Raw genomic sequence first — 288,358 nt, forward strand, 5'->3', positions numbered from 1 at the left:
GAAAACATAAACAGCCTACTTACATAGAGAAAACATAAACAGCCTACTTACATAGCCCCCATGCTCCCCACAAAAATTTTTACAAAAATTTTTTTGGGCAGTGGCCAATAATGATTTGATAAAATTTTTCATAATTACAATAACAAAGAAATCAAATGCACACACTTATTGATACAATGTTGGTCAAAAGCTAAAATTTTCTCACAGTCCATAAAGATAGTCCTGATCATTCATTACAGTAGAATAGCAGTGTTTTTCTCAAAGTCTGAGCAGTAAAAGAAAATGCACACAGAAGTAGTGGATTTCCATGCAGTCTTGAAGAAGTAGTGTTGTCCTTCTAACGGAAAGACAGTGCTGACTCTCGACATGCAGACAAGTATTGGGACACAACAGAGCAAACCCACTGCAGAGTCAGTCGAAGTTTTGATGAATATTGGTAGGTAGGTCATCACAGAGCAGACCCACCGTAGTCCTGGTAGAGATTACGATATTGGTGGGCCACCAGAGGTGCAGACCCACTGCAGTCCTTGTAGAAATAATGGTATTGATGGATCATCAATGATGTAGACCCACTGTAGTCCTTGTAGAGATAATGGTACTGGTGGGTCATCAAAGATGCAGACCCACTGCAGTCCTTGTAGAGATGGTCAGCAGCCATCTGTTGTGACTGTGCAGGTGCACAATCACCATTGAAGAGTCTTGCGGATAATGTAGCAAGTCCATAACCACCACTTGTGCACTCACAAAGTTTTTGAAATTGTCCTTAGAACCAGCAATGCTGTTATCCAGTCCCTTGCTGAGTTATTAACACACGTGCAAACACTAACAGTCCCTACTTCTCACATATTGTCCATATACTATGACCAACGGAAATGTGTGCAGTGAAATGAATGCTTACATGTTACTTAGTGTGATAAACTGGTGTCAATTACAATTTTATAACATGAGATTACAATAACAAAGGTACAGAATACATCATTAAAGAACATAACAATACAGATAACATTTGTAGCAAAACAGGCTTTACAAAAGAATAGAAATAGACATATACATCTGTGTTACAGGAATTATGACATAAGTAGATACATAAAATATCAGAATAACTTTTGGAACATCAACTTTATACATGAGCACTTAAACAGAATGAATAATGTCTAACATCTTTACAAAGTAAATAACATATTATTAATGCCAATTATATTTGAGGATAACAGTATTCCTCATCATAGTGAATGTAGCTTAATATTAAAAGAGAAAAAAATTCTATGAAACTACACAGAGACAGGAAGAAAACAAATACACAAGGGTACACAAACACATACTGGGATAACACAAAAGGAAAGGACAGGGTTCGTTTTCAGTGTAACATTTGGTACTGCAGTCCATCCCAAAACTTCATTCCATAGATCTTTCGTCTTATTTCAACCTTTGCTTCCACCAAAAAAATCTTATCCAAGCATGCTTTCTGTATTCTGTTCATATTTCTTTCAAAATAATTATTTCTGATTGTACAATACTCATTTGGGCCCAAATCCTTTTTATATAACTTCGCAATGCATTCTTTACCTATTCTCCATAGTCAGTTTCTCATATAGTCTACCCCCTCTTAAGCTAACTTAAATCTACTGAGCTCAGATGCTAAACTAAGGGACGAGGCAATGCAGCAGCACGTAAAACAATTATTATAAACAGCAATGAAAAAAATGGAAAATTGCAAAGCAAGCTACAGTATAAATTAGCAAAAGTCAAATTCAATAACACTATGCCTGGCAAACAGCAGCAACTTATACCTAAACATGACATAGCGCAAGCAGAAAAAATATTACACTAAAATGGCCATGTCTAATACCTATGTCACATCTTAACATTAGAGTGATGCATCACAATTTATTCTACAAAAGAAATTACCAAGTACTTGAAAAGAAAATTATGAATGCAGTTCCTGTGAAGGTTAATGTCGCTTTGTGCTCCCTCATTTTTTTGAAAAAAGTTATTATATACTCGATCTGTAGACAGAAAATATTTATATTAGTACATCTATAAAATTTTATTTTAACCAATGCTGCAGTGCAGCTAGAAACTTGATATTAAACAAAATGTGTAAATAAATACATAAAGCAACCCATATGGCATTTTTCTTAACTAGAAAGGCAATAGCTGTGAAATGTTTCTCATCGTTTCATTAGGCATTTCAGTAAATATCATAAATTACGAGCTCCACAGTATGCTTTCAACAAGAAGATGTCAGTAGCGCGGACAATGGCCTTCCCTTTCTTTTTTTTTCTACCTGTGCTTCTGACGAGGCACTCACACTAATGGCTTGTTCTCCAGGCGTCTGACACACCTGGGTGCCCACGACGCATTATGTGCAGGTGGTCACTTAACTTTCGTACGGAAATATTTACGACAGCAGTTTCCGCTACAGTGACAGTCATATATACAAAATTTCACAGGTCGAGAATTTACTTTGCAAATGTGTAGAAACAAAATCCTATGAATATAACGGTGTCCAAAAAAATTTTCAGTGGCATTGTGATACATTCACACATGATTCACACATGTACACACATTTCATAATTCTAAAGTACGATTCTTGGTTTCCAACATCCTTTTCCATAAGTCAGAGTCCCTAATCACTATTCATTACTCCTTACCTTATTACACATATTTATATTCGTCGACACGTCAACCTTGCGACGACACTTCAATATTTCATCATAATAATACATAATACACATCGTCGTCATAAAAAAATAACATCATAACACCTCAGTCAAATCTCAAAATTGTCGTAGCTTCCTCCAAGAATTAAAAAATTCTCTGCTCATGTCAAAAGTGTCATCTGCCTCAAACGTACTTTAAAAATCATGATCTCATACCAAATACATCATTCAAAGCTCTCATAGTATCACAATGGTTCCGAAAAATATGAACTGTTTACAAAGTACAGACAAAATACAGTTTCATAAGTGTGAAGTTATCCAACTGTGTAATTGCGTAAACATGTGTCACTGATGTAGTAAAATAAATGTTTGTCTCTCTCAGTTAAATGATCAGATAGCTGTGTAATTTGTGTGTTAGAGAAATATGGTACCGATGTGTAAAGTTGTATAAGCAAATACCATATTAGCTAGGGCTCCTTGTGCTTGCCAAACACATGGTGCAAGCGTGTACCCCCCTGAGGATTAATGTAATTATACCCTCAGGTGTTACAGATTACAGCAATGCAATGAAATGTATCACGGAAAACTTTATGTGTAATTCAAAAATCTTTAAAAATAAATGTTTTAAGTACAAAATTAATCACTCAAATACGTGTACTGTAGCGCTAAATGTGCGTCTTGTTGCAACATAATCTGTGTGGAAGTGTCGTAGTTATCGTCCTCCAAAAGCTAAGTTCTGCATAAGTCAATGTACTTACCTCATAATACACAAAAGTGAAATGCTTTGCGTATAGATATCGTAGTTATTACGCTTATTGTTGTAATGAAGAAAGTACTGTACAGTAACGTATTGTTATGCCACGAAAAAGGCTGTCTCATTGTTGCTATACCACAAAAGTTACTACTAAAACATGTTTTTCTTCCTAGAAGAATTCAGAAAGCTGTGCAGATATAAAACAGATACACTGCAAAAGCAACATTGTGAATTGTCACTCATTAGTAGCGTCGTGATAACATCGTGTAGCTGTCACATAAACTAACCACTGTGTCCTCTGGTATCTCACAGAAAGTATTTTAAACCCAGAATGTATTTTCAAGTAAACCAAAAGTTGCATTAAAATCTCATTAGCAGTACCAGTATGTGTCCTAAGTACGTAAGCCTGATAGTCGTTACGTAATCGTGCAACTAACAAGCAAGAATGTACAATTAACAACACTGTGTCGTCTGTTCATTATAACAATGCATTCGTAATTTCTGTTTAAATAAGTTCTCTTGGTTCTTGACTGGATATTTCACTTCAAACATTGTTACATGTTAACAGATTCTAAATCTGACAAAGCATACTAGAAATGTGAAGTGAAAAGTTTGATGGCAAAGACAAAGTTAAAAAGCAGATTATCTTTCAATAAACGGTTTTACATGTGAAATGTGGTGTAAACCTTTACTCTTCCTAGTACGCAGAGTTTCAACTTCAACGCAATTATCATGTGGTATACGTCGGATTCTGTAAGGTCCATTGTAAACTAGAAAGAATTTGTGACTCAAGTGTTTCTTCTTATGTGACAATGAATGAGCTTTAATGAGAACTTTCTGACCAATATACAATTTCTTTGCATTTGCTTTACCGTGTAGTTTTCTCCTTTTGTCTGCTGCAGATTTTATATTTTTAAGAGCCAAATCAATTATGTCTTTGTGTCGAAGTTTACGTGTATTGGGGAAAGGTACAAGCTCTCTGATTCTGTTCGGTGGTTCTATTCTTTAGTACAAGAGTAGGTGGTAAAGCAGTGGAATCATGAGGCATTTCATTCAGCACATTTTGAAATAAGTGTAAATATCTGTCCCAATGCTGATGCTTTCTGTGACAATAAAGTCTGCAAAGCTTATTGATTTCTTTCATAATCCGTTCAGACGGGTTACAATGCGGTGAGTACAATGAAATAAAAACAGGTTTGATTTTATGGTTGCGAAGCATGCGTGACCAAACAGCAGATCTGAATTGTGGTCCGTTATCTGAAATGACTTTACTAACGTGTCCAACTTCACGTGAGAAATTTTTAACAAAGGCGTTGGATACAGACCGTCCAGTGGCTTTACGTAACGGTGTGAAAGAAACAAATTTTGAAGTAAGTTCAACAGCGACTAGAACGTACGAAAATCCATTAGATGTTCTGACAAGCGGTCCCAAGAGATCAACAGCAGCAAATTCTTTTAATTTAGAAGGAATGATAGGAAACAGCGGAGCACTATGGGAGATAGTAGATGGTTTCGCCTTTTGACAAAGTTTACAAATAGACAAGACTCTTCGAATTCTCTTTTCCATATTGTTAAAATAACAAGTCGTTCGAAGAATATGATAACATTTTCGTGGGCCAAAATGTGCGTAGCTGAAATGAATGTACCAAATGAGCTTATGAACAAAATCGTCGGGAATGCAAAGTACCCATAGCTTGTCATCAACAGTGCAGCGTTTGAAGAGTATGTTGTTTCTAACCAGGTAATAATGCCGAATCTGAGTGTGTGTCTTTTCATGCCATTTACTTTTGATGTCTCTCCAAATCGGATCTTTATATTGTTCATGAGCAATGTCTTTTAAAGATGTGGTGATGAAGTTTTCAAAGGCGACTTTCTGAATGTAAAGAATACTGAAATTTTTCTCGAGGTAGCCTTCTTTGTTACTTTTCTCAAGCCCAGCCGGTGCGCGTGACAGTGCGTCCGCAACAATGTTCTCCTTGCCGGGAATGTAGACTATTGTGAAGCGGAATTCTTGCAGAAACAATGCCCAACGTTTTAACCTGTCATGATTTAATTTTGAAGACATAAGAAATTGTAATGCACGATGATCACTGTATACTTTTACGTGCTTACCAGAAAGAAAGAAACGGAATTTGTTAAATGCCCAAACGATAGCTAAAGCTTCTAATTCAGTAACGGAATAATTTTTTTCAGATTTTGTTAGCACTCGGCTAGCAAAAGCAATGGTTTTCTGAACGGTAGTGTCATTTTCTATGGCTTCTTGAAAGAAATGGGCACCAAGACCGACTTTAGAAGAATCCGTGCTAAGGCAGAAATCTTGTGACAGATCTGGATGAGCTAAGATTGGCGCGTGAAGTAACGCTTCTTTCAAAGAATTGAATTCCAACTGTGCTTGTTCGTCCCAGTTCCAAATAGTATTTTTTCCAGTGAGAGAACAAAGTTTTGGTGTAACAAGAATTTGCATATTCAGAAAACGACGGTAAAAATTTACGAGACCTAGAAAACTGCGGACTTGTCTTTTTGTGGATGGAACTGGAATGGCTCTGATTGCTTCTAACTTTTCAGGATCCGGCTGAATGCCTTCAGAAGAAATAATATGTCCCAAAAACTTCACCTTTGTCCTACCGAATTCAGACTTTTCCAAGTTAACTGTAATTCCAGATTCTGCAAAAATACGTAACAAACTGTTGAGGATGCGATTATGTAGTTCCCATGAAGCTTCTGCTATTAGAATATCGTCCACATATAAGGTGATGTGACGTTTTAAGAACTCAGGTAATATCGAATTTAGCCCGCGAATGAATGCTGCTGAAGAAATGTTCAAACCAAAAGGAAGTTTCCGAAACTGATAACAAACGCCGAAACAAAGGAAAGCTGTGTATTTTCAACATTCTGGATGAAGTTCGATCTGATAAAAGCTGGATCTGAGATCAATGGAAGACAACACTTTTACACCATTAAAATTTTGAAGAAGTTCTTCCAACGTTTGCGGCCTGTCTGTTTCAGGAATAATGATCGTATTGATTTGTCTCGAATCTCAGACAAGCCTGATCGATCCATTTTTCTTCTCAACAACATGTAATGGATTGTTGTATGAGCTTACTGCAGGCTCAATAATGCCCTCGTCAAGCATAGATTGTATTTCTGTTCTAACACGGTCCCTATAACGTGCTGGAATTACATATGGTCTAACACAAAATTTAGTATGCTCACGAACACGAAATTGGTATTGAAATCCCTTGATTGTTCCTGTTTTATGAGTAAAAACTGTGGAATGTTCTTGTAAAATCTCAAAAAGGTCCTGCCTATCAGTGTCATTACAATTCTCAATTGTTTGAATTTTATTCTGAATTAACTTATTAGTGTCAAATGCGCCGTCGACATCATCCCTGTCAGTACTTGCAGAGTGATTGTTAGTGTCTAGTTCCGTAGAAAATTCCGAACTGTTGTCTAACAGAAGGTAAAGCCGATTGATTTCTTCGTCATGGTTTGAGAGCCAATCTTCAAATTTCAAAGCTATTGACTTACCTTCCTTCTCTAAACCTATTTCAGCATCGTGAAAGTTTAAGATTGCTTTGTATTCATTCAAAAAGTCTACTCCCAATATAATTTCCGTCGACAATAATGGAACAATGAGAAAGCTCATAGAGAAGCTGTGGCTTTGACAATAGAATTCTAAGTTGGTTTGTTGGCGTACATCTACACTTTTTCCAAAGATTGCACCTTGTAATTTAATCTTACGTAACGGAAGTGTGGGACAATCGTTCGATTTGTTCCATTTGCTAAAGGTTGTTTCACTAATTACTGAAATGGGACTGCCAGAGTCAAGTACTGCCGTAAATTTTACATCATTTACTGTAATGTGAATCACAGGATATGCAATATTGTTATGTTTTATGTCGTGTTCCTGGAGTAAGATGTCCCTAATGTCCTCCATTTTTACGTAATTACTAGCTACGGCAGCTGCGTCGTTAGTGTCATAAGAACGTTTTGTGGCTGCCAGCGGTGTGAGTCATTGCCTATTGTCTCTTTGTTGGCGAGCGTCGTTATTGGGATTTGGAGACCTAACTTCTACAAATTCACCGTGACGAGAGGGCCCTGCCCTGTTTAAATCCCGCCAGTTCTGATGCAATTCAGGTCTGTCGTTACGATCACATCGTCTGTCGTCATGTCGGTAGTTCCTGTAGTTCCTTTCTTGTCGGTTAAGTGGTGGAGAATTTCTCCCTGAATCGTAACTGCGCGTTGGACCGTTGCGTCTAAAGTTATTCTGTCTCCCTTGATAATAATTATTTTGGTTCCCAAATTGTCTGTTTCTCTGATTGTCTCTGTGATAGTCACTACCGCGGAGAGGTGATCTTTCCCTGTAATTATTACTACTCTGCCAACGGTTGTAATACGGGTGGTGTCTGTTTCGGTCACGATTTGTGTTGTGAGAATACCCTTGTCGCGTCCAGTTATTATTTCTTTCATCGCGGAATTGCGACTGATGTGATCTGTAATTGTTGTGCTCCTGTGTTCCGCGATTGTCAGTGTCACTTTCCAGTTCTTGTAACAGTCCCTGAAAAGCTTCAATGTCGTCTTTGCAACGTCCTGCCAAAATAATATGTCGTAAATGTTCAGGTAATTTGATTAAGCAAATGCGGATGAGTTCTGAGGGGCTGTATGGGTTTGACAGGTACTGATTCTTGTGCAACGTGTCTTCAAAATATTTCACAAGACTGGAGAATTCAGATTGTTCGAAATGTTTCATCATTATGATGCCATGTTTTACGCGGTCTTGTGTGGCTTGAGACCAATATGCTGAGAGGAAGGCATGGTAAAATTCTCCTTCACTGTGGCAATCGTGAATGACCGATCGCATTCTTACAGCTGGTTCATTCTCTAAGTAGCCACACATAAATTCTAATCTGTGCTCCAATGACCAGTTGGGAGGAAAACAATGAGAGAATTGATGGAGCCATGCTTGTGGATGAATGTCGTTGCCAGAATTCTTAAATGTTTCGAATTTACGTGTAGTAATGAACAGCTTATAGTCAAAATCATCATGTCGTCGAGTCGCATATCGGTCATTGTTAGGTCGTGTCGGCCGTTCCATCTCAAAATTCGGTGCACATTGCCAATTTCTTTCATAACTTCCGAAATGCCCTGTGTTATTATTTTGCAGCTTTTCCGTGTTTCTAAGTCCCTCTTCCCGTGTTGGAGCGCGAGTGTCCTCTGAAATACGTAATTCTTGTATTACCTGTGTCAGCTGATCTTGTACTTCCCGGATTTCTCTTTGGTGTTGTGTATTAATTTGATTCTGATTTTGTTTGAATTTTCTGATTTGTTCATACTCTTCTGTGTCAGTGAAGGCTACGGGTCTTGTGTCATTCAGATCATCATCTACCTTTGTAGATAAGTTAGTGACCTGATCCGAAAGTTCGGCTACTTTCTCCGATAGTGTACTTATTTCTTCAGTGTGTTTTTCTGAACCAAGTTTCAGAATATCTACTGTGTCCTTAAAGTTTTCCTGAATTTTTGCAAGTTGCGTAACCGAATCGGTAGATGCAACTGAGTCAATTTTAGCCCACAAGGTCTCATGATTTTCATGAACAATGGTTTGCAGTTCTTTTATGGCTGCTTCGTGATTCTGTAATGCATTTTCATGCCGCGAAAAAATAGGTTGAAAATGCTCACAAATTTGTGTTTTTACGTCATTACAGACTTTTTGACATTTCGATTCAATGTTATGTAACTCAGTAGTTAAATCTTCACGTGTTTGTTCAAGCGTGGTGTGAAGATTTTGTTCCATTGCGTCTAACTGTTGCTGTGTTTGTCTCTGGTGTTGTTCCATTGTGTCTAACTTTTTAAGATTTTGTCCCATTTGTCTCTGAATTTGTTCCATTTGTTGCATTAATTGCAATAATAATGTATTAGTGTCTGGAATCTGTTTCTCTACGCTTTTCGGCAGTGCATTTGCACCGGCAACATTCACATTTTGACAAGCAGAAAATGTGTCTTGACTTATTTGAGAAAACGGTGATGACCCAAAACCTGAATCTACAGTATTTGCGATATTGTGTTCTGTCATTCGCGATTCCTGAGGCGAGCTGTTGCCGACCAATCGATCGATAACGCTTCCCTGTTCACTACCTGTTTCACTGTCTACACCATTGTTTGCCGCCCGCTCCATTTCCCTATGCGCAATTACCAAATTACTACTTTGAACATCAGTTAATTCATTACTCGGTGGCGCTAACACACTGCTTTCATTTTCACTGTCATTTCTCAGTTTACTTTGGAGCCTAGTATTACGTTTTTCACACGCCATTATTGTCACAATATTTCACACGACAACACAGAAAAGCACAATTTGATGAGCAAAAATAAGAGAACACATTAACATAACACTGAAATTAATATCTAGTTAATTGCAGCTGCGAAATACTTGGTGCAAATCTACATGCATTCCACAACTCTTTTACTGTACAACAAGGAAAAACTACAACTACAATGGAAACTCTCTCTATAATTACGCGCTAGCAATAAACAAAAGCTACACTAATCACACAAACTACAAGAAAAAAATCAGAAGATTCCAGTGAGGTATCCTCGGCTAAGGGTCGACATATGAAACTTCCCCTTTGAACAATTTTATATATGACTGTGCTTAAACTGACACACAATATTTTTAGCGCAACGCAAACTGACTTTCAAAATTCCCTACAAAAGAATGGCCCTGACTAACATTAAACTATACCTTTCACAAGTCACTTACCTCAAAAAAATCTTCGTTGCTCAAGCTACTGCAATACAGCGAGCGCCACTACTGCCAGCTAAATAAAAGATTCAAACTATGGAAGGCACTAACTACTGATAGGGATAGTTAGCAAATGAAAGATATTAATAGAGAACAAACAATGTATTTACCTTGATATCATCATATATAAATATAGCAGTTCATGACAAATTACAAACCTCCGCCATCTCTCTCCCCACATCCACCACTGCTGGCGGCTCACCTCCAACTGTGCAACGCTACGCGCTGTTCACATCCAGCTGCCGCTGCCCAACACTACAATGGCGAGTATTACAACAATGCAAAGCAGACACAGACTGCCCACATCACAGCCAGTGATTTTCATATTGAGCGCTACGTAACATTGCCAATAAGAAAACATAAACAGCCTACTTACATAGAGAAAACATAAACAGCCTACTTACATAGAGAAAACATAAACAGCCTACTTACAGATGGTGGAGGATCTGCCTTGAAAGAGGCACCACCAACAGGGCTCCTGGCTCAGGCAGGAAGAGAGTGAGCTCACAGCAGGAAGACAGGGACCTAGTGTCTAGGAGCAGAGAAAATATCTTTCTGAACGCGAAGCTGTTGCGGCGGGAGACCAACTTCCCCGGCTCTAGTGACACGATTCGTCGAAGGCTGAGGGACGCTGGACTGCATGCACGACGATCCACCGTGAAACAAGAGCTCAGCGAGGACAACGTTTTATACCGTCATTTTCACTGATGAAACCAATAACGCCGGTCCACGAATTGTTTACAGGCCGCTAGGGACTCGCCATCGACGCGAATATGTAACGACGACGAGAAGAAGTAGCCGGCTATCTGTTATCTGCAGGGGTTGGAATTCTGCGAGAGGGGCGGGAATTCTTCACAGGATAGAAGGAACTCTGGACAGCGCGCAGTATGCCCACATATTGGAAAATGTGATGCTTCCGTCAGTGCGAATGCTGTACGCACAAGGGGACGTCACATTCCAAGAGGACCACTCTCCCATTCACAAGTCTGCATTTGTTCAGCAGCGGCTCTCCACGATTGGCGTCAACGTCATGGACGGGCCCCCAGGGGCGGCTGATATGAACTCCATGGAAAACATGTGGGCTGAGGTCGCCAGAATATTAACAGAGAAGTGGCCACGAAACCAACCAACTACTGCGGTCGTTCTTTGGGACTGCGTCCTGGAAGCCTGGGAGGAAATGGCTTCTTCAGGCTGTTACGTCCGACGGCTTATACAGGGCTATTACAAATGATTGAAGCGATTTCATAAATTCACTGTAGCTCCATTCATTGACATATGGTCACGACACACTACAGATGCGTAGAAAAACTCATAAAGTTTTGTTCGGCTGAAGCCGCACTTCAGGTTTCTGCCGCCAGAGCGCTCGAGAGCGCAGTGAGACAAAACGGCGACAGGAGCCGAGAAAGCGGATGTCGTGCTTGAAATGCACTCACATCAGTCAGTCATAACAGTGCAACGACACTTCAGGACGAAGTTAAACAAAGATCCACCAACTGCTAACTCCATTCGGCGATGGTATGCGCAGTTTAAAGCTTCTGGATGCCTCTGTAAGGGGAAATCAACGGGTCGGCCTGCAGTGAGCGAAGAAACGGTTGAACGCGTGCGGGCAAGTTTCACGCGTAGCCCGCGGAAGTCGACGAATAAAGCAAGCAGTGAGCTAAACGTACCACAGCCGACGGTTTGGAAAATCTTACGGAAAAGGCTAAAGCAGAAGCCTTACCGTTTACAATTGCTACAAGCCCTGACACCCGATGACAAAGTCAAACCCTTTGAATTTTTGGCGCGGTTGCAACAGCTCATGGAAGAGGATGCGTTCAGTGCGAAAGTTGTTTTCAGTGATGAAGCAACATTTTTTCTTAATGGTGAAGTGAACAGACACAATGTGCGAATCTGGGCGGTAGAAAATCCTCACGCATTCGTGCAGCAAATTCGCAATTCACCAAAAGTTAACGTGTTTTGTGCATTCTCACGGTTTAAAGTTCACGGCCCCTTTTTCTTCTGCGAAAAAGACGTTACAGGACACGTGTATCTGGACATGCTGGAAAATTGGCTCATGCCACAACTGGAGACCGACAGCGCCGACTTCATCTTTCAACAGGATGGTACTCCACCGCACTTCCATCATGATGTTCGCCATTTCTTAAACAGGAGATTGGAAAACCGATGGATCGGTCGTGGTGGAGATCATGATCAGCAATTCATGTCATGGCCTCCACGCTCTCCCGACTTAACCCCACGCGATTTCTTTCTGTGGGGTTATGTGAAAGATTCAGTGTTTAAACCTCCTCTACCAAGAAACGTGCCAGAACTGCGAGCTCGCATCGACGATGCTTTCGAACTCATTGATGGGGACATGCTGCGCCAAGTGTGGGAGGAACTTGATTATCGGCTTGATGTCTGCCGAATCACTAAACGGGCACATATCGAACATTTGTGAATGCCTAAAAAAATTTCAGAGTTTTTGTATGTGTGTGCAAAGCATTGTGAAAATATCTCAAATAATAAAGTTATTGTAGAGCTGTGAAATCGCTTCAATCATTTGTAATAACCCTGTACATTCTATGCCAAGACGCGTGATAGAAGTACAGAATAATGAAGGATTCTGGATAATATATTAATGTTCTTAAAATGTTTTGTTATGTCTTCTTTTTCGTCATTTTTCCTCATTAGGAGCTAGTGGAAGATCGCGTGGCAACAGAAAAGATACAATATGAGTTGCCCTTTTAATTCAAGTGGGTTTCGATTGAATATACAGTTTGCTAAGTACTCTATTTTGATTTCATTTATACCCTGTCTACATACTTTCAAACCAATCAGCGTAGATGGACTCTGTCACAGTAGTTTTTGTTATTTCTAATAGGTCTCTCTCTTCCCCTCCATCCATGAATACACCCTCCGTCCTCCACACAATACGCCATCGATTTCATATTATGTTTACTCTCCGTGCGGGATTAGCCGAGCGGTCTGAGGCGCTGCAGTCATGGACTGTGAGGCTGGTTCCGGTGGAGGTTCGAGACCTCCCTCGGACATGGGTATGTATGTTTGTCCTTAGGATAATTTAGGTTGAGTAGTGTATAAGATTAGGGACTGATGACCTTAGGAGTTAAGCTCAGAGCCATTTGAACCAATTTCTTAAGTCCCATAAGATTTCACACACATTTGAATATTTATGTTTACTCGTTGTTAAGATCTCTTATATTCTCTCTCACACACTCGCTGTGACACTATCGCCGAAAGTGCCCTTCTATTACACTCCTCCAAAACTTTGTATACAAATCTAGCGGTTTCTCTTTTAATTGCTGCTGTCTTTACTCTCTATCATTCCTCTCACCACCTATGAAACCGTATTCTTTGATCTCCCCTTCCCTATAACCCATTCTTCGTTCTGAGAACAGTCCTTCCTTACCTCTCGGTCCTAAGATAAAACGAACTGTGGCACACATCTAAGTAAGCAATACTTTGCAAGCATTTCTACATCTACATCTACATCTACATTGATACTCCGCAAGCCACCCAACGGTGTATGGCGGAGGGCACTTTACGTGCCACTGTCATTACCTCCCTTTCCTGTTCCAGTCGCGTATGGTTCGCGGGAAGAACGACTGTCTGAAACCCTCCGTGCGCGCTCTAATCTCTCTAATTTTACATTCGTGATCTCCTCGGGAGGTATAAGTAGGGGGAAGCAATATATTCGATACCTCATCCAGAAACGCACCCTCTCGAAACCTGGCGAGCAATCTACACCGCGATGCAGAGCGCCTCTCTTGCAGAGTCTGCCACTTGAGTTTATTAAACATCTCCGTCACGCTTTCACGGTTACCAAATAACCCTGTGACGAAACGCGCCGCTCTTCTTTGGATCTTCTCTATCTCCTCCGTCGGACCGATCTGGTACGGATCCCACACTGATGAGCAATACTCAAGTATAGGCCGAACGAGTGTTTTGTAAGCCACCTCCTTTGTTGATGGACTACATTTTCTAAGGACTCTCCCAATGAATCTCAACCTGGTACCCGCCTTACCAACAATTAATTTTATATGATCATTCCACTTCAAATCGTTCCGCACGCATACTCCCAGATATTTTACAGAAGTAACTGCTACCAGTGTTTGTTCCGCTATCACGCTTATATTTTGCACTTCTGCACTTCTATCCATTCCCTCCTTCCTGTTACGCGTCCCTTGACAACTGCAACTACATCAAAATGAATACTCTGCAGTTCATAGTTATGTGCTTGGCAGGGGGTTCTGTGGTCTGGTGGATTAATCTTGTATTGATGTGTAAAACGTGTAGGTTCACATCTCACGTCAGGCGTAGATTTTTAACACACACAAGTAGCTCTCCTTCACCCCTAGTAACGCCAAGTGCAGAACGCCAGTAAGCTCCGTAGTTCAATATCCGCAGTAAAGATAACATCCCTTCGCTGCCGACTGGGCATTCGTTTGAGCTGTGACAGATGGAGAAAACCCCGTGAGGCAGAGACTCTGTCACCAGCAAGCCGTCGTAAACTTGAAAACGTATTTCATTTAATGAACCAATGTCAATTTAAGTTCACAAGGCTCTTACTTTATTTGAAACTGAGACGTTGAAAGTTGTGGTGCTGGACTGGGATTAGAATTCGATTTCACTGTGTTCCCGAAAATTGCAAACTCTTCTAGGCGTCCTCGAAAGGCACCTATCTGATTTCGAATTCTGATCAGCACAAAATATTCATTATATCATTTCCAGCCCTAGCATGTGCACTCAGAAGTACTGGTGAAAAATAGTTGCATTTTCAACGCCTCTTCGTGCGTTGTCAGCTGTAACGTGTTCGTTTCAACCCACAGCCACATGATGAGCTTTTTATCGCAACATTACAAGGTCAAACGTTTCCTTACATCTTTTTAAGTTCAAACATTCCTCTCCATCCTACTGGTGAAAACGGATTTCGGTTTGACGTTGTGTTCGTTGTGATCACCAACGACGACATGTTGAGGATTCAACTTCTAGCCAGCAGAGTATTTTCCATCACATCAATGAAGGTACAAACATGCCATTCCTAGCTATTATTGGAAAATAATTTGATAGTTAAAGTTTCTTCATGACCACGTGTGCGGGGTTTGCATTCCAAACATCACAGAACTTTACGTCGCCTGATGTCTAGCTAAACATGCACCCATCTCGCTACTGGTCAACCAACAACAGCTATTTATCGTCTGTTCCTGGCTAGAAAACGACGGTGCTAGATGCTGGGTTCGAATCCCAGTCAGACAAAAACAATTCTATCGTCAATTAAGGTTCCACCATTTCGCTATTGGTGAATATTTTACTTCTAATTTTATGTACAGTCATGCTCAATAGTATCCGAACGACCTGAATTGCATTTCACCTGATTCCCATGCGACCTACATAACGCAGCTGTCTAGCAGGTCCTCTAATCGCTCCTTGGTACAGTCGTTTGACTACTGAAAATGGTTCCAACAAATCACCACTAGAAAACACTGCTCTGTATCGCAATAACTCAAGATGTAAAGTAATACCACGATACTACAAATATCAGGGAACACCGCATCACAGATAAGACTGTCCTTAAGGCTTGTAAGCTCACATTTATTGCAATAAACTACATACCTGAAATGTTAGCACTCTCATTGTTACGTCAGATAGGTAATGCACGTAGTAAGTTCGTCGTATTCATGATTTCCTCTTCAAAGTAACATACCATACTTGTTATTTAACACAAAATGTCATTAACAATTTACGTTATTCACGAGCAGCTAATTGAGAATATGTATGAACTTCAAATGACACGACGAACCGCCTCGTTCTGCATATGGATTCAAACCCCGGTCATGCAGGCTAGGCCACGGTGGCCGTGCGGTTCTAGGCACTTTAGTCAGGAACCGAGTGACTGCTACGGTTGCAGGTTCGAATACTGCCTCGGGCATGGATGTGTGTGATGTCCTTAGGTTAGTTAGTTTTAAGTAGTTCTAGGTTCTAGGGGACTGATGACCTCAGATGTTGAGTACCATAGTGCTCAGAGCCATTTGAACCAATCATGCAGGCTAAGGTTTCGTGGCTGACGGAAATAATCAGTCATTCCTGACTAGGCATAAAGAGAGTGATATACCTCATTTTTGGACAGACAAGCAAATTTTGGGTTTCTAGGAATACGTAACTTTATTTACGAAATGCCAAGTTTGCATACCTGTTAAGTATGATACATCATACCAATTAAACACAGACCCAATCGAAATGTAAGTGACAAGTATTTTACTAATTCGTGCAGATAGAGGCACGCTTGTGTACAGATACTCAGTTTTGTTAAAACAGACTTACTTTCGTCGTAAGGTTATTGTGGGTAGTTTTATTTCATTTCTTACAATACAGTGCACAGTTTTCGTAAGGTTTCTTTTAGTGTTGTTAAAACAATACTAAACATGAGAGAGAAATTAATTACTAACGATATATGCGAATTCTCTGATGTTATCTATAACAGTCTGACAATGCACATGCAGTTTATTGATTACATGCATGTAGAAAACTTGTTCTGAATTAAAGCTGTCAAACAAAGTTTGAAGAAGAATAAAATGCCACTACCAGACAACAGCTAATGTAGAAAATACTTTTCTGACTATTTTGGCACGATGCGCTCTCCCCATACATAATACAAAAGCTTGAGCGCATCTGCTGCCTGGCCGTCTATTAAACCTGAAAAGAACAAAATGACGCAGAAGTTAGCCTTTTTTCCACATGCGACTACTTTGGGTGGAGAAGTGAAGAGAATTATGTTCAAAGTTCCATTTAACTGATAACTTCAGCAGACAGCAGAATTGCGTTTAAAAAAAATGTAGTAGCGAATTTAATAGAACACGCGACGTCTTATTAACAATGCGCGACGCTACAAGCAGTGACGTAGCTACAGCACCTCTGGAAGTGAACAACAGCTAGTCCAGAACTTCGGCATTCCACAGTGCTGTGAGATAATGCACATGGCCGGATATAGACTTCTGAGAGACAGACAGTTACAGCATTTCTTTTGCACCACACGATGGTTTCAACAAACAGATAGCGCAATAGAGTAACTCAAAAGGAAAGGAACACTTCCTATTTAATTTCTGCATCCTACACTGTTGGCAGTTCTGTGTAGGTGGCAGTTACGTTATTTTATTTCGGTGATTACAAAATAGAGTCGAATTTATGCACTGGGTAGCCAAGGCAGCTAGTTCATGGCGATTCGGTCAACCAAGGAAATGAATGTACTTAACATCCTGCAAACCACTACAGGGAGCCTGTGTGTCAGAATTCTCATCTTGTGTGCCGCAACGGTGTTATGATTGAGAATTGAGTCGTAGAGAAGTGGTTCAAATGGTTCAAATGGCTCTGAGCACTATGCGACTTAACTTCTGAGGTCATCAGTCGCCTAGAACTTAGAACTAATTAAACTTAACTAACCTAAGGACATCACACACATCCATGCCCGAGGCAGGATTCGAACCTGCGACCGTAGCGGTCACGCGGTGCCAGACTGAAGCGCCTAGAACCGCACGGTCGCAGGTGCTACGGTCGCAGGTTCGAATCCTGCCTCGGGCATCGATGTGTCTGATGTCCTTAGGTTAGTTAGGTTTAAGTAGTTCTAAGTTCTAGGGGACTGATGACCACAGCTGTTAAGTCCCATAGTGCTCAGAGCCATTTGAACCGCACCGCCACACCGGCCAGCGTAGAGAAGAGGGTTTGGTGGTCTGTAGGACGTATGATAGTTTCATATGATGATGGTCTCGGGTCGAATCCGACTTCTGCCGAAGTTTTTTGATAAGGAAATTCTATTCTCTTCTGGCTACGCCAAGTGAAGAAGGTATAATGGCATTGTGGCCTGAAATTCACACTAAACATGATATTCCTTCTCTACCAAGTAGACGTTAGGTGGAACCACAATAAAGTAAGGAGTAGCGACATGTAGAAACTCTATCACCAGTAACCTTTGTTATACTAGTTATTTATTTCTAGTGTCGAAACAAACCATGTGTATGGTCACAGGACACTTATTCCGTCTTCCATTTGAGCTTCTGTATGTCGATAAAATGGTTCTGAACTGGGAATGCAACTCACACCGCCCTCAACGCGGAATTTGATCCCTTCGTGACAATACAGCTCGACTACAATTTGTTGTTTGTTCAAAACTGCAGATTCCTCAACATCTCTACATATTGCACATGAATGGGTTGGAATCATGGCCCAGCACTAAACTTTTCACTATGTATTATCAAGCTCCGGCATGAGAACACCTATCTGCTTGTGGATAATAATTTTTATTTTTAATGCATTTTCATTTGTTGTCAACGCTAACGACATCTGACATTTTGACTCCCAGTGAGACACAGAACTATTTGCGAGATCACTGTAAGTTCAAGGATGTTATTCCGAGCTGCTGGTGGAGAAAAATTCGGTAAGTGTCGTCTCTTTGTGTGTAGTCAACAACGATATGTATGGGGTTCGATTCCTTGTCAGCACTGAACTCTTTCTCATATTATTTCTAGTTCAAACATGCTCATATGTCGCTGCTGGTATAACTAACCCATACTTAACGTTCCAGCGATATGTGCCGGGTTGGAGTCCTGGGAAGGAAAACTTAATGTTTCGCCTCCTCATTTCATTTAATACATCTAGCTACTGCTGAGAAAATCCAATATGTCAAAGTTGATTGTGCTTCTATAACAATCCGATTAGGTTCTGGGTTCGAAAACATGTCCAACACAAAGCTTTACCTCACTTCAAGTAAGTTTCTTGTGAAGAAGTAGTATTCCACATCTCTCGTAGTTCGTTAACAGGGACAATAGATGCTAGGTAGGAATTCACGACTGTTAAAATTGTTTACGTTATGTAATTTAAAGTTGATATTTGTTAACTGATACTGTCTAAAATCGAGGTATATCACTCTCTTTATGCTTAGTCAGGAATGACTGATAATTTCCGTCAGTAACGAAATCTTAGTTTGCGTGACCTGGGTTTGAATCCATATGCAGAACGAGTCGGTTCGTCGTGTCATTTGAAGATCATACATATTCTCATCTAGCTGCTCGTGAATAACGTAAATTTTTTATGTTATTTTGTGTTAAATAACAAGTTTCGTACGTTACTCTGAAGAGGAAAACATGAATACGACGAACTTACTACGTGCATTACCTATCTGACGTAATAATGAGAGTGCTAACATTTCAGGTATGTCAGTTATTGCAATAAAAGCGAGCTAACAAGCCTTAAGGACAGTCTTATTTGTGATGAGGTGTTCCCTGATATTTTTAGTATCGTGGTATTACTTTACATCCCGAGTTATTGCGATACAGAGCAGTGTTTTCTAGTGGTGACTTGTTGGATCCATTTTCAATAGCCAAACGACTGTATCAAGTAGCGATTAGAGGAGCTGTTAGACAGCTGCGTTATGTGGGTGGCATGGGAATCAGGCGAAGGCGAAATGCAATCCAGGTCGTTTAGATACTTTTGAGCATGTCTGTACTTCGTTAACAATCTGATTAGGTGCTGGGTTCGCATCCCTGTCAAAAGCTTTATATGATGGCATTTCTATTTTAAACATGAGCATACCTTGTTCCTTTCGAATGACACCATATTAAACGTCGTTGGGGGTAGTTCCCAGGACGGTAACTGTTATGACACGATTCCCAATTCAGTACAAACATTTTCGTCATTTATTTTCAGGATCTGAATTGATAACTGATACTGGTGCAAACGTCTATACCTCACGTCTCTTAATGCCTAGTGATCCGGTCTCAATAAGGCGCAAAGAAAGCTTAGCTTAGTTAGCAATGGCTATAGATGCTGGGCTTTAATCCAGGTCCAGAACGACGACGTTGGTCATGTCATTTAAAGATCAAATTTGTGTAAACGTAGCTGTTGATGTGTTACAAGAACAATGATATTACTGATGATTTGCTGTTAATGTTGAGATTTCCTTAGAGTGCTTGTTGCCGTTAACTGCGTTTTTCTACTGGTTCGTCCAATATCCAGTTTCCAGAGCCACTCGCCATTGAGCGACCTTCAGCACGTGGATGGAAAAGCTTTTAGAGAGCGAAAAACTTTTTTCCAATTGCCGTACAGCTTTGTAACTCCATATATTGTCTCAAATATTTAATTTTGACTAAGAATTACTGTACGATATATGTAAAATAATCCGTTTTCTCAGAACTTTTGGAATGTCCCTTGTTGTAATTAAAGTTAGTTTATGAGTGTTATGGGGTGCCTCATCGCTAAGAACTTGTTTTCTAATATGTTTTGTATGACGATATTAGTTGACGCTTAGACTGACTACCATAAAGACCTTTGGTGTCTTGGTAGTCTCTTGCGGTATCCATTGTGTGTAGTGGTATTTAGAAGACCTGCAACACAGCTACGTTATGTTGGTTGTGACCCAATTTTTTTGCTGTCAAGTGTACCTTTGTGAACTTATCATTTCTGAGAACGCATGCTGTTACAGCGTGATTACCTGTAAATACCACATTAAAACAATAAATGCTTTAAATGATGTCCGTCAACCTCAATGCATTTGGCAGTACGTGTAACGACATTCCTACCAACAGCCTTCCATAATGTTTGCACATGCATTGACAATGCGCTGCCACATGTTATCAGGCGTTGTCGGTGGATCACGATAGCAAATATTGTTCAACTTTCCCCACAGAAAGAAATCCGGGGACTTCAGATCCGGTGAACGTGCTTCGACGACCATTCCACCCATCATGAAATATACTATTCAATACCGCATCAATCGCACGCGAGCTATGTGCCGGACATTCGCTATGTTGGAAGTACATCGCCATTCTGTCATGCAATAAAACTTCTTGTAGTAACATCGGTAGAACATTATGCAGGAAATCAGCATACATTGCACCATTTAGATTGTCATCGATAAAATAGGGGCCAATTATTCTTCCTTCCATAATGCTGCACCATACATCAACGCACCAAGGTCGCTGATGTTACACTTGTTGCAGCCATCGTTCCCAATAGTGCTGTAAGTAGACTGTTTAGGTTTTCTTATTGGTAACGCCACGTAGCGCTCCGTGTGAAAAATCACTGGGTGTGGTGTGTCCAGTCTGTCGCTAGTTTGCATTGTTGTCTCCCAATGTAGTGTTGGGCAGATGGATGTGAGCAGCGGGTAGCGATGAGAAGTTGGAGGTGAGCAGCCAGCAGTGGTGGATGTGAGGAGAGAAATGGCGGAGTTTTGAAATTTGTAAGACTGGATGGCATGAACTGCTATATATATTATGACTATTAAGGTAAATACATTGTTTGTTCTCTATTAAAATCTTTCATTTGCTAACTATGCCTATCAGTAGTTAGTGCCTTCCGTAGTTTGAATCTTTTATTTAGCTGGCAGTAGAGGCGCTCGCTGTATTGCAGTAGTTGGAGTAACGAAGATTTTTGTGAGGTAAGTGATTTGTGAAACGTATAGGTTCATTTAGTCAGGGCCATTCTCTTGTAGGGATTACTGAAAGTCAGATTGCGTTGCACTAAAAAAATTATTGTGTGTCAGTTTAAGCACAGTTATTTTTCTAAGGGGACGTTTCAGTTCATATTATGCCGGTTTACGTTACCACAGTTGGTAAATGACGCTTCGTCGTTAAATAGAACATGTGAAAAAATCTTTCATTGTCCCGTAATATCTCTTGTGCCCAGTGGCAGAACTGTAGACGACATTCAAAGTCGTCACCATGCAATTCTTGGTGCATGAAAATATGATACGGGTGCAATCGATGTTGATGTAGCATTCTCAACACCAGCGTTTTTGAGATTCTCGATTCTCGTGCAATTTGTCTGCCACTGATGTGAGGATTAGCAGCGATAGCAGCTAAAACACCTACTTGGGCATCATCATTTGTTGCAGGTCGTGGTTGACGTTTCACATGTGGCTGAACACTTCCTGTCTCCTTAAATAACCTAACTATCCGGCGAACGGTCCGGACACTTGAATGATGTCGTCTAGGGTACCGAGCAGCAAACATAGCACACGCCCTTTGGTTACTTTGCTCACAATAGCCACACACCAACACGATATGAACCATTATCGCAATTGGTGAATGGTCCATTTTACCACGGGTAATGTATCAAGAAGCAAATACCGTCCGCACTGCATGAATGTTACGTGGTTCCACGTACTTACCCATTTGTTACTATTACAGCACCATCTACCACAAAGCGGAAAAGCGGTCCAACTAAAGCCTTCATATTTCTTGGAATATGGAATAAAAATGGGGGCTCCTATTTGAAAAATGAAAAAAACGCAGTTGATATCCATTTGTCCTATGGCAACGCCATCTAGCGGGCCAACCATAGCGCCATCTGGTTCCCCCCTTCAAGCTAAATGAGTTTCGTTCTTTGTAGTTTTTTTGGTTTGTCGCTTATTTCGTGAGATGTTCTAGTTCAATTTAATGATAAATTGAAGATATTAGTTGATGGATCAAATGTTGAAAATAAGTTTGTTATCATTTTCAATTCAATTCAATTCAATTAATACTAATCCTGTTAGTCCACCAATCGTGAATGGACTGTTCTTTGGACAATGCTCAGAAATCTGTGGAGCAAACCACAGATTCATACCAATTGTAATTGAAAGAACTTCAGTAAAAAAAACTCAAAAAACAAATAGAAAATAAATTCATGGCCTAAGATGAAATATTCATATCATTGATTCCACAAAACAACATTTTTAATTAAAATACTTAAGCAACCTAAGCAAAAAAATACTCGCCCTTTAAACAAAGAATGTTTACAGGCAATCAATGTAAAAGTAAAAGACGATATTCACGAAAATAACCAAGAGAACAAGTATAAACACCAGAATAATAATTACCATGCTGAAAATAAGAATACATTCATAAAGTATAAACAGCTCTAAACAAAGACAAAAAATTAAAGCAAAAAATCTAAAAGAAGATCAGGACATAATTCTATTTAGTAATCTAAGTTCACCTACCAAATGTAAAGAAGGAGGAGCAGCTATATTAGATGATCTCAAAAGGAACCATCATAAAGCCATTCTTGGTATCAAATTAATTATACCCTTGTTAATTAATAGTCTTCGTCTACCTAAACGTTCATAAATAATATTAGATAAACAAAATAAACCAGAAGAACATAAACCATGACCAACCATTAAAGAAAGAGAACCTATACAACCTCATCAATTCATGCTCATCAATCCTCCAATAACCATTCTTATATGAGCAACTGAAGAATATGCAATTAAAGACTTTAAATCAACCTGACAAAACAAATAAATCTATCAATAGCCCCACCAGATAAACCCAAGGACAATCAAAAATAATTAAACTTTAAACCCAAATAAGAAATAACCTTCATAACACGAAAAATACCAGAACCACCTAACTTTAATAAAACACCAGCAAGAATCGTTCTACCTGAAATAGGGGCATTAACATGAGCCTTAGGAAGCCATAAATGAACCAAAATAATTGGCATCTTAACTGAAAAAGCAAGAACTATAAACACAAAATATAAAATAATAAGAACCAAAATCAACCAATAAAGGAAAATATAAAGTATTAGAAAAATCATAAACAGTAAATAACACTAATAATAAAGGTAATCTAGCAACCAGAGTATAAAAAATTAAATAAACACCAGCCTGTAAGCGTTCAGGTTGAGGACCTCAACCCAAAATCAAAAGTAAAGTAGGAACTAATCTAGCCTCAAAAAAATATAAAAAGAAAGAAGACTCAATCTAGCGAACGAACAATAAAGCATAATCATTAAAATTAAGACCATCAAGACAAAAAAATTAGAATGATAAGAACTTAAATAAACTGAACCTCTAGCAGTATTTATTAAAGAACAAATTCAAAAACTAAGCAAAATCAAACTAAAAGAAACATAATCAATACCAAAATAATATCTAATTATATTCAAATCTGTGTATGAATGAACACAAATCATAAAACAAAACTAGACAGAAATATTAAAGAATGAACCAACCATCAACAAATATTAACCAAACAAAGAAGGATCAAAAATTTAGTTATAAGTAAATACTTTAACATAAAGATAAACCAAAAGAATTAAAAAAAAATCATTTCCATGAGAACGAATTATTGAAGCTAAAATACAAACACCTAAACCACCTTCACAAACAGAAAAAACCAAAAAAATAACAGGAAAAAATTAATCATAATCAAAATAAGAAAAACAATAACTAATATAAATAAAGAAAGAACAATATTTTCTAATCTCAAAAGAACCATTAATAAATGCTTACGTTTAGAAGAAAAAACATAAACACCAGCAAAGTAAATCAATAAAGAAGTTAAGACAGAGAATATAAACATTAGTTTTAATAGTTGAAAAAAAAAACGCCGGTCTTGTAAACCGGAAATAAGAGCAGCCCCCACTTTTAAAACTTCAGAGGTGGAAAAGCCTCCATCATCGGTCCCCAAAATCGATATTTTAATAAACTAACCCCTGAAATGATCAAAATAATAATTATATCACTATCAAACGTAATAAATATTAATTTTATTAAATTAAGACACCCAATATCAATAATGCTTTTCATTATCCTACAAACTTTTCTAGTTGGACTAATAACAGGAACATTAATGGAATGATATTGATTATCACATATTTTATTTTTAACGTTTCTTGGTGGTATATTAGTTCTATTTATTTATATTACGAGAATTGCATCAAACGAAATATTTCAACCTAAATCAGTTACGATAATTATTACATTAACAATATGAGTATTTATTATTTCAACATTCATTATTTTAAATATAACAGCATTTATAGACTTTTTCAAGAATATTGAAACTATAAATATTGATAATTCAATCAATTATCAAGAAATAACAATATCTTTACAAAAACTATATAATAGACCAACATTCATTATCACAATAATACTAATAATTTATTTATTTTTAGCACTATTAGCAGTTGTTAAAGTCACTAATATTAACCAGGGGCCTATTCGTAAAATAAGATAATTTACTAATGAATAAACCCTTACGATTAAGACATCCTTTAATTAAAATCATTAATAACTCTTTAGTTGATTTGCCCGCACCAACAAATATTTCATTTTGAAGAAATTTTGGGTCCTAATAGGGTTATGTTTGGTAATTCAAATTGTAACTGGACTATTTTTAGCTACACATTATACATCAAATATTAAAATAGCATTTAGTAGTGTAGTTCGCATCTGCCGAGACGTAAATAATGGTTAAATTATTCGAACCTTACATGCAAATGGAGCTTCCATATTTTTTATTTGTATTTATTTACATGTAGGACAAGGAATTTACTACAGATCTTACATATACATACACACCTGAATAATTGGTACAGTAATTCTGTTCTTAGTTATAGCAACTGCATTTATAGGATCCGTTTTACCTTGGAATCAAATATCATTTTGAGGTGAGACAGTAATTACTAATTTATTATCAGCAATTCCATATTTAGGAACAGATTTAGTTCAATGAGTGTGGGGAGGGTTTGCTGTTGATAACGCAACATTACATCGATTCTTTACATTCCATTTTGTACTACCATTTAATCTTTTATTCTTTCTTCACCAAACAGGGTCTAATAACCCCTTACGCCTAAATGGAAATATTGAAAAAATTCCATTTCACCCATACTTTACTTTCAAGGATTCTATTACATTTGTATTAATAACATCATTATTAATTATACTGTGCTTGATTAAACCTTACCTCCTAGGGGATCCAGATAATTTTGTACCTGCTAACCCATTAGTAACCCCCGTTCATATTCAATTAGAATGATATTTCTTATTTGCATATGCAATTCTACGATCAATCCCTAATTAGCTAGGAGGTGTTATTGCATTATTCTTATCAATTAGAACCTTAATCATTTTACCATTTTATAACAAAACACCATTCCGAGGTATTCAATTCTATCCTATTAATCAGATTATATTCTGAATTATAGTAGTTGTTGTATGCTTATTAACATGAATTGGTAAATGACCTGTTGAAGAACCTTATAACAGGACAAATCTTAACAATTATCTACATTACATACTTATTATTTAATGTTTATGTTTCAAACACATGAGATAAACTAATTAAGGAATAATAAGTTAATTAGCTTAGGAAAAGCATATGTTTTGAAAACATAAAACTAGAAGTTTAACTCTTCTATTAACTTTTCTTAAAAAATTTCACTAAATAAATGAAATAAATAAAATCTTTAAACCAACAAATAAAATAAAAAATTTCAAAGATTAAGTCAAAAAACTTTTTCAAGCTAAGTACATTAACTTATCATAACGAAATCGTGGTAATGTAACCCAAACTCAAATAAAACCAGAGGACATAACAGCAAGCTTAATAAAAAATATAAAAGAATAAAAATCACCACCTAAAACAATTAAAGCTAAAAATATTCTTATAAAAACATTACTAGTACACTCAGCTAAAAAAATTAAAGTAAACCCGCCTGCACCATATTCAATATTAAAACCTGAAACTAACTCTGATTCACCTTCGGCAAAGTATTCTTATTGATGTTCCTACTATTCCTGCTCATGCTCCAAATAAGAAGTATAAAGTGCCAATATCCTTATGGTTTGTTGAGAATAATCATTTTTGCGGTAAGATGGCTGAATTTTAGGTGGTAGACTGTAAATCTACTTATGAGATGTTTCTCTCTTACCATGTTTTAGGTCTTATATTCAATTATGATTCCAGACTGCAATTCTAGAGGTGTAAAGTTTCACTAAGGCCTAAAAGATTATTCTTTTAATTATAACTTTGAAGGTTATTAGTTTATTTAACTTAAGTCCTTAGTATAATGAGATTAAGGTTGATGTTGAGATTAATCCTATTGTTGAAATTATTACTGTTATAGGAAGAATAATTCTTGAATTTTGAGACTTCATTTTTACAGATCATGAATTTTCTGTGTATGACATAATTAGGGCTGAGAATCTAATACATATATAATAATAAAGTGTAATTGTAGTTAATACAACCATAATGGTTATAATAGTTGTTGTGTTATTTTCTATTAAAGATTGTATTACAATTCATTTTGGTAGAAATCCAAGGAATGGTGGTTACCCACCTAGGGATAGGAGAGATAGAAATGTTATGAATTTAATTTCAGTTTTTATATTTCTGGCTGAATAAATTTGGTTTATAAAAAATAGATTTATTTGCTTAAATAATATGACCATAATTAATCATAATAGTGAGTAAATAATAAAATATAGTTCTCAGATGTTTTCTCTGACTGTTAGGGATCTAATTATTCACCCTAAATGTCTAATTGAGGAATATGCTAGAAGTTGGCGTAGAGATTTTTGATTTAAGCCCCAATAATAATTCTTAGAAAGGTTTTTTATTAAGATTATTGACTTAATTTTAAAATTTTTGTAATAATGATAGAATTAGTATATTTTTTGTATATAATTTTTACCTCGTGGACTAGGCAAAATTGTTTTCGCCTGTTTATCAAAAACATGTCCTCTTGAAAATACTTTGAGGTCTGGCCTGCTCACAGAGAGGATTTTTAAAGAGCCGCGATTATTTGAACGTGCAAAGGTAGCATAATCATTAGTCTCTTAATTAGTGGCTGGAATGAATGGCTTGATGAGAAATCAACCGTCTCTTAATAAATTTTTTAACTTAACTTTTGAGTCAAAAGGCTTCAATTTTTCTTTAGGACGAGAAGACCCTATAGAGCTGAACATTTTACTTTATATATAGTTTTTTGTTTGTATTTCTATATTTAATGATGATTTTTGTTTGGGTGACATGAGGAATAAATAAACTCTTCATTATTATATCATTTATTTATGTTTGTTTTTCGATCCACAAATTATGATCGGAATAAATTCTGTTTCTCACCCTATTGGATACTTTATTTGAATCAGCAAAATTGAAAATAATAGTATTGTCGATGCTATTGCTTGGACAAAAAAATATTTATTTGACGACTCATTTATTATTATATTTTTATTTCTTGTTAGGAGCGGAATAAATAAAAGTAAGTTGTTCTCAAATCCTATTCAAACTCCGAATCAGTAGTTTGATGTATTGGACAGGAACATTCCTATCATTAATGTTGATTGGAAGAGAAGTTTTGTAGAGTTGTTGGTCAGTAAAAAGGAGAGAATTGATACCTCTATAAATGGGGTATGAACCCATTAGCTTGTTTAGCTTACCTTTTTACATTAAGGTGTATGATGCACGATAGTTTTTGATACTAAAGGAGGTAGTCTAAATCTGTCTTATGTAATTTTTGAAGAAGGTAGTTTTTATTTACTTGATTTACCCTATCAAGGTAACCCTTTAATCAGGCACTTCATGAATATTTAATATACAAATAAAAAATTTTTTTGGATATGTTTATGTATTATTTTGGTTATTTCTAATTAATTTATCTCGACTCGGATAATTTGAATATATATATACAATAAATAATTTATATTAATATATTTCATTTAATTTAATTTAAATACCTATAATGTTATTTTATTATTATTAAATGATTATCTTAATACCTTTTTTTACCTACGATTGTAGCTACTTATGTTTTTAGCTTAAAATAGGTTATTATATTATAAATTATATAATAATTTGTATATTAATATTAAATATTATTATAATTGGATATAATAATTATAATTAATTATATTAAATATTAATATAAGTGATTATATTAATTATAATAATATAATTACATAATTTTCTATAATTAAATTATATAAATAATTAATATTTAAGTTAATTCAATATAAAGTCAATTTTATATTAATAACATATTACATTAAATTACATAATTGTATAAAATATATTTATATTACTATTTAATCTTTCTTTATTATTAGTGAAATGGAAGATTAAATAAGAAAGAATATAATACATTTATTGGTATACATGTTCCACATTAATCTTTATTTAAATATAATAGAGAAGTTGTTGTGGTCATACGGGGGTGCGTTTCTTTTTTTTTGTCATTTTTTCTTTAAATATTTCAATCTTTTATTTTTTCTTAATTTTATAAATTTTCAAATTTCTTATTTTTGTTTCCAAAATTTTTATTCTTGCTTGTTTATTCACTTTTTCTATGTATTATTTGTAATTTTCGTTAAACTAAATGTTCTATTTGCAGTAATTTGATTTAATTATCAAGTGATTTTGGATTTAACAATTGATTTAGTATCGGCATAATTCGTGCCAGCAGCCGTGGTTATACGATTGATACAAGTGAATATTATTGGTTAAAACAGTTGTTTATATTTTTAGGGTTAAAATATAGATTTGTAAGGTGAAATGTTAAAATTTATTTATAACTCTTTTTATGAATCTGTGAAATTTAAATAATAAACTAGGATTAGATACCCTATTAGTTTAAATGTTAATTATATTTACCAGGGTACTATTAGTTAAAGTCTTTAAACCCAAAGAATTTGGTGGTATCTCGTACCATTCAGAGGAACCTACCCCATTATTGATAATAAACGATTTACTCTACTTAATTTATTTGTTTGTATATCTCCATTATCAAAGAATCTTATTAGAGTTATAATTCTCAAGATTTATAAATTATAAAATATTTCAGGTCAAGGGGCAGCTTATAGTTAAGAGGAGGTGCGGTACAATAGATTTTTGTTTATAACGGATTTGATGGTGAAATACTGTTAATGAAGGTGATTTGATAGCAATTTAATTTGTTTAATTTAACTGATATTGGCTCTGAGGTGTGTACACATTGCCTGTCACTCTCATTATTGATTATTCTATTTTATTATTTTAAGGTAGCTTCAATCTGCTTCAAATCCAAAGTGGTGTCTTGGTGAGAATTGATTTATTGAATGTCGAAGTAGACATGTTGATAAGAAAATTGTTCCAATAATTACATGTAGACCATGGAATCCTGTTGCAACAAAGAATGTTGATCTATAAACTGCATCTGCATTGGTGAAGGGTGCTTCTCAATATTAGTATGCTTGAAGTATACTAAAGTACAGTCCTAGTAATACTGTAAAGCATAGTCCTTGTAATGCTTGAGTATGATTAGATTCTATTAAACTATAATGTGCTCATGTTACTGTTACTCCTGATGCCAAAAGAATAGCTTATTAAGTAATGGAATTTGTATAGGATTAAAAGGTTGAATTCCTATTGGAGGTCATAGTATCCCTAGTTCAATTGCAGGTGCTAGTCTTCTTCTAAAAATGCTCAGAAAAATGTAACAAAGAATAGTACTTCTGATGCAATAAAAAAAGATATTCCTCATCGTAATCCAATTGATACAAATCCCGTATGTAGCCCTTGGTATGTCCCTTCTCGTACTACATCTCGTCATCATTGGATTATAGTTAGTAGGGTTATTCCGAATCCGATTATAAATAAGTTTATATTAAATAGGTGAAATCATTTTGCTAATCCTGATACTAGAACTATTGCTCCAATTGCTCCTGTTAATGGTCAAGGTCTATAATCTACCAAGTGGAATGGGTGGTTTGAGTGAGTTGTTAACATTGGTTTAGTATACTTCTCTAGAATATAAAGTTCTTAAACGTGAGAAAACATAAGCTTGAATTATTGCTACTGCTGATTCTAGGCTTAATAGAAGTATTTGCCCAATAATTAATAGTGAAATTAAGTTTATTGCTATAGATGGTCCTGTATTTCCTAGTAATGTTAATAGTAAGTGTCCTGCAATTATATTTGCTGCTAGTCGTACTGCTAACATACCTGGTCGAATGACATTTCTAATTGTTTCAATTAATGCTATAAATGATATTAATGCAGGCGGTGTTCCTTGAGGAACAAGGTGTGTAAATATGTGATTGGTATGATTAATTCATCCAAATGACATAAATCTTAATCATATGGGTAGAGCGATTGCAAATGTTAATGCTAAATGTCTTGTTCTAGTAAAGATGCAAGGGAATAATCCTATAAAATTATTAAATAGTATTATAATAAAAATTGAGATAAAGATGAATGTTGTTCCATTAAATGATTTTGGTCCTATAAAGTTTTAAATTCATTGTGTAAGGTTACTTTTAGTTTATTTCAAATAATATTAATCCGTGATGGTGTAAGTCAAAACATTGATGGGATTAATAATAATCCTAAGAATTTTCTAGTTCAATTTAATGATAAATTGAAGATATTAGTTGATGGATCAAATGTTCAAATTAAGTTTGTTATCATTTTCAATTCAAGTTTTTTTTATCAATTGTTCTTTTTTCCGCTCTTTTATTACGATTTGGTTTAAATGAGAAAAAGTTTATTTGATTAATTAAAAGTAATGTAGCCGAAAATATAATGAATAGGGAGAATCATATGAGAAGGGATATATTAGGGATTTGGATTATATTTCCCCATCAGAAGTAGTCGTAAATTTACTATTTTTTGGTTTATGAGACCATTACTTACTTTCAGTCATCTGATGTATTTCAAGGTGTACTAACTATTTAGTTATATTAGATTGACACTCTAATATTATACATTTCAACTAACTCCTTAGATTATCTTAGATAATCACTTGATAAATAAGTTTACTGAAGTTCTTTCAATTACAATTGGTATGAATCTGTGGTTTGCTCCACAGATTTCTGAACATTGTCCAAAGAACTGTCCAGGTCGGTTTATTGTAAATGTTCCTTGGTTTAGTCGACCTGGCGTTGCATCAGTTTTAACCCCTAACGCAGGTACTGCTCATGAGTGTAGAACGTCTGATGCTCTTGTTATTACTCATACTTCCGTATTTATTGGTAGAATTGTTTGGTTATCTACATCTAGAAGTCGAAATCCGTCGTTTTCTAGGTCTTGTTCTGGTGTTATATAAGTGTCAAATTCTACATCTATAAAGTCTGAATATTCTTATCTTCAGTATCATTGTCGTCCAATGGTTTTAATTGTGATTATTGCATCTACTGAATCATCAAGTAAATATACTAGTCGTAATGATGGAAGTGCAATAAAAATTAGCGTAATTGCTGGTAATGCTGTTCAGAGTGTTTCAAGTAAATGTCCGTGAAGTATGTTTCGGTTTGTATAGGCAATAAATAGTATATAACTTCGGGCATAACCTACAATTACTGTGATTAATAATTTGTAATGCTTGAGTATGATTAGATTCTCTTAAACTATGATGTGCTCATGTTACTGTTACTCCTGATGCCAAAAGAATAGCTTATTAAGTAATGGAATTTGTATAGGATTAAAAGGTTGAATTCCTATTGGAGGTCATAGTATCCCTAGTTCAATTGCAGGTGCTAGTCTTCTTCTAAAAAATGCTCAGAAAAATGTAACAAAGAATAGTACTTCTGATGCAATAAAAAAAGATATTCCTCATCGTAATCCAATTGATACAAATCCCGTATGTAGCCCTTGGTATGTCCCTTCTCGTACTACATCTCGTCATCATTGGATTATAGTTAGTAGGGTTATTCCGAATCCGATTATAAATAAGTTTATATTAAATAGGTGAAATCATTTTGCTATTCCTGATACTAGAACTATTGCTCCAATTGCTCCTGATAATGGTCAAGGTCTATAATCTACCAAGTGGAATGGGTGGTTTGAGTGAGTTGTTAACATAGGTTTAGTATACTTCTCTAGAATATAAAGTTCTTAAACATGAGAAAACATAAGCTTGAATTATTGCTACTGCTGATTCTAGGCTTAATAGAAGTATTTGCCCAATAATTAATAGTGAAATTAAGTTTATTGCTACAGATGGTTCTGTATTTCCTAGTAATATTGATAGTAAGTGTCCTGCAATTATATTTGCTGCTAGTCGTACTGCTAGCGTACCTGGTCGAATGACATTTCTAATTGTTTCAATTAATACTATAAATGATATTAATGCAGGCAGTGTTCCTTGAGGAACAAGATGTGTAAATATGTGATTGGTATGATTAATGCATCCAAATAACACAAATCTTAATCATATAGGTAGAGCGATTGCAAATGTTAATGCTAAATGTCTTGTTCTAATAAAGATGTAAGGGAATAATCCTATAAAATTATTAAATAGTATTATAATAGAAATTGGGATAAAGATGAATGTTGTTCCATTAAATGATTTTGGTCCTAGTAATTTTTTAAATTCATTGTGTAAGGTTAAGTTTAGTTCATTTCAAATAATATTAATCCATGATTGTGTAAGTCAAAACATTGATGGGATTAATAATAATCCTACGAATGTTCCAGTTCAATTTAATGATGAATTGAAGATATTAGTTGATGGATCAAATATTGCATTTCACTGCACACATTTCTGTTGGTCATAGTATATGGACAATATGTGAGAAGTAGGGACTGATAGTGTTTGCACGTGTGTTAATGATTCAGCAAAGGACTGGATAGCAGCATTGCTGGTTCTAAGGACAGTTCCAGAAACTTTGTGAGTGCACAAGTGGTGGTTTATGGACTTGCTATATTGTCTGCAAGACTTCTAAGGACAATTCCAAAAACTTTGTGCGTGCACAAGTGGTGGTTTATGGACTTGCTATCTTCTCTGCAAGATTGGGCACCTGTACAGTCGCAGCAGATGGCTTCTGGTCATGTCTACAAGGACTACATTGGGGCTGCATCTTAGATGGCCCACCAATACCATTATTTCTACAAGGACTACAGTGGGTCTGCATCTTTGATGAATCACCAATACCATTATTTCTACAAAGACTGCAGTGGGTCTGCGCCTCTGGTGGCCCACCAATATCGTAATCTCTACCAGGACTACAGTGGTTCTGCTCTTTGATGACCTACCAATACTCTTCAAAACTTCGATTGACTCTGCTGTGGGTTTGCTCTGTTGTGGCCAATTACCTGTCTGCATGTCAAGAGTCAGCACTGTCTTTCCGTTGGGAGGACAACACCACTTCTTCAAGACTGCATGGAAATCCACTACTTCCGTGTGCATTATCTTTTACTGCTCAGACTTTGAGAAAAACACTGCTACTTTACTGTGATGAACGATTAGGACTGTCTTTATGGACTGTGAGAAAGTTTAGCTTTTGACCAACATTGTATCAATAAGTGTGTGCATTTGATATCTTCGTAATTGTAATTATGAAAAATTTTATCAAATCATTATTGACCACTGCCCAAAACAATTTGTAAAATTTTTTGTGGGGAGCATGGGGGCTATGTAAGTAGGCTGTTTAGGTTTATTTTATTGGTAACGCCACCTCTGTATAAAAATCACTGGCTGTGCTGTCTGCAGTCTGTGTCTAGTTTGCATTGTTGTCTGCCATTGTAGTATTGGGCAGCAGCAGCTGGATGTGAACAGCGCGTAGCGTTGGGCAGTTGGAGGTGAGCCGCCAGCAGTGGTGGATGTGGGGAGACAGATGGCAGAGTTTTGTAATTTGTCGTGAACTGCTATATATATTATGACAATAAGGTAACTACATTGGTTGTTCTCTATCAAAATCTTTCATTTGCTAACTATGCCTATCAGTAGTTAGTGCCTTCAGTACTTTGAATCTTTTATTTAGCTGGCAGTAGTGACGCTCGCTGATTTGCAGTAGCTTGAGTAGCGAAGACTTTTGTGAGGTAAGTGATTTGTGAAAGGTATAGTTTAATGTTAGTCAGGGCCCATTCTTTTGTAGGGATTATTGAAAGTCAGATTGCGTTGCGCTAACAAAATATTGTGTGTCAGGTTAAGCACAGTATTATGTATAATTATTCTAAGGGGACGTTTCATAACCTTTTTTTAGCAGGGTTTTATTCAATGGATTTAATTCTTGAGATGGTGTGTTTAAGATGAATTAATTGTTTGATTTTTTTTCTTTATTTCTTTTCTACTGGTTTAACTGCTTCTTATTCTTTTCGTCTTTTTTATTATTCAATATCTGGTGATAATAATTTTTATTCTAGATTTTCTTTTGATGATAAGGGTTACTATATTTCATTTGGTATAATTGGTTTATTGTTTGTTGCTGTTTTTAGTGGTAGCCTTTTGTCTTGATTAATTTTCCCTGTTCCTCATGTGATTGCCTTGCCTTATTATTTAAAGTTTTTAACTATTACTGTAGTTGTTTTAGGTGCTTATTTGGGTTATCTCATTTCTAATTTTAATTTTTCTCAAAATTTATTTTCTTTAAGTATACTTTCTTTTGTCAGAGTTGCTGGTTCTATATGGTTTATACCCTTTCTTTCAACAAAGTTTATTAGATATATTCCTTTAAAATTAGGTTATTATTCATCTAAATCATTTGATTATGGTTGAGGTGAATTATTTGGTGGTCAAGGATTATATGGACTATTCATTTATTTAATTGGTTATATATGGGGTTGATATGATTCTAATTTTAAGATTTATCTTCTAACTTTTATTTTTTGAATATTTATTTTGGGGGTATTATTTTTCGTTTACTTAAATAGCTTACAATTAGAGCGTGACACTGAAGATGTTAAGGAAGTATTTTTACTTTTACGTATTTATAAATATACATATATTATTTTTACAGTGAAAATGTAACGTTTTATTTAAACTATATAAATTTTAGAAATGTTAACCGAGTTTAACCGCTAATATAAAAAGTTAGCAGCTTTCATATTGGCTTTACATTTCCTTAATTGGCACTTTATAGTTCGATTATATTATTAACACTAATACGCCTCTTTTTTGGCTTCAATTAATAAGAATAAGGGTATTTTATTTACGAACCTTCCAGGTCGAAAGAGACTGCAATATTTCGCTTCTTATTCTATTTAAGGTTGACTGATTACATCAATACTTTTTGAATGCAACCCAAATGTTATACTTAACTACAACCCTTTCTTCTGCTCATTGTAAGGCTCCTTGATTTCATTCATGTTATAGTCCACCTAGTAACACTATAATAAAAGATATTGTTGATACTGTTCAGATTATAATGTCTGAAGTTTTAAAAATAATTACAATCGGAAGGATTAGTGCGATTTCTACGTCAAAAATTAAGAAAATTACTGCAATTAAGAAGAATCGAAGTGAGAATGATATTCGTGCTGAACTTTTTTGGGTCAAATCCACACTCAAATGGTGATCTTTTTTCTTGGTCATTAATTAATTTTTTTGATGATGTTGTTCCAAGGATTATAACAATTATTGGAATAATAAATCTAATAAAAATTCTTGTAGATAAAATCAGGATTGTTTTTCTTGGTTTATACCAAGCTTTCTGATTGGAAGTCAAATGTACTATTTATACTAGAAAAACAATTATCTACCTCATCAATAAATAGAGATGTATAGGAGTAATCATACTACATCCACAAAGTGTCAGTATCATGCTGCTGCTTCAAATCCAAAGTGGTGTCTTGGCCAGATTTGGTTTCTTGAATGTCGGAGTAGACATGTTGATAAGAAAATTGTTCCAATAGTTACATGTAGACCATGGAATCCTGTTGCAACAAAGAATGTTGATCCATAAACTGCATCAGCGATGGTGAAGGGTGAAAGTACCAATATCCTTATGGTTTGTTGAGAATAATCATTTTTGCGGTAAGATGGCTGAATTTTAGGTGGTAGACTGTAAATCTACTTATGAGATGTTTCTCTCTTACCATGTTTTAGGTCTCATATTCAATTCTAATTCTAGACTGCAATTGTAGAGGTGTAAAATTTTACTAAGGCCTAAAAGATTATTCTTTTAATTATAACTTTGAAGGTTATTAGTTTAATTAACTTAAGTCCTTAGTGTAATGAGATTAAGATTGATGTTGAGATTAATCCTATTGTTGAAATTATTACTGTTATAGGAAGAATAAAGTATGTTTCGGTTTGTATAGGCAATAAATAGTATATAACTTTGGGCATAACCTACAATTACTGTGATTAATAATAATACGACCATAGTATGATCATGGAAGAATGATAGTTGCTCCATTAATGGTGAAGCTCCATCTTGAAGGGATAAATTTGATCATGTTGCCATAATGAATTTTTCTAATAAAAGGTCAAACCTTTATTTGTAGAGCTTAAATCTACTGCACTAATCAGCCATATTAGAATCTAGAAATTAGTGGTAGTTCTGAGTAACTATGTTCTGCAGGCGGGTTATTTTGTAGTCTGTTGATCTTCTTATGTTAGCTCCTAATATGATTGCTCGGTTTGTAACCATTCTTTCTCATATAATTACAATGAATATAATGATTCCTACAATAGAAATTGTAGATCCAATTCTTGACACTACATTTCATGATGTATATGCATCTGGATAGTCTGAATATCATCGTGGTATTCCTGCTTGCCCTAAGAAGTGTTGAGGGAAGAATGTTAAGTTTACTCCAATAAATATAATTGTAAATTGGATTTTTTATCATGTATTAATTATAGTAAATCCTTTAAATAGTGGGTATCATTGAATAACATCTCCTATAATTGCAAATACTGCTCCTATACATAATACATAATACATAATGGAAGTGGCAACTACATAGTATGTACCATGTAATACAATATCAAGTGATGAATTTGCTAATACTCATCCTGTTAGTCCACCAATTGTGAATAGAAAAATAAATCCTAAAGCTCATAATAATGGTGGATTGAATTTGAATTTAGTTCCACATAGTGTAGCTAATCATCTGAATACCTTAATTCTTGTAGGTACAGGAATAATTATTGTTGCTGATGTAAAGTATGCTCGTGTGTCAACATCTATTCCTACTGTGAATATGTGATGTGCTCATACAATAAATCCTATTAGCCCAATTGATAATATAGCATAAATTATACCCAATGTTCCAAATGATTCAATTTTTCCTCTTTCTTGACATACAATGCGAGAGATAATCCCAAATCCTGGTAGAATTTCTTCTGGGTGTCCAAAGAACCAAAATAGGTGTTGATATAGAATTGGGTCACCTCCTCCTGCAGGGTCAAAGAATGATGTATTTAAATTTCGGTCTTTTAATAGTATAGTAATAGCTCCCGCTAATACTGGAAGTGAAAGAAGGAGGAGAAGGGCTATAATAGCTACAGATCATACAAATAAAGGTGTTTGATCTAGAGTTATACTATCTGATCGTATATTAATTGCTGTTGTAATGAAGTTTACTGCACCAAGAATAGATGATACACCTGCTAAGTGGAGTGAAAAAATAGCTAGGTCTACTGATGCACCCCCGTGTGCGATAGCTCCTGCAAGAGGGGGGTAAACTGTTCATCCTGTACCAGCACCGTTATCTACCATAGAAGATGTAAGAGGAAGGGTTAATGAAGGCAGAAGTAATCAAAAACTTATATTATTTATTCATGGAAATGCTATATCTGGTGCACCAATTATTAATGGTACGAGTCAATTACCAAATCCACCAATTAAAATAGTTATTACTATAAAAAATTTTTTACAAATGCGTGGGCTGTAATAATAACATTATAAATTTGGTCATCTCCAATTAGAGATCCTGGTTGACCAAGTTCAGCACGAACAAGTATTCTTATTGATGTTCCTACTATTCCTGCTCACGCTCCAAATAAGAAGTATAAAGTACCAATATCCTTATGGTTTGTTGAGAATAATCATTTTTGCGGTAAGATGGCTGAATTTTAGGTGGTAGACTGTAAATCTACTTATGAGATGTTTCTCTCTTACCATGTTTTAGGTCTTATATTCAATTATGTTTCTAGACTGCAATTCTAGAGGTGTAAAATTTTACTAAGGCCTAAAAGATTATTCCTTTAATTATAACTTTGAAGGTTCTTAGTTTAATTATCATAAGTCCTTAGTATAATGAGATTAAGGTTGATGTTGAGATTAATCATATTGTTGAAATTATAACTGTTATAGGAAGAATAATTCTTGATTTTTGAGACTTTATTTATATAGATCATGAATTTTCTGTGTATGACATAATTAGGGCTGAGAATCTAATACGTATATAATAATAAAGTGTAATTGTAGTTAATACAATCATAATGGTTATAATAGTTGTTACGTTATTTTCTATTAATGATTGTATTACAATTCATTTTTGTAGAAATCCAAGGAATGGTGGTTAACCACCTAGGGATAGGAGAGATAGAAATGTTTTGAATTTAATTTCAGTTTTTATATTTCTGGCTGAATAAATTTGGTTTATAAAGAATAGATTTATTTGCTTAAATAATAAGACCATAATTAATCTTAATAGTGAGTAAATAAAAAAATATAGTTCTCAGATGTTTTCTCTGACTGTTAGGGATCTAATTATTCACCCTAAATGTCTAATTGAGGAATATGCTAGAAGTTGTCGTAGAGATGTTTGATTTAAGGCGCCTATTCCCCCAATAATAATTCTTAGAATGATAATTGTTCAAATGAAGGTTCTTAGTTGAATACAATAAGATAATACCATTATAGGGGCAGTTTTTTGTCATGTTATTAATGCTAACAGTTATTTTATCTCGAAACTCCTATTACTTCTGGAAATCAGAAATGAAAGGGTGCAGCGCCAATCTTTAATTATAATCTAGATCTAATTATTATTGAGGGAATAAATTCTGTTTCTCACCCTATTGGATACTTTATTTCAATCAGCAAAATTGAAAATAGTAGTATTGTCGATGCTATTGCTTGGACAATAAAGTATTTAATTGACGACTCATTTATTATTATATTTTTATTTCTTGTTAGGAGTGGAATAAATGAAAGTAAGTTGATCTCAAGTCCTATTCAAACTCCAAATCAGAAGTTTGATGAAATGGACAGGATCGTCCCTATCATTAATGTTGATAGGAAGAGAAGTTTTGTAGAGTTGTTGGGCATTAAAAAGGAGAGGATTGATACCTCTATAAATGGGGTATGAACCCATTAGCTTGTTTAGCTTACCTATTTACATTAAGGTGTATGACGCATGTTAGTTTTAGATACTAAAGAAGGTAGTTTAATTCTGTCTAATGTAATTTTTAATGAAGGTAATTTTTATTTACTTGATTTACCCTATCAAGGTAACCCTTTAATCAGACTCTTCATTTATATTTAATATATAAATTAAAAATTTTGTTTTAAATGTTTATGTATTATTTTGGTTACTTCTAATTAATTTATCTCGATTCGGTAATTTGAATATACATACATACATAATAAATAATTTATATTAATATATTACATTTAATTAAATTTAAATACTTTTAATGTTATTTTATTATTATTAAATGATTATTTTAATCCATTTATTTACCTAGGATTATAGCTACTTATGTATTTAGCTTGAAATTGGTTATTGTATTATAAATTATATAATAATATGTAATTTAATATTAAATATTATTATAATTGGATATAATAAATATAATTAATGATATTAAATATAAAACATTATATTAATATAAATGATTATATTAATTATAATAATATACTTACCGAATTATCTATAATTAAATTATTTAACTTATTAATATTTGAATAAATTCAATATAAAGTTAATTTTAAATTAATAACATATTATATTAAATTACATAATTGAAAAAAGTATATTTATTTATTATTTAATCTTTCTTTATTATTAGTGAAAAGAAAGATTAAATAAGAGAGAATATAATATATTTATTGGTATACATGTTCCATATTAATCTTTATTTATATGTAATAGAGAAGTTGTTGCGGTCATACAGGGGTGCGTATCTTTTTTTTTGTCTTTTTTGTGTTTATTTCTTTCTTTTTCTTTAAATATTTGAGTCTTTTAATTTTTCTTAATTTTATAAATTTTCAAATTTCTTATTTTTTTTCCAAATGTTTTATTCTTGCTTGTTTATCCCCTTTTTCTTTGTGTTATATGTAAGTTTCGATAAACAAAGTGTTCTTTTTGCAGTAATTTGATTTAATTATGAAGTGATTTTGGATTTAGCGATTGATTTAGTATTGGCATAATTCGTGCCAGCAGCCATGGTTATACAATTGATACAAGTGAATATTATTGGTTAAAACAGTTGTTTATATTTTTAGGGTTAAAATACTGATTTGTAAGGTGAAATGTAAAAATTTATTTATAACTCTTTTTATGAATCTGTGAAATTTAAATAATAAACTAGGATTAGGTACCCGATTATTTTAAATGTTAATTATATTTACCAGAGTACTATTTGTTAAGGTCTTTAAACCCACAGAATTTGGCAGTATCTCATTCCATTCAGAGGAACCTACCCAGTTATTGATATTACACGATATACTCTACTTAATTTATTTGTTTGTATATCTCCGTTATCAGAGAATCTTTTTAGAGTTATAATTCTCGAGATTTATAATTATAAAATATTTCAGGTCAAGGTGCTGCTTATAGTTAAGAGGAGGTGGGTTACAATAGATTTTTGTTTATAACGGATTTGATGGTGAAATACTGTTAATGAAGGTGGGTTTTATAGTAATTTAATTTAGTTAATTTAACTGATATTAGCTCTGAGGTGTGTACACATCGCCTGTCGCACTCATTATTGATTATTCTATTTTATTATTTTAAGGTAGCTTCAATTTAGATGAGATAAGTTGTAACATAGTAGATGTACTGGAAAGTGTATCTAGGAAGAGTTTCAAGATATAACTTATTAGTAAAGTGTTTCATTTACACTGAAAATTTTTCTGTGCGAATCAGGATATCTTGATTATTTATTTTATTATATTTATTTTTTGTTTGTTTAGTTATTGAATAAAAATAATTTTGTCTCATTTTGTCTTAGCATATTTTGTAGAAATTATTTTTTAGATCATATTTTATTGGTAATGTAATTGTTTTATGAAATATTATTTCCAATTTTAGAAAGTAGATTTTATTTACTGTACCTTTTGTTTCTGGGATTATCAAAATTTTAGTATTTACTTTACTTGTCTCGATTTGGGTTGATTTATAAATAATTTATAGTTAATGTATCATAATTAATATTAAATTATTAATAGAAATGAGATGTTAATCGTTTCCTAAGATATCTAGTTTTGTAAGAAAAAATTTAATTTTTTGAAGTTAATTGTTTCTATTTAATGTTTTAAGTATAAATATTAACTTATTTATTCTTTAAGGGATAAGCTTTGGAGTTAATAACCTATAATTTGTTTTATGAAGTATAATAGTAAGCTTTAAAACAGCCATCTTTAAGATTATGTCTTAGTTCATTAAATTTTATTTTGATTTTATAAGTATTTTAGGTTTTTTATTAAGATTATCGATTTAATTTTAAAATTTTTGTAATAATGATAGAATTACTATATTTATTTGTATATAATTTTTACCTTGTGAATTTATTATGAGGAACTAGGCAAAATTGAATTCCGCCTGTTTATCTAATACATGTCCTCTTGAAAATACTATGAGGTCTGGCCTGCTCACTTAGCGGATTTTTAAAGGGCCATGGTACTTTGACCGTGCATAGGTAGCATAATCATTAGTCTCTTAATTAGTGGCTGGAATGAATGGCTTGACCAGAAATTTAACTTTTGAGTCAAAAGGCTTAAATTTTTCTTTAGGACGAGAAGACCCTATAGAGCTTAACATTTTACTTTATATATAGTTTTTTGTTTGTCTTTCTATATTTAATGATGATGTTTTTTTGGGGTGACATGAAGAATAAATAAACTCTTCATTGTTATATCATTTATATATGTTTGTTGTTTTGATCTGTAATTTATGATCATAAGATTAAGTTACCTTAGGGATAATACTGTTGATACTGTTCAGATTATAATGTCTGAAGTTTTAAAAATAATTTCAATTGGAAGGATTAGTGCGATTTCTACATCAAAAATTTAGAATATTACTGCATTTAAGAAGAATCGAAGTGAGAGTGGTATTTGTGCTGAACTTTTTGGGTCAAATCCACACTCAAATGGTGATCTTTTTTCTCGATTATTAATTAATTTTTTTGATAATGTTGTTGCAAGTATTATAACAATTATTGGGATAAAAATGTAACAAAAGTTCTTGTAGATAAAATCAGGATTGTTTTTCTTGATTTATACCAAGCTTTCTGATTGGAAGTCAAATCTACTATTTATACTAGGAAAACAATTATCTACCTCATCAATAAATAGAGATGTATAAGAATAATCATATTACATCTGCAAAGTGTCAGTATCATGCTGCTGCTTCAAATCCAAAGTGCTGTCTTTGTGAGAATTGGTTTATTGAATGTCGAAGTAGACATGTTGATAAGAAAATTGTTCTAATAATTACATGTAGACAATGGAATCCTGTTGCAACAAAGAATGTTGATCCATAAACTGCATCTGCAATGGTGACGGGTGCTTCTCAATATTCGAATGCTTGAAGTATAGTAAAGTATAGTCCTAGTAATACTGTAAAGAATAGTCCTTGTAATGCTTGAGTATGATTAGATTCTATTAAACTATGATGTGCTCATGTTACTGTTACTCCTGATGCCAAAAGAATAGCTGTATTAAGTAATGGAATTTGTATAGGATTAAAAGGTTGAATTCCTATTGGGGGTCATAGTCTCCCTAGTTCAAAAATAGGTGCTAGTCTTCTTCTAAAAAATGCTCAGAAAAATGAAACAAAGAATAGAACTTCTGATGCAATAAATAAAATTATTCCTCATTGTAATCCAATTGATAGAAATCCCGTATGTAGCCCTTGGTATGTCCCATCTCGTACTACATCTTGTCACCATTGGATTATAGTTAGTAGGGTAATTCCGAATCGTATTATAAATAAGTTAATATTAAATAGGTGAAATCATTTTGCTAATCCTGATTCTAGAACTATTGCTCCAATTGCTCCTGCTAATGGTCAAGGTCTATAATCTACTAAGTGGAATGGGTGGTTTGAGTGAGTTGTTAACGTTGTATGAAATTGTTTGAGCAACAGACCAAAGAGAACCTAATAAAGGATAATTTCAATTAAAAAACCAACCAGCAATTATAACGGTATAAACACCAAATCTAGTACACCATAATAAAAACAAAATTCCATAAGAAAAAGAACATATATAAGTTAAGTAAGGGAAAATCACTCAAACAGCCAAGGAAATTTTTAAATTAAAAAAAGGAGAAAAATGATAATGTAAATAATTAGATATAATAGGAATTGGCTGCTCCTTACAAATTAAATTAACAGCTTCACTAAAGGGTTGAGGAATTCCTACAAATCCTACTTTATTTGGACCCTTTCGAATTTGGATATAACCTAAAACCTTACGCTCTAATAAAGTTAAAAAAGCAACACTAATTAAAATACAAATAACTAAACACAAAATTCAAAATAATCATAAATAAATCATAAAGTATCAATACTATTTGTAGAAAAAACCTACATAAATGAATTCTAAATTGAACACATTAATCTGTCAAAATAGTTAATATTAATCAATAACATAAAAAATATTTCAACCATATGGTCGTTTCGTACTAATATGAATTAATAATGTTAGGATAGAAACCGACCTGGCTCACGACGGTCTGAACTCATATCATGTAAGAATTTAAAGGTCGAGCAGACCTAATTGCTGGGCTACTGCACCCAAAATTTCTCTTAATCCAACATCGAGGTCGCAATCTGCTTTGTCGATATGAGCTCTCAAAAACAATTACGCTGTTATCCCTATGGTAACTTCACCTTATGATCATAAATTACGGATCAAAACAACAAACATAAACAAATGATATAATAATGAAGAGTTTATTTATTCTTCATGTCACCCCAACAAAACATCATCATTAAATATAGAAAGACAGACAAAAAACTATATATAAAGTAAAATGTTAAGCGCTATGGGGTCTTCTCGTCCTAAAGATAAATTTAAGCCTTTGACTCAAAAGTTAAATTCAAAATTTTATTAAGAGACAGTTGATTTCTCGTCAAGCCTTTCATTCCAGCCACTAATTAAGAGACTAATGATTATGCTACCTTTTCATGGTCAAAATACCGCAGCTCTTTAAAAATCCGCTCAGTGAGCAATCCAGACCTTGAAGTATTTTCAAGAGGACATGTTTTTGATAAACAGGTGGAAATCAATTTTGCCTAGTTCCTTATAATTAATTCACAAGGTAAAAATTATATACAAATAAATTTACTAATACTATCATTATTACAAAAATTTTTAAATTAAATCAATAATCCTAATAAAAAACCTAAGATACTTAAAAAATTAAAGTAAAAAGTAATGTACAAAGACGTAATCTTAAAGATAGCTGGTTTAAAGCTTACTATTATGTTTCATAAAACAAATTATAGTTTATCAACTTCAAAGCTTATCCCTTAAAGAATAAATAAGTTAATATATATACTTAAAAAATTAAATAAAAACAATCAACTACAAAAAATTAAATTTTTTCTTAAGAAACAAGACATCTTGGGAAATGATTAACATCTCATTTCTATAAATAATTTAATAATAATTATGAGACATTAACTATAAATTATTTATGAATCAACCCAAATCGAGACAAGTGAAGTTAATACTAAAATTTTGATAAAACCCGATACAAAAGGTTTAATAAATAAAATCTACTTTTCAAATTTTAAAATAATATTTCATAAAACAATAACATTAGCAATAATCTATAATCTAAATAATCAATTCTACAAAATATACGACAAAATTACACAAAATTATTTTTATTAAATAATTAAACAAACAAAACATAAATATAATAAAATAAATAATCAAGATATACTGATTTGCACAGAAAAATTATCAGTGTAAATGAAACACTTTACTAATAAGTTATATCTTGAAACTCTTTCTAGATACACTTTCCAGTACATCTACTATGTTATGACTTATGTCATCTAAATTGAAGCTACCTTAAAATAAAAAATAGAATAATCAATAATGAGAGCGACGGGCGATGTGTACACATCTCAGAGCCAATATCAGTTAAATAAAATAAAATAAAATACTATCAAATCCACCTTCATTAACAGTATTTCACCATCAAATCCGTTATAAACAAAAATCTATTGTAACCCACCTCATCTTAACTATAAGCTGCAACTTGACCTGAAATATTTTATAATTATAAAGCTTGAGAATTATAACTCTAAAAAGATTCTCTGATAACGGAGATATACAAACAAATAAATTAAGTAGAGTAAATCGTGTGTTATCAATAACGGGGTAGGTTCCTCTGAATGGAATGAGATACCGCCAAATTCTTTGGGTTTAAAGACCTTAACTAATAGTACCCTGGTAAATATAATTAACATTTAAAATAATAGGGTATCTAATGCTAGTTTATTATTTAAACTTCACAGATTCATAAAACGAGTTATAAATAAATTTTAACATTTCACCCTACAAATTTATATTTTAACTCTAAATATATAAACAACTGTTTTAACCAATAATATTCACTTGTATCAATTGTATAACCGTGGCTGCTGGCACGAATTATGCCGATACTAAATCAATTGATAAATCGAAAATCACTTGTTAATTAAATGAAATTACTGCAAAAAGAACATTTAGTTTAACGAAACTTACATATAATACAAAGAAAAAGCGAAGAAACAAGCAAGAATAAAACTTTTGGAAGCAAAAATAAGAAAATTGAAAATATATAAAATTAAGAAAAAATAAAAGATTCAAATATTTAAAGAAAAAAAAGAAAAAAAACACAAAAAATGAAAAAAAAGAAACGTACCCCCATATGACAACAACAACTTCTCTATTATATATAAATTATGATTAATATAGAACATGTATACCAATAAATGTATTATTTTCTATCTTATTTAAACTTTCTTTTCAATAATAATAAAGAAAGATTAAATAATATAAAAAATATATTTAATACAATTATGTAATTTAATGTAATATGTTATTGATAAACTAATTTTTATATTGAATCCACTTAAATATTAATTAATTACATAATTTACTCATAGAAAATTATGTAATTAAATTATTATAATTAATATAATCATTTATATTAATACAATATTTTATATTTTATATCATTGATTATATTTATTATATCCTATTATAATAATATTTAATATTAAATTACATATTATTATATAATTTATTATATAATAACCTATTTTAAGCTAAAAACTTAAGAAGGTAAAATCCTAGGTAAATAAATGTACTAAAATAATCATTTAATAATAATAAAATAACATTATAGGTATTTAAATTTAATTAAATGTAAAATATTAATCTAAAATTTATTTTATATATATATTCAAATTAACCGAATCGAGATAAATTACTTCGAAATAACCAAAATAATACATAAACCAAAAAAAATTCCTTTAAATTTATATATTAAATATAAATGAAGTGCCTGATTAAAGCGTTACCTTGATAGGGTAAATCAAGTAAATAAAAATTACCTTCATTAACAATTACATAAGACAGAATTAAACTACCTCCTTTAGTATCAAAAACTAACGTGTATCATACACCTTAAAGTAAAGAGGTTAGCTAAACAAGCTAATGGGTTCATACCCCATTTATAGAGGTATCAATCCTCTCCTTTTTATTGACCAACAACTCTACAAAACTTCTCTTCCTATCAACATTAATGATAGGAACGATCCTGTCCATTTCATCAAACTCCTGATTCGGAGTTTGAATTGGACTTGAGATCAACTTACTTTCATTTATTCTGCTCCTAACAAGAAATAAAAATATAATAATAAATGAGTCATCAATTAAATATTTTATTGTCCAAGCAATAGCATCGACAATACTATTATTTTCAATTTTGCTGATTCAAATAAAGTATCCAATAGGGTGAGAAACAGAATTTATTCCCTCAATAATATTTAGTTCTAGATTATTATTAAAGATTGGGGCTGCACCCTTTCATTTCTGATTTCAAGAAGTAATTGGAGCTTCGAGATGAAATAACTGTTTAACACTAATAACATGACAAAAAATTGCCCCAATAATGGTATTATCTTATTGTATTCAACTAAGAACTTTCATTTGAACAATTATCATTCTAAGTATTATTATTGGGGCGATAGGTGCCTTAAATCAAACATCTCTACGCCAACTTCTAGCATATTCCTCATTTAGACATTTAGGGTGAATAATTAGTTCCCTAACAGTCAGAGGAAACATCTGAGATCTATATTTTATTATTTACTCACTATTAGGAATAATTATGTTCTTATTATTTAAGCAAATAAATCTAATTTTTATAAACCAAATTAATTCAGCCAGATATATAAAAACTGAAATTAAATTCATAAAATTTCTATCTCTCCTATCTCTAGGTGGTTTACTACCATTCCTTGGATTTCTACCAAAATGAATTGTAATACAATCATTAATAGAAAATAACATAACAACTATTATAACCATTATGGTTGTATTAACTTCATTTACACTTTATTATTATATATGTATTAGATTCTCAGCCCTAATTATGTCATACACAGAAAATTCATGATCTATAAATATAAAGTCTCAAAATTCAAGAACTATTCTTCCTATAACAGTAATAATTTCAACAATAGGATTAATCTCAACATCACCATTAATCTAATTATACTAAGGACTTATGTTAATAACTAATTACCTTCAAAGTTATAATTAAAAGAATAATCCTTTCAGCATTAATAAAATTTTACACCTCTAGAATTGCAGTCTAGAAACATAATTGAATATAAGACCTAAAACATGGTAAGAGAGAAACATCTCATAAGTAGATTTACAGTCTACCACCTAAAATTCAGCCATGTTACCGCAAAAATGATTATTCTCAACAAACCATAAGGATATTGGTACGTTATACTTCTTATTTGGAGCGTGAGCAGGAATAGTAGGAACATCAATAAGAATACTTCTCCGTGCTGAACTTGGTCAACCAGGATCTCTAATTGTAGTTGACCAAATTTATAATGTTATTATTACAGCCCACGCATTTGTAATAATTTTTTTATAGTAATAACTATTTTAATAGGTGGATTTAGTAATTGACTCGTACCATTAATAATTGGTGCACCAGATACAGCATTTCCATGAATAAATAATATAAGTTTTTGATTACTACTGCCTTCATTAACCCTTCCTCTTACATCTTCCATGGTAGATAACGGTGCTGGTACAGGATGAGCAGTTTACCCCCCTCTTGCAGGAGCTATCGCACACGGGGGTGCATCTGTAGACCTAGCTATTTTTTCACTCCACTTAGCAGGTGTATCATCTATTCTTGGTGCAGTAAACTTCATTACAACAGCAATTAATATACGATCAGATAGTATAACTCTAGATCAAACACCTTTATTTGTATGATCTGTAGCTATTACAGCCCTTCTCCTCCTTCTTTCACTTCCAGTATTAGCGGGAGCTATTACTATACTTTAACAGACCGAAATTTAAATACATCATTCTTTGACCCTGCAGGAGGAGGTGACCCAATTCTATATCAACACCTATTTTGATTCTTTGGACACCCAGAAGTTTACATTTTAATTCTACCAGGATTTGGGATTATCTCTCACACTGTATGTCAAGCACATCACATATTCACAGTAGGAATAGATGTTGACACACGAGCATACATTACATCAGCAACAATAATTATTGCTGTACCTACAGGAATTAAGGTATTCAGATGATTAGCTACACTATATGGAACTAAATTCAAATTCAATCCACCATTATTATGAGCTTTAGGATTTATTTTTCTATTCACAATTGGTGGACTAACAGGATTACAATAAGCAAATTCATCACTTCATATTGTATTACATGATACATACTATGTAGTAGCCCACTTCCATATGTATTATCTATAGGAGCAGTTTTTGTAATTATAGGAGGTGTTATTCAACGATACCCACTATTTACAGGATTAACTACAAATAATACATGATAAAAAATCTAATTTACAAATATATTTATTGGAGTAAACTTAACATTCTTCCCTCAACACTTCTTAGGTCTAGCAGGAATACCACGACGATATTCAGACTATCCAGATGCATATACATCATGAAACGTAGTGTCAAGAATTGGATCTACAATTTCTATTGTAAGAATCATTACATTCATTGTAATTATATGAGAAAGAATGGTTACAAACCGAGAAATCATATTTAGAGCTAAGATAAGAGGATCAACAGAATGACTTCAAAATAACCTGCCTGCAGAACATAGTTACTCAGCACTACCACTAATTTCTAGATTCTAATATGGCGGATTAGTGCAGTAGATTTAAGCTCCACAAATAAAGGTTTGACCTTTTATTAGAAAATTTCATTATGGTAACATGATCAAATTTATCCCTTCAAGATGGAGCTTCACCATTAATGGAGCAACTATCATTCTTCCTTGATCATACTATGATCGTATAATTGTTAATCACAGTAATTGTAGGTTATGCCCTAAGTTATATACTATTTATTGCCTATACAAACCGAAGCATACTTCACGGACATTTAATTGCAACAATCTGAGCAGCATTACCAACAATTACGCTAATTTTTATTGCACTTCCATCATTACGACTACTATTATTTACTTGATGATTCAGTAGACGCAATAATGACAATTAAGACCATAGGACGACAATGATACTTAAGACACGAATATTCAGACTTTATAGATGTAAAATTTGACACTTATATTACACCAGAACAAGACCTAGAAAACGACGGATTTCGACTTCTAGATGTAGATAACCGAACAATTCTACCAATAAATACGGAAGTTCGAGTATTAACTAGAGCATCAGACGTTCGACACTCATGAGCAGTACCTGCGTTAGTGGTTAAAATTGACACAACGCCTGGCCGACTAAACAAAGGAACATTTACAATAAACCGACCTGGACAGTTTTTTGGACAGTGCTCAAAAATCTGTGGAGCAAACCCTAGATTCATACCAATTGTAATTGAAAGAACTTCAGTAAACTTATATATCATGTGATTATCTAAGATAATCTAAGGAGTTAGTTAAAATGTACAACATAAGTGTGTCAATCTAAATTAACTAAATAATTAATACACCTTGAAATACATCAGGTGACTGAAAGTAAGTAATGGTCTCTTAAACCATAATTATATAGATCTAATTATAATTGAGGGAATAAATTCTGTTTCTCACCCTATTGGATACTTGATTTCAATCAACAAAATTGAAAATAATAGTATTGTCGCTGCTATTGCTTGGACAATAATATATTTAATAGACGACTCATTTATTATTATATTTTTATTTCTTGTTAGGAGCAGAATAAATGAAAGTAAGTTGATCTCAAGTCCTATTCAAACTCCGTATCAGGAGTTTGATGAAATGGACAGGATTGTTCCTATCATTAATCTTGATAGGAAGAGAAGTTTTGTAGAGTTGTTGGTCATTAAAAAGGAGAGGATTGATACCTCTATGAAAGCTGTATGAACCCATTAGCTTGTTTAGCTTACCTTTTTACAAATTCAAGGCCTATGATGAAAAATTCATATCATTGATTCCACTAAACAACATTTTTAATTAAAATACTGAAGCAACCTAAACAAAAAAATACTCGCCCTTTAAACAAAGAATGTTTAAAGGCAATCAATGTAAAAGTAAAAGATGATATTCACGAAAATAAAATCAGAGAACAAATATAAACACCAGAATAATAATTACCATGCTGAGAATAAGAATACATATATAAAGTATAAACAGCTCTAAAAAAAGACAAAAAAATTTAAGCAAAAAACTAAAAGAAGATCAAGACATAATTCTATTTTATAATCTAAGTTCACCTACCAAATGTAAAGAAGGAGGAGCAGCTATATTAGATGATCTCAAAAGGAACCATCATAAAGCCATTCTTGGTAGCAAATTAATTATACCCTTGTTAATTAATAGTCTTCGTCTACCTAAACGTTCATCAATACTATTAGATAAACAAAATAAACCAGAAGAACATAAACCATGACCCACCAATAAAGAAAGAGAACCTATACAACCTCATGAATTCATAATCATCAATCCTCCAATAACCATTCTTACATGAGCAACAGAAGAACACGCAATTAAAGACTTTAAATCAACCTGACGAAAACAAATAAATCTAACAATAACCCCACCAGATAAACCCAAAGACAATCAAAAATAATTAAACTTTAAACCCAAATAAGAAATAACCTTCATAACACTAAAAATACCATAACCACCTAACTTTAATAAAACACCAGCAAGAAACATTCTACCTGAAATAGGGGCCTCAAAATGAGCCTTAGGAAGCCATAAATGAACCAAAAATATTGGCATCTTAACAAAAAAAGCAAGAATTATAAACACATAAAATATAAAGTAATAAGAACCAAAATCAACCAAAAAAGGAAAATATAAAGTATTAGAAAAATCATAAACCCTAAATAATACTAATAATAAAAGTAATCTAGCAACCAGAGTATAAAAAATTAAATAAACACCAGCCTGTAAGCGTTCAGGTTGATAACCTCAACCCAAACTAAATCTGTTCCTAAATATGGAATAGCTGTTAATAAATTAGTAATTACTGTCGCATCTCAAAATGATATTTGACCTCAAGGTGAAAAGTATCCTATAAATGCAGTTGCTATAACTAAGAATAGAATTACTGTACCAATTATTCAGGTGTGTATGTATATGTAAGATCTGTAGTAAATTCCTCGTCCTACATGTAAATAAATACAAATAAAAAATATAGAAGCTCCATTTGCATGTAAGGTTCGAAAAATTCAACCATTATTTACGTCTTTGGAGATGTGAACTACACTACTAAAAGCTATTTCAATATTTGATGTATAATGTGTAGCTAAAAATAGTCCAGTTACAATTTGAATTACCAAACATAACCCTATTAGGACCCAAAATTTCATCAAAATGAAATAATTGTTTGTGCGGGTAAATCAACTAGTTATTAATGATTTTAATTAAAGGATGTCTTAATCGTAAGGGTTTATTCATTAGTAAATTATCTCATTTTACGAATAGGCCCCTGGTTAATATTAGTGATTTTAACAACTGCTAATAGTGCTAAAAATAAATATATTATTATTATTATTGTGATAATGAATGTTGGTCTATTATATAGTTTTTCTAAAGATATTGTTATTTCTTGATCATTGATTGTATTATCAATTTTTATAGTTTCAGTATTCTTGAAAAAGTCTATAAATATTGTTATATCTAAAATAATTAATGTTGATATAATAAATACTCATATTGTTAAGGTAATAATTATCGTAATTGATTTAGGTTGAAATATTTCGTTTGATGCAATTCTCGTAATATAAATAAATAGAACTAATATACCACCAAAAAACGTTAAAAATGAAATATATGATAATCAATATCTTTCCATTATTGTTCCTGTTATTAGTCCAACTAGAAAAGTTTGTAGGATAATGAAGAGCATTATTGATATTGGGTGTCTTAATTTAATAAAATTAATATTTATTACGTTTGATAGTGATATAATTATTATTTTGATCATTTCAGGGGTTAGTTTATTAAAATATCGATTTTGGGGACCGATGATGGAAGCTTTTCCACCTCTGAAGTTTTAAAAGTGGCGGCTGGACTTATTTCCGGTTTACAAGACCGGCGTTTTTTTTAAACAATTAAAACTAATGTTTATATTCTCTGTCTTTACTTCTTTATTGGTTTATTTTGCTGGTGTTTATGTTTTTTCTTCTAAACGTAAGCATTTACTAATGGTTCTTTTGAGATTAGAGTATATTGTTATTTCTTTATTTATATTAGTTATTGTTTTTCTTATTGAGTTTGATTATGATAATTTTTTTCCTGTTATTTTTTGGGTTTTTTCTGTTTATGAAGGTGCTTTAGGTCTTTCTGTTTTAGTTTCAATAATTCGTTCTCATGGTAATGATTTTTTAATTCTTTTGGTTTATCTTTATGTTAGAATATTTATTTATAACTATTTTTTGATCCCTCTTTGTTTGGTTAATAATTGTTGATGGTTGGTTCATTCTTTAATATTTCTGTCTAGTTTTGTTTTTATAATTTGTGTTTGTTCATACGCAGAATTCAATATAATTAGCTATTATTTTGGTATTGATTATATTTCATTTAGTTTGATTTTGCTTAGTTTTCGAATTTGTTCTTTAATAAATACTGCAGGTACGCTAGCAGTACGACTAGCAACAAATATAATAGTAGGACACTTACTATTAACATTACTAGGAAATACAGGACCATCTATAGCAATAAACTTAATTTCACTAGTAATTATTGGGCAAATACTTCTATTAATCCTAGAATTAGCAGTTGCAATAATTCAAGCTTATGTTTTCTCAATTTTAGGAATTTTATTTTCTAGAGAAGTATACTAAACCTATGTTAACAACTCACTCAAACCACCCATTCCACTTAGTAGATTATAGACCTTGACCATTAACAGGAGCAATTGGAGCAATAGGTCTTGTATCAGGATTAGCAAAATGATTTCACCTATTTAATAATAACTTATTTATAATCGGATTCGGAATAACCCGAGTAACTATAATCCAATGATGACGAGATGTAGTACGAGAAGGGACATACCAAGGGCTACATACGGGATTTGTATCAATTGGATTACGATGAGGAATAATTTTATTTATTGCATTAGAAGTACTAATCCTTGTTTCATTTTTCTGAGCATTTTTTAGAAGATGACTAGCACCTACTATTGATCGAGGGATACTATGACCCCCACATATATAAGTTAAGTAAGGGAAAATCACTCAAACAGCCAAGGAAATTATTAAATTAATAACAGGAGAACAATAATAAAGTAAATAATTAATATAATAGGAATTGGCTGCTCCTTACAAATTAACTTAATGGCATCACTAAAGGGTTGAGGAATTCCTACAAATCCTACTTTATTTGGACCCTTTCGAATTTGGATATAACCTAAAGCCTTACACTCTAATAAAGTTAAAAAAGCAACACTAATTAAAACACAAATAACTAATAAAAGAAAATTCAAAATAAACATAAATAAATCATAAAGTATCAATACTATTTGTAGAAAAACCTACATGAATGAATTCTAAATTCAACACATCTGTCAAAATAGTAATCTAATTAATATTAATCAATAAAATAAAAAATATTTCTATCATATGGTCCTTTCGTACTAATACGAATTAATAATCTTAGGTTTGAAACCGACCTGGCTCACGCCGGTCTGAACTCAGATACTTAAATAGCTTCCAATTTGAGCATGACACTGAAGATGTTAAGGAAGTATTTTTACTTTTAGGTATTTATAAATATACATATATTATTTTTACAGTGAAAATGTAATGTTTTATTTGAACTATATAAATTTTAAAAATGTTAACGGAGTTTAACCGCTAATACAAAAAGTTAGCAGCTTTCATATTGGCTTTACATTTCCTAAATTGGAACTTTATTGTTCAATTATATTAGTAACAGTAATATGCCTCTTTTTTGGCTTCAATTAATAAGAATAAGGGTATTTTATTTACCAACCTTCCTGGTCGAAACTGACTGCAATATTTTGCTTCTTATTCTATTTAAGGTTGATTGATTTTATCAATACTTTTTGAATGCACCCAAATGCTATAGTTAACTACAACCCTTTTTTCTGCTCATTGTATGGCTCCTTGATTTCATTCATAGTATTGTGCGCCTAGTAATACTATAATAAAAAATATTGTTGATACTGTTCAGATTATAATGACTGAACTTTTAAAAATAATTACAATTGGAAGGATTAGTGCCATTTCTACATAAAAAATTAAGAAAATTTCTGCAATTAAGAGGAATCGAAGTGAGAATGGTATTCATGCTGAACTTTTTGGGTCATATCCACACTCAAATGGGGATCTTTTTTCTCGGTCATTAATTAATTCTTTTGATAATGTTGTTGCAAGGATTATAACAATTATTGGGATAATAAATCTATTAAAAATTCTTGTAGATAAAATCAGGATTGTTTTTCTTGATTTATACCAAGCTTTCTGATTGGAAGTCAAATCTACTATTTATACTAGAAAAACAATTATCTACCTCATCAATAAATAGAGATGTATAAGAATAATAATATTACATCTACAAAGTGTCAGTATCATGCTGCTGCTTCACATCAAAAGTGCTGTCTTTGTGAGAATTGGTTTATTGAATGTCGAAGATGACATGTTGATAAGAAAATTGTTCTGATAATTACATGTAGACCATGGAATCCTGTTTCAACAAAGAATATTGATCCATAAACTGCATCTGCAATGGTGAAGGGTGCTTCTCAATATTCGTATGTTGAAGTATAGTAAAGTATAGTCCTAGTAATACTGTAAAGAATAGTCCTTGTAATGCTTGAGTATGATTAGATTCTATTAAACTATGATATGCTCATGTTACTATTACTCCTGATGCCAAAAGAATAGCTGTATTAAGTAATGGAATTTGTATAGGATTAAAAGGTTGAATTCCTATTGGGGGTCATAGTATCCCTAGTTCAATAGTAGGTGCTAGTCTTCTTCTAAAAAATGCTCAGAAAAATGAAACAAAGAATAGTACTTGTGATGCAATAAATAAAATTATTCCTCATTGTAATCCAATTGATACAAATCCCGTATGTAGCCCTTCGAATGTCCCTTCTCGTATAACATCTCGTCATCATTGGATTATAGTTAGTAGGGTAATTCCGAATCCGATTATAAATAAGTTAAAATGAAGTAAGTGAAATAATTTGCTAATCCTGTTACTAGATTTATTGCTCCAATTGCTCCTATTAATGGTCAAGGTCTATAATTAACTAAGTGGAAAGGGGGGTTTGAGTGAGTTGTTAACGTAGGTTTAGTATACTTCTCTAGAATATAAAGTTCTTAAAATTAAGAAAACATAAGCTTGAATTATTGCTACTGTTGATTCTAGGATTAATAGAAGTATTTGCCCAATAACCAATAGTGAAATTAAGTTTACTGCTATAGATGGTCGTGTATTTCCTTGTAAAGTTAATAGTAAGTGTCCTGCATATTATATTTGCTGCTAGTTGTACTGCTAGCATACCTGGTCGAATGACATTTCTAATTGTTTCAAGTAATACTATAAATGATATTAATGCTGGCGGTGTATCTTGAGGAACAAGGTATGTAAATTTGTGATTGGTATGATTAATTCATCCAAATTACATAAATCTTAATCATATAGGTAGAGCGATTGCAAATGTTAATGCTAAATGTCTTGTTCTAGTAAAGATGTAAGGGAATAATCCTATAAAATTATTAAATAGTATCATAAAAAAAATTGAGGTAAAGATGAATGTTGTTCCATTAAATGATTTTGGTCCTAGTAGTGTTTTAAATTCATTGTGTAAGGTTAAGTTTAGTTTATTTCAAATTATATTAATCCGTGATGGTGTAAGTCAAAAAAGTGATGGGAATAATAATAATCCTAAGAATGATAAATTGAAGTGATTAGTTGATGGATCAAATGTTGAAAATAAGTTTGTTATCATTTTCAATTCAAGTTTTTTATATCAATTGTTCTTTTTTCTGCTCTTTTAATAAGATTTGGTTTAAATGAGAAAAAGTTTATTTGATTAAATAAAAGTAATGTAGCCGAAAATATAATGAATAGGGAGTATCATATGAGAGGGAATGTTTGAGGGATTTGGATTAAAATTCCCCATCAGAAGTAATCGTTAATTTAGTATTTTACTTACTTTCAGTCATCTGATTTCAAGGTGTACTAATTATTTAGTTATTTTAGATTGACACTCTAATTTTATACATGTTATCTAACTCCTTAGATTATGTTAGATAATCACTTGATAAATAAGTTTACTGAAGTTCTTACAATTACAATTGGTATGAATCTGTGGTTTGCTCCACAGATTTCTGAGCATTGTCCAAAGAACAGTCCAGGTCGGTTTATTGTAAATGTTCCTTGGTGTAGTCGACATGGCATTGCCTCAATTTTAACCCCTAGTGCAGGTACTGCTCATGAGTGTACAATTTCTGATGCTCTTGTTAATACTCGTACATCCGTATATTATCAGTAACTCCATATTTAGGAACAGATTTAGTTCAATGAGTTTGGTGAGGGTTTGCTGTTGATAACGCAACATTAAATCGATTCTTTACATTCCGTTTTGTGCTACCATTTATTATTACTGCAATGGCAGCAATTCATTTATTCTTTCTTCACCAAATAGGGTTTAATAACCCCTTAGGCCTAAATGGAGAAATTGAAAAAGTTCCATTTCACCCATACTTTACTTTCAAGGATTCTATTACATTTGTATTAATAACATCATTATTAATTATACTGTGCTTGATTAATCCTTACCTCCTAGGGGATCTAGATAATTTTGTACCTGCTAACCCATTAGTAACTCCCGTTCATATTCAACCAGAATGATATTTCTTATTTGCATATGCAATTCTACGATCAATCCCTAATAAGCTAGGAGGTGTTATTGCATTATTCTTATCAATTAGAATCTTAATAATTTTACCATTTAAAATAAAACACCATTCTGAGGTATTCAATTCTATCCTATTAATCAGATTTTATTCTGAATTATAGTTGCTGTTGTATGCTTATTAACATGAATTGGTAAACGACCTGTTGAAGAACCTTATAATATATCAGGACAAATCTTAACAATTATCTACTTTACATACTTCTTAATTGATGTTCATGTTGCAAACACATGAGATAAACTAATTAAGGAATAATAAGTTAATTAGCTTAGGAAGAGCATATGTTTTGAAAACATAAAACTAGAAGTTTAACTCTTCTATTAACTTTTCTTAAAAAATTTCACTAAATAAATGAAATAAATATAATCTTTAAACCAACAAAGAAAAAAAATTCAAAGATAAAGGCAAAAAACTTTTTCAAGCTAAGTACATTAACTTATCATAACGAAAACGTGGTAATGTATCACGAACTCAAATAAAACCAAAGGACATAACAGCAAGCTTAATAAAAATATAAAAGAATAAAAATCACCACCTACAAAAATTAAAGCTAATAATATTCTTATAAATACTATTCTATTATACTCAGCTAAAAAAATTAATGTAAACCCGCCTGCACGATATTCAATATTAAAACCTGAAACTAACTCAGATTCACCTTCAGCAAAATCAAAAGGTGTACCGTTAGTTTCAGCTTAACAAGAAGCAAAACAAGCTAAAGCTAAAGGAAAAGAAATTATAATAAATCAACAATGAAGCTGATTATTTATAAAATCAAACATGTTAAAACTACCAATTAAAATAATCAAAGATAATAAAATTAAAGCCAAACTAACTTCGTATGAAATTGTTTGAGCAACAGACCGAAGTGAACCTAATAAAGAATAATTTGAATTAGAAGACCAACCTGCAATTATAACGGTATAAACACCTAATCTAGTACAACATAAAAAAAACAAAAATCCATAAGAAAAAGAGCATATTTAAGTTAAGTACGGGAAAATCACTCAAACAGCCACGGAAAATATTAAATTAAAAACAGGACAAAAATAATAAAGTAAATTATTAGATATAATAGGAATTGGCTGCTCCTTGAAAATTAACTTAACAGCATCACTAAAGGGTTGAGGAATTCCTACAAATCCTACTTTATTTGGACCCTTTCGAATTTGGATATAACCTAAAGCCTTACACTCTAATAAAGTTAAAAAGGCAACACTAATTAAAACACAAATAACTAATAAAAGAAAATTCAAAATAAACATAAATAAATCATAAAGTATCAATACTATTTGTAGATAAAACCTACATAAATGAATTCTAAATTCAACACATTAATCTGTCAAAATAGTAATCTAATTAATATTAATCAATAAAATAAAAAATATTTCAACCATATGGTCCTTTCGTACTAATATGAATTAATAATCTTAGGATAGAAACCGACTGGGCTCACGCTGGTCTGAACTCAGATCATGTAAGAATTTACAGGTCGAACAGACCTAATTACTGGGCTACTTCACCCAAAGTTTTTCTTAATCCAATGTCAAGGTCGCAATCTGCTTTGTCGATATGAGCTCTCAAAAACAATTACACCGTTATCCCTAAGGTGAGCTCTATAGGGTCTTCTCATCCTAAGGAAAAATTTAAGCCTTTTGACTCAAAAGTTAAATTCAAAAATTTATTAAGAGACAGTTGGTTTCTCGTCAAGCCATTCATACCAGCCACTAATGAAGAGACTAATGAATATGCTACCTTTGCACGGTCAAAATACCGCGGCTCTTTAAAAATCCGCTCAGTGAGCAGGCCAGACCTCAAAGTATTTTCAAGAGGACATGTCTTTGATAAACAGGCACAAATCAATTTTGCCTAGAAGCTTATAAAAAATTCACAAGGTAAAAATTATATACAAATAAATATACTAATTCTATCATTATAACAATAATTTTAAAATTAAATCAATAATCTTATTTAAAAACCTAAAATACTTATAAAATCAAAATAAAAGATTATGAACTAAAACGTAATCTTAAAGATAGCTGGTTTCATGCTTACTATTATATTTCATAAAACTAATTATAGGTTATTAACTTCAAGGCTTATCCCTTAAAGAACAAATAAGTTAATATTTATACTAAAAAACTAAAATAAAAACAATTAGCTTAAAAAAATTAAATTTTTTCTAAAGAAACTAGATACCTTGGGAAACGATTAACATCTCATTTCTATAAATAATTCAATAATAATTACGATACATTAACTATAAATTATTTATAAATCAACCCAAATCGAGACAACTAAAGTAAATACTAAAATTTTGATAAACCCTGATACAAAAGGTAGAATAAATAAAATCTACGTTATAAAATTTAAAATAATATTTCATACAACAATTACATCACCAATAAAAAATCAGTTCTACAAAATATACTAGGACAAAATTAGACAAAATTATTTTTATTAAATAATTAAACAAGCAAATAATAAATATAATAAAATAAATAATCAAGATATCCTGATTCGCACAGAAAAATTTTCAGTGTAAATGAAACAATTTACTAATAAGTTATATCTTGAAAATCTTCCTAGATACACATTCAAGTTCATCTACTATGTTACAACTTATCTCATCTAAATTGAAGCTACCTAAAAAGAATAAAATAGAATAATCAATAATGAGAGCGATAGGCGATGTGTACACACCTCAAGCAATATCAGTTAAATTTAATAAATTAAATTACTATCAAATCCACCTTCATTAACAGTATTTCACCATCAAATCCGTTATATACAAAAATCAATTGTAACCCACCTCCTCTTAACTATAAGCTGCACCTTGACCTGAAATATTTTATAATTATAAATCTTGAGAATTATAGCTCTAAAAAGATTCTCTGGTAACGGAGATATACAAACAAATAAATTAAGTAGAGTAAATAGTGTTTTATTAATAACGGGGTAGGTTCCTCTGAATGGAATGAGGTACCGCCAAATTCTTTGGGTTTAAAGACCTTAACTAATAGTACTCAGGTAAATATAATTAACATTTAAAACAAAAGGGTAACTAATCCTTGTTTATTATTTAAATTTCACGGATTCATAAAAAGATTTGTCAAATATTTAAAGAAAAAAAACACAAAAAATGACAAAAAAAAGAAATGCACCCCCGTATGACCACAACAACGTCTCTACTATATATAAATAAAGATTAATATGGAACATGTCTACCCATAAATGTATTATATTCTTTCTCATTAAATCTTTCTTTTCACTAATAATACAGAAAGATTAAACAATATAATAAATATATTTTTTACAAAGCATGTAATTTAATGTAATATGTTATTAATATGAAATTAACTTTATATTGAAATTAACTTAAATATTAATTAGTTATATAATATAATTATAGAAAATTATGTAATTTTAATTAATATAATCACTTATATTAATATATTATTTTATATTTAATATCATTAACTAAATTTATTAAATCCAATTAAAATAATATTTAATATTAAATTACATATTATTATATAAGTTATAACATAATAACCTATTTTAAGCTAAAAACATAAGTAACTATAATCCTAGGCAAATAAAAGTATTGAAATAATCATTTAATAGTAATAAAATAACATTATAGGTATTTAAATTTAATTAAATGTAAGATATTAATATAAATTATTTATTATATATATATGTATTCAAATTATCCGAATCGAGATAAATTAATTAGAAATAATCAAAATAATACAAAAACAAATTCAAAAAAAATTTTAATTTATATATTAAATATAAATGAAGTGCCTGATTAAAGGGTTACCTTGATAGGGTAAATCAAGTAAATAAAAATTACCTTAATTAAAAATTACATAAGACTGAATTAAACTACCTCCTTTATTAACAAAAACTAACGTGCATCATACACCTTAATGTAAAAAGGTAAGCCAAACAAGCTGATGGGTTCATACCCAATTTATAGAGGTATCAAGCCTCTCCTTTTTAATGACCAACAACTCTACAAAATTTCTCTTCCTATCGTTATTAATGATAGGAACGATCCTGTCCATATCATCAAACTCCTGATTCAGAGTTTGAATAGGACCTGAGATCAACTTACTTTCATTTATTCTGCTGCTAACAAGAAATAAAAATATAATAATAAATGAGTTGTCAATTAAATATTTTATTGTCCAAGCAATAGCATCGACAATACTATTATTTTCAATTTTGCTGATTCAAATAAAGTATCCAATAGGGTGAGAAATAGAATTTATTCCCTCAATAATAATTAGATCTTGATTATTATTAAAGACTGGGGCTGCACCCTTTCATTTCTGATTTCCAGAAGTAATAGGAGCCTCGAAATGAAATATTTGTTTAACACTAATAGCATGACAAAATATTGCCCCAATAATGGTATTATCTTATTGTATTTAACTAAGAACTTTCATTTGAACAATTATCATTCTAAGAATTATTATTGGGGCAATAGGTGGCTTAAATCGAACATCTCTACGCCAACTTCTAGCATATTCCTCAATTAGACATTTAGGGTGAATACTTGGAACCCTAACAGTCAGAGAAAACATCTGAGAACTATATTTTATTATTTACTCACTATTAACATTAATTATGGTCATATTATTTAAGCAAATAAATCTATTTTTTATAAACCAAATTTATTCAGCCAGAAATATAAAAACTGAATTAAAATTCATAATATTTCTATCTCTCCTATCCCTAGGTGGTTTACCACCATTCCTTGGATTTCTACCAAAATGAATTGTAATACAATCATTAATAGAAAATAACATAACAACTAATATAACCTTTATGGTTGTATTAACTACAATTACACTTTATTAATATATATGAATTAGATCCTCAGCCCTAATTATGTCATACACTGAAAATTCATGATCTATAAAATTAAAGTCTCACAAATCAAGAATTATTCTTCCTATAACAGTAATAATTTCAACAATAGGATTAATCTCAACATCAACCTTAATCTCATATACTAAGGACTTAAGTTAATTATACTAATAACCTTCAAAGTTATAATTAAAAGATTAATCATTTAGGCCTTAGTAAAATTTTACTCCTCTAGAATTGCTGTCTAGAATCATAATTGAGTATAAGACCTAAAACAACGTAAGAGAGATACATCTCATAAGTAGATTTACAGTCTACCACCTAAAATTCAGCCATCTTACCGCAAAAATGATTACTCTCAACAAACCATAAGGATATTGGTACTTTCTTATTTGGAGCGTGAGCAGGAATAGTAGGAACATCAATAAGAATACTTATTCGTGCTGAACTTGGTCAACCTGGATCTCTAATTGGAGATGACCGATTTTATAATGTTATTATTACAGCCCACGCATTTGTAATAGATTTTTATAGTAATATCTATTATGATTGGTGGATTTGGTAATTGACCCGTACCATTAATGATTGGTGCATCAGATACAGCATTTCCACAAATAAATAACTTAAGTTTTTGATTACTACTGCCTTCATTAACCCTTCCTCTTACAACTTCTATGGTAGATAATGGTGCTGGTACAGGATGAACAGTTAACCCCCCTCTTGCAGGAGCTATCGCACATGGGGGTGCATCTGTAGACCTAGCTATTTTTTCACTCCACTTAGCAGGTGTATCATCTATTCTTGGTGCAGTAAACTTCATTACAACACCAATTAATATACGATCAGAAAGTATAACTCTAGATCAAACACCTTTATTTGTATGATCTGTAGCTATTACAGCCCTTCTCCTCCTCCTTTCACTTCCAGTATTAGCGGGAGCCTTTACTATACTATTAACAGACCGAAATTTAAATGCATCATTCTTTGACCCTGCAGAAGGAGGTGACCCAATTCTATATCAACACCTATTTTGATTCTTTGGACGCCCAGAAGTTTACATTTTTATTCTACCAGGATTTGGGATTATCTATCACATTGTATGTCAACGAAGAGGAAACATTGAATCATATGGAACATTGGGTATAATTTATGCTATATTATCAATTGGGCTAAAAGGATTTATTGTATGAGCACATCACAGATTCACAGTAGGAATAGATGTTGACACACGAGCATTCTTTACATCAGCAACAATAATTATTCCTGTACCTACAAGAATTAAGGTATTCAGATGATTAGCAACACTATGTGGAACTCAATTCAAATTCAATCCACCATTATTATGAGCTTTAGGACTTATTTTTCTATTCACAATTGGTGGACTAACAGGATTAGTATTAGCAAATTCATCACTTGGTATTGTATTACATGATACATACTATGTAGTAGCCCACTTCCATATGTATTATCTATAGGAGCAGTTTTTGCAATTATAGGAAGTGTTATTCAACGATACCCACTATATACAGGATTAACTATAAATAATACATGATTAAAAATCTAATTACAAATATATTTATTGGAGTAAACTTAACATTCTTCCCTCAACACTTCTTAGGGCTAGCAGGAATACCACGACGGTATTCAGACTATCCAGATGCATATACATCATGAAATGTAGTGTCAAGAATTGGATCTACAATTTCTATTGTAGGAATCATTATATTCATTGTAATTATATGAGAAAGAATGGTTACAAACCGAGCAATCACATTTGGAGCTAACATAAGAAGGTCAACGGAATGACTACAAAATAACCTGCCTGTAGAACATAGTTACTCAGAACTATCACTAATTTCTAGATTCTAATATGGCAGATTAGTGCAGTAGATTTAAGCTCTGCAAATAAAGGTTTGACCTTTTATTAGAAAAATTCATTATGGCAACATGATCAAATTTATCCCTTCAAGTTGGAGCTTCACCATTAATGGAGCAACTATCATTCTTCCATGATCATACTATGGTCGTATTATTATTAATCACAGTAATTGTATGTTATGCCCTAGGTTATATACTATTTATTGCCTATACAAACCGAAACATACTTCACGGACATTTAATTGAAACAATCTGAACAGCATTACCAGCAATTACGCAAATTTTTATTGCACTTCCATCATTACGACTACTATATTTACTTGATTATTCAGTAGATGCAATAATCACAATTAAAACCATTGGACGACAATGATACTGAAGATACGAATATTCAGACTTTATAGACGTAGAATTTGACACTTATATAACACCAGAACAAGACCTAGAAAACGACGGATTTCGACTTCTTGATGTAGATAACCGAACAATTCTACGAATAAATACGGAAGTACGAGTATTAACAAGAGCATCAGACGTTCTACACTCATGAGCAGTACCTGCATTAGGGGTTAAAATTGACGCAACGCCAGGTCGACTAAACCAAGGAACATTTATAATAAACTGACCTGGACTGTTCTTTGGACAATGCTCAGAAATCTGTGGAGCAAACAACAGATTCATACCAATTGTAATAGAAAGAACTTCAGTAAACTTATTTATCAAGTGATTATCTAAGATAATCTAAGGAGTTAGTTAAAATGTATAACATTAGAGTGTCAATCTAAAATAACTAAATAATTAGTACACCTTGAAATACATCAGATGACTGAAAGTAAGTAATGGTCTCTTAAATCAAAAAATAGTAAATTAACAACTACTTCTAATGGGGAAATTTAATACAAATCCCTCAAATAGCCCCTCTCATATGATTCTCTCTATTCATTATATTTTCGGCAACATTAATTTTATTTAATCAAATAAACTTTTTCTCATTTAAACCAAATCTTATTAAAAGAGCAGAACAAAGAACAATTGATATAAAAAACTTGAATTGAAAATGATAACAAACTTATTTTCAACATTTGATCCGTCAACCAATATCTTAAATTTATCATTAAATTGAATCAGAACGTTCTTAGGATTATTATTAGTCCCATCAATGTTTTGACTTACACCATCACGGATTAATATCATTTGTAATAAACTAAACTTAACTTTACACAATGAATTTAAAACATTACTAGGACCAAAATCATTTAATGGAACAACATTCATCTTTATTTCAATTTCTATTATAATACTACTTAATAATTTTATAGGATTATTCCCTTACATCTTTACTAGAACAAGACATTTAGCATTAACATTTGCAATCGCTCTACCTATATGATTAAGACTTATGTTATATGGATGAATTATTCATACCAATCACATATTTACACTCCTTGTTCCTCAAGGAATGCTGCCTGCATTAACATCATTTATAGTATTAATTGAAACAATCAGAAATGTCATTCGACCAGGTACGCTAGCAGTACGACTAGCAGCAAAAATAATTGCAGGACACTTACCATTAACATTACTAGGATATACAGGACCGTCTATAGCAATAAACTTAATTTCACTATTAATTATTGGGCAAATACTTCTATTAATCCTAGAATCACCAGTAGCACTAATTCAAGCTTATGTTTTCTCAATTTTAAGAACTTTATATTCTAGCGAAGTATACTAAACCTATGTTAACAACTCACTCAAACCACCCATTCCACTTAGTAGATTATAGACCTTGACCATTAACAGGAGCAATTGGAGCAATAGTTCTAGTATCAGGATTAGCAATATGATTTCACCTATTTCATATTAACTTATATATAATCGGATTTGGAATTACCCTATTAACTATAATCCAATGATGATGAGATGTAGTACGAGAAGGGCTACATACAGGATTTGTATCAATTGTATTACGATGAGGAATAATTTTATTTATTGCTTCAGAATACTATTCTTTGTTTCGTTTTTCTGAGCATTTTTTAGAAGAAGACTAGCACCTACTATTGAAATAGGGATACTATGACCCCCAATTTGAATTCAACCTTTTAATCCAATACAAATTCCATTACTTAATACAGCTATTCTTTTGGCATCAGGAGTAACAGTAACATGAGCACATCATAGTTTAATAGAATCTAATCATATTCAAGCATTGCAAGGACTATTCTTTACAGTATTACTAATACTATACTTTACTATACTTCAAGCATACGAATATTGAGAAGCACCCTTCACCATTGCAGATGCTGTTTATGGATCAACATTCTTTGTTGCAACAGGATTCCATGGTCTACATGTAAGTAATGGAACTATTTTCTTATCAACATGACTACTTCGACATTCAATAAACCAATTCTCACCAAGACACCACTTTGGATTTGAAGCAGCAGCATGATACTGACACTTTGTAGACGTAGTATGATTATTCTTATACATCTCTATTTATTGATGAGGTAGATAATTGTTATTTTAGTATGAGAAGTACATTTGACTTCCAATTAGAAAGCTTGGTATAAATCAAGAAAAACAATCCTGGTTTTTTCTACAAGAATTTTTATTAGATTTATTATCCCAATAATTGTTATAATCCTTGGAACAACATTATCTAAAAAATTAATTAATGACCGAGAAAAAAGATCACCATTTGAGTGTGGATTTGACCCGAAAAGTTCAGCACGAATACCATTCTCACTTCGATTCTTCTTAATTGCAGGAATTTTCTTAATTGTTGATGTAGAAATCGCACTAATCCTTCCAAATGTAATTATTTTTAAAACTTTAGACATTATAATCTGAACAGTATCAACAATATTTTTTATTATAGTATTACTAGGCGGACTATGCCATGAATGAAATCAAAGAGCCTTACAATGAGCAGAAGAAAGGGTTGTAGTTAACTATAACATTTGGGTTGCATTCAAAAAATAATGATATAGTCAATCAACCTTAAATAGAATAAGAAGCGAAATATTGCAGTCAGTTTCGACCTGGAAGGTTGGTAAATAAAATACCCTTATTCTTATTAACTGAAGTCAAAAACGAGGCATATTACTGTTAATAATATAATTGAACTATAAAGTTCCAATTAAGGAAATGTAAAGCCAATATGAAAGCTGCTAACTTTTTATATTAGCGGTTAAACTCCGTTAACATTTCTAAAATTTATATAATTTAAATAAAACATTACATTTTCACTGTAAAAATAATATATGTATATTTATAAATACCTAAAAGTAAAAATACTTCCTACACATCTTCAGTGTCACGCTTTAATTGTAAGCTATTTAAGTAAACGAAAAATATTACCACCAAAATAAATATTCAAAATATAAAAGGTAAAAGATAAATCTTAAAATTAGAATCATATCAACCCTGTATATAACCTATTAAATAAATAAATAGTCTATATAAACCTTGACCACCAAATGATTTACCTCAACCATAATCAATTGATTTAGATGAATAACAACCTAATTTTAAAGGAGTATATCTAATAAACTTAGTTGAAAGAAAGGGTATAAGCTATATAGAACCAGCAAATCTGACAAAAGAAAGTATACTTAAAGATAATAAATTTTGAGAAAAATCAAAATTAGAAATAAGATAACCTAAATAAGCACCTAAAACAACTACAGTAATAGTTAAAAACTTTAAATAATAAGGCAAGGCAATCACATGAGGAACAGGGAAAATTAATCAAGACAAAAGGCTACCACCAGAAACAGCAACAAACAATAAACCAATTACACCAAACGAAATATAATAACCCTTATCATCAAAAGAAAATCTAGAATAAAAATTATTATCACCAGATATTGAATAATAAAAAAGACGAAAAGAATAAGAAGCAGTTAAACCAGTAGAAAAGAAATAAAGAAAAAGAATCAAACAATTAATTCATCTTAAACAAACCATCTCAAGAATTAAATCCTTTGAATAAAACCCTGCTAAAAAAAGTATACCACACAAAGACAAACTAGAAACAGTGTAACAAACTGAAGTTAAAGGTATAAAATTAACAATTGAACCTATAAAATGAATATCCTGAGAATCCTGTAAATTATGAATTATTGAACCTGCACACATAAACAATAACGCCTTAAACAAAGCATGAGCTAATAAATGAAAAAATGCATGTTTTGGATAACCCATAGCCAAAATTCTTATTATTAAACCAAGTTGTCTTAAAGTAGAAAGCGCAATCAATTTTTTCAAATCAAATTCAAAATTAGCCCCCAAACCAGCCATAAATATAGTTATACAACCAATTAAAAGGAAATGGTGTTTTATTATAAAATGGTAAAATTATTAAGAGTCTAATTGATAAGAATAATGCAATAACACCTCCTAGCTTATTAAGGATTGATCGTAGAATTGCATATGCAAATAAGAAATATCATTCTGGTTGAATATGAATGGGGGTTACTAATGAGTTAGCAGGTACAAAATTATCTGGATCCCCTCGGAGGTAAGGATTAATCAAGCACAGTATAATTAATAATGATGTTATTAATACAAATGTAATAGAATCCTTGAAAGTATGGGTGAAATGAAATTTTTTCAATATCTCCATTTAGGCCTAAGGGGTTATTAGACCCTGTTTGGTGAATAAAGAATAAATGAATTGCTGCCATTGCAGCAATAATAAAAGGTAGTACAAAATGGAATGTAGGGAATCGATTTAGTGTTGTGTTATCAACAGCAAACCTTCCCCACACTCATTGAACTAAATCTGTTCCTAAATATGGAATTGCTGATAATAAATTAGTAATTACTGTCGCACCTCAAAATGATATTTGACCTCAAGGTAAAACGTATCCTATAAATGCAGTTGTTATAACTAAGAATAGAATTACTGTACCAATTATTCAGGTGTGTATGTATATGTAAGATCCGTAGTAAATTCCTCATCCTACATGTAAATAAATACAAATAAAAAATATAGAAGCTCCATTTGCATCTAAGGTTCGAATAATTCGACCATTATTTACGTCTCGGCAGATGTGAACAACAATACTAAATGCTATTTCAATATTTGATGTATAATGTATATCTAAAAATAGTCGAGTTACAATTTGAAGTACCAAACATAGCCCTAGTAGGGACCCAAAATTTCATCAAACTGAAATATTTGTTGGTGCGGGTAAATCAACTTAAGAGTTATTAATGATTTTAATTAAAGGATGTCTTAATCGTAACGGTTTATTCATTAGTAGATTATCTCCTGGTTAATATTAGTGATTTTAACAACTGCTAATAGTGCTCATAATAAATAAATTATTATTATTATTGTGATAATGAATGTTTGTCTATTATATAGTTTTTCTAAAGATATTGTTATTTCTTGATAATTGATTGAATTATAAATATTTATAGTTTCAGTATTCTTGAAAAAGTCTATAAATATTGTTATATCTAAAGTAATTAATGTTGATATAATAAATACTCATATTGTTAAGGTAATAATTATCATAATTGATTTAGGTTGAAATATTTCGTTTGATGCAATTCTCGTAATATAAATAAATAGAACTAATATAACACCAAGAGACGTTAAAAATAAAATATATGATAATCAATATATTTCCATTATAGTTCCTGTTATTAGTCCAACTTGAAAAGTTTGTAGGATAATGAAAAGCATTATTGATATTGGTTGTCTCAATTTAATAAAATTTATATTTATTACGTTTGATAGTGATATAATTATTATTTCGATCATTTCAGGGGTTAGTTTATTAAAATATCGGTTTTGGGGACCGATGATCTAAGCTTTTCCACCTCTGAAGTTTTAAAAGTGGCGGCTGGACTTATTTCCGGTTGACAAGACCGGCGTTTTTTTTAAACTATTAAAACTAATGTTTATATTCTCAGTCTTTACTTCTTTATTGGTTTATTTTGCTGGTGTTTACGTTTTTTCTTCTAAACGTGAGCATTTATTAATGATTCTTTTGAGATTACAATATATTGTTCATTCTTTATTTATATTAGTTACTGTTTTTCTTATTGAGTTTGATTATGATTGTTTTTTTCCTTTTATTTTTTTTGTTTTTTCGGTTTGTGAAGGTGCTTTAGGTCTTTCTATTTTAGTTTCAATAATTCGTTCTCATGGAAATGATTTTTTTAATTCTTTTGGTTTATCTTTATGTTAAAGTATTTATTTATAACTATTTCTTTGACCCCTCTTTGTTTGGTTAATAATTGTTGATGGTTGGTTCATTCTTTAATACTTCTGTCTAGTTTTGTTTTTATGATTTGAGTATAATTAGATATTATTTTGGTGTTGATTATTTTTCTTTTAGTTTTTGAATTTGTTCTTTAATAATCACTGCTAGAGGTTCAGTTTCTTTAAGTTCTTATCATTCTAATTCATTGTCTTTATGGTCTTAATTTTAATGATTATGCTTTATTGTTTGTTTGCTAGATTGAGTCTTCTTTCTTTTTACATTTTTTTGAGGCTAGATTAGTTCCTACTTTACTTTTGATTTTGGGTTGCGGTTATCAACCTGAACGCTTACAGGCTGGTGTTTATTTAATTTTTTATACTATGGTTGCTAGATTACCTTTATTATTAGTATTATTTAGGGTTTATGATTTTTCTAATACTTTATATTTTCCTTTATTGGTTGATTTTGGTTCTTATTATTTTTTATTTTATGTGTTTATTAATCTTGCTTTTTTAGTTAAGATGCCAATATTTTTGGTTCATTTATGGCTTGCTAAGGCTCATGTTGAGGCCCCTATTTCAGGTAGAGTGATTCTTGCTGGTGTTTTATTAAAGTTAGGTGGTTATGGTTTTTTTCGTGTTATGAAGGTTATTTCTTATTTGGGTTTAAAGTTCAATAATTTTTTATTGTCTTTAGGTTTAACTGGTGGGGTTATTGTTAGATTTATTTGTTTTCGTCAGGTTGATTTAAAGTCTTTAATTGCATATTCTTCTGTTGCTCATATAAGAATGGTTATTGGAGGACTGATGACCATGAATTGATGAGGTTGTATAGATTCTCTTTCTTTAATGGTTGGTCATGGTTTATGTTCTTCTGGTTTATTTTGTTTATCTAATATTATTTATGAACGTTTAGGTAGACGAAGACTATTAATTAACAAGGGTTTAATTAATTTGATACCAAGTATAGCTTTATGATGGTTCCTTTTGAGATCATCTAATATTGCTGCTCCTCCTTCTTCAAATTTGGTAGGTGAACTTAGATTATTAAATAGAATTTTGTCTTGATCTTCTTTTAGATTTTTTGCTTTAATTTTTTTGTCTTTTTTTAGAGCTGTTTATACTTTATATATGTATTCTTATTCTCAGCATGGTAATTATTATTCTGGTGTTTATATTTGTTCTCTTGGTTAATTTCGTGAATATCATCTTTTACTCTTACATTGATTGCCTTTAAACATTCTTTGTTTAAAGGGTAAGTATTTTTTTTTTAGGTTGCTGAAGTATTTTAATTAAAAATGTTGTTTTGTGGAATCAATGATATCAGTTTTTCATCTTAGGCTGTGAATTTATTTTCTATTTGTTCTTTGAGTTTTTTTCTTTATTTTTTTCTAGAACTATAATTTTTATTTTGGGTATTTATTATTTAATAATTGATTATAGAGTTTTTGTTGACTGAGAACATTTTAATTTAAATGATTCTATGGTTGTTATGACTTTAATTTTGGATTGAATGTCTCTTATTTTTATGTCTTTTGTTATATATATTTCTTCTTTGGTTATTTATTTTAGAGAGGATTATATATCGGGAGAAAAGAATATAAATCGTTTTATTGTTATTGTTTTAATATTTATTTTTTCTATAGGTTTTTTAATTATTAGTCCTAATTTGATTAGAATTTTATTAGGATGGGATGGTTTGGGTTTAGTTTCTTATTGTTTAGTTATTTACTACCAAAATGTGAAATCTTATAGTGAAGGTATGTTAACTGCACTTTCTAATCGTATTGGTGATGTTGCTAATATAATTTCTATTGCTTGAATATTGAATTTTGGTGGTGAAATTATATTTATTATTATGATTTTATCTCTAATTCTTTTGAAATAAAGCTTATTACTATTTTAATTCTTTTAGCAGCTATAACTAAAAGAGCTCAAATTCCCTTTTCTTCTTGACTTCCTGCTGCTATGGCTGCTCCTACTCCTATTTCTGCTTTGGTTGATTCTTCGACTCTTGTTACTGCTGGGGTTTATTTAGTAATTCGTTTCAGACCAATATTAGATACTTATAATTCTGGTTGATTCTTACTTTTAATTGGTTGTATAACTATATTTATGGCTGGTTTGGGGGTTAATTTTGAAATTGATTTGAAGAAAATTATTGCTCTTTCTACTTTAAGACAACTTGGTTTAATAATAAGAATTTTTGCTATGGGTTATTCAAAATTTTTTCATTTATTAGCTCATGCTTTGTTTAAGGCTTTATTGTTTATGTGTGCATGTTCAATAATTCATAATTTAAAGGATTCTCTGGATATTCGTTTTATAGGTTCAATTGTTAATTTTATACCTTTAGCTTCAGTTTGTTTTCATGTTACTAGTTTGTCTTTGTGTGGTATACCTTTTTTAGAAGGGTTTTATTCAAAGGATTTAGTTCTTAAGAAGGTTTGTTTAAGACGAATTAATCCCTTGATTTTTTTTATTTGTTTTCTACTGGTTTAACTGCTTCTTATTCTTTTCGTCTTTTTTATTATTATATATCTGGTGATAATAATTTTTATTCTAGATTTTCTTTTGATGATAAGGGTTATTATATTTCGTTTGGTATAATTGGTTTATTGTTTGTTGCTGTTTTTGGTGGTAGCCTTTTGTCTAGATTAATTTTCCCTGTTCCTCATGTGATTGCACTGCCTTATTATTTAAAGTTTTAAACTATTACTGTAGTTGTTTTAGGTGCTTATTTGGGTTATCTCATTTCTAATTTTGATTTTTCTCAAAATTTATTTTCTTTAAGATTACTTTCTTTTGTCAGATTTGCTGGTTCTATATGGTTTATACCCTTTCTTTCAACTAAGTATATTAGATATATTCCTTTAAAATTAGGTTATTATTCATCTAAATCATTTGATTATGGCTGAGGTGAATTATTTGGTGGTCAAGGTTTATATAGACTATTTATTTATTTAATTGGTTATTTACAGGGTTGATATGATTCTAATTTTCAGATTTATCTTTTAACTTTTATTTTTTGAATATTTATTTTGATGGTATTATTTTTCGTTTACTTAAATAGCTTACAATTAGAGCGTGACACTGAAGATGTTAAGGAAGTATTTTTACTTTTACGTATTTATAAATATACATATAATATTTTTACAGTGAAAATGTAATGTTTTATTTAAACTATGTCAATTTTAGAAATGTTAACGGAGTTTAACCGCTAATATAAAAAATGGTTCAAATGGCTCTGAGCACTATGGGACTCAACTGCTGAGGTCATCAGTCCCCTAGAACTTAGAACTAGTTAAACCTAACTCACCTAAGGACATCACAAACATCCATGCCCGAGGCTGGATTCGAACCTGCGATCGTAGCGGTCTTGCGGTTCCAGACTGCAGCGCCTTTAACCGCACATCCACTTCGGCCGGCAATATAAAAAGTTAGCAGGTTTCATATTGGCTTTACATTTCCTTAATTGGAACTTTATAGTTCAATTATATTATTAACAGTAATACACCTCTTTTTGGCTTCAATTAATAAGAATAAGGGTATTTTATATACCAACCTTCCAGGTCGAAACTGACTGCAACATTTCGCTTCTTATTCTATTTATGGTTGATTGATTAAACCAATACTGTCTGAATGCAACCCAAATGTTATACTTAACTACAACCCTTTATTCTAATGATTGTAAGGCTCCTTGATTTAATTCATGGTATAATCCGCCTAGTAATAGTATAATAAAATAATATTGTTGATACTGTTGAGATTATAATGTCTGAAGTTTTAAAAATAATTACATTTGGAAGGATTAGTGCGATTTCGACACAACAATTAAGAAAATTTCCTGCAATTAAGGAGAATCGAAGTGAGAATGGTATTCGTACTGAACTTTTTGGGTCAAATCCACACTCAAATGGTGATCTTTTTTCTCGGTCATTAATTAATTTTTTTGATAATGTTATTCCAAGGATTATAACAATTATTGGGATAATAAATCTAATAAAAATTCTTGTAGATAAAATCAGGATTGTCTTTCTTGATTTATACCAAGCTTTCTGATTGGAAGTCAAATGTACTATTTATACTAGAAAAACAATTATCTACCTCATCAATAAATAGAGATGTATCAGAATAATCATACTACATCTACAAAGTGTCAGTATCATGCTGCTGCTTCAAATCCAAAGTGGTGTCTTGTTGAGAATTGGTTTATTGATTGTCTAAGTAGACATGTTGATAAGAAAATTGTTGCGATAATTACTTGTAGACCATGGAATACTGTTGCAACAAAGAATGTTGATCCATAAACTGCATCTGCAATGCTGAAGGGCGCTTCTCAATATTCGTATGCCTGAAGTATAGTAAAGTATAGTCCTAGTAATACTGTAAAGAATAGTCCTTGCAATGCTTGAATATGATTAAATTCTATTAACCTATGATGTGCTCATGTTACTGTTACTCCTGATGCCAAAAGAATAGCTGTATTAAGTAATGGAATTTGTGTAGGATTATGAGGTTGAATTTCTATTGGGGGTCATAGTATCCTTGGTTCAATAGTAGGTGCTAGTCTACTTCCAAAAAATGCTCAGAAAAATGAAACAAAGATTAGCACTTCTGATGCAATAAATAAAATTATTCCTCATCGTAATCCAATTGATACAAATCCCTTATGTAGCCCTTGGTATGGCCCTTCTCGTACTACATCTCATCATCATTGGATTATAGTTAGTAGGGTAATTCCGAATCCGATTATAAATAAGTTAATATAAAATAGGTGAAATCATTTTGCTAATCCTGATACTAGAACTATTGCTCCAATTGCTCCTGTTAATGGTCAAGGTCAATAATCTACTAAGTGGAATGGGTGGTTTGAGTGAGTTGTTAACATAAGTTTAGTATACCTCTCTAGAACAAAAAGTTTTTGAAATTGAGAAAACATAAGCTTGAATTATTGCTACTGCTGATTCTAGGATTAATAGAAGTATTTGCCTAATAGTTAATAGTGAAATTAAGTTTATTGCTATACATGGTCCTGTATTTCCTAGTAATGTTAATGGTAAGTGTCCTGCAATTATATTTGCTGCTAGTCGTACTGCTAGCGTACCTGGTCGAATGACATTTCTAATTGTTTCAATTAATACTATAAATGATATTAATGCAGGCGGTGTTCCCAGAGGAACAAGGTGTGTAAATATGTGATTGGTATGATTAATTCATCCAAATAACATAAATCTTAATCATATAGGTAAAGCAATTGCAAATATTAATGCTAAATGTCTTGTTCTAGTAAATATGTAAAGGAATAATCCTATAAAATTATTAAATAGTATTATAATAAAAATTGAGATAAAGATGAATGTTGTTCCATTAAATGATTTTGGTCCTAGTAATATTTTAAATTCATTGTGTAAGGTTAAGTTTAGTCTATTTCAAATAATATTAATCTGTGATGGTGTAAGTCAAAACATTGATGGGATTAATAATAATCCTAAGAATGTTCTAGTTCAATTTAGTAGTAAATTGAAGATATTAGTTGATGGATCAAATGTTGAAAATAAATTTGTTATCATTTTCAATTCAAGTTTTTTAAATCTATTGTTCTTTTTTCAGCTCTTTTAGTAAGATTTGTTTTAAATGAGAAAAAGTTTATTTGATTAAATAAAATTAATCTAACCAAAAATATAACGAATAGGGAGAATAATATGAGAGGGGATATTTGAGGGATTTGGATTAAATTTCCCCATTAGAAGTAGTCGTTAATTTACTATTTTTAGGTTTAAGAGACCATTACTTACTATCAGTCATCTGATGTATTTCAAGGTGTACTAATTATTTAGTTATTTTAGATTGACACTCTAATGTTATACATTTTAACTAACTCCTTGAATTATCTTAGATAATCACTTGATATATAAGTTTACTGAAGTTCCTTCAATTACATTTGGCATGAATCTGTGGTTTGCTCTACAGATTTCTGAGCATTGTCCAAAGAACAGTCCAGGTCTGTTTATTGTAAATATTCCTTGGTTTAGTCGACCTGGCGTTGCATCAATTTTAACCCGTAACGCAAGTACTGCTCGTGAGTGTAGAACGCCTGATGCTCTTGTTAAAACTCGTACCTCCGTATTTATTGATAGAATTGTTCGGTTATCTACATCTAGAAGTCGAAATCCGTCGTTTTCTAGGTCTTATTCTGGTGTTATATAAGTGTCAAATTCTACATCTATAAAGTCTGAATAATCGTATCTTCAGTATCATTGTCGTCCAATGGTTTTAATTGTGATTATTGCATCTACTGAATCATCAAGTAAATAATAGTAGTCGTAATGATGGAAGTGCAATAAAAATTAGCATAATTTCTGGTAATGCTGTTCAGATTGTTTCAATTAAACGTCCGTGAAGTATGTTTCGGTTCGTATAGGCAATAAATAGTGTATAACTTAGGGCATAACCTATAATTACTGTGATTAATAATAATACGACCATAGTATGATCAGGGAAGAATGATAGTAGCTCCATTAATGGTGAAGCTCCATCTTGAAGGGATAAATTTGATCATGTTGCCATAATGAATTTTTCTAATAAAAGGTCAAACCTTTATTTGTAGAGCTTAAATCTACTGCACTAATCTGCCATATTAGAATCTAGAAATTAGTGGTAGTTCTGAGTAACTATGTTCTGCAGGTGGGTTATTTTGTAGTCATTCTGTTGATCTTCTTATGTTAGCTCTAAATATGATTGCTCGGTTTGTAACCATTCTTTCTCATATAATTACAATGAATATAATGATTCCTACAATAGAAATTGAAGATCAATTTCTTGACACTACATTTCATGATGTATATGCATCTGGATAGTCTGAATATCGTCGTGGTATTCCTGCTAGCCCTAAGAAGTGTTGAGGGAAGAATATTGGGTGTACTCCATTTAATATAATTGTAAATTGGATTTTTAATCATGTATTATTTACAGTTAATTCTGTAAATAGTGGGTATCATAGAATAACACCTCTTATAATTGCAAATACTGCTCCTATAGATAATACATAATGGAAGTGGGCTACTAAATAGTATGTATCATGTAATACAAAATCAAGTGATGAATTTGCTAATACTAATCCTGTTAGTCCACCAATTGTAAATAGGAAAATAAATCCAAAAGCTCGTAATAATGGTGGATTGAATTTGAATTTAGTTCCATATAGTGTAGCTAATCATCTAAATACCTTAATTCCTGTAGGTACAGCAATAATTACTGTTGCTGATGTAAAGTATGCTCATGTGTCAACTTCTATTCCTACTGTGAATATGTGATGCGCTCATACAATAAATCCTATTAGCCCAATTGATAATATAGCATAAATTATACCCAATGTTCCAAATGATTCAATTTTTCCTCTTTCTTGACATACAATGTGAGAGATAATCCTTGTGTGTCAACATCTATTCCTACTGTGAATATTGTAAGTAGGCTGTTTATGTTTTCTCTATGTAAGTAGGCTGTTTATGTTTTCTTATTGGCAACATTACGTAGCGCTCAATATGAAAATCACTGGCTGTGCTGTGTGCAGTCTGTGGCTAGTTTGCATTGTTGTCTGCCATTGTAGTCTTGGGCAGAGGCAGCTGGCTGTGAACAGCGCGTAGCGTTGCGCAGTTGGAGGTGAGCTGCCAGCAGTGGTGGATGTGGGGAGAGAGATAGCGGAGTTTTGAAATTTGTCATGAACTGCTATATTTATATATGATATGATATCAAGGTAAATACATTGTTTGTTCTCTATTAATATCTTTCATTTGCTAACTATCCCTATCAGTAGTTAGTGCCTTCAGTAGTTTGAAACTTTTATTTAGCTGGCAGTAGTGGCGCTCGCTCTATTGCAGTAGCTTGAGCAGCGAAGATTTTTGTGAGGTAAGTGATTTGTGAAAGGTATAGTTTAATGTTAGTCAGGGCCATTCTTTAGTAGGGATTTTTTTGAAAGTCAGATTGCGTTGCGCTAAAAAATATTGTGTGTCAGGTAAAGCACAGTCTTGTATTATTGTTCAAAGGGGACGTTTCATATGGCGACCCTGCCAGGATACCTCACTGGAATCTTCTGATCTTTTGTTGTAGTTTGTTTAATTAGTGTAGATTTTGTTTATTGCTAGTGCGTAATTGTAGAGAAAATCTCCTTTGTATTTGCAGACTTTCATTGTTGTACAATAAAACAGTTGTGGTATGCATGTAGATTTGCACCAAGTATTTCGCAGCTGCAATTAACTAGATATTATTTTCAGTGTTATGTTAATGTGTTCTCTTATTTTTGCTCTTCAAATTGTGCTTTTCTGTGTTATCGTGTGAAATACTGTGACAATAATGGCGTGTGAAAAACGTAATACTAGGCTCCAAAGTAAATTGAGAAATGACAGTGAAAATGAAAGCAGTGTGTTAGCGCCACCGAGTGATGAATTAACTGATGTTCAAAGTAGTAATTTGGTAATTGTGCATAGCGAAATGGAGCGGGCGGCAAACAATGGCGTGGACAGTGAAACAATTAGTGAAGAGGGAAGCATTATCGATCGATCGGTCGGCAACAGCTCGCCTCAGGAATCCGAAATGACAGGACACAATTTTGCAAATACTGTAGATTCAGGTTTTGCGTCCTCACCGTTTTCCCAAATGAGTGAAGACGCGTTTTCCGCTTGTCAAAATGTGAATGTTGCCAGTGCAAATTCACTGCCGAAAAGCACTGAGGAACATGTTTCAGACACCAGTGCATTGTTATTACAGTTAATGCAACAAATGGGACAAAAGCTACAAAAGTTAGACTCAACACTTGAACAAAATCAGAAACAAATGGGACAAAAGCTTCAAAAGTTAGACACAATGGAAGAAAATCTTCAAAAGTTAGACACCACACTTGAACTAACACGTGAAGATTTAACTACTGAGTTACATAAAATCGAATCGAAATGTCAAAAAGTCTGTAACGACGTAAAAACACAAATTTTTGAGCATTTTCAACCTATTTTTTTGCGGAATGAAAATGCATTACAGAATCACGAAGCAGCCATAAAAGAACTGCAAATTATTGTTCATGAAAATCATGAGACCTTGCAAGCTAAAATTGACTCAGTTGCATCTACCGATTCGGTTACGCAACTTACAAAAACTCAGGAAAACTTAAAGGACACAGTAGAAAGACACATGGAGGAATTTAGTTCATTATCAGAGAAAGTAGTTGAACTTTCGGATCAGCTAAATAATTTATCTACGAAGGTAGATGATAATCTGAATGACACAAAACCGGTAGTCTTTAATAACACAGAAGAGAGCGAACAAATTAGGAAACTGAAACAAAATCTGAATCAAATTGATACGCAACACCAAAGAGAAATCCGGGAAGTACAAGATCAGCTAACACAGGTAATACAAGAATTACGTATTTCAGAGGACACTCGCGCCCCAATAAGGGAAGAGGGACATAGAAATACGGAACAGCCACAAAATAATAACATAGGGCATTTCTGAAGTTATGAAAGAAATTGGCAATGTGCACCGAATTTTGAGTCGGAACCGCCGAAGCGACGTAACAATGACCGACATGCGACTCGCCGACATGATGATTTTGACTATAAGCTGTTCATTACTACACGTAAATTCAAAACGTTTAAGAATTCTGCCAACGACATTCATCCACAAGCGTGGCTCCATCAATTCTCTCATTGTTTTCCTCCCAACTGGTCATTGGAGCACAGGTTAGAATTTATGTGTGGCTACTTAGAGAATGAACCAGCTGTAAGAATGCGGTCGGTCATTCACGATTGCCACAATGAAGGAGAGTTTTACCATGCCTTCCTCTCAGCATATTGGTCTCAGGCCACACAAGATCGAGTAAAACAAAGCATCATAATGATGAAACGTTTCGAACAATCTGAATTTTCCAGTCTTATGAAATATTTTGAAGACATGTTGCACAAGAATCAGTATCTTTCAAACCCATACAGCCCCTCAGAACTTATCCGCATTTGCTTAATCAAATTGCCTGAACATTTACGACACATTATTTTGGCAGGACGTTGCAAAGACGACATTGAAGCTTTTCACGGACTGTTACAAGAATTAGAAATTGACACTGACAATCGCGGGATGCGAAAACAGGAAAACAATCACTACAGGTCACATCCGTCACAATTCCGTGACGACAGAAGTAATAACTGGACACGACAAGGCTACTCTCACAACACAAATCCTGACCAAAACAGACACCACCCTTATGACAACCGCTGGCAGAATAATAGTTACAGAGAAAGATCGCATTTCCGTAGAAATGAATATGACAGAGATAACCATAGAAATAGACAATATGGTAACCAGAACTATTATTGTCAAGGGAGGCAGAATAATTTCAGACGCAACAGTTCAGCACACAGTTACGATTCAGGGAGAAATTCTCCACCACGTGGCCGACAAGAAAGAAACTGTGTAAACTACCGACAAAACGACAGACCTGAATTCCACCAGAACTGGCGAGCTTCAAACAGGGCAGGGCCTTCCCGTCAAAGTGAATTTGTAGAAGTTAGGTCTCCTAATCCCAATAACGACGGGCGCCAACAAAGGAACAGACAATGACTCGCACCACAGGCAGCCGCGTGCCCCGGCTGGCTCAGAGAAAAATAACATAGACGCTAACCTTGAGAAAAATTTTAGCATTCCTTACCGATGTATAAAACATGACAATTGCTTTTCAGTTGAAAGTCTGCGTACTAGGAAGAGTAAAGGTTTACACCACATTTCACATGTAAAACCGTTTATTGAAAGATAATCTGGTTTTTAACTTTGTCATTGCCATAAAACTTTTCACTTTGCATTACTAGTATGCTTGTCAGACTTAGAATCTGTTAACATGCAACAATGTTTGAAGTTAAGTATCCAGTCAAGAACCAAGAGAACTTATTTAAACAGAAATTACGAATGCATTGTTATTGTGAACAGACGACACAGTGTTATTGTGTGTGTACATTCTTGCTTGTTAGTTGCACGATTACGTAACGACCATAAGGCTCACATACTTAGAACATTTACCAGTACTGCTAACAAGATTTTAATGCAACATTTTGGTTTACTTGAAAATACATTCTGGGTTTAAAGTACTTTCTGTGAGATACGAGAGGACACAGTGGTTAGTTTATGTGACAGCTACACGATTTTTATCACGACGCTACTAATGAGTGACAATTTACAATGTTTCTTTTGCGCTATATCTGTTTTATATCTGCACAGTTTTTCTTTTTTATTCTGGAAAGTAAAACAGGTTTTAGTAGTAACTTTTGTGGTATAGCTACAATGAGACTGCCTTTTCCGTAGCACAACAATACGTTACAGCACAGTACTTTCCTCATCACGGCAGTAAGCGTAATAACTAAGACATTTATACGCAAAGCATTTCACTTTTGTGTATTATGAGGTAAGTACATTGACTTCTGCAGAACTTAGCTTTCGGAGGACGATAACTACGACACTTCCACACAGATTATGTTGCAACAAGACGCACATTTAGCGCTACAGTACACGTATTTGAGTGATTAATTTTGTACTTAAAACATTTATTTTTAAAGATTTTTGAATTACAAAAAAAGTTTTCCGTGATACATTTCATTCCATTGCTGTAATCTGTAACACCTGAGGGTATAATTACATTAATCCTCAGGGGGGTACACACTTACTTTGTGTACCATGTGTGTGGCAACCACAAGGAACCCTAGCTAATATGGTATTTGCTTATACAACTTTACACATTGGTACCATATTTCTCTAACACACAAATTACACAGCTATCTGATCATTTAACTGAGAGAGACAAACATTTATTTTACTATATCAGTGACAGATGTTTATGTAATTACACAGTTGGATAACTTCACACTTATGAAACTGTATTTTGTCTGTACTTTGTAAACTGTTCAAATTTTTTCGGAATCATTGTGATACTATGAGAGCTTTGAATGATGTATTTGGTATGAGATCATGATTTTTAAAGTACGTTTGAGGCAGCTGACACTTTTGACATGAGCAGAGAATTTTTTTAGGCTTAGAAATTATTGGAGGAAGTTACGACGATTTTGAGATTTGACTGAAGTGTTATGATGTTATTATTACGACGATGATGTGTATTATGTTGTTGAGGAATGTTTATTATGTTACGTATTTCTCATGATGAAATATTGAAGAAGTGTCGACGAATATGTATATGTATAATGAGGTAAGGAATAATGAGTAGTGTTTAGGGACTCTGTTTTGTGGAAAAGGTTGTTGGAAACCAAGAATCGTACTTTAAGAGTTATGAAATGTGTGTGTATGCGTGAATGTATCACAATGCTGGCGAAAATTTTTTGAACACTGTTATATTTACAGGATTTTTTTTCTACACATTTGTTACGCAAATTTTCGACCTGTGAAATGTTTATATGAGACTGTCACTGTAGCGGAAACTGCTGTCGTAAATATGTCGGTAAGAAAGGTAAGTGACCATGACGTAATGCGTTGCGAGTGGCCAGGTGTGCCAGTTGCCTGGAGGAAAAGCCATTACTTCGAGCCCTTTTCAGCGGCACAGGGAGAAAAAAAAAATAAAAAAAGACGCCATTAACCTCGCTTCTGACATTCCTTTGTAGAAAGCATCGCAAAAACCACACGGTCGAACTTGAAAACATATGATTACACTAGATGCCTAATGAAATGACGAGAAATATTTTTATGTCTATACACCTGATTATGACTACTGTCTCCCTAGGTGAGAGATTTTTCTACTAACTTATGAAATGCCACATGGCTATTGAACGATGTTCTTATGCTTTGCTGTGTACATAGTTGCTTATTTCATTTGATATCTAGTTTCTAGCTGCACTGCAGCATTGGTTAAAATAAAATTTTATAGATGTACTAATATAAATATTTTCTGTCTACAGATCGAGTATATAATAATTTTTTTCAAACAAATGAGGGAGCACAAAGCGACATTTACCTTCACAGGAACTGCATTCATAATTTTCTTTTCAAGTACTTGGTAATTTCTTTTGTAGAATAAATTGTGATGCATCACGCTAGTGTTAAGATGTGACATAGGTATTAGACATGGCCATTTTTAGTGTAATATTTGTTTCTGCTTGAGCTATGTCATGTTTTGATATAAGTTATTACATTTGCTGCTGCTAGCTTTGCCAATCTGTATTTTTTGTCATTGCTGCTTGTGTTAATTGTTTTGTGCTGCTGCATTGCCTCGTCCCTTAGTTTAGCATCTGAGCTCAGTAGATTCAAGTTAGCTTAACATGGGGTAGGCTATATGAGAGAACGAGATGTGATAAATTTATAAGAAATGCATTGAGAAGCTATCAGAAAATGGTCTGGCAAAATAAAAAGGATACTGTACAGTGGAGAAAAACTATTATTGACAGAGGATGTGAACAGAATACAGAAAGCAGAGAGAAAAACTGTTTTTGACAGAGGATGTGAACAAAATACAGAAGGCAGGCTTAGATAGGACTTTTGGGAATAATGATGAATGAAGGGAGATCTCCAAGAAGCAAAGAAAGTTTTGTTTGCAAAATACTGAAATGAAACAAACCCTGTCCTTTCCTTTTGTGTTATCCCACTATGTGTTTGGGTACCCTTGTGTATATATGTTCTTCCTGTCTTTATATGTTTACCTCATCAGACTTTTGTTGTAGAATTTTTCTCATACTCAGCTACATGAACTATGATGAGGAATACTGTTATCCTCAAATATAATTTGCGTTAATAATATGTTATTTACTTTGTAAAGATGTTTAGACATTATTTATTCTGTTTTGTTTTAATGCTCATGTGTAAAGTTGATGTTTCAAAAGTTATTCTGATCTTTTATGTATTTACTTATGTCATAATTCCTGTAACACTGATGTATATATTTATTTCTATTCTTTTGTAAAGCCCCTATTACTACAAACGTTATCTGTATTGTTATGTTCTTTCATGATGTGTTTTGTACCTTTGTAATTGTATTTTCATGTTGTAATTTTATAAAATTGTAACTGACACCAGTTCATCTTATTATTAACTTGTAAGTTACATTTCACTGCACACGTTTCTGTTGGTCATAGTATATGGACAATATGTGAGAAGTAGGGACTGTTAGTGTTTGCACATGTGTTAATAATTCAGCAAGGGACTGGATAACAGCATTGCTGGTTCTAAGGACAATTCCAAAAACTTTGTGAGTGCACAAGTGGTGGTTTATGGACTTGCTATATTCTCCGCAAGACTCTTCGATGGTGAATGTGCACCTGCACAATTGCAACAGATGGCTGCTGGCCATCTCTACAAGGACTACAGTGGGTCTGCACCTCTGGTGGCCCACCAATACCATTATCTCTACAAGGACTACAGTGGGTCTGCACCTCTGGTGGCCCACCAATACCATTTTCTCTACAAGTACTACAGTGGGTCTACATCTTTGATGATCCATCAATACCATTATTTCTACAAGGACTGCAGTGGGTCTGCACCTCTGGTGGCCCACCAATATCGTAATCTCTACCAGGACTACGGTGGGTCTGCTCTGTGATGACCTACCTACCAATATTCATCAAAACTGCAGTGGGTTTGCTCTGTTGTGACCCAATACTTGTCTGCATGCCGAGAGTCAGCACTGTCTTTCCGCTGGAAGGACAACACTATTTCTTCAAGACTGCATGGAAATCCACTACTTCCGTGTGCATTTTCTTCTACTGCTCAGACTTTGAGAAAAACACTATATTTTACCGTAATGAATGATCAGGACTGTCTTTATGGACTGTGACACAATTTTAGCTTTTGACCAACGTTGTATCAATAAGTGTGTGCATTTGATTTCTTTGTTATTGTAATTATGAAAAATTTTATCAAATCATTATTGGCCACTGCCCAAAAAAAATTTGTTAATTTTTTGTGGGGAGCATGGGGGCTATGTAAGTAGGCTGTTTATGTTTTCTCTATGTAAGTAGGCTGTTTATGTTTTCTTATTGGCAACATTACGTAGCGCTCAATATGAAAATCACTGGCTGTGCTGTGTGCAGTCTGTGGCTAGTTTGCATTGTTGTCTGCCATTGTAGTGTTGGGCAGAGGCAGCTGGCTGTGAACAGCGCATAGCGTTGCGCAGTTGGAGGTGAGCCGCCAGCAGTGGTGGATGTGGGGAGAGAGATAGCGGAGTTTTGAAATTTGTCATGAACTGCTATATTTATATATGATGATATCAAGTTAAATACATTGTTTGTTCTCTATTGATATCTTTCATTTGCTAACTATCCCTATCAGTAGTTAGTGCCTTCAGTAGTTTGAAACTTTTATTTAGCTGGCAGTAGTGGCGCTCGCTGTATTGCAGTAGCTTGAGCAGCGAAGATTTTTGTGAGGTAAGTGATTTGTGAAAGGTATAGTTTAATGTTAGTCAGGGCCATTCTTTAGTAGGGATTTTTTTGAAAGTCAGATTGCGTTGCGCTAAAAAATATTGTGTGTCAGGTAAAGCACAGTCTTGTATTATTGTTCAAAGGGGACGTTTCAATATGTGGTGTGCTCATACAATAAATCCTATTAGCCCAATTGGTAATAGAGCATAAATTGTACCCAATGTTCCAAATGATTCAATTTTTCCTCTTTCTTCACATACAATGTGAGAGATAATCCCAAATCATGGTAGAATTAAAATATAAACTTCTGAGCGTCAAAAGAATAAAAATATTTGTTGATATAGAATTGGGTCACCTCCTCCTGCAGGGTCAAAGAATGATGTATTTAAATTTCAGTCTGTTAATAGTATTGTAGTAGCTCCCGCTAATACTGGAAGTCAAAGAAGGAGGAGAAGGTCTGTAATACCTACAGATCATACAAATAAAGGTGTTTGATCTAGAGTCATACTTTCTGATCGTATATTAATTGCTGTTGTAATGAAGTTTACTGCACCAAGAATAGATGATACACCGGCTAAGTGGAGTGAAAAAATAGCTGGGTCTACAGATGCACTCCCGTGTGGGATAGCTCCTGCAAGAGGGGGGTAAACTGTTCATCCTGTATCGGCACCATTATCTACCATAGAAGAAGTAAGAAGTAGCGTTAATAAAGGCAGTAGTAATCAAGAACATATATTATTTATTCGTGGAAATGCTATATCAGGTGCACCAATTATTAATGGTACGAGTCAATTACCAAATCCAACAATTATAATATGTTTTACTATAAAAAAAATTATTACAAATGTGTGGGCTGTAATAATAACATTATAAATTTGGTCTTCTCCAATTAGAGATCCAGGTTGACCAAGTTCAGCACGAATAAGTATTCTTATTGATGTTCCTACTATTCCTGCTCACGCTCCAAATAAGAAAGTACCAATATCCTTATGGTTTGTTGAGAGTAATCATTTTTGCGGTAAGATGGCTGAATTTTAGGTGGTAGACTGTAAATCTACTTATGAGATGTTTCTCTCTTACCATGTTTTAGGTCTTATATTCAATTATGATTGTAGACTGCAATTCTAGAGATGTAAAATTTTACTAAGGCCTAAAAGATTATTCCTTTAATTATAACTTTGAAGGTTATTAGTTTAATTAACATAAGTCCTTAGTATAATGAGATTAAGGTTGATGTTGAGATTAATCCTATTGTTGAAATTATTACCACCTAGGGATAGGAGAGATAGAAATATTATGAATTAAATTTCAGTTTTTATATTTCTGGCTGAATAAATTTGGTCTATAAGAAATTGATTTATTTGCTTAAATAATAAGACCATAATTAAACTTAATAGTTAGTAAATAATAGAATATAGTTATCAGATGTTTTCTCTGACTGTTATATGTCTAATTGAGGAATATGCTAGAAGTTGGCGTAGAGATGTTTGATTTAAGCCACCTATTGCCCCAATAATAATTCTTAGAATGATAATTGTTCAATTGAAAGTTCTTAGTTGAATACAATAAGATAATACCATTATTGGGGCAATTTTTTGTCATGTTATTAGTGTTAAACAGATATTTCATCTCGAAGCTCCAATTACTTCTGGAAATCAGAAATGAAAGGGTGCAGCCGCAATCTTTAATAATAATCAAGATCTAATTATTATTGAGAGAATAAATTCTGTTTCTCACCCTATTGGATATTTTATTTGAATCAGCAAAATTGAAAATAATAATATTGTCGATGCTATTGCTAGGACAAAAAAATATTTAATTGATGACTCATTTATTATTATATTTTTATTTCTTGTTAGGAGCAGAATAAATGAAAGTAAGTTGATCTCAAGTCCTATTCAAACTCCGAATCAGGAGTTTGATGAAATGGACAGGATCGTTCCTATCATTTATGTTGATAGGAAGAGAGGTTTTGTAGAGTTGTTGGTCATTAAAAAGGAGAGGATTTATACCACTATAAATGGGGTATGAACCCATTAGCTTGTTTAGCTTACCTTTTTACTTTAAGGTGTATGATGCACGTTAGTTTTTGATACTAAAGGAGGAAGTTCAATTCTGACTTAAGTAATTTTTAATGAAGGTAATTTTTGTTTACTTGATTTACCCTATCAATGTAACGCCTTAATCAGGCACTTCATTTATATTTAATATCAAATTAAAAATTTTATTTTGAATCTGTCTATGTTTTATTTTGGTTATTTCTAATTAATTTATATCGATTCGGATAATTTGAATATATACGTCACGGTCGATGAAGCTTTCCAGTGCGGATACATTGGGTACGCCTGTACCACCTCGTACAATTGCGATGGTTAGCCAACCATTACCATGGGAGAATGTATCATTCAGATCAATACTGAAGTTAAGTCTACATCCACAAAAGACTGCAGGTCCATCTAGTAGAGAGTGTGTATCGACAGATTTTATGGTATTTTTCTTCTTGTCAGCGGCAGATGTTGTCATTTCGACGTCTTCAATTGTTTTATATATTGTCTGTCTTGCACGGCGACGATATCTTCTGTATGGCATCTTGGCAGCGTTCAATGCAGTTGCCTGTGCAGCAGCAGCAGCGCGAATGATCCGCTCCGCGGGCAGCGCTCGCTTTTATAGCCGCGCACTGGCGCGGCGCCAGATAAGGGACTTAGAAAATTACACAGTGCCAGCCGAGTGTTATCCCGGACGCGAGCACTAGCCTCACTAGGTGCTCGCGTCTCTGGTGCGTCAATCTTCGGAGGCTGGCGCGCTGCCAAGATGGCAGTTTCATTAACAGATATCTTACGTCTATTGTGGGTATACAAGGAGAAGGGTGAGGGTGACATATAAGATGATTTTCCAAAGTCTTTATTTGCATTTTCACAAACATGGTATGTGCGATAGGCTATGACGTCACGGTCGATGAAGCTTTCCAGTCCGGATACATTGGGTACGCCTGTACCACCTCGTACAATTGCGATGGTTAGCCAACCATTACCATGGGAGAATGTATCGTTCAGATCAATACTGAAGTTAAGTCTACATCCACAAAAGACTGCAGGTCCATCTAGTAGAGAGTGTGCAGCGACAGATTTTATGGTATTTTTCTTCTTGTCAGCGGCAGATGTTGTTATTTCGACGTCTTCAATTGTTTTATATATTGTCTGTCTTGCACGGCGACGATATCTTCAGTATGGCTCTCCGAGCGCTTGACCTTTGACCCCGCCGATAAGGCGGCTCAAGGCCATCTTGGCAGCGCGCCAGCCTCCGAAGATTGACGCACCAGAGACGCGAGCACCTAGTGAGGCTAGTGCTCGCGTCCGGGATAACACTCGGCTGGCACTGTGAAATTTTCTAAGTCCCTTATCTGGCGCCGCGCCAGTGCGCGGCTATAAATGCGAGCGCTGCCCGCGGAGCGGATCATTCGCGCTGCTGCTGCTGCACAGGCAACTGCATTGAACGCTGCCAAGATGCCATACAGAAGATATCGTCGCCGTGCAAGACAGACAATATATAAAACAATTTGGATATATATATTGGTTATTTCTATTTAATTTGAATATATATATATATATATATATTAATCAGAAATAACCTATATATATATATATATATATATATACATAATTTATATTAATATATTACATTTAATTAAATTTAAATACCTATAACGTTATTTTATTATTATTAAATGATTATTTTAATACATTTATTTATCTAGAATTCTAGCTACTTTTGTTTTTGTCTTAAAATAAGATATTATATTATAAATTAAATAATAATATTTAATTTAGTATTAAATATCAATATAATTGGATTTAATAAATATAATTAATGATATTAAATATAAAATATTATATTAATATAAATGATTATATTAATATAATTACATAATTTTCTATAGTAAAATTATTTGAATAATTAACATTTAAGTTAATTCATTTGAAAGTTAATTTTATATTAATAACATTTACATTAAATTACATAATTGTATAAAATATATTTATTATATTACTTAATCTTTCTTTATTATTAGTGAAAAGAAAGATTAAATAAGAAAGAATATAATTCATTTGTTGGTATACATGTTCCATATTAATCTTTATTTATATATAATAGAGAAGTTGTTGTGGTCATACGGGGGTGCGTTACTTTTTTTTGTGATTTTTTGTGTTTTTTTTTTAATTTTTTTTCTTTAAATATTTCAATCTTTTATTTTTTCGTAATTTTATAAATTTTCAAAATTCTTATTTTTGTTTCCAAAAGTTTTATTCTTGCTTGTTTATTCACTTTTTCTTTGTATTATATGTAAGTTTCGTTTAACTTAATGCTCTTTTTGCAGTAATTTGATTTAATTATCAAGTGATTTTGGATTTAGCAATTGATTTAGTATCGGCATAATTCGTGCCAGCAGCCACGGTTATAGGATTGATACAAGTGAATATTATTGGTTAAAACAGTTGTTTATATTTTTAGAGTAAAAATATGGATTTGTAAGGTGAAATGTTAAAATTTATTTATAACCCTTTTTATGAATCTGTGAAATTTAAATAATAAACAAGGATTAGATACCCTATTATTTTAAATGTTAATTATATTTACCAGGGTACTTTTAGTTAAGGTCTTTAAACCCAAAGAATTTGGTGGTATCTCATTCCATTCAGAGGAACCTACCCCATTATTGATAATACACGATTTACTTTACTTAATTTATTTGTTTGTATATCTCCGTTATCAGAGAATCTTTTTAAAGTTATAATTCTCAAGATTTATAATTATAAAATATTTCAGGTCAAGGTGCAGCTTATAGTTATGAGGAGGTGGGTTAGAATAGATTTTTGTTTATAACGGATTTGATGGTGAAATACTGTTAACGATGGTGGATTTGATAGTAATTTAATTTATTTAATTTAATTGAAATTGGCTCTGAGGTATGTACACATCGCCCGTCGCTCTCATTACTGATTATTCTATTTTATTATTTTAAGGTAGCTTCAATTTAGATGAGATAAGTCGTAACATCGTAGATATACTGGAAAGTGTATCTAGGAAGAGTTTCAAGATATAACTTATTAGTAAAGTGTTTCATTTACACTGAAAATTTTTCTGTGCAAATCAGGATATTTAGATTATTTATTTTATGATATTAATTTTTTGTTTTTTTAATTATTTAAAAAAATAATTTTGTCTAATTTCGCCTTAGTATATTTTGTAGAATTGATTTTTTAAATTATAGTTTATTGGTAATGTAATTGTTTTATTAAATATTATTCTAAATTTTAAAAAGTAGATTTCATTTATTGTACCTTTTGTATCAGGGTTTATCAAAATTTTAGTATTTACTTTACTTGTCTCGTTTTGGGTTGATTTATTAATAATTAATAGTTAATGTATCATGACTATTATTAAATTATTTATAGATATGAGATGTTAATTGTTTCCCGAGATATCTAGTTTCTTAAGAAAAAATTTAATTTTTTGAAGTTAATTGCTTTTATTTAATTTTTTTGGTATAAATATTAACTTATTTATTCTTGAAGGGATAAGCTTTGAAGTAAATAACCTATAATTTGTTTTATGAAATATAATAGTAAGCTTTAAACCAGCTATCGTTAAGATTACGTTTTAGTTCATTATTTTTAATTTTGATTTTGTAAGTATTTTAGGTTTTTATTAAGATTATTGATTTAATTTAAAAATTTTTGTAATAATGATAGAATTAGTATTTTTATTTGTATATAATTTATACCTTGTGTATTTATTGTAAGGAACTAGGCAAAATTGATTTCCGCCGGTTTATCAAAAACATGTCCTCTTGAAAATACTTTGAGGTCTGGCCTGCTCACTGAGCGGATTCTTAAAGAGCCACGATATTTTGACCGTGCAAGGGAAGCATAATCATTAGTCTCTTAATTAGTGGCTAGAATGAATGGCTTGACGAGAAATCAACTGTCTCTTAATAAATTTTTGAATTTAACTTTTGAGTCAAAAGGCTTACATTTTTCTTTAGGACGAGAAGACCCTATAGAGCTCAACATTTACTTTATATATAGTTTTTTGTTTGTCTTTCTATATTTAATGATGATGTTTTGTTGGAGTGATATGAAGAATAACTAAACTCTTCATTATTATATCATTTATTTATGTTTGTTGTTTTGATCCGTAATTTATTATCATAAGATTAAGTTACTTCAGGAATAACAGCGTAATTGTTTTTGAGAGCTCATATCGACAAAGCAGATTGCGACCTCGATGTTGGATTAAGAATAATTTTGGGTGCAGTAGCCCAGTAATTAGGTCTGTGCGACCTTTAAATTCTTACATGATCTGAGTTCAGTCTTGCGAGAGCCAGGTCGGTTTCTATCCTAAGATTATTAATTCATATTAGTACGAAAGGACCATTTGGTTGAAATATTTTTTATTTAATTGATTAATATTAATTAGATTACTATTTTGACAGATTAATGTGTGGAATTTAGAATTCATTTACGTAGGCTTTTTCTACAAATAATAATGATACTTTACGATTTATTTATGTTTATTTTGAATTTTCTTTTATTAGTTATTTATGTTTTAATTAGTGTTGCTTTTTTAACTTTATTAGAGCATAAGGTTTTAGGTTATATCCAAATTCGAAAGGGTTTAAAAAAAGTAGGATTTGTAGGAATTCCTCAACCCTTTAGTGATGCTGTTAAGTTAATTTGTAAGGAGCAGCCAATTCCTATTATATCTAATTATTTACATTATTATTATTCTCCTGTTTTTAATTTCATAATTTCCTTTCCTGTTTGAGTGATTTTCCCATACTTAACTTATATATGTTCTTTTTCTTAGGGATTTTTGGTTTTTTATGTTGTAATAGATTAGGTGTTAATACTGTTATAATTGCTGGTTGGTGTTCTAATTCAAATCATTCTTTATTACATTCTCTTCGGTCTGTTGCTCAAACAATTTCATACGAAGTTAGTTTGGCTTTAATTTTATTATCTTTGATTATTTTAATTGGTGGTTTTAACAAGTTTGATATTATAAATTATCAGCTTCATTGTTGGTTTATTATTATTTCTTTTTCTTTAGCTTTAGCTTGTTTTGCTTCTTGTTTAGCTGAAACTAACGGTACTCCTTTTGACTTTGCCAAAGGTGAATCTGAATTAGTTTCAGGTTTTAGTATTGAATATGGTGCAGGCGGGTTTACTTTAATTCTTTTAGCTGAGTATACTAGAATTGTTTTTATGAGAATATTATTAGCTTTAATTTTTTTAGGTGGTTATTTTTATTCTTTTATATTTTTTATTAAGCTTGCTGTTATGTCCTTTGGTTTTATTTGAGTTCGGGGTACATTACCACGTTTTCGTTATGATAAGTTAATGTACTTAGCTTGAAAAAGTTTTTTGCCTTTATCTTTGAATTTTTTTATTTTCTTTGTTGGTTTAAAGATTTTATTTATTTCATTTACTTAGTGAAATTTTTTAAGAAAAGTTAGTAGAAGAGTTAAACTTCTAGTTTTATGTTTTCAAAACATATGCTTTTCCTAAACTAATTAACTTATTATTCCTTAATTAGTTTATCTCATGTGTTTGCAACATGAACATTAATTAAGAAGTATGTAAAGTAGATAATTGTTAAGATTTGTCCTGTTATAATATAAGGTTCTTCAACAGGTCGTTTACCAATTCATGTTAATAAGCGTACAACAACTACTACAACTCAGAATAAAATCTGATTAATAGGATAGAATTGAATACCTCGGAATGGTGTTTTATTATAAAATGGTAAAATTATTAAGATTCTAATTGATAAGAATAATGCAATAACACCTCCTAGCTTATTAGGGATTGATCGCAGAATTGCATATGCAAATAAGAAATATCACTCTGGTTGAATATGAACGGGGGTTACTAATGGGTTAGCAGGTACAAAATTATCTGGATCCCCTGGGAGGTAAGGATTAATCAAGCACAGTATAATTAATAATGATGTTATTAATACACATGTAATAGAATCCTTGAAAGTAAAGTATGGGTGAAATGGAATTTTTTCAATATCTCCATTTAGGCCTAAGGGTTTATTAGACCCTGTTTGGTGAAGATAGAATATGGAATTGCTGATAATAAATTGGTAATTACTGTCGCACCTCAAAATGATATTTGACCTCAAGGTAAAACGTATCCTATGAATGCAGTTGCAATAACTAAGAATAGAATTACTGTACCAATTATTCAGGCGAGTATGTATATGTAAGATCCGTAGTAAAATTCCTCGTCCTACATGTAAATAAATACAAATAAAAAATATAAAAGCTCCATTTGCATGTAAGGTTCGAATAATTCAACCATTATTTACGTCTTGGCAGATGTGAACTACACTACTAAATGCGATTTCAATATTTGATGTATAATGTATAGCTAAAAATAGTCCAGTTACAGTTTGAATTGCCATTATTGTACCTGTTATTAGTCCAACCAGAAAAGTTTGTAGGATAATGAAAAGCATTATTGATATTGGGTGTCTTAATTTAATAAAACTAATATTTATTACGTTTCATGGTGATATAATTAATAATTTGATCACTTCAGGGGTTAGTTTATTAAAATATTGGTTTTGGGGACCGATGATGGAAGCTTTTCCACCTCTGAAGTTTTAAAAGTGGGCGCTGGACTTATTTCCGGTTTACAAGACTGGCGTTTTTTTTAAACTTTTAAAACTAATGTTAATATTCTCTGTCTTTACTTCTTTATTGGTTTATTTTGCTGGTGTTTATGATTTTTCTTCTAAACATAAGCATTTACTAATGGTTCTTTTGAGATTAGAATATATATTATTCTTTCTTTATTTATATTAGTTATTGTTTTTCTTATTGAGTTTGATTCTGATTATTTTTTTCCTGTTATTTTTTTGGTTTTTTCTGTTTGTGAAGGTGCTTTAGGTCTTTCTATTTTAGTTTCAATAATTCGTTCTCATGGAAACGATTTTTTAAATTCTTTTGGTTTACCTTTATGTTAAAGTATTTATTTATAACTATTTTTTGTATCCCTCTTTGTTTGGTTAATAATTGTTAATGGTTGGTTAATTCTGTAATATTTCTGTTTAGTTTTGTATTTATGATTTGTGTTTAATCATACGCAGAATTGAATATGATTGGATATTATTTTGGTATTGATTATTTTTATTTTAGTTTGATTTTGCTTAGTTTTTGAAATTGTTCTTTAATAATTACTGCTAGAGGTTCAGTTTATTTAAGTTCTTATCATTCTAATTTTTTTCTTTATGGTCTTAATTTTAATGATTATGCTTTATTGTTCGTTTGCTAGATTGAGTCTTCTTTCTTCTCATATTTTTTTAGGCTAGATTAGTTCCTAGTTTACTTTTGATTTTTCGTTGAGGTTATCAACCTGAACGCTTACAGGCTGGTGTTTATTTAATCTTTTATACTCTGGTTGCTAGATTACCTTTATTATTAATATTATTTAGGGTTTATGATTTTTCTAATACTTTATATTTTCCTTTATTGGTTGATTTTCTTTCTTATTATTTTATATTTTATGTGTTTATAATTCTTGCTTCTTTAGTTAAGATGCCAATATTTTTGGTTCATTTATGGCTTCCTAAGGCTCATGTTGAGGCCCCTATTTCAGGTAGAATGATTCTTGCTTGTTTTATTAAGGTTAGGTGGTTATGGCATATTTCATGTTATGAAGGTTATTTCTTATTTGGGTTTAAAGTTTAATTATTTTTGATTGTCTTTGGGATTATCTGGTGGGGATATTGTTAGATTAATTTGTTTTCGTCAGGTTGATTTAAAGTCTTTAATGGCATATTCTTCTATTGCTCATATAAGAATGGTTATTGGAGGATTGATGACCATGAATTGATGAGGTTGTATAGGTTCTCTTTCTTTAATGGTTGGTCATGGTTTATGTTCTTTTGTTTATTTTGTTTATCTAATGTTATTTATGAACGTTTCGGTAGACAAAGATTATTAATTAACAAGTGTATAATTAATTTGATACCAAGAATGGCTTAATGATGGTTACTTTTGATATCATCTAATATAGCTGCTCTTCCTTCTTTAAAATTGGTAGGTGAACTTAGATTACTAAATAGAATTATGTCTTGATCTTCTTTTAGATTTTTTGCTTTAATTTTTTTGTCTTTTTTTAGAGCTGTTTATACTTTATATATGTATTCTTATTCTCAGCATGGTAATTATTATTCTGGTGTTTATACTTGTTCTCTTGGTTATTTTCGTGAATATCATCTTTTACTTTCACATTAATTGCCTTTAAACATTCTTTGTTTAAAGGGCGAGTATTTTTTTGTTTAGGTTGCTAATGTATTTTAATTAAAAATGTTGTTTTGTGGAATGAATTATATGAATTTCTCATCTTAGGCCATGAATTTATTTGCTATTTGTTCTTTGAGTTTTTTTTCTTTATTTTTTCTAGAACTATAAATTTTATTTTGGGTATTTATTATTTAATGATTGTTTAAAGAGTTTTTGTTGAAAGAGAACTTTTTAATTTAAATGGTTCTATGGTTGTTATGACTTTAATTTTTGTTACATATATTTCTTGTTTGGTTATTTATTATAGAGAGGATTATATATCGACAGAAAAGAATATAAATCGTTTTATTGTTATTGTTTTAATATTTATTGTGTCTATAGGTTTCTTCATTATTAGTCCAAATTTGATTAGAATTTTACTAGGATGGGATGGTTTGGGTTTAGTTTCTTATTGTTTAGTTATTTACTACCAAAATGTGAAATCTTATAGTGCAGGTATGTTAACTGCACTTTCTAATCCTATTGGTGATGTTGCTATTTTAATTGCTATTGCTTGAATATTGAATTTAGGTGGTTGAAATTATATTTATTATTATGATTTTATTTCTAATTTTCTTGAAATAAAGCTTATTACTATATTAATTGTTTTAGCAGCTATAACTAAAAGAGCTCAAATTCCCTTTTCTTCTTGACTTCCTGCTGCTATGGCTGCTCCTACTCCTGTTTCTGCTTTGGTTCATTCTTCTACTCTTGTTACTGCTGGGGTTTATTTATTAATTCGTTTCAGACCAATATTAGATACTTATAATTGTGGTTGATTCTTACTTTTAATTGGTTGTATAACTATATTTATGGCTGATTTGGGGGCTAATTTTAGAATTTGATTTGAAGAAAATTATTGCTCTTTCTACTTTAAGAATTTTGGCTATGGGTTATCCAAAACTTGAATTTTTCACTTGTTAGCTCATGCTTTGTTTAAGGCGTTATTGTTTATATTGTGCCGGTTCAATATCTCATAATTTAAAGGATTCTCAGGATATTCGTTTTATAGGTTCAATTGTTAATTTTATACCTTTAACTTCAGTTTGTTTTAATGTTTCTAGTTTGTCTTTGTGTGGAATACCATTTTTAGCAGGGTTTTATTCAAAGGATTTATATCTTCAGATGGTTTGTTTAAGATGAATTAATTGTTTGATTTTTTTCTTTATTTCTTTTCTACTGGATTAACTGCTTCTTATTCTTTTTGTCTTTTTTATTATTCAATATCTGGTGACAATAATTTTTATTCTAGATTTTCTTTTGATGATACGGGTTATTATATTTTGTTTAGTATAATTGGTTTGATGTTTGTTGCTGTGTTTGGTGGTAGCCTTTTATCTTTATTAATTTTTCCCTGTTCCTCATGTGATTGACTTGCCTTATTATTTAAAGTTTTTAACTATAACAGAAGTTGTTTTTGGTGCTTATTTGGGTTATCTCATTTCTAATTTTGATTTTTCTCAAAATTTATTTCCTTTAAGTATACTTTCTTTTGTCAGATGTGCTGGTTCTATACGGTTTATACCCTTTCTTTCAACAAAGTTTATTAGATATATTCCTTTAAAATTAGGTTATTATTCATCTAATCATTTGATTATCGTTGAGGTGAATTACTTGGTGGTCAAGGTTTATATAGACTATTTATTGTTTTAATTGGTTATATACAGGGTTGATATGATTCTAATTTAAAGATTTATCTTTTAACTTTTATTATTTGAATATTTATTGACGTGGTATTATTTTTGTTTACTTAAATAGCTTACAATTAGAGCGTGACACTGAAGATGTTAAGGAAGTATTTTTAATTTTAGGTCTTTATAAATATACACATATTATTTTTACAGTGAAAATGTAATGTTTTATTTAAACTATATAAATATTAGAAATGTTAACGGAGTTTAACCGCTAATATAAAAAGTTAGCATCTTTCATATCGGCTTTACATTTCCTTAATTGGAACTTTATAGTTCAATTATATTATTAACAGTAATATGCCTCTTTTTTGGCTTCAATTAATAAGAATAAGGGTATTTTATTTACCAACCTTCCAGGTCGAAACTGACTGCAATATTTCGCTTCTTTTTCTATTTAAGGATGAGTGATTATATCAATACTTTTTGAATGCAACCTAAAAGTTATAGTTACCTACAACCCTTTATTCTGCTCATTGTAAGGCTCCATAATATCATTCATGGTATAGTCCACCTAGTAACACTATAATAAAAGATATTGTTGATACTGTTCAGATTATAATGTCTGAAGTTTTAAAAATAATTACAATTGGAAGGATTATTGCCATTTCTAAATCAAAAATTAAGAAAATTACTGCAATTAAGAAGAATCGACGTGAGAATGGTATTCGTGCTGAACTTTTTTGGTCAAATCAACACTCAAATGGTGATCTTTTTCTTTGGTCATTAATGGATTTCTTTGATAATGTTGTTGCAAGGATTATAACAATTATTGGGATAGTAAATCTAATAAAAATTCTTGTAGATAAATTCAGGATTGTTTTTCTTGAATTATACCAAGCTTTCTGATTGGAAGTCAAATGTACTATTTATACTGGAAAAACAATTATCTACCTCATCAATAAATAGAGATGTATAAGAATAATCATACTACGTCTACAAAGTGTCAGTATCATGCTGCTGCTTCAAATCCAAAGTGGTGTCTTGGTGGGAATTGGTTTATTGAATGTCGAAGTAGACATGTTGATAAGAAAATTGTTCCAAAATTACATGTAGACCATGGAATCCTGTAGCAACAAAGAATGTTGATCCATAAACTGCATCTGCAATGGCGAAGGACGCTTCTCAATATTCGTATGCTTGAAGTATAGTAAAGTATAGTCCTAGTAATACTGTAAAGAATAGTCCTTGTAATGCTTGAATACGATTAGATTCTATTAAACTATGATGTGCTCATGTTACAGTTACTCCTGATGCCAAAAGAATGGCTGTATTAAGTAATGGAATTTGTATTGGATTAAAAGGTTGAATTCAAATTGGGGGTCATAGTATCCCTATTTCAATAGTAGGTGCTAGTCTTCTTCTAAAACATGCTCAGAAAAATGAAACAAAGAATAGTACTTGTGATGTAATAAATAAAATTATTCCTCATCGTAATCCAATTGATACAAATCCCATATGTAGCCGTTGGTATGTCCCTTCTCGTACTACATCTCGTCATCATTGGATTATAGTTATTAGGGTAATTCCGAATCTGATTATAAATAAGTTAATATTAAATAAGTGAAATCATTTTGCTCCTGTTAATGGTCAAGTTCTATAATCTACTAAGTGGAATGGGTGGTTTGAGTGAGTTGTTAACATAGGTTTAGTATACTTCTATAGAATATAAAGTTCTTAAAATTGAGAAAACAAAAGCTTGAATTATTGCTACTGCTGATTCTAGGATTAATAGAAGTATTTGCGCAATAATTAATAGTGAAATTAAGTTTATTGCTATAGACGGTCCTGTATTTCCTAGTAATGTTAATAGTAAGTGTCCTGCAATTATATTTGCTGCTAGTCGTACTGCTAGCGTACCTGGTCGAATGACATTTCTAATTGTTTCAATTAATACTATAAATGATATTAATGCAGGCAGTGTTCCTTGAGGAATAAGGTGTGTAATAAGTGATTGGTATGATTAATTCATCCAAATAACATAAATCTTAAACATATAGGTAGAGCAATTGCAAATGTTAATGCTAAATGTCTTGTTCTAGTAAAGATGTAAGGGAATAATCCTGTAAAATTATTAAGTAGTATTATAATAAAAATTGAGATAAAGATGAATGTTGTTCCATTAAATGATTCTGGTCCTAGTTATGTTTAAAACTCATTGTGTAAGGTTAAGTTTTGTTTATTTCAAATAATATTAATCCGTGATGGTGTAAGTCAAAATATTGGTGGGATTAATAAAAATCCTAAGAATGTTCTAATTCAATTTAATGATAAATTGAAGATATTAGTTGATGGATCAAATGATGAAAATAAGTTTGTTATCATTTTCAATTCAATTTCTTATATCAATTGTTCTTTTTTCTGCTCTTTTAATAAAATTTGGTTTAAATGAGAAAAAGTTTATTTGATTAAATAAAATTAATATAACCGAAAATATAATGAATAGGGAGAATCATATGAGAGGGGATATTTTAGGGATTTGGATTATATTTCCCCATTAGAAGTAGTCGTTAATTTACTATTTTTTGATTTAAGAGACCATTACTTACTTTCAGTCATCTGATGTATTTCAAGCTGTACTAATTGTTTAGTTATTTTAGATTGACACTCTAATGTTATACATTTTAACTAACTCCTTAGATTAATCACTTGATAAATAAGTTTACTGAAGTTCTTTCAATTACAATTGGTATGAATCTGTGGTTTGCTCCTCAGATTTCTGAGCATTTACCAAAGAACACTCCAGGTCGGTTTATTGTAAATGTTCCTTGGTTTAGTCGACCTGGCGTTGCATCTTTTTTAACCCCTAATGCAGATACTGCTCGTGAGTGTAGAACGTCAGATGCTCTTGTTAATACTCGTACTTCCGTATTTATTGGTAGAATTGTTCGGTTATCTACATCTAGAAGTCGAAACCCGTCGTTTTCTAGGTCTTATTCTGGTGTTATATAAGTGTCAAACTCTACGTCTATAAAGTCTGACTATTCGTATCTTCAGTATCATTGTCGTCCAATGGTTTTAATTGTGATTATTGCATCCCTAAGAAGTGTTGAGGGAAGAATGTTAAGTTTACGCCAATAAAAATTATTGTAAATTGGAATTTTAATCATGTATTATTTATAGTTAATCCTGTAAATAGTGGGTATCACTGAATAACACCTCCTATAATTGCAAATACTGCTCCTATAGATAATACATAATGGAAGTGGGCTACTACATAGTATGTATCATGTAATACAGTATCAAGTGATGAATTTGCTAATACTAATCCTGTTAGTCCACCAAATGTGAATAGAAAAATAAATCCTAAAGCTCATAATAATGGTGGATTGAATTTGAATTTAGTTCCATATAGTGTAGCTAATCATCTGAATACCCTGTTTCCTGTAGGTACAGCAATAATTATTGTTGCTGGTGTAAAGTATGCTTGTGTGTCAACATCTATTCCTACTGTGAATATGTGATGTGCTCATACAATAAATCCTATTAGCTCAATTGATAATATAGCATAAATTATACCCAATGTTCCAAATGATTCAGTTTTCGTCTTTCTTGACATACAATGTGAGAGATAATCCCAAATCCTGGTAGAATTAAAAGGTAAACTTCTGGGTGACCAAAGAATCAATATAGGTGTTAATATAGAATTGGGTCACCTCCTCCTGCAGGGTCAAAGAATGATGAATTTAAATTTCGGTCTGTTAATAATATAGTAATAGCTCCTGGTAATACTGGAAGTGAATGAAGGAGAAGAAGGGCTGTAATACCTACAGATCATACAAATAAAGGTGTTTGATCTAGAGTTGTACTTTCTGATTGTATATTAATTGCTGTTGTAACGAAGTTTGCTGCAACAAGAATAGATGATACACCTGCTAAGTGGAGTGAAAAAATAGCTAGGTCTACAGATGTACCACCATGTGCGATAGGTCCTGCAGGAGGGGGGTAAACTGTTCAACCTGTACCAGCACCGTTATCTACCATAGAAGATGTAAGAAGAAGGGTTCATGAAGGTGTTAGTAATCAAAAACTTATATAATTTATTCATGGAAATGCTATATCTGGTGCACCAATTATTAATGGTACGAGTCAATTACCAAATCCACCAATTATAATAGGTATTACTATAAAAAAATTATTACAAGTGTGTGGGCTGGAATAACAACTTTATAAATTTGGTCATCTCCAATTAGAGATCGTGGTTGACCAAGTTCAGCACGAACAAGTATTCTTATTGATGTTCCTACTATTCCTGCTCACGCTCCAAATAAGAAGTATAAAGTACCAATATCAAAATGGTTCAAATGGCTCTGAGCACTATGGGACTTAACATCTATGGTCATCAGTCCCCTAGAACTTAGAACATTTTAAACCTAACTAACCTAAGGACAGCACACAACACCCAGCCATCACGAGGCAGAGAAAATCCCTGACCCCGCCGGGAATCGAACCCGGGAACCCGGGTGTGGGAAGCGAGAACGCTACCGCACGACCACGAGATGCGGGCAAATGAAAGGGAGCCAACAGCACGTGGTGTTCCCAGGTGGTCACCGATCCAAGTACTAACCACGCCCGATGTTGCTTATCTTTGGTGATCGGACGAGAACCGGTGTACTCAACATGGCATGGCCGTTGGCGACCAATATCCTTATGGTTTGTTGAGAATAATCATTATTGCGGTAAGATATCTGAATTTTAGGTGGTAGACTGTAAATCTACTTATGAGATGTTTCTCTCTTACCGTGTTTTAGGTCTTATATTCAATTATGATTCTAGACTGCAGTTCTAGAGGTGTAAAATTTTTCTAAGGCCTAAATGATCATTCTTTTAATTATAACTTTGAAGGTTAATAGTTTAATTAACTTAAGTCCTTAGTATAATGAGATTAAGGTTGATGTTGAGGTTAATCCTATTGTTGAAATTATAACTGTTATAGGAAGAATAATTCTTGATTTTTGAGACTTTATTTTTATAGATCATGAATATTCTGTGTATGACGTAATCTAATACGTATATAATAATAAAGTGTAATTGTAGTTAATACAACCATATTGGTTACAATTGTTGTTATGTTATTTTCTATTAATGGTTGTATTACAATTCATATTTCTGGCTGATTAAATTTGGTTTCTAAAAAATAGATTTATTTGTTTAAATAATAAAACCCTAATTAAACTTAATAGTGAGTAAATAATAAAATATAGTTCTCAGATGTTTTCTCTGACTGTTAGGGATCTAATTATTCACCCTAAATGTCTAATTGAGGAATATGGCGTAGAGATGTTTGATTTAAGCCAGCTATTGCCCCAATAATAATTCTTAGAATGATAATTGTTCAAATGAAAGTTCTTAGTTGAATACAATAAGATAATACCATAATTGGGGCAATTTCTTCTCATGTTATTTGTGTTAAACAGTTATTTCATATCGAAGCTCCTATTACTTCTGGAAATCAGAAATGAAAGGGTGCAGCCGCAATCTTTAATAATAATCTAGATCTAATTATTATTGAGGGAATAAATTCTGTTTCTCACCCTATTGGATACTTTATTTGAATCAGCAAAATTGAAAATAATAGTACTGTCGATGCTATTGCTTGGACAATAATATATTTAATTGACGACTCATTTGTTATTATATTTTTATTTCTTGTTAGGAGTGAAATAAATGAAAGTAAGTTGATTTCAAGTCTTATTCAAACTCCGAATCAGTAGTTTGATGAAATGAAAAAGATCGTTCCTATCATTAATGTTGATAAGAAGAGAAGTTTTGTAGAGTTGTTATTCATTATAAAAGGAGAGGATTTATACCTCTATAAATGGGGTATGAACACATTGGCTTGTTTGGCTTGCCTTTTTACATTTAGGCGTATGATGCACGTTTTTGATACTAAAGGAGGTAGTTTAATTCAGTCTTATGTAATTTTTAATGAAGGTAATTTTTATGTACTTGATTTTCCCTATCAAGCTAACCCTTTAATCAGGCACTTCATTTATATTTAATATATAAATTAAAAAAATTTTTTTGAATTTGTTTATGTATTATTTTGGTTATTTCTGATTAATTTATCTCGATTCGGACAATTTGAATATACATATATACAATAAATAATTTATTTTAATATATTACATTAAATTAAATTATATACCTATAATGTTAGTTTATTATTATTAAATGATTATTTTAATACATTTATTTACCTAGGATTATAGCTACTTACGTTTTTAACTTAAAATTGTTATTATATTATAAATTATATAATAATATGTTATTTAATATTAAATATTATTATAATTGGATATAATAAATATAATTAATGATATTAAATATAAAATATAATATTAATATAAGAGATTATAAGAATTATAATAATATAATTACATAATTTTCTATAACTTAATTATTTAACTAATTAAAATTTATGTTAATTCAATATAAAGTAAATTTTATATTAATGACATTTTATATTAAATTACATTATTGTATAAAATATATTTATTATATTATATAATCTTTCTTTATTATTAGTGAAAGGAAAGATTAAATAAGGAAGAATATAATACATTTATTGGTATACATGTTCCATATTAATCTTTATTTATATGTAATAGAGAAGTTGTTGTGGTCTTGTGGGGGTTCGTTTCTTTTTTTTTTGTCATTTTTTGTTTTTTTTCTTTTTTTCTTTAAATATTTTAATCTTTTATTTTTTCTTAATTTTATGAATTTTCAAATTTCTTATTTTTGTTTCCAAAAGTTTTATTCTTGCTTGTTTATTGACTTTCTCCTTGTATTATATGTATGTTTCGTTAAACTAAATGTTCTTTTTGCAGTAATTTGATTTAATTATCAAGCGATTTTGGATTTAGCAATTGATTTAGTATCGGCATAATTCGTGCCAGCAGCCGCGGTTGTACGATTGATACAAGTGAATATTATTGGTTAAAACAGTTGTTTATATTTTTGGGGTTAAAATATAGATTTGTAAGGTGAAATGTTAAAATTTATTTATAACTCTTTTTTATGAATCTGTGATATTTAAATAATAAACTAGGATTAGATACCCTATTATTTTAAATGTTAATTATATTTACCAGCGTACTATTAGTTAAGGTCTTTAAACCCAAAGAAATTGGCAGTATCTCATTCCATTCAGAGGAACCTACCCCGTAATTAATAATACACAATTTACTCTACTTAATTTATTTGTTTGTATATCTCCGTTATCAGAGAATCTTTTTAGAGTTATAATTCTCAAGATTTATAATTATAAAATAATACAGGTGAAGGTGCAGCTTATAGTTAAGAGGCTTAAAATAGATTTTTGTTTATAACGGATTTGATGGTGAAATACTGTTAATGAAGGTGGATTTCATCGTAATTTAATTTATTTAATTTAACTGATATTGGCTCTGAGGTGTGTACACATCACCCGTCACTCTCTTTATTGGTTATTCTATTTTATTATTTTAAGGTAACTTCAATTTAGATGAGATAAGTCATAACATAGTAGATGTACTGGAAATTGTATCTAGGAAGAGTTTCAAGATCAAATTTATTAGTAATGTGTTTCATTTACACTGAAAATTTTTCTGTGCGAATCAGAATATTTTGATTATTAATTTTATTATATTTATTTTTGATTGTTTAATTATTTAATAAAAATAATTTTGTCTAATTTTGTCTTAGTATATTTTGTAGAATTGATTTTTTAGATTATAGTTTATTGGTAAATTAATTGTTTTAAGAAATATTATTTTAAATTTTAAAAAGTAGAGATTATTTATTGAAAATTTGGTATCAGGGTTTATCAAAAATTTAGTATTTACTTTACTTGTCTCGATTTGGTATGATTTATAAAAATTTATAGTTAATGTATCATAATTATTATTAAATTATTTATAGAAATGAGATGTTATCCGTTTCCCAAGTTATCTAGTTTCTTAAGAAAAAATTTAATTTTTTGAAGTTAATTGCTGTTATTTAATTTTTAAGTAAAAATATTAACTTATTTATTCTTTAAGGGGTAAGCTTTGAAGTAAATAACCTATAATTTGTTTTATGAAATATAATAGTAAGCTTTAAACCAGCTATCTTTAAGATTTCGTTTTAGTTCAGTATTTTTTATTTTGATTTTATAAGTATTTTATGTTTTTTATTAAGATTATTGATTTAATTTTAAAATTTTTGTAATAATGATAGAATTAGTATATTTATTTGTATATAATTTTTACCTTGTGAATTTATTATGAGGAACTAGGCAAAATTGATTTCCGCCGGTTTATCAAAAACAGTCGTCTTGAAAATACTTTGAGGTCTACCCTGCCCACTGAGCGGATTTTTAAAGAGCTGCGGTATTCTGACCGTGCAAAGGTAGCATAATGATTAGTCTCTTAATTAGTGGCAGGAATGAATGGCTTGACGAGAGATCAACTGTCTCTTAATAAATTTTTGAATTTAACTTTTGAATCAAAAGGCTTAAATTTTTCTATAGGACGAGAAGACCCTATGGAGCTTAACATTTTACTTTGTATATAGTGTTTTGTTTGTCTTTCTATATTTAATGATGATGTTTTGTTGGGGTGACATGAAGAATAAATAAACTCTTAATTATTATATCATTTGTTTATGTTTGTTGTTTTGATCCGTAATTAATGATCATAAGGTGAAGTTACCTTAGGTATAACAGCGTAATTGTTTTTGAGAGCTCATATCGGCAGAGCAGATAGCGACCTCGATGTTGGATTATGGAAAATTTTGGGTGCAGTACCCCAGTAATTAGGTCTGTTCGATCTTTAAATTCTTACATGATCTGAGTTCAGACCGGCATGGGCCAGGTCGGTTTCTATCCTAAGATTCTTAATTCATATTAGTACAAAAGGACCATATGGTTGAAATATTTTTTATTTTATTGATTATCATTAATTAGATTACTATTTTGACAGATTAATGTGTTGAATTTAAAATTCATTTATGTAGGTTTATTCTACAAATAGTATTGATACTTTACGATTTATTTATGTTCATTTTGAATTTTCTTTTATTGGTTATTTGTGTTTTAATTAGTGTTGCTTTTTTTACTTTGTTAGAGCGTAAGGTTTTAGGTTATATCCAAATTCGAAAGGGTCCAAATAAAGTAGGATTTGTAGGATTTCCTCAACCCTTTAGTGATGCTGTTAAGTTAATTTGTAAGGAGCAGCCAATTCCTATTATATCTAATTATTTACTTTATTATTATTCTCCTGTTTTCAACTTAATAATTTCCTTGCCTGTTTGAGTGATTTTACCTTACTTAACTTATATATGTTCTTTTTCTTATGGATTTTGGTTTTTTTTATGTTGTACTAGATTAGGTGTTTATACCGTTATAATTGCTGGTTGGTCTTCTAATTCAAATTATTCTTTATTAGGTTCTCTTCAGTCTGTTGCACAAACAATTTCATACGAAAATGTTTGGCTTTAATTTTATTATGTTTGATTATTTTAATTGGTAGTTTTAACATGTTTGATTTTATAAATTATCAGCTTTATTGTTGATTTATTTATTATTATTTCTTTTCCTTTAGCTTTAGCTTGTTTTGCTTCTTGTTTGGCTTAAACTATCCGTACTCCTTTTGACTTTGCCGAAGGTAAATCTGAGTTAGTTTCAGGTTTTAATATTGAATATGGTGCAGGCGGGTTTACTTTAATTTCTTTAGTTGAGTATACTAGAATTATTTTTATAAGAATATTATTAGCTTTTATTCTTTTAGGTGGTGAATTTTATTCTTTTAAATTTTTTATTAAGCTTGCTGTTATGTCCTTTCGCTTTATTTGAGTTTGGGGTACATTACCACGTTTTCGTTATGATAAAGATTTTATTTATTACATTTATTTAGTGAAATTTTTTAAGAAAAGTTAAACTCTTAGTTTTATGTTTTCAAAACATATGCTTTTCTTAAGCTAATTAACTTATTATTCCTTAATTAGTTTATCTCATGTGTTTGCAACATGAACATTGATTAAGAAGTATGTAAAGTAGATCATTGTTAGATTTGTCCTGTTATAATATAAGGTTCTTCTTGAGGTCATTTACCAATTCATGTTAATATGCATACAACAACTACTATAATACAGAATAAATTCTGATTAATAGGATAGAATTGAATACCTCGTAATGGTGTTTTATTATAAAATGGTTAAATTATTAAGATTCTAATTGATAAGAATAATGCAAAAACACCTCCTAGCTTATTAGGGATTGATCGTAGAATTGCATATGCAAATAAGAAAAATCTTTCTGGTTGAATATGAACAGGGGTTACTAATGGGTTAGCAGGTACAAAATTATCTGGATCCCCTAGGAGGTAAGGATTAATCAAGCACAGTATCGTTAATAATGATGTTATTAATACAAATGTAATAGAATCCTTGAAAGTAAAGTATGGGTGAAATGGAATTTTTTCATTATCTCCATTTAGGCCTAAGGGGTTATTAGACCCTGTTTGGTGAAGAAAGAATAAATGAATTGCTGCCATTGCAGTATTAATAAATGGTAGTACAAAATGGAATGTAAAGAATCGATTTAATGTTGCGTTATCAACACCAAACCCTCCCCACACTCATTGAACTAAATCTGTTCCTAAATATGGAATTGCTGATAATAAATTAGTAGTTACTATCGCACCTCAAAATGATATTTGACCTCAAGGTAAAACGTATCCTATAAATGCAGTTGCTATAACTAAGAATAGAATTACTGTACCAATTATTCAGGTGTGTATGTATATGTAAGATCCGTAGTAAATTCCTCGTCCTACATGTAAATAAATACATAAAAAATATAGAAGCTCCATTTTCACGTAAGGTTCGAATAATTCAACCACTATTTACATCTTGGCAGATGTGAACAACACTACTAAATGCTATTTCAATATTTGATGTTAGCTAAAAATAGTCCAGTTACAATTTGAATTACCAAACATAACCCTAGTAGGGACCCAAAATTTCATCAAAATGAAATATTTGTTGGTGCGGGTAAATCAAATAAAGTTATTAATGATTTTAATTAAAAGATGTCTTAATTGTAAGGGTTTATTCATTAGTAATTTATCTTATTTTACGAATAGGCCCTGGTTAATATTAGTGATTTTAACAACTGCTAATAGTGCTAAATATAAATAAATTATTGTTGTTATTGTGATAATGAATGTTGGTCTCTTATATAGTTTTTCTAAAGATATTGTTATTTCTTGATAATTGATTGAATTATCAATATTTATAGTTTCAGTATTCTTAAAAAGTCTATAAATATTGTTATATCTAAAATAATTAATATTGATATAATAAACACTCATATTGTTAAGGTAATAGTTATCGTAATTGATTTAGGTTGAAATATTTCGTTTGATGCTATTCTGGTAATATAAATAAATAGAACTAATATACCACCAAGAAACGTTAAAAATAAAATAAATGATAATCAATATCGTTCCATTATTGTTCCTGTTATTAGTCCAACTAGAAAAGTTTGTAGGATATTGAAAAGCATTATTGATATTGGGTGTCTTAATTTAATAAAATTAATATTTATTACGTTTGATAGTGATATAAATAGTATTTCACTGGTTAGTTTATTAAAATATCGATTTTGGGGACCGATGATGGAAGCTTTTCCACCTATGAAGTTTTAAAAGTGGCGGCTGGACCTATTTCCGGTTTACAAGACCGGTGTTTTTTTTAAACTATGAAAACTAAGGTTTATATTCTCTGTCTTTACTTCTTTATTGGTTTATTTTGCTGGTGTTTATGTTTTTTCTCCTAAACGTAAGCATTTATTAATGGTTCTTTTGAGATGAGAATAAATTCATCTTTCTTTATTTATATTAGTTATTGTTTTTCTTATTGAGTTTGATTATGATTATTTTTTTCCTGTTATTTTTTTGGTTTTTTCTGTTTGTGAAGGTGCTTTAGGTCTTTCTATTTTAGTTTCAATAGTTCATTCTCATGGAAATGATTTTTTTAATTGTTTTGGATTGTCTTTATGTTAAAGTATTTATTTATAACTATTTTTTTGATCCCTCGTTGTATGGTTAATAATTGTTGATGGTTCGTTAATTCTGTAATATTTCTGTCTAGTTTTGTTTTTAAGATTATTGTTTATTCATATGCAGATTTGAATATAATTAGATATTATTTTGGTTTGATTATTTTTCTTTTAGATTGATTTTGCTTAGTTTTTGAATTTGTTCTTTAATAATTACTGCTATAGCTTCAGTTTATTTACGTTCTTATCATTCTAATTTTTTGTCTTTATGGTCTTAATTTTAATGATTATGCTTTATTGTTCGTTTGCTAGATTGAGTCTTCTTTCTTTTTATATTTTTTTTTTGAGGCTAGATTAGTTCCCACTTTACTTTTGATTTTGGGTTGAGGTTATCAACCTGAACGCTCACAGGCTGGTGTTTGTTGATCAACAGAATGACTACAAAATAAACCACCTGCAGAACATAGTTACTCAGAACTACCACTAATTTCTAGATTCTAATATGGCAGATTAGTGCAATAGATTGAAGCTCTACAAATAAAGGTTTGACCTTTTATTAGAAAAATTTATCATGGCAACACGTTCAAATTTATCCCTTCAAGATGGAGCTTCACCATTAATGGAGCAACTATCATTCTTCGATGATCATACTATGGTTGTATTATTATTAATCACAGTAATTGTAGGTTATGCCCTAAGTTATATACTATTTATTGCCAATACAAACCGAAACATACTTCATGGACATTTAATACAAACAATCTGAACAGCATTACCAGCAATTACGCTAATTTTTATTGTACTTCCATCATTACGACTACTATATTTACTTGATGAGTCTGTAGATGCAATAAACACAATTAAAACCATTGGACAACAATGATACTGAAGATACGAATATTCAGACTTTATAGACGTAGAATTTGACACTTATATAACACCAGAACAAGACCTAGAAAACGTCGGATTTCGACTTCCAGATGTAGATAACCGAACAATTCTACCAATAAATACGGAAGTACGAGTATTAACAAGAGCATCAGATGTTCTACACTCATGAGCAGTATCTGCGTTAGGGGTTAAAATTGACGCAACGCCAGGTCGACTAAACCAAGGAACATTTACAATAAACCGACCTGGACTGTTCTTTGGACAATGCTCAGAAATCTGTGGAGCAAACCACAGATTCATACCAATTGTAATTGAAAGAACTTCAGTAAACTTATTTATCAAGTGATTATCTAAGATAATCTAAGGAGTCAGTTAAAATGTATAACATTAGAGTGTCAATCTAAAATAACTAAATAGTTAGTACACCTTGTAATACATCAGATGACTGAAAGTGAGTGATGGTCTCTTAAACCAAAAAATAGTAAATGAATGACTACTTCTGATGGGGAAATTTAATCCAAATCCCTCAAATATCCCCTCTCATATGATTCTCCCTATTCATTATATTTTCGGTTACATTAATTTAATTTAATCAAATAAACTTTTTCTCATTTAAACCAAATCTTATTAAAAGAGCAGAAAAAAGAACAATTGATATAAAAAACTTGAATTGAAAATGATAACAAACTTACTTTCAACATTTGATCCGTCAACTAATATCTTCAATTTATCATTAAATTGAACTAGAACATTCTTAAGATTATTATTAATCCCATCAATGTTTTGACGTACACCATCACAGATTAATATTATTTGAAATAAACTAAACTCAACCTTACGCAATGAATTTAAAACATTACTAGGACCTAAATCATTTAATGGAACAACATTCATCTTTATCTCAATTTTTATTATAATACTATTTAATAATTTTATTGGATTATTCCCTTACATCTTTACTAGAACAAGACATTTAGCATTAACATTTGCAATCGCTCTACCTATATGATTAAGATTTATGTTATTTGTATGAATTAATCATACCAATCACATATTTACACACCTTGTTCCTCAAGGCACACCGCCTGCATTAATATCTTTTATAGTATTAATTGAAACAATTAGAAATGTCACTCGACCAGGTATGCTAGCAGTACACCTAGCAGCAAATATAATTGCAGGACACTTACTATTAACAATACTAGGAAATACAGGACCATCTATAGCAGTAAACTTAATATCACTATTGGTTATTGGGCAAATACTTCTATTAATCCTAGAATCAGCAGTAGCAATAATTCAAGCTTATGTTTTCTCAATTTTAAGAACTTTATATTCTAGAGAAGTATACTGAACCTATGTTAACAACTCACTCAAACCACCATTCCACTTAGTAGATTGTAGACCTTGACCATTAACAGGAGCAATTGGAGCAATAGTTCTAGTATCAGGATTAGCAAAATGATTTCACCTATTTAATATAAACTTATTTATAATCGGATTCGGAATTACGCTACTAACTATAATCCAATGATGACGAGATGTAGTACGAGAAGGGACATTCCAAGGGCTACATATGGGATTTGTATCAATTGGAATACGATGACGAATAATTTATTTATTACATCAGAAGTACTACTCTTTGTTTCATTTTTCTGAGCATTTTTTAGAAGAAGACTAGCACCTACTATTGAAATAGGGATACTATGACCCCCAATTTGAATTCAACCTTTTAATCCAATACAAATTCCATTACTTAATACAGCCATTCTTTTGGCATCAGGAGTAACTGTAACATGAGCACATCATAGTTTAATAGAATCTAATCGTATTCAAGCATTACAAGGACTATTCTTTACAGTATTACTAGGACTATACTTTACTATACTTCAAGCATACGAATATTGAGAAGCACCCTTCACCATTGCAAATGCAGTTTGTGGATCAACATTCTTTGTTGCAATGGGATTCCATGGTCTACATGTAATTATTGGAACAATTTTCTTATCAACATGTCTACTTCGACATTCAATAAACCAATTCTCACCAAGACACCACTTAGGATTTGAAGCAGCAGCATGATACTGACACTTTGTAGACATAGTATGATTATTCTTATACATCTCTATTTATTGATGAGGTAGATAATTGTTTTTCTAGTATAAATAGTACATTTGACTTCCAATCAGAAAGCTTGGTATAAATCAAGAGCAACAATCCTGATTTTATCTACAAGAATTTTTATTAGATTTATAATCCCAATAATTGTTATAATCCTGGCAACAACATTATCAAAAAAATTAATTAATGACCGAGAAAAAAGATCACCATTTGAGTGTGGATTTGACCCAAAACGTTCAGCACGAATACCATTCTCACTTCGATTCTTCTTAATTGCAGTAATTTTCTTAATTTTTGATGTAGAAATCGCACTAATCCTTCCCATTATAATTATTTTTAAAACTTCAGACATTATAATCTGAACAGTATCAACAATATTTTTTATTATAGCATTACTAGGCGGACTATACCATGAATGAAATCAAGGAGTCTTACAATGAGCAGAATAAAAGGTTGTAGTTAACTATAACATTTGGGTTGCATTCAAAAAGTATTGATATAATCAATCAACCTTAAATAGAATAAGAAGCGAAATATTGCCGTCAGTTTCGACCTGGAAGGTTGGTAAATAAAATACCTTTATTCTTATTAATAGAAGCCAAGAAAGAGGCGTATTACTGTTAATAATATAATTGAACTATAAAGTTCCAATTAAGGAAATGTAAAGCTAATATGAAAGCTGCTAACTTTTTATACTAGCGGTTAAACTCTGTTAACATTTCTAAAATTTATATAGTTTAAACAAAACATAACATTTTCACTGTAAAAATAATATATGTATATTTATAAATGCCTAAAAGTAAAAATTTTTCCTTAACATCTTCAGTGTCAGCTCTAACTGTAAGCTATTTAAGTAAACGAAAAATAATACCACCAAAATAAATATTCAAAAAATAAAAGTTAAAAAATAAATCTTAAAATTAGAATCATATCAACCCTGTATATAACCAATTAAATAAATAAATAGACCTTATAAACCTAGACCACCAAAAAATTCACCTCAACCATAATCAAATGATTTAGATGAATAATAACCTAGTGTTAAAGGAATATATCTAATAAACTTGGTTGAAAGAAAGGGTATAAACCATATAGAACCAGCAAATCTGACAAAAGAAAGTATACTTAAAGAAAATAAATTTTGAGAAAAATCAAAATTAGAAATGAGATAACGCAAATTAGCACCCAAAACAACTACAGTAATAGTTAAAAACTTTAAATAATATGGCAAGGCAATCACATGTGGAACAGGGAAAATTAATCAAGACAAGAAGCTACCACCAAAAACAGCAACAAACAATAAACCAATTACACCAAACGAAATATAATAACCATTATCATGAAAAGAAAATCTAGAATAAAAATTATTATCACCAGATATTGAATAATAAAAAGTCGAAAAGAATAAGAAGCAGTTAAACCAGTAGAAAAGAAATAAAGATAAAAAATCAAACAACTAATTCATCTTAAACAAACCATCTCAAGAATTAAATCCTTTGAATAAAATCCTGCTGAAGATGGTATACCACACAAAGACAAACTAGAAACATTAAGACAAACTGAAGTTAAAGGTATAAAATTAACAATTGAACCTATAAAACGAATATCCATAGAATCCTTTAAATTATGAATTATTGAACCTGCACACATAAACAATACGCCTTAAGTAAAGCATGAGCTAATAAATGAAAAAATTTTGAATAACCCATAGCCAAAATTCTTATTATTAAACCAAGTTGTCTTAAAGTAGAAAGAGCAAGAAAAGAGAATTTGAGGTCTTTTAGTTATAGCTGCTAAAACAATTAATATAGTAATAAGCTTTATTTCAAAAGAATTAGAAATAAAATCATAATAATAAATATAATTTCAACCACCGAAATTCAATATTCAAGCAATAGAAATTAAAATAGCAACATCACCAATACGATTAGAAATTGCAGTTAACATACCTGCACTATAAGATTTCACATTTTGGTAGTAAATAACAAAACAATAAGAAACTAAGCCCAAACCATCCCATCGTAATAAAATTCTAATCAAATTAAGGCTAATAATTAAAAAACCTATAGAAAGAATAATTATTAAAAAATAACAATCAAACGATTTATATTCATATCTCCCGATATATAATCCTCTCTATAATAAATAACCAAAGAATGAATTTATATAACACAAGACATAAAAATATGAGACATTCAATCCAATATTAAAGTCATAACAACCATAGAACCACTTAAATTAAAAAGTTCTCATTCAACAAAAACTCTATAATCAATTATTCAATAAAAAATACCCAACACAAAAATTATAGTTCTAGAAAAAAAATAAAGAAAAGAAACTCAAAGAACAAATAGAAAATAAATTTACAGCTTAAGATGAAAAATTCATATCATTGATTCCACAAAACCACATTTTCAATTAAAATACTTAAGCAACATAAACAAAAAAATACTCGCCCTTTAAACAACGAATGTTGAAAGGCAATCAATGTAAAAGTAAAAGATGATAGTCACGAGTATTACCAAGGTAACAAGTATAAACACCAGAATAATAATTACCATGCTGAGAATAAGAATACATATATAAAGTGTAAACAGCTCTAAAAAAAGACAAAAAAATTAAAGAAAAAATTCTAAAAGAAGATCAAGACATAATTCCATTTAATGATCTAAGTTCACCTACCAAATGTAAAGAAGGAGGAGCCGCTACAGTAGATGATCTCAAAAGGAACCATCATAAAGCCGTTCTTGGTATCAAATTAATTTTACCCTTAGTAATTAATAGTCTTCATCTACCTAAACGTTCATAAATAATATTAGATAAACAAAATAAACAAGAAGAACACAAACCATGACCAACCATTAATGAAAGAGTACCTATACACCTCATCAATTTATTTTTATTAAATAATTAAACAAACAAAAAATAAATATAATAAAATAAATAATCAAGATATCCTGATTTGCACAGAAAAATTTTCGGTGTAAATGAAACACTTTACTAATAAGTTATATCTTGAAACTCTTCCTAGATACACTTTCCAGTACATCTACTATGTTACGACTTATCTCATCTAAACTGAAGCTACCTTAAAATAATAAAATAGAATAATCAATAATGAGAGCGACGGGCGATGTGTACACACCTCAGAGCCAATTTCAGTCAAATTAAATAAATTAAATTACTATCAAATCCACTTTCGTTAACAGTATTTCACCATCAAATCCGTTATAAACAAAAATCTATTGTAAGCCACCTCCTCTTAACTATAATCTGCACCTTCACCTGAAATATTTTATAATTATAAATCTTGAGAATTATAACTCTAACAAGATTCTCTGATAATGGAGATATACAAACAAATAAAATAACTAGAGTAAATCGTGTATTATCAATAATGGGGTAGGTTCCTCTGAATGGAATGAGATACCGCCAAATTCTTTGGGTTTAAAGACCTTAACTCATAGTACCCTGGTAAATATAATTAATATTTAAAATAATCGGGTATCTAATCCTAGTTTATTATTTAAATTTCACAGATTCATAAAAAGAGTTATAAATAAATTTTTACATTTCACCTTACAAATCTATATTTTAACCCTAAAAACATAAACAACTGTTTTAACCAATAATATTCACGTGTATCAATCGTATAACCGCAGCTGCTGGCACGAATTATGTTGTTACTAAATCAATTGCTAAATCCAAAATCACTTCATAATTAAATCAAATTACTGCAAAAAGAACATTTAGTTTAACGAAAGTTACATATAATACAAAGAAAAAGTGAATAAACAAGCAAGAATAAAACTTTTGGAAACAAAAATAAGATATTTGAATATTTATAAAATTAAGAAAAAATAAAAGATTCAAATATTTTAAGAAAAAATAGAAAAAAACACAAAAAATGACAAAAAAAGAAACGCACCCCTGTATGACCACAACAGCTTCCCTATTATATATAAATAAAGATTAATATGGAACATGTATACCCATAAATGTATTATATTCTTTCTCATTTAATCTTTCTTTTCACTAATAATAAAGAAAGAATAATAATATAATAAATATATTTTATACAATTATGTAATTTAATGTAATATGTTATTAATATAAAATCGACTTTATATTGAATTACCTTATATATTAATTAGTTAAATAATTTAATAATAGAAAATTATGTAATTATATTATTATAATTAATATAAACGTTTATATTAATATAATTTTTTATATTTAACATCATTAATTATATTTATTATATCCATTTATAATAATATTTTATATTACATTACATATTATTATATAATTTATAATATAATAAACTATTTTAAGCTAAAAATATAAGTAGCTATAATCTTAGGTAAATAAATGTATTAAAATAATCATCTAATAATAATAAACTAACATAATAGGTATTTAAATTTAATTAAATGTAATATATTAAAATAAATTATTTTTTATAATTTACATTCAAATTATCCGGATCGAGATAAATTAATTACAAAAAACCAAAATAATACATAAAAATATTCAAAAAAAATTTTTTTATTTATATATTAAATATAAATGAAGTGCCTGATTAAAGGGTTACCTTCATAGGGTAAATCAAGTAAATTAAAAGTACCTTCATTAGAATTTACATAAGACAGAATTTAACTACCTCCTTTAGTATCAAAAACGTGCATCATACACCTAAATGTATAAAGGTAAGCCAAACAAGCTAATGGGTTCATACCCCATTTATAGAGGTATCAATCCTCTCCTTTTTAATGACCAACAACTCTACAAAACTTCTCTTCCTATTAACATTAATGATAGGAACGATCCTGTCCATTTCATCAAACTCCTGATTCGGAGTTTGAATAGGACTTGAGATCAACTTACTTTCATTAATTCCGCTCCTAACATGAAATAAAAATATAATAATAAATGAGTCGTCAATTAAATACTTTATTGTCCAAGCAATAGCATCGACAATACTATTATTTTCAATTTTGCTGATTCAAATAAAGTATCCTATAGGGTGAGAAACAGAATTTATTCCCTCAATAATATTTAGTTCTAGATTATTATTAAAGATTGCGGCTGCACCCTTTCATTTCTGATTTCCAGAAGTAATAGGAGCTTCGAGATGACATATCTGTTTAACACAAATAACATGACAAAAAATTGCCCCAATAATGGTACTATCCAATTGTATTCAACTAAGATCTTTCATTTGAACAATTATCATTCTAAGAATTATTATTGGGGCAATAGCTGGCTTAAATCAAACATCTCTACGCCAACTTGTAGCATATTCCTCAATTAGACATTTAGGGTGAATAATTAGATCCCTAACAGTCAGAGAAAACATCTGAGAACTATATTTTATTATTTACTCACTATTAAGATTAATTATGGTCTTATTATTTAAGCAAATAAATCAATTTTTATTAACCAAATTTATTCAGCCAGATATATAAAAACTGAAATTAAATTCATAATACTACTATCTCTCCCATCCGTAGAATTCCTTGGATTTCTACCAAAATGAATTGTAATACAATCATAAATAGAAAATAACGTAACAACTATTATAACCATTATGGTTGTATTAACTACAATTACACTTTATTATTATATACATATTAGATTCTCAGCCCTAATTATGTCATACACAGAAAATTCATGATCTATATAAATAAAGTCTCAAAAATCAAGAATTATTCTTCCTATAACAGTTATAATTTCAACAATACAATTAATCTCAACATCAACCTTAATCTCATTATCCTAAGGACTTAAGTTAATTAAACTAATGACCTTCAAAGTTATAATTAGAATAATAATCTTTTAGGCATTAGTAAAATTTTACACCTCTATAATTGCAGTCTAGAATCATTATTGAATATAAGACCTAAAACATGGTAAGAGAGAAACATCTCATAAGTAGATTTACAGTCTACCACCTAAAATTCAGCAATCTTACCGAAAAAATGATTATTCTCAACAAACCATAAGGATATTGGTACTTTATACTTCTTACTTGGAGCAAGAGCAGGAATTGTAGGAACATCAATAAGAATACTTATTCGTGCTGAACTTGGTAAACCGGGATCTCTAATTGGAGAAGACCAAAGTTATAATGTTATTATTACAGCCCACGCATTTGTAATAATTTTTTTTATAGTAATACCTATTATAATTGGCGGATTTGGTAATTGACTCGTACCATTAATAATCGGTGCACAAGATATAGCATTTCCACGAATAATTAATATAATTTTTTGATTACTACCGGCTTCATCAACCCTTCTTCTTACATCTTCTATGGTAGATAATGGCGCTGGTAGAGGAAGAAGAGTTTACCCCCCTCTTGCAGGAGCTATCGCACATGGGTGTGCATCTGTAGACCTGGCTATTTTTTCACTCCACTTAGCAGGTTTATCATCTATTCTTGGTGCAGTAAACTACATTACAATAGCAATTAATATCAGAAAGTATAACTCCAGATCAAACACCTTTATTTGTATGATCTGTAGCTATTACAGCCCTTCTCCTCCTTCTTTCACTTCCAGTATTAGCAGGAGCTATTACTATACTATTAACAGACCGTAATTTAAATACATCATTCTTTGACCCTGCAGGAGGAGGTGACCCAATTCTATATCAACACCTATTTCGATTCTTTGGACACCCAGAAGTTTACAGTTTAATTCTACCATGATTTGGGATTATCTCTCACATTGTATGTCAAGAAAGAGGAAAAATTGAATCATTTGGAACATTGGGTATAATTTATGCTATATTATCAATTGGGCTAATAGGATTTATTGTATGAGCACATCACATATTCACAGTAGAAATAGATGTTGATACATGAGCATACTTTACATCCGCAACAATAATTATTGCTGTACCTACAGGAATTAAGGTATTCAGATGATTAGCTACACTATATGGAACTAAATTCAAATTCAATCCACCATTATTATGAGCTTTAGAATTTATTTTTCTATTCACAATTGGTGGACTAACAGGATTAGTATTAGCAAATTCGTCACTTGATTTTGTATTACATGATACATACTATGTAGTAGCCCACTTCCATTATGTATTATCTATAGGAGCAGTATTTGCAATTATAGGAGGTGTTATTCAATGATACCCACTGTTTACAGGAATTACTATAAATGATACATGATTAAAAATCCAAGTTACAATTATATTTATTGGAGCAAACTTAACATTCTTCCCTCAACACTTCTTAGGGCTAGCAGGAATACCACGACGATATTCAGGCTATCCAGATGCATATACATCATGAAATGTAGTGTCAAGAATTGGATCTACAATTTCTATTGTAGTAATCATTATATTCATTGTAATTATATGAGAAAGAATGGTTACAAACTGAGCAATCATATTTAGAGCTAACATAAGAAGATCAACAGAATGACTGCGAAATAACCCGCCTGCAGATCATAGTTACTCAGAACTACCACTAAATTCTAAATTCTAAGGTGGCAGATTAGTGCAGTAGATTTAAGCTCTACAAATAAAGGTTTGACCTTTTATTAGAAAAATTCATTATGGCAACATGATCAAATTTATCCCTTCAAGATGGAGCATCACCATTAATGGAGCAACTATCATTCTTCCATGATCATACTATGGTCTTATTATTATTAATCGGAGAAATTGTAGGCTATGCATTAAGTTATATACTGTTTATTGCCTATACAAACCGAAACATACTTCACGGACATTTAATTGAAACAATCTGAACAGCATTACCAGCAATTAAGCTAATTGCTATTGTACTTCCATCGTTATGACTACTATAAATAAAACACCAGCAAGAATCATTCTACATTAAATAGGGGCGTCAACATGAGCCTTAGGAAGCCATAAATGAATCAAAAATATTGACATCTTAACTAAAAAGCTAGAATTATAAACACATAAAATATAATATCATAAGATCCAAATTCAACCAATAAAGAAAAATATAAAGTATTAGAAAAATCATAAACCCTAAATAATACTAATAATAAAGGTAAACTAGCAAGCAGAGTACAAAAAATTAAATAAACACCAACCTGTAAGCGTTCAGGTAGATAACCTCAACCCAAAATCAAAAGTAAAGTAGTAACTAATCTAGCCTCAAAAAAAAATATAAAAAGAAAGAAGACTCAATCTAGCAAACGAACAATAAAGCATAATCATTAAAATTAAGACTATAAAGACAAAAAAATTAGAATGATAAGAACTTAAATAAACTGAACCTCTAGCAGTAATTATTAAAGAACAAATTCAAAAACTAAGCAAAATCAATCTAAAAGAAAAATAATCTATACCAAAATAATATCTAATTATATTCAAATCTGCATATGAATAAACAATAATCATAAAAACAAAACTAGACAGAAATATTACAGAATTAACCAACCATCAACAATTATTAACCATACAACGAGGGATCAAAAAAATAGTTATAAATAAATACTTTAACATAAAGACAATCCAAAACAATTAAAAACATCATTTCCATGAGAATGAACTATTGAAACTAAAATAGAAAGACCTAAAGCACCTTCACGAACAGAAAAAACCAAAAAAATAACAGGAAAAAAATAATCGTAATCAAACTCAAAAAGAAAAACAATAGCTAATATAAATAAAGAAAGAACAATATATTCTAATCTCAAAAGAACCATTAATAAATGCTTACGTTTACAAGAAAAGACATTGTAATTATTTTTAAAACTTCAGACATTATAATCTGAACAGTATCAACAGTGTTATCCCCAAGGTAACTTAATCTTATGATCATAAATTACAGATCAAAACAACAAACATATATAAATGATATAATAATCAAGAGTTTATTTATTCTTCATGCCACCCCAAAAAACATCATCATTAAATATATAAAGACAAACAAAAAACTAAATATATAGTAAAATATTATGCTCTATAGGGTCTTCTCATCCTAAAGAAAAATTTAAGGCTTTTGAGTCGAAAGTTAAATTCAAAATTTGTTAAGAGACAGTTGATTTCTCATCAAGCCATTCATTCCAGCCACTAATTAAGAGACTAATGATTATGCTACCTTTGCACAGTCAAAATACCACAGCTCTTTAAAAATCCGCTCAGTGAGCAGGCCAGACTTCAAAGTATTTTCAAGAGGACAGGTTTTTGATAAACTGGCTGAAATCAATTTTGCCTACTTCCTTATAATAAATTCACAAGGTAAAAATTATATACATATAAATATACTAATTCTATCATTATTACAAAAATTTTAAAATAAAATCAATACTCTTAATAAAAAAACTAAAATACTTATAAAATTAAAATAAAAAATAATGAACTAAAACGTAATCTTAAAGATAGCTGGTAAAGCTTACTATTATTTCTCATAAAACAAATTATAGGTTGATAACTTCAAAGCTTATCCCTTACAGAATAAATAAGTTACTATATATATTTAAAAAATTAAATAAAAACAATTAACTTCAAAAAATTAAATTTTTTCTTAAGAAACTAGATATCTTGGGAAACGATTAACATCTCAGTTCTATAAATAATATAATAATAATTATGATACATTAACTATAAATTATTTATAAATCAACCCAAATCAAGACAAGTAAAGTAAATACTAAAACTTTGATAAACCCTGATACAAAAGGTACAATAAATCAAAACTACTTTTTAAAATTAAAAATAATATTTCTTAAAACAATTACTTAACCAAAAAAATATAATCTAAAAAATCAATTCTACAAAATATACTAAGACAAAATTAGACAAAATTATTTGTATTAAATAAAGAGACAAAATAAATAAATATAATAAAATAAATAATCAAGATATCCTGATTTGCACAGAAAAATTTTCAATGTAAATGAAACATTACTAATAAGTTATATCTTGAAACTCTTCCTAGATACACTTTCCAGTACATCTACTATGTTACGACTTATCTCATCTAAATTGAAGCTGCCTTTAAATAATAAAATAGAATAATCAATAATGAGAGCGACAGGCAATGTGTACACACCTCAGAGCCAATATCAGTTAAATTAAATAAATTAAATTAATATCAATTCCACCTTCAATAACAGTATTTCACCATCAAATCCGTTATAAACAAAAATCTATTGTAACCCACCTCCTCTTAACAATAAGCTGCACCTTGACCTGAAATATTTTATAATTATAAAACTTGAGAATTATAACTCTAAAAAGAACCTCTGATAATGCAGATGTACAAACAAATAAATTAAGTAGAGTAAATCGTATATTATCAATAACGGGGAAGGTTCCTCTGAATGGAGTGAGATACCGCCAAATTCTTTGGGTTTAAAGACCTTAACTAATAGTAACCTGGTAAATATAATTAACATTTAAAATAATAGGGTATCTTATCCTAGTTCATTATTCAAATTTCACAGATTCATAAAAAGAGTTATAAATAAATTTTAACATTTCACCTTACAAATCTATATTTTAACCCTAAAAATATAAACAACTGAATTAACCAATAATATTCACTTGTATCAATCGCATAACCACGGCTGCTGGCACGAATTATGCCGATACGAAATCAATTGCTAAATCCAAAATCACTTGATAATTAAATCAAATTACTGCAAAAAGAAAATGTAGTTTAACGAAACTTACATATATTAGAAAGAAAAAGTGAATAAACAAGCAAGAATAAAACTTTCGGAAACAAAAATAAGAAATTTGAAAATTTGTAAGATTAAGAAAAAATAAAAGATTCAAATGTTCAACGAAAAAAGAGAAAAAAAAATTACAAAAGAAAGAAACGCACCCCCGTATGACCACAACAATTTCTCTATTATATATAAATAAAGATTAATATGGAACATGTATACCAATTAATGTATTATATTCTTTCTTATTTAATCTTTCTTTTCACTAATAATAAAGAAAGATTAAATAATATAATAATTATATTTTATACAATTATGTAATTTAATGTAATATGTTATTAATATAAAATTAACTTGATATTGAATTAACTTAGTTATTAATTAGTTAAATAATTTAATTATAGAAAAATATGTAATTATATTGTTATAATTAATACAATCATTTATATTAATTTATTATTTCATATTTAATATTATTTATTATATTTATTGTATCCAATAATAAAAATATTTTATATTAAATTACAAATTATTATATAATTTATAATATAATAACCTATTTTAAGCTAAAAACATAAGTAGCTATAATCATAGGTAAATAAATGTATTAATATAATCATTTAATAAAATAACTTTGTAGGTATTTAAATTTAATTAAATGTAAAATATTAACATTCATTATTTATTATATATATATATTCAGATTATCCGAATCAAGACAAATTACTTAGATATAATCAAAATAATACATAAACATTTAAAAAAAATTTAATTTATATATTAATTATAAATGAAGTGCCTGATTAAAGGGTTACCTAGATAGGGTAAATCAAGTAAATAAAAATTACCTTCAATAAAAATTACATAACACAGAATTAAACTACCTCTTTATAGAGGTATCAATCCTCTCCTTTTTAATGACCAACAACTCTACAAAACTTCTCTTCCTATCAACATTAATGATAGGAATGAGCCTGTCCATTTCATCAAACTCCTGATTCGGAGTTTGAATAGGACTTGAGATCAACTTACTTTCATTTATTCCGCTCCTAACAAGAAATAAAAATATAATAATAAATGAGTTGTCAATTAAATATTTATTGTCCAAGCAATAGCATTGACAATACCATTATTTTCAATTTGCTGATTCAAATAAAGTATCCAATAGGGTGAGACATAGAATTTATTCCCTCAATAATAATTAGTTCTAGACTATTATTAAAGATTGGAGCTGCACCCTTTCATTTCTGATATCCAGAAGTAATAGGAGCTTCGAGATGAAAAAACTGTTTAACACTAATAACATGACAAAAAATTGCCCCAATAATGGTATTATCTTATTGTATTCAGCTAGGAACTTTCATTTGAACAATTATCATTGTAAGAATTATTATTGGGGCAATAGGTGGCTTAAATCAAACATCTCTACGCCAACTTCTAGCATATTCCTCAATTAGACATTTAGGGTGAATAATTAGATCCCTAACAGTCAGAGAAAATATCTGAGAACTATATTTTATTATTTACTCACTATAAAGATTAATAATGGTCTTAATATTTAAGCAAATAAATCTATTTTTTATAAACCAAATTTATTCAGCCAGAAATATAAAAACTGAAATTAAATTCATAATATTTCTATCTCTCCTATCCCTAGGTGGTTTACCACCATTCCCTGGATTTCTACCAAAATGAATAGTAATACAATCATTAATAGAAAATAACATAACAACTATTATAACCATTATGGTTGTATTAACTACAATTACACTTTATTATTATATACATATCATAATTGAATATAAGACCAAAAACATGGTAAGAGAGGAAAATCTCATAAGTAGATTTAAAGTCTACCACCTAAAATTCAGCCATCTTCCCGCAAATATGATTATTCTCAACAAACCATAAGGATATTGGTACTTCAACCATTCACCATTGCTGATGCAGTCTATGGATCAACATTCTTTGTTGCAACAGGATTCCATGGTCTACATGTAATTATCAGAACAATTTTCTTATCAACATGACTACTTCGACATTCAATAAACCAATTCTCACCAAGACACCACTTTGGATTTGAAGCAGCAGCTGGATACTAACACTTTGCAGACATAGTTTGATTATTCTTATACATCTCTATTTATTGATGAGGTAGATAATTGTTTTTCTAGTATAAATAGTACATTTGACTTCCAATCAGATAGCTTGGTGTAAATCAAGAAAAACAATCCTGATTTTATCTACAAGAATTTTTAATAGATTTATTATCCCAATAATTGTTAAAATACTTGCAACAACATTATCAAAAAAATTAATTAATGACCAAGAAAAAAGATCACCATTTGAGTGTGGATTTGACCCAAAAAGCTCAGCACGAATACCATTCTTACTTCGATTCTTCTTAATTGCAGTAATTTTCTTAATTTTTGATGTAGAAATCACACTAATCCTTCCAATTGTAATTATTTTTAAAACTTCAGACATTATAATCTGAACAGTATCAACAATATTTTTTATTATAGTATTACTAGGCGGACTATACCTTGAATGAAATCAAGGAGCCTTACTATGAGCAGAATAAAGGGTTGTAGTTAACTATAACACTTGGGTTGCATTCAAAAAGGATTGATATAATCAATCAACCTTAAATAGAATAAGAAGCGAGATATTGCAGTCAGTTTCGAACTGGAAGGTTGGTAAATAAAATACCCTTATTCTTATTAATTGAAGCCAAAAAAGAGGCATATTACAGTTAATAATATTATTTGAACTATAAAGTTCCAATTAAGGAAATGTAAAGCCAATACGAAAGCTGCTAACTTTTTATATTAGCGATTTAACTCCGTTAACATTTCTTAAATTTATATAGTTTAAATAAAACATTACATTTTCACTGTAAAAATAATATATGTATATTTATAAATACCTAAAAGTAAAAATACTTCCTTAACATCTTCAGTGTCACACTCTGATTGTAAGCTATTTAAGTAAACGAAAAATAATACCATCAAATTAAAATTAAAAAAATAAAAGTTAAAAGATAAATCTAAAAATTAGAATCATATCAACCCTGTATATAACCAATTAAATAAATAAATAGTCTATATACACCTTGACCACCAAATAATTCACCTCAACCATAATCAAATGATTTAGATGAATAATAACCTAATTTTAAAGGAATATATCTAATAAACTTAGTTGACAGAAAGGGTATAAGCTATATAGAACCAGCAAATCTGACAAAAGAAAGTATACTTAAAGAATATAAATATTGAGAAAAATTAATATTAGAAATGAGATAACCCAAATAAGCACCTAAAACAATTACAGTCATAGTTAAAAACTTTAAATAATAAGGCAAGGCAATCACATGAGGAACAGGGAAAATTAATCAAGACAAAAGGCTACCACCAAAAACAGCAACAAACAATAAACCAATTATACCAAACCTAATATAATAACCCTTATAATAAAAAGAAAATTTAGAATAAAAATTATTATCACCAGATATTGAATAATAAAAAAGACGAAAAGAATAAGAAGCAGTTAAACCAGTAGAAAAGAAATAAAGAAAAAATCAAACAATTAATTCATCTTAAACAAACCGTCTCAAGAATTAAATCCTTTGAACAAAACCCTGCTAAAAAAGGTATACCACACAAAGACAGACTAGAAACTTTAAAACAAACTGAAGTTAAAGGTATAAAATTAACAACTGAACCTATAAAACGAATATGCTGAGAATCCTTCAAATTATGAATTATTGAACCTGCACACATAAACAATATCGCCTTAAACAAAGCATAAGCTAATAAATGCAAAAATGCAAGTTTTGGATAACCCATATCCAAAATTCTTATTATTAAACGAAGTTGGCTTAAAGTAGAATGAGCAATAATTATCTTCAAATCAAATTCAAAATTAGCCCCCAAACCAGCCATAAATATAGTTATACAACCAATTAAAAGTAAGAATCAAACACAATTATAAGTATGTAATATTGGTCTGAAACGAATTAATAAATAAACCCCTGCAATAACAAGAGTAGAAAAATGAACCAAAGCAGAAACAGGAGTAGGAGCAGCCATGGCAGCAGGAAGTCAAGTTGAGAAGGGAATTTGAGCTCATTTAGTTATAGCTGCTAAAACAATTAATATAGTAATAAGATTTACTTCAAAAGAATTAGAAATAAAATCATAATAATAAATATAATTTCAACCACCAAAATTCAATATTCAAGCAATAGAAATTAAAATAGCAACATCACCAATACGATTAGAAAGTGCTGTTAACATACCTGCACTATAAGATTTCACAATTTGGTAGTAAACAACTGAACGATAAGAAACAAAACCCAAACCATCCCATCCTATTAAAATTCTAATCAAATTTGGACTAATAATTAAAAAACCTATAGAAAGAATAAATATTAAAACAATAACAATAAAACGATTTATATTCATTATGGCAACATGATCAAATTTATCCCTTCAAGATGGAGCTTTACCATTAATGGAGCAACTATCATTCTTCCATGATCATACTATGGTCGTATTATTATTAATCACAGTAATTGTAGGTTATGCCCTAAGTTATATACTATTTATTGCCTATACAAACCGAAACATACATCACAGACATTTAATTGAAACAATCTGAACAGCATTACCAGCAATTACGCTAATTTTTATTGCACTTCCATCATTATGACTACTATATTTGCTTGATGATTCAGAAGATGCAATAAACACAATTAAAACCATAGACGACAATGATACTGAAGATACGAATATTCAGACTTTATAGTCGTAGGATTTGACACTTATATAACCCCAGAACAAGACCTAGAAAACGACGGATTTCGACTTCTAGATGTAGATAACCGAACAATTCTACCAATAAATACGGAAGTACGAGTATTAACAAGAGCATCACACGTTCTACACTCATGAGCAGTACCTGCGTTAGGGGTTAAAATTGACGCAATGCCAGGTCGACTAAACCAAGGAACATTTACAAATAACCGACCTGGACTGTTCTTTGGACAATGCTCAGAAATCTGTGGAGCAAACCACAGATTCATACCAATTGTGATTGAAAGAACTTCGGTAAACTTATTTATCAAGTGATTATCTACGATAATGCAAGGAGTTAGTTAAAATGTATAATATTTGAGTGTCAATCTAAAATAACTAAATAATTAGTACACCTTGTAATACATCAGATGACTGAAAGTGAGTGATGGTCTCTTAAACCAAAAAATAGTAAATTAATGACTACTTCTGATGGGGAAATTTAATCCAAATCCCTCAAATTTCCCCTCTCATATGATTCTCCCTATTCATTATATTTTCGGCTACATTAATTTTATTTAATCAAATAAACTTTTTCTCATTTAAACCAAATCTTATTAAAAGAGCAGAAAAAAGAACAATTGATATAAAAAACTTGAATTGAAAATGATTACAAACTTATTTTCAACATTTGATCCATCAACTAATATCTTCAATTTATCATTAAATTGAACTAGAACATTCTTAGGATTATTATTAATCCCATCAATGCTTTGACTTACACCATCACGGATTAATATTATTTGAAATAAACTAAACTTAACCTTACACAATGAATTTAAAACATTACTAGTACCAAAATCATTTAATGGAACAACATTCATCTTTATCTCAATTGTTATTATAATACTATTTAATAATTTTATAGGATTATTCCCTTACATCTTTGCTAGAACAAGACATTTAGCATTAACATTTGCAATCGCTCTACCTATATGATTAAGATTTATGTTATTTGGATGAATTAATCATACGAATCACATATTTACACACATTGTTCCTCAAGGAACACCGCCTGCATTAATGTCATTTATAGTATTAATCGAAACAATTAGAAATGTCATTCGACCAGCTACAGTAGCAGAATGACTAGCAGCAAATATAATTGCAGGACACTTACTATTAACAATACTAGGAAATACAGGACCATCTATAGCAATAAACTTAATTTCACTATTAATTATTGGGCAAGTACTTCTATTAATCCTAGAATCAGCAGTAGCAATAATTTAAGCTTATGTTTTCTCAATTTTAAGAACTTTATATTCTAGAGAAGTATACTAAACCTATGTTAACAACTCACTCAGACCACCCATTCCACTTAGTAGATTATAGACCTTGACCATTAACAGGAGCAATTGGAGCAATAGGTCTTGTATCAGGATTAGCAAAATGATTTCACCTATTTAATAATAACTTATTTATAATCGGATTCGGAATAACCCGAGTAACTATAACCCAATGATGACGAGATGTAGTACGAGAAGGGACATACCAAGGGCTACATACGGTATACGACGAGGAATAATTTTATTTATTGCATCAGAAGTACTATTCTTTGATTCATTTTTCTGAGCATTTTTTAGAAGAAGACAAGCACCTACTATTGAACTAGGGATACTATGTCCCCCAATAGGAATTCAACCTTTTAATCCTATACAAATTCCATTACTTAATACAGCTAATCTTTTGGCATCAGGAGTAACAGTAACATGAGCACATAATAGTTTAATAGAAAATAATCATACTCAAGCTTTACAAGGACTATTCTTTACAGTATTACTAGGACTATACTTTACTATACTTCAAGCATACGAATATTGAAAAGCACCCTTCACCATTGCAGATGCAGTTTATGGATCAACATTCTTTGTTGCAACAGGATTCCATGGTCTACATGTAATTATCAGAACAATTTTCTTATCAACATGTCTACTTCGACAATCAATAAACCAATTCTCACCAAGACACCACTTCTATAAAGTCTGAGTATTCGTATCTTCAGTATCATTGTTGTCCAATGGTTTTAATTGTGATTATTGCATCTACTGAATCATCAAGAAAATATAGTAGTCGTAATGATGGAAGTGCAATAAATATTAGCGTATTTGCTGGTAATGCTGTTCAGATTGTTTCAATTAAATGTCCGTGAAGTTTGTTTCGGTTTGTATACGCAATAAATAGTATATAACTTAGGGCATAACCTACAATTACTGTGATTAATAGTAATACGACCATAGTATGATCATGGAAGAATGATAGTTGCTCCATTAATGGGTAGCTCCATCTTGAAGGGATAAATTTGATCATGTTGCCATAATGAATTTTTCTAATAAAAGGTCAAACCTTTATTTGTAGAGCTTAAATCTACTGCAATAATCTGCCATATTAGAATCTAGAAATTAGTGGTAGTTCTGAGTAACTATGTTATGCAGGTGGGTTATTTTGTAGTCATTCTGTTGATATTCTTATGTTAGCTCTAAATATGATTGCTCTGTTTGTAACCATTCTTTCTCATATAATTACAATGAATATAATGATTCCTACAATTGAAATTGTAGATCCAATTATTGACACTACAATTCATGATGTATATGCATCTGGATAGTTTGAATATCGTCGTGGTATTCCTGCTAGCCCTAAGAAGTGTTGAGGGAGAATGTTAAGTTTACTCCAATATATATAATTGTAAATTGGATTTTTAATCATGTGTTATTAATAGTTAATCCTGTAAATAGTGGGTATCATTGAATACACATGCTATAATTAATGGTACGAGTCAATTACCAAATCCACCAATTATAATAGGTATTACTATAAAAAAATTATTACAAATGCGCGGGCTGTAATAATAACTTTATAAATTTGGTCATCTCCAATTAGAGATCCTGGCTGATCAAGTTCAGCACGAATAAGTATTCTTATTGATGTTCCTACTATTCCTGCACACGCTCCAAATAAGTAAGTACCAATATCTGTATGGTTTGTTGAGAATAACCATTTTTGCGGTATGATGGCTGAATTTTTGGTGGTAGTCTGTAAATCTACTTATGAGATGTTTCTCTATTACCATGTTTTAGGTCTTATATTCAATTATGATTCTAGACTGAGAGACTTTATTTTTATAGATCATGAATTTTCTGTGTGTGACATTATTAGGGCTGAGAATCTAATACGTAAATAATAATGAAGTGTAATTGTAGTTAATACAACCATAATGGTTATAATAGTTGTTATGTTATTTTCTATTAACGATTGTATTACTATTCATTTTGGTAGAAATCCAAGGAATGGTGGTAAACCACCTAGGGATAGGAGAGATAGAAATATTAATTTCAGTTTTTATATTTCTGGGTGAATACATTTGGTTTATTAAAAACAGATTTATTTGCTTAAATAATAAGACCATAACTAATCTTAATAGTGAGTAAATAATAAAATACAGTTCTCAGATGATTTCTCTGACTGTTAGGGATCTAATTATTCACCCTAAATGTCAAATTGAGGAATATGCTAGAAGTTGGCGTAGAGATGTTTGATTTAAGCCAGCTATTGCCCCAATAATAATTCTTAGAATGATAATTGTTCAAATGAAAGTTCTAAGCTGAATACAATCAGATAATACCATTATTGGGGCAATTTTTTGTCATGTCATTAGTGTTAAACAGTTATTTCATCTCGAAGCTCCTATTACTTCTGGTAATCAGAAATGAAAGGGTGCAGCCCCAATCTTTAATAATATTCTAGATCTAATTATTATTGAGGGAATAAATTCTGTTGCTCACCCTATTGGATTCTTTATTTGAATCAGCAAAATTGAAAATAATAGTATTGTCGATGCTATTGCTTGGACAATAAAATATTTAATTGATGACTCATTTGTTATTATATTTTTATTTCTTGTTAGGAGCGGAATAAATGAAAGTAAGTTGATCTCAAGTCCTATTCAAACTCCGAATCAGAAGTTTGATGAAATGGACAGGATCGTTCCTATCATTAATGTTGATAGGAAGAGAAGTTTGGTAGAGTTGTTGGTCATTAAAAAGGAGAGGATTGATACCTCTATAAATGGGGTATGAACCCATTAGCTTGTTTAGCTTACCCTTTTACATTAACGTGTATGATGCAAGTTAGTTTTTTATACTAAAGGAGGCAGTTTAATTCTGTCTCATGTAATTTTTAATGAAGGTATTTTTATTTACTTGATTTACCCTATCAAGGTAACCCTTTAATCAGGCACTTCATTTACAATTAATATATAAATTAAAAAAATTTTTTTTTGATTTTTTATGTATAAATTTTGGTTATTTCTAAGTAATTTATCTCGATTCGGTTAATTTGGATATGTATATATATATATATATATATATATAATACATGTTCAATATTAATCTTTATTTATATATAATAGACAAGTAGTTGTGGTCATACGGGGGTGCACTTTTTTTTGTCGTTTTTTGTGTTTTTTCCTGTTTTTTCTTTAAATATTTGAATCTTTTATATTTTCTTAATTTAATAATTTTTCAAATATCTTATTTTTGTTTCCAAAAGTTTTATTCTTGCTTGTTTAATCACTTTTTCTTTGTATTATATGTAAGTTTCGTTAAACTAAATGTTCCTTTTGCAGTAATTAGATTTAATTATCAATCGATTTTGGATTTATCAATTGATTTAGTATCGGCATAATTCATGCCAGCAGCAGAGGTCATACGGTTGATACAAGTGAATGTTGTTGGTTATTACAGTTGTTTAAATTTTTAGGGTTAAAATAGAAATTTGTAAGGTGTAATGTTAAAATTTATTTACAAATCTTTTTATGAATCTGTGATTTTTAAATAATAAATTAGGATTAGATACCCTATTATTTTAAATGTTAATTATATTTACCAGGGTACTATTAGTTAAGGTCTTTAAACCCAAAGAATTTGGCAGTATCTCATTCCATTCAGAGGAACCTACCCCGTTATTGATAATACACGATTTACTCTACTTAATTTATTTGTTTATATATCTCCGTTATCAGAGAATCTCTTTAGAGTCATAATTCTCAAGATTTATAATTATAAAATATTTCTGGTGAAGTTGCAGCTTATAGTTAAGAGAAGGTGGGTTACAATAGATTTTCGTGTATAACGGATTTGAAGGTGAAATACTGGTAATCAAGGTGGATTTGATAGTAATTTAATTTATTTAATTTAACTGATATTGGCTCTGAGGTTTGTACACATCGCCCGTCGCTCTCATTATTGATTATTCTATTTTATTATTTTAAGGTAGCTTCAATTTAGATGAGATAAGTCATAACATAGTAGATGTACTGGAAAGTGTATCTAGGAAGAGTTTCAAGATATACCTTATTAGCAAAGTGTTTCATTTCCTCTGAAAATTTTTCTGTGCAAATCAGGATATCTTGATTATTTATTTTATTATATTTATTTTTTGTTTGTTTAATTATTTAATTAAAATAATTTTGTCTAATTTTGTCTCAGTATATTTTGTAGATTTGATTTTTTAGATAATAGTTTATTGGTAATGTAATTGTTATATGAAATATTTTTAAATTTTAAAAAATAGATTTTATTTATTGTACCTTTTGTTTCAGGGTTTACCAAAATTTTAGTATTTACTTTACTTCTCTCGATTTTGGTTGATTTATAATTAATTTATAGTTAATATATCAAAATTGTTATTAAATTATTTATAGAAATGAGATGTTAATCATTTCCAAAGATATCTAGTTTCTTAAGAAAAATTTTAAATTTTTGAAGTTAATTGCTTTTATTTAATTTTTTAAGTATAAATGTTAACTTATTTATTCTGTAAGGGATAAGCTTTGAATTTAATAACCTATAATTTGTTTTATGAAATATAATAGTAACCTTTAAACCATCTATCTTTAAGATTACGTTTTAGTTCATTATTTTTTATTTTGATTTTATAAGTATTCTTGGTTTTTTATTCAGATTATGGATTTTATTTTAAAATTTTTGTAATAATGATAGAATTAGTATATTTATTTTTTTAATTCTTTTGGTTTTTCTTTATGTTAAAGTATTTATTTATAGCTATTTTTCTGATCCCTCTTTGTTTGGTTAATATTTTTTGATGGTTGGTTCATTCTTTAATATTTCTGTCTAATTTTGTTTTTATGATTTGTGTTTATTCATACACGGATTTGAATATAATTAGATATTATTTTGGTATTGATTATTTTTCTTTTGGTTCGATTTTGCTTAGTTTTTGAATTTGTTCTTTAATAATTACTGCTAGAGGTTCAGTTTATTTAAGTTCTTATCATTCAAATTTTTTTGTCTTTATGGTCTTAATGTTAATGATTATGCTTTATTGTTCGTTTTCTAGTTTGAGTCTTCTTTCTTTTTACAATTTTTTTAAGCTAGATTAGTTCCTACTTTATTTTTGATTTTGGGTTGAGGTATCAACCTGAACGCTTACAGGCTGGTGTTTATTCAATTTCTTATACTCTGGTTGCTAGATTACCTTTATTATTAGTATTATTTAAGGTTACGGTTTTTCTAATACTTTATATTTTCCTTTATTGGTTGATTTTGGTTCTTATGATATTATATTTTATGTGTTTATAATTCTTGCTTTTTAGTTAAGATGCCAATATTTTTGGTTCATTAATGGCTTCCTAAGGCTCATGTTGAGTCCCTTATTTCAGGTAGAATGATTCTTGCTGGTGTTTTATTAAAGTTAGGTGGTTATTGTATTTTTCGTTTTATGAAGGTTATTTCTTATTTGGGTTTAAAGTTTAATTATTTTCGATTGTCTTTGGGTTTATCTGGTGGGGTTATTGTTAGATTTATTTGTTTTCGTCAGGTTGATTTAAAGTCTTCAATTGCTAATTCTTCTGTTGCTCATATAAGAATGGTTATTGGAGGATTGATGACCATGAATTGATGAGATTGTATAGGTACTCTTTCTTTAATGGTTGGTCATGGTTTATGTTCTTCTGGTTTATTTTGTTTATCTAATATTATTTATGAACGTTTAGGTAGACGAAGACTATTAATTAACAAGGGTATAATTAATTTGATACCAAGAATGGCTTTATGATGTTTGCTTTTGAGATCATCTAATATAGCTGCTCCTCGTTCTTTAAATTTGGTAGGTGAACTTAGATTATTACATAGAATTATGCCTTGGTCTTCTTTTAGATTTTTTGTTTTAATTGTTTTGTCTTTCTTTAGTGCTGTTTATACTTTATATATGTATTCTTATTCTCAGCAAGGTAATTATTATTCTGGTGTTTATACTTGTTCTCTTGGTTATTTTCGTGAATATCATCTTTTACTTTTACATTGATTGCCTTTAAACATTCTTTGTTTAAAGGGTAAGTATTTTTTTTTAGGGTGCTGAAGTATTTTAATTAAAAATATTGTTTTGTGGAATCAATGGTATGAATTTTTCATCTTAGACTGTGAATTTATTTTCTATTTGTTCTTTGAGTTCTTTTTCTTTATTTTTTTCTAGAACTATAATTTTTATTTTGGGTATTTATTATTTAATAAATGATTATAGAGTTTTTGTTGATTGAGAACATTTTAATTTAAATGATTCAATGGTTGTTATGACTTTAATTTTGGATTGAATGTCTCTTATTTTTGAGACTTTATTTTTATAGATCTTGAATTTTCTGTGTATGACATAATTAGGGCCTAGAATCTAATAGGTATATAATAATAAAGTGTAATTGTAGTTAATACAACAATAATGGTTATAATAGTTGTTATGTCATTTTCTATTAATGATCATATTACAATTCATTTTGGTAGATATCCAAGGACTGGTGGTAAACCACCTAGGGATAGGAGAGATAGAAATATTATGAATTTTAATTTCAGTTTTTATATTTCTGGCTGAATTAATTTGATTTATAAAAAATAGATTTATTTGCTTAAATAATAAGACCATAATTAATCTTAATAGTGAGTAAATAATATATTATAGTTCTCAGATGTTTATTCTGACTGTTAGGGATCTAATTATTCACCCTAAATGACTAATTGAGGAATATGCTAGAAGTTGGCGTGGAGATCTTTGATTTAAGCCACCTATTGCCCCAATAATATTTCTTAGAATGATAATTGTTCAAATGAAAGTTCTTAGTTGAATACAATAAGATAGTACCATTATTGGGGCAATTTTTTGTCATGTTATTAGTGTTAAATATTTATTTCCTCTCGAAGCTCCTATTAGTTCTGGAAATCAGAATTGAAAGGGTGCAGCCCCAATCGTTAATAATAAACTAGATCTAATTATTATTGAGGGAATTAATTCTTTTTCTCACCCTATTGGATTCTTTATTTGAATCAGCAAAATTGAAATTAATAGTATTGTCGATGCTATTGCTTGGACAATAAAATATTTAATTGACGACTCATTTATTATTATATATTTATTTCTTGTTAGGAGTGGAATAAATGAAAGTAAGTTGATCTCAAGTCCTATTCAAACTCCGAATCTGGACTTTGATGAAATGGACAGGATCGTTCCTATCATTAATGTTGATAGGAAGAGAAGTTTTGTTGAGTTGTTGGTCATTAAAAAGGAGAGGATTGATACCTCTATAAATGGGGTGTGAACCCATTATCTTGTTTAGCTTACCTTTTTACATTAAGGTGTATGATGCACGTTAGCTTTTGATACTAAAGGAGGTAGTTTAATTCAGTCTTATGTAATTTTTAATGACGGAAATTTTTATTTACTTGATTTACCCGATCAAGCTAATCCTTTAATCAGGCACTTCATTTATATTTAATGTATAAATTATGTATTTTTTTAAAATTAATTATAATTTATATTAAATATAAAATATTATATTAATATAAATGATTATATTAATTCTAATAATATAATTACATGATTTTCTATATTTATATTATTTAAATAATTAATATTTAAGTTAATTCAATATAAAGTTAATTTTATAATAATAACATATTACTTTAAATTACATAATTGTATAAAGTATATTTATTATATTATTTAATATTTCTTTATCATTAGTGAATAGAAATATTAAATCTTTTATTCTTTCTTAATTTTATAAATTTTCAAATTTTTTATTTTTGTTTCCGAAAGTTTTATTCTTGCTTGTTTATCACTTTTTCTTTGTATTATATGTAAGTTTCGTTAAACTAAATGTTCTTTTAGCAGTAATTTGATTTAATTATCAAGTGATTTTGGATTTAGCAATTGATTTAGTATCGGCATAATTTGTGGCAGCAGCCGCAATTATACGATAGATACAAGTGAATATTATTGGTTAAAACAGTTGTTTATATTTTTAGGGTTAAAATATAGATTTGTAAGGTGAAATGTTAAAATTTATTTATAAATCTTTTTACAAATCTGTGAAATTTAAATAGTAAACTAGGATAAATACCCTATTATTTTAAATGTTAATTATATTTACCAGGGTACTATTAGTCAAGGTCTTTAAACCCAAAGAATTTGGCGGTATCTCATTCCATTCAGAGGAACCTATCCCGTTATTGATAATACACGATTTACTCTACTTAATTTATTTGATTGTATATCTCCGTTATCAGAGAATCTTTTTAGAGTTATAATTCTCAAGATTTATAATTATAAAATAATACAGGTCAAGGTGCAGCTTATGGTTTAGAGGAGGTGGCTTCAAATAGATTTTTGTTTATAACGGATTTGATGGTGAAATACTGTTAATGAAGGTGGATTTGATCGTAATTTAATTTATTTAATTTAACTGATATTGGCTCTGAGGTGTGTACACATCACCCATCGTTCTCATTATTGATTATTCTATTTTATTATTTTAAGGTAGCTTCAATGTAGAGGAGATATGTCATAACATAGTAGATGTACTGGAAAGTGTATCTAGGAAGAGTTTCAAGATATAACTTATTAGTAAAGTGTTTCATTTACACTGAAAATTTTTCTGTGCAAATCAGAATATCTTGATTATTTATTTTATTATATTTATTTTTTGTTCGTTTAATTATTCTTTAAAAATAATTTTGTCTTAGTATATTTTGTAGAATTGATTATTTAGGTTAAAGTTTATGGGTAATGTAATTGTTTTATGAAATATTATTTTAAATTTCAAAAAGTAGAGTCCATTTATTGTACATTTTGTATCTGGGTTTATCAAAATTTTAGTATTTACTTTACTTGTCTCGATTTGGGTTGATTTATAAATAATTATAGTTAATGTATCATAATTACTATTAAATTATTTATAGAAATGTGATGTTAATCGTTTCCCAAGATATCTGGTTTCTTAAGAAAAAATTTAATTTTTTGAACTTTATTGTTTTTATTTAATATTTTAAGTATAAATATTAACTTATATATTCTTTAAGGGATAAGCTTTCAAGTTAATAACCTATAAGTTGTTTTATGAAATATAATAGTAAGCTTTAAACCAGCTATCTCTAAGATTACGTTTTAGTTCATTATTTTTTATTTTGATTTTGCAAGTATTTTAGGTTTTTTATTAAGATTATTGATTTATTTTTAAAATTTTTGTAATAATGATAGAATTAGTATATTTATTTGTATATAATGTTTACCTTGTGAATTTATTACAAGGAACTAGGCAAAATTGATTTCCACCTGTTTATCAAAAACATGTCCTCTTGAAAATATTTTGAGGTCTGGCCTGCTCACTGAGCGGATTTTTAAAGAGCCGCGGTATTTTGACCATGCAAAGATAGCATAATCATTGGTCTCTTAATTAGTGGCAACTGTCTCTTAACAAATTTTTGAATTTAACTTTTGAGTCAAAAGGCTTAAATTTTTCTTTAGGGTTAGAAGACCCCATGGAGCTTAACATTTTACTTTATATATAGTATTTTATTTGTCTTTCTATATTTAATGATGATGTTTTGTTGGCATGACATGAAGAATTAATTAACTCTTCATTATTATATCATTTGTTTATGTTTGATGTTTTGATCTGTAATTTATGATCATAAGATTAAGTTCCCTTAGTGATAACAGCGTAATTGTTTTTGAGAGCTCATATCGACAAAGCAGATTGCGACCTTGATGTTGGATTAAGAAAAATTTTGGGTGCAGTAGCCCAGTAATTAGGTCAGTTCGACCATTAAATTCTTACATGATCTGAGTTCAGACCGGCGTGAGCGAGGTCGGTTTCTATCCTGAGATAATTAATTCATATTAGTACAAAAAGGCCATATGGTTGAAATATTTTTTATTTTATTGATTAATATTAATTAGATTACTATTTTGACAGATTAATGTGTTGAATTTAGAATTCACTTATGTAGGTTTTTTCTACGAATAGTATTGATACTTTATGATTTATTTATGTTTATTTTGAATTTTCTTTTACTAGTTATTTGTGTTTTCATTAGTGTTGCTTTTTTAACTTTATTAGAGCGTAAGGTTTTAGGTTATATCCAAATTCGAAAGGGTCCAAATAAAGTAGGATTTGTAGGAATTCCTCAACCCTTTAGTGATGCTGTTAAGTTAATTTGTAAGGAGCAGCCAATTCCTATTATATCTAATTATTTATTTTATTATTTTCCTCCTGATTTCAATTTAATAATTTCGTTGGCTGTTTAAGTGATTTTCCCTTACTTATATATGTTCTTTTTCTTATGGATTTTTGTTTTTTTTTGTTGTACTAGATTAGGTGTTTATACTGTTATAATTGGTGGTTGGTCTTCTAATTCAAATTATTCTTTATGAAGTTCTCTTCGGTCTGTTGCTCAAAAAATTTCATACGAAGTTAGTTTGGCTTTAATTTTACTATCTTTGATTATTTTAATTGGTAGTTTTAACATGTTTAATTTTATAAATTATTAGCTTTAATGTTGATTTATTATTATTTCTTCTCCCTTAGCTTTAGCTTGTTTTGTTTCTTGTTTAGTTGAATCTAACTGTACTCCTTTTGACTTTGCCAAAGGTGAATCTGAGTTAGTTTCAGGTTTTAATATTGAATATGGTGCAGGTGGGTTTACTTTAATTTTTTTAGCTGAGTATACTAGAATTGTTTTTATAAGAATGTTATTAGCTTTAATTTTTTTAGGTGGTGAATTTTATTCTTTTATGTTTTTTATTAAGCTTGCTGTTATGTCCTTTGGATTTATTTGAGTTCGGGGTACATTACCACGTTTCCGTTATGATAAGTTAATGCACTTAGCTTGGAAAAGGTTTTTTGCCTTTATCTTTGAATTATTTTATTTTCTTTGTTGGTTTAAAGATTTTATTTATTTCATTTATTTAGTGAAATTTTTTAAGAAAAGTTAGTAGAAGAGTTAAACTTCTAGTTTTATGTTTTCAAAACATATGCTTTTCCTAAGCTAATTAACTTATTATTCCTTAATTAGTTTATCTCATGTGTTTGCAACATGAACATTAATTAAGAAGTATGTAAAGTAGATAATTGTTAAGATTTGTCCTGTTATAATATCAGGTTCTTCAACAGGTCGTTTACCAACTCATGTTAATAAGCATACAACAACTACTGTAATTCAGAATAAAATCTGATTAATAGGATAGGATTGAATACCTCGGAATGGTGTTTTATAATAAAATGGTAAAATTATTAAGATTCTAAAAGATAAGAATAATGCAATAACACCTTCTAGCTAATTAGGGATTGATCGTAGAATTGCATATGCAAATAAGAAATATCATTCTGGTTGAATATGAACAGGGGTTACTAATGGGTTAGCTGGTACAAAATTATCTGGATCCCCTAGGAGGTAAGGATTAATGAAGCACAGTATCATTAATAATATTGTTATTAATACAAATGTAATAGAATCCTTGAAAGTAAAGTATGGGTGAAATGGAATTTTTTCAATATCTCCATTTAGGCCTAAGGGGTTATTAGACCCTGTTTGGTGAAGAAGGAATAAATTAATTGCTGACACTGCAGTCATAATAAATGGTAGTACAAAATGGAATGTAAAGAATCGAATTAATGTTGCGTTACCAAGAGCAAACCCTCCCCACACTCATTGAACTAAATCTGTTCCTAAATATGGAAGTGCTGATAATAAATTAGTAGTTACTATTGCACCTCAAAATGATATTTGACCTCAAGGTAAAACGTATCCTATAAATGCAGTTGCTATAACTAAGAATAGAATTACTGTACCAATTATACAGGTGCGTATGTATACGTAAGATCCGTAGTAAATTCCTCGTCCTACATGTAAATAAATACAAATAAAAAATATAGAAGCTCCATTTTCACGCAAGGCTCGAATAATTCAACCATTATTTACGTCTTGCCAGATGTGAACTACCCTACCAAATGCTATTTCAATATTTGATGTATAATGTATAGCTAAAAATAGTCCAGTTACAATTTGAATTGCCAAACATAACCCTAGTAGGGACCCAAAATTTCATCAAAATGAAATATTTGTTGGTGCGCGTAAATCAACTAAAGAGTTATTAATGATTATAACTAAAAATGTCTTAATCGTAAGGGTTTATTCATTAGTAATTTATCTTATATTACGAATAGGCCCCTGGTAAATATTAGTGATTTTAACAACTGCTAATGGTGCTAAAAATAAATAAATTATTAATATCATCGTGATAATGAATGTTGGTCTATTATATAGTTTTTCTAAAGATATTGTTATTTCTTGATAATCGAGTGAATTATCAATATTTATAGTTTCAGTATTCTTAAAAAGTCTATAAATATTGTTATATCTACAATAATTAATGTTGATATAATAAACACTCATATTGTTAAGGTAATAATTATCGTAATTGATTTAGGTTGAAATATTTCGTTTGATGCAATTCTCGTAATATAAATAAATAGAACTAATATACCACCAAGAAACGTTAAAAATAAAATATATGATAATCAATATCTTTCCATTATTGTTCCTGTTATTAGTCTAACTAGAAAAGTTTGTAGGATAATGAAAAGCATTATTGATATTGGGTGTCTCAATTTAATAAATTTAATATTTATTACGTTTGATAGTAATATAAATATTATTTCAGGGGTTAGTTTATTAAAATATCGGTTTTGGGGACCGATGATGGAAGCTTTTCCACCTCTGAAGTTTTAAAAGTGGCGGCTGGACTTATTTCCGGTTTACAAGACCGGTGTTTTTTTAAACTATTTAAACTAATGTTTATATTCTCTCACTTTACTTCTTTATTGGTTTATTTTGCTGGTGTTTATGTTTTTTCTTCTATACGTAAGCATTTATTAATGGTTTGTTTGAGATGAGAATATATTCTTCTTTCTTCATTTATATTAGTTATTGTTTTTCTTAATGAGTATGATTATGATTATTTTTTTCCTGTTACTTTTTTGGTTTTTTCTGTTTGTGAAGGTGCTTTAGGTCTTTCTATTTTGGTTTCAATAATTCGTTCTCATGGAAATGATTTTTTTAATTCTTTTGGTTTATCATTATGTTAAAGTATTTATTTATAACTATTTTTTTGATCCCTCTTTGTTTGGTTAATAATTGTTGATGGTTGGTTAATTTTGTATTATTTCTGTCTAGTTTTGTTTTTATGATTTGTGTTTATTCATATGCAGATTTTAATGTAATTAGATAAAATTTTGGTATTGATTATTTTTCTTTTAGTTTGATTTTGCTTAGTTATTGAATTTGTTCTTTAATAATTACTGCTATAGCTTCAGTTTATTTAAGTTCTTATCATTCTAATTTTTTTGTCTTTATGGTCTTAATTTTAATGATTATGCTTTATTGTTCGTTTGCTAGATTGAGTCTTCTTTCTTTTTATATTTTTTTTTGAGGCTAGATTAGTTCCCACTTTTCTTTTGATTTTGGGTTGAGGTTATCAACCTGATCGCTTACAGGCAGGTGTTTGTTGATCAACAGAATGACTACAAAATAAACCGCCTGCAGAACATAGTTACTCAGAACTACCACTAATTTCTAGATTCGAATATGGCAGATTTGTGCAGTAGATTTAAGATCTACAAATAAAGGTTTGACCTTTTATTAGAAAAATTTATTATGGCAACACGTTCAAATTTATCCCTTCAAGATGGAGCTTCACCATTAATGGAGCAACTATCATTCTTCCATGATCATACTATGGTCGTATTATTATTAATCACAGTAATTGTAGGTTATGCCCTAAGTTACATACTATTTATTGCCTATACAAACCGAAACATACTTCATGGACATTTAATAGATACAATCTGAACAGTATTACCAGCAATTACGCTAATTTTTATTGTACTTCCATCATTACGACTACTATATTTACTTGATGATTCAGTAGATGCAATAATCACAATTAAAACCATTGGACGACAATGATACTGAAGATACGAATATTCAGACTTTATACACGTAGAATTTGACACTTATATAACACCAGAACAAGACCTAGAAAACGATGGATATCGACTTCCAGATGAAGATAACCGAACAATTCTACCAATAAATACAGAAGTACGAGTATTAACAAGAGCATGAGACGTTCTACACTCATGAGCAGTAACTGCATTAGGGGTTAAAATTGACGCAACGCCAGGTCGACTAAACCAAGGAACATTTACAACAAACCGACCTGGACTGTTCTTTGGACAATGCTCAGAAATCTGTGGAGCAAACCACAGATTCATACCAATTGTAATTGAAAGAACTTCAGTAAACTTATTTATCAAGTGATTATCTAAGATAATCTAAGGAATTAGTTAGAATGTATAACATTTGAGTGTCAATCTAAAATAACTAAATAATTAGTACACCTTGAAATACATCAGATGACTGAAAGTAAGTAATGGTCTCTTAAACCAAAAGTTAGTAAATTAACGACTACTGATGAGGAAAATTAATCCAAATCCCTCAAATATCCCCTCTCGTATGATTCTCCCTATTCATTATATTTTCGGTTACATTAATTTTATTTAATCAAATAAACTTTTTCCCATTTAAACCAAATCTTATTAAAAGAGCAGAAAAAAGAACAATTGATATAAAAAACTTGAATTGAAAATGATAAACTTATTTTCAACATATGATTATTCAACTAATATCTTCAATTTATCATTAGATTGAACTACAACATTCTTAGGATTATTATTAATCCCATCAATGTTTTGAGTTACACCATCACGGATTAATATTATTTGAAATAAACCAAACTTAGCCTTACACAATGAATTTAAAACATTACTAGGACCAAAATCATTTAATGGAACAACATTCATCTTTATCTCAATTTTTATTATAATACTATTTAAAAATTTTATAGGATTATTCCCATACATCTTTACTAGAACAAGACATTTAGCATTAGCATTTGCAATCGCTCTACCTATATGATTAAGATTTATGTTATTTGGATGAATTAATCATACCAATCACATATTTACACACCTTGTTCCTCAAGGAACACCACCTGCATTAATATCATTTATAGTATTAATAGAAACAATTAGAAATGTCATTCGACCAGGTATGCTAGCAGTACGATGAGCAGCAAATATTATTGCAGGACACTTACTATTAACATTACTAGGAAATACAGGACCATCTATAGCAATAAACTTAATTTTACTATTAATTATTGGGCAAATACTTCTATTAATCCTAGAATCAGCAGTAGCAATAATTCAAGTTTATGTTTTCTCATGTTTAAAAGCTGTATATTCTAGAGAAGTATACTAAACCTATGTTAACTCACTCAAACCACCCATTCCACTTAGTAGATTATAGACCTTGACCATTAACAGGAGCAATTGGAGCAATAGTTCCAGTATCAGGATTAGCAAAATGATTTCACCTATTTAATATAAACTTAATTATAATCGGATTCGGAATTACGCTACTAACTATATTCCAGTGATGACGAGATGTAGTACGAGAAGGGACATACCAAGGGCTACATACGGGATTTGTATCAATTGGAATATGATGACGAATAACTTATTTATTACATCAGAAGTACTAATCTTTGTTTCATTTTTCTGAGCATTTTTTAGATGAAGACTAGCACCTACTATTGAACTAGGGATACTATGACACCCAATAAAAATTCATCCTTTTAATCCTATACAAATTCCATTACTTAATACAGCTATTCTTTTGGCATCAGGAGTAACAGTAACATGAGCACATCGTAGTTTAATAGAATCTAATCATACTAAAGCATTACAAGGAATATTCTTTACAGTATTACTAGGACTATACTTTACTATACTTCAAGCATTCGAATATTGAGAAGCACCCTTCACCATTGCAGATGCAGTTTGTGGATCAACATTCTTTGTGGCTACAGGATTCCATGGTCTACATGTAATTATCGGAACAATTTTCTTATCAACATGTCTACTTCGACATTCGATAAACCAATTCTCACCAAACACTACTTTGGATTTGCAGCAGCAGCATGATACTGACACTTTGTAGACATAGTATGATTATTCTTATACATCTCTATTTATTGATGAGGTAGATAATTGTTTTTCTAGTATAAATAGTACATTTGACTTCCAATCAGAAAGCTTGGTATAAATCAAGAACAACAATCCTGATTTTATCTACAAGAATTTTCATTAGATTTATTATCCCAATAATTGTTATAATCCTGGCAACAACATTATCAAAAAAATTAATTGATTACCGAGAAAAAAGATCACCATTTGAGTGTGGATTTGACCCAAAAAGTTCAGCACAAATACCATTCTCACTTCGATTCTTCTTAATTGCAGTAATTTTCTTAATGTTTGATGTAGAAATCGCACTAATCCTTCCAATTGTAATTATTTTTAAGACCTCAGACATTTTAATCTGAACAGTATCAACAAAATTTCTTATTATAGTATTACTAGGCGGACTATACCATGAATGAAATCAAGGAGTCTTACAATGAGCCGAATAAAGGGTTAGAGTTAACTATAACATTTGGGTTGCATTCAAAAAGTATTGATATAATCAATCAACCTTAAATAGAATAAGAAGCAAAATATTGCAGTCAGTTTCGACCTGGAAGGTTGGTAAATAAAATACCCTTATTCTTATTAATTGAAGCCAAAAAAGAGGCGTATTACTGTTAATAATATAATTGAACTATAAAGTTCCAATTAAGGAAATGTAAAGCCAATATGAATGCTGCTACTTTTTATATTAGCGGTTAAACTCTGTTAACATTTCTCAAATTTATATAGTTTAAATAAAACATTACATTTTCACTGTAAAAATAATATATGTATATTTATTAACGCCTAAATGTAAAAATACTTCCTTAACATCTTCAGTGTCACGCTCTAGTTGTAAGCTATTTAAGTAAACGATAAATAATACCACCAAAATAAATATTCAAAACATAAAAGTTAAAAAATAAATTTAAAATTAGAATCATATCAACCCTGTATATAACCTATTAAATAAATAAATAGACCTTATAAACCTTGACCACAAAATAATTCACCTCAACCATAATCCAATGATTCAGATGAATAAAAACCTAATTTTAAACGAATATATCTAATAAACTTAGTTGAAAGAAAGGGTATAAACAATATAGAACCAGCAAATCTGACAAAAGAAAATATACTTAAAGAAAAAAAATTTTGAGAAAAATCAAAATTAGAAATGAGATAACCCAAATAAGCACCTAAAACAACAACAGTAGGGGTAAAAAACTTTAAATAATATGGCAAGGCAATCACATGAGGAGCAGGGATGATTAATCAAGACAAAAGGCTACCACCAAAAACAGCAACAAACAATACACCAATTATACCAAACGAAATATTATAACCCTTATCATCAAAAGAAAATCTAGAATAAAAATTATTATCACCAGATATTGAATAATAAAAAGACGAAAAGAATAAGAAGCAGTTAAACCAGTAGAAGAGAAATAAAGAAAAAAAATCAAACAACAAATTCATCTTAAACAAACAATCTCAAGACTTAAATCCTTTGAATAAAATCCTGCTAAGAAAGGTATACCACACAAAGACAAACTAGAAACATTACAACAAACTGAAGTTAAAGGTATAAAATTAACAATTGGACCTATAAAACGAATATCCTGAGAATCCTTTAAATTATGAATTATTGAACCTGCACACATAAACCATAACGCATTAAACAAAGCATGAGCTAATAAATGAAAAAATTTTGAATAACCCATAGCAAAAATCCTTATTATTAAACCAAGTTGTCTTAAAGTAGAAAGAGCAAGAAAAGGGAATTTGAGCTCTTTTAGTTATAGCTGCTAAAACAATTAATATAGTAATAAGCTTTATTTCAAAAGAATTAGAAATAAAATCATAATAATAAAAATAATTTCAACCACCAAAATTCAATATTCAAGCAATAGAAATTAAAATAGCAACATCACCAATACGATTAGAAAGTGCAGTTAACATACCTGCACTATAAGATTTCACATTTTGGTAGTAAATAACTAAACAATAAGAAACTAAACCCAAACCATCCCATCCTAATAAAATTCAAATCAAATTAAGGCTAATAATTAAAAAACCTATAGAAAGAATAATTAATAAAACAATAACAATTAAACGATTTATATTCATTTCTCCCAAAATGTAATCCTCCCTATAACAAATAACCAAAGAAGAAGTATATATAACAAAAGACATAAAATTAAGAGACATTCAATCCAAAATTAAAATCATAACAACCATTGAACCATTTAAATTAGAAAGTTGTCGTTCAACAAAAACTCTATAATCAATTATTAAATAATGAATACCCAAAATAAAAAGTATAGTTCTAGAAAAAAATAAAGAAAAGAAACTCAAAGAACATATAGAAAATAAATTTATGGCCTAAGATGAAAAATTCATATCACTGATTCCACAAAACAACATATTTAATTAAAGTACTTAAGCAACCTAAACAAAAAAATACTCGCCCTTTAAACAAAGAATGTTTAAAGGCAATCAATGTAAAAGTAAAAGATGATAGTCACGAAAATAACCAAGAGAACAAGTATAAACACCAGAGAAATAATTACCATGCTGAGAATAAGAATACATATAAAAAGTATAAACAGCTCTAAAAAAAGACAAAAAAATTAAAGCAAAAATCCTAAAAGAAGATCAAGACATAATTCCATTTAATAATCTAAGATCACCTACCAAATTTAAAGAAGGAGGAACAGCTCTATTAGATGATCTCAAAAGGAACCGTCATAAAGCCATTCTTGGTATCAAATTAATTATACCCTGGTTAATTAATAGTCTTCATCTACCTAAACGTTCCTAAATAATATTAGATAAACAAAATAAACCGGAAGAACATAAACCATGACCAACCATTAAAGAAAGAGGACCTTTTACACCTCCTCAATTTACTTTTATTAAATAATTAAACAAACAAATAATTAATATAATAAAATAAATAATCAAGATATCCTGATTTGCACAGAAAAATTTTCGGTGTAAATGAGACACTTTACTAATAAGTTATATCTTGAAACTCATCGTAGATTCACTTTCCAGTACATCTACTATGTTACGACTTATCTCATCTAAATTGAAGCTACCTTAAAATAATAAAATAGAATAATCAACAACGAGAGCGACGGTCGATGTGTACACACCTCAGAGCCAATTTCAGTTAAATTAAATAAATTAAATTACAATCAAATCCACCTTCATTAACAGTATTTCACCATCAAATCCGTTATAAACAAAAATCTATTATAACCCACCTCCTCTTAACTATAATCTGCACCTTCTTCTGAAATATTTTTTAATTATAAATCTTGAGAATTATAACTCTAAAAATATTCTCTGATAACGGAGATATACGAACAAATAAATTAAGTAGAGTAGATCGTGTATTATCAATAACGGGATAGGTTCCTCTGAATGGAATGAGATACCGCCAAAATCTTTGGTTTTAAAGACCTTGACTAATAGTACCCTGGTAAATATAATTAACATTTAAAATAATAGGGTATTTATCCTAGTTTACTATTTAAATTTCACAGATTTGTAAAAAGATTTATAAATAAATTTTAACATTTCACCTTACAAATCTATATTTTAACCCTAAAAATATAAACAACTGTTTTAACCAAAAATATTCACTTGTATCAATCGTATAACCGCAGCTGCTGGCACAAATTATGCCGATACTAAATCAATTGCTAAATCCAAAATCACTTGATACTTAAATTGAATTACTACAAAAAGAACATTTAGTTTAACGAAAGTTACATATAATACAAAGAAAAAGTGAATAAACAAGCAAGAATAAAACTTATGGAAACAAAAATAAGAAATTTGAAAATTTATAAATTTTAGAAGAAATAAAAGAATCAAATATTTAAAGAAAAAAAAGAAAAAAAACACAAAAAATGACAATAAAAGAAAGGCACCCCCGTATGACCACAACAGCTTCTCTATTATATAAAAATAAAAATTAATATGGAACATGTATACCAATAAATGTATTATATACTTTCTTATTTAATATTTCATTTCTCTAATAATAAAGAAAGAATAAATAATATAATAAATATATTTTATACAATAATGTAATTTAATGAAATATGTTATTAATATAAAATTAACTTTATATTGAATTACCTTAATTATTAATTAGTTAAATAATTTAATTATAGTAAATTATGTAGTTATATTATTATAATTATTACAATCATATATATTATTATAATATTTTAGATTTAATAGCATTAATTATATTTATTATATCCAATTATAATAATAATTTATATAAAATTACATATTATTATATAATTTATAATATAATAACCTATTTTAAGCTAAAAACATAAGTAGCTATAATCCTAGGTAAATAAATGTATTAAAACTGTGATTTAATAATAATAAACTAACATTGTATTAAAACTGTGATTTAATAATAATAAACTAACATTGTAGGTAATTACATGTAATATATTAAAATAAATTATTTATTATATCTATCTATATATATTCAAATTATCCGAATCGAGATAAATTAATTAGAAATAACCAAAATAATACATAAACAAATTAAAAAAAAATTTTAATTTATATATTAAATATAAATGAAGTGCCTGATTAAAGGGTTACCTTGGTAGGGTTAATCAAGTAAATAAAAATTACCTTCATTAAAAACTACATAAGTCAGAATTAAACTACCTCCTTTAGTATCAAAAACGATCTTGCATCATACACCTTAATGTAAAAGGGTAAGCTAAACAAGCTAATGGGTTCATACTCCATTTATATAGGTATCAATCCTCTCCTTTTTAATGACCAACAACTCTACAAAACTTCTCTTCCTATCAACATTAATGATAGGAACGATCCTGTCCATTTCATCAAACTTCTGATTCGGAGTTTGAATAGGACTTGAGATCAACTTACTTTCATTAATTCCGCTCCTAACAAGAAATAAAAATATAATAATAAATGAGTCGTCAATTAAATATTTTATTGTCCAAGCAATAGCATCGACAATACTATTATTTTCAATTTTGCTGATTCAAATAAAGTATCCAATAGGGTGAGAAACAGAATTTATTCCCTCAATAATAATTAGATCTAGATTATTATTAAAGATTGCGGCTGCACCCTTTCATTTCTGATTTCCAGAAGTAATAGGAGCTTTGACATGAAATAACTGTTTAACAGTAATAACATGACAAAAAATTGCCCCAATAATGGTGTTATCTAATTGTATTGAACTAAGATCTTTCATTTGAACAATTATCATTCTAAGAATTATTATTGGGGCAATAGGTGGCTTAAATCAAACATCTCTACGCCAACTTGTAGCATATTCCTCAATTAGACATTTAGGGTGAATAATTAGATCCATAACAGTCAGAGAAAACATTTGAGAACTATATTTTATTATTTACTCACTATTAGGATTAATTATGGTGTTATAATTTAAGCAAATAAATCTATTTTTTATAAACCAAATTTATTCAGCCAAAAATATAAAAACTGAAATTAAATTCATAATATTTCTGTCCCTCCTATCCCTAGGTGGTTTACCACCATTCCTTGGATTTCTACCAAAATGAATTGTAATACAATCATTAATAGAAAATAACATAACAACTATTATAACCATTATGGTTGTATTAACTACAATTACACTTTATTATTATATACCTATTAGATTCTCAGCCCTAATTATGTCATACACAGAAAATTCAAGATCTATAAAAATAAAGTCTCAAAATTCAAGAACTATTCTTCCTATAACAGTAATAATTTCAACAATAGGATTAATCTCAACATCAAACTTAATCTCATTATACTAAGGACTTAAGTTAAATAAACTAATAACCTTCAAAGTTATAATTAAAGGAATAATCTTTTGGTCCTTACTAAAATTTTACATCTCTAGAATTGCAGTCAAGAATCGTAATTGAATATAGGACCTAAAACATGGTAAGAGAGAAACATCTCATAAGTAGGTTTGCAGTCTACCACCTAAAATTCAGCCGTCTTACTGCAAAAATGATTACTCTCAACAAACCTTAAGGATATTGGTACTTTGTTATTTGGAGCGTGAGCAGGAATAGTAGGAACAACCCTTTAATCAGGCACTTCATTTATATTTAATATATATTTAAAAAATTATTTTATTAAATTTGTTTATGTATTATTTTGGTTATTTCTAATTAATTTATCTCGATTCGGATATTTTGAAAATATATGGATATAATAAATAATTCATAATAATATATTACATTTCATTAAATTTAAATACCTATAATGTTACTTTATTATTATTTAATGATTATTTTGATACATTTATTTATTTAGGATTATAGCGACTTATGTTTTTAGCTTATAATAAGTTATTATATTATAAATTATATAATAATATGTATGTTAATATAAAATATTAATATAATCGGATATAATAAATATAATTAGTGATATTAAATATAAAATATTATATTAATATAAATGATTATATTAATTATAATAATTTAAGTACATAATTGTCTATAATTAAATTATTTAACTAATTAATATTTAAGTTAATTCCTGCCCCCACTTTTAAAGCTTCAGAGGTGGAAAAGCTTCCATCATCGGTCCCCAAAACCAATATTTTAATTTGTACCTGTTAACCCATTAGTAACCCCCATTCATATTCAACCAGAATGATATTTCTTATTGGCATATGCGATTCCACGATCAATCCCTAATAAGCTAGGAGGCGTTATTGCATTATTCTTATCATTTAGAATCTTAATAATTTTACCATTTTATAATTATACACCATTCCGAGGTATTCAATTCTATCATATTAATCAGATTTTATTCTGATTTATTGTAGTAGTTGTATGCTTATTAATATGAATTGGTAAACGTCCTGTTGAAGAACCTTAAATTATAACAGGACAAATCTTAACAATCATCTACTTTACATACTTCTTAATTAATATTCATGTTGCAAACACATGAGATAAACTAATTAAGGAATAATAAGTTAATTAGCTTAGGAAAAGCATATATTTTGAAAACATAAAACTAGAAGTTTAACTCTTCTATTGGCTTTTCTCAAAAATTTCACAAAATAAATGAAATAAATAAAATCTTTAAACCAACAAAGAAAATAAAAAAATTCAAAGATAAAGGCAAAAAACTTTTTTAAGCTAAGTTCATTAACTTATCATAACGAAAACGTGGTAATGTACCCCGAACTCAAATGAAACAAAAGGACATAACAGCAAGCTTAATAAAAAATGTAAAAGAATAAAATTCACCACCTAAAAAAATTAAAGCTAATATTATTCTTATAAAAACAATTCTAGCTTACTCAGCTAAATAAATTAGAGTAAACCCGCCTGCACTATATTCAATATTAAAACCTGAAACTAACTCAGATTCAGCTTCAGCAAAGTCAAAAGGAGTACAGTTAGTTTCTGCTAAACAAGAAGCAAAACAAGCTAAAGCTAAAGGAAAAGAAATTATAATAAATCAACAATAAAGTTGATAATTTATAAAATCAAACATGTTAAAACTGCCAATTAAAATAATCAAAGATAATAAAATTAAAGCCAAACTAACTTCGTATGAAATTGTTTGAGCAACAGACCGAAGAGAACCAATAAAGAATAATTTGAATTAGATGACCAACCAGCAATTATAACAGTATAAACACCTAATCCAGTACAACATAAAAAAATCAAAAATCCATAAGAAAAAGAACATATATAAGTTAAGTAAGGGAAAATAACTCAAACAGCCAAGGAAATTATTAAAATAAAAACAGGAGAAAATTAATAAAGTAAATAATAAGATATAATAGGAATTGGCTGCTCCTTACAAATTAACTTAACAGCATCACTAAAGGGTTGAGGGATTCCTGCTAATCCTACTTTATTTGGACCCTTTCGAATTTGGAAATAACATAAAACCTTACGCTCTAATAAAGTTAAAAAAGCAACACTAATTAAAACACAAATAACTAATAAAAGAAAATTCAAAATAAACATAAATAAATCATAAAGAATCAATACCATTTGTAGAAAAAACCTACATAAATGAATTCTAAATTCAACACATTAATGTGTCAATATAGTAACCTAATTAATATTAATCAATAAAATAAAAAACATTACAACCATATGGTCCTTTCATACTAATATGAATTAATAATCTTAGGATAGATACCGACCTGGCTCACGCCGGTATGAACTCAGATCATGTAAGAATTTAAAGGTCGAATGGACCTCATTACTGGGCTACTGCACCCAAAATTATTCATAATCCAACATCAAGGTCGCAATCTGCTTTGTCGATATGAGCTCTCAAAAACAATTACGCTGTTATCCCTAACGTAACTTAATCTTATGATCATAAATTACGGATCAAAACTACAAAAAAAATAAATGATATAATAATGAAGAGTTTATTTATTCCTCATGTCACCCCAACAAAACATCACCATTAAATATAGAAAGACAAACAAAAAACTATATATAAAGAAAAATGTTAAGCTCTGTAGGGTCTTCTCGTCCTAAAGAAAAATTTAAGTGTTTTGACTCAAAAGTTAAATTCAAAAATTTATTAAGAGACAGTTGATTTCTCGTCAAGCCATTCATTCCAGCCACTAATTAAGAGACTATTGATTATGATACCTTTGTACGGTCAAAATACCACGGCTCTTTAAAAATCCGCTCAGTGAGCAGGCCAGACCTCAAAGTATTTTCAAGAGGACATGTTTTTGATAAACAGGCGGAATTCAATTTTGCCTAGTTCCTCATAATAAATTCACAAGGTAAAAATTATATACAAATAAATATATTAATTCTATCATTATTACAAAACTTTTATAATTAAGTCAATAATCTTAATAAAAAACCTAAAATTCTTATAAAATCAAAATAAAAAATAATGAACTATAACGTAATCTTAATGATAGCTGGTTTAAAGTTTACTGTTATATTTCATAAAACAAATTATAAGTTATTAACTTCAAAGCTTATCCCTTAAAGAATAAATAAGTTAATATTTATACTTAAAAAATTGAATAAAAACAATTAACTTCAAAAAATTAAATTTTTTCTTAAGAAACTAGATATCTTGGAAAACGATTAACATCTCATTTCTAAAAATAATTTAATAATAATTATGATACATTAACTATAAATTATTTATAAATCAACCCAAATCGAGACAAGTAAAGTAAATACTAAAATTTTGATACAAAAGGTACAAAAATAAAATCTACTTTTTAAAATTTAAAATAATACTTCATAAAACAATTACATTACCAATAAACTGTAATTAAAAAAATCAGTTGTACAAAATATACTAAGACAAAATTAGACAAAATAATTTTTATTAAATAATTAAACAAACAAAAAGAAATATAATAAAAAAAATAATCAAGTTATCCTGATTTGCACAGAAAAATTTTCAGTGTAAATGAAACACTTTACTAATAAGTTATATCTTGAAACTCTTCCTAGATATACTTTCCAGTACATCTACTATGTAACGACTTATCTCATCTAAATTGAAGCTAGCTTAAAATAATAAAATAGAATAATACATAACGAGAGCGACGGTCGATGGGTACACACCTCAGAGCCAATTTCAGTTAAATTAAATAACTTAAATTACTATCAAATCCACCTTCATTAACAGTATTTCACCATCAAATCCGTTATAAACAAAAATCTATTGTAAGCCACCTCCTCTTCTCTATAAGCTGCACCTTGACCTTATAACTCTAAAAAGATTCTCTGATAACGGAGATATACAAACAAATAAATTAATTAGAGAAAATCGTGTACAATCAACAACGGGGTGGGTTTCTCTGAATGGAATGAGATATTGCCAAAGTCTTTGGGTTTAAAGACCTTAACTAATAGTACCCTGGTAAATATAATTAACATTTAAAATAATAGGGTATCTAATCCTAGTTTATTATTTAAATTTCACAGATTCATAAAAAGAGTTATAAATAAATTTTAACATTTCACCTTACTAATCTATATTTTAACCCTAAAAACATAAACAACTGTTTTAACCAATAATTTTCACGTGTATCGTATAACCGCGGCTGCTGGCACGAATTATGCCGATACTAAATCAATAGCTAAATCCAAAATCACTTGATAATTAAATCAAATTACTGCAAAAAGAACATTTAGTTTAACGAAACTTACATATAATACAAAGAATAAGTGAATAAACAAGCAAGAATAAAACTTTTGGAAACAAAAATAAGAAATTTGAAAATTTATAAAATTTAGAAAAAATAAGATTCAAGTATTTAAAGAAAAAAAGAAAAAAAACACAAAAATGACAAAAAAAGGAAACGCAGCCCCGTATGACCACAACAACTTCTCTATTATATATAAATAAAGATTTATATGGAACATGTATACCAATAAATATATCATATTCTTTCTTATTTAATCTTTCTTTTCACTAATAATAAAGAAAGATTAAATAATATAATAAGTATATTTTATACAATTATGTAATTTAATGTAATATGTTATTAATATAAAATTAACTTTAAATTGAATTAACTTAAATATTAAATAGTTAAATAATTTAATTATAGAAAATTATGTAATTACATTATTATAATTAATATAATCATTTATATTAACATAATATTTTATATTTTATATCATTACTTATATCTATTATATCCAATTATAACTATATTTAATAGTAAATTACATATTATTGTTGTTGTTGTTGTGGTCTTCAGTCCTGAGACTGGTTTGATGCAGCTCTCCATGCTAGTCTATCCTGTGCAAGCTCTATCATCTCCCAGTGCCTACTGCAACCTACATCCTTCTGAATCTGCATAGTGTATTCATCTCTTGGACTCCATCTACGATTTTTACCCTCCACGCTGCCCTCCAATACTAAATTGGTGATCCCTTGATGCTTCAGAACATGTCCTACCAACCGATCCCTTCTTTTGGTGAAGTTGCGCCACAAACTTCTCCCCAATCCTATTCAATACTTCCTCATTAGTTATGTGATCTACCCATCTAATCTTCAGCATTCTTCTGTAGCACCACATTTCGAAAGCTTCTATTCTCTTCCTGTCCAAACTATTTACCGTCCATGTTTCACTTCCATACATGGCTACAGTCCATACAAATACTTTCAGAAATGACTTGACACTTAAATCTATACCCGATGTTGACAAATTTCTCTTCTTCAGAAACGCTTTCCTTGCAATTGCCAGTCTACATTTTATATCCTCTCTACTTCGATCATCATCAGTTATTTTTCTCCCCAAATAGCAAAACTCCTTTACTACTTTAAGTGTCTCATTTCCTAATCTAATTCCCTCAGCATCACCCGACTTAATTAGACTACATTCCATTATCCTTGTTTTGCTTTTGTTGATGTTCATCTTATATCCTCCTTTCAAGACACTGTCCATTCCATTCAACTGCTCTTCCAAGTTCTTTGCTGTTTCTGACAGAATTACAATGTCATCGGCGAACCTCAAAGTTTTTATTTTGAAACGTCTCCTTTGAACAATTATACATGACTGTGCTTAAACTGACACACAATATTTTGTTAGCGCAACGCAATCTGACTTTCAAAATTCCCTACAAAAAAATGGCCCTGTGTAACATTAAACTATACCTTTCACAAATCACTTACCTCACAAAAGTCTTCGCTGCTCAAGCTACTGCAATACAGCAAGCGCCACTACTGCCAGCTAAATAAAAGATTCAAACTATGGAAGGCACTAACTACTGATAGGGATAGTTGGCAAATGAAAGATATTAATAGAGAACAAACAATGTATTTACCTTGATATCATCATATATAAATATAGCAGTTCATGACAAATTTCAAAACTCTGCCATCGCTCTCCCCACATCCACCACTGCTGGCGGCTCACCTCCAACTGCGCAACGCTACGCGCTGTTCACATCCAGCTGCCTAACACTACAATGGCGAGTATTACAACAATGGAAAGCAGCCACAGACTGCACACAGCACAGCCAGTGATTTTCATACAGAGGTGGCGTTACCAATAAAAAAACCTAAACAGCCTACTTACATAGCCTCCATGCTCCCCACAAAAAAATTTTACAAATTGGTTTGGGCAGTGGCCAATACAGATTTGAAAAAATTTTTCATAATTACAATAACAAAGAAATCAAATGCACACACTTATTGATACAATGTTGGTCAAAAGCTCAAATTTTCCCACAGTCCATAAAGACAGTCCTCATCATTCGTCACAGTAAAATTGCAGTGTTTTTCTCAAAATCTGAGCAGTAAAAGAAAATGCACACAGAAGTAGTGGATTTACATGCAGTCTTGAAGAAGTAGTGTTGACCTCCCAACGGAAAGACAGTGCTGACTCTCGACATGCAGACAGGTAATGCGCCACAACAGAGCAAACCCACAGCAGAGTCAGTCGAAGTTTTGAAGAATATTGGTAGGTAGGTCATCACAGAGCAGACCCAGTGTAGTCCTGGTAGAGATTACGGTATTGGTGGGCCACCAGAGGTGCAGACCCACTGCAGTCCTTGTAGAAATAATGGTATTGATGGATCATCAAAGATGTAGACCCACTGTAGTCCTTGTAGAGATAATGGTACTGGTGGGTCAGCAAAGATGCAGACCCACTGTAGTCCTTGTAGAGACGCCAGCAGCCATCTGTTGCGACTGTGCAGGTGCACAATCACGATTGAAGAGTCTTGCGGATAATATAGCAAGTCCATAAACCACCACTTGTGCACTCACAAAGTTTTCGAAACTGTCCTTAGAACCAACAATGCTGTTATCCAGTCCGTTGCTGAATTATTAACACATGTGCAAACACTAACAGTCCCTACTTCTCACATATTGTCCATATACTATGACCAACAGAAACGTGTGCAGTGAAATGTAACTTACAAGTTAATAATAAGATGAACTGGTGTCAATTACAATTTTATAACATGAGAATACAATTACAAAGGTACAAAATACATCATTAAAGAACATAACAATACAGATAACATTTGTAGTAAAAAAGGCATTACAAAAGAATAGAAATAGACATATACATCAGTGTTACAGGAATTATGACATGAGTACATACATAAAAGATCAGAATAACTTTCGAAACATCAACTTCACAAATGAGCATTAACACAAAACAGAATAAATAATGTCTAAACATCTTTACAAAGTAAATAACACATTATTAATGCCAATTGTATTTGAGGATAACAGTATTCCTCATCATAGTGAATGTAACTTAGTATTACAAGAGAAAAAAGTTCTATGAAACAGTACACAGAGACAGGAAGAAAACAAATACACAAGGGTACACAAACATATAGTGGGATAACACAAAAGGGAAAGGACAGGGTTTGTTTTACTGCAGTATTTTGCATGGAGATCTCCCTTTGTTCATCATTATTCCCAAGAAGTCCTATCTAAGCCTGCTTTCTGTATTCTGTTCATATTTCTTTCAAAATAATTATTTCTGATTGTACAATACTCATTTGGGCCCAAATCTTTTTCATATAACTTCGCAATGCATTCTTTGCCCATTCTCCATAGTCAGTTTCTTATATAGTCTACCCCCTCTTAAGCTAACTTAAATCTACTGAGCTCAGATGCTAAACTAAGGGACGAGGCAATGCAGCAGCACATAAAACAATTAATATAAACAGCAATAAAAAAAAGGGAAAATCGCAAAGCAAGCTACAGTAAATCTAAATTACCAAGCAATTCAACATTACAACTAATATGAGGCAATGCGCAGCAAACAAAAAAATAAATCTGGCTTAGCAGAGTACCACAAATTAAAGTTCAGTAGCACTATGCCTGGCAAACAGCAGCTTATATCTAAACATGACATAGCTCAAGCAGAAAAAATAGTACACTAAAGATAACTATGCAGATAAGGGAAATGTATAATCACATCTTAATGTCTAAGTAATTAAAGTGGTGCACCACAACAACTTATTGTAAAAGAAATATTACCATGTACTTGAAAAGAATATTATGTATGCAGTTACTGTTACTAGTCCCATCTTATTGTTCTTTCCTTTCCAAGTGCTCCTTTTTTGAAGAATGTGGATCACAAAATTATTATTTAATAGATCTGTTGACAGAATGTGTTCACATTAGCAAATGCATTTAATTTAATTTTATGAAACCAATGCTGCAAAACAGCTGGAAAACAGATGTCAAATGAAATAAGCAATTACGCAAACCAAAGCATAAAAACATCATTCAATAGTTATGTGGCATTTCGTAAGTCAGTAGCTCTCAACTCTCGTAGAAAGACACTTGTCATTATCAGGTTTGCAGATGTAAGAATATTTCAGACCAATTCATAAGCATTTCAGTAAATAACATAAATTAAGAGCTCCACAGTGTAATCATATGTTTTCAAGTTCGACCATGTCGTTTTTGCGATGCTTTCTACAAAGGAACGTCAATAGCGAGGATAATGGCCTCCCTTTTTTTTTCTACCTGTGCCACTGAAAGGCTAATGGCTTTTTTTCGGGCGGCTGTCGCCCAGGTGGGTGCCCGCGACACATTACGTGCAGGTGGTCACTTAACTTTCTTACGGAAATATTTACGACAGCAGTTTCTGCTACAGTGACAGTCTCACATAAATATATTTCACAGGTCAAGAATTAGCGTTGCAAATCTGTAGAAAGAAAATCCTATAAATATAAGTGTCCAAATAAAATATTCGTCAGCATTGTGATATAGTCACGCATTAACGCACATTTCATAACTCTTAAAGTACGATTCTTGGTTTCCAACATACTTCTTATTCCTCATATACGGTAGCACCATCTTATTGATCATAAACATATCTCAACAGCAATGTACACATCGTCTTCATAATAATAACAACATAACACCTCAGTCAAATCTCAAAAACGTCGTAGCTTTCTGCAATAATTTCAAAACCTAAAAAAAATTCTCTGCTCATTTCAAAGCTCTCATAGTATCACAATGATTCCGAAAAAATATGAACAGTTTACAAAGTACAGACAAAATACAGTTTCATAAGTGTGAAGTTACCCAACTGTGTATTGCGTAAACATGTGTCACTGATGTAGTAAAAAAATGTTTATCTCTCAGTTAAATGATCAGATAGCTGTGTAATTTGTGTGTTAGAGAAATATGGTACCGATGTGTAAAGTTGTATAAGCAAATACCATATTAGCTAGGGTTCCTTGTGGTTGCCACACACATGGTACACAAAGTAAGCATGTACCCCCCCTGAAGATTAATGTAATTAATCCCTCAGGTGTTACAGATTACAGCAATGGAATGAAATGTATCACGGAAAACTTTCTTTGTAATTCAAAAATCTTTAAAAATAAATATTTTAAGTACAAAATTAATCACTCAAATACGTGTACTGTAGCGCTAAATGTGCGTCTTATTGCAACATAATCTGTGTGGAAGTGTCGTAGTTATCGTCCTCCGAAAGCTAAGTTCTGCAGAAGTCAATGTACCTACCTCATAATACACAAAAGTGAAATGCTTTGCATATAAATGTCTTAGTTATTACGCTTATTGCCGTGATGAGGAAAATACTATGCTGTAACGTATTGTTGTGCTACGGAAAAGGCAGTCTCATTGTAGCTATACCACAAAAGTTACTACTAAAATCTGTTTTACTTTCCAGAATAAAACAGAAAACTGTGCAGATATAAAATAGAAACACTGCAAAAGCAACATTGTAAATTGTCTCTCATTAGTTGCGTCGTGATAAAATCGTGTAGCTGTCACATAAACTAACCACTGTGCCATCTGGTATCTCACTGAAAGTACTTTAAATCCAGAATATATTTTCAAGTAAACCAAAATGTTGCATTAAAATCTCATTAGCAGTACTGGTAAATGTTCTAAGTATGTAAGCCTTATAGTCGTTCCATAATCGTGCAACTAACTAGCAAGAGTGTACACACGCAATAACACTGTGACGTCTGTTCACTATAACAATGCATTCGTCATTTCTGTTTCAATAAGTTCTCTTGGTTCTTGACTGGATATTTAACTTCAAACATTGTTGCATGTTAACAGATTCTAAGTCTGACAAGCATACTAGTAATGTAAAGTGAAAAGTTTTATGGCAATGACAAAGTTAAAAAGCAGATTATCTTTCAATAAACGGTTTTACATGTGAAATGTGGTGTAAACCTTTACTCTTCCTAGTACGCAGAGTTTCAACTTCAACGCAATTATCATGTGGTATACGTCGGATTCTGTAAGGTCTATTGTAAACTAGAAAGAATTTGTGACTCAAGTGTTTCTTCTTATGTGACAATGAATGAGCTTTAATGAGAACTTTCTGACCAATATATAATTTCTTTGCATTTGCTTTACCGTGTAGTTCTCTCCTTTTGTCTGCTGCAGATTTTATATTTTTAAGAGCCAAATCAATTATGTCTTTGTGTCGAAGTTTACGTGTATTTGGGAAAGGTACAAGCTCTCTGATTCTGTTCGGTGGTTCTTCACTCTTCAGTACAAGAGTAGGTGGTAAAGCAGTGGAATCATGAGGCATTTCATTCAGCACATTTTGAAATAATTGTAGATATCTGTCCCAATGTTGATGCTTTCTGTGACAATAAAGTCTGCAAAGCTTATTGATTTCTTTCATAATCCGTTCAGACGGGTTGCAATGTGGTGAGTACAATGAAATAAAAACAGGTTTGATTTTATGATTCCGAAGCGTGCGTGACCAAACAGCAGATCTAAATTGCGGTCCGTTATCTGAAATGACTTTAGCAACGTGGCCAACTTCACGTAAGTAATTTTTAACAAAGGCGTTGGATAAAGATCGTCCAGTGGCTTTACGTAATGGAGTGAAAGAAACAAATTTTGAAGTAAGTTCAACAGCGACTAGAACGTACGAAAATCCATTGGATGTTCTGACAAACGGTCCCAAGAGATCAACAGCAGCAAATTCTTTTAATTTAGAAGGAATAATAGGAAACAACGGAGCACGATGTGAGACAGTAGATGGTTTCGCCTTTTGACAAAGTTTACAAATAGACAAGACTCTTCGAATTCTTTTTTCCATATTGTTAAAATAACAAGTCGTTCGAAGAATATGATAACATTTTCGTGGACCAAAATGTGCGTAGCTGAAATGAATGTACCAAATGAGCTTATTAACAAAATCGTCAGGAATGCAAAGTACCCATAGCTTGTCATCAACAGTGCAGCGTTTGAACAGTATGTTGTTTCTAACCAGATAATAATGCCGAATCTGTGTGTGTGTCTTTTCATGCCATTTGCTCTTGATGTCTTTCCAAATCGGATCTTTATCTTGTTCATGAGCAATGTCCTTTAAAGATGTGGTGATGAAGTTTTCAAAGGCGACTTTCTGAATGTAAAGAATACTGAAATTTTTCTCGAGGTTGCCTTCTGTGGTACTTTTCTCAAGCCCAGCCGGTGCGCGTGACAGTGCGTCCGCAACAATGTTCTCCTTGCCGGGAATGTAGACTATTGTGAAGCGGAATTCTTGCAGAAACAATGCCCAACGTTTTAACCTGTCATGATTTAATTTTGAAGACATAAGAAATTGTAATGCACGATGATCACTGTATACTTTTACGTGCTTACCAGAAAGAAAGAAACGGAATTTGTTAAATGCCCAAACGATAGCTAAAGCTTCTAATTCAGTAACGGAATAATTTTTTTCAGATTTTGTTAGCACTCGGCTAGAAAAAGCAATGGTTTTCTGAATGGTAGTGTCATTTTCTATGGCTTCTTGAAATAAATGGACACCAAGACCGACTTTAGAAGAATCCGTGCTAAGGCAGAAATCTTGTGACAGATCTGGATGAGCTAAGATTGGCGCGTGAAGTAACGCTTCTTTCAAAGAATTGAATTCCAATTGTGCTTGTTCGTCCCAGTTCCAAATAGTATTTTTTCCAGTGAGAGAACAAAGTTTTGGTGTAACAAGAATTTGCATATTCAGAAAACGACGGAAAAAATTTACGAGACCTAGAAAACTGTGGACTTGTCTTTTTGTGGATGGAACTGGAATGGCTCTGATTGCTTCTAACTTTTCAGGATCCGGCTGAATGCCTTCAGAAGAAATAATATGTCCCAAAAACTTCACCTTTGTCCTACCGAATTCAGACTTTTCCAAGTTAACTGTAATTCCAGATTCTGCAAAAATACGTAACAAACTGTTGAGGATGCGATTATGTAGTTCCCATGAAGCTTCTGCTATTAGAAAATTGTCCACATATAAGGTGATGTGACGTTTTAAGAACTCAGGTAATATGGAATTTAGCCCACGAATGAATGCTGCTGAAGAAATGTTCAAACCAAAGGGAAGTTTCCGAAACTGATAACAAACGCCGAAACAAAGGAAAGCTGTGTATTTTCAACATTCTGGATGAAGTTCGATCTGATAAAAGCTGGATCTGAGATCAATGGAAGACAACACTTTTACACCATTAAAATTTTGAAGAAGTTCTTCCAACGTTTGCGGCCTGTCTGTTTCAGGAATAATGATCGTATTGATTTGTCTCGAATCTCAGACAAGCCTGATCGATCCATTTTTCTTCTCAACAACATGTAATGGATTGTTGTATGAGCTTACTGCAGGCTCAATAATGCCCTCGTCAAGCATAGATTGTATTTCTGTTCTAACACGGTCCCTATAACGTGCTGGAATTACATATGGTCTAACACAAAATTTAGTATGCTCACGAACACGAAATTGGTATTGAAATCCCTTGATTGTTCCTGTTTTATGAGTAAAAACTGTGGAATGTTCTTGTAAAATCTCAAAAAGTCCTGCCTATCAGTGTCATTACAATTCTCAATTGTTTGAATTTTATTCTGAATTAACTCTTTAATTTCAAATATGCTGTCGATATCATCCCTGTCAGTTCTTGCAGAGTGATTGTTAGTGTCTAGTTCCGTAGAAAATTCCGAACTGTTGTCCAACAGAAGGTAAAGCCGATTGATTTCTTCGTCATGGTTTGAGAGCCAATCTTCAAATTTCAAAGCTATTGACTTACCTTCCTTCTCTAAACTTATTTCAGCATCATGAAAGTTTAAGATTGCTTTGAATTCATTCAAAAAGTCTACTACCAATATAATTTCCGTCGACAATAATGGAACAATAAGAAAGTTCGTAGAGAAGCTGTGGCTTTGACAAAAGAATTCCAAGTTGGTTTGTTGGCATACATCTACACTTTTTCCAAAGATTGCACCTTGTGATTTAATCTTACGTAACGGAAGTGTGGGGCAATCGTTCGATTTGTTGCATTTGCTAAAGGCTGCTTCACTAATTACTGAGATGGGACTGCCAGAGTCAAGTACTGCCGTAAATTTTACGTCATTTACAGTAATGTGAATCACAGGATATGCAATGTTGTTAAGTTTTACGTCGTGTTCCTGGAGTAAGATGTCCCTAATGTCTTCCATTTTTACGTAATTACTAGCTACGGCAGCTGCGTCATCAGTTTCATAAGTACGTTTTGTGGCTGCCAGCGGTGTGAGTCATTGCCTATTGTCTCTTTGTTGGCGCGCGTCATTATTGGGATTTGGAGACCTAACTTCTACAAATTCACCGTGACGAGAGGGCCCTGCTCTGTTTGAATCCCGCCAGTTCTGATGCAATTCAGGTCTGTCGTTACGATCATATCGTCTGTCGTCATGTCGGTAGATTCCATAGTTTCTTTCTTGTCGGTCACATGGTGGAGAATTTCTCCCTGAATCGTACCTGCGCGCTGGTCCGCTGTGTCTAAAGTTATTCTGTCTCCCTTGATAGTATTTATTTTGGTTCCCATATTGTCTGTTTCTCTTATTGTCTCTGTGATAGTCATTACCACGGAGAGGTGATCTTTCCCTGTAGTTATTACTACTCTGCCAACAGTTGTCATAAGGGTGGTGTCTGTTTTGGTCACGATTTGTGTTGTGAGAATAGCCTTGTCGTGTCAAGTTATTACTTCTTTCATCGCAGAATTGCGACGGATGTGACCTGTAATTGTTGTGTTCCTGGTTTCGCGTTCCGCGATTGTCAGTGTCAATTTCTAATTCTTGTAAGAGTCCCTGAAATGCTTCAATGTCGTCTTTGCAACTTCCTGCCATAATAATATGTCGTAAATGTTCAGGCAGTTTGATTAAGCAAATGCGGATGAGTTCTGAGGGGCTGTATGGGTTTGAAAGATACTGATTCTTATGCAATATGTCTTCAAAATATTTCATAAGACTGGAAAATTCAGATTGTTCGAAACGTTTCATCATTATGATGCTATGTTTTACTCGGTCTTGTGTGGCTTGAGACCAATATGCTGAGAGGAAGGCATGGTAAAACTCTCCTTCACTGTGGCAATCGTGAATGACCGATCGCATTCTTACAGCTGGTTCATTCTCCAAGTAGCCACACATAAATTCTAATCTGTGTTCTAACGACCAGTTGGGAGGAAAACAATGAGAGCATTGATGGAGCCATGCTTGTGGATGAATGTCGTTGCCAGAATTCTTAAATGTTTTGAATTTACGTGTAGTAATGAACAGCTTATAGTCAAAATCATCATGTCGTCGAGCCGCATATCGGTCATTGTTAGGTCGTGTCGGCCGTTCCATCTCAAAATTCGGTGCACATTGCCAATTTCATTCATAACTTCCGAAATGTCCTGTGTTATTATTTTGTGGCTGTTCCGTATTTCTGTGTCCCTCTTCCCGTATTGGGGCGCGAGTATCCTCTGAAATACGTAATTCTTGTATTACCTGTGTCAGCTGATCTTGTACTTCCCGGATTTCTCTTTTGTACTGTGTATTGATTTGATTTTGATTCTGTTTGAATTTTCTAATTTGTTCATACTCTTCAGTGTCAGTGAAGGCTACAGGTCTTGTGTCATTCAGATCATCATCTACCTTTGTAGATAAGTTGGTGACCTGATCCGAAAGTTCGGCTACTTTCTCCGATAGTGAACACATTTCCTCAGTGTGTTTTTCTGAACCAAGTTTCAGTGTGTCCATTTGTGTTGAAATCGAATCTACTGTTTCCTTTAAGTTTTCCTGAGTTTTGCAAGTTGCGTAACCAAATCGGTAGATGCAACTGAGTCAATTTTAGCCCACAAGGTCTCATGATTTTCATGAACAATGGTTTGCAGTTCTTTTATGGCTGCTTCGTGATTCTGTAATGCATTTTCATGCCGCGAAAAAATAGGTTGAAAATGCTCACAAATTTGTGTTTTTACGTCATTACAGACTTTTTGACATTTCGATTCAATGTTATGTAACTCAGTAGTTAAATCTTCACGTGTTTGTTCAAGTGTGTGGTGTCTAACTTTTGAAGATTTTGTTCCATTGTGTCTAACTGTTGCTGTGTTTGTCTCTGGTGTTGTTCCATTGTGTCTAACTTTTGAAGATTTTGTTCCATTGTGTCTAACTGTTGCTGTGTTTGTCTCTGGTGTTGTTCCATTGTGTCTAACTTTTTAAGATTTTGTTCCACTGTGTCTAACTTTTTAAGATTTTGTCCCATTTGTCTCTGATTATGTTCCATTTGTTGCATTAATTGCAATAATAATGTATTAGTGTCTGGAATCTGTTTCTCTACGCTTTTCGGCGGTGCATTTGCACCGGCAACATTCACATTTTGACAAGCAGAAAATGTGTCTTGACTTATTTGAGAAAACGGTGATGACCCAAAACCTGAATCTACAGTATTTGCGAAATTGTGTCCTGTCATTTCGGATTCCTGAGGCGAGCTGTTGCCGACCGATCGATCGATAATGCTTCCCTGTTCACTACCTGTTTCACTGTCTACACCATTGTTTGCAGACCGCTCCATTTCCCTATTCACAATTACCAAATTACTACTTTGAACATCAGTTAATTCACTACCCGGTGGCGCTAACACACTGCTTTCGTCTTCACTGTCATTTCTCAGTTTACTTTGGAGCCTAGTATTACGTTTTTCACACGCCATAATTGTCACAATATTTCACACGATAACACAGAAAAACACAATTTGAAGAGCAAAAATAAGAGAACACAGTAACATAACACTGAAAATAATATCTAGTTAATTGCAGCTGCGAAATACTTGGTGCAAATCTACATGCATGCCACAACTGTTTTACTGTACAACAATGAAATACTGCAACTACAAAGGAGATTTTCTCTACAATTACGCGCTAGCAATAAACAATAGCTACACTAATTACACAAACTACAAGAAAAAATCAGAAGATTCCAGTGAGGTATCCTCGGCTAAGAGTCGACATATGAAACGTCCCCTTTGAACAATTATACATGACTGTGCTTAAACTGACACACAATATTTTGTTAGCGCAACGCAATCTGACTTTCAAAATTCCCTACGAAAGTATGACCCTGACTAACATTAAACTATACCTTTCACAAATCACTTACCTCACAAAAGTCTTCGCTGCTCAAGCTACTGCAATACAGCAAGCGCCACTACTGCCAGCTAAATAAAAGATTCAAACTATGGAAGGCACTAACTACTGATAGGGATAGTTAGCAAATGAAAGATATTAATAGAGAACAAACAATGTATTTACCTTGATATCATCATATATAAATATAGCAGTTCATGACAAATTTCAAAACTCCGCCATCTCTCTCCCCACATCCACCACTGCTGGCGGCTCACCTCCAACTGTGCAACGCTATGCGCTGTTCACATCCAGCTGCCTAACACTACAATGGCGAGTATTACAACAATGCAAAGCAGCCACAGACTGCACACAGCACATCCAGTGGTTTTCATACAGAGGTGGCGTTACCAATAAAAACACCTAAACAGCCTACTTACAGTTTCTTCTCCATGAATTTTAATACCTACTCCGAATTTTTCTTTTGTTTCCTTTACTGCTTGCTCAATATACAGATTGAACAACATCGGGGAGAGGCTACAACCCTCTTTTACTCCCTTCCCAACCACTGCTTCCCTTTCACGTCCCCCGACTCTTATAACTGCCATCTGGTTTCTGTACAAATTGTAAATAGCCTTTCGCTCACTGTATTTTACCCCTGCCACCTTTAGAATTTGAAAGAGAGTATTCCAGTCAACATTGTCAAAAGCTTTCTCTAAGTCTACAAATGCTAGAAATGTAGGTTTGCCTTTCCTTAATCTTTCTTCTAAGATAAGTCGTAAGGTCAGTATTGCCTCACATGTTCCAACATTTCTGCAGAATCCAAACTGATCATCCCCGAGGTCCGCTTCTACCAGTTTTTCCATTCGTCTGTAAAGAATTCGTGTTAGTATTTTGCAGCTGTGACTTATTAAACCGATAGTTCGGTAATTTTCACATCTGTCAACACCTGCTTTCTTTGGGATTGGAATTATTATATTCTTCTTGAAGTGTGAGGGTATTTCGCCTGTTTCATACATCTTGCTCACCAGATGGTAGAGTTTTGTCAGGACTGGCTCTCCCAAGGCCGTCAGTAGTTCCAATGGAATGTTGTCTACTCCGGGGGCCTTGTTTCGACTCAGGTCTTTCAGTGCACTGTCAAACTCTTCACGCAGTATGATATCTCCCATTTCATCTTCATCTACATCCTCATCCATTTCCATAATATTGTCCTCAAGTACATCGCCCTTGTATAGATCCACTATATACTCCTTCCACCTTTCTGCTTTCCCTTCTTTGCTTAGAACTGGGTTTCCATCTTAGCTCTTGATATTCATACTAGTCGTTCTCTTATCTCCAAAGGTCTCTTTAATTTTCCTGTAGGCAGTATCTATCTTACCCCTAGTGAGACAGGCCTCTACATCCTTACATTTGTCCTGTAGCCATCCCTGCTTAGCCATTTTGCACTTCCTGTCTATCTCATTTTTGAGACGTTTGTATTCCTTTTTGCCTGCTTCATTTAGTGCATTTTTATATTTTCTCCTTTCATCAATTAAATTCAATATTTCTTCTGTTACCCAAGGATTTCTACTAGCCCTCGTCTTTTTACCTACTTGATCCTCTGCTGCCTTCGCTACTTCATCCCTCAAAGCTACCCATTCTTCTTCTACTGTATATCTTTCCCCAATTCCTGTCAATTGTTCCCTTATGCTCTCCCTGAAACTCTGTACAATCTCTGGTTCTTTCAGTTTATCCAGGTCCCAGCTCCTTAAATTCCCACCTTTTTGCAGTTTTTTCAGTTTTAATCTACAGGTCATAACCAATAGATTGTGGTCAGAGTCCACATCTGCCCCTGGAAATGTCTTACAATTTAAAACCTGGTTCCTAAATCTCTGTCTTACCATTATATAATCTATCTGATACCTTTTAGTATCTCCAGGGTTCTTCCATGTATACAACCTTCTTTCATGATTCTTAAACCAAGTATTAGCTATGATTATGTCGTGCTCTGTGCAAAATTCTACCAAGTGGCTCCCTCTTCCATTTCTTAGCCCCAATCCATATTCACCTACCATGTGTCCTTCTCTCCCTGTTCCTACACTCGAATTCCAGTCACACATGACTATTAAATTTTCGTCTCCCTTCACAATCTGAATAATTTCTTTTATTTCATCATTCATTTCTTCAATTTCTTCGTCATCTGCAGAGCTAGTTGGCATACAAACTTGCACTACTGTAGTAGGTGTGAGCTTCGTTCCTATCTTGGCCACAATAATGCGTTCACTATGCTGTTTGTAGTATATTATGATACAATTTATAATATAATAACCTATTTTATGCTAAAAGCATAAGTAGCTATAATCCTAGGTAAATAAATGTATTAAAATAATCATCTAATAATAATAAAATTACATTATAGGAATTTAAATTTAATTAAATGTAATATATTAATATAAATTTTATATATATATATATATATATATATTCAAATTATCCGAATTGAGATAATTTAATTAGAAATAACCAAAATAATACATAAACAAATTCAAAATTTTTTTTTAATTTATATACTAAATATAAATGGAGTGCCTGATTAAAGGGCTACCTTGATAGGGTAAATCAAGTAAATAAAAATTACCTTCATTAAAAATTACATAAGACAGAATTAAACTACCTCCTTTAATATCAAAAACTAATGGGCATCATACACCTTAATGTAAAAAGGTGAGCTAAACAAGCTAATGGGTTCATACCCAATTTATAGAGGTATCAATCCTTTCCTTTTTAATGACCAACAACTCAACAAAACTTCTCTTCCTATCAACATTAATGATAGGAACGATCCTGTCCATTTCATCAAACTCCTGATTCGGAGTTTGAATAGGACTTGAGATCAACTTACTTTCATTTATTCCACTCCTAACAAGAAATAAAAATATAACAATAAATGAGTCCTCAATTAAATATTTTATTGTCCAAGCAATAGCATTGACAATACTATTATTTTCAATTTTGCTGATTCAAATAGAGTATCCAATAGGGTGAGAAACAGAATTAATTCCCTCAATAATAATTAGATCTAGATTATTATTAACGATTGGGGCTGCACCCTTTCATTTCTGATTTCCAAAAGTAATAGGAGCTTCGAGATGAAATAACTGTTTAACATTAATAACATGACAAAAAATTGCCCCAATAATGGTATTATCCTATTGTATTCAACTAAGAACTTTCATTTGAACAATTATCACTCTAAGAATTATTATTGGGGCAATAGGTGGCTTAAATCAAATATCTCTACGCCAACTTCTAGCATTTCCTCAATTAACATTTAGGGTGAATAATTAGATCCCTAACAGTCAGAGAAAACATCTGAGAACTATATTTTATTATTTACTCACTATTAGGATTAATTATGGTCTTATTATTTAAGCAAATAAATCTATTTTTTATAAACCAAATATATTCAGCCAGAAATATAAAAACTGAAATTAAATTCATAATATTTCTATCTCTCCGATCCCTAGGTGGTTTACCACCATTCCTTGGATTTCTACCAAAATGAATTGTAATACAATCATTAATAGAAAATAACATAACAACTATTATAACCATTATGGTTGTATTAACTACAATTACACTTTATTATTATATACGTATTAGATTCTCAGCCCTAATTATGTCATACACAGAAAATTCATGATCTATAAAAATATAGTCTCAAAAATCAAGAATTATTCTTCCTATAACAGTAAAAATTTCAACAATACGATTAATCTCAACATCAACCTTAATCTCATTATACTAAGGACTTAAGTTAATTAAACTAATAACCTTCAAAGTTATAATTAAAAGAATAACCTTTTAGGCCTTAGTAAAATTTTACACCTCTAGAATTGCAGTCTAGAATCATAATTGAATATAAGACCTAAAACATGGAAAGAGACAAACATCTCATAAGTAGATTTACAGTCTACCACCTAAAATTCAGCCATCTTACCACAAAAATGATTATTCTCAACAAACCGTAAGGATATTGGTACTTTATACTTCTTATCTGGAACGTGAGCAGGAATAGTAGGAACATGAATAAGAATACTTATTCGTGCTGAACTTGGTCAACCAGGATCTCTAATTGGAGATGACCAAATTTATAATGTTATTACTACAGCCCACGCATTTGTAATAATTTTTTTTTATAGTAATACCTATTATAATTGGTGGATTTGGTAAGTGACTTGTACCATTAGTAATTGGTGCCCCAGATATAGCATTTCCACGAATAAATAATTTCAGTTTTTGATTGCTACCACCTTCATTGACCCTACTTCTTACATCTTCTATGGTAGATAACGGTGCTGGTACAGGAAGAACAGTTCACCCCCTCTTGCTGGAGCTATCGCACATGGGCGTGCATCTGTAGACCTAGCTATTTTTTCACTCCACTTAGCAGGTGTATCATCTATTCTTGGTGCAGTAAACTTCATTACAACAGCTATTAATATATGATCAGAAAGTATAAATCTAGATCAAACACCTTTATTTGTATGATCTGTAGCTATTACAGCCCTTCTCCTCCTTCTTTCACTTCCAATATTAGCGGTAGCTATTACTATACTATTAACAGACCGAAATTTAAATACATCATTCTTTGACCCTGCAGGAGGAAGTGACCCAATTCTATATTAACACCTATTTTGATTCTTTGGACACCCAGAAGTTTACATTTTAATTCTACCAGGATTTGGGATTATCTCTCACATTGTATGTCAAGAAAGAGGTAAATTGAATCATTTGGAACATTGGGAATAATTTATGCTATATTATCAATTGGGCTAATAGGATTTATTGTATGAGCACATCACATATTCACAGTAGGAATAGATGTTGTCACACGAGCATACTTTACATCAGCAGCAATAATTATTGCTGTACCTACAGGAAATAAGGTATTCAGCTACACTTGAAACGTCCCCTTAGAACAATTATGCACGACTTCCTTAAACTAACACAATATTTTTAGCGCAACGCAAGCTGACTTTCAAAAATCCCTACAAAAGGATGGCCCTGACTAACGTTAACCAATACCTTTCACAAATCACATACCTCACAAAAATCTTCGTTACTCTAGCTACAGCAACACAGCGAGTGCCACTACTGCCAGCTAATTAAAAGATTCAAACTACTGAGGGCACTAACTACTGATAGGCATAGTTAGCAAATGAAAGATTTTGATAGAGAACAAACAATGTATTTACCATAATAGTCATAATATATATAGCAGTTCATGACAAATTTCAAAACTCCGCTCTCTCTCTCTCCCCACATCCACCACTGCTGGTGGCTCACCTCCAACTGCGCAATGCTATGCGCTGTTCACATCCAGCTGCCGCTGCCCAACACTACAATGGCAGACAACAATGCAAACTACCCACAGACAGCACACAGCACAGCCAGCGAATTTTCATATAGAGCGCTATGTGGCGTAACCAATAAGAAAACATAAACAGCCTACTTACATAGCCCCCATGCTCCCCATAAAAAATTTTACAAATTGTTTTGGTCAGTATCCAATAATGATTTGATAAAATTATTCATAATTATAATAACAAAGATATCAAATGCACACACTTATTGATACAATGTTGGTCAAAACCAAAAATTTTCTCACAGTCCATAAAGACAGTCCTCATCATGCATCACAGTAAAATTGCAGTGTTTTCCTCAAAGTCTAAGCAGTAAAAGAAAATGCACACAGAAGTAGTGGATTTCCATGCTGTCTTGAAGAAGTAGTGTTGTCCTTCCAATGGAGAGACAGTGCTGACTCTTGACATGCAGACAAGTAATGGGTCACAACAGAGCAAACCCACAGCAGAGTCAATCGAAGTTTTGAAGAGTATTGGTAGGTCTTCACAGAGCAGACCCACTGTAGTCCAGGTAGAGATTACGGTATTGGTGGGCCTCCAGAGGCGCAGACCCACTGCAGTCCTTGTAGAAATAATGGTACTGGTGAGTCAGCAAAGACGCAGACCCACTGTAGTCCATGTAGAGACGGCCAGCAGCCATCTGTTGCAAATGTGCAGGTGCGCAATCACCATCGAAGAGTCTTGCAGACAATATAGCAAGTCCATAAACCACCACTTGTGCACTCACAAAGTTTCTGGAATTGTCCTTAGAACCAGCAATGCTGTTAACCAGTCCCTTGCTGAATTATTAACACACGTGCAAACACTATCAGTCCCTACTATGACCAACAGAAATGTGTGCAGTGAAATGTAACTTAATTTGATGATCCGGTGTCAATTACAATTGTATAACAAAAGAATACAATAACAAAGGTACAAAGTACATCATTAAAGAATGTAACAATACAGATAACATTTGTAGTAAAACAGGCTTTACAAAAGAATCGAAATAACATATACATCAGTGTTACAGGAATTATGACATAAGTAAATATATAAAATAATGAGAATAGTTTTCGAAACATTAATTTCACACATGAACATTGAAACAGAACAGAATTGTAAACAACTTTACAAAAAAAATAACATATTATTAATGCAACTTATATTTGAGGATAACAGTATTCCTCGTCATAGTGAATATAGCTTAGTACTAGAAAAATTCTACAACATAAATCGTATTAGCTAAACACATAAAGACAGGAAAAACACAAATACACAAGAGTACACACACACACACATATAGCGGAATAATACAAAAGGAAAGGACAGGGATTGTTTTACTACAGTATTTTGCAAACAAAACTTCCTTTACTTCTTGGAGATCTCCCTTCATTCATCATTATTCCCAAATAGTCTCATCTATACCTGCTTTCCGTATTCTATTCGTATTTCTTTCAATATAATTATTTCTCAGTGTACAATACTCATTTTGGCCCAAATCTTTTTCATATAACTTCGCAACGCATTCTTTACCTATTCTCCATAGTCAGTTTCTTACATAGTCTACCCCTCTTAAGCTAACTTAAATCTACTGAGCTCAGATGCTAAACTAAGGGACGAGGCAATGCAGCAGTACAAAACAATTAACGCAAACAGCAATGAAAAAAAAATGGAAATTTGTAAAGCAAGCTACAGTAAATCTAAATTACCAAGCAATTCAACACTACAACTAATATGAGGCAATGCGCAGCAAACAAGAAAAATAAATCTGGCTTAGCAGAGTAACACAAATTGAAATTCAGTAGCACTATGCCTGGCAACCAACAACAGAAAATGAAATAACTTATACCTAAGCATGACAAAGCTCAAGCAGAAAAAATTGTACGCTAAAAATGGTCATGTCTAATACTATGTCACCTCTTAATACTAGGTTGATGCATCATGAGAAGTTACACTAGCAGATAAGTTACCAAATCATAAACAAATTATTTATGCAATTCCTGTGAAGGGAAATGTCTATTTATGTGCCCTCGTTTTCTTGGAAGTAGATCATAAATTTCTTATTGACTGGATCTGTAGGCATAAAATAACTATATTAGTACATATATTAAATTGTATTTTAACCAATGCTGCAGCGCAGCTAGAAACTAGATATTAAAGAAAATGAGCAAATATGTACAAAGAACGGCATGAAACACCATTCATTAGGCATATGGCATTTAATAAGGCAGTAAAAATTCTCTCAATTCTCGTAGGTAGACACTTGTCCTAATTAGGTGTGCAGATGTAAGAATGTTTCCAAGTTATGAGCGTGTCGTATTTGCGATGCTTTCTACAAAGGAATGTCAATAGCGAGGATAATAGCCTCCCTTTTTTTTTCTCCACCTGTTCCTCTGAAAGGCACATGCTAATGGCTTTTTTTTTCAGGTGACTGTCGCCCAGCTGGGTGCCCACGACGCATTACGTGCAGGTGGTCACTGAACTTTCTTACCGAAATATTTACGACACCAGTTTCCGCTACAGTGACAGTCTCATATAAAAATTTCAGAGGCCGAGAATTTGCGTTGCAAATGTGTAGATACAAAATCTTATGAATATAACAGTGTCCAAAAAATTTTCGCCGGCATTGTGATACATTCACGCATTTACACACATTTCATAACACTTAAAGAACGATTCTTGGTTTCCAACATCCTTTTTCACAAGTCAGAGTCCCTAACCACTATTCATTACTCCTTACCTTATTACACATATACATATTCGTCGATACTTTTTCAATATTTTATCTTAATAAATACATAGCATAATCAAATTCCTCATATAGCATCGGCTTATTGATCATAAACATACTGCAACAGCATAATACACATCGTCGTCGTAAAAATAACATCATAACACCTCAGTCAAATCTCAAAAACATCGTAGCTTTCTGCAACAATGTCAAAACCTGAAAAATTCTCTGCTCATGTCAAAAGTGTCATCAGCCTCAAACGTACTTTAAAAATCGTGATCCCATACCAAATAGATCATTCAAAGCTCTCATAATATCACAATGGATCCGAAAAAAATGTGAACAGTTCAAAAAGTACAGACAAAATACAATTTCATCAGTGTGAGGTTATCCAACTGTGTAATTACGTAAACATCTGTCACTGATGTAGTAAAAAAATGTTTATCTCTCAGTTAAATGATCAGATAGCTGTGTAATTTGTGTGTTAGAGAAATCTGGTACCGATGTGAGAAGTTGTATCAGCAAATACCATATTAGCTAGGGCTCCTTGTGCTTGCCAAACATATGGTACACAAAGTAGGCGTGTACCCCCCTGAGGATTAATGTAATTATACCCTCAGGTCTTACAGATTACAGCAATGGAATGAAATGTATCACGGAAAACTGTCTTTGTAATTCAAAAATGTTTAAAAATAAATGTTTTAAGTATAAAATTAATCACTCAAATACATGTACTGTAGCGCTAAACTGTGCGTCTTGTTGCAACATAATCTCTGTGGAAGTGTCGTAGTTATCGTCCTCTGAAGGCTAAGTTCTGCAGAAGTCAATGTACTTACCTCATGATAAACCAAAGTGAAATGCTTTGCGTATAGATATCACAGATATTATGTTTATTGGCGTGATGAAGAAAGTACTTACAGTAACGTATTGTTGTGCCACGAGAAAGGCTGTCTCATTATATGAAACGTCTCCTTAGAACAATTATGCACGACTGTCCTTAAACTGACACGCAATATTTTTAGCACAACGCAAGCTGACTTTAAAAAAATCCCTACAAATGAATGGTCCTGACTAACGTTAACCAATACCTTTTACAAATCACTTACCTCACAAAAATCTTCATTACTCTAGCTACAGGAACACAGCGAGTGCCACTACTGCCAGCTAAATAAAAGATTCAAACTACTGAGGGCACTAACTACTGATAGGCATAGTTAGCAAATGAAAGATTTTGATAGAGAACAAACAATGTATGTACCATAACAGTCATAATATATATAGCAGTTCATGACAAATTTCAAAACTCCGCTATCTCTCTCCCCACATCCACCACTGCTGGTGGCTCACCTCCAGCTGCGCAATGCTATGCACTGTTCACATCCAGCTGCCGCTGCCCAACACTACAATGGCAGACAACAATGCAAACTACCCACAGACAGCACACAGCACAGCCAGCGAATTTTCATATAGAGCGCTATGTGGCGTAACCAATAAGAAAACATAAACAGCCTACTTACATAGCCCCCATGCTCCCCATAAAAAATTTTACAAATTGTTTTGGTCAGTATCCAATAATGATTTGATAAAATTATTCATAATTATAATAACAAAGATATCAAATGCACACACTTATTGATACAATGTTGGTCAAAACCAAAAATTTTCTCACAGTCCATAAAGACAGTCCTCATCATGCGTCACAGTAAAATTGCAGTGTTTTTCTCAAAGTCTGAGCAGTAAAAGAAAATGCACACAGAAGTAGTGGATTTCCATGCTGTCTTGAAGAAGTAGTGTTTTCCTTCCAATGGAAAGACAGTGCTGACTCTTGACATGCAGACAAGTAATGGGTCACAACAGACCAAACCCACAGCAGAGTCAATCGAAGTTTTGAAGAGTATTGGTAGGTCTTCACAGAGCAGACCCACTGTAGTCCAGGTAGAGATTACGGTATTGGTGGGCCTCCAGAGGCGCAGACCCACTGCAGTCCTTGTAGAAATAATGGTACTGGTGAGTCAGCAAAGACGCAGACCCACTGTAGTCCATGTAGAGACGGCCAGCAGCCATCTGTTGCAAATGTGCAGGTGCGCAATCACCATCGAAGAGTCTTGCGGACAATATAGCAAGTCCATAAACCACCACTTGTGCACTCACAAAGTTTCTGGAATTGTCCTTAGAACCAGCAATGCTGTTAACCAGTCCCTTGCTGAATTATTAACACACGTGCAAACACTATCAGTCCCTACTATGACCAACAGAAATGTGTGCAGTGAAATGTAACTTAATTTGATGATCCGGTGTCAATTACAATTGTATAACAAAAGAATACAATAACAAAGGTACAAAGTACATCATTAAAGAATGTAACAATACAGATAACATTTGTAGTAAAACAGGCTTTACAAAAGAATCGAAATAACATATACATCAGTGTTACAGGAATTATGACATAAGTAAATATATAAAATAATGAGAATAGTTTTCGAAACATTAGTTTCACACATGAACATTGAAACAGAACAGAATTGTAAACAACTTTACAAAAAAAATAACATATTATTAATGCAACTTATATTTGAGGATAACAGTATTCCTCGTCATAGTGAATATAGCTTAGTACTAGAAAAATTCTACAACATAAATCGTATTAGCTAAACACATAAAGACAGGAAAAACACAAATACACAAGAGTACACACACACACACATATAGCGGAATAATACAAAAGGAAAGGACAGGGATTGTTTTACTACAGTATTTTGCAAACAAAACTTCCTTTACTTCTTGGAGATCTCCCTTCATTCATCATTATTCCCAAATAGTCTCATCTATACCTGCTTTCCGTATTCTATTCGTATTTCTTTCAATATAATTATTTCTCAGTGTACAATACTCATTTTGGCCCAAATCTTTTTCATATAACTTCGCAACGCATTCTTTACCTATTCTCCATAGTCAGTTTCTTACATAGTCTACCCCTCTTAAGCTAACTTAAATCTACTGAGCTCAGATGCTAAACTAAGGGACGAGGCAATGCAGCAGTACAAAACAATTAACGCAAACAGCAATGAAAAAAAAATGGAAATTTGTAAAGCAAGCTACAGTAAATCTAAATTACCAAGCAATTCAACACTACAACTAATATGAGGCAATGCGCAGCAAACAAGAAAAATAAATCTGGCTTAGCAGAGTAACACAAATTGAAATTCAGTAGCACTATGCCTGGCAACCAACAACAGAAAATGAAATAACTTATACCTAAGCATGACAAAGCTCAAGCAGAAAAAATTGTACGCTAAAAATGGTCATGTCTAATACTATGTCACCTCTTAATACTAGGTTGATGCATCATGAGAAGTTACACTAGCAGATAAGTTACCAAATCATAAACAAATTATTTATGCAATTCCTGTGAAGGGAAATGTCTATTTATGTGCCCTCGTTTTCTTGGAAGTAGATCATAAATTTCTTATTGACTGGATCTGTAGGCATAAAATAACTATATTAGTACATATATTAAATTGTATTTTAACCAATGCTGCAGCGCAGCTAGAAACTAGATATTAAAGAAAATGAGCAAATATGTACAAAGAACGGCATGAAACACCATTCATTAGGCATATGGCATTTAATAAGGCAGTAAAAATTCTCTCAATTCTCGTAGGTAGACACTTGTCCTAATTAGGTGTGCAGATGTAAGAATGTTTCCAAGTTATGAGCGTGTCGTATTTGCGATGCTTTCTACAAAGGAATGTCAATAGCGAGGATAATAGCCTCCCTTTTTTTTTCTCCACCTGTTCCTCTGAAAGGCACATGCTAATGGCTTTTTTTTTCAGGTGACTGTCGCCCAGCTGGGTGCCCACGACGCATTACGTGCAGGTGGTCACTGAACTTTCTTACCGAAATATTTACGACACCAGTTTCCGCTACAGTGACAGTCTCATATAAAAATTTCAGAGGCCGAGAATTTGCGTTGCAAATGTGTAGATACAAAATCTTATGAATATAACAGTGTCCAAAAAATTTTCGCCGGCATTGTGATACATTCACGCATTTACACACATTTCATAACACTTAAAGAACGATTCTTGGTTTCCAACATCCTTTTTCACAAGTCAGAGTCCCTAACCACTATTCATTACTCCTTACCTTATTACACATATACATATTCGTCGATACTTTTTCAATATTTTATCTTAATAAATACATAGCATAATCAAATTCCTCATATAGCATCGGCTTATTGATCATAAACATACTGCAACAGCATAATACACATCGTCGTCGTAAAAATAACATCATAACACCTCAGTCAAATCTCAAAAACATCGTAGCTTTCTGCAACAATGTCAAAACCTGAAAAATTCTCTGCTCATGTCAAAAGTGTCATCAGCCTCAAACGTACTTTAAAAATCGTGATCCCATACCAAATAGATCATTCAAAGCTCTCATAATATCACAATGGATCCGAAAAAAATGTGAACAGTTCAAAAAGTACAGACAAAATACAATTTCATCAGTGTGAGGTTATCCAACTGTGTAATTACGTAAACATCTGTCACTGATGTAGTAAAAAAATGTTTATCTCTCAGTTAAATGATCAGATAGCTGTGTAATTTGTGTGTTAGAGAAATCTGGTACCGATGTGAGAAGTTGTATCAGCAAATACCATATTAGCTAGGGCTCCTTGTGCTTGCCAAACATATGGTACACAAAGTAGGCGTGTACCCCCCTGAGGATTAATGTAATTATACCCTCAGGTCTTACAGATTACAGCAATGGAATGAAATGTATCACGGAAAACTGTCTTTGTAATTCAAAAATGTTTAAAAATAAATGTTTTAAGTATAAAATTAATCACTCAAATACATGTACTGTAGCGCTAAACTGTGCGTCTTGTTGCAACATAATCTCTGTGGAAGTGTCGTAGTTATCGTCCTCTGAAGGCTAAGTTCTGCAGAAGTCAATGTACTTACCTCATGATAAACCAAAGTGAAATGCTTTGCGTATAGATATCACAGATATTATGTTTATTGGCGTGATGAAGAAAGTACTTACAGTAACGTATTGTTGTGCCACGAGAAAGGCTGTCTCATTATATGAAACGTCTCCTTAGAACAATTATGCACGACTGTCCTTAAACTGACACGCAATATTTTTAGCACAACGCAAGCTGACTTTAAAAAAATCCCTACAAATGAATGGTCCTGACTAACGTTAACCAATACCTTTTACAAATCACTTACCTCACAAAAATCTTCATTACTCTAGCTACAGGAACACAGCGAGTGCCACTACTGCCAGCTAAATAAAAGATTCAAACTACTGAGGGCACTAACTACTGATAGGCATAGTTAGCAAATGAAAGATTTTGATAGAGAACAAACAATGTATGTACCATAACAGTCATAATATATATAGCAGTTCATGACAAATTTCAAAACTCCGCTATCTCTCTCCCCACATCCACCACTGCTGGTGGCTCACCTCCAACTGCGCAATGCTATGCACTGTTCACATCCAGCTGCCGCTGCCCAACACTACAATGGCAGACAACAATGCAAACTACCCACAGACAGCACACAGCACAGCCAGCGAATTTTCATATAGAGCGCTATGTGGCGTAACCAATAAGAAAACATAAACAGCCTACTTACATAGCCCCCATGCTCCCCATAAAAAATTTTACAAATTGTTTTGGTCAGTATCCAATAATGATTTGATAAAATTATTCATAATTATAATAACAAAGATATCAAATGCACACACTTATTGATACAATGTTGGTCAAAACCAAAAATTTTCTCACAGTCCATAAAGACAGTCCTCATCATGCGTCACAGTAAAATTGCAGTGTTTTTCTCAAAGTCTGAGCAGTAAAAGAAAATGCACACAGAAGTAGTGGATTTCCATGCTGTCTTGAAGAAGTAGTGTTTTCCTTCCAATGGAGAGACAGTGCTGACTCTTGACATGCAGACAAGTAATGGGTCACAACAGACCAAACCCACAGCAGAGTCAATCGAAGTTTTGAAGAGTATTGGTAGGTCTTCACAGAGCAGACCCACTGTAGTCCAGGTAGAGATTACGGTATTGGTGGGCCTCCAGAGGCGCAGACCCACTGCAGTCCTTGTAGAAATAATGGTACTGGTGAGTCAGCAAAGACGCAGACCCACTGTAGTCCATGTAGAGACGGCCAGCAGCCATCTGTTGCAAATGTGCAGGTGCGCAATCACCATCGAAGAGTCTTGCGGACAATATAGCAAGTCCATAAACCACCACTTGTGCACTCACAAAGTTTCTGGAATTGTCCTTAGAACCAGCAATGCTGTTAACCAGTCCCTTGCTGAATTATTAACACACGTGCAAACACTATCAGTCCCTACTATGACCAACAGAAATGTGTGCAGTGAAATGTAACTTAATTTGATGATCCGGTGTCAATTACAATTGTATAACAAAAGAATACAATAACAAAGGTACAAAGTACATCATTAAAGAACGTAACAATACAGATAACATTTGTAGTAAAACAGGCTTTACAAAAGAATCGAAATAACATACACATCAGTGTTACAGGAATTATGACATAAGTAAATATATAAAATAATGAGAATAGTTTTCGAAACATTAATTTCACACATGAACATTGAAACAGAACAGAATTGTAAACAACTTTACAAAAAAAATAACATATTATTAATGCAACTTATATTTGAGGATAACAGTATTCCTCGTCATAGTGAATATAGCTTAGTACTAGAAAAATTCTACAACATAAATCGTATTAGCTAAACACATAAAGACAGGAAAAACACAAATACACAAGAGTACACACACACACACATATAGCGGAATAATACAAAAGGAAAGGACAGGGATTGTTTTACTACAGTATTTTGCAAACAAAACTTCCTTTACTTCTTGGAGATCTCCCTTCATTCATCATTATTCCCAAATAGTCTCATCTATAACTGCTTTCCGTATTCTATTCATATTTCTTTCAATATAATTATTTCTCAGTGTACAATACTCATTTTGGCCCAAATCTTTTTCATATAACTTCGCAACGCATTCTTTACCTATTCTCCATAGTCAGTTTCTTACATAGTCTACCCCTCTTAAGCTAACTTAAATCTACTGAGCTCAGATGCTAAACTAAGGGACGAGGCAATGCAGCAGCACAAAACAATTAACGCAAACAGCAATGAAAAAAAAATGGAAATTTGTAAAGCAAGCTACAGTAAATCTAAATTACCAAGCAATTCAACATTACAACTAATATGAGGCAATGCGCAGCAAACAAGAAAAATAAATCTGGCTTAGCAGAGTAACACAAATTGAAATTCAGTAGCACTATGCCTGGCAACCAACAACAGAAAATGAAATAACTTATACCTAAGCATGACAAAGCTCAAGCAGAAAAAATTGTACGCTAAAAATGGTCATGTCTAATACTATGTCACCTCTTAATACTAGGTTGATGCATCATGAGAAGTTACACTAGCAGATAAGTTACCAAATCATAAACAAATTATTTATGCAATTCCTGTGAAGGGAAATGTCTATTTATGAGCCCTCGTTTTCTTGGAAGTAGATCATAAATTTCTTATTGACTGGATCTGTAGGCATAAAATAACTATATTAGTACATATATTAAATTGTATTTTAACCAATGCTGCAGCGCAGCTAGAAACTAGATATTAAAGAAAATGAGCAAATATGTACAAAGGACGGCATGAAACACCATTCATTAGGCATATGGCATTTAATAAGGCAGTAAAAATTCTCTCAATTCTCGTAGATAGACACTTGTCCTAATCAGGTGTGCAGATGTAAGAATGTTTCCAAGTTATGAGCGTGTCGTATTTGCGATGCTTTCTACAAAGGAATGTCAATAGCGAGGATAATAGCCTCCCTTTTTTTTTCTCCACCTGTTCCTCTGAAAGGCACATGCTAATGGCTTTTTTTTTCAGGTGACTGTCGCCCAGCTGGGTGCCTACGACGCATTACGTGCAGGTGGTCACTTAACTTTCTTACCGAAATATTTACGACACCAGTTTCCGCTACAGTGACAGTCTCATATAAAAATTTCAGAGGCCGAGAATTTGCGTTGCAAATGTGTAGATACAAAATCTTATGAATATAACGGTGTCCAAAAAATTTTCGCCGGCATTGTGATACATTCACGCATTTACACACATTTCATAACTCTTAAAGTACGATTCTTGGTTTCCAACATCCTTTTTCACAAGTCAGAGTCCCTAACCACTATTCATTACTCCTTACCTTATTACACATATACATATTCGTCGATACTTTTTCAATATTTCATCTTAATAAATACATAGCATAATCAAATTCCTCATATAGCATCGGCTTATTGATCATAAACATACTGCAACAGCATAATACACATCGTCGTCGTAAAAATAACATCATAACACCTCAGTCAAATCTCAAAAACATCGTAGCTTTCTGCAATAATGTCAAAACCTGAAAAATTCTCTGCTCATGTCAAAAGTGTCATCTGCCTCAAACGTACTTTAAAAATCGTGATCCCACACCAAATAGATCATTCAAAGCTCTCATAATATCACAATGGATCCGAAAAAATGTGAACAGTTCAAAAAGTACAGACAAAATACAATTTCATCAGTGTGAGGTTATCCAACTGTGTAATTACGTAAACATCTGTCACTGATGTAGTAAAAAAATGTTTATCTCTCAGTTAAATGATCAGATAGCTGTGTAATTTGTGTGTTAGAGAAATCTGGTACCGATGTGAGAAGTTGTATAAGCAAATACCATATTAGCTAGGGCTCCTTGTGCTTGCCAAACATATGGTACACAAAGTAGGCGTGTACCCCCCTGAGGATTAATGTAATTATACCCTCAGGTCTTACAGATTACAGCAATGGAATGAAATGTATCATGGAAAACTGTCTTTGTAATTCAAAAATGTTTAAAAATAAATGTTTTAAGTATAAAATTAATCACTCAAATACATGTACTGTAGCGCTAAACTGTGCGTCTTGTTGCAACATAATCTCTGTGGAAGTGTCGTAGTTATCGTCCTCTGAAGGCTAAGTTCTGCAGAAGTCAATGTACTTACCTCATGATAAACCAAAGTGAAATGCTTTGCGTATAGATATCGTAGATATTATGTTTATTGGCGTGATGAAGAAAGTACTTACAGTACCGTATTGTTGTGACACGAGAAAGGCTGTCTCATTATATGAAACGTCCCCTTAGAACAATTATGCACGACTGTCCTTAAACTGACACGCAATATTTTTAGCGCAACGCAAGCTGACTTTAAAAAATCCCTACAAAAGAATGGCCCTGACTAACGTTAACCAATACCTTTTACAAATCACTTACCTCACAAAAATCTTCATTACTCTAGCTACAGCAACACAGCGAGTGCCACTACTGCCAGCTAAATAAAAGATTCAAACTACTGAGGGCACTGACTACTGATAGGCATAGTTAGCAAATGAAAGATTTTGATAGAGAACAAACAATGTATTTACCATAATAGTTATAATATATATAGCAGTTCATGACAATCTTCAAAACTCCGCCATCTCTGTCCCCACATCCACCACTCTGTCGGCTCACCTCAAACTGCGCAACGCTACGCGCTGTTCACATCCAGCTGGTGCTGCCCAACACTACAATGGCAGACAACAATGCAAACTACCCACAGACTGCACACAGCACAGCCAGCGATTTTTCGTATAGAGCCCTACGTGGCGTTACCAATAAGAAAACATAAACAGCCTACTTACATACTATATGGAGTTTAATTCAAATTCAATCCACCATTATTATGAGCTTTAGGATTTATTTTTCTATTCACAATTGGTGGACTAACGGGATTAGTATTAGCAAATTCATCACTTGTTATTGTATTACATGATACATACTATGTAGTAGCCCACTTCCATTATGTATTATCTATAGGAGCACTATTTGCAATTATAGGAGGTGTTATTCAATGATACCCACTATTTACATGATTAACTATAAATAATACATGATTAAAAACCCAATTTACAATTATATTTATTGGAGTAAACTTAACATTCTCCCTCAACACTTCTTAGGGCTAGCAGGAATACCACGACGATATTCAGACTATCCAGATGCATATACATCATGAAATGTAGTGTCAAGAATTGGATCTACAATTTCTATTGTAGGAATCATTATATTCATTGTAATTATATGAGAAAGAGTGGTTACACAGCGATCAATCATATTTAGAGCTAACATAAGAAGATCAACAGAATGACTACAAAATAGCCTGCCTGTAGAACATAGTTTCTCAGAACTACCACTAATTTCTAGATTCTAATGTGGCAGATTAGTGCAGTAGATTTAAGCTCTACAAATAAAGGTTTGACCTTTTATTAGAAAAATTCATTATGGCAACATGATCAAATTTATCCCTTCAAGATGGTGCTTCACCATTAATGGAGCAACTATCAATCTTCCATGATCATACTATGGTCGTATTATTATTAATCACAGTAATTGTAGGTTATGCCCTAAGTTATATACTATTTATTGCCTATACAAACCGAAACATACTTCACGGACATTTAATTGAAACAATCTGAACAGCATTACCAGCAAATACGCTAATATTTATTGCACTTCCATCATTACGACTACTATATTTACTTGATGATTCAGTAGATGCAATAATCACAATTAAAACCATTGGACGACAATGATACTGAAGATACGAATATTCAGACTTTATAGACGTAGAATTTGACACTCATATAACACCAGAACAAGACCTAGAAAAAGACGGATTTCGACTTCTAGATGCAGATAACCGAACAATTCTACGAATATATACGGAAGTACGAGTATTAGCAAGAGCATCAGACGTTCTACACTCATGAGCAGTACCTGCATTAGGGGTTAAAATTGACGCAACGCCAGGTCGACTAAACCAAGGAACATTTACAATAAACTGACCTGGACTGTTCTTTGGACAATGCTCAGAAATCTGTGGAGCAAACAACAGATTCATACCAATTGTAATAGAAAGAACTTCAGTAAACTTATTTATCAAGTGATTATCTAAGATAATCTAAGGAGTTAGTTAAAATGTATAACATTAGAGTGTCAATCTAAAATAACTAAATAATTAGTACACCTTGAAATACATCAGATGACTGAAAGTAAGTAATGGTCTCTTAAACCAAAAAATAGTAAATTAACGACTACTTCTGATGGGGAAATTTAATCCAAATCCCTCAAATATCCCCTCTCATATGGTTCTCCTTATTCATTATATTTTCGGCTAATTGATTTTATTTAATCAAATAAACTTTTTCTCATTTAAACCAAATCTTATTAAAAGAGCAGAAAAAAGAACAATTGATATAAAAAACTTGAATTGAAAATGATAACAAACTTATTTTCAACATTAGATCCATCAACTAATATCTTCAATTTATCATTAAATTGCAGTAGAACATTCTTAGGATTATTATTAATCCCATCAATGTTTTGACTTACACCATCATGGATTAATATTATTTGAAATAGACTTAACTTAAACTTACACAATGAATTTAAAACATTAGTAGGACCAAAATCATTTAATGGAACAACATTCATCTTTATCTCAATTTTTATTATAATACTATTTAATAATTTTATAGGATTATTCCCTTACATCTTTACTAGAACAAGACATTTAGCATTAACATTTGCAATCGCTCTACCTATATGATTAAGATTTATGTTATTTGGATGAATTAATCATACCAATCACATATTTACACACCTTGTTCCTCAAGGAACACCGCCTGCATTAATATCATTTATAGTATTAATTGAAACAATTAGAAATGTCATTCGACCAGGTACGCTAGCAGTACGACTAGCAGCAAATATAATTGCAGGACACTTACTATTAACATTACTAGGAAATACAGGACCATCTATAGCAATAAACTTAATTTCACTTTTAATTATTGGGCAAATACTTCTATTAATCCTAGAATCAGCAGTAGCAATAATTCAAGCTTATGTTTTCTCAATTTTAAGAAGTTTATATTCTAGAGAAGTATACTAAACCTAGGTTAACAACTCACTCAAACCACCCACTCCATTTAGTAGATTATAGACCTTGACCATTAACAGGAGATATTGAAGCAATAGTTCTAGTATCAGGATTAGCAAAATGATTTCACCTACTTAATATTAACTTATTTATAATCGGATTCGGAATTAGCCTACTAACTATAATCCAATGATGACGAGATGTAGTACGAGAAGGGACATACCAAGGGCTACATACGGGATTTGTATCAATTGGATTATGATGAGGAATAATTTTATTTATTGCATCAGAAGTACTATTCTCTGTTTCATTTTTCTGAGCATGTTTTAGAAGAAGACTAGCACCTAATATTGAAATAGGGATACTACGACCCCCGTAAGGAATTCAACCTATTAATCCTATACAAATTCCATTACTTAATACAGCTATTCTTTTGGCATCAGGAGTAACAGAAACATGAGCACATCATAGTTTAACAGAATCCAAAATATCATTCTGGTTGAATATGAACGGGGTTACTAATGGGTTAGCAGGTACAAAATTATCTGGATCTCCTAGGCGGTAAGGATTAATCAAGCACAATATAATTAATAATGATGTTATTAATACAAATGTAATAGAATCCTTGAAAGTAAAGTATGGGTGAAATGGAATTTTTTCAATATCTCCATTTTGGCCTAAGGGGTTATTAGACCCTGTTTGGTGAAGAAAGAATAAATGAATTGCTGCCATTGCAGCAATAATGAATGGTAGTACAAAATAGAATGTAATGAATCGATTTAATGTTGTGTTATCAACAGCAAACCCTCCCCACACTCACTGAACTAAATCTGTTCCCAAATATGGAAGTGCTGATAATAAACTAGTAATTACTGTGTCACCTCAAAATGATATTTGACCTCAAGGTAAAACGAATTCTGTAAATGCAGTTGCTGTAACTAAGAATAAAATTACTGTACCAATTATTCAGGTGTGAATGTATATGTAAGATCCGTAGTAAATTCCTCGTCCTACATGTAAATAAATACAAATAAAAAATATAGAAGCTCGATTTGCATGTAAAGTTCGAATAATTCAACCATTATTTACGACTTGGCAGATGTGAACTACACTACTAAATGCTATTTCAATATTTGATGTATAATGTATAGCTAAAAATTGTCCAGTTACAATTTGAATTACCAAACATAACCCTAGTAGGGACCAAAAATTTCATCAAAATGAAATATTTGTTGGTGCGGGTAAATCAACTAAAGTGTTTTTAATGATTTTAATTAAAGGATGTCTTAATCCAAAGTGTTTATTCATTAGTAAATTACCTTATTTTACGAATAGGCCCCTGGTTAATAATAGTGATTTCAACAACTGCTAATAGTGCTAAAAATAAATAAATTATTATTGTTATTGTGATAATGAATGTTGGTCTATTTTACTATTTTTCTGAAGATATTGTTATTTCTTGATAATTGATTCAATTATCAATATTTATAGTTTCAGTATTCTTGAAAAAGTCTATAAATATTGTTATATCTAAAATAATTAATGTTGATATAGTAAATACTCATAATGTTAAGGTAAAAATTATCGTAATTGATTTAGGTTGAAATATTTCGTTTGATGCAATTCTCGTAATATAAATAAATAGAACTAATATACCACCAAGAAACGTAAAAAATAAAATAAGTGATAATCCATATCTTTCCATTATTGTTCCTGTTATTAGTCCAATTAGAAAAGTTTGTAGGATTTAGAAAAGCATTATTGATATTGGGTGTCTTAAATTAATAAATATAATATTTATTACGTTTGATTCTGATATAATTATTATTTTGATCATTTCAGGGGTTAGTTTATTAAAATATCGGTTTTGGGGACCGATGTTGGAAGCTTTTCCACCTCTGAAGTTTTAAAAGTGGGGGCTGCACTTATTTCCGGTTTACTAGACCGGCATTTTTTTTAAAGTATTAAAACTAATGTTTATATTCTCTGTCTTTACTTCTTTATTGGTTTATTTTGCTGGTGTTTATGTTTTTTCTTCTAAACATAAGCATTTATTAATGGTTCTTTTGAGATTAGAATGTATTGTTCTTTCTTTATTTATATTAGTTATTGTTTTTCTTATTGAGTTTGATTATGATTATTCTTTTCCTGTTATTTTTTTGGTAATTTCTGTTTGTGAAGGTGCTTTAGGTGTTTCTATTTTAGTTTCAATAATTCGTTCTCATGGAAATGATTTTTTTAATTCTTTTGATTTATCTTCATGTTAAAGTATTTATTTATAACTATTTTTTTGATCCCTCTTTGTTTGGTTAATAATTGTTGATGGTTGGTTAATTCTGTAATATTTCTGTCTAGTTTTGTTTTTATGATTTGTGTTTATTCATATGCAGATTTGAATATAATTAGATATTATTTTGGTTCTGATTATTCTTCTATAAGTTTGATTTTGCTTAGTTTTTGAATTTGTTCTTTAATAATTACTGCTAGAGGTTCAGTTTATTTAAGTTCTTATCATTATAATTTTTTTGTCTTTATGGTCTTAATTTTAATGATTATGCTTTGCTATTCGTTTGCTAGATTGAGTCTTCTTTCTTTTCATATTTTTTTTTAGGCTAGTCTAGTTCCTACTTCACTTTTGATTTTGGGTTGAGGTTATCAACCTGAACGCTTACAGGCTGGTGTTTATTTAATGTTTAATACTCTGGTTGCTAGACTACCTTTATTATTAGTATTATTTAGGGTTTATGATTTTTCTAATACTTTATATTTTCCTTTATTGGTTGATTTTGGTTCTTATTATTTTATATTTTATGTGTTTATAGTTCTTGCTTTTTTAGTTAAGATGCCAATATTTTTGGTTCATTTATGGGTTCCTAAGGCTCATGTTGAGGCCCCTATTTCAGGTAGAATGACTCTTGCAGGTGTTTTATTAAAGTTAGGTGGTTATGGTATTTTTCGTGTTATTAAGGTTATTTCTTATTTGGGTTTAAAGTTTAATTATTTTCGATTGTCTTTGGGCTTATCTGGTGGGGTTATTGTTAGATTTATTTGTTTTCGTCAGGTTGTTTTAAAGTCTTTGATTGCATATTCTTCTGTTGCTCATATAAGAACGGTTATTGGAGGATTGATGACCATGAATTGATGAGGTTGTATAGGTTCTCTATCTATAATGGTTGGTCATGGTTTGTGTTCTTCTGGTTTATTTTGTTTATCTAATATTATTTATGAATGTTTAGGTAGACGAAGACTATTAATTAACAAGGGTATAATTAATTTTATACCAAGAATGGCTTTATGATGGTTCCTTTTGAGATCATCTAATATAGCTGCTCGTCCTTCTTTAAATTTGGTAGGTGATCTTAGATTACTAAATAGAATTATGTCTTGATCTTCTTTTAGATTTTTTGCTTTAATTTTTTGTCCTTTTTTAGAGCGGTTTATACTTTATGTATGTATTCTTATTCTCAGGATGGTAATTATTATTCTGGTGTTTATACTTGTTCTCTTGGTTATTTTCGTGAATATCATCTTTTACTGATTGCCTTTAAACATTCTTTGTTTAAGGGCGAGAATTTTTTGATTGGGTTGCTTAAGTATTTTATTTAAAAATGTTGTTTTGTGGAATCAATGATATGAATTTTTCATCTTAGGCCATGAATTTATTTTCTATTTGTTCTTTGAGTTTTTTTCTTTATTTTTTTCTAGAACTATAATTTTTATTTTGGGTATTTATTATTTAATAATTGATTATAGAGTTTTTGTTGAATTAGAACTTTTTAATTTAAATGGTTCTATGGTTGTTATGACTTTAATTTTGGATTGACTGTCTCTTATTTTTATGTCTTTTGTTATATATATTTCTTCTTTGGTTATTTATTATAGAGAGGTTTATATATTGGGAGAAAAGAATATAAATCGTTTTATTGTTATTGTTTTTATATTTTATCTTTCTATAGGTTTTTTAATTATTAGTTCTAATTTGATTAGAATTATATTAGGATGGGATGGTTTGGGTTTAGTTTCTTATTGTTTAGTTATTTACTTCCAAAATGGAAATCTTATGTGCAGGTATGTTAACTGCACTTTCTAATCATATTGGTGATGTTGCTATTTTAATTTCTATTGCTTGAATATTGAATTTTGGTGGTTGAAATTATATTTATTATTATGATTTTATTTCTAATTCTTTTGAAATAAAGCTTATTACTATATTAATTGTTTTAGCAGCTATAACTAAAAGAGCTCAAATTCCCTTTTCTTCTTTACTTCCTGCTGCTATGGCTACTCCTACTCCTGTTTCTGCTTTGGTCATTCTTCTACTCTCGTTACTGCTGGGGTTATTTATTAATTCGTTTCAGACCAATATTTGATACTTATAATTGTGGTTGATTCTTACTTTTAATTGGTTGTATAACTATGTTAAGTTTACTCCAACAAATATAATTGTAAATTGGATTTTTAATCATGTATTATTTATAGTTAATCCTGTAAATAGTGGGTATCATTGAATAACACCTCCTATAATTGCTAATACTGCTCCTATAGATAATAAATAATGGAAGCGGGCTACTACATTGTATGTATCATGTAATACAATATCAAGTGATGAATTTGCTAATACTAATCCTGTTAGTCCACCAATTGTTAATAGAAAAATAAATCCTAAAGCTCATAATAATGGTGGATTGAATTTGAATTTAGTTCCAAATAGTGTAGCTAATCATCTGAATACCTTAACTCCTGTAGGTACAGCAATAATTATTGTTGCTGATGTAACGTATGCTCGTGTGTCAACATCTATTCCTACTGTGAATATGTTATGTGCTCATACAATAAATCCTTTTAGCCCAATTGACAATATAGCATAAATTATACCCAATGTTCCAAATGATTCAATTTTTCCTCTTTCTTGACATACAATGTGAGAGATAATCCCAAATCCTGGTAGAATTAAAATGTAAACTTCTGGATGTCCAAAGAATCAAAATAGGTGTTGATATAGAATTGGGTCACCTCCTCCTGCAGGGTCAAAGATTGATGTATTTAAATTTCGGTCTGTTAATAATATAGTAATAGCTACCGCTAATACTGGAAGTGAAAGAAGGAGGAGAAGGGCTGTAATAGCTACAGATCATACAAATAAAGGTGTTTGATCCAGAGTTATTCATTCTGATCGTATATTAATTGCTGTTGTAATGAAGTTTACTGCACCAAGAATAGATGATAAACCTGCTAAGTGGAGTGAAAAAATAGCTCGGTCCACAGATGCACCCCCATGTGTGATAGCTCCTGCAAGAGGGGGTAAACTGTTCATCCTGTACTAGCACCGTTGTCTACCATAGAAGACGTAAGAAGAAATGTTAATGAAGGTGGCAGTAATCAAAAACTTATATTATTTATTCGTAGAAATGCTATATCTGATGCACCGATTATTAATGGTACGAGTCAATTACCAAATCGACCATTAATAATAGGTATTACTATAAAATAAATTATTACAAATGCGTGGGCTGTTATAATAACATAATACATTTGGTCATCTCCTATTAGAGATCCTGGTTGACCAAGTTCAGCACGAATAAGTACTCTAATTAATGTTACTACTATTCCTGCTCATGCTCCAAATAAGAAGTATAAAGTACCATTATCCTTATGGTTTGTTGAGAATAATCATTTTTGTGGTAAGATGGCTGAATTTTAGGTGGTTGACTGTAAATCTACTTATGAGATGTTTCTCTCTTACCTTGTTTTAGGTCTTATATTCATTTATAAATCTAGACTGCAATTCTAGAGGTGTAAAATTTTACTAAGGCCTAAAAGATTATTCTTTTAATTATAACTTTGAAGGTTATTAGTTTAATAAACTTAAGTCCTTAGTATAATGAGATCAAGGTTGATGTTGAGATTAATCGTATTGTTGAAATTATAACTTTTATAGGAAGAATAATTCTTGATTTTTGAGACTTTACTTTTATAGATCATGAATTTTCTGTGTATGACATAATTAGGGCTGAGAATCTAAGACGTATATAATAATAGAGTGTAATTGTAGTTAAAACAACCACAATGGTTATAATAGTTGTTATGTTATTTTCTATTAATGATTGTATTACAGTTCATTTTGGTAGAAATCCAAGGAATGGTGGTAAACCACCCAGGGATAGGAGAGATAGAAATATTATGAATTTAATTTCAGTTTTTATATTTCTGGCTGAATAAATTTGGTTCATAAACAACAGATTTATTTGCTTAAATAATAAGTCCATAATTAGTCTTACTAGTGAGTAAACAATAAAATATAGTTCTCAGATGTTTTCTCTGACCGTTAGGGATCTAATTATTCGCCCTAAAAGTGTAATTGAGGAATATGCTACAAGTTGGCGTAGAGATGTTTGATTTAAGCCACCTATTGCCCCAATAATAATTCTTAGAATGATAATTGTTCAAATGAAAGTTCTTAGTTGAATACAATAAGATAATACCTTTATTGGGGCAATTTTTGGTCATGTTATTAGTGTTAAACAGTTATTTCATCTCGAAGCTACTATTACTTCTGGAAATCCGAAATGAAAGGGTGCAGCTCCAATCTTTAATAACAATCGAGATCTAATTATTATTGAGGGAATAAATTCTTTTTCTCACCCTATTGGATACTTTATTTGAATCAGCAAAATTGAAAATTATAGTAATGTCGATGCTATTGCTTGGACAATAAAATATTTAATTGACGACTCATTTAGTATTATATATTTATTTCTTGTTAGGTGCGGAATAAATGAAAGTAAGTTGATCTCAAGTCCTATTCAAACTCCGAATCAGGAGTTTGATGAAATAGACAGGATCGTTCCTATCATTAATGTTGATAGGAAGAGAAGTTTTGTAGAGTTGTTGGTCATTAAAATGGAGAGGACTGATACCTCTATAAAAGGGGTATGAACCCATTAGCTTGTTTAGCTTACCTTTTTACATTAAGGTGTATGATGCACATTAGTTTTTGGTCCTAAAGGAGGTAGTTTAATTCTGTCTTATGCAATTTTTAATGTAGGTAATTTTTATTTACTTGATTTACCCTATCAAGGTAACCCTTTACTCAGGCACTTCATTTATTTTTAATATATAAATAAAAATTTTTTTTTGAATTTTTTTACGTATTATTTTGGTTATTTCTAATCGATTTATCTCGATTCGGATAATTTGAATATATATATACATATATAATAAATAATTTATATTAATATATTACATTTAATTAAATTTAAATACCTATAATGTTGTTTTATAATTATTATATGATTATTTTAATACGTTTATTTACCTAGGATTAAAGCTACTTATGTTTTAAGCTTAAAATAGGTTATTATATTATAAATTATATAATAATACGTAATTTAATATTATATATTATTATAATTGGATATATTAAATATAATTAATTATAATAAATATAAAATATTATATTAATATGAACGATTATATTAATTATAAAAATGTAATTACATAATTTTCTATAATTAAATTATTTAACTAATTAATATGTAAGTTAATTCAATATAAAGTTAATTTCATATTAATAACACATTACATTAAATTACATAATTGTAAAAATATACTTATTATATTATTTAATCTTTCTTTATTATTAGTGAGATGAAAGATTAAATAAGAAGGAATATAATACATTTATAGGTATACATGTTCCATATTAATTTTTAATTATATATAATAGAGAAGTTGTGGTCATATGGGGTGCGTTTCTTTTTTTTGTAATTTTTTGTGTTTTTTTTTTTTTTTTCTTTAAATATTTTAATCTTTTATTTTTTCTTTATTTCATAAATTTTCAAATTTCTTATTTTTGTTTCCAAAAGTTTTAATCTTGCTTGTTTAATCACTTTTTCTTTGTATTATATGTAAGTTTCGTTAAACTAAATGTTCTTTTAGCAGTAATTTGATTTAATTATCAAGTGATTTTGGATTTAGCAATTGATTTAGTATCGGCATAATTTGTGGCAGCAGCCGCAATTATACGATTGATACAAGTGAATATTATTGGTTAAAACAGTTGTTTATATTTTTAGGGTTAAAATATAGATTTGTAAGGTGAAATGTTAAAATTTATTTATAACTCTTTTTATGAATCTGTGAAATTTAAATAATAAACTAGGATTAGATACCCAATAATCTTAAATGTTAATTATATTTACCAGGGTACTATTAGCTAAGGTCCTTAAACCCAAAGAATTTGACGGTATCTCATTCCATTCAGAGGAACCTACCCCGTTATTGATAATACACGATTTACTCTACTTAATTTATTTGTTTATATATCTCTGTTATCATAGAATCTTTTTAAAGTTATAATTGTCAAGATTTATAATTATAAAATATTTCAGGTCAAGGTGCAGCTTATAGTTATGAGGCGGTGGGTTACAATAGATTTTTGTTTATAATGGATTTGATGGTGAGATACTGTTAATGAAGGTGGATTTGATAGTAATTTAATTTATTTAATTTAACTGATATTGGCCCTGAGGTGTGTACACATCGCCCGTCGCTCTCATTATTGACTATTCAATTTTATTATATTAAGGTAGCTTCGATTTAGATGAGATAAGTCGTAACATAGGAGATGTACTGGAAAGTGTATCTAGGAAGAGTTTCAAGATGTAACTTATTAGTAAAGTGTTTCATTTACACTGAAAATTTTTCTGTGCAAATCAGGATATCTTGATTATTTATTTTATTATATTTATTTTTTGTTTAATTATTTAATAAAAATAATTTTGTCCAATTTTGTCTTAGTATATTTTGTGGAAATGATTTTTTAGATTATAGTTTATTGGTAATGTAATTGTTTTATGAAATATTATTTTAAATTCTTAAAGAAGGTTTTATTTATTGTACCTTTTGTATCAGGGTTTATCAAAATTTTAGTATTTACTTTACTTGTCTGGATTTGGGTTGATTTATAAATAATTTATAGTTAATGTATCATAATTATCATTAAATTATTTATAAAAATGAGATGTTAATCGTTTCCCAAGATATCTAGTTTCTTAAGAAAAAATTTAATTTTTTGAAGTTAATTTTTTTTATTTAATTTTTTAAGTATAAATATTAACTTATTTATTCTTCAAGGGATAGCCTTTGAAGTTAATAAACCATAATTTGCTTTATGAAATATAATAGTAAGCTTTAATCCAGCTATATTTAAGATTACGTTTTAGTTCATTATGTTTTACTTTGATTTTAAAAGTATTTTAGGTTCTTTATTAAAATTATTGATTTAATTTTAAAATCTTTGTAATAATGATAGAATTAGTATATTTATCTGTATATAATTTTTACCTTGTGAATTTATTATAAGGAACTAGGCAAAATTGAGTTCCGCCTGTTTATGAAAAACATGTCCTCTGGAAAGTACTTTGAGGTCTGGCCTGCTCACTGAGCGGATTTTTAAAGAGCCGCGGTATTTTGACCGTGCAAAGGTAGCATAATCATTAGTCTCTTAATTAGTGGCTGGAATGAATGGCTTGACTAGAAATCATCTGTCTCTTAATAAATTTTTGAATTTAACTTTTGAGTCAAAACGCTTAAATTTTTCTTTAGGACGAGAAGACACTATAGAGCTTAACATTTTACTTTATATATAGTTTTTTGTTTGTCTTTCTATATTCAATGATGATGTTTTGTTGGGGTGACATGAAGAATAAATAAACTCTTCATTATTATATCATTTATTTATGTTTGTTGTTTTGATCTGTAATTTATGATCATAAGATTAAGTTACCTTAGGGATAACAGCGTAATTGTTTTTGAGAGCTCATATCGACAAAGCAGATTGTGCCCTCGATGTTGGATTAAGAAAAATTTTGGGTGCAGTAGCCCAGTAATTAGGTCTGTTCGACCTTTAAATTCTTACATGACCTGAGTTCAGACCGGCGTGAGCCAGGTCGGTTTCTATCCTAAGATTATTAATTCATATTAGTACGAATGGAACATATGGTTGAAATATTTTTCATTTTATTGATTAATATTAATTAGATTACTATTTTGACAGATTAATGTGTTGAATTTAGATTTCATTTATGTAGGTTTCTTCTACAAATAGTATTGATACTTTATGATTTATTTATGTTTATTTTGAATTTTCTTTTATTAGTTATTTGTGTTTTAATTAGTGTTGCTTTTTTAACTTTATTAGAGCTTAAGGTTTTAGGTTATATCCAAATTCGAAAGGGTCCAAATAAAGTAGGATTTGTAGAAATTTCTCAACCCTTTAGTGATGCTGTTAAGTTAATTTGTAAGGAGCAGCCAATTCCTATTAAATCTAACTATTTATTTTATTATTTTTCTCCTGTTTTTAATTTAATAATTTCTTTGACTGTTTAAATGATTTTCCTTTACTTAACTTATATATGTTCTTTTTCTTATGGATTTTTGTTTTTCTTATGTTGTACTAGATTAGGTGTTTATACCGTTATAATTGCTGGTTGGTCTTCTAATTCAAATTATTCTTTATTAGGTTCTCTTCGGTCTGTTGCTCAAACAATTTCATACAAAGTTAGTTTTGCTTTAATTTTATTATCTTTGATTATTTTAATTGGTAGTTTTAACATGTTTGATATTATATATTATCAGCTTTATTGTTGATCTATTATTATTTCTTTTCCTTTAGCTTTAGCTTGTTTTGCTTCTTGTTTAGCTGAAACTAACCGTACTCCTTTTGACTTAGCTGAAGGTGAATCTGACTTAGTTTCAGGTTTTAATATTGAATATGGTGCAGGCGGGTTTACTTTAATTTTTTTAGCTGAGTATACTAGAATTGTTTTTATAAGAATAGTATTAGCTTTAATATTTGTAGGTGGTGATTTTTATTCTTTTATAATTTTTATTAAGCTTGCTGTTATGTCCTTTGGTTTTATTTGAGTTCGGGGTACATTACCACGTTTTCGTAATGATAAGTTAATGAACTTAGCTTGAAAAAGTTTTCTGCCTTTATCTTTGAATTTTTTTATTTTCTTTGTTGGTTTAAAGATTTTATTTATTTCATTTATTTTGTGAAAATTTTTAAGAAAAGTTAATAGAAGAGTTAAACTTCTAGTTTTATGTTTTCAAAACATATACTTTTCCTAAGCTAATTAACTTATTATTCCTTAATTAGTTTATCTCATGTGTTTGCAACATGAACATTAATTAAGAAGCATGTAAAGTAGATAACTGTTAAGATTGGTCCGGTTATAATATCAGGTTCTTCAACTGGTTGTTTACCAATTCATGTTAATAAGCATACAACTACTACTGTAACTCAGAACAAAATCTGATTAATAAGATAGAATTGAATACCTTAGAATAGTGTTTTATTATTAAATGGTAAAATTATTAAGATTCTAATTGATAAGAATAATGCAATAACACCTCCTAGCTTATTAGGGATTGATCGTAGAATTGCATATGCAAATAAGAAATATCATTCTGGTTGAATATGAACGGGGGTTACTAGTGGGTTAGTAGGTACAAAATTATCTGGATCCCCTGGGAGGTAAGGATTAATCAAGCACAGTTTAATTAGTAATGATGTTATTAATACAATTGTAATAGAATCCTTGAAAGTAAAGTATGGGTGAAATGGAATTTTTTCAATATCTCCATTTAGGCCTAAGGGGTTATTAGACCCTGTTTGGTGAAGAAAGAATAAATGAATTGCTGCCATTACAGCAATAATAAATGGTAGTACAAAATGGAATGTAAAGAATCGATTTAATGTTGCATTATCAACAGCAAACCCTCCCCACACTCATTGAACTAAATCTGTTCCTAAATATGGAATTGCTGATAATAAATTAGTAATTACTGTCGCATCTCAAAATGATATTTGACCTCAAGGTAGAACGTATCCTATAAATTCAGTTGCTATAACTAAGAATAGAATTACTGTACCAATTATTCAGGTGTGTATGTATATGTAAGATCCGCAGTAAATTCCTCGTCCTACATGTAAATAAATCCAAATAAAAATTATATAAGCTCCATTTGCATGTACGTTTCGAATAATTCAACGATTATTTACGTCTTGGCAGATGTGAACTACACTACTAAATGCTATTTCAGTATTTGATGTATAATGTATAGCTAAAAATTGTCCAGTTACAATTTGAATTGCCAAACATAACCCTAGTAGGTACCCAAAATTTCATCAAAATGAAATATTTGGTGTTGCAGGTAAATCAACTAAAGTGTTATTAATGATTTTATTTAAAGGATGTCTTAATCATAAGGGTTTATTCATTAGTAAATTATCTTACTTTACGAATAGGCCCCTGTTTAATAATAGTGATTTCAACAACTGCTAATAGTGCTAAAAATAAATAAATTATTGTTATTATTGTGATAATGAATGTTGATCTATTATATAGTTTTTCTAAAGATATTGTTATTTCATGATAATTGATTGAATTATCAATATTTATAGTTTCAGTATTCTTGAAAAAGTCTATAAATATTGTTATATCTAAAATAATTAATGTTAATCTAATATATACACATATTGTTCAGGTAATAATTATCGTAATTGATTTAGGTTGAAATATTTCGTTTGATGCAATTCTCGTAATATAAGAAAATAGAACTAATATACCACCAAGAAACATTAAAAATAAAATGTATGATAATCAAGATCTTTCCATTATTGTTCCTGTTATTAGTCCAACTAGAAAAGTTTGTAGGATAATCAAAAGCAATATTGATATTGGGTGTCTTAATTTAATAAAATTAATATTTATTACGTTTGATAGTGATCTAATTTTTATTTTGATCTTTCAGGGGTTAGTTTATTAAAATATCGGTTTTGGGGACGAATGTTGGAAGCTTTTCCACCTCTGAAGTTTTAAAAGTGGGGGCTGGACTTATTTCCGGTTTACTAGACTGGCGTTTTTTTTAAACTATTAAAACTAATGTTAATATTCTCTGTCTTTACTTCTTTATTGGTTATTTTGCTGGTGTTTATGTATTTTCTTCTAAATGTAAGCATTTATTAATGGTTCTTTTGAGATTAGAATATATTGTTCTTTCTTTATTATATTAGCTATTGTTTTTCTTATTGAGTTTGATTATGATTATTTTTTTCCTGTTATTTTTTTGGTTTTTTTCTGTTTGTGAAGGTGCTCTAGGTCTTTCTATTTTAGTTTCTATAATTCGTTCTCATGGAAATTTTTGTTGGAGTGACATGCAGAATAAATAAACTCTTCATTATTATATGATTTATTTATGTTTGTTGTTTTGATCTGTAATTTATGATCAGAAGATTAAGTTACCTTAGGGATACCAGCGTAATTGTTTTTGAGTGCTCATATTGACAAAGCAGATTGCGACCTCGATGTTGTATTAAGAAAAATTTTGGGTGCAGTAGCCCAGTAATTAGGTCTGTTCGACCTTTAAATTCTTACATGATCTGAGTTCAGATCGGCGTGAGCCAGGTCGGTTTCTATCCTAAGATTATTAATTCATATTAGTATGAAAGGACCATATGGTTGAAATATTTTTTATTTTATTGATTAATATTAATTAGATTACTATTTTGACAGATTAATGTGTTGAATTTAAAATTCTTTTATGTAGGTTTTTTCTACAAATAGTATTGATAATTTATGATTTAAATATGTTTATTTTGAATTTTCTTTTATTAGTTAATTGTGTTTTAATTAGTGTTGCTTATTTAACTTTATTAGAGCGTAAGGTTTCATTGTGTAAGGTTAAGTTTAGTTTATTTCAAATAATATTAATCCGTGATGGTGTAAGTCAAACATTGATGGGATTAATAATAATCCTAAGAATGTTCTAGATCAATTTAATGATAAATTGAAGATATTAGTTGATAGATCAAATGTTGGACATAAGTTTGTGATCATTTACAATTCAAGTTTTTTCTATCAATTGTTCTTTTTTCTGCTGTTTTAATAAGATTTGGTTTAAATGAGAAAAAGTTTATTTGATTAAATAAAATTAATGTAGCCGAAAATATAATGAATAGAGAGAATCATATGACAGGTGATATATTAGGGATTTGGATTAAATTTCCCCATCAGAAGTAGTCGTTAATTTACTATTTTTTGGTTTAAGAGACCATTACTTACTTTCAGTCATCTGATGTACTAATTATTTAGTTATATTAGATTGACACTCTAATATTATACATTTCAACTAACTCCTTAGATTATCTTAGATAATCACTTGATAAATAAGTTTACTGAAGTTCTTTCAATTGCAATTGGTATGAATCTGTGGTTTGCTCAACAGATTTCTGAGCATTGTCCAAAGAACAGTCCAGGTCGGTTTATTGTAAATATTCCTTGGTTTAGTCGACCTGGCGTTGCGTCAATTTTAACACCTAACACAGGTACTGCTCATGAGTGTAGAACGTGTGATGCTCTTGTTAATACTCGTACTTCCGTATTTATTGGTAGAATTGTTCGGTTATCTACATCTAGAAGTCGAAATCCGTCGTCTTCTAGGTCTTGTTCTGGTGTTATATAAGTGTCAAATTCTACGTGTATAAAGTCTGAATATTCGTATCTTCAGTATCATTGTCGTCCAATGGTTTTAATTGTGATTATTGCATCTACTGAATCATCATGTAAATATAGTAGTCGTAATGATGGAAGTGCAATAAAAATTAGCGTAATTGCTGGTAATGCTGTTCAGATTGTATCAATTAAATGTCCGTCAAGTATGTTTCGGTTTGTATAGGCAATAGATAGTATATAACTTAGGGGATAACCTACAATTACTGTGATTAATAATAATATGACCATAGTATGTTCATAGAAGAATGATAGTTGCTCCATTAATGGTGAAGCTCCAAACTGAGGGGATAAATTTGATCATGTTGCCATAATGAATTTTTCTAGTAAAAGGTCAGACCTTTATTTGCAGAGCTTAAATCTACTGCACTAATCTGCCACATTAGAATCTAGAAATTAGTTGTAGTTCTGAGTAACTATGTTCTGCAGGCGGGTTATTTTGTAGTCATTCTGTTGATCTTCTTATGTTAGCTCTAAATATGATTGCTCGGTTTGTAACCATTCTTTCTCATATAATTACAATGAGTATAATGATTCCTACAATATAAATTGTAGATCCAATTCTTGACACTACATTTCATGATGGTTATGCATCTGGATAGTCTGAATATCGTCGTGGTATACCTGCTATCCCTAAGAAGTGTTGAAGGAAGAATGTTAAGTTCACTCCAATAAATATAGTTGTAAATTGGATTTTTAATCATGTACTATTATAGTTAATCCTGTAAATAGTGGGTATCATTGAGTAACACCTCCTATATTTGCAAATACTGCTCCTATAGATAATACATAATGGAAGTGGGCTACAACATAGTATGTATCATGTAATACATTATCAAGTGATGAATTTGCTAATACTAATCCTGTTAGTCCACCAATTGTGAATGGAAAAGTAAATCCTGAAGCCCATAATAATGGTGGATTGAATTTGAATTTAGTTCCATATAGTGTAGCTAATCATCTAAATACCTTAATTCCTGTAGGTACAGCAATAATTACTGTTGCTGATGTAAAGTATGCTCATGTGTCAACTTCTATTCCTACTGTGAATATGTGATGTGCTCATACAATAAATCCTATTAGCCCAATTGATAATATAGCATAAATTATACCCAATGTTCAAAATGATTCAATTTTTCCTCTTTCTTGACATACAATGTGAGAGACAATCCCAAATCCTGGTAGAATTAAAATGTAAACTTCTGGGTGTCCAAAGAATCAAAATAGGTGTTGATATAGAATTGGGTCACCTCCTCCTGCAGGGTCAAAGAATGATGTATTTAAATTTCGGTCTGTTAATAGTATAGTAGTACCTCCCGCTAATACTGGAAGTGAAAGAAGGAGGAGAAGGGCTGTAATAGCTACAGATCATACAAATAAAGGTGCTTGATCTAGAGTTATACTTTCTGATCGTATATTAATTGCTGTTGTAATGAAGTTTACTGCACCAAGAATAGATGACACACCTGCTAAGTGGAGTGAAAAAATAGCTAGGTCTACAGATGCACCCCCACGTGCGATAGCTCCCGCAAGAGGGGGGTAAACTGTTCATCCTGTACCTACACTGTTATCTACCATAGAAGATGTAAGAAGAAGGGTTAATGAAGGTGGTAGAAATCAAAATATTATATTATTTATTCGTGGAAATACTATATTTGGTGCACCAATTATTAACGGTATGAGTCAATTACTAAATCCACCAATTATAATAGGTATTACTACAAAAAAAATTATTACAATTGCGTGGGCTGTAATAATATTATAAATTTGGTGATCTCCAATTAGTGATCCTGGTTGACCAAGTTCAGCACAAGTAAGTATTCTTATTGATGTTCCTACTATTCCTGCTCACGTTCCAAATAAGAAGTATAAAGTACCAATATCCTTATGGTTTGTTGAGAATAATCATTTTTGCGGTAAGATGGCTGAATTTTAGGTGGTAGACTGTAAATCTACTTATGAGATGTTTCTCTCTTTTCATGTTTTAGGTCTTATATTCAATTATAAATCTAGACTGCAATTCTAGAGGTGTAAAATTTTACTAAGGCCTAAAAGATAATTCTTTTAATTATAACTTTGAAGATAATTAGTTTAATTAACTTAAGTCCTTAGTATAATGAGATTAAAGTTGATGTTAAGATTAATACTATTGTTGAAATTATTACTGTTATAGGATGAGTAATTCTAGATTTTTGAGACTTTATTTGTATAGACCATGAATTTTCTGTGTATGACATAATTAGGGCTGAGAATCTAATACGTATATAATAATAAAAATACAACCATAATGGTTATGATAGTTGTTATGTTATTTTCTATTAATGATTGTATTACAATTCATTTTGGTAGAAATCCAAGGAATGGTGGTAAACCACCTAGGAATAGGAGAGATAGAAATATTATGAATTTAATTTCAGTTTTTATATTTCTGGCTGAATAAATTTGGTTCATAAACAACAGATTTATTTGCTTAAATAATAAGTCCATAATTAGTCTTACTAGTGAGTAAACAATAAAATATAGTTCTCAGATGTTTTCTCTGAATGTTAGGGATCTAATTATTCGCCCTAAAAGTGTAATTGAGGAATATGCTAGAAGTTGGCGTAGAGATGTTTGATTTAAGCCACCTATTGCCCCAATAATAAGTCTTAGAATGATAATTGTTCAAATGAAAGTTCTTAGTTGAATACAATAAGAAAATACCATTACTGGGGCAATTTTTGGTCATGTTATTTGTGTTAAACAGTTGTTTCATCTCGAAGCTCCTATTACTTCTGGAAATCAGAAATGAAAGGGTGCAGCCCCCATCGTTAATAATAATCTAGATCTAATTATTATTGAGGGAATAAATTCTATTTCCCACCCTATTGGATACTTTATTTGAATCAGCAAAATTGAAAATAATAGTATTGTCGATGCTATTGCTTGGACAATAAAATATTTAATTGATGACTCATTTATTATTATATTTTTATTTCTTGTTAGGAGCAGAATAAATGAAAGTAAGTTGATCTCAAGTCCAATTCAAACTCCGAATCAGGAGTTTGATGAAATGGACAGGATCGTTCCTATCATTAATGTTGATAGGAAGAGAAGTTTTGTAGAGTTGTTGGTCATTAAAAAGGAGAGGATTGATACCTCTATAAATGGGGTATGAACCCATTAGCTTGTTTAGCTTACCTTTTTACGTTAAGGTGTATGATGCACATTAGCTTTTGATACTAAAGGAGGTAGTTTAATTCTGTCTTATGTAATTTTTAATGAAGGTAATTTTTATTTACTTGATTTACCCTATCAAGGTAACCCTTTAATCAGGCACTTCATTTGTATTTAATATATAAATTAAAAACATTTTTTTTAATTTATAGATCCAATTCTTGACACTACATTGCATGATGTATATGCATCTGGATAGTCTGAATATCGTCGTGGTATTCCTGCTAGCCCTAAGTAGTGTTGAGGGAAGAATGTTAAGTTTACTCCGATAAATATAATTGTAAATTGGATTTTTAATCATGTATTATTATAGTTAGTCCTGTAAATAGTGGGTATCATTGAATAACACCTCCTATAATTGCAAATACTGCTCCTATAGATAATACATAATGGAAGCGGGCTACTACATAGTATGTATCATGTAATACAATATCAAGTCATGAATTTTCTAATACTAATCCTGTTAGTCCACCAATTGTGAATAGAAAAATAAATCCTAAAGCTCATAATAATGGTGGAATGAATTTGAATTTAGTTCCATATAGTGTAGCTAATCATCTGAATACCTTAATTCCTGTAGGTACAGCAATAATAATTGTTACTGATGTAAAGTATGCTCGTGTGTCAACATCTATTCCTACTGTGAATATGTGATGTGCTCATACAATAAATCCTATTAGCCCAATTGATAATATAGCATAAATTATACCCAATGTTCCAAATGATTCAATTTTTCCTCTTTCTTGACATACAATGTGAGAGATAATCCCAAATCGTGGTAGAATTAAACTGTAAAGTTCTGGGTGTCCAAAGAATCAAAATAGGTGTTGATATAGAATTGGGTCACCTCCTCCTGCAGGGTCAAAGAATGATGTATTTAAATTTCGGTCTGTTAATAGTATAGTAATAGCTACCGCTAATACTGGAAGTGAAAGAAGGAGGAGAAGGGCTGTAATAGCTACAGATCATACAAATAAAGGTGTTTGATCTAGAGTTATACTTTCTGATCGTATTTTAATTGCTGTTGTAATGAAGTTTACTGCACCAAGAATAGATGATACACCTGCTAAGTGGAGTGAAAAAATAGCTAGGTCTACAGATGCACCCCCGTGTGCGATAGCTCCTGCAAGAGGGCGTAAACTGTTCATCCTGTACCAGCACCGTTATCTACCATAGAAGATGTAAGAAGGAGGGTTAATAAAGGCAGTAGTAATCAAAAACTTAAATTATTTATTCGTGGAAATGCTATATTTGGTGCACCAATTATGAATGGTGCGAGTCATTTACCAAATCCACCAATTATAATAGGTATTAGTATAAAAAAAATATTACAAATGCCTGGGCTGTAATAATAACATTATAAATTTGGTCATCTCCAATTAGAGATCCTGGTTGACCAAGTTCAGCACGAATAAGTATTCTTATTGATGTTCCTACTATTCCTGCTCTTGCTCCAAATAAGAAGTATAAAGTACCAATATCCTTATGGTTTGTTGAGAATAATCATTTTTGCGGTAAGATGGCTGAATTATAGGTGGTAGACTGTAAATCTACTTATGAGATGTTTCTCTCTTTTCATGTTTTAGGTCTTATATTCAATTATGATTCTAGACTGCAATTCTAGAGGTGTAAAATATTACTAAGGCCTAAAAGATTATTCTTTTAATTATAACTTTGAAGGTAATTAGTTTAATTAACATAAGTCCTTAGTATAATGGGATTAAGGTTAATGTTGAGATTAATCCTATTGTTGAAATTATTACTGTCATAGGAAGAATAATTCTTGATATTTGAGACTTTATTTTTGTAGATCATGAATTTTCTGTGTATGACATAATTAGGGCTGAGAATCTAATACGTATATAATAATAAAGTGTAATTGTAGTTAATACAACCATAATGGTTATAATAGTTGTTATGATATTTTCTATTAATTATTGTATTACAATTCATTTTGGTAGAAATCCAAGGAATGATGGTAAACCACCTAGGGATAGGAGAGATAGAAATATTATGTATTTAATTTCAGTTTTTATATTTCTGGGTGAATAAATTTGGTTTATAAAAAATAGATTTATTTGCTTAAATAATAAGACCATAAAAATCTTAATAGTGAGTAAATAATAAAATATAGTTAGAAATGAGATAATCCAAAAATCAATAATTATTCTTCCTATAACAGTAATGATTTCAACAATAGGATTAATCTCAACAACAACCTTAATCTCATTATACTAAGGACTTAAGTTAATTAAACTAATTACCTTCAAAGTTATAATTAAAAGAATAATCTTTTAGGCCTTAGTAAAATTTTACACCTCTAGAATTGCAGTCTAGAATCATAATTGAATATAAGACCTAAAACATGGTAAGATAGAAACATCTCATAAGTAGATTTACAGTCTACCACCTAAAATTCAGCCATCTTACCGCAAAAATGATTATGCTCAACAAACCATAAGGATATTGGTACTTTATACTTCTTATTTGGAACGTGAGCAGGAGTAGTAGGAACATCAATAAGAATACTTATTCGTGCTGAACTTGGTCAACCAGGATCACTAATTGGAGATGACCAAATTTATAATGTTATTATTACAGCCCAAGCATTTGTAATAATTTTTTATAGTAATACCTGTTATAATAGGTTGATTTGATAATTGACTCATACCATTAATAATTGGTGCACCAGATATAGCATTTCCACGAATAAATAATATAACTTTTTGATTACTACCACCTTCACTAACCCTTCTTCTTACAACTTCTATGGTAGATAACGGTGCTATATAAATCGTTTTATTGTTATTGTTTTAATATTTATTCTTTCTATTGTTTGTTGCTGTTTTTGGTGGTAGCCTTTTGTCTTGATTAATTTTCCCTGTTCCTCATGTGATTGCCTTGCCTTATTATTTAAAGTTTTTAACTATTACTGTAGTTGTTTTAGGTGCTTATTTGGGTTATCTCATTTCTAATTTTGATTTTTCTCCCAAATTTATTTTCTTTAAGTATACTTTCTATTATCAGATTTGCTCATTCTATATGGTTTATACCCTTTCTTTCAACTAAGTTTATTAATGATATCAAATATAAAATATTATATTAATATAAATGATTATATTAATTATAAAAATATAATTACATAATTTTCTATAATTAAATTATTTAACTAAATAATATTTAAGTGAATTTAATATAAAGTTAATTTTATATTAATAACATATACATTAAATTACATAATTGTATAAAATCTATTTATTAAATTATTTAATCTATCTTTTCACTAATTATTTAATCTTTCTTTATTATTAGTGAAAAGAAAGATTAAAAAAGAAAGAATATCATACATTTATTGGTATACATGTTCCATATTAATCTTTATTTATATATAATAGAGAAGTTGTTGTGGTCATGTGGGGGTGCATTTCTTTTTTTTTCATTTTTTTTCTTTTTTTTTTTCTTTCAATATTTGAATCTTTTATTTTTTCACAAATTTATTAATTTTCAAATATCTTATTTTTGTTTACAAAAGTTTTATTCTTGCTTGTTTATTCACTTTTTCTTTGTATTATATGTAAGTTTCGTTAAACTAAATGTTCTTTTTGCAGTAATTTGATTTAATTATCAAGTGATTTTGGATTTAGCAATTGATTTAGTATCGGCATAATTCGTGCCAACAGTCGCGGTTATTTGATTGATTCAAGTGAATATTATTGGTTAAGACAGTTTATATTTTTAGGTTTAAAATATAGATTTGTAAGGTGAAATGTTAAAATTTATTTATAACTCTTTTTATGAATCTGTGAAGTTTAAATAATAAAATAGGATTAGATACCCTATTATTTTAAATGTTAATTATATTTACCAGGGTACTATTAGTTAAGGTCTTTAAACCCACAGAATTTAGCGGTATCTCATTCCACTCAGAGGAACCTATCCCGTTATTGATAATACACGATTTACTCTACTTAATTTATTTGTTTGTATATCTCCGTTATCAGAGAATCTTTTTAGAGTTATAATTCTCAAGATTTATAATTATAAAACATTTCAGGTCAAGGTGCAGCTTATAGTTAAGAGGAGGTGGGTTACAATAGATTTTTGTTTATAACGGATTTGATGGTGAAATACTGTTAATGAAGGTGGATTTGATAGTAATTTAAATTATTTAATTTAACTGATATTTGCTCTGAGGTGTGTACACATCGCCCGTCGCTCTCATTATTGATTATTCTAGTTTATTATTTTAAGGTAGCTTCAATGTAGATGAGATTAGTCGTAACATAGTTGATGTACTGGAAAGTGTATCTAGGAAGAGTTTCAAGATATAACTTATTAGTAAAGTGTTTCATTTACACTGAAAATTTTTCTGTGCAAATCAGGATATCTTGATTATTTATTATATTATATTTAATTTTTGTTTGTTTAATTATTTAATAAAATAATTTTGTCTAATTTTGTCTTAGTATATTTTGCAGAATTGATATTTTAGATTATACTTTATTGGTAATGTAATTGTTTTATGAAATATTATTCTAAATTTTAAAATGTAGATTTTATTTATTGTACCTTTTGTATCAGGGTTTATCAAAATTTTAGTATTTACTTTACTTGTCTCGATTTGGGTTGATTTATAAATAATTTATAGTTCATGTATCATAATTATTATTAAATTATTTATAGAAATGAGATGTTAATCGTTTCTCAAGATATCTAGTTTCTTAAGAAAAAATTTAATTTTTTGAAGTTAATTTTTTTTATTTAATTTTTTTAGTATAAATACTAACTTATTTATTCTTTAAGGGATAAGCTATGAAGTTAATAACCTATAATTTGTTTTATGAAATATAATAGTAAGCTTTAAACCAGCTATCTTTAAGATTACGGTATAGATCATTATTTTTTATTTTGATTTTATATGTATTTTAGGTTTTTTTATTAAGATTATTGATTTAATTTTAAATTTTTGTAATAATGATAGAACTAGTATATTTATTTGCATATAATTTTTACCTGGTGAATTTATTGTAAGGAACTAGGCAAAATTGATTTCCACCTGTTTAACAAAAACATGTCCTCTAGATAATACTTTGTGGTCTGGCCTGCTCACTGAGCGGATTTTTAAAGAGCCGTGGTATTTTGATCGTGCAAAGGTAGCATAATCATTAGTCTCTTAATTAGTGGCTGGAATGAATGGCTTGACGAGAAGTCAACTGTCTCTTAACAAATTTTTGAATTTAACTTTTGAGTCAAAAGGCTTAAATTTTTCTTTAGGACGAGAAGACCCTATAGAGCTGAACATTTTACTTTATATATAGTTTTTTGTTTGTCTTTCTATATTTAATGATGATGTTTTGTTGGGGTGACATGAAGAATATATAAACTCTTCATTATTATATCATTTATTTATGTTTGTTGTTTTGATCTGGAATTTATGATCATAAGATTAAGTTACCTTAGGGATAACAGTGTAATTGTTTTTGAGAGCTCATATCGACAAAGCAGATTGAAACCTCGATGTTGGATTAAGAAAAATTTTGGGTGCAGTAGCCCTGTAATTAGGACTGTTCGACCTTTAAATTCTTACATGATCTGAGTTCAGACCAGCGTGAGCCAGGTCGGTTTCTATCCCAAGATTATTAACTCAAAACATTACTAGGACCAAAATCATTTAATGGAACAACATTCACCTTAACTCAATTTTTATTATAATACTATTTAATAATTTTATAGGATTATTCCCTTACATCTTTACTAGAACAAGACATTTAGCATTAACATTTGCAATTGCTCTACCTAGATGAATAAGATTTATGTTATTTGGATGAATTAATCATACCAATCACATATTTACACACCTTTTTCCTCAAGGAACACAGCCTGCATTAATATCATTTATAGTATTAATTGAAACAATTAGAAATGTCATTTGACCAGGTACGCTAGCAGTACGACTAGCAGCAAATACAATTGCAGGACACTTACTATTAACATTACTAGGAAATACAGGACCATCTACAGCAATAAACTTAATTTCACTATTAATTATTGGGCAAATACTTCTATTAATCCTAGAATCAGCAGTAGCAATAATTCAAGCTTATGATTTCTCAATTTTAAGAAGTTTATATTCTAGAGAAGTATACTAAACCTATGCTAACAACTCACTCAAACCACCCATTCCACTTAGTAGATTATAGACCTTGACCATTAACAGGAGCAATTGGAGCAATAGTTCTAGAATCAGGATTAGCAAAATGATTTCACCTATTTAATATTAACTTATTTATAATCGGTTTCGGAATTACCCGAGTAACTATAATCCAATGATGACGAGATGTAGTACGAGAAGGGACATACCAAGGGCTACATACGGTATACGACGAGGAATAATTTTATTTATTGCATCAGAAGTACTATTCTTTGATTCATTTTTCTGAGCATTTTTTAGAAGAAGACTAGCACCTACTATTGAACTAGGGATACTATGACCCCCAATAGGAATTCAACCTTTTAATCCTATACAAATTCCATTACTTAATACAGCTATTCTTTTGGCATCAGGAGTAACAGTAACATGAGCACATCATAGTTTAATAGAATATAATCATACTCAGGCATTACAAGGACTATTCTTTACAGTATTACTAGGACTACACCTTACTATACTTCTCTTTTTTGGCTTCAACTAATAAGAATAAGGGTATTTTATTTACCAACCTTCCAGGTCGAACCTGACTGCAATATTTCGCTTCTTATTCTATTTAAGGTTGATTGATTATATCAATACTTTTTGAATGCAACCCAAACGTTATAGTTAACTACAACCCTTTATTCTGCTCATTGTAAGGCTAAAATTCGTATGCTTGAAGTATAGTAAAGTATAGTCCTAGTAATACTGTAAAGAATAGTCCTTGTAATGCTTGAGTATGATTAGATTCTATTAAACTATGATGTGTTCATGTTACAGTTACTCCTGTTGCCAAAAGAATAGCTGTATTAAGTAATGGAATTTGTATAGAATTAAATGGTAGAATTCCTATTGTGGGTCATAGTATCCCTAGTTCAATAGTAGGTGCTAGTCTCCTTCTAAAAAATGCTCAGAAAAGTGAAACAAAGAATATTACTTCTGATGCAATAAATAAAATTATTCCTCATCGTAATACAATTGATACAAATCCCATATGTAGCCCTTGGTATGTCCCTTCTCGTACAACATCTCGTCATCATTGGATTATAGTTAGTAGAGTAATTCCGAATCCGATTATAAATAAGTTAATATTAAATGGGTGTAATCATTTTGCTAATCCTGATTCTAGAACTATTGCTCCAAATGCTCCTGTTAATGGTCAAGATCTACAATCTACTAAGTGGAATGGGTGGTTTGAGTGAGTTGTTAACATAGGTTTAGTATACTTCTCTAGAATATAAAGTTCTTAAAATTGAGAAAACATAAGCTTGAATTATTGCTACTGCTGATTCTAGGATTAATAGAAGTATTTGCCCAATAATTAATAGTGAAATTAAGTTTATTGCTATAGATGGTCCTGAATTTCCTAGTAATGTTAATGGTAAGTGTCCTGCAATTATATTTGCTGCTAGTCATACTGCTAGCATACCTGGTCGAATGACATTTCTAAATGTTTCAAGTTATGTAAGTGTCAAATTCTACGTCTATAAAGTCAGAATATTTGTATCTTGAGTATCATTGTCGTCCAATGGTTTTAATTGTGATTGTTGCATCTACTGAATCATCAAGTAAATATAGTAGTCGTACTGATGGAAGTGCAATAAAAATTAGCATAATTGCTGGTAATGCTGTTCAGATTGTTTCAATTAAATGTCTGTGAAGTATGTTTCGGTTTGTATAGGCAATAAATAGTATATAACTTAGGGCATAACCTACAATTACCATGATTAATAATAATACAACCATAGTATGATCATGGAAGAATGATAGTTGCTCCATTAATGGTGAAGCTCCAAACTGAAGGGATAAATTTGATCATGTTGCCATAATGAATTTTTCTAATAAAAGGTCAAACCTTTATTTGTAGAGCTTAAATCTACTGCACTAATCTGCGATATTAGAATCTAGAAATTAGTGATAGTTCTGAGTAACTATGTTCTGCAGGCGTGTTATTTTGTAGTCATTCTGTTGATCTTCTTATGTTAGCTCTAAATATGATTGTTCAGATTGTAACCATTCTTTCTCATATAATTACAATGAATATAATGATTCCTACAATAGAAATTGTAGATCCAATTCTTGACACTACATGTCATGATGTATGGGCTACTGCACCCAAAATTTTTCTTAATCCAACATCGAGGTCGCAATCTGCTTTGTCGATATGAGCTCTCAAAAACAATTACGCTGTTATCCCTAAGGTAACTTAATCTTATGATCATAAATTACGGATGAAAACAACAAACATAAATAAATGATATAATAATGAAGAGTTTATTTATTCTTCATGTCACCCCAACAAAACATCATCATTGAATATAGAAAGACAAACAAAAAACTATATATAAAGTAAAATGTTAAGCTCTATACGGTCTTCTCATCCTAAAGAAAAATTGAAGCCGTTTGACTCAAAAGTTAAATTCAAAAATTTATTAAGAGACAGCGATTTCTAGTCAAGCCATTCATTCCAGCCGCTAATTAAGAGACTAACGATTATGCTAACTTTGCACAGTCAAAATACTGCAGCTCTTTAAAAATCTGCTCAGTGAGCAGGCCAGACCTCAAAGTATTTTTAAGAGGACATGTTTTTGATAAACAGGTGGAAATCAATTTTGCCTAGTTCCTTATAATAAATTCACAAGGTAAAAATTGTATAGAAATAAATATGCTAATTCTATCATTATTGCAAAAATTTTAAAATTAAATCAATAATCTTAATAAAAAACCTAAAATACTTATAAAATCAAAATAAAAAATATTGAACTAAAACGTAATCTTAAAGATAGCTGGTTTAAAGCTTACTATTATATTTCATAAAACAAATTGTAGGTTATTAACTTCAAAGCTTATCCCTTAAAGATATTTAAATAATAAGGCAAGGCAATCACATGAAGAACTGGGAAAATTAATCAAGACAACAGGCTACCAATAAAAAACAGCAACAAACAATAAACCAATTATACCAAACAAAATATAATAACCCTTACCATCAAAAGAAAATCTAGAATAAAAATTATTATCACCAGATATTGAATAATAAAAAAGACGAAAAGAATAAGATTCAGTTAAACCAGTAGAAAAGAAATAAAGAAAAAATCGAACAAATTAATTCATCTTAAACAAACCATCTCAAGAATTAAATCCTTTGAATAAAACCGTGCTAAAAAAGGTATACCACACAAAGACAATCTAGAAACATTAACACAAACTGAAGTTAAAGGTATAAAATTAACAATTGAACTTACAAAACGAATATCCTGAGAATCCTTTAAATTGTGAATTATTGAACCTGCACACATAAACAATAACGCCTTAAACAAAGCATGAGCTAATAAATGAAAAAATGCAAGTTTTGGATAACCCATAGCCAAAATTCTTATTATTAAAAAAAGTTGTCTTAAAGTAGAAAGAGCAATAATTTTCTTCAAATCAAATTCTAAATTAGCCCCCAAACAAGCCATAAATATAGTTATACAACCAATTAAAAGTAAGAATCAACCACAATTATAAGTATCTAATATTGGTCTGAAACGAATTAATAAATAAACCCCAGCAGTAACAAGAGTAGATGAATGAACCAAAGCAGAATTCTAGGGTTATGTTTGGTAATTCAAATTGTAACTGGACTATTTTTAGCTATACATTATACATCAAATATTGAAATAGCATTTAGTAGTGTAGTTCACATCTGCCAAGTCGTAAATAATGGTTGAATTATTCGAACCTTACATGCAAATGGAGCTTCTATATTTTTTATTTGTATTTATTTACGTGTAGGACAAGGAATTTACTACGGATCTTACATATACATACACACCTGAATAATTGGTACAGTAATTCTATTCTTAGTTATAGCAACTGCATTTATAGGATACGTTTTACCTTGAGGTCAAATATCATTTTGAGGTGCGACTGTAATTACTAATTTACTATCAGCAATTCCATATTTAGGAACAGATTTAGTTCAATGAGTGTGGGGAGGGTTTGCTGTTGATAACGCAACATTAAATCGATTCTTTACATTCCATTTTGTACTACCATTTATTATTGCTGCAATGGCAGCAATTCATTTATTCTTTCTTCACCAAACAGGGTCTAATAACCCCTTAGGCCTAAATGGAGATATTGAAAAAATTCCATTTCACCCATACTTTACTTTCAAGGATTCTGTTACATAATCATGCAGTCATTGTCACCTCTTTCGTTCTACAAGATGACTGCTTACTAGCCACCGACTTTCTCATGCCACACACGAGCCTTGCTGTTCGACCACCTGATCCACCTTTTCTATTCCCGCCCACCCAGTTCCGTTGCGGAGGGACTTCTCTCCAAGGTTTGCATGATTACAGACCTATTTTCTCTATGCATGAACCAATATTACAAGAGCAGTGTATTAACTTTTACATTTATTACAGCACACAACTTTTGAATATACACTCATAAATTAATTACAATAACATAAATTAACATAAATAATTAATAAAATATTTACGCGGATATTACGTCAAAGAGCATTGTTATGCGGAAGTTGCGTTAAGTAAAGACAGACAACGAAGTTAGATAAGTCCCTTACACGTAATATCGATAATTGTGTTCCAAGCACAGCTGCTAATGAAAGAGATGCTCTACTTATTGAAAACACGATAAACCAAATTAAAGTGGCCCCTATGTATGGGATGGGCTAAATAAAGTGACCCAGACAAGTGGATACAATTCGAAGTGAAAGGTGCTCGCAATGGAGCAGCGGGATGCCATTGTGGAAAAGGTTTGGCCAGTTGTTTGCTGAGAAGTTTAATGGTGTCAAAGTGCCAGCAAAGAATGCCGTGCAACGCTTAGTCCCAAAATGGCATAAGGCAATATCTGTTTTGAACATGTCAAAAACATTCCCAAACGTGCGCATACACCAGATATTGTGCCTGCATTCACCAGAAAATGCTTCAGACTCCTACCAAATCAACTATTTTCCTTTCCTCTGCCTTGTTTCTTGTTATCCTGGAAATTTGGTTCCCGGCCACTTTTATTTGTCCCGCCCTGCACATATTGAAAGGGAAACTGTGCTATTAAGATTACATCCCATGCCTGCTGGGAAATTAGTGTACTTGGCTCGTACTGAAACTAAAGGTGATATTATTAACTAGGTAAAATTTAGGATTTCAGTAGTGTATAAAACATGCCATTTTGTACTTAATTTGGTATGTAACATACCATTGGAGATCTAATAATTGTAAATAACTAATGAATAACCCAAAATTTGTCTTCCTTTGAAAAATATTTCAAGAAGTAACATTACGACTTTTCAGTATGAATGTAATTTTTTCCTCACTTCAGGGTTCTAACGTTCATATTAGTTCTGCCAGTAACAGCAGGATCGAAGTGGAAGGAATGAGGGCACTTTCAGCAAAACATTTACTACAATCAGATTTATTTGGAATTTATTTGGAATTTTGAGGAATTCGCATCTACTTACGTGTGGCGTCTGCAAAGTGTTATTCGAGGAGCAATTTTGTAATTTGGCGAACAGGAAAGAAATGGAATCATGTGCTAAAGTGGTTTGCGAGAAAACATTCTCCAAGAAAAGAATTAGTGAAGGGGATTTAGCTACTGCTAGTAGTCAAACACATTGTTTGACTTTTAATTCATAGATTCTTCTTGAATATGTTTATCTCCCAGAAACTAGGTGTGAGTTGCATTCATATCTTACGCCTGCCCACCAATTTTACAAATGCCTCAGTTTCGGGCGTATCAGCAGGCAATGCCGTAGTCGCTAACGATGTAAATGTGGCAGAGGACACCCGTCAACTGACTGTACAGCTACTAATTTAATTGTTTAGGAGGCCAACTGGCTACAGTTAAAAACTGTCCTGTTTTATACTGGTAGCACAAGTAAGTCGAGTTTTTCATACTCTGTAACATTTCGTTCAAAGATGCTGAAGTCAGATTCTGTGAAAATCATATGCTGCTGTCACAGGAGACTCTCTGATTGACAGTAACTATTGACATATATTCTGTCCACAAATCTGAGTTGACATGTTTCGTATACAGAATTATATCTCATTGCATCCTTTTCATTGGAATGTTCTTGAGCAAGCTGGTTTCTCTTCACCATCGATACTCAGCACCTTCCCCTGACATTCAGGCACACAAAGTGTTTACCGGTAAATCGACAGTTTAGTAGACATGGTGGATTCCAGAGGATTATAGACTGTGGAAGCTTGAATGCTGTCTTTCGAATCGAGAGGATGTGTCTGAAATCCTATGAAGATTAACCCCTTTGTCATCGCTCAGACACTGGAACAACTAGAGGCTGTACATGATTCACAGACTACACCTGGAGTTTCATAGTTAATACTGTCTGACACTCTCTACCAGGGCTGAGTTAGACATCAATGATTTCCTGATAGGAATTATAAGCATTATTTAGAATCGTTGTTTTCAGGATCGCTCAATGGAATGTTCTGTCAGCTAGTCAACCATTGTCAATTCACAGAGCCTGCTATGAGAAACTCAAACAAAGCTAGCATTTCCGAAACGTGGGTCAGACTGGATGGACATATCAACTTAGAAGATTCTCCTCTCATTAGGTAATACAGGCCAGACGGGAAAAGAAGAGTTGCTATCCTGCTACGGAAAGAAGTTACGTTTGCTGAAATAAGGATCAATTCCCCTATCACAGTGCTGACTACAATAGTATGAACTATATGAAGTTGTGTATCGTTCACTATGTTATCTAGCTATTGCTCCCCGAGTAGCTAGATAAGCGAAGCAGTCCCAGATCTCTGTGGGGATTTCAACGCCCACAGCACGAGTTGAAGGAATTCGTACACAAACCTTTGAGTATCTAATATAAGATAATCAGCATATACTCCTCAATTACGGTACTCCTACCCTTGTGTATCTTTCCCGCAAAAATTGTTGTGTTGTAGATCTCACATCACGCTCGCCAATAATCGTCAGTATTTCCACTTGATCCATACAGTATGACACATTAGAATCAGGTATTTCCATGTTATTCTGACGATAGAAGTGTTAACAAGAGACATGGCATTCTTTCCTAACACACACTGGAACTTTTTTAGAAAACGTACTGGCAGTCATACACAAAAGCAATAGAGAATGCCGAAGTACCAGAAACGGGCACTGCTCACGTAATCTACTACGCATTCTTCTAAGTATTAAATGGTGTGGAATATCTCTCTATCCCCAAACGACATTTGTTACAGATTAGAAACTTCGTGATATGATGCAATGCGAGGGTTATTCGGAAAGTAAAGAACGATCGGTCATGAAATGGAAACCACAATGAAAATCCGATTAAGTTTTGCGCAAGGGCGTTGGCAGTCTCTCTAGTATACCCATCGATCGCGTTACGTCGTTCTTTGTTAGTTCTGAGCACATAGGGAGCACATAAAGGTACCTAGAACAATAGTGTGTCCCGCCAAATATGACGGCCTGGTGAAAATTTCGCCTAAAGCTATGCAGCCAACATTACATACCGGCCATGCGTTGTCTTCTTCAAGGCAATTTTCAGCAGCAGTCTGCAGGGCCAATGAGGGAATGAGTAGCGCAGTAGTAAATTAATCAGACTCCCACGATAAATGAAAGACGATCTTCCACTCATAGGGCCTGAACCGAATAGCGGAAATCTTTGTCCTGTACTGTGGACAGCAGGAGGCTCAGTCTGTGTCATTGACCGTTGGACTGAGACAGAAAGCAAAGTAAACCCATCTGGAATTCCTATCAAATAATAGTTTGAAAACTCGATATTCACTATTAAAATTTCATTAAAAATTGGTTTGGCACAATCATTTCAAGTTGAAGTGCTTAAATTAATTGATATGGGACCCATTTTGTTCATGTGTATACTCATAGCTCAACATATGGAGAGACTTCAGCAGTAAGATAACCATTGTTTTTCCTAACTGAAATATTCCAAGCAATTTCGTGTACCCCATTATGGTTAAATTTTTACGACAAAAACTATTCGAGAGCTTCTCAAATCTGTGTGTCAAACAGCGTTACATAATTTAGTGATTTGTTTCAGACTCAAAGAGCGTAATGCAACTCACTAAAACCCTTCTTGGAACAGTAAAATTAATATTCAAATACTGGTTATCCTACGAGAATCATTGCTAAATAAACGAAGGGGTATGATAATTCACTTTCTACAGTCCCCAGCTGGGGTAGCTTTTGTTTACAATGATAAGGGCAACTAGGTGGCAAAGGAAGCCTGTGTTTTTGGTCCTGTCATGAACGTTAGTCTGCCAACTTCATATTTCATGTTATAGATGCGGAAACTGACCGAGGAAGCATGAGCAGACGACAGGCGCCTATAAGTATGCTTTGGACATGGATAGTACACTGTCGTCCTACTAATAATATGAAACTCCTTCCGTGTTTCAATAGGCGAATACTAAGTTGAAAACTACCTATAGTTCAAATTGTTACCACTTACTTCCGATAGGCTCAGTGGTAACACATTCTGCGGCTATCAGAAGGCAGGAGATATAAACGACCTCCTGTTTCCCTGAAGTTTCTTGGAAGCACAACAAATCTGTTTATTCAAAAAAATTATCAAATTTAAGAGTGCTTAAGTGTGTGGATCATCTTTGTCATAGGAGATAGAAATGTGTGTATCTGAAATTTGGTGTTCCTTCCTGTAACTGCATAAACCCTCTAACTTCCAGGTGTACCCTTAGCAGTCTCTATTAAGTTCTCGTGCTTATATTCTATTTTGTCTGTAGTGAAAGTGACAATGTTACTTAGCTATAGATATAGAACGTATATCTATAGTTGGTGTATCGATATTTCATAGCTAAAAGTACCTCTATGGAGATTGTAAAATGATTTTTATACCTTTTTGAACAAACTGTTTATGTCGTTATTTCTCTGTATGTATGATTTTGTGTTAGCTGTATGGTTCAACAAAGCCAATCGCAAAGATTGTCGTTTCTTTCCCGAGTGGCTGCTCATCACATATTTTAACAAACTGTTCCTCCCTCCTTACAATAGTTTGTCATATTCGGTGAACTTGCTTCAGTAATGCTCCGCACATGTCTTGTACAATACCTGGATCCGTGCAGATCCGTAAGAAAACCTATGAGTGATTGACTCAATGCTAATCGACACAGCTTTAAGAAAATAATCATTCACAGTTGTTTCATTCTCACTTATGACTCATGAGTTCTCCTCTAAGTTCTGGTTGGTTGGTTGATTTGGGGGAAGGAACCAAACAGGAAGATCATCGGTCAAATCCGATTAAGGAAGGATGTGAATGGAATTAGGCCGTATCCTTTAAAAGGGAGCATCCCGGCAATTGCCTGAAGCGATTTAGGGAAATCACGTCAAATCTAATTCAGGATGGCCGGATGCGTGATTGAACAGTCGTCCTCTCGAATGCGACTCTAGTGTGCTAACCTCTACGCCACCTCGCTCGATTGTATGTAGCGTAATATTGTATAGTTAATGGTGTGATATTTTGCGTTACCTGTTATCCCACACCAATTAGTATTGTTTGCATATTCTACGTTACAATTATAGCATTGTTGTGTGCCGGGATTTGATAATGATTGTAAATCATACATGATTTCGTCTAAATTATCTGTTCTTCATTTAATGTTGTGGCTTTCTCTCTCTGAGGGCAGATCGTGAACAGTTCCAGTCACTTTTGTTTCATTCCCAAAACAAAGATATCAGTTAATATTACAATGAGAACTGCTTCAGTGTTCATATTTATATCTCGATTAGATGAGGTATAGTGTCGAATGATGAACCTTTGCATCATAAATGTAAAAAATAATGTGGTTATCTATATAAGCAATTCATACGTTCTATATTAACTATGTGCATCATAGCGAAGGTACTGAGACTGATGTTCAAAAGTCCTTTACACATAATTAAGTTAGTATATGTACTTACTTCAGTCTTGTGTATCAGGTGGATGGAACTTAGTTTCATAGCACTGTCTGTGGTTATATATGAATATATATCACAGGAAAGTACGTTGTATTAACAAAACTATGTTTTCATGTAATTGTACTATATCTTAAGATCAAATTTTATAATAACTTGTACTGAATTTCTTATAACATTGCTTGGTTTTAAATTCGGTATTTTCAAGCATACAAATCTTTTTACCTGGGGAATGACTGATGCCTTGGAACATTTATGTCAGACGAGTCCTCTTAGTATTATACTCATCTTGTGCGCGTGATCGACTGTACATTTGATTGTAAATGAACTCAACTCACATCCTGTGTTCCTCATGTGTTTTGACAATAGTTCACGTAAATCATTGAGCATTGTTAGGCTCCAGTTACTCAGTATGTATCTTTGCTTGTGTAAATATTTTATCATATTTTGGCATATATTTTTCTGATACACTTCCATAATGATGAATAAGAAATTGAATAACAACATCATAAAAAATACTTTGATAGCTAGTCACTTAATATAAACCAAAATAAGTCCAAGATATGCTATGCTGACTCTAAACAATATTACACACTCAAAACCGCCCCACTTCTTGATTTTACCAAAAACTACTTCGAGTAAATGTGTTCTAGCTTTGTCACTTTCGCAGTTCAAGTCCCACAGTGTGAAAGCAACTTCCATGAAATATTTGCAACTTTCGAGTCTCGAATACTGTTTACAGAATTCCATTAAAACTACAGGATAATTGAATATGAAAATTTAACTGATTTTCGCTCTGCAGATACTGCTGACCAATGAAAAAATGCTGTCATGGGAATATCTTTTTAAACCCTGATATTCAGTAAATGAGTTTGCCGTATGTGCTGTATTGTTCGTTTCCATCGGAATTCATTATGACACAGAATATTTCACTGGGCAAGTAAGTAACATTATCTATAGCTCCAGTGTCATAGTATGTTGCTTAATAACATAAGTGTCTCCTGTTACTACTGTACTGCTTCATTCAGAAAAGAAGTGCATTAATGACTATATATTTGGGGTTGTTTTCCTAGCTATTTATCAGTATTTGGGTTGCCTGCACTCCCTTGCCTGGTGCAGACATTAAAAGCTTGCAACTTCGTCACATAATTCAACACAGTAAGCAAGTTAATTCCCACAATTATTTTTCGAGGCCTATTGCTGAATTAGTGACCAGGTGCACAGGGCAACAGCTAGGCGCAGGAGGTGGCAAGCCTACCGGCGGGGCTCCTCACTGTTCTGCTCTTCTGGGTGCAATGGGATAACTGCCGTCACATCGATCTCGTTTCCTTGCTTTATGTGTCTGACTGAATAGTAATTAGTAAAAATAATGCAGCCCCAAAACATCTTTATAAGAAAATATTTCGTGTAACTGCTATGAACGGAGTTTTTCGAGTAATTCAGTAGTTCACTTACAAACAGTACATGAATAACTACACCTGAGGTACAATAGTACAACGAATAAACAAGAATAAGAAACGATAGCTGCAGGTGGAATTAAATCCCTCAAAACAAATTTATTATTTTTATCTGTCATAAGCAATAAGGCATTCAAGAAGACTACAGGTTTCAGTATCACTGAAGAAAGAATAATTAATTTGCACTTTCCTCCTGACACAGTTGTGTTTTAGTAACAGTTTCAAATAGAAGCAATGAGCCACTACACATCCCTTGAAAACGATACTTTCAGATTAACAGTAAGTATCTATAGTTCATGCGCGATGTGCTTGAACTAAGAGAATGTCAATGAACAGCTGCCGTATCGTGCCCAGCTTTTAAAGGGTAGTAGTCTAGTTATTTAAAGTTGTCCTGCCTCTCTTAGTTCATCTACAGGATATAAGATGACGTAGAACCGCTGTTTTAACATTAGTGTGCGTCTACTCAATCAGTTCTTCCTAATAACATTGTGGATGCGTCTCCACAGGTCACTTTCATTATTTGAGTCTTTCCCATTTTTCATTTAGCTTAAAATAATTATTTTCTGGAAGTATAAGGCATTCACAACTTGGAAAAGAAGGTCGAGATATTTCTGTTAAAATATTTATGTTTTTAGAAAACAACGATTGTTTCAATTTAGTGCTTGCACATATTTTAATTTATACCAGATGTCTCCCATGAAAGCTGTCATGTGCATTTTCTCAGGTGTTTCGGCAGATATTTGTAATTTCGTATCCGCAACGTGTAGCTGGTGGAAGAACAAACAAACACTGATCATCACATGTTTCATGGAGCGCCCATAGTCGTCAGAATGTGTTTATTTGTTTCCCGTTTTACTGTCCTTGTTAACACATATCGGTGAGATGAACATCAGACTAGACCAAACTGGGACTGCTCTGTCCAATGCCCACATTAAATTCCAATTCAAAAATGATTTTGTTTCTAACTATATACCAATACCACATGATTTTTCTACATTCAGATTTAAGTGTCAGGTACAGAGTTCATAAAACCACTTTCAGACTGTTTCTCTACCGATCCAGATTCAAATACCACATGCAAAAATTGAATAACTATATCTCTTGGTGCGAGGTCTGATTTCTCTTATTTTATAACGATGGTCATTTCTCCTCCGGTAAGTGAGTTAAAATATTTCGGAATTCTGAGGAGAAAGTTGGTGACTAAAAGTTTGTGGAAAACTTTTGGCTACAATGAAAATCGGCTTGTTTTAATGCTTGTCACCTCAACTCGCTGATCATATTCGTGACCCTCTCACTCCCCCTATTTAGCGATATTACAACAAGATATACCCTTCTTCGAATTGTTTCGATATTTTAAGTCAGTCCTACGTGGTAAGGATCCGGTACCGCACAGCAATACTCCATAGGTGGACAGAATGCGTGGTGTAAGCAGACTCTTTTAGATTACTTCGTCGTCCAAGTATACTGCCAGTAAATCGCATCTTCGGTTTGCCTTCCCACAATGTTTACTACGTGATCTTACAATTTAGGTTGTTTAGAGCTGTAATCCGTAGGTATTTAGTTGCATTTACAACCTTTAAACATGTGTTATTTATCGAGTAACCGAAATTGAGCAGACTTATTTTGCTACTAAAGTGAAAGACATCACTTTTTTATTGTTTATGGGCAATTTACAGTTTTCACGCTATGCATACAGCTTGTCTGAATCATATTGCAACTAGTTATGATCTTATGATGACTTTACAAGACGTTAACCGACGGCAACAACTGCAAATGTCTGCAGTTGTGTAAGAGATCTGCTCAGATTGTCTCTTAAATTCCTACATAGTTTGTGAACAGCAGAGGGCCTAAATCCAAAAAATAGGTTTCGCTAGATGACGTCCTGTCAGTTATTACTAACTGTGACTGAAGTGGGTATGTATTTGCTCTTGGCCGATAGTCGACACACAATGTCTTTTTTTAAAGTTAATAATAACTGTAGTAATGGTTTTCAGAACGTCTTTCATTTGCCAACAAACAAATGTAGCCTCAACTCTATTTAGCGCTTAGCGTACTTCGCTAAACGACACAGCGCATTCTTCACACTCATGCAGTGCAGGCCATGAGGCTGCTGGAATCTCTTAATGGCAGGTTTCTCTGTTGTTCATCTCTGTCTTGATGCAGCTTTCGACACTCTGTTATCTGTAAATACTCATCGTTCGTACTATTGCTGATAACAAAAATTGCGCTCAAGTGTAGTTAATTAAACAGGCTTTGTTAAACTTCGCAATAAAACTGCCTATACTATACCCGGCTGTTAAACCACATTAGGCCCTTCCCCTTCTTCTCACCTTTGGTAAGCAACTACATGTGTACAAGATGTTGCACAGTCCTCCCTAAGTCTTGCCGTTAATCCTCTCCATATTCTGCCTCAGAGCTGAATGCCTGATTTTGGGTGCTAGCTATTTGCTAAGCAGAAATATTGTATTTTGTTTCTTAACATTCATTTTCTGACCGTTGCCATTCACGTTATAAAAGTACTGTCAGTACCGTGACCGTGATTCTCTCCTTTATCATTTTGCATCTGTTTGTCACTAGTTACAACACAACGCCTACATGACTCATTTCTCTATATACTCTATTTTTCTGTTTATGATAAAACGTTTAATCAGTCCTGCCGCCTTCCAGAAGCACACTCGCCTCCTAGTCTATAAATCATTTATTAAAAATTTCCCCTACTAACATAGCGTGATTGGGGTGGCCTTCTCCACTTTCTTTTGCTTGAAGCATTTTGAAGATATGGCGCGGAAGAGGCAGATCAAACGTAAAGTTATTTAGCTCACACCCCTTATTGTGGATTCTGAATCAAAACTACAGAAGACATGAATGACTGTTCACTTTACATTCCACTTGATGCTTTAGAATTTTCCGTTGTTCACTTCTTTCATGCGCCAGCTTTCGACACTCTGTTATCTAACACAATACTGACATTTTCCCTTTCTTACTTACAAAGACGTCCTTACTCCTCTGTAAATACTCTCCTCTCACAGTACTACACTAACAGCTCACGTAAGAGCCCAGAGTGGTTTTATTTATCATTCTGGACTACAATCCTACAAGTAATGTGATATCTGAGTAGCCGCTTCCTATATGAAACTGGTGTTGTTTCTATGCACAGTGCGACGTTCGTTCATGTGTAAGATTCATCATTTGCAGAGGGTATCTGCAGCCAGAGTCGTCATTCGCGTCTCTGATGTCCTCAAGGGTGAAGACAACGTCTCAATCGGCGGTGGTGGTACCAGGGTGGTAGCGACGCGCAGGAGGTAGCAACACCGCTGCCTGATGCCAGCTGTTGCTGTAAAGCGGACCTCCCCAGTCGTCCTGCAATCCTGGTAATGCGGCGCCCGGCTGTGTCATTTATCCCCATCTTTCTCTATTCATAATTAATTCATTAAATAATTTGGCTAATTAATTATTTGTAACAGACGTAATGTTTCGTTCTTGGGCAGAAGATGGTCAATAGCCAGTTTAAGAAAAATGGAAGAAGGAAAATGTATTTTAAGTCTACTCGAGGTTCAGTATTCTATCAATCTGTCTATGACCTATTCCATAAGCATTTGTCGGTGGGAGAAGAAAGTAATATACACTATCTTTGATCATAAATAATTCTGTCTACATAAATAAATAACTTGCTATTGCTTCAGATGTAACCTGTACAGTGTTGCTCTCACCGACAGGCTCACAAGCTCTTCGCATGTAGAGCAATATACAGCACCGTCGGGTTTTCACTCGAAGGGCGGAAAATCTGTTTCATTGCCAGATTTCTAGCAGTTTTTTACAGCGTGTAAATCCACTTCTCATGAAAAGAAAACTGTAGCTGAATTCTGCTTCGTCATGTTTCCTTTCACTACTAAGCTCCGTCACCAATATCACCAGCTTCTCTAAATCAGAGGAGCATAGACGTCGGGTAGCATGAGAGCCACCATTTAATCTATTCTTCCATTCCCTCCCGGAAACTGTTTTGAGTCTTTTGAGCTGTGTCAGTTTCATGGAGCGTTATGTTGCAGCTTGCGCAACAGTGTACGTTGCAACGAGTTGCACATGGGCCTGCAGGGAATGATATCGTTTCGTTTCGAGTGGTTCGTGTGCTCTTTTTTCTCTCTCTTTCTTTCTCTTTCTTCAATCCTCATCTAGTCAGTGAAGGGTTGGCGGCCAGTAGTAATAGCAAGTCTGTGGACTTCTACCTTAGGTGAATAACACAAGAGGGACTGATGACCTTAGCAGTTAAGTCCCATAAGAGTTCACACCCATATTTTGAATAACACAGGCCGACGAAAAATTTTTTTTGAATATCACTCATAGTTTTCGAGCAATATGCTTTTTAATATATAGCAAAAAAACCCTATGTCATAAAGTAAAGGGGGAAATTAATGAAACGCTTTGTTACAACATGAGCATGGTTTGTATTTACAGTAAGCTATTTGAAACAGTGATATTTGTTAATAGAGTTTTCACTCGTCAGCTGGAATTGGTTTTTTATTTTCCTTCTCTTTTTTCTTTCAAGTCTCTTGTGTAGCTTTTTCTACTATGAGTCGCTCGCTGAAATTCTCGGTGAAGTGACAAACGGTAGCCCCCATTATGTTGGTGTTCCAGTGGCCAGTTTCATGTCCTGGTGAAAACGCTCTCCTTGCTCCTCATTAACATTTCCCATATTTCCCGGGAAGTAATCAAGTTGACTGTTCAAAAAGTGAAGTTTGAGGCTCATTAAACATCCTAAAGTTTTAAACATCTTTAACATTGTAGCTATTATAGAAACATATTGTGGATCTTTTTCATGTCCAAAGAAATTTGTAACAATTTGCTTGAATGATACCCATGCTTCTTTCTCATTTGAGATCATTGTGGATTCAGCGTTAACATCTAACATCAATTTTCTAATTTCAGGTCCGACAAAGACGCCTTTTCCTAGTTTAGCTTCTGAAAGGGGTGAAAACTTTTGGGAGAGATACTTAAAACATGATCCCTTTCTAGACAAAGCCTCTACAAACTCTTTCATTAAGCCTACACTTATATGTAGAAGTTTTTTGGATCTACAAGGTTTTTGCGAAGAATGTTTCTCTCAGCAGGTTTTAGATACTCTCTCACAAGTCAGTTCTTTCTGCCGCAGTGTGGATCCCTTGCCCTACTGCCCCATTCGCAGAAGAAACACGGAAATTTGGTAAAGCCACCTTCCTGACCAAGGAGCATAGATGTTACTTTTAGATCGCCGCATATTATCCAGCCACGAACAGAATAGCCTATTTTATTTAGCAGTATTTCTAGGTTTTTATAGCTTTCTTTTATGTGTACAGAATGTCCAGCAGGTATAGATGAATACATGCTACCATTGTGTAATAAACGAACCTTTAAACTAGTTTTTGATTAATCGATGAACAGCATAAATTTCCTTTATTTTACGTCTATGGCCACAAACTTTTTGTTCACAGATTACCGGTTTCGGTCTATAATGACCATCTTCAGATCTGTTAAAAGCAAAATCAGCACCAGCATCGACAAATATGTATAAACGTATTTGCATTTTACATTTGAGGATACAACTATGGCTGTAGTACCTTAGGACACAGTTTTTATAAAACAGTTATGAGTCTTCATACTTAAAGCTCACACATGCATAAATATGTCAGTAGTACTTGTCTATTTATTGTTTTTAAGCTGTAGACAATCTGCGAGTGTACTTATGTTTTTCCCATATTTTTTGCTGCGGATCTGGAGATGGTCATTATAGACTGAAACCGGTAATCTGTGGACAAAAAGTTTGTGACCATAGACGTAAATTAAAAGAAATTTATTCTGTATAAGTGTCATTGTTTTATTCGCGACAATGTCGCAGCCGGTCAGTAAACAGCCTCCAGTCTTCTTTTTTTTATTCAATACCAAACTCATTCATTAGACTGGAAATGTCTCAGCAGTACGCTAATTCACCTTCGTGTTGAAAAAACTTGGAAAATTGCTGCTCTATCTTTCAATACATGTATATACTGGTTCCAACTACCAATAAGTTCTTTTCTTTTAATCTAGAGCCTAGCAATTCACCTTTTTATTATGTTAATGCCAGATCCCGAAGCAAATCGTTAACCTCTGTCTGAGTTAACACTCTGGGCTCTAGACGTTCTGTATTATAATGTAATTCATCATTATCTGGTTCATGTAAATAAATGGTGGGTGATACAGTTTTTTAAGTATCGTATTTGAATTTCCCACCATAAAAAACGTAAGAATAAGGTATTTTCAGCCAAAACGTTTTTCCATCGTTGGCCTGCGTAATCTTTATGAGGGTATCTTTACCAACGTTGAGGTCCAGTTGCACCCTACAAGTGAAGTATTCGTGGACGTATTCTCCATGGAATTCCAGAAACTACTCAATGTTACCCCATTTACCTCTATCTATATCTGCACATACATACATACCCCAAAGTCAGAATCTGATGCGAGCCGGAGGGTATCTTGTACCACTACCAGTCATTTCTTCTCCAGTTCCACTCGCAAACAAAGCGAGAGAAAAACGATTGTCTAAGTGCTTCCGTGCGAACACTGCTTTATATTATACATCGTAACATTAGTGATGGGCAGAATCAATCAGTGCCGTATATAATGGGCAAAATCAGTAGTTTATAGTAAGCTATTTGAAACAGTGATATTTGTTAATAGAGTTTTCACTCGTCAGCTGGAATTGGTTTTTTATTTTCCTTCTCTTTTTTCTTTCAAGTCTCTTGTGTAGCTTTTTCTACTATGAGTCGCTCGCTGAACTTCTCGGTGAAGTGACAAACGGTAGCCCCCATTATGTTGGTGTTCCAGCGGCCAGTTTCATGTCCTGGTCAGAAAAAGTGTGAAAAATTTGTAACGGTGCTGCAGGGTAAGTTGTGCTCGGAAATAATTTTAAAGAAAAAAATTCTGAATTTAGCCTGTCAGACCGTTGCGTTTACTGTAAAACGTTCTAAATTGGTTTGAAATGTTGTGTGATTTGGTTGGTGTCTGTGAGGATACTGTTTTTGGTATAGCCGTGCTGCATCTCGACCATTCCCTTTTGCTTGGCCGTACACCATGTTTCCTTGTTCCTGACATGAATACCTACCTGTTATTCATATCGGGAACAAGCCAGGATGGTGTTTATGTACGGTCATGCAGATGGAAATGTCGAGAGGCAGCACGGCTATACCAAAACATGTACGCTCACGGACACCAACCACATCACACAACATTTCAAACCCTTTTAGAACGTTTTACGGTAAACGCAACGGCCTGACGGACTAACTTAAGATTTTTTTTTTTTTTACAATTATTTCTCGTCACAACCTACCCTGCAGCACCGTTACAAGTTTTTCAAACTGTTTGTGACCATATATATATATATATATATATATATATATATATATATATATATATATATATGAAAAATTCTTAAGTTAGTCCGTCAGGCCGTTGCGTTTACCGTAAAACGTTCTAAAAGGGTTTGAAATGTTGTGTGATGTGGTTGGTGTCCGTGAGCATACATGTTTTGGTATAGCCGTGCTGCCTCTCGACCATTATATATATATATATATATGGTAACAAATAGATGACGCTGATGAACGTTAGTTCCTCTGACCTCGTGCCGTGTGTTCCCTGGGTGTTGTAGGATGTGTGATTAACGCGAACCCTAGTACAACGACTAGGCAAGTGGCCTGCCAAGATGCGATTGTGTGTATCCTGCATAAGAACCGCTAGTATCTCGATCATCTGCAACCCCATGAAGGCCACTATGAGCACCTTTGCGACGTCCATGGGATGAAGCTCTGTGATGTGTTTCAGGAAGACTTGCTGTCGTTGCACGTCCATTTCTGGACACATGTTTACAGGAACATTTTCCCTCCATTTTCAGTTAGGAAGCCGTCCCTGCAGTTTGTCTGCTTTATTAAAGTTTGCTCTGTATAACAAGGTGAGTCACGTAAGACGTAAAACCCAGTGAATTTTGTGATTATCCAGATATCGAAACTAGGCTTTCGGCAATTCATATTACGCTAAGGGGCACGTACTTAATTGTGGGGGGAAGAATTGTAAATCTTGTATCGATCGAGACACTGAAGTAGTTAAGTTTCTTTATGGAACGGTGTACTTTCCATAACTCCACTCCGTGCATGTGAAAAAGACAATTACAGTGATATTGCATAGTCAAGGTGTAATTTCTCTCTATGATATGCCGTTGCATGCTATGCCAGTTGACTGCGAATGTAGTCTGACGTAGTTGGACCCTCATGATATACTGCGTCTTTCAGTTTCCCCCATACAAAGAAATAAAGAAATCAAATCAGATGACCTTGCCAGCCGTTGTTGAGCAGTATTCCATCCTGTCCAAAGGTTAGGAAAATTTTCATTTAGTACTTGAGCTCCATCACACGACGAGCAAATTGGGCAGCCGTCGTGTTAGAACCACATGCACTCTCACTTATCTAGTGGTACCTCTTCTAGAAGAGCGGGTAGAAAGTTCGTAAGAAAGTGTGCATACATATTTTCATTTAGCACCACTGAGATGAAGTAAGGTCACACAATGGAATTTACTATGATGACACAACACACATTTGAGCCCCACGGTCATTGGTGTCGTATCTCATGAATCCAGCTGCTGCCTATCGAATATTTTACCGAAATTGACATTACCAATGTTTGTAAACGTTGCTTCGTCGATATGGAGCACCATGTTGGAAAATACGTAGAGCCGTGTCCCCGACGAAGAGAGCAAACCGATAAAATTCTTTATCACGTTCCAAGTCACGTCTTCAGAGTTACTGACAGTGACAGATACTAAAGGAGAATTTAGTTGATGATGCAAGATACGAATGAGACTCGTCTGGCTAACCCCACTTTACTTACTGTACGTCTCGTGTTACCATGAGAAATTATAAGCGTTTAAAATAGAACAGCTTCTTCATGTGCTCCGTCAATTGCACTCATTGTTGTCTATTTGATGTTGAAGCTACCTGTTCGCGCTAGAGAACCAATAATTAATGCACGTGCCTGGCCCGACGGACAGCAACTATCAGGATAGTCATGCCTATACCGTGGGATTATTCCGACAGCATTTCTTTGACATTCGCCTTACAAAAGTAGCATGTCTAACTTCATCTCATTGGTGTACATGTCTGTATACAAGGAATGCTGAAGCAGAATAGACCTGCAGATGGAAGAACCAGTTCCTGCAATTTCTCAAATGCAAACAAGTAAACGGTCGAAAGGCCTGAAACAACGATGTAGCCAGGCTTGAACGTGTGTACAACGCAACACCAATTCCGGCCGACGTGCCTTTATATTTTAGAGTATTTCCCGGATTCTCTTGCGTTTCAGCCTCAAAATTAATAAGCATTTTTGCTAACCGAAGTGGCCAGGGTTCAATTTCCGGCTGGGTCTGGGATTCTCTCCGCCCGGGCACAGGGTCTTTTGTTATTCTTACGTTTATATCGTCGTAACTAACGAATTAGTCTCCAATATACTACCGTATTGCTTTCCATTACTGACAAGGCTGAATACGCACGCCCCAAAATCCAATGAATTGAAATAAACAAAGAAATACATTACAGCTCTGTACTCGTCTTTTCAAGCGCTTCCGAATGCCATTAACAGTAGTATATCACTCTTATTTAAATAACTGTACTTTCCTCGATATCTGGATCGATACAAGAGATAAGGCTCTTTATCACATACCAAAGTTCGTGCCCCATTGCGTACTATCTTTCGAAAACCTCTTTTCGATATCTGGAACCGTTAACGAAACAAATGCAGCTTTACGTCTTACGTGACTCACAATACATACAGGGTGTCCCACCTAACTGTGTCAAATCATATATGTCCTAAATGAAATGAAACGTGCAAAATGCAACAGGTCACGGATGCGCGTATGTCATGTGCTCACACTGTTGCCAGTAATGCACAACCGGTAAATGTAAATAAATACCATATTCAAAACAAAGTTACGTTTTTTTTTGTTTTGTTTAAATCGCACATTATTACCGAAATGAAAACCAGAGGTACAATTAGTGATGGAAGACTTGGTTTCACTGCTCTAAATCTTATTTATACGTTCTGGAATACTTATTTCAAATAACGCAAACGGTGCCACAGTTTCTACCGTAACGCGGGTTGCCTGCAATCTTGTGAAGCCTGCTGTGGGCAAGCGTTGATCTGCGCATTACGGAAGAAACTGTGGGTTCGTTGCCATTCTTTAAAGTATATGAATTTCAGGAGGTATGACGTTTAGAACAGTGAAAACAAGTCACTAACTCTACCTCTAGTTTTCATTTCCGTTGATAAAACATTGAAGCGTCACTAAAAAGACGTTACTTTTTTATAATGTGATGCTTGTTTATACTTAGGGATTGTACATTCTTTTCCATTGTGTGAGCCCCTGACATAGGTGCATCCTTGGCCAATTGCATTTTTCACATTTTTTTTTCGTTTAGAAAATATATGAGCTGTCAGACACCTGTAAAATATCATCATACACTGTCCAATTTTGCGACCATGGAATTGTAGATATTATAACACGCTAGATCTCAAGTCTTAAAATGCTTATCAACATTCCATAATTCACTGGTTGTTCCTTGTAGAGGGGTCTGCTTTTCTCGTAATTTTGTCTGGGTGAACCTATCTTCTTAAACAACTTGAGAACTTCAACAACTCTTTGTTTTGTTTTTAAAGTTCGCATGGTATTTCTCCGCCGAATTCTGTTACACTGGTGGATAAGTATCGAACGCTTACACGACTGCTAAGTCGAAGCTATAGTTCCTTCTCAATGGGCATCATTTGATGTGTTGCTTACTACATTACAAACACAATGTTTCACAAGACTGACCTTAATAACAAAACAGGTCGGCGACGATGCAGTGGCTGCTTACGTGCTGAAACTTATTTTATACAAACGTTCGCGGGTGGTAGCGAAGACGCGCTACTTGCAGATTTTTTTTCTACTTCGACAGGAAACGAGAATACTGAGACAAAAGGGAGAGTTCTTGTTTGTACAGCACTGACTTGTGGAAGATACCTTTCATACGTAGATCCAGAGACAGTAAGCGTTGATTCATGCATATGATATTGACGATCGCTTCGGTAATATTCGTTTCCTCCGCTTGGCTGTTGCGTGAGCACTTTGCTATATATATTAAGTAGCTTTGTGACTAGATGTTGCTTGCAGCTTCGCGGCTAAATTTATTTCTTCGTAAACACTGTACGTATATTCCATGTTATTCAGAATTTACTAAGGACTAAGTTTTCAACATTCCCGTCTGATATCCGCGTATCCAGAATGGTTTCATATCTGTTAAATGGGCAGATTCACCAAGAATCTATGTTTATCCAACTGTAGTAGATGTCAAAACATGACCTCCAACGTGAAACCGGAATCTCGAAAATTGCACTCACACACAGGAAAACAGAAAGCTGAAGGGGGTGGCGTACGGGCCGCTTCTGCTGGGTCGATAGGGTAGGTTAGTAGCAGTGGGTGGAAACAGATAGCGCGCAGAGAGCAGTGGCCGGCGTGCCACCTGTTGCCTCCCGCTGCTAGCCTGAGTACAAGAGCGACTCTCTGGCTTCGTCTCCAGGGCTTGAGGGAAACTGTGACGTTACCCCAACTCCTAATAACCAATTACATTGGTGCTACTGCCCATTAGCGCTTCCACGCCCGGAACACAGAAACCAGAAATAGTCATAGCAACTTTTCTCTTGCCGTCGGCAGTAAAGCTGCGTTCACACCTCTCGCCAGGCCAGCAGGGCGAAAAAGGGAGAAATCCCTGTTTTTAAGGTGTACAAACTCTTGGCTGTGTATAAGTCTAGGCCACATCGTTTTATGAATTGTATTCTCCTTAAAAGCTTTACTTTACTCGTAAAAAAAAGGCTCCCAATTTTGGTCCTGCGTGATTTTTTAGTTCTTAGCGTTTCTCAGTCGATTTTGAGAAAGAAATATGCACATTAAAAGATCTGATTTTTCTGCACGCTGTAGTGTAGCATCGTAGTTTCGCCTCAGCGGCTGACTTAGTTATACGTTTTAACACTCTCTTTGAGGGAGTGTCACTTAACCTTATCGACCCACTGAGGGTTGGCAGAAGACTCTGTTGCCTCCTCTGCCCAGTCCTGGCTGCAGCTGTCAGGGCTTATTGGTCCAGCCCGATCCACATCCAACCTGCTCGTTTACTCTTCATCGCCCATCTCACGTGGTCTGTTACAGAAGTTCTTACGTGATCTCTCTGTGCGTGTCTTGCCCTGTCGGTGTTGCTAGTCTTTCCTTTGCAATTTCAGAGTGGGGTACCTCTGCTAAGTGGCGGAGGCTCTGGGATGTAAACTATGTGATCAAAAGTATCTAGAAACTTGGCTGAAAATGACTTATAGGTTCGTGGCGCCCTCCATCAGTAGCGCTGGAATTCAGTAAGGTGTTGGCCCACTCTTACCTCTATCACAGCCTCCACTCTCGCACTCATACGTTCAGTCAGGTGCTGGAAGGGCTCTTGGGGAATGGCAGCCCATTCTTCACGAACTGCTACACTGAGGAGAGGAATCGATGTCTCTTGGTAAGGACTGGCACTAAGTCGGTGTTTCAAAACATCCCAAAGGTGTTCTATAGGATTCAGGTCAGCCCTCCGTGCAGGTCAGTCAATTACAGGGATGTTATTGTCGTGTAACCACTCCGCCACAGGCCGTGCTTTGTGAACAGGGGCTTGATCGTATTGAAAGATGCAGTCGCAATCCACCACTTGCTCTTCAACACTGGGACGCAAGTATTTTCTTAAAATATCATAGTTGGCCTGTACTATGATTGTGGCACGCAAAACAACAAAATGGTTCAAATGGCTCTGAGCACTATGGGACTCAACTGCTGAGGTCATTAGTCCCCTAGAACTTAGAACTAGTTAAACCTAACTAACCTAAGGACATCACAAACATCCATGCCCGAGGCATGATTCGAACCTGCGACCGTAGCGGTCTTGCGGTTCCAGACTGCAGCGCCTTTAACCGCACGGCCACATCGGCCGGCGCAAAACAACAGATGGATGCAATCCCACTCCATGGAAAACACGACCACACCACAACACCACCACCTCCGAATTTTATTGTTGGCACTACACACACTGGCAGATGACTTTTGCAGGCCGTTTGCCGGCCGCGGTGGCCGTGTGGGTCTAGGCGCTCCAGTCCGGAGCCGCGCTGCTGCTACGGTCGCAGGTACGAATCCTGTCTCGGGCATGGGTGTGTGTGATGTCCTTAGGTTAGTTAGGTTTAAGTAGTTGTAAATTCTAGGGGACTGATGACCACAGCAGTTGAGTCCCAGCGTGCTCAGAGCCATTTGAACCATTTTTTTTTGCAGGCCGCTGTGGTCGAGCGGTTCTAGGCGCTTCAGTCTGGAATCGCGCGACCCCAACGGTCGCTAGTTCTTCGGGTATGGATGTGTGTGTTGTCCTTAGGTTAATTACATTTAAGAAGTTCTAAGTTCTAGGGGACTGATTATCTCAGATGTTAAGTCCCATAGCGCTCAGTGCCATTTTAACCATTTTAGATTACGGTCACCGGGCATTCGCCATACCCACACCCTGCCATCGTATCGCCATATTGTGTACCGTGATTCGTCATTCCACACAACGTTTTTCTACTGTTCAATCGTCAAATGTTTACTTTCCTTACTCCAAGGAAAGCGTCGTTTGGCATATACCGGCGTGATTTGTGGTTAATGAGTAGCCGCTCGACCAAGAAATCCAAGATTTCTCACCTCCAGCATAACTGTCATAGTACTTGCAGTGGATCCTGATGCAGTTTTGAATACCTGTGTGATGGTCTGGACAGATATCTGCCTATTACACATTACGACCCTCTTCAATTGTCGATGGTCTCTCTCAGTCAGCAAACGAGGTCGGTCTGTGCGCTTTTATGTTGTACTTTCCCCTTCACGTTTCCACTTCATTATCACATCGGAATCAGTGGACCTAGAGAGGTTTAGGAATGTTGAAATATCGCGTACCCATTCAGCTTCCTCACGATGTCTAATGGCTACTGAGGTCGCTGATATAGAGTAACTGGCAGTATGTGGCATCACAACGCACGTAATATGAAAATCGTATGTTTTTTGAGGTGTCCAGACACCTTTGAAAACATTTCGTATGTCCCCCCATTACGCTCTGCTTTCTGGCCATCCGGCTGCTACCTCGATTTGACATCTTGCCCATCTTCCTTCCTCCCTCTTTCTTCATTTCTTCTTTTTGGCCCTTATGTAGCCCTCATTGAACTTTCGTAGACCTTGGGTTTTCCTTCCTCTGGGTTTGGCGCGGTTTAGTACCTCTGACCTGCAGTCATTATGACCTCTGTCGTCCATAAAAAGGGGCTGATGACCTAGTAGTTATATCCCTTTAATCATCCAATCAGGGTAGCACCTTACCTTCTTAATAAACCATTTACTTTTCCACAATTCGTAACAGTCATTGTGAAATGACGCTGTTTGTCAACCACGTGCACTTGATTTACAACTCTTGTAGTAAAAAGGCTTGGCTGCAGGTAAGTTGTTGTTTGATACTTTTCACACGATATACTATTGCGAGTGAAAAATAGGTAAAAGAAAGAAGAAAACAAAAAAAAGTTTTTGAAATTGCGGCGGCACCAATACCCGTCTCTGTTCAGATGTAAATGAGATTTATTTAGTGACTTCATTGACATAATCGCAACTTCACGGGTTTAATTAGGTTTAGCACAGTGTCAAACACAGCAGAATATCATAAAACAGATTACTAGCTATTGTTTTAGCCCTAGTGTTGATCTGTAGTCTGGTTTTAATCATCAATGTCTTGAAATATCGAAAAAAACACGAATTTTTCCCCTTGCGGTACAATGGGCCGCACCTTATATTACAAAGGGCAATAAATTATTTTTTGTCCGCATCCTACCATAAGCAGAATGTACACTTCATATTTAGAAGTAGAATCTCAAATGAGATTTTGGTGTCGATGGACTATAATAAAAGCTTGCAACATTCCATTTAATTCCTTTCTGGTTGGAGATGAAAAACTGCAGGTACTCCTAAACATAATTATATATATATATATATATATATATATATATATATATATATATATATATATATATATATATATATATATATTTCTCTACCGAAGTTTGGCTAATACGTGAGGTGTTCATTCTCAACGTTTTCACTTTTGTAGTTCAGTGCAAGTACTCTACAATACCACATGCTCTAAGTAATTACATGCTTTAGATCGACCCTAGCTCTACTTTCAAATAACTCTTATAGCTCTTGCGAATAGTATTTATTTCAGGAAATTCCTGTAATGAAACCAAAGCTAAATGGAACTACGTTTAAATGGATGCTTTTCTGGGTCATTCGACGACCAAACTATGAAGTTCTCGGTGTCTCTAAGGTGCTTACCTTTCGATTTTTCTGTTACTTTAACTGAAAGAAAAATGCACCGATTCAGCGTAGCCCTAAACACAGCAAAACTGCTAAATTTATTACTGTCAACTGCTGTGTTACATCGTGATGCAGTTCAAACTAGTTTAATGGATAAGATCTATGCGTCACTGTCTGTTGCTGCTTAGTTCCTTTCCCCGCTTAGTAGGCTTGTTTGCAGCGCCAAGGTACAAATGGATTCAAATGGCTCTGAGCACTATGCGACTAAACTTCTGAGGTCATCAGTCGCCTAGAACTTAGAACTGATTAAACCCAACTAACCTAAGGACATCACACACATCAATGCCTGAGGCAGGATTCGAACCTGCGACCGTAGCGGTCTCTCGGTTCCAGACTGTAGCGCCTAGAACCGAACGGCCACTCCGGCCGGCGCAGCGCCCAGGGATCCACACTCTTTCACAGCCGAACGGCCGAAATAACACAGGTGCTGCAAGAGGTGTTGCGCCACTGTTCAATTAGTGCCATATTACACAACAATGATTTCAATATTCTCTTGGTATTGTTTTCACACGTTTGTGTCTCATCGAATTTTGAAGCACATAAGGAATGGGTGGTTATGGCCTCATCCCATGAATATCGAAAGACAGTTAGGAGAGTTTTCTCCTTATGTCCTCCAAAAACTAGTAGTAATACATTTCAGTATCAGCTGAAGAACATGTAAGACGAAAATTTCTAAACAGAATATATTTTTACCGAAGTACAACACGAGAAGCGAATTTTGTCTATAGTTATGTAATAAGTTGAACTTGTGGACAGTCATTGTTTTAAGGGAGAGCTTTTCACTGAACTCACTCCCTTCTATTCACTACATACAAACACCTGGTTTTTAAGTCTTACCGCCCGCATCTCGTGGTCGTGCGGTAGCGTTCTCGCTTCCCACACCCGGGTTCCCGGGTTCGATTCCCGGCGGGTTCAGGGATTTTCTCTGCCTCGTGATGGCTGGGTGTTGTGTGATGTCCTTAGGTTAGTTAGGTTTAAGTAGTTCTAAGTTCTAGGGGACTGATGACCATAGCTGTTAAGTCCCATAGTGCTCTGAGCCATTTTTTTAAGTCTTACAAATATTTGCCTCTGAAGAGGATGGGAATTTATTGAACTTCTGAGAACCGTCACGAACTGGTAAGTGTCGACGTTTGGTGTGCGTTCACCACAGCTAATTTGTCCTTTACGAGCTTCAAAACTTCTTCTTCAGTGTCTTGCCCACTACTTTCTTTCTAAGTGATGCCGTACTTTACAACACATTGTCATCTGGTAAAGGCGCTTTTCCCTCCAAGATGTATGCTATCATACACTGCATGAGTGAACATGTAATTAATTAAATATATGTGTGTGGCGATTATGCGGTCACTGAGGAGGGTCCATACAAGTGCTGAAGGAAATGATCACTGCCACAGCACTACACACAGTGGTTCGTGCAGCATGGGCTATAGCACTACATTATAATCAGTGCAGGTTATCAGATATAGCTTTCCAATAGTTGATAAAATACAGGGGAGAGAGTATTTTGGTGTAGAGGTGATACTGTATCTGTTCTACAACTTAAATGTTAAGGAATTTGTCCATGAAATAAAATAAATGATGAACTGTTTTTCGTGCCGAGTGAGAGCTATTGACAAGAACAGCGTAGTGAGTGACAAAGGCTGATTAACTTTTGGTGTGATATTTCGGATAGAACAGACGTAAGACATGTGATACGTTTACTGCAGAACCTGATGTGTAGCTCCATCGGCATGCACTGGCCAGCCGGCTCAAGAGGGGAATATACAGCATTCTGGCTGTGGTCTGCACCACGCGGGTCGGTTATTGCTGTGCCGGCGCAGCCCGGCCGCCGCGCCAATGTGAACTCTGCACTGCAAAACAACGGGTTTACCATCGAGGCGCGTTCTAGCCAGCCCTAGTCCGAACGGTCTTAATAGCACAGGTGCTGCCAGAGGTGTTTCGCCGCTATCCAATTACTGCCATATTACAAAACACTCATTTCATTATTCTTTTGGTTTTGTTTTCTCATTTCTGTTCTCATCGAATTTTGTAGCTCACAAATTTTGAAGCCCATCAAGTCTCGGCCTGGCGCGCAGGGTGAACACATTCTGAAGAAGTGACGTAGCGCCGACCAACTGCAGATGGCACTGTGGGAGCTGCTCTCAAGATGCCACTCTTTGCTGTATGCTGTTACCCTGTGTTCGCAAGCCCTATTCTCCGGTTCTGACTTCAAAGCAAGGGGAAAGCAGAAAATTTGCCAGGTTCACCTACAATGATAATGAACACATTATAATCACCGCGAGTGATAATCAGAGGTAGCCGAAATGTACTCGTCTCATAGGAAGAACTCCTTGTCTTATTGGCGTGTAGAGGGGAAAGTGGCGATAAGACGCTAGTGACTTGTAGTAAGTACTTGTATATGACGAGCGATGGATCACAACAGCGAACACGCCCCTACCTGTACTCTATTGGAAATACCATCAATTCCACGTGAGCTTTTACTTTTGAGTGAATTTATTATATTCCGAATTTCAGTAGGAGAGGTGGGCTGAATTTAAAAAAAAAAAAAATGTTGAAATGCGTGTGAAATCTTATGGGACTTAACTGCTAAGGTCTTCAGTACCTTAGCTCACACACCACTTAACCTACATTATCCTAAGGACAAACACACTCACCCATGCCCGAGGGAGGACTCGAACCTCCGCTGGGACCAGCCGCACAGTCCATGACAGCCGCGCCCTTGACCGGTCGGCTAATCCTGCGCGGCGGCTGAATTTCAATTGTATCAAATTGCATAGGTACTGCCTCTTTCTCACACTGCCTTGCATTTTATAAAGAAAAGCTGGATCGCATTTTCTCTACAACACTTAAAAAATGATTATTAAAAATGTTTTCGACTTCTGACTTGTTGTTAAAAAAAATTTCATAGTGTTTGATGGAAATACAGTCTTTCTGTGCTCTCGGTTGCCCTGTTTCCCTTTAAAAAATATTCCAAAAGTGTCATAATATTATTATCAGATCTGCTAATCTCAGACATAGTGCAGACACTTCCTTGCATTTCAATAACTTTTCTTAAAACAGTGCAGTAGTTTCACTGTTTCAGGATCATTACTCCTCCTATAAGATACATTTCCCTTCTCTGCTTACAAAATATTTTTATCCCTGTACTAAGCCATGGAAATTTACATGGTTTCTTACAACAATATTTCACTGTTTTTTTAGGGAAACTGTTTTCAAGTATACTCAGAAAGGTATCATGAAATACGTTAAATTTTTAATTAGGATCATGTTCCCTGTACCCCTCTTGTCAGTCTAACTGTTGCAAGCTTTCCTAAAATTTTGAATTGTTTAATTGGTGTTTGAACACACTATTTTGGAGGACTGTTTTGCATTACTGTATGGAGATACATCGTATACTGTAACCAACTGTGGATCATGATGAGACACACCATTCTTAATAGGAAAAGTTTTTATTTGATGATATTTATCTTGGACTATGAATACATTATCTATCAATGGGTTGCTTTCCTGAACTGGCCGAGTAACAGAATCAATAATAACTGGTGTCAAATTGAAATAACCATCTAATACATCAAGGTCAAGCCCTCTATCAGACTCTTTCAGAAAATCTACATCGAAAGCCCCAAAAACAATAATTTCCTTTCCTCTGTCTGACAGATAGCATAACAAAGAGGAGAAGGTTTTCAAAGTGACATTATTTAGTTTAAGCTCACATGCGTATGTTTCTGTATGTTGCTCTGTACAACATATTTCGGTTTCCAAATATTTCACACTATGACAGAGTTTAACATATATGACAACTCCCAAATCCTCCTCTCTCCATAGTGTCTCTACTTAGATATGCTGAAAGTTTGTATCCACCTTCACTTACCTTTTCCATACCTGTGACTATATGATGTTCAGACAGGCATAGTACATCCGTTCTACCCTCAGACTCTTCTAAACAAACATGAAGCTCAACTACTTTGTATTTTAATACTCTGATACTTTGGTGCAACTTGTTACCATTATTTTTCACTGTGCTTTTATGTGACTCTTGTAAAATACTAACATTATTTTTTACTATACTGTAATGAGAATCTAGTGATTTTTCACATCTCTAGTGCCTGTTTGTCAGAACTACTCACTGAGCATAATTTCAATCAATGTAAGATGATTAGACACTGATTTTAGCCTAAAAAGTACTCCAATGAGTTTCAGTGCCACCTTAAATATTTTGCTATTATTCCAGCCACATTACCCTTCCCTTTCCTATCGAGATGCAGGCCATGTCTTGTGAAGTTGCCCCTAGCCAGTACCATCAACAGGAATCAAACCTATGCCTGACAAAGTAGCTGCCCGAAGCAACTGATCTAGCTCCATATTGACCCTCTTGACAGAGCTGTTCAATTGGGGCCAATCATACTGCACGAAAGCAGGAACCAATCCAACATTTGTATTGTTCGATGCAGATGCTATTTTTACCAGGTCACACTCAGTATTGTAGCCCTGATCCCTTTCAGTACGGTTTCCCGCTCCACCCACTACCACAACATGACCCTGCTTTGTAATACCCTTGCACAATGGTATTACATCTTCTCTCACTTGGCTAAGACATGCACTGGGCTTGAAAATACATGTGACCTGGTACCTGTCACCTAACTCTTCCTGCACATTCTGGTTCACAGCTCTACAGAAATTTCCTCCTACTCTCTTTCTTGCAACAGTTGGGCTCCTAATGAAAGTCTGTTGAGTGCTGACCACGCTTACATCTACTTGAGCCTCTTCCTTAGTTCACTGAGGCAGCATGGCAAATCTATTGTTTGTGTGAATGATTAAACTGTCAGATACTGTTCTCCTTCTGAGGCCCCTGTTCCTTGCTACCACTTCTCATCTGTCTTAACCCTTCTCCCCCATTAACATCATCAATTCATCCCTAGCACTAGGCAGTTCAGCTTGAAGGTCTCTAATCTTACTTTCCTGTTCCGCTATTTTCCTATTCGTAGAACATAATCTGCAATACCACGGAAGGGACCCATTTACTTCCCTGATGCCACTACCTACACCCCAATGTAACCATCTGCCACAACAGTCATTATAGAAACCAGAACTTCTCTAAGTTGACAATTTCGAATGGACGTTTCATATTACAGTCCCATGTATGTCAAAATTTGGCTCACTTTAAGCGTTTCTCCTCACTTCATCAATGGTAGTATGATATCAATGTCCTCCCTAGCACTTGTAAGTGACTATGCTCCGTAACAATTGTTTCTGTAACACCTGATGTCATGATTATAACACTAAAGTAAATTTTAAAACTTTGTGGCACAGACAAATAGCAGACTATAATCCAAGAACTGTATGTGTGCTCAATGGTATTTACTTTACACTTCAGAATGGCTACAGCACCGAAACTATGCAGTAGTGTATATTATAAGACACAGTATGATTTAATCCTAACAATAACACCTAGTGGAGCAAACTGTTATCGTTGGAGAAATGTTTGTTTTTGATCTAGTCTACTAGGAGTTTCTCTATTCTGAGATTCTGAAATGGCTGCCACTAACCAGCTGGGATATTACGTTGTGACTTAGCACAGTATACGAATTCAAGTGTAGTGATCATACATAGAGCGTTTCTGATAAGAATCGGGTTATAGTAGGCCTTTACACAGTGTGTGACATACTTGCCCACTTACTGTTCTCTGGCAAGCTTTGTGCACCTTGAAAACTGGTGCTGTATCACTGAAAAGCGGATGTGATATAAAATTACCGCTGCTTTGTCTTCTTGACTTCTCAGGCACGAACAAAAGACCTTAACGCTGTTCACGTCACCGGATACCGATGTTTAGGTAAAGTAGATAGTACAAACAGTGGAGAAACTTGTTAGATGTGGGAGTTCAATCTAAATACCAATTTGTTTGACGTGAGTAAATATATGTGTTGTAAAATGAGGTTATTATATTCCCGTTATTCTGCCTTTTACGATGAGGCAGCACATTACTTTTCACACGATATTGAACTGCTGCGAACTATTTAATGGCGAAATCAGGTATGAATGCTAAGTAATTTTCAATAACTCACAGAATCTTGAGCGATGTGCGTATCATAACATGCACTGCGCCAACATTTGAAAAAGGCTCCTACCAGGAGACTGACCAGTACTGGGTTTGTAGTACTTTTCTTTCGTGTATTGGTTCAAAACAATCGTAATATCATTTCATTCATAGGTTTAACTTTGTGCTATTACTGTTTAAACAGCAGGCTTCTCCTTTTGAGTGCAATTCCGTCAGCGAGCTTCTCCATTCTCGATTACAAGCATTCATGAAGTTAGTAAAATTTAAAGTAAATTTACTTTAATGTGCTTAAAAAATTTAAGACCATATTAAATAGTATAGACAAGCAGGTCAGTGTAAGCTTTTCTGGATATCTTTTACAGTGACCTCAAAATTAGTTTTCAAAGTTATGAATCTATTTATTGAGATCGTCAAACTTTCACATATCAATATTAACTTTTCTAATTTTTTTTCTAAATTATAATTAATGCCGTTAGCACTGACTGTATGAGTTTTCTCTACAAAAAACCGTTTAGGGACTATTTACTATGAAAATGTTATGTTCGAATATTCAGTTCCAAAAATGAGACATAATTGCAGTAAAAGTGAGACAACACAATCACTTCCTGGTCCTTGCTCTAAAACCCACCCTGGTTGTAAGTTGTTCTTTCTGCTGTCTTCTGAGGTTCCTCAGCTTATAAGACCATCAATCTTAATGGATATCGTCTTTTTTCAGATTTCAGGCACCGTTTGAGCTTTTGCTTTCTTCTTCAGTCGTCTCTAACTTTACTCCTTCATGTCCTTATTGCTGACAGTGGAGTGGTCTCTGTTCTCGGAGAGCACACTTGATCAAATAGTGAAACAGCTTGTATCACAACTGTTTCCACTTTTCTTTTGAATACAGGTACATCCTTTCGGTACTTTGATCAAATTATCCTATGTACACACTCATTTTCATTCCAGCAGTGCAGGTAGCTGGAGAAATGTATCAGAGGAAAGCCTCTGATAAACACATGTCTTTCTAATAACAGCAGATGGTGTCAGAGCAGGTAGGATAGTAGTTTCATGTGATTCTGTTTGTTCTTCTTTGGCGAGGGTACGATTAAGGAAACACCAAGAATTCGCTTTTGTTGGACACTTCATGTGTATCGGTTCCGCGGCAGTGCTCATGCAGTGGTACAATGTTGCATATATTACGCTTTTCATGGCTGTAGTATCAGCAGCGTTATCAACAATGGCTCTTCCGTAATAGTGAGTCAGCTACACAATTGTTTCCTCTTTCAAATATCCATGTGCTTTACCACTGTGAGTGATGTTTGGTCCCAGAATGTCCTTCACCACATTTCTCAATATCGTCTCAAGTTGATTCCCAATATAATTCACAAATTCTTCCTTCAAAATTTCTGTCTGCCTATACACATTCCGTTACATTAATTATATTTTTTCTACATTTCTCTTTAGAATTTCACAAAATCGTTTCTTATGGTACCAAAGTATATACATATGAACATATGTAAGAAAAAAATATTTTTTACAAAATATATTATTTTGTTAACACACTTTAGACACTGAGGAAGTTGGCCAAAGAATTTTTGAGTTGTTTAAATCTTTCTTAGGATTTAATATTGCACTAACTTTAGCTCTTCTCTATGGAATTTTAAATTTGTTTCAGGACTATACATAGCTATAGAGTAGCTTCAGAAGTCCAAATGTTTATTTTACAGAGTTGGTAAATACCCATCATATAATTCCCGAACGCCAGTTCCAATTCATCTCACATTAAATGTTTGGAAAAATCGTGGTTTCCATAACTGTGTTGTCTCGTGAACCTTTTCCTGTCTCCTTTGGTGGAAACAATTTCTGTCCCAATGGATGAATGTTGGTGATTAATCTAATTTGCGTTAACATTGGGATGTGTTACTAATTGATACAACTGATGATTTAGGTATCATAACAGGCTCGAAAGATACTGACTAAAGATCAGCTTGTGTCATCAACTTGATCCATTACTTCTTCAAAGTCTGACATGTGGAACAAGAGTACCGCCTCTACTCTTTGAAGAGTTTGTCCCGCAAATGGTCTCTAGTGAAGAGTTTATGGTACATTTTTATACTGACAGCTGTTTCAGATTTTTTCCTCAATAATTATTCCTGCCTCTAGGAACAGCTACTCTTCAGAAGCATTTGACAGTGCTCACAAGTCTTTTGTATTCACCTCCTCCACGTAGACTAGATATTATAGCATTTGGGTATACTATGGAATATAGCGAATCACCAACCATTCCTGCCTCTCCAGGAACGATGTATTATCTTGGCAACAGGTGTTTTCACGTGGAAGTAACTTAGGCACAAAGAAAGAGTGAATTCGTTTTGCATAGCCATGTCCTTCGAATCTGTTGGCGAACTGCAAAATATGACCAGTCTTCCAGTGAACATAGCTATAGATTTCTTATTCATGGTCAACCGGTGACATGAGTACTGGACTACTATCCCCGCCAATGAATATTCAATTTAATCTATAAAAATTTGGTAACGAGAAAATTTATTCTGGACAATTAGCAGTAGCTGATATCAACATTTCTTTCAAAGATATTCTTCTTATTTGGATCACGATATACTTGCCATGGACATTACACTGAATCCATAATGTTACAAATAATAACATAGAACTAATTACCATAATAAGCCAAGCATAATGATAGAGTGGTTTATATAATGGACCAGCATTCAAGAGAGCATGCTTTCAAATTTTTGGCCAGCTTCTGCATTTATATTTCGGATGGTTTTCCTGAACAGTTTAATACAGTTACACCACAATTTCCTTTCTCTATCCCTTACTTATCTGAGCCTGTAAGTTTTTGTAAATGTTTTCATTTGTTGAAGGAGTTATCAGCTCATTCAAGTGTCCTATGGACTCCATTGTATCCAGAAAATTTTTAACAGTTTCCTTTGGAAATGGAATGAATTTATCGCCTATAAAAGTTGTTTGCATGTTGAACAGGTATTTTACGTTTGTATTAATAGTGTAGCATCTGAGAAGCATTTTATTCTCTTTCATTGTCCTTGATGGATGCTATAAACCTACATAAACAGACTTGCCAACCATATTTTCGTTTTTTGGATCCAAAAGACACTTCTCATATGTTTCATTGTGAAGGCAGTTTATAAAATACACTCATTTAAGAAAGAGACAGAACACCTTGAACGATTATAGAAAGGCCGTTCATATTCACAGGACATGTACATTAGTATGCTTCACTATGTTCTGCAGAAATGATTGGCATTTGATCCGAGGTGAATGAAATTCTAATCATCTCTGCATAACTTATCAATTTACATTTTCTGTTAATATGGAAGCCCTACCTCTATTCGTTAAAGTTGTACCGTTTTATTCTGATAATGCACGTACTGTAGCAACAATGTGGAAAATAGAAATTTAATAGTGTTAATGGGTGATTCACAACATTTACCGCTAATTAAATTACATAACTGTGCCTGTTCTGACTGATTTGCGATTGAAATCATCATTAAACATCAGTTTTCTTCTGAGGTTTGTGACGTAACGGGCGAGTTGTTGCGCCCTGGAAATATTAAATGTACGGAATTGGGGCGGCCGCACAAAACACTCGTCAAAGCCGGGGTCCGGCAGCAAAGACGTGGTGGCAAACGTTAGCCGGACGAGAGGTGTAGTCCCAGCGCATGGTCCAGCGGCGTGGCTGGGAATTCCGCTGTGACGAGGACGCTGCTTTATGCCGATGAGGGAGGTTTTGTGCTGGATGTGATTAAGATGGCGGACTTTGTGAAACCTTAATGGCAGACATTTCACAGTTAGTATAGAAATTAACAGTACCTAGATGAATCATGATACCTCAAAAAGAAACATGAACATTACAATTATTTGCACGACGATTCTGATGGTGTAATCAGATTTTCAATGTCTTTATTAGTTTGAAGTTTAGTATCTGACGCTATATAATACAAGTAACACCCAGCAAAGATTTTCGAAAGTCCATACGGTTCTTCCGATTTCGTCGATCTACGTGTGTCTTTATAAAGCTGTTAGTGTAAACCTAAATTGATATGAATTACTGGCGTGTAACTTAAATAGTACACTAGTTATTGGAAGTCAAACTGGCCAATTACTATAGATCGCGTCAGGCCATAAGTACGCCACAGTCACACGATAAAACGGTAGCAGCGTGCTTACAAATATATTTATTCACCTACGCCTTTGTTTATATTCGATATATACCATTCATGCAGAAATTGGTTTAATACACTTCTGGAAATTGAAATAAGAACACCGTGAATTCATTGTCCCAGGAAGGGGAAACTTTATTGACACATTCCTGGGGTCAGATACATCACATGATCACACTGACAGAACCACAGGCACATAGACACAGGCAACAGAGCATGCACAATGTCGGCACTAGTACAGTGTATATCCACCTTTCGCAGCAATGCAGGCTGCTATTCTCCCATGGAGACGATCGTAGATATGCTGGATGTAGTCCTGTGGAACGGCTTGCCATGCCATTTCCACCTGGCGCCTCAGTTGGACCAGCGTTCGTGCTGGACGTGCAGACCGCGTGAGACGACGCTTCATCCAGTCCCAAACATGCTCAATGGGGGACAGATCCGGAGATCTTGCTGGCCAGGGTAGTTGACTTACACCTTCTAGAGCACGTTGGGTGGCACAGGATACATGCGGACGTGCATTGTCCTGTTGGAACAGCAAGTTCCCTTGCCGGTCTAGGAATGGTAGAACGATGGGTTCGATGACGGTTTGGATGTACCGTGCACTATTCAGTGTCCCCTCGACGATCACCAGTGGTGTACGGCCAGTGTAGGAGATCGCTCCCCACACCATGATGCCAGGTGTTGGCCCTGTGTGCCTCGGTCGTATGCAGTCCTGATTGTGGCGCTCTCCTGCACGGCGCCAAACACGCATACGTCCATCATTGGCACCAAGGCAGAAGCGACTCTCATCGCTGAAGACGACACGTCTCCATTCGTCCCTCCATTCACGCCTGTCGCGACACCACTGGAGGCGGGCTGCACGATGTTGGGGCGTGAGCAGAAGACAGCCTAATGGTGTGCGGGACCGTAGCCCAGCTTCATGGAGACGGTTGCGAATGGTCCTCGCCGATACCCCAGGAGCAACAATGTCCCTAATTTGCTGGGAAGTGGCGGTGCGGTCCCCTACGGCACTGCGTAGGATCCTACGGTCTTGGCGTGCATCCGTGCGTCGCTGCGGTCCGGTCCCAGGTCGACGGGCACGTGCACCTTCCGCCGACCACTGGCGACAACATCGATGTACTGTGGAGACCTCACGCCCCACGTGTTGAGCAATTCGGCGGTACGTCCACCCGGCCTCCCGCATGCCCACTATACGCCCTCGCTCAAAGTCCGTCAACTGCACATACGGTTCACGTCCACGCTGTCGCGGCATGCTACCAGTGTTAAAGGCTGCGATGGAGCTCCGTATGCCACGGCAAACTGGCTGACACTGACGGCGGCGGTGCACAAATGCTGCGCAGCTAGCGCCATTCGACGGCCAACACCGCGGTTCCTGGTGTGTCCGCTGTGCCGTGCGTGTGATCATTGCTTGTACAGCCCTCTCGCAGTGTCCGGAGCAAGTATGGTGGGTCTGACACACCGGTGTCAATGTGTTCTTTTTTCCATTTCCAGGAGTGTATTTACTGTGTTTTAGAAAGCACAGAGACATTAGGCTCCTGCCCTACCTTTTGCTTCTTTTCTTTTCTTATATATTTGTTTAATTGTTTATGTATCTAAAATGTGTGTTAAGCGTATTTATGTTCGAGCCGTAGGAATATTTAGTTAATTTCAAGAATTTTAATGTAAATCCAGTATTTCGAATATGTTTCATTATGTTTGTGTGACTGTGCGTTGGCATGAAGACATGGCACGAGCGCTCTAGCCAATCACAGCACTCGTGATAGAAGAGACAGGATGGAAGCGAGTTTCCGGAGAGAACACAGCGGTAGTTCTGGGAGTACGGCACTGGACACGGGGAGTGCTGGTTCAAATGGTTCAAATGGCTCTGAGCACTATGGGACTTAACATCTGGGACTGATGACCTTTGCTGTTTAGTCCCCCTTAAACATCCCAACAACCACCAACTTAACATCTGAGGTGATCAGTCCCCTAGAAATTAGAACTACTTAAACCTAACTAACCTAAGGAAATCACACACATCCATGCCCGAGGCAGGATTCGAACCTGCGACCGTAGCAGTCTCGCGGTTCCGGACTGAGGGGAGTGATGGACAGGACGGGACAGGACAGGGAAAGAAACTGCTGAACGGCACGGCGGACGCACAGTCGCGGGAAAGACTTGGAGTGGAGCAGTTTTGTTTAATTGCTGGACCATCGACTCCAATAAGTGTTTTAAAGAATTATACCACATTCTCAAAAGTACCTCTACTATCGTACTCATCGTTTAAAGTCGTTATGATAGTACCTGCAGATTTTATTCAGTTTCAAACTTTCATTTGTAAATTTATATGTTACATTCATATTTCGCAATTACCGAATGATAGAAACCTTCAACCATTCGATTCATGTGTGTATTCTTATCGTATACTGTAGACTCAGCAGTATTTGACCTGTAATGCGGCAACTACGTATCCCAGCCCATGGACAACGAAACCAGCCAGAACATTTAATATTGCAACACTGAGTCGGAGGGTGCGTAGTAGTTATTCGAAAGCCCGCAGTTGGGAGTTTCTCGTCTGGGATTTGGATCATGCAAAGTGGTAATTCCTTCGCTCTCTGTTATTCAGTATACTATGCGAAGTGTAAAACCTTTGCAAAGGCAGTAGAGATTTCTGTAGAGTGAACCTCTCACAATACACAGTGTGAGATCAGTTTTATCATCGCAAGTACGTTTCTGGAAATAGTGAAATGACGCAGCTATTTTCTCAACCAACATATGCTATCGATAAAGGTCCTTATCTATCACGTTAAAGGCAATTTGCTTGGGGGCTCAGAGTCTCAATAAGTGGAGTGCAGGGAACAATAACGGTTAGCACGTTTAAGGGACAGCGGTATCGCAGACGGTGGGAACACGCGGTCATCGGCAGCAGCTACAGTTGCATCAGGCGGATTTCCTCCAGTGGCAAACGCAGTCCAACAGCAGTACGATGGCAGCGTCTTCGAGTGCTGCAGGGCGGTCTTCTATGTCGTCTTCTACTACAACCGACGGCATCACCATGGCAGAGGGAACCATCTCAGATCAGATAAGTGCCTGCGAAAATAGTCGGACAGTGTTTGTTTCTGAATTCCAAGGTCCACTTATAGGTCTCGCGAATATAAAACAGTCACCTACTATGTGCAATTCGTAAAACAGAAGTGAGCCGGTTAGTCCGAAATCAGGTCGCGAAAGTGTAATTAGTAGGAATTCAGGCAAGGGGAATGAATGTGGGGAAAATATGATGTCTCAGCTAATACAAATGATCCAGGGAATGGCAAATAATATCAGTGCAGTTCGATCAGATATGGGTATATTGCGAGCTGCTGTGGGCACATTGCAAACAGTTAAAGATACATTTCGGACTGATATGGGTACAATGCGAACGCAAATAGGTTCCGCAGTGAAAGAGAAAGTTGAAAAAATTATGGGTAACATTGAATAAGCAGTTGATGATAAATTAAAATGTGTCCGAGAGGATATGGGGAAAATTACGCACGAAGTTGCAATAGTAAAATCTAAAATCTGAGCAGTGGAAAAAGATCGTGGGGAGAAAATGGATAAGATACAAACGGAACTTGGGGATAACGTAAGCGACTGTAAAAAGCGCAAGATGCTCATAAAAGGGATGTTAATTTAGCTATTAGTGACGTAGCCAATCGTGTAGGTGAGGGAGAGAAAGAAGTGGGCAAAAGTAAAGATAAAATGGAGTCCAGTACCACAAGGGAAAATTAATTTAGAATACAAATACAACAGATGAAAAGTGATTTAAATTCGTTAGCCTCCCAACAGTCCATGGTGGTTATAAATATCCCTTGGGCTAATACCGGATGTGTGAAATGTTACACAGGTGAAGGAAGATATCATCCAGTAAATTTCTTGGCCGCGTGTAAGGACGCTTTTGTTCACGGCATGTCGCACGAAGCTTAAATAAAATAGTTTAAACGGCATTTGGAGGGAGACCCACAGTCTTTGGCAAATGTTAAATGTAGTTCGTGCGAATCGTACGAAGAGTTCGAAAAGTGTTTTTAGAACAAATTTTGGAGAGAGGTAAAACAGGCACGGATCCAAAATGAATTCTTAGACGGGTCGAGTTATAGGTACGGTAATGGGACGAAGAGAGATATTGGCAATCGTGAACTTGGCAAACTGTTAACAATCCGTTGGGGGGTTTTAACGAAAATCACCACGTTAAAATGGCGATTACCTGAAGATTTGCTGTGGGATCTGGTCCATAGTCCATGTGACCCCACGGACGAATTTCTAGAATTTGTAAAAAAAGTAGAGAGATCTATGAAGTTCAAACCTCAGAGGAAACCGTGTGGTAGTTATGACAATGGGTATCCAAATAATCACCACCTAAATAATAATCGTGAGAGAAATCAAAGGAATTCTCAGAGAGATAGTAGCTGGAATGAGCAGAATGGTCTGAGAACGAACAGGAGTGATAGTAGCTGCAATGAGCAGAATGGTCTGAGAACGAACAGGAGTGATAACTTTCGTGAACCGGACCCAAGTAAAAAACGCAGATTTGACGGGGGAAATTCGCGCGAAGTGCAATCGCATAACAACCGGTCGGGAAACTGTTGTTCGCCACATCTCAGGTCCGGGGATAGCGATCTGAACAGTCGATGAAAAGGACTGGAGATAATGGTAATGGTAGAAATGCTGATAGGTTTTTAGAAGGGCAATGCTAAAGAGGAAGGGTATATAGATGGCTCTTTCAATAAAAGCAGGCGCGAACGGCGGAAGCATAGATTTGTGAAAGATTCAAGTAAAAGTAATGGGAAAAAATTTGCGGGGAATGATGTAAGTTATGAATATGTAATGAATGAGTGTGTGAATGGTGATGAACGGAAAGATTTAGTGGTCCAAAATGAAGTTAATGAGGAGATGGATTATGTGAAAGCAAATTGTGTGAAGAGTTCTGAAAAGGTAATAGCAAATGGTGGCAATTGCAGTAAGGAAGGTGTGGTAGTAACAAATATTCTTGAGTCAGTGAAAAGTGACGATGTTAGTGAAGGTGGCGTAGCTTTGGTCTCGCCAGCTGCAATTGAGGGTGACTGTGTTTCCGAGGAAAGCGTCGATGTTACTAAGGGAGGCTTAGCGTTGGTCTCGCCATCAGTTGAAGTTAAAAATGTATTGGAGGAGGTAGATGATTTCCGTTTAAAGGAACAGAGTAATGGTAATTTGTGTAATGATGTAAAAGCTGCTGGTATTGATACTTCGGAGGAAGGAATTTACGCGTCTCTAGTCACAAATGAAGGCGAAACGAAACGTATTGATGAACGTGTGGATCTAAAACGTTTGTCAGAGTGTGAGTGTGGGCATGTATGTAAAGTAGGATTGTGGGTTAATCTGGATGAAAAGAGTGTAGAAATGGCAGAGTGTACTGATTTTTGTCCGATCACAGAGGAATGTAGCACATCTGGAAGTTCCAAAATTGTACGACAAGGTAGCAGCAATTTGTGTGTTGTAGCGGCGGAGGATAAGGTTGAGTACTGTTCAGGTAAAGTCTATTGAGCAAAGTAAGATTTCTGATGTGAATCTTTCTACTGATTTAAATGGTGTACCAACAGATAAGATATCTGAGATAAATATTTATGGCGATGATGGTTTAGGCATCGATGTATTATTTCAGGAAGATAAAGTGTTTAACAGTGAATTGGTGTGTAATGTTGTTGAAGCTGCAAGTGTCAATATTTTGGAGGGGAAAAACAGTAAACTTGTGCATGGTGTGGGAAGTGAATCGGTGAATATATGTGGAAGAACGGACAGGAAATTTAGAGAGGGCTTAAGTAAATAGCGTAGATGGCGATAGTTTGAGTAATGAAGTTCGTATGGATTGGTATATGAAGCAGGAGTATGATTTTATTAAGTCTGTTTGGCGTTGGTACGGTAGAACGTTACGGTCGATACTGCCACATATGTTTAAACGAGAGAAGTTTAAAATTGCTAGAGGTTTAGAAAGGGGAAGGAATGAACTAGGGGCGAAGGAAATATTTAACGAATTATTCTGGGACGAACCTGAGATTGAGGAATGGATAGTATAGGATGTGTGTACGCTAGAACTGGAAGAGAAACGGACTAGACGGAGAAAATGATTTATTAAGGGAGACATATGAAGAACGAAAGGAAATGGTAAATGTACGGAAAATTATTGAAATCAAAATTGGCAAAGAAATGGTAGAGACACTTCTAGATTCAGGTAGTAATGTGTCAGCGGAGTCCGAAACTTTTATGAACATGATCAAAAAAGGAAACTAGTAATCTTCCCAGTCACTGGCGTTCAGGTTAAAACGGCAGTTGTTGGTATGAGTAAGCCAATAAGACAACAAATACTGTTAGAATTTAAATGTGGGGAAAATAAATTCGGGATAGAATGTTTTGTAGTGAGGTGTCTAGTAAAGGATGTAATTTTAGGTACTGACTTCCTGTGCAAATACAGTACTTTGCTTAATTGTGTAGGGAAATGCCTAGAATTTGAATTTCAGATGAAAAAGGCAAGTAAAATTTAAAAGAATTTAACAGGTGAAAATCAGATTGCTCATGCCATAGTTACTGAGGGTGGGAGTGAGGAAGTCGATATGCGTAACAGAATTAAGGAAGTAATTGATGCAGTGAAGGGTATATCAGAATGGGAAAAGAAAGAGTGATGTGGGTTGTTGTACCGCTACGAGGACGTATTCTCAGATCGACCTGGTAAAGTAACCTATTTCGGGTACTCTATGAAAGTGATACCTCACGAACCAATAAAATGCAAACCGTATGTAATACCTGTAGCTGATCGGGATGCCGTCAGAGTTCGATTAAAACAAATGTTGGATTGGGGTATAGTCGAACAATGTAGGAGCGATTACTGCAATCCTATCGTTATTGTTAAAAAACGGGATAACGCGGTCAGAATTGTATTAGATGCGAGAAGAATAAATAAAGGAATTGTAAGGGAATTAGATTAGCCCGGTAATATGAAGGAACTGCTGCAGAATTTTAGTAATATCAAGTTATTGACCAGTGTTAATCTGACCTCGGGATTTTGTCAGATGTAATACTAATCAAGAGTGTCTCTTTTCTATCTTCTCTTATCCCTACCATGCTGTATGAGAGCTCTTCTCATTGATGTCTTAGTAAACTCGAGCCACCATTGAAACACTGAGGCATATGTTGGTAGACGGCGTTGACATGTGGCTCATACCTCCTCGACTCTCTGATGACATTCAGGGTCCACCAAAAGTGATGAATTGTGCTGCCATGTCCCGTGGTTCTCCACATACTTTTCAGAGGGAGTGATATGGTACAAATGTAAGCCAGATGATCAGTAAACGCTGGAGGCCATCGTTCCGCACCGACCACCTTATCCCATAGCCCAAATGACACATATATTCCATCAAGTCTGCTCGCCGAGTGACAGGTATAAAAAGTTATATCCCTCACGGTTCCTATGAATATTGTCCCAAGTGTCGCATAACTCCAGGTCCCGTCATAGCACTTGCAGTTCACGAAAGGTACTGTAATGTGGAATCTGGTCTTTCTGGGCTAAAACACAATTGAAGTCAGCACCTGTAATGAAATGATCGAATCTACTGGTAAATAAGGGCACAATCTCTTCCGAATAATATCTCGCACGCGTCCGTCTGTTGTCTGTCCGGAAGGGGCATAAACATAGAGAATAGGAGTCCCATTAACAGTTATCGCCAATCCTCGTGCCGAAGGCCGATAAACCAGGTGGCGAACCGGAATCCCGTTCCGAACCGATACCGCCGTTCCACTGTCGTTGTCCACGTAAGACGAGGTGTAGGAGATGTATCAATGTACTTCCTGGAACTCAGGAATGTAAATTTCCTACACCATAAGTATATCCGCATCTGTCGCGTATATCATGTCCTCAAACAATTCCTGTTTCACGGGCGCTCTAATGGTATTTAAGTTCACTATCAATATTTTGTATCCGTGGATTCGAGTAGCTGCCATCTCTGCATAAAGTTAAAACGACGAAAATTCACCGTATCTATAGTCCGTTCGCACATCCACTGAGGGTCGCTCGACGGACGTCTCCCTGCGGCAATACGTTTCTTGAGATGCAGACGGATGTTAGTCCCCACCAATGGAAGGGCCCCCATCGGTGATTTCTTCATCCTGCGCGTGCCAGCTGATATTATTGGGGTGCTCCAAACTTCCCTGTGTTGCACTGATGTGTGGAATCTGTGGATCTTTAGCAGCTTTAGAATCCGCCGCAGAATGGGTGTCAGGTCCATGAGGGGATGTGTCGTCTGAACGACATAACATATTCTCACTGTCTAAATTCATATGTTCAGTGACATCCGAAGCTTGTGGTTCCAAGTCAGTGAAGTCCATAGTGTTAGACTCATTAGGGCTCCCAAGAAGAGAAGAGAGACTCTCCGTAGAGTTTAGTCGGCGCTACTTGCGGCGCTTCGGTGACCGTTGTTTGCGGGTCCTAACCTCGGCCTCAGGTGGTGGCGAGTCTTGAATCCTTTGCTGTCTCGCCATCCCCACAACACCCTGGGGCCGCTCCACTTCAGCTTCCATGCCTTGCATCGTGCTATCATCCTCATTCCCCACCATCTGCAGTGTCTGGGACTGGAGGTTGGTCACAGCTATTACTCTACACGAACGAAGATTTATGCAGTGTACTCCATTCCCCTGTCGCATCTTGGGTGGAAAATAGATACTTTAGTTTCATAACTAATATGATTCTAAGTTAGCAATAGGTCTTTGTGAGATGCTGCAATCCCTGTGTATACATCTGCTTGACAGATGTGCTGTTTACAAAGTTAGTGGCGGCATGACTTCTAATTTGACACGTCGGACGCTGCTGCTATGCGTTTATCTGTTTTCCTGTAAGAGGAATTTTTCGTTACTAACGGTCATTTTATAGAGGACTGATGTGGACATAGTATAATTTCTGAACCGTGATCGTATGTGAACAGTTGGCACTATATATCTCTGGAAAGTTATATTGTGCATGTATCGCACAGAGCAGCTGTTCTAAGGAAGTAATGGGCAGGTTTATCGTAGAGAAACTTGCAAGAAGGATGTATGTCATGCGCTGTAAACATATTTCTTACATTGGAATATCAACAGCGCTGCAATCAACACGACTGATAAGTCAGAAAATCAAGGGATCTAACATTATTCCTGTTTTAAGTGCAGAACCGTGTAGCCTTAGGAGTGCGTGTGTTTATGTTCTCTCTTACCAGTTCCCTCCTGGTACTGATCCCAGCCACTAGAACAATTTTTTAAAATTGATAGTGTAGTTGATTTACGTAAAATCCTTCCAACCCCATCCGTCTGGAGCTCCATCATGTATAAATATTACCCGTTTCTGGTTCTTCTTAACCGGCAGCTATTACAACACTTTCAAACCCCTTACAAGGCACCGATAAGGGGTGCTAACATCCTCGACATGGGCGCATCTGGAGAAATCTTGTGAAATTGGATGAGTGAGGACTCGGCTAGCTCCATTCATTCACGAGACTCGGAATGTAGCGGTCTACTTCTGGTCAGATGCAGATTAAATCGGTGACGGTGCTGCAGGGTGGTTGGTCAAAGACAGTGCGATGGGGTATTTCAGTCTCCGCTTTTATCCTAAGACTGCGAGAATGCTGTGTGACTCCCATCCACATAGAGATAGATCGTAAATTGTGAACTATGCTCCAGGTACTAGTAATCTGTAGGGTGCTGTCTGGTATACTTTGATGATGTATGTGTTCGAGAATGTACAATGAATGGACGTACTGCACAGTCATTTATCTAAATTCGTAATGATACTCGCAAAGTAGAGAAATAATAGAAGCAAATGAAGCGGCGAGATCAGAAGTTCGCTACAGTAATTACGTCTCACCGTTCCTAACTGCGATTGTTAGACTGTTCGAGGGGTAACTACCATTGATAAGAGTCGACATGCATGGTATTGGTTATTATCGGTATGTGAGATGATGTGTGGGGATCTGACAGTGGAGTACCCAAACAGCCTACCACACTTACATACTCAACACAGAATAGGTATAAAGTTACTCTACTGCTTGATTTACGTTAAACGAACAAACCACTAGTTATTGTAGTTAAAGCTCTCTGTAATCTCGGTACTGTGGTAAATACAATAATGATGCAACATTAAATGCTCAACCCACGGCCGTATGTTTTACAATGGAATGCCACCTCAGTGAGAGCGCAGTTTAGCTATACGAATAAATCGGACATATTTATGCTTTAGTTAGGGTAACCTCATTAGGGCTGTTGTAGGACGGAGAAGAGCACAATCCTAAGATTTCATCTATAAGTTAATTTTCTGCTCTTCAAGTCACAATTAAATGACTTACAATTAGTTCTTCGAACTAAAAGTGAAAATCAGTTCTCCAGATTATGATAAGGAGTATTAGTTACTGGGAGCTCCTACTAAAACATTATTTATCTCTAAAGTGTACCTCAAAATATCTTTAACACAGACTGTTTCACTACGGAATAATCTTTCGTGTATGCAAAAATACACTCCTGGAAATTGAAATAAGAACACCGTGAATTCATTGTCCCAGGAAAGGGAAACTTTATTGACACATTCCTGGGGTCAGATACATCACATGATCACACTGACAGAACCACAGGCACATAGACACAGGCAACAGAGCATGCACAATGTCGGCACTAGTACAGTGTATATCCACCTTTCGCAGCAATGCAGGCTGCTATTCTCCCATGGAGACGATCGTAGAGATGCTGGATTTAGTCCTGTGGAACGGCTTGCCATGCCATTTCCACCTGGCGCCTCAGTTGGACCAGCGTTCGTGCTGGACGTGCAGACCGCGTGAGACGACGCTTCATCCAGTCCCAAACATGCTCAATGGGGGACAGATCCGGAGATCTTGCTGGCCGGGGTAGTTGACTTACACCTTCTAGAACACGTTGGGTGGCACGGGATACATGCGGACGTGCATTGTCCTGTTGGAACAGCAAGTTCCCTTGCCGGTCTAAGAATGGTAGAACGATGGGTTCGATGACGGTTTGGATGTACCGTGCACTATTCAGTGTCCCCTCGACGATCACCAGTGGTGTACGGCCAGTGTAGGAGATCGCTCCCCACGCCATGATGCCGGGTGTTGGCCCTGTGTGCCTCGGTCGTATGCAGTCCTGATTGTGGCACTCACCTGCACGGCGCCAAACACGCATACGACCATCATTGGCACCAAGGCAGAAGCGACTCTCATCGCTGAAGACGACACGTCTTCATTCGTGCCTCCATTCACGCCTGTCGCGACACCACTGGAGGCGGGCTGCACGATGTTGGGGCGTGAGCGGAAGACGGCCTAACGGTGTGCGGGACCGTAGCCCAGCTTCATGGAGACGGTTGCGAATGGTCCTCGCCGATACCCCAGGAGCAACAGTGTCCCTAATTTGCCGGGAAGTGGCGGTGCGGTCCCCTACGGCACTGCGTAGGATCCTACGGTCTTGGCGTGCATCCGTGCGTCGCTGCGGTCCGGTCCCAGGTCGACGGGCACGTGCACCTTCCGCCGACCACTGGCGACAACATCGATGTACTGTGGAGACCTCACGCCCCACGTGTTGAGCAATTCGGCGGTACGTCCACCCGGCCTCCCGCATGCCCACTATACGCCCTCGCTCAAAGTCCGTTAACTGCACATACGGTTCACGTCCACGCTGTCGCGGCATGCTACCAGTGTTAAAGACTGCGATGGAGCTCCGTATGCCACGGCAAACTGGCTGACACTGACGGCGGCGGTGCACAAATGCTGCGCAGCTAGCGCCATTCGACGGCCAACACCGCGGTTCCTGGTGTGTCCGCTGTGCCGTGCGTGTGTTCATTGCTTGTACAGCCCTCTCGCAGTGTCCGGAGCAAGTATGGTGGGTCTGACACACCGGTGTCAATGTGTTCTTTTTTCCATTTCCAGGAGTGTACAATAAATACTGTTTGAGTGAAGCTCAGTTAAAGCTGAATATACTGTTAACAGGAAGTACGTACCTCAAACGAAACGGGAATTGCTACTGAACCGCGACTGGCTTTTCAGATCTGTGCAGGTAGCAAACACTAGTTAAAGTAGCGGATCGATGATACAAATCAAGTAAGTGATATCACCTAAGAAGCAACACAAGTTGGGAAATAGAACTCACAATTTGTGAGTTGCTCAGGGCACAGGCAGTACTAACGCTAGAATTGATAATTACTCAAGACTCAGCAAAATACCCTGGGTGTGACCAGTCACCTCTACCTAGATAGGACCTCATGGCCGCGTGCCTCCACACCATCTGTCTCCACTTCCCTACTTTCCTTCCCACTCTAAAAAATTAACGATTTGGAGAGGATTTCACGACTTTCGCCACGGTGATAAGGAAGTATTTCCCTTAATACATCCAAATGAAATGAAACCCTACTACAACATCTCCACTATCGCTTACAGTGTGTCAGTAAACTGACCAAAGGTTGTTAGACTGCATTTTTTGTTGTTAGGCTACCCATTTGCTCAGACATTCATGTCAGAACGCCAATGCCACTTACCCGTCTGACTGGCTGACAACATCAATAATGGAAGCTTCATAGAGACGGAAATATGGCCGTTTTGCGTGTATGCATCAGCCAATAGGGTCCGCTGATTCATCACGTCAGCTATACCTGCAACTTTTGACCGAGTAATTCTGTGAACCTAGAGTCCAACAGAGGGTGGTAAACCATCCCGTATTCAAATCGTCAACTACTCCCCGACTTCTCGCAATACATTCTCACTGACCAGCCCCACGAAAGGGAAATGGAAGAATCTTACTCCAGAACCCACTAACTATGTATTCCCCTCCACCAATATACTAAAATTCAAATGTAAAATGTAAATAGTATCGCTAAATGATAAATGACTGTACTGTCAGAATTTGGTGGTAGAAATGTGCTTTTTAATGAAGATATTGTGATAGTGTTTTTGGCTTTCCATCAGCTATGAATGTGCACCTGGCGATATAACCATCTGATATTGTTAATATTTCTTATCTCCTGTGAGCTACATCTATTACAGTGTCAGCCTGCTTAGCTGCGTGGTAACGGGTTTGAGTCCCATGCACTGTACCCTGGTTCGATTCCCGTCCGAGTTGGAGATTTTCTCCGCTCCTGGACTGGGTGTTGTGTCGTCCTCATCATCATTTCATCCTCATCATCGGCCGCAAGTCGCCGAATGTGGCGCCGACTGAAATAAGATTTGCACTTGGCGGCCGAACCCGACTGAGACCTCCCGGACAACAATGCCATACGATAATTTCACTTTCTTTTCACCCAATAGAGAACTGATAGAGCTAGGTAGATATTCACTTAGGAATTTGAGAATACAACAGCTCTTGTTATCATCCTAACAACTTATTTCGTGAACCCAAGGAATGGATTTCATAAACCTTGGTGAACCACGATGTAGATATTAGAGCCTGTCATGGGGACTTTTCTTTTTAAACCCTACAGAGTAGCCAACCACCTGGGTTACTAAGGTGGGCCGTGTGCTACTTAAGACAAGTAACAAGCCGGGCAGCGTGTAGGTCTCTTAGTCGTAATGGCACCACGCAAGTTAGTTTAGCTTGACAAGCAGCCATTCCGTTACCCTCCTTGCCACGGGGAGGCGGACGTTTTTCTGATATTTCTGCCCTGGCTGTTTGTCTGTGTGTTGGTACATTATTTAATACAGTAAGTGATGTTTTAATGCAGAATAAAAAATAGTTCAAATGGCTCTGAGCACTATGGGACTCAACATCTTAGGTCATAAGTCCCCTAGAACTTAGAACTACTTAAACCTAACTGACCTATGGACATGACACACACCCATGCCCGAGGCAGGATTCGAACCTGCGACCGTAGCAGTCCCGCGGTTCCGGACTGCAGCGCCAGAACCGCTAGACCACTGCGGCCGGCAATGCAGAATAATTAATAAAACCAATATAATTATGTAAGTATATAGCAAAACAAAATATCAATAAAAAGATACGCAAAAAAGGAAAATAATTGATTTACATACGCAGTTTCCATTCCATCACGTAAGTCACGATGATGTCGTTCGTCCTCTATGTGTGAGTCATCTGGTAGGAGCTTGTTTGGGAGATATTCTGCTGAACATCTCCTGCTACTTGTCATGGTTTCGTCTCTTCGTTTTAACGTTGACAGTACCATCGGGATTTTGATGCAATCAGTCACTAGCTTAAATGGTTGTCCCCATATATCATTCTGTAAGTTCGTTTTGACGAAATCGGTCCAATACTTTCGTCTGGTTTTACAGAGTTCGGTTTTTTACTTTTGTTTTGCATCCCGGTACTGATCCAGTCTAAGCTGTCGTTCTTGGGCTGATATAGCCCTCTGATAGTACTTTCTCTTATTTCGCGAATATTTCTGTAGTCGAGTCAATTCTGCTGTCCAAGGTCGTTGATGCCTCCGCATAGCACTGGCCAGTGGGATGGCATTCATTTGTGCTTTTTGCAGGACTTCTGCCAAAACATGTGTTTTTACAAGCTGTAGTACCGTGAGCAGTGTGCAGTGCCGATTCTTCTACTACATTTTTTAATTTGTTCCAATCTGCCCTACCTAAGGGTAAGTACTGTTGTTGTATCTGAGTATTTTGACTGTTTCTATAAATGTCTGTGTGAATAATGATAACGTGGTGATCGCTATGTGTGGCCCCATCCATGACTTCCCACGTACACTACTGGCCATTAAAACTGCTACAACACGAAGATGACGTGCGACAGACGCGAAATTTAACCGACAAGAAAAAGATGCTGTGATATGCAAATGATTAGCTTTTCAGAGCATTCACAAATGGTTGGCGCCGGAGGCGACACCAACAACGTGCTGACATGAGGAAAGTTTCCAACCCATTTCTCATACACAAACAGCAGTTGACCGGCGTTGCCTGGTGAAACTTTGTTGTGATGCCTCGTGTAAGGAGGAGGAATGCGTACCATCACGTTTCTGACTTTGATACAGGTCGGATTGCAGCATATCACGATTGCGGTTTATCGTGTCGCGACATTGCTGCTCGCGTATGTCGAGATCCAGTGACTGTTAGCAGAATATGGAATCGGTGGGTTCAGGAGGGTAACATGGAACGCCGTGCTGGATCCCAACTGCCTCGTATCACTAGCAGTCGAGATGACAGGCATCTTATCCGCATGGCTGTAACGGATCGTGCAGCCACGTCTCGATCCCTGAGTCAACAGATGGGGACGTTTGCAAGACAACAACCATCTGCACGAACAGTTCGACGACGTTTGCAGCAGCATGCACTATCAGCTCGGAGACCATGGCTGTGGTTACCCTTGACACTGCATCACAGACAGGACCGCCTGCGACGGTGTACTCAACGACAAACCTGGGTGCACGAAAGGCAAAACGTACATTTTTCGGATGAATCCAGGTTCTGTTTACAGCATCATGATGGTCGCATAAATGTTTGGCGATATCGCGGTGAACACACGTTGGAAGCGTGTATTGGTCATCGCCATACTGGCGTGTCACCCGGCGTGATGATATGGGGTGCCATTGTTACACGTCTCGGTCACCTCTTGTTTGCATTGACGGCACTTTGAACATTGGACGTTCCATTTCAGATGTGCTACGACCCGTGGCTCCACCCTTCATTCGATAACTGCGAAACCCTACATTTGACCAGGATAATGCACGACCGCCTGTTGCAGGTCCTGTACGGGCCTTTCTGGATACAGAAAATGTTCGACTGGTGCCCTGGCCAGCACATTCTCCAAATCTCTCACCATCTGAAAACGTCAGGTTAATGGTGGCCGAGCAACTGGCTCATCACAATACGCCAGTCACTACTCTCGATGAACTGCGGTATCGTGTTCAAGCTGCATGGGCAGCTGTACCTGTATACGCCATCCAAGCTCTGTTTGACTCAACGCCAAGGCGTATCAAGGCCGTTATTGCGGCCAGAGCTGGTTGTTCTTGGTACTGATTTCTCAGAATCTGTGCACCCAAATTGCATGAAAATGTAATCAGACGTCAGTTCTAGTATAATATATTTGTCCAACGAATACCCGTTTATCATCTGCATTTCTTCTTGGTGTAGCAATTTTAATGGCCAGTAGTGTATTTATATGTGGTAAGGAAATACCATTTGCCAAAGAAATATCAATATTACTTTGGCCACTGGCATGACCACGACATTTTGGTGGTTGTTCCGCGCTGTTTAATGGGAATAAATTACATTCACTTATTACATCCTCGACAATGTGTCCTCTAACATCTGTTCTATCAGCATGCCATATGGTTGACCGTGCATTTATGTCTGTTAATATAAGCAATCTTTTCCCTTGTGAAAACTATGCAATGTCTCGCATTTTTTCAGTAAAGGGGTCAATTTCATGTGAATATTGGGCATATATAGATGATATTATCCAGATGTCACGTCCGTGTACAATCTCCGCTGTGGCAATGTGTTCTGTACAGAGTTGAGATATCTTTGTCACAGTCAAATTAGGGTTAATCAGTACTATTGCTGCTTTAGCACTTTGAGTTCCCACAGTTGTGGTGAACTGCATCGATAAGCCGTTAACTTTGCCACCTCGCATATGTGGTTCTTGCAGGCAAGCTATCTCTACATGTATTTCATCTAATAACCATACCTACGTGGGTACCTCCCATAAAGTTCAGTTGCATTATCTTCATTTGTTTTGTTTGACTAGGATTAGATGTCCGTGTGACTACTTCCGTGCCTGGTTGGGGGTGTACTGTTTCACGATTTGGATTACAGTTCATATTAGTGGGCATTATTCACTATATCATAGTCTGTATGTTCAATTTGTCTTTCATAAAGCATTTTATATGTTTGACATTCAGGTCCTCCTGCCTTCTCACAGACTTTGTCGCCCGGGTTCCCGGGTTCGAATCCCGGCGGCGTCAGGGATTTTCTCTACCTCGTGATGACTGGGTGTTGTATGATGTCCTTAGGTTAGTTAGGATTAGATAGTTCTAAGTTCTAGGGGACTGATGACCATAGATGTTGAGTCCCATAGTGCTCTGAGCCATTTGAACCATTTGAACAGACCGTGTTCTTATACTTGCATGGTATACATCCAATTACCATCTCCTCTTTACAGTCAAATCTCTGATGCCCTGACTTGGCACATCTTCCACACACATGTATCTTATCATATCGTTTAGCGGAGTCTCCAAGACACCAACAGTTAAAACATTTCTGTACACCTACGAAATCTCTAATATTTAATGCTTCAAACTGAATTTACACCCTATCACTCGGTAATAACTGCTGACTAATGTTTGGTGATACCTCGAGAACATTGTTTACTGTGCGTTTCCCTCGCGGTCCTGTTTTTAACCTAACTGAAACACCCTCACTAAATTCTTCCCCTGAAATGTGCTCACTTAGGTTGATTTCATACTGCTCTTCGAGAAATTCATCATCGGTTAAAGTTGTTGGTACTTGATACAAAGCAAGCATTGGCCTAAATTTTCTTGATTCCTCAGATTTGACGTTCTGAAGTAGTGCTGCCTTTTCCATTATTTTTATTTTATCAGCTTGTGTTTCTGTCTCGAAAATTACAGTATTTGCTGTCAATCTTATTGCCTTTATTTTAAGTTTGTCCTGTTTCGGATTTACTGTCTTTGTTAACAGTTCCCTTGTTGTTTTAACATCTTTATTGTTATCTGACTTGAAAAAGAGGGTACTAGTATGTTTCGCTTTCATTTGACTAATTTGTTGTTCCAACTTCCTTTTCAAATTCCTCGGGGGCACACTAGCCACTGCAGTTGCGAAAGACTCTGGAAGGGATCGATTTTCGGATCTCAACTTCTCGTTCTCCGCCTTCAGTTCTACTATCTCTGCCTGTAGTTTCTCTAAACGTGCCTGCACATCAGGAGTGCTCCATGCTGCTAATTCCCTACTTAGCCTAGTGTTATATACTCTGAGTTCTTCTATTTGTCCATATAGTTTCGCCTGCCGTAGTGCTAGAATCCATATTTTATACCGATGAAGATATAACAGTTGATGTTTTCTTTCCTCTAAGGTCTGTCTGAAGCTCTGTAATTATTTTCTCCACAGCCTCTGTCATGTGACTTTCCATGTTTGACCTTCTAGGTGTCTCTCCCCACGGACTACTATGTGGTATCTCCCTATTGTGCCTGCTAGTAGATGTGTCAATACTGTGTCGACGAGCATTGTTAAGTGCACCCTCCAATTTCATTGATGTTGTTCTACCTTCACCATTAATTATTCCGTTAGCTGCCACGAGCTTTTACGAAAATTTTCCTACTCGGTTTCCGCGTATTCACGCAAGAGTAGACCGATCAATGTTACAGTATTCAGTAGGAATCATCACAAAACTTTGGACAAGAAAAGTACAAATAATGTTAAAACAAACGCTAAAGATGAGCACATCAGCGTTCTTCTTGTGTCTCCTTCTACAGTATAAGAAAGAGTTCAATTCACGCCTGCGCCGCTAGATGTCAGTGTCTCAGTGTCCAGTTGATGCCGGCATCTATGGTGAAGTAAGACACTCATCCCGGAAGTGCTGCACTCCTTAGTCACAAGGAAGAGTTAGACTCAGCTAGTTGACAAAACCGCCGCAAGATGACGCCGCGACAACGTACTAGACGCCAAAGCGGTTACCAGACAGTGCTGCACTCTCTGGCCACAAGGAAGAGTTAGACTCTGGTAGTTGAAAAATCCGCCGTAAGATAACGCTGCGACGTCGAGCTTAACGGCAAAGCAGTTACTACCAGACAAATAACTGGCTCTGAGCACTATGGGACTCAACTGCTGAGGTCATTAGTCCCCTAGAACATAGAACTAGTTAAACCTAACTAACCTAAGGACATCACAAACATCCATGCCCAAGGCAGGATACAACCTGCGACCGTAGCGGTCTTGTGGTTCCAGAGTGCAGCGCCTTTAACCGCACGGCCACTTCGGCCGGCAGACAAATAACTCTTTAAAATTCACCAACACGAGACTCTTCTTACAAGTGACACAGCAGGGAAGACAGCACTTAACAACACGGAAATAAGGTAGCCAATCCGGTCTTTTCCCGCCAAAGGTGCGTCTCACGAAGATATACCAATCAGATGCCACGACATCCCGCCAAAAATAAGATAAACATTGTCGAACTACAGAGTTAGCACCATATCCAGCTCAAAGATTTTGCAAATTACACATTAACCACCAAATACACCCTTTTCACAAAATTCACACAGAGTATCTACGAAAACGACCGAAAAGACAGCAATTAATTTACTTTGGAATCCTCAAGACACTCTCGCCGTTACTAGTTTTTGAATCATAAAACGTACATTTGTGAACGATTCTGAAGGAATTTTCTAAAAAGTTTACGCTGTCAGTACAGTACCTTCGTCTGCAAGCACACAGAACACGCCCATCATCAAAGTACAACACTGAAATTCCTAAAATTTACGCAGCACTTGCACAATCATGTGACCACAGGGATAAGGACAGTGGGAATTTGGTATGTCAAGGACAGCGGGGACTCGTATGAATGGGAAAACCGAATGTATATTTAGATGTAAGTCTTTAAGGGAAACTGACAGTTATTCTTCTTGATTTTTTCAGCAAGGCTATAGCCATTTTCCTTTTTCTCTTTATCTTTGCAGTCAAAAGAGTGTTTGTTATGGAATGAAACGCACTTTTAAAAATTAATGAAATGATCTCGTTCTGTCACTGTTCCACTTCCAGAAAAGAGCCTGAGTATAACGTTGAAGAGTAGAAGTTGTGTTCATGAGACCCTCCACAAGTTTCTGAAGAAGCGAATTTGAGGTGCATCAGAAAACAGGATTCGGCGTTAGCTGTGTGGGGCGAACAACTTCGAAAGATGTTGAGGGACCAGTGGAGTGTGGCCCTTTACCTTCGGCTAATCTCACAAGGGAATGAAGGTCGCGGGCCCCATGTCTCGCCATACCCTATCTAACTGTAATAGCTATGATGAAAACAGCCTGTCGACAATCCGTGTGCCTTCTCTGGCATTCTCGCCTGCGGTAATTGATTTAGAAACGTTCAGTTAACTCATTTTTCTGTATTATTGTCCCTAACAAGGACTTATTCATATATACATATTTTTTCTTGTTTTGTTAACCACTGAACATGCACAACATTGCACACTGGGACCTTAGAATAAGTGAATTAAGCCATAAACAGCTAATTCTGGAGCCAATTGTGCTCAAGTTTAATTAAGCACTTAAATATTTCTGTTCATTTTGTACATCTGCTTGATGGAATGAGACAGCTACTACTAACACATTTTTTGTATTTATTCATTCGAACGAAGTTGTTTCATTTTTATAGTGTTCAGATGTTGAGGTACTTGATGCTTTGTCTTGGTGCATGACGTAATATGATATTATTATGTTTCATCATCTCGCTCTAGGCCTTCCATGTAAAATCTAGACGAAAGATACTACTGCGCTAACTTTTAATTGAATGTGGGACAAAATTTCTTATATTACATATTTTACCATTGAGATTCCAAGGAGTTTCAGATATTTAAGATTTACAGTTGTTTATTGGATGTAGAATTCATTTCTCGTTTAGTGTCATTAATCAGTGATGATCGAATATCGACAAAAAGGGACTTCAATTTTTTCAAAATGTAGAGTAAAATAGGGTAACGCAGCGTAAAAGTGACGTATCACCTTGCGATATTATTTAAATTTCACATCGAGAGGGATGCCTCATGTATCCAACGTGGCATACGGAGCTCCATCGCAGCCTTTAACACTGGTAGCATGCCGCGACAGCGTGGACGTGAACCGTATGTGCAGTTAACGGACTTTGAGCGAGGGCGTATAGTGGGCATGCGGGAGGCCGGGTGGACGTACCGCCGAATTGCTCAACACGTGGGGCGTGAGGTCTCCACAGTACATCGATGTTGTCGCCAGTGGTCGGCGGAAGGTGCACGTGCCCATCGACCTGGGACCGGACCGCAGCGACGCACGGATGCACGCCAAGACCGTAGGATCCTACGCAGTGCCGTAGGGGACCGCACCGCCACTTCCCAGCAAATTAGGGACACTGTTGCTCCTGGCGTATCGGCGAGGACCATTCGCAACCGTCTCCATGAAGCTGGGCTACGGTCCCGCACACCGTTAGGCCGTCTTCCGCTCACGCCCCAACATCGTGCAGCCCGCCTCCAGTGGTTCCGCGACAGGCGTGAATGGAGGGACGAATGGAGACGTGTCGTCTTCAGCGATGAGAGTCGCTTCTGCCTTGGTGCCAATGATGGTCGTATGCGTGTTTGGCGCCGTGCAGGTGAGCGCCACAATCAGGACTGCATACGACCGAGGCACACAGGGCCAACACCCGGCATCATGGTGTGGGGAGCGATCTCCTACACTGGCCGTACACCACTGGTGATCGTCGAGGGGACACTGAATAGTGCACGGTACATCCAAACCGTCATCGATCCCATCGTTCTACCATTCCTAGACCGGCAAGGGAACTTGCTGTTCCAACAGGACAATGCACGTCCGCATGTATCCCGTGCCACCCAACGTGCTCTAGAAGGTGTAAGTCAACTACCCTGGCCAGCAAGATCTCCGGATCTGTCCCCCATTGAGCATGTTTGGGACTGGATGAAGCGTCGTCTCACGCGGTCTGCACGTCCAGCACGAACGCTGGTCCAACTGAGGCGCCAGGTGGAAATGGCATGGCAAGCCGTTCCACAGGACTACATCCAGCATCTCTACGATCGTCTCCATGGGAGACTAGCAGCCTGCATTGCTGCGAAAGGTGGATATACACTGTACTAGTGCCGACATTGTGCATGCTCTGTTGCCTGTGTCTATGTGCCTGTGGTTCTGTCAGTGTGATCATGTGATGTATCTGACCCCAGGAATGTGTCAATAAAGTTTCCCCTTCCTGGGACAATGAATTCACGGTGTACTTATTTCAATTTCCAGGAGTGTAGGTGCATTCACTTATGCCTCCTTCAATCTTTCTAATTCGTCTTGTGCTTGAGCGTCCCAATACCAAATCTTATTCTTTCCTGTTAGCGTGCAGAGACATGGCGTGGCCAGCAAGCTTAAGTTCACATATTTCTTGAAAAAATTTGACTCCTAAGTATTCTCTTAGTTGCCTCATCGTTGTTGACCTTAGAAATTCAACAATCGCTTTAATTCTCTCAGGGTCATGTTGTATCCCGTCCACCGAAACTATGTGACGTAGAAACTTTATTCTCTTACGCCCAAATGCAGATTTATCTAGGTTAACTGTAATACCGGGTCTTTCAAAAGCGTCTAATAAACTGTTGGACACCTCATTGTGTTTGTGGGAGTGACAAGTCGATAGTCGACAGGACACGGAAACATTCTTTTTGCGGGTGAGATTCTTGGAGGAAACAGTGTGTTCGTTTCCCGCGTTAACGTATGCATGTATTGTGTTTGTGCGGTACAATAAAAGTGATTATTCCCAGTATAAAATCCACGCAAGTGTTTTCCTTTAATGTAGTGAAATTACCCCTACATAAGTGGTGACCCAGTAACTAAGTGGTGTGACAGTAGACAAGTTTCTTTAGATATTTTCTGCGCCGTCTCTTATCGACATGTCGTCGGCATAGAACCCCTTCCGCGACATCGACGGCGTCATCCAGAATATCAAGAAGAAGCTCAACACGATGCAGCAAACCCCCCAGTTCACAGTGCCACGGATTCCTACATCTTGTACCGACTTCGTCCCGACGTTACGTTCACAACCGCGTCGCGTGTACCGGCGTTTCCCGCGCCGCCGCCACAGGATATTGCCTCGCAAAACCAGCCCGCAGGACATGCCGATATCAGACCAAATGTGCTACGCCACCCTCAAGACGGCGTTAATTTCGCGTTGCACAAAACCTGTGGACCAGCGGATAACACAGCTCTTTTACTACGAGAAACGAGGTGACAGGTCGCCTTCAGACTTTTACCTGCATTTACGTGCTATGGTGGACCCTTCCGTGTTCTCAGACACATTACTTGTGCACATCCGGCAACAGCAGTTGCCTCGGCATGTGTGCTTAACCTTGATTGCTTACGATGGCCGGACATTAAGCGAGTTGCTGCATGTGACCGATAGAGCGCACACCCAGCTCGACTCGCACGCCACAGTGGCCGCCGCCGCAACCACCTCGGCCAACGACACCAGCCGAGCATGGCCGACTGACGCAGCGCCTACGGCTTGTGCTGCCACGACCGCACGACGAGCGCCGGATGCGACCGAAGATTTCCGATCTCTCCGCGCTGCCATCGATCAGCTGACCGCCCAGCTGCAGCGGTTTGAGCCACGTGACGTTTTGGCGGCTGACACACACACGCGTAGTCGCCAGCTGCCGCGCCCGCCGCATCACGCAGACGTCAGCACTCTGCCTGTAAATTTCTTCCCTTCAGACAAACGTCCTGAAGAAACCACATTGAAAGCAGTCATCGATTCAGTCTTCCTCACATATGGACAGAAAACACTGGCAGTGGGCATTGGGCTACCAGAAAAATTCAATTGGACCTTCGTTATGGCCGATTTCAACCAACTTATACTAGGTGCTAATTTCCTGGCAAAATATGCATTCTCTGTGGATTTATGCAGGTCACAATTCGTCCATTCTGCCAAGGGATGGGTTATCCCGGGAGTACAAGGACGTCCGACCTCTCACGCATACCCAAGGGTAGATAACCTTGTATGGAAGCAGTATTTTGCACTTTACTGTAATATAATAGTTGTTGCAAAGACAAGTTAGATATCGGTTATTATGTTATTTATCAACAATCAGCCTATTGAAATTAATATAGGGAGTATCAGACGGCATAAGATACGTATTAACTTTAAGAAATTCGCATGTTGCATGAAGTCGGGGTTCAGGTGATATTTTCACGGAGTTTGGCTTGAGCGGACGAACGGCACTGCTCAAAGGCGGGGCAGGGCGGTGCGGAAGTTTACATCCGACCATTACGAGTCGGCGTGCGAAAGCATCCCACTGGGGGAGACGCGCCGCCGGGCAGGTAGGCACCAACTGCGCGGACAACAGAGGCACGCCTTCGAGGGACGGCGCCTCGTTGCCACTGAGCGTTACGCCGACGCCACTATGTCGAGATGAGCTGACGCCTAAGGGAGCCTTCCCACGAGTATTAACGTTTTCTGGGACTTTCTAAGAAACGCGGTTAAGTTAGTGCAATGAGTTTTTCCGCGCGAGGGCGGACAGAGAGACACGATTGCTGGTTCTGGAACATTCTGGGTGCAGTAAGGCCCAGAATGCTTTCCTGCCTGAAAGAAGCCAGGAAATAATAGTGGGAGCGAACTATGCTGGTCTAGAGCCACGGGATTGGCCAGCTCGAAAAATAGTGTGGGGGTGCTGATTTTTGCAGAGGGAAGCTTTTGGAGCTGTTATCGAGGCGAAGCGCCTTAGCTCCTGTAGTGAGCGGACGTCGTGCTTTCGGCTCTACTGTAGGACAGAGAATTCTTTTCAGTGCACTTTGCAGAACTTTGAATAAGTGTGCCAGATGCAACTGAAACTATTATTCAGTTAGGGGAACAGTCATGTTTCACTGTTAGAAACAGGCTGCTTCCGCTAATTTCGGTTGGGAATACTGTCTCACAGGAAGCAGACAGAAGCAGAGCAATTTCCTTGAGCCACCCTTTTTAAAGACGTTACTGGATTCCGCCTTTGGGCTGGCGAGTCCCGTCTTAACGAGTGCGAGACGATTAGAAAGAAGGCAGAATTAATTTTGAATAGGAGTTTATGAACCGGAAGACTGTTCGCGAAAATAATTTCATTTTTGTTACAATTAAGGCTCCTCGACGACGCAGACGCCATCGGCAGCTTGCTGACCTGTCTACAATGCTGCATTTGGTAACGTGACGCTCAGCTTCGGCATTTAATCCGATATTACGCACACCTGTGATTAACAGAGCTCAGTTTTCCAGCCACGCTCTTATTGAAAATTTGTTAATTGATGTAGGTTTGTCTGACGTATTTTATGCCGTCTGACAAGGGGAGAGAGTAGAAAATAACTAGTACAAATGCGTTATCCGACCATAAGTGTTAGTTTTGGAATTTAAGGGCCATGCCATTACTAGCTTAATTTTATCACTTTTAAATGTATGTCATTGTTCAGTTTCATGTTAGGAAGATTGGTGTTCAATAAATGTGTTCAATGCTATCCTTGTTTGTTTAGTAGTGATCAGTTTCCTGAACACTATTTAGTTATTAATTATTAATCAAAATTATTGAAGGGGCAGATTTAATTAACAGGTTGGGAGTCATAACAGGCCTTCAGCCAGAGTCAACGACCCGATCCAGTAGGCACAGTGAAGAAGTAAAAGCATGCTTGTTATCCCCCCAACATTTGGCTGACCCGCCTGTGCTCCCTAATAATCATTTTATTGAAAGAAACCCCTTCCACGTGGCTGACCCTGCCTAGGATGCGTTGATAGCTGTAATATTCTGATTAGTAATCATGGCGGCAGTTATTTGTGCGAGGTAAATTCTTTATATTTGTTTTTGTGTATTTATGCTGTTTCAGTGTTTCTATGTATTGCTGGTGCGTCATTAATTTGTTGTTGTTGGGGTTACTGTTTGTTTCGTGTTCTGTGGTTTGTCACAGATTGAATAAATATTGTGGATTAGGGAAATAATGAGAGTATTGGTTAGGAATAGGATCCGCAGAGATCTGGAAGATTTGTGGGATTTGTTGGGTAACCTGTTTGTGAATATTGTATAGATATTGGGAGTTAATGATTATAATGTGTATTTTGTGTGTAAAGGTTTGTTAGTGTATAACGTTAGTGGGTGAGGAGACGTGGATAATTACGAGGGCTAAGGCGCGCTTAATAGAGACAGTTCAGGGCGCAACAGGGGTTGAAAGAATGGCAGTCATGAGCGGAAGCAGCGACAGCTTACACGAATTAGCGGCAGCGGAATTCGAAAGAGCAAACTGCTATTTTTGGGAACGAACAGAGCGCATGGCGTCAGCGGACGACATGGAGCATGATGCAGGAATTGGTGGGCCAGTGGCGAGTCCAAGAGGTGCAATCCGGCACATTGTACTGGTGATACGCACGCGCGATTTCGGCAGTGTGTCACCGCGGCGGCAAACGTCGCCTACGAGAATCTTGAGTGGGTTGCGTACAGGAGGATCGGAATAGAATAGTCCGACAGTGTCGTAGCAAGCAGGGTTTAGACCTTACTCCACAGGAAACGAAATAATGAGCAGGAGATCACCTACGAGTCATGACAGTAGTTATCATGCGGAAAGGGGAGACTTGGCGGTTGACGGTTCAGGTATCGCTGGATTCTTGGAGCGTACGATGCAGAAGATAGACGCTAGTACGAAAGTGATGCAGGAAGGAATTGAAACGTGTAGAAAGGAGGTGAATAAAAGTAGAGTTTAGACGCAAGCTAGTTTGCAAAGAATCAGTGAAGAAACACAGAGGAGCATAGAGGAAAATAGAATAGAGACGCAAGTTAGTCTGAAAAGAATCGCTGAAGGAACACAGAGCCGCATACAGGAGTGTAGAAAGGAAACCCGGGCGCAGCTTGCCATCATAAAGCGTGAGACATGCGGTGTGAAGGATGAAGTAAAAGCGTTGCGAGAGATGTTAGCGCGAGAGATAGCCGGAGCGAAAAGAACCGCCAATGAGGCGAAATTAATTGTGCGGAGAGCCTAGAGAATAGCGAGAGAAACGAAGGAGGTCACAGAGAACACGACCAAGGTCGGCAAAACTGTTAGAAATAAGCTGCAGACGCGAGTGAAAAAGATTGAGGAAACCATGTCGAGCAGGAAGGAGGAAGCCGGAGAGGCTGCACTGATGGCAGAATACGCCGAATTTAAACGACAAATCAGGAGTAGGGCAGAGGCACTGTCAGTCGACAGAACTTCTACAAATACAGGACAAACTGGAGCCGATATTCAGACAGTATCCACGGAGGAGGTAACCTCGGAAGTACGGCAACGGGACACAGTATCTGTCACAGGAGCAGTTAACCCTCGTGATAATGAAGGACGCATGTCAGAAACCAAACCGTTAAAACGTCAGATCAGCTATGAACTGCGAGTCACACGTACAGAGGTACCGCGCATAATAAGTGATTTGCCGGAGGCGGAATTCAATAGCTGAACAACTGGCGCAAGCAATTGCTAACCGCTTAGGCGATCCACCACGTACTTTCGGGAGCCACAGGACATCCAGGAGGCACACACGGAGGTAGTTTATGAAAACATCGAAACGCGACCACAGAAAGACGAAATTTGGCAGTTTGATTATAAACACTTTCTGTCGGTACGCAAGTTCCGGCACTATAAGGATGTTAATAATACGTTACACCCAAAAACGTCCATTGGACAGTTTGATCTAACGTTACCACCACAGTGGCCGTTAATGTACAAACTTGACTTTGTGTGTGCTCACTTGGAAGCTGCATCAGCGGAAAGTATGCGTAGTGTTGCTAAAGGTTGCGGAACGTACCAAGAGTTCTGCGACGCATTTATGAGCAGATATTGGTCAAAGGAGACCCAAGACAGAATTAAACAGGAAATCCTTATGACACGCGACTTCGAGAGCTCAGCTTTCCGAAGTGTTGTGAAATTTTTTGACAACGTTCTGAAAAAGAATCAGTATCTGGACGAACCGTGCAGCCCTGGGGAAATTATACGCGTATGCTATATGAAGTAGGCACTTACATATGAGCAGACGCTAACTGGCAGTTGCGGAAATGACGTAGAAGCATTTAAGGGCATTCTTAGGGAACTAGAGTTTACCTATAACGAGCAGCAGGTGCGTGAGAAGAAGAAGCCAAGGGAACAGAATGAGGAAGGCCAAGGCGCGAATATAGACAGAAACAGAAGCCAGAATTGGCAAGGAAACAGAAACCAGATGAGGAACGGTAACAATAGAGGAAACAACCCACAGTGGCACGATAATAGACGACAAAATTTTCCGCCACTGGAACGTAGATGGAACCAGGGTAATAATAACTGGAACCCAGCTCATCGCCGGCCGATGTTGCAGAGCGGTTCTAGGCGCTACAGTCTGGAACCGCACGACCGCTACGATCGCAGGTTCGAATCCTGCCTCGGGCATGGATGTGTGTGATGTCCTTAGGTTAGTTATGTTTAAGTAGTTCTAAGTTCTAGGGGACTGATGACCGCAGACGTTAAGTCCCATGGTGTTCAGAGCCATTTGAACCAGCTAATCAAAATAGAAGGAAGTAACCAGTGCAGAACTGGAGAGCGAGTGAAGACCGAAATCCACAACCTGCACAAGTAATCGAAATACGTCCGGCGAAACCTGGCCGTACGCAAACTGCTCAAAACAGACAAGAATGACTAGGGCGGCACACTCGGCAGTGGAAGAACGCGGCCGGGAACAAAGTAGTGTACAATTAGGTTATATTTATGTGATTTGTTGGCGATGTTTATTTGTATTAGTATAGGCAGTGTTTTATTTGTGATTTGTGATTATTTGTCTTACGTTATGTGTATTTGTTTTGCTATTTTTCGTGTGTTTGTCTTATTTTGGTATCGGTTGTATCTATACTATGTGTTTCACGTTAAATTTTGTTGTATGGGGACCACTGGGTCGCTTAGAATAGAAAATTTCCTTCAGCTATGACACAAACAATATTTAGAAGTATAGATTAATTATAAAAGGGGCTATCTTAAGTAGATAACTTCCTATACAAAATTTTATGGCAAGGCTATTGGACAGGAGAACTTTCAGGCCAAAATCTGGATCTGCGGTGGATGAATTTGGGGTGTGTTGAGCGTGTTGTGATGTGGTAGGTAGACATTGCGTCCCACCGAATGTGTGGCGTTTCTTGAGACGAGTTCAGGGTGTGTTGTCCGATGCGGTAGTGTTCAGGACCCACACGTTGCGTTATTAGCGTATGGCGATAGTGGGTGTTTCGGGTGATAATTATGAGGTGGTCTGTCCGACGCAGTAGTGTTCGAGACACACCTGTTTTGTCAATTGTGTTGCTAGTGTGAGTATGGTGATCAAAACGATTATCCGGTGGCCAGTCAATAGCAATTAGGCGATATGGACGCTCCAAACCTGGATAATTCGTAATGGGAGCGATGAGGGCGTTGTGTGAAAAGGCGAGTTTTGAGCCGTCATACAAAGACGTAAATCAGGTGACTGGTCGCACTCAATAGCGTGATCGACACACCTTATTAATGATTTGCGCCTTAGGAGTGTTGTAGACACGTGCTAGCGACGCTAGCCGAGTCTGCGCTTAACTATTTGAGTTAAGCAGAGACGCTAAAACAACACGCCATTCAGTTTAAAGGAAGATAATGAAGTTCATCACAAGAGATAGATGCTCTGAACAGAAGTACAGCCAAGAACCTTGACCCCTATAACTGATTTTTACTTGCTGTAACCGTTACAGACAGAAGCAGACTAGGAGCGGAAGACCAATGCCATAACCAGTCAAACAAGCACAACATCAAAGAGGTATCGGAGAAATTCGGAGTTACAGTAACCTACAATACTGTGCAACATACGTTTCTGATTGTTCACAGATAATGGCAGCAACTGAGCGACGCCAGGGAAAGGAGTTTACTATAAAAGGTCACAGTATGTATTAGTAGCCTGTTGACGTCAAGTGTAGAAAGTAGAAATAGAGAAATTAGTAGTTAGGGACCATGTGGTGATGGGATGAATAAATTAATAAACGTTTATTTTTTCGACAGGAGAAGATCATCATGCATGTTTCTATAATTTTGTTTTGAACATTTTGTTTAAGAAATGTCTTTCTGTAAAATAATTGTAATGTATTGTATGTGATGACGTAAGAGGAAGTGGCTTAGGCAATAAGTAATCATGTATAAAATATCGTATCCTTAGTGAGTGAAGTTACACGTTGTGGCGGTGACTGGCCAGCTGACGACGAGCGGGACAGCAGACGAGAACCACGAGGGCACAGCGCAGAGCGGCGCGTGACCAAGGCGAGACGAATGAGCGGTCGGCAGACGGTGGTGTAAGTCAGCACAGCGTGGGGCGGCTCTCCAGCAGATACAATGGCCGAGCTGGAAAGAAGGTGGGGGTTACGACCCTCCGCGGAACGCAGGGAAGCGGTCTGGGCTCTGAGATTCAGCTTCGCCGGGCAGGTGATGCAACGTGGAGAGGAAGACTGTCATGCAGAGAGGCGTGAGTCCAGGCGTTTGGTTCGCGCGCCTGAATGTTTGTGAAATGTGGGGGACAGAAGGTGGGAATGCCTACAAATGGACATTCTACTGAGGAACCTAAAACCTTACCTTTACCCTATCCTGAAACATGAGAGTGTAAGAACCGAAGAAACACGAAGAGCCTGTATTTAGGTACACTACTTAGATGTTCATACATGAAGATTGACAACTAGATACAGATACACAGAATCCTTAGCCAGCGCAGAAGAATGATTAGGTTCCGAAACCCTACCAAAATCTAACCATCACTATTTCAATGTCCACGACCACAAATGTCGGACAACGTCTGTTCACAGTCGCACACCAGGCTACTACTGGAGACACAGGGAGTGATTCGCCATGCCCAGGTGACGACGAGGCTGCAGCCAGATGGGACACTGCGTCACAGCCGTGGGTGCAGTAGTACGACCGAGTTGAGAGCAGTTGGTCTTTGCAGAATTCAGAGCTGCCACCCAAATTTGTTAGCATGTGCTAAGTGCTTGCGAATGGTGCCAGTGATTGTGAATTAAATTTGCTGTGTTTATGCTTGCATACAAAGTGACAAAAGTGTAACGATATGCCATAAGTCACTAGGCACAAAATTTGAGAGACAGCTAGAAACTGTGTACTCACTAACCTCATTTATGTGTTTGCTTTTGTATAGATTCACTGTAGTAGGCCACTTCGTAGTTATGACAATATGTCTGCCTCATGATTAACATTAATGAATAAGGCAAGGCTCATTTGGGTCATCACTCTTAATTTTCTTGTTGATTTTATTAATGCATATGTTGTGGAGTTAGTGTGTATTTGTTTGTTTTGTCTTGTATTGATTTGATTGAAGTGTGTTTAAATTAGTTGTGTGTACTATGTTGTTTTATGTGTCACCTCTGTGATGTATGCCAATTGTTTTATGTGATTTTGTACTATGTGTTTTTGGTCACTCTTTGAATATGTTTTTAGGAAATTCTTTGTGTGGTAGATAGTGTTGAAAGAATCCACATAGATGTGATATTATTCTAGTCAGCAGTTGCCACACTAATTCAATAATTATTTCTGTGCTATTTCACAAAATGTTAACACTTTGACAGGCACTGGACCTGAGCAGACCGTATTCAAATTTTGTAAGGCTAGAATGTCACATTGTCACCACTAACACGAAAACTTCCAACAACAGGAACACGATTGTGACTGAATGAAGTGAGCTTCAGATGGAAGCATATGTTAAAATAATTTTGTACAACTTTTGGGCAATCTGCTGACCGTAAATTAAACCTGTCGACAACAGTGGACACTTTAATGTGTAGTTGTAAAGTGGGGAAGGATGAATGGGATGAATGGACCTTATTTCAAAACCATGAACAGGATAGGATGTATTAATTTTGAAAATAAATAATTAAAATTCATTTGATCATGGACAAGAGTAAGTTTTGCTGAGTTTTGTTATACCTCTGGACTGCGTTCCGGCAAAGCCGAAGGGAATCTAAATGTAAATATATTCTTGTCTATTAGTAATTTACTTGCCTTTCAGTACCTTGTGGGACACGAATCAGTTTTTACTTGCAATTAGTTATTTTTCGAACCTCAAGACTATGTACCAGCATAAGAGGATGACATAAATGTAAATCTAAATGCGTTCGGGCCTATAACATATTTCATTGATTTTGAGTATTTTGGGGAACATGAGACCAAAAACAGTTTGCATTTGTCGTAACTCAGGACTACGATCCAACATTATAGAGGCGACTATAGAGTAAGTGTCCGTGTTCCATAATAGTGATTAGTAATATCTTGATAAATGTATTTATACAAGTATGATTGGAGAGTGAGTGTGCAGGAGGCATTGACACTTAAATTTCTTTCTCACAATCGTAATGTAGCGAGCTCATAATATGTACAGATATGAATTTTGTACAGCGTGAGGTAACTCCAAATGAGTCAGCTCACTTGTACAAAATTAATGGAGGAGGATGGGGAATTGTAAGGTAGCAGTATTTTGCACCTTCCTGTAATATAATAGTTGTTGCAAAGACGAGTTACATATCGGTTATTATGTTATTTATCAGACAGTCAGCCTATTGAAATTAATATAGGGAGTATCAGACGGCATAAGACGCGTATTAACTTTAAGAAATTCGCATGATGCACGAAGTCGGGGTTCAGGTGATATTTTCACAGAGTTTGGCTGTAGCGGACGAGCGACACTGCTCAAAGGCAGGGCAGGGGGGTGCGGAAGTTTATAACCGATCATTACGAGTCGGCGTGCGAAAGCGTCCCACTGGGGTAGACGCGCCGCCGGGCAGGTAGGCCCCCATTGCGCGGACAACAGAGGCAGGCCTTCGAGGGACGGCGCCTCGTTGGCACTGAGCGTTACGCCGACGCCACTATGTTGAGATGAGCTGACGCCTAAGGGAGCCTTCCCACGAGTATTAACGTTTTCTGGGGCTTTCTAAGAAACGCGGTCAAGTTAGTGCAATGATTTTTTCCCGCTCGAGGGCGAACAGAGAGACACGATTGCTGGTTCCAGAACATTCCAGGTGCAGGAAGGCCCAGAACGCTTTAATTGACTGTAAGAAGCCAGGAAATAATAATGGGAGCGAACTGTGCTGGTTTAGAGCCACGGGATTGGCCTGCTCGAAAAATAGTGTGGGGGTGCTGATTTTTGCAGAGGGAAGCTTTTGGAGCTGTTATCGAGGAGAAGCGTCATAGCTCCTGTAGAGAGCGGACGTCGTGGTTTCGGCTCTGCTGTAGGACAGTAAATTCTTTTCAGTCTGCTGTACAGAACTTTGAATAAGTCTGCCAGGTGCAACTGAAACTAGTATTTAGTTAGAGGAACTGTCGTGTTTTACAGTTAGGAACAGGCTGATTCCGCTAATTACGGTTGGGAATACTGTCTCACAGGAAGCAGACAGGAGCAGAGCAATTTCCTTGAGCCACCTTTATTAAAGACGTTACTGGATTCCACTTTTGGGCTGGGTAGTGCCCTCTTAACTAGTGCGAGACAATTGGAAAGAAAGCAGATTTAGCTTTTGAATAGGAGTTTACGAGCAGGAAGCCTGTTGTCGAAAATAAATTTATTTTTGTTACAATTGAGGCTCCTCGACGACGCAGACGCCATCGGCAGCTGGGCTGACCTGTCAACGACTGTGCATTTGGTAACATGATGCTCAGCTTCGGCATTTAATCCGATATTACGCACGCCTGTGATTACCAGAGCTCAGTTTTCCAGCCACGCTCTTATTGAAAATTGGTAATTGAATGAGGTTTGTCTGACGTATTTTATGCCGTCTGACAAGGGGAGAGAGTAGAAAATAACAAGTAGAGATGCGTTATGCGACCTTAAGAGCTAGTTTTTTAACTTAAGGGCCATTGCCATTACTAGCTTAATTCTATCACTTATAAATGTATGTCGTTGTTCAGTTTGTTGTTAGGAAGATTGGTGTTCAATAAATGTGTTCAATGCTATCCTTGTTTGTTTAGTAGTGATCAGTTCCCTGAACACTATTTAGTTATTTAATTAATCAAAATTAGTGAAGGGGCTGATTTAATTATCAGGTTGGGTCTCGTAACAGGCCTTCTGCCAGAGCCAACCTTCCGATCCAGTAGGCAAAGTGAAGAAGTAAAAGCATGCTTGTTAAAACCCCCCTTCCCCCAACATTGGGCTGACTCGCCTAGGGTCCCCAATCATCATCTTGTTGAAAGAAACCCCTTCCAACCTCAGCGCACCCACCTGGGTGGACACCATAGCGTCGAAGGAATCTGACCTGCAGATGGCTCAAATGACACTGAAACAGTTGATGGCACAACAACAGGCTCCTGCTGATTCAACCGCAAAGGCGACACCCAAGCCACGACGTGGAACAAGAAAGAACAGGGCAGAGCATGAGACGGTGCACCACATCCGTACAACTCCAGGCCCACCAGTCTCCTCACGTGTTCATATGCTTGCACCTGATCGCTTGCGGGAAACCAAGACCATTTTCAACGAGATGCTACAAGACGGATCTATACAGCCATCCAACAGTCTGTGGTCCTCTGGGTCATGGCGCCCGTGCCGGGATTATCGAGCTTTAAATGCCCAAACCGTTCCGGACAGATACCCTGTGCCACATATACAGGATTTCACTCATTTACTGGCCAGGACGACCATATTCAGTGTTTTAGATTGCCGTAAGGCATATAATCAGATCCTAATGTTAGAGCAGAACATACCAAAGACTGCAGTGACAACTCCATTCGGGCTAATTGAATTTTTGGTGATGCCATTTGGGCTGAAAAATACTGCCCAAAAATCGCAACGGTTTGTGGACAGCGTGCTAAAAGGGCTACCATATTGTTTCGCCTATTTAGACGATATTCTGGTGCTTTCGGAGAATGTTTCTGACCATCAGAAACACGTAAACGAGGTGCAAAGCAGGTTTAGTGCTCATGGAATAACACTTAACAAGGACAAGTGCGTGTTTGGGGAACCCGTGGTGACCTTCCTGGGTTATAAAGTGTCAGCTCAAGGCATTTTACCACTGCCAGAGAAGCTGGACTTGTTACGTACCCTACCACGGCCTCAAAACTACCAAGATCTCCGACGATTCCTAGGAATGATAAATTTCTACCACCGCCACCTCCCCAGAACAGCAGCAATCCAGACGCCACTGAACAATGCCTTGGCCGGACACAACAAAATTGGCAAGTGCCCACTCCCATGGGCACCCGAGATGGACTCTGCTTTCAAGGCACTGCAAAACAGCCTTCACAATGCAGTGGGGCTTGCACACCCTGCGCCAGGAGCTCAGCTAGCCCTAGTAGTGGACGCAAGCCGTTGCAATCGGTGCAGCACTGAATCAGAGAGTGAAGGGTCATTGGCAGCCACTAAGTTTTTTCTCACAAAAACTACAGATGGGTCAAATTTTTTGGAGTGCATATGACAGGGAACTTATCGCAATGTATGAAAGTGTCAGGCACTTCATCCCTTTCGTTGAGGGCAGGCAATTCACCATATACACCGACCATAAACCTCTCGTGGCAGCTTTCTACAAAATCAGCCATTGATGTTCCACCCGCCAGGCCCGCCATATCGAGTTTATATGCCAGTTTTCCACAGACGTGCGTCGCATCCATGGTGCCGACAACATTGTGGCAGACTATTTCTCGCGCATTAATGGGATAAGTCCAATGTTGGATTTTTCTGAATTGGCAAGGGCATAGGCTTCAAATGCGCAGCTGCACTTCTTGTTGGTGGACTCATCCACTGGCCTACGTTTACAAGTATTGGACGCCCCCTGCAGCCCATTTAAGGTATGGTGCGACACCTCCATGGTTAGACCATGACCATACATCACCGCCCAGTTCCGACGAAAGGTATTCGACAGCATTCATAACCTGGCACACCCAGTAAACAATGACTCAGTGAAGTTAGTGACGGACCGTTTTGTGTAACCTTCAATCAGGAAAGATACACAGGAGTGGGCCCACAGCTGCTATCAGTGTCAACGTAGCAAAGTGGGACGCCATGTTCACACTCCAATGGGACCATTCCCAACCCCAACAGCACGTTTCGGGCATGTACATATTGACTTGGTTGGACCCCTCCCCCCTTCAGAAGGTTACAGGTACTTGTTTACGGCAGTGGGTCATTGCACACAGTGGGCAGAGGCCCCACCAACCTGGCACATATCTGCAGAAACTACTGCACGGGCATTCTTGGAAACTTGGGTAGCTCGTTTTGGGTGCCCATTTTACGTTACCACCGACCAAGGACGCCAATTCGAGTCGACACTGATCCAACAACTGTCGAAACTCTGCGGCTTCCAACGAAACCGGGCAACTTGCTACCACCCGGCCAGCAACGGTTTGGTGGAAAGATGGCACCGGACTTTAAAGGCTGCCCTGATGTACTGCGAGCACTCATGGACTGAAGCGTTGTCATTGGTTTTGCTGGGGTTACGAATGGCATTAAAAACAGACATCAGTTGTTCCTCGGCAGAGTTGCACCAGTTCCTCTCCCAGATGAGACACAACTACCCCACCTCTTGCAACAAATGAGGAAGCAGGCAGAGATGCTGCGTGCAGCCCCAATTTCTCAGCATGACACGCACCCAGTGTTCATACACAAGTCCCTCGATACTTGTTCCCACATCATGCTCCGCACAGACCTGGTACGTCATTCTTTACAGCCACCGTACATTGGAACATACCAAGTGCTAGGACGGGCCACACACACAATGGATATCCTCCTCCAGGGAAAGTCGTCCAAGGTTTCCATTGAGCGGGTAAAACCCGCTTGGACAATGACAGCACCGACTGCAATCTCGCAGACAACTTCAGACACAACTTGCAAAGAACCCACACCTTCCGCAGAGCCAGACAGCTGTGACCCACCGGAGCTCCACACCAGGGGACCTAATGCAGCAGCGGAATCATCAAGCAGCACCGACACTCGCACTATCCGCACTTTGGCAGGCCGCGAGGTGAAGTTTAAGTACCCCGCCATACCGGGTGCTCCGTACTTCAAGGGGAAGGGGGGAAGGGCTGTGTGGGAGTGAGAAGTCGATAGTCGACAGGACACGGAAACATTCTTTTTGCGGGTGAGGTTCTTTGGAGGAAACAGTGTATTCGTTTCCCGCGTTAACGTATGTATGTATTGTGTTTGTGTGGTACAATAAAAGTGATTATTCCCAATATAAAATCCACGCAAGCGTTTTCCTTTAATGAAGTGAAGTTACCCCTACATGTTCTTTCCAGGATTTTTCTGCTATCAGCACATCGTCCATGTATAATGCAATTCTCTCACGTAGGTCCTCAGGGAGGAGGCTGTTCAGGCCTCGTATGAACGCTGCCGCAGAAACATTCAGTCCGAACGGAAGCTGTTTGAATAACACAAAAATGCGGTATACTGCCTACTCTCTGAATGTAACACGATTTGCCAGCAACTGGCTCTCTTATCCATGGAAACGTTGCAATAATTCTTCCATGATCTCCGGTCTGTCTGTTTCTGCTTTAATAACCGTGCTGATTGGCCGAGAATCCAGCACCTATTCGTCCTTATTCGGTAGGCTACCACTAAAAGCTCTGAGTTGTACGAACTCACGGCGAGTTCGATTACATCCTGTTCGAGATTTTCGCCACCTCTGCCTTCACTTTTTCGCTATGTGCTAACGGAATAGGGTACGGACCCACGAAAAACTTTGTGTTCTCGTACTTGGAACTTGTATTGAAAGCCTTTTATCGCACCCGGTGCGTCCGAAAAAATTCTCTCGTGAATGCTTAAAACCTCTAGCAATCTTAAGCGAGGGGTCTCTGGCATGTCTCCTACGCTGTGCATGCTTTCTTCTATTATTTTTCTGAAAACCCCATCCCTTTCATACGCGGATAGCGGTAATCTCACTCTGCCAATACACTTTACGGGTGTCTCCGGTTCCTGGTGTACTCCCAGGTAAGTGAGAGTTTGTAGGCAGCTGGCTTCAGACTCATCCCCTGTGACCCAATTATCTAAGTTCAATTCAACGGGGTTCCCCTCTCTGTTTAAAGACATGATACCTCCACCCAAATCTGCAATAGCCTGGTGAGTGTTGATGAAGTCTAACCCTAAAATTACTTCAG

General features: G+C 33.9%; 1 non-coding gene and 16 pseudogenes across 1 annotated transcript; 7 read left to right on the plus strand and 10 right to left on the minus strand.

The window, feature by feature from the left end:
* The first annotated feature begins 25,219 nt into the window (after window positions 1–25,219).
* Window positions 25,220–26,016, plus strand: LOC124555447 (annotated as a pseudogene).
* Window positions 26,017–31,496: 5,480 nt separating this feature from the next.
* On the minus strand, window positions 31,497–55,145 carry LOC124556164 (annotated as a pseudogene).
* Window positions 55,146–58,087: 2,942 nt separating this feature from the next.
* Window positions 58,088–58,767, plus strand: LOC124556165 (annotated as a pseudogene).
* A 29-nt stretch (window positions 58,768–58,796) lies between these two features.
* LOC124556166 lies at window positions 58,797–59,798 on the minus strand (annotated as a pseudogene).
* A 9,947-nt stretch (window positions 59,799–69,745) lies between these two features.
* Window positions 69,746–70,559, minus strand: LOC124555256 (annotated as a pseudogene).
* Window positions 70,560–93,453: 22,894 nt separating this feature from the next.
* LOC124556168 lies at window positions 93,454–94,400 on the plus strand (annotated as a pseudogene).
* An 88-nt stretch (window positions 94,401–94,488) lies between these two features.
* Window positions 94,489–95,433, minus strand: LOC124555134 (annotated as a pseudogene).
* Window positions 95,434–103,473: 8,040 nt separating this feature from the next.
* On the minus strand, window positions 103,474–103,592 carry LOC124556868. Its single transcript, XR_006968710.1, has one exon. It is a non-coding gene; the product is annotated as a 5S ribosomal RNA (ribosomal RNA).
* A 4,358-nt stretch (window positions 103,593–107,950) lies between these two features.
* Window positions 107,951–108,769, plus strand: LOC124556169 (annotated as a pseudogene).
* A 361-nt stretch (window positions 108,770–109,130) lies between these two features.
* LOC124556170 lies at window positions 109,131–109,767 on the minus strand (annotated as a pseudogene).
* A 180-nt stretch (window positions 109,768–109,947) lies between these two features.
* On the plus strand, window positions 109,948–141,359 carry LOC124556171 (annotated as a pseudogene).
* Window positions 141,360–142,189: 830 nt separating this feature from the next.
* On the minus strand, window positions 142,190–143,007 carry LOC124555290 (annotated as a pseudogene).
* Window positions 143,008–154,050: 11,043 nt separating this feature from the next.
* Window positions 154,051–155,006, minus strand: LOC124556479 (annotated as a pseudogene).
* A 35,018-nt stretch (window positions 155,007–190,024) lies between these two features.
* LOC124556172 lies at window positions 190,025–190,842 on the minus strand (annotated as a pseudogene).
* An 8,802-nt stretch (window positions 190,843–199,644) lies between these two features.
* LOC124556603 lies at window positions 199,645–200,595 on the plus strand (annotated as a pseudogene).
* A 406-nt stretch (window positions 200,596–201,001) lies between these two features.
* On the minus strand, window positions 201,002–201,820 carry LOC124555285 (annotated as a pseudogene).
* Window positions 201,821–217,088: 15,268 nt separating this feature from the next.
* On the plus strand, window positions 217,089–217,694 carry LOC124556173 (annotated as a pseudogene).
* Window positions 217,695–288,358: the final 70,664 nt, after the last annotated feature.

This window comes from Schistocerca americana, chromosome X (genome assembly GCF_021461395.2).
Source record: "Schistocerca americana isolate TAMUIC-IGC-003095 chromosome X, iqSchAmer2.1, whole genome shotgun sequence".
NCBI classification, from domain to species: domain Eukaryota; kingdom Metazoa; phylum Arthropoda; class Insecta; order Orthoptera; family Acrididae; genus Schistocerca; species Schistocerca americana.